General features: G+C 48.0%; 10 protein-coding genes, 1 non-coding gene and 2 pseudogenes across 35 annotated transcripts; 6 read left to right on the forward strand and 7 right to left on the reverse strand.

Annotated features, from left to right (window-relative positions):
- The first annotated feature begins 13,247 nt into the window (after window positions 1-13,247).
- Window positions 13,248-26,848, forward strand: ABCG4 (ATP binding cassette subfamily G member 4). Of its 5 annotated transcripts, none has more exons than XM_063783473.1 (16): window positions 13,505-13,559; window positions 14,148-14,397; window positions 17,391-17,445; window positions 18,213-18,330; window positions 18,447-18,579; window positions 18,712-18,762; window positions 18,957-19,102; window positions 20,516-20,639; window positions 20,751-20,865; window positions 21,059-21,201; window positions 22,429-22,527; window positions 22,752-22,920; window positions 23,024-23,124; window positions 24,423-24,581; window positions 24,734-24,852; window positions 25,077-26,848. In XM_063783473.1, exons 3-16 carry the CDS (start codon window positions 17,391-17,393, stop codon window positions 25,300-25,302), a joined length of 1,758 nt encoding a protein of 585 aa, XP_063639543.1. In that variant the 5' UTR covers window positions 13,505-13,559; window positions 14,148-14,397; the 3' UTR covers window positions 25,303-26,848. The 5 variants fall into 5 exon arrangements, with proteins under 5 accessions (XP_001165264.1, XP_009422588.1, XP_063639543.1 ...); XM_024347456.3 differs by lacking the exon at window positions 13,505-13,559 and adding an exon at window positions 13,670-13,882; XM_001165264.4 differs by lacking the exon at window positions 17,391-17,445 and having other exon boundaries at window positions 13,248-13,559.
- A 6,026-nt stretch (window positions 26,849-32,874) lies between these two features.
- NLRX1 (NLR family member X1) lies at window positions 32,875-48,189 on the forward strand. 8 transcript variants are annotated; one of them, XM_009424314.5, is made up of 10 exons: window positions 32,875-33,226; window positions 35,524-35,641; window positions 36,520-36,589; window positions 37,067-37,155; window positions 37,664-38,283; window positions 38,638-39,459; window positions 43,872-44,467; window positions 45,358-45,444; window positions 46,284-46,535; window positions 47,291-48,189. In XM_009424314.5, exons 2-10 carry the CDS (start codon window positions 35,572-35,574, stop codon window positions 47,610-47,612), a joined length of 2,928 nt encoding a protein of 975 aa, XP_009422589.5. In that variant the 5' UTR covers window positions 32,875-33,226; window positions 35,524-35,571; the 3' UTR covers window positions 47,613-48,189. The 8 variants fall into 8 exon arrangements, with proteins under 8 accessions (XP_009422589.5, XP_016777626.4, XP_016777625.4 ...); XM_016922137.4 differs by having other exon boundaries at window positions 32,898-33,105; XM_016922136.4 differs by having other exon boundaries at window positions 32,898-33,078.
- A 79-nt stretch (window positions 48,190-48,268) lies between these two features.
- Window positions 48,269-54,395, forward strand: NHERF4 (NHERF family PDZ scaffold protein 4). 4 transcript variants are annotated; one of them, XM_522203.7, is made up of 11 exons: window positions 48,269-49,663; window positions 50,078-50,105; window positions 50,245-50,318; window positions 50,632-50,843; window positions 51,424-51,613; window positions 51,717-51,853; window positions 52,093-52,297; window positions 52,508-52,704; window positions 52,793-53,020; window positions 53,158-53,358; window positions 53,617-54,395. In XM_522203.7, exons 1-11 carry the CDS (start codon window positions 49,438-49,440, stop codon window positions 53,644-53,646), a joined length of 1,728 nt encoding a protein of 575 aa, XP_522203.3. In that variant the 5' UTR covers window positions 48,269-49,437; the 3' UTR covers window positions 53,647-54,395. The 4 variants fall into 4 exon arrangements, with proteins under 4 accessions (XP_522203.3, XP_009422590.1, XP_063640644.1 ...); XM_063784574.1 differs by having other exon boundaries at window positions 49,609-49,663; window positions 50,075-50,105; XM_009424315.4 differs by having other exon boundaries at window positions 50,245-50,843.
- DRC12 (dynein regulatory complex subunit 12 homolog) lies at window positions 54,371-60,322 on the reverse strand. 4 transcript variants are annotated; one of them, XM_001165543.7, is made up of 7 exons: window positions 59,971-60,318; window positions 59,596-59,671; window positions 59,095-59,166; window positions 57,926-58,045; window positions 57,311-57,403; window positions 54,861-54,991; window positions 54,372-54,603 (listed from the first exon to the last, which is right to left on the reverse strand). In XM_001165543.7, the coding sequence occupies exons 1-7, from the start codon at window positions 60,181-60,183 to the stop codon at window positions 54,451-54,453; spliced, it is 858 nt and encodes a 285-aa protein (XP_001165543.4). In that variant the 5' UTR covers window positions 60,184-60,318; the 3' UTR covers window positions 54,372-54,450. The 4 variants fall into 4 exon arrangements, with proteins under 4 accessions (XP_009422594.3, XP_001165543.4, XP_009422595.3 ...); XM_009424320.5 differs by lacking the exon at window positions 57,926-58,045 and having other exon boundaries at window positions 54,375-54,603; window positions 59,971-60,308; XM_016922144.3 differs by lacking the exon at window positions 57,926-58,045 and having other exon boundaries at window positions 54,375-54,603; window positions 59,596-59,666; window positions 59,971-60,049.
- A 9,844-nt stretch (window positions 60,323-70,166) lies between these two features.
- On the forward strand, window positions 70,167-175,346 carry CBL (Cbl proto-oncogene). 3 transcript variants are annotated; one of them, XM_063783474.1, is made up of 17 exons: window positions 70,457-70,784; window positions 97,409-97,656; window positions 133,295-133,426; window positions 136,490-136,636; window positions 138,623-138,779; window positions 139,589-139,710; window positions 140,751-140,888; window positions 142,508-142,595; window positions 142,920-143,051; window positions 143,264-143,467; window positions 149,719-149,850; window positions 149,939-150,316; window positions 152,601-152,695; window positions 164,124-164,240; window positions 164,591-164,688; window positions 165,556-165,738; window positions 166,698-175,346. In XM_063783474.1, exons 4-17 carry the CDS (start codon window positions 136,527-136,529, stop codon window positions 166,982-166,984), a joined length of 2,241 nt encoding a protein of 746 aa, XP_063639544.1. In that variant the 5' UTR covers window positions 70,457-70,784; window positions 97,409-97,656; window positions 133,295-133,426; window positions 136,490-136,526; the 3' UTR covers window positions 166,985-175,346. The 3 variants fall into 3 exon arrangements, with proteins under 3 accessions (XP_001165648.1, XP_016777635.1, XP_063639544.1); XM_001165648.6 differs by lacking the exon at window positions 133,295-133,426 and having other exon boundaries at window positions 70,167-70,784; XM_016922146.4 differs by lacking the exon at window positions 133,295-133,426 and having other exon boundaries at window positions 70,378-70,784; window positions 97,409-97,690.
- Window positions 154,334-154,449, reverse strand: LOC112204843 (U6 spliceosomal RNA; annotated as a pseudogene).
- A 381-nt stretch (window positions 175,347-175,727) lies between the features above and the next one.
- On the reverse strand, window positions 175,728-184,351 carry MCAM (melanoma cell adhesion molecule). Of its 3 annotated transcripts, XM_001149681.8 has the most exons (16): window positions 184,223-184,351; window positions 182,332-182,456; window positions 182,026-182,233; window positions 181,872-181,942; window positions 181,682-181,769; window positions 179,958-180,137; window positions 179,714-179,835; window positions 179,453-179,615; window positions 179,234-179,352; window positions 178,990-179,131; window positions 178,712-178,833; window positions 178,462-178,603; window positions 178,272-178,367; window positions 177,938-178,085; window positions 177,531-177,648; window positions 175,728-177,093 (listed from the first exon to the last, which is right to left on the reverse strand). In XM_001149681.8, the coding sequence occupies exons 1-16, from the start codon at window positions 184,287-184,289 to the stop codon at window positions 177,064-177,066; spliced, it is 1,941 nt and encodes a 646-aa protein (XP_001149681.3). In that variant the 5' UTR covers window positions 184,290-184,351; the 3' UTR covers window positions 175,728-177,063. The 3 variants fall into 3 exon arrangements, with proteins under 3 accessions (XP_001149681.3, XP_009422598.2, XP_016777636.1); XM_009424323.5 differs by lacking the exon at window positions 177,531-177,648; XM_016922147.4 differs by lacking the exon at window positions 178,272-178,367 and having other exon boundaries at window positions 176,318-177,093.
- Window positions 184,352-190,501: 6,150 nt separating this feature from the next.
- LOC112204938 (small nucleolar RNA ACA64) lies at window positions 190,502-190,618 on the reverse strand. Its single transcript, XR_002938676.1, has one exon. It is a non-coding gene; the product is annotated as a small nucleolar RNA ACA64 (small nucleolar RNA).
- Window positions 190,619-201,618: 11,000 nt separating this feature from the next.
- RNF26 (ring finger protein 26) lies at window positions 201,619-204,516 on the forward strand. Its single transcript, XM_508810.8, has one exon. The coding sequence runs from the start codon at window positions 202,329-202,331 to the stop codon at window positions 203,628-203,630; it is 1,302 nt and encodes a 433-aa protein (XP_508810.3). The 5' UTR covers window positions 201,619-202,328; the 3' UTR covers window positions 203,631-204,516.
- A 1,624-nt stretch (window positions 204,517-206,140) lies between these two features.
- On the reverse strand, window positions 206,141-208,085 carry C1QTNF5 (C1q and TNF related 5). The gene is made up of 3 exons (NM_001428085.1): window positions 207,894-208,085; window positions 207,383-207,639; window positions 206,141-207,047 (listed from the first exon to the last, which is right to left on the reverse strand). Exons 2-3 carry the CDS (start codon window positions 207,594-207,596, stop codon window positions 206,530-206,532), a joined length of 732 nt encoding a protein of 243 aa, NP_001415014.1. The 5' UTR covers window positions 207,597-207,639; window positions 207,894-208,085; the 3' UTR covers window positions 206,141-206,529.
- A 660-nt stretch (window positions 208,086-208,745) lies between these two features.
- MFRP (membrane frizzled-related protein) lies at window positions 208,746-213,712 on the reverse strand. Its single transcript, XM_009424324.5, has 13 exons — window positions 213,659-213,712; window positions 213,471-213,573; window positions 213,245-213,358; window positions 212,972-213,127; window positions 212,618-212,831; window positions 212,072-212,202; window positions 211,830-211,955; window positions 211,513-211,589; window positions 211,014-211,162; window positions 210,071-210,201; window positions 209,794-209,925; window positions 209,055-209,182; window positions 208,746-208,970 (listed from the first exon to the last, which is right to left on the reverse strand). The coding sequence occupies exons 1-13, from the start codon at window positions 213,710-213,712 to the stop codon at window positions 208,746-208,748; spliced, it is 1,740 nt and encodes a 579-aa protein (XP_009422599.2).
- A 9,136-nt stretch (window positions 213,713-222,848) lies between these two features.
- Window positions 222,849-249,358, reverse strand: USP2 (ubiquitin specific peptidase 2). Of its 4 annotated transcripts, none has more exons than XM_001166112.8 (13): window positions 249,105-249,358; window positions 240,345-241,159; window positions 227,825-227,875; window positions 227,178-227,301; window positions 226,872-226,983; window positions 226,665-226,775; window positions 226,414-226,478; window positions 225,792-225,895; window positions 225,624-225,704; window positions 225,400-225,478; window positions 225,126-225,233; window positions 224,830-224,950; window positions 222,849-224,564 (listed from the first exon to the last, which is right to left on the reverse strand). In XM_001166112.8, the coding sequence occupies exons 2-13, from the start codon at window positions 241,116-241,118 to the stop codon at window positions 224,477-224,479; spliced, it is 1,818 nt and encodes a 605-aa protein (XP_001166112.3). In that variant the 5' UTR covers window positions 241,119-241,159; window positions 249,105-249,358; the 3' UTR covers window positions 222,849-224,476. The 4 variants fall into 4 exon arrangements, with proteins under 4 accessions (XP_001166112.3, XP_009422600.3, XP_009422601.3 ...); XM_009424325.5 differs by lacking the exon at window positions 249,105-249,358 and adding an exon at window positions 246,640-246,746; XM_009424326.4 differs by lacking the exon at window positions 249,105-249,358 and adding an exon at window positions 243,857-243,974.
- Window positions 249,359-264,900: 15,542 nt separating this feature from the next.
- On the forward strand, window positions 264,901-270,995 carry LOC112204793 (hippocampus abundant transcript-like protein 1; annotated as a pseudogene).
- The last annotated feature ends 8,092 nt before the right edge of the window (window positions 270,996-279,087 follow it).

Consider the following 279,087-nt stretch of genomic DNA (forward strand, 5'->3'; position numbering starts at 1 on the left):
ATCCCAACACTTTGGGAGGCTGAGGCGGGCGGATCACAAGGTCAAGAGATGGAGACCATCCTGGCCAACATGGTGAAACCCCGTCTCTACTAAAAATATAAAAATCAGCTGGGCGTGGTGGCACACATCTGTAGTCCCAGCTACTCGGGAGGCTGAGGCAGGAGAATTGCTTGAACCCGGGAGGCTGAGGTTGCAGTGAGCCGAGATCATGCCACTGCACTCCAGCCTGGCGACACAGCGAGACTCCGTCTCAAATAAATAAATAAATAAATAAATAAATAAAAGAAACTGTGTGTGTCTATTTGTGGAAAGAAAAAGATCTCTTCATTAATCCCATCAGCCATTTATTGAGTTCCTACTATAGTCCAGGCACAGGTGCTAAGGATACAAAGATGAATAAAACCCAGGACCTTCCCTGGAGGGACTTGCAATGCAGAAGCAAGGAAAGACTGGGTAAGCTGAGTGATAGAAGTTAATCAGGGTACATTTAGAAGGCTCCAAATAGGAGTAATGGTACTACCTGGGCAAGGGATCAGGAAAGGTTTCATCCAGGAAGAGACCTTCCACCTAACCAAGACTAGATGAAGACTTTAAAGGTTCTAAACTCTGAAAAGATTGTGGTGTCCCATTTTTCGTATGTAATCAGAATGAAAATATTAAGCCATGAAACATTTAAAGTTCAACATGATTATACTTAAAACATATACTGTATATAGATTAACTATCAAATTCTGTTTCTAATTTTTTCTTTTATTTTTCAGTTCCCCTGTTTTGCTGGTGTCTAAGCACTGGCGTGGGGTGTCCCTTGAGTAATGCAGCACTAATGACTCTATCCATTCTTCCATGAGCAGTGTCTTCGGGAGCAGGCCAGCATTCTATGAAAAGGACCTTCCCTACTAGTCTTCTCAGTCATGCCCACACCAAATCGCATTGCTCTATCTGGACCATGGAGACAGCAGAAGAGATTCTGGTCTGTTACCATGTGATTCCATTCCCTAGGAGGAGGGGTGACTTGGGATCCTGGACTCAGTATGCATGGCTTAGAAAGTACTGGACCAGGAGTGAGGGGTCATTGTTGAGTAGTCTAGGCAGCCAGAGGCCTCTGGAAGGATACTAAAGGCTGTGGTGGGTGACAGTGGGCTCCTGGAGGGAGGAGGGTGATGATACTAATTTGGTTACCTTAGAATTTCACCTAGAGTCAACCCTGGTCCCAGCATCATGGTGTCTGAAGATTAAGGAGACACCCTGTCTTAGTCTTCCTTAAAGGGGTTAGGGATAGGAGAGAAGGCAGGTGGCCCAGGAGTTGGAAGCAGATAACTTCTTTTCTCTTATTTGTGGCAAGTCCACAACCACAGAGGACTTAGAAGAACTGGGTGGATATAAAAAAGTGTCAACTATGGTCGGGTATGGTGGCTCACGCCTGTAATCCTAGCACTTTGGGAGGCCGAGGTGGGCGGATCACTTGAGGTCAGGAGTTCGAGACCAGTCTGGCCAACATGGGGAAACCCTGTCTCTACTAAAAATACAAAAATTGGTTGGGCATGGTGGCACATGCTTGTAGTCTCAGCTACTCAGGAGGCTGAGGCACGAGAATTGCTTGAATCTGGGAGGCAGAGGTTGGAGTGAGCTGAGATCACGTCACTGTACTCCAGCCCGGGCGACAGACCAAGACTGTCTCAAAAAAAAAAAAAAGTGTCAACTAAAAAGGAAAATTGAAAAAGAGGCCAGGTGCAGTGGCTCATGCCTATAATCCCAGCACTTTGGGAGGCCGAGGTGGGTGGATGGCTTGAGCCCAGGAATTCGCGACTAGCCTGAGCAACATGACGAAACCCCAATTCTACAAAAAATACAAAAATTTAGCCCAGGCGTGGTGATGCATGCCTGTAGTCCCAGCTACTTGGGAGGCTGAGGTGAGAGAATTGCCTGAGCCTGGGGAAGTTGAGGCTGCAGTGAGCTGTGATTGTGCCACTGCACTCCAGCCTGGATGACAGAACAGTGTCTCAAAAAAAAAAAAAGAAAAAGAAAAATGATTTCTCCAAGATGAGAAGAGAGAAGAATGATGAATGGTCATGGGGAATAAATAATTACTGTCAGATTATGACCTAGTGAATTTGGACACTCAATGCATGTTAAATGAATAAATGAATTTTGCTCAAGATCAGGAATCAAATGAGGAACATATCCATTTCATGTACAGTAGCAGAGAGACTTAAGGCTGAGAGGGAAGGGTGGAGGAGATGGTGAAAGCTTCTTCATACCATGCTAAATAGCTTGGATTTCTTGGCTGGGGAGGGAATGTGGAGGACAAGAAAGTAGATGAAACTTGGAAAGGAATGGGGATGTCCCCACCCTCGTGGAACTTAAGGCTAATTTCCTGAGGGGAAGAGACTAGAGGCCAAGGGGAAGAAGCCAGTGAGAGAAGATTTCAAAAATACAAGAGAAGCCTGGTGCGGTGGCTCGTGCCTGTAATCCCAGCACTTTGGGAGGCAGAGGCAGAGGCAGGGGCAGAGGTGAGAGGATTGCTTGAGCCCGCGAGTTCGAGACCAGCCAGGGCAGCGTGGCAGAACCCAAACTACAAAAAACTACGAAAAGCAGGGCATGGTGGTACGTGCCTATAATCCCAGCTACTCGGGAAGCTGAGATGGGAGGATGGCTTGAACCTGGGAGGTCCAGGCTACAGTGAATTGTGATCGTGCCACTGCATTTTAGCCTGGGCAACAGAGCCAGACTCTGTCTAAAAAAACAAACAGCAACAACAACAACAACAACAACAACAAAAAAGAAAAATACAGGAGACAGGATATTTGATAGGGTAAAGCCCCTGGATTTGGGGTGGGAAGAATATAGAGAACAAGTAGATAAATAAAACTTGGAAAGGAATGAAGTAGAGAGAAGAAGGTAGGAATGGGAGTGGATATGGATTTTGTTCATAGGCATAAGGGGGATTTCATGCTTGGTGGTCTCTATTTCATTGATAAAGTAGGAATTAAAGTTATTGAAGATAATCTGTTGGATTAAGGATTTATACAAATTGACACATTTTAGAAATGCCATTAACAGATGTAAGAATGAGATAGAAGACCTGACGACCCAGCTGAAATGGAAGACCAAGATCAGGCAGGGGCAACTTCAATACAACCATAGAATTTTTTTTTTTTTTCAGCAGACAGGAGCACCCCTGGAACACAAACAGAAAACAGACCACTGGGTGTATCACAGCAATGGCGTGGTGGCCAGGACATGGGTTGCACAGGGCCAAGGAGCAAGGCAATTAGAGCAGCTAGAGATGGATCATGAAGTCCAGACTGGACGGTGAGGGCCTAGGAAGCTGGAGGTAGTACAGCAGTTACAGTCACACCACTGGAGGTTCCGGTGAGGCTTCTGAAGATTAGTGGGCAGAAAGGAAAGTTTGTGGTCAAGAAGGGAACTTTTGTTTAATTGATACATAATAAGTATACATATTTATGGGTAATATGTGATATTTTGATACATGCATACAATGTGTAATCAACGTAATTAGGATATCCATCACCTCAAACATTTATCATTTCTTCGTGTTGGGAACATTTCAAATCCTTTTCTAGCTGTTTTGAAATATACAATAAGTGGCCAGGCAGAGTGACTCACTCCTGTAATCCCAGCACCTTGGGAGATCGAGGTGGGCGATCACGAGGTCAGGGGCTCGAGACTAGCCTGGCCAACATGGTGAAATCCTATCTCTACTAAAGGTACAAAAAATTAGCTGGGCATGGTGGCGCTCGCCTGTAATCCCAGCTACTCAGGAGGCTGAGGCAGGAGAATCGCTTGAACCCAGGAGGCGGAGGTTGCAGTGAGCTGAGATTGCACCATTGCACTACAGCCTGGATGACAGGGCGAGACTCCATTTCAAAAAAAAGAAAAAGAAAAAGAAAAAGAAATATACAATAAGCTGCTGTTAACTAGAATCACCCTACTGTGCTGTAGAATGCTAGAACTTATTCCTTCCATCTAACTATATTTTTGTAGTCATTAACCAATCTCTTCATCCCCCACCCTTCACTTCACTACCCTTCCTAGCCTCTGGTAACCATCATTCTACTCTCCACCTTCATGAGATCAACTTTTTTAGCTCCCACATATGAGTAAGAACATGAGATACTTGTCTTTCTGTGCCTGGCTTATTTCACTTAACACAATGTCCTCCAGTTTCATCTATGTTGCTGCAAATGACAGACTTTCATTCTTTTTATTTTTATTTATTTATTTTTATTTTTTTGACAGAGTCTCGCTCTGTAGCCCAGGCTGGAGTGCAGTGGTGTGATCTTGGCTCACTGCAACTCCATCTCCCAGGTTCAAGCAATTCTCCTGCCTCAGCCTCCCAAGTAGCTGGGATTACAGGCACCTGCTACCATGCCCAGCTAATTTTTTGTATTTTTAATAGAGACGGGGTTTTGCCATGTTGGCCAGGCTGGTCTCGAACTCCTGACCTCAGGTGATCCACCCGCCTTGGCCTCCCAAAGTGCTGGGATTACAGGCATGAGCCACCGCGCCCTACCTATTTTTATTTTTATTTTTGAGACAAGAGTCTGGCTCTGTTGCCCAGGACAGGGTGCAGTGGCACGATCTCGGCTCACTGCAACCTCCACCTCCCAGGTTCAAGCAATTCTCCTGCCTCAGCCTCCCAGGGAGCTGGGACTATAAGCACGCACCACCACGCCCAGCTAATTTTTGTATTTTTAGTAGAGATGGGGTTTCACCATGTTGGCCAGGCTGGTCTCGAACTCCTGACCTCAGGTGATCCACCCACCTCGGCCTCCCACAGTGCTGGGGTTACAGGCGTGAGCTGCCGTGCCTGGACAAATTTCATTCTTTTTTATAGCTGAATAATATTCCACTGTGTGTATGTACTATATTTTCTTTATCCATTCATCCACTGATGGATACTGAAGTTGATTCCATTTCTTGGCTATTGTGAATAGTACTGCAATGAACATGGGAGTGCAGATATCTCCCCGATATACTGATTTCCTTTCTTTTGGATATATACCCAGCAGTGGGATTGCCGGATCATATGGTAGGTCTATTTTTAGTTTTTTGAGAAACTTTCATACTGATTTTTTTTTTTTTTGAGACGGATTCTCACTCTGTCGCCCAGGCCGGGTGCAGTGGCACAATCTTGGCTCGCTGCAAGCTCCATCTCCTGGGCTCAAGCAATTCTCTTGCCTCAGCCTCCCAAGTAGCTTGGATTACAGGCACGTGCCACCATGCCCGGCTAATTTTTTGTATTTTTAGTAGAGACGGAGTTTCACCATGTTGGCCAGGCTGGTCTTGAACTCCTCACCTCAAGTGATCTGCCTGCCTCGGCATCCCAAAGTGCTGGGACCACAAGCGTGAGCCACCGTGCCCGTCCCATACTGTTTTTTACAGTGGTTGTACTAATTTACATTTCTACCAACAGTGTACTAGCGTTCCCAGAAAGGGGACATTTTTAAATGGAGCTATTCAGAGTCTAGAGTATGTCCACAGGGAAGTAGGCTGCTAAAGGGAGACAGGTCATTGGAGTAGAATAGACCAAGAGAAATAAGGCATTTTGAATGCCTACTAGGAGTGACCTTTCTGACCCACCCATCAGTGAGGTGGATCTTTATGATACTGTGAAACATATCAGTTGGCCCTCCATATCCGTGGGTTTCACATCCATGGATTCAACCAACTTCGGATTGAAAATATTCAGAAAAAAAAATGGCAGGTGCATCTGTATTGAACGTGTACAGACTTTTTTTTCTTGTCATTATTCCCTAAAAATATACAGAATAGTATAACAACTATTCACATAGCATTTACATAGTATTAGGTATTATAACTAATCTAGAGACGATTCAAAGTATATGGGAAGGGCCGGGTGCTGTGGCTCATGCCTGTAATCCTAGCACTTTGGGAGGCTGAAGTGGGCAGATCACTTGAGGAGTTCAAGACCAGCGTGGCCATTATGGCAAAACCCCGTCTCTACTAAAGATTCAAAACTTAGCTGGGCATGGCAGCACGTGCCTGTGATCCCAGCTACTCAGGAGGCTGAGGCAGGAGGATTGCTTGAGCCCAGGAGGTAGAGATCACAGTGAGCTGAGATCGCAGTGAGCCGAGATCACACCATTGCATTCCAGCCTGGGTGACACAATAAGACTGTCTCAAAATATATATATATATTATATATAAGTATATATAATATATAAGTATATATTTAAGTATATATAAATATGTAAGTATATACTTACGTATGTATAAGTATATATAATATATAAGTATATATAAAATATATAAGTATATGTTTTTATATAAGTATATATAATATATAAATATTATACGTAATATTTATGTATGTGTGCAGGGAATTCAAAGCCAGCTTTCAAAGATCAGATCAAAACTACTATAAAGTCTGCTTTAATACATGAAATTTAAAAAATATAAAGTATATGGGAGGCTGTGCACGGGTTATGTGGAAATACTATACCATTTTATATTGGGACTTGAACATCTGTGGACTTTGATATCCAAGGGGAGTCCTGGAACCAGTCTCCCACAGATACTGAGGGACGACTGTACAAATGTACAATATTTGGTCTTTTCCTCATTTCCTGGCATACAACTTCTAAAATCCTTGGACTCTTCACAGTGTAAGTGTCTTTTTGTGACCCAATGAGTTGATTGAGGGCTGGCAGCACCTAGGTAGCTTCAAGATGGGCGCTGATCATTGGAAAGACCAAGGCAGAATTAGAAGGGTGAGACTTTCAGCCCCACCCCACAACCACCAGGAAGGGGAGAGGGGCTGAAGGTTGAGTTGATCACCAATGACCAATGATTTAATCAACCATGCCTATGTAATGAGCCTCCATAAAAACTCAAAGGAGGTTCAGAGAGCTTCTGGATAGCTGAACATGTGGAGGTTCCTGGAGTTCCTGGAGGGTTCTTGGAGAGTGCATAGAAGTTCTCCACCCTCTTACCGGGCGCGGTGGCTCACGCCTGTAATCCTAGCACTTTGGGAGGCTGAGGTGGGCGGATTGCCTGAGCTCAGGAGTTCGAGACCAGCCTGAGCAACACAGTGAAACCCCGTCTCTACTAAAATACAAAAATTAGCCGGGCGTGGCGGCATGCACCTGTAATCCCAGCTACTCATGAGGCTGAGACAGGAGAATCATTTGAACACGGGAGGCGGAGGTTGCAGTGAGCTGAGATCACACCACTGCACTCTAGCCTGGGCGACAGAGCAAGACTTCGTCTCAAAAAAAAAAAAAAAAAAAAAAAAAAAGCCCGGGCGCGGTGGCTCACACCTGTAATCCCAGCACTTTGGGAGGCCAAGGCGGGCGGATCAAAAGGTCAAGAGATCAAGACCATCCTGGCTAACATGGTGAAACCCCGTCTCTACTAAAAATACAAAAAAATTAGCTGGGCATGGTGGCAGGCGCCTGTAGTCCCAGCTGCTCGGGAGGCTGAGGGAGGAGAATGGCGTGAACTTGGGAGGCGGAGCTCGCAGTGAGCCAAGATCGCGCCACTGCACTCCACCCTGGGCGACAGAACTAGACTCCGTCTAAAAAAAAAAAAAAAAAAAGGAAGTTCTCCACTTCTCTCCTCTTCCCACATGCCTCACCCATTGCCTCTCTTTGTCTGTATTCTGTGTAATATCATTTATAATAAGCTGATAAGTGTAAGTAAAGTGTTTCCCCAAGTTCTATTAGCCACTCTAGCAAATTAATCAAACCCAGTGAGGGAGTTGAGGGAACCCTGATTTATAGCCAGTTGGTCAGAAGCATGAACAGAAACAACCTGCGGCTTGTGATTAGCATTGGAAGTGGGGGGTAGTCTGTGGGACTGAGCCCTCAACCTGTGGCATCTGACACTATCTCCAGGCAGGTAGTGTTGGAATTGAATTGAATTAGACAACCAGCTGGCGTCCACTGCAGAATTGATTGCTTGCTTAAAGTGTGGGGCAAAACACCCACACATCTGGCATCAGAAGTGTGTTGTGAGAGTATAGTAAGAGAAACTGAGTTTGTTTATTTCTGTGTATTCTCAACCCAGTATTAGGGGTAGGAGAACAGGGCCCAGAGAAAAGCTGGGGAGACACCTGATCTGTAAGGCTGGTTCCACCCAAAAGATACAGCCAAGAGGTGTGGTGTGAGTTCAAGTTTTAAGAGAAGGAAGAAAAAGAGATAAGAGACTTCGGCAGAGACCCTTGGCATTCTGCAGCTTTGGAGAACCCCAGTTTCTTCTTATCAAAGGAAATGGTGGTACATAATTATCAAAGGAAATGGTGGTACATAGCAGGAGAGAGAGGGAGAGACAAACACTGCACTTTTATTTTATTTTATTTTTATTTCATTTTTTTTTTTTTTTTGAGACAGAGTCTCGCTCTGTGGCCCAAGCTGGAGTGCAGTGGCACGATCTTGGCTCACTGCAAGCTCCGCCTCCTGGGTTCATGCCATTCTCCTGCCTCAGCCTCCTGAGTAGCTGGGACTACAGGCGCCCACCAACACGCCCGGCTAATTTTTTGTATTTTTAGTAGAGACGGGGTTTCACCATGTTAGCCAGGATGGTCTCGACCTCCTGACCTTGTGATCCGCCCGTCTTGGCCTCCCGAAGTGCTGGGATTAGAGGCGTGAGCCACAGCGCCCGGCAACACTGCACTTTTAAAATTCACTTCAAAATTGCTTGATTTTGTTTCGTTGTTATTATAATTTTTTTTTTTTGAGATGGAGTTTCACTCTTGTCATCCAGGCTGGAGTGCAGTGGCGCGATCTCTGCTCACTGCAACCTCTGCCTCCCAGGTTCAAGTGATTCTCCTACCTCAGCCTCCCAAGTAGCTGGAATTACAGGCATGTGCCACCACACCTGGCTAATTTTTGTATTTTTAGTAGAGACAGTGTTTCACCATGTTGACCAGGCTGGTCTTGAACTCCTGATTTCAGGTGATCCATCCGCCTCAGCCTCCCAGAGTGCTGGGATTATAGGCGTGAGCCACTGCGCCCAGCCTATAATTTTTTAAAAAAGCAACAGCAACAGCAGAGACTCTGTCTAGTCTCTGAGGGGTCGGGAGAGGCAATCAATAGTTACCCCTCCACGGCCTCCACTCCAGCGCCTATGCACATTTTTCCTTTCTGCCTTGGGGAGCCACAGGAGGACTGGAGAGCTTTGCTGCTGCATACCGGCAGGAACCCTGAAGCCAGCTGAGTGGGTGGGGCAGGGTGGGGGTTTGCAGTCAGTCTCCTCTTTATCCACCCCTCCTTCCTGGTCCTGGGCTGCATCTCTCCAAGTGACCAGCAGAGGGGCCTTCATTAACAAATACACTTTAAAACCATTCTGTCCAGAGGTGACAGACCGTCATGGTGGGCAAGGGAGGCACAGTGGAAGAGAGACCTGGGATGGTGGAAGCAGAACTGGTCAGTTCCAATAACCCCCTAGTCGAATTCCTTTCCAGCTCCCATAGGACCCTGTTAACCCTCCTTTTTTCCCATAGGCCCACAAAGCTGCTTAACAACTGCTTCTCCCACAAATCCCTGCCCACAGCAGCCTGTGTCTGTTAGATTAGCTCCTGGCACTAAGCTGAGATGGGAATTTTCTGCTTCTGCCTTGCTCCTCTTAAGCCAGTTATCATCAACCCTTACATGTCTGGGCCTAGGGAAACATGCCCTGGGTGGAGGCTCTGTCCTGATGGTGGGGGTGAGGAGGTCTGGGGTGGGAGTTGGGAGAATCCTAGAGAAAGGGGAGAATCCATCTCAGGGAATGGGAGGCGGTCTGTTTGGAGGAATAGGGGGGGATCCATCTGGACGTTGAGGGAAAGTCTGGTGAGAAATAGAGGGTTTGTTCTGGGGATGGGAGGTCTAGACTAAGGAAAGAAGGTTCTTTTAAGCAATGGTTCTCAAAAGGTGGTCCCTGGACTAGCAGCATCAGCATCACTTGAGAACTTATTAGAGATGTAAATTCTCTGGCTCCACCCCAGATACTGAATCAGAAACTCTGGGAGTGGAGCCCAGTAATCTAATCTGTGTTTTAACAAGCTCTCTAGATGATTTGGATGTGCGCTCAAATTTGAGGACCACTGCTCTTGAGTTACAAGGTCTACTCTAGGAGTTGGAAGTGTGTGTTCTCAGGAATCAAAGGTCCATCTTGGGGGATATGTGGTGGGAGTGGGGAGTATCTCTAGGATGGAGAAGGTCTGTGCTAGGACCTCTGGAAGGCTGGAAAGGTTCTATATCCTAGAATGAGACAGGTCTGTTCAGGGCAACTGAGAAAATCTGCTTTATAAAGTGAGAAGGTGACAGTAGGTAATGAGGAAGTTTGACATCGTAGATAAAGCCATGGTTTAGAATCACTGAGACCTGGATTTGAATCCCTACATCCATCACACTAGCTATGTACTTCATACTTGTACTTAACATTTCTGAGCTTCAGTTCCTTATCTAAAACATGGAAGAATAATACTGACTTCATAACATTGTTACAAGGACTGGTTAGACTGTTCAGTCAATGGGTATTTATGGAGTGCATTTTCTTTTTTTTAATTTTTAATTTTTTAATTTTTTTTGTAGAGAGAGGGTCTCCTTACATTGCCTAGGCTGGTCTCAAAATCCTGGGCTCAAGCAATCCTCCTGCCTGAGCCTCCCAAAGTACTGGGATTACAGGCATGAGCCACCACACCCGGTTTTGACTGCAATTTCTGTGTCCAAGTTCTAGGAATATAGTGGAGAAAGAGACTGGCCTAGCCCCTTACTCAGAGATCAACCATATCTCTATGCTATGTGCCTAGCAGGTAGTAGGCATTCAATAAATGTAGTTTCCCCTCCTTTGCTAAGGAAAGGAAGATTCATCTGGAGGAAGGAAATGAGCCTGAACCGTGGTGTGACCTGGGAAGTAAGAATGTATGGTCTATGCAATGGCATGATTATGGCTCACTGCAGCCTTATTATCCCAGGCTCAAGTGATCCTCCTGCCTCAGCCTCCCGAGTAGCTGGGACTACAGGCACACACCACCACGTCTGGCTTATTTATTTATTTAATTTTATTTTTTGAGACAGAGTCTTGCTCTGTCGCCCAGGCTGGAGTGCAGTGGCACGATCTTGGCTCACTACAACCTCCGCCTCCCAGGTTCAAGTGATTCTTGTGCCCTAGCCTCCAAAGTATTATAGGCATGAGCCATCATGCTCAGCTAATTTTTGTAATATTAGTAGAGATGGGGTCTCGCCATCTTGGCCAGGCTGGTCTCGAACTCCTGATCTAAAGTGATCTACCCACCTTGGCATCCCAAAGTGCTGGGATTACAGGTGTGAGCCACCATGCCTGGCCTATAGTCTATTCTTGAGAATAAAAAATCTTAATCTGCTGAGTGTGGTGGCTCATGCCTGTAATCCCAGCACTTTGGGAGGCTGAGGTGGGCGGATCACTTGAGGTCAGGAGTTCGAGACCAGCCTGGTCAACATGGTGAAACCCCATCTCTACAAAAAATACAAAAATTAGCCGGGTGTGGTGCTGTGTGCCTGTAGTTCCAGCTACTCAGGAGGCCGAGGCAGGAGAATCGCTTCAACCTGGGAGGCAGAGGCTGCAGTGAGCTGAGATCTCGCCACTGCTCTCCAGCCTGGGTGACAGAATGAGACTATATCAGAAAGAAAGAAGCAAAGAAAGAGAGAAAGAGAGAGAGAGAGAAAGAAAGAGAAAGAAAGAAAGAAAGAAAGAGAAAGAAAGAAAGAAGAAAGTTGTGTGCCAAAGAATAAAGCTGGGTGGCATTAAGACATGGAGGTTATCTCAGGAGGATGAAGAGCCTGTCTAGAAAATAGAGAGAGACAGTCCATTTGGGAATAAGGTTCTGAGAGGCCCAATTAGCAGGGTAAAATCAGGGACTTTGGGGTTCAAGCCCTGCTTTGCCACCAACTATTGCTTAACCTCCCTATGCCTCAGTTTTTCATCTCTAAAGGGGGGTTGTAAAACCTGTCTCATAGGGATATTGTGAAGATTAAATAAGATAATGCCTGGTACAAAGTAGTTAATAAATGCAACTGTTGGGTGATGGGGAGGTCTATAGTAGCTGATGAGAAGTTGACTTGGAGAATGGAGGGTCCGTCTGGAGAACAGGAGGTTGGTCCTGAGGAATGGTGGTGATGTGGGGCATGGAGTTGGGGGAAGATAGGAAAGACTGGATCCAAACCCCACACAAACCTCAGAGTAACAGGGCGGGGCCTAGAGAAATCCTCCAGGGATCGCCAGCTTTTAGGGCTGTGGAGAGGTGGTTGGGAGGGGGGCCAGCAGGGGAGAGGTTTGACTGCTAGTAACCTCTCAACTGCTGCAGTAAGGAGAAGCCTCAGCGGTGGCAGTCACACCAGCAGCCTCAGAGCCTTCCCTCCCCATCGTCTCTGCTGTGTGACAGGTGGGAACTTAAAAGCTCAGATCACGTGTCTTGGCTAGCTAACCTACTTACCCCTTGAAGACATAGTGGCTGGGACAGGCAAGGGCCAAGAGGAATTGGCTGAGAAAGGGGCAGAGCAGGGGAAAGCCCCAAGTGTGTTCTGGGGACCTACATTTGAAGGCTTTGGGGGCAAAGGAGAGAATGTGCAGGTGCATGAGATGCCCAGGGCATGTCTGCGAGCCCTGTGCATGCCCTGGCACACAGGTCCCTCCAGGATATGGCATGTGCCTGTCTTGAAGGCCTGTATCCGGCTAGGTGACTACAGTCGGAGCAGGCTGAGCACTGGGTTCCAGTTTAACTCTGGAGCTACTGCAGGCTCTCCCAAAGCTGCTGCCATTTCCCCTTCTTTATTAGTGTCCTAACTCAGAGAAAGTGTGAATGGGGAGACAGGAGGATGTTCCAATGTCCCAAGGCTCCTGCGTTTTTGAAAGCCTTTGCACCTAGTTTGGGGATTCCTGGAGGGAGGCCTGCGCTCATTCATGGGCTGGAACTGAGGGAAATTGTTGGGGGACTGGTATCGTGTGTGAAGACAGACTGACACCTTTACAATCCCTCCACTTTCCCCCACCCCCAGCACCATTGCCTAATCTGTCTTCCAGGGACTTGTCCCCACGGAGTGACTCCAGCTCTCCTTTCCTTACTGCCTCCAAGTCGGCCCTTTGCCATCAACCCCTAGTCCTGAGTTCACCCCTGCACCTCCTCCGGCCCCCGCGCCGCAAGCGCTGCTCTCTCCTTTGCCGTCCTCGCCCCCCGCGGGCTGCCGGGCGGCGCGGGCCCTTTAAGAACGGCGGGACCGGCGAGCAGAAGCTGGTAGGAGAGCGCAGTCGCCCCGCGGGCTCGGAGGACACAGCGTCCGGGACCAGGCTCTGGGAAGCGGGTGTGCACAGCCCAGCAGAGTCAGGGCGCGACCCCAACCGCCTCTCACCATCCTTGCCATCTCCTCCGAGCCGAGGGCCGGCCCTCCTGCCTCGCCTGCCCCGCCCCGGCCCCGCCCCGGCCCGGGCCGCCGGGACCGGGAGCCGGGACGCGGGTGCCGCAGCCCGAGGCAGGTAAGGGGAGCCCCGGCTCTCCGTCCCCGGTCCGTGGCAGCGCTGAGCATCCCGGCCCCGCACCGGCCCGGGGGCGCGTCAAGGTGACTAGGCATGCGGGAGATGGGGCGGGGGCTTGAGCCGCCGTGGGGCGCTTAGTTTGGAGTCCGGGTGGTGCGCCTGGCTTTGGGGACAGCCCGGGGCACGCGGGCCCGGGGGTGCCGGCGGGAGGGGCCGGCCTGGGCGTCGCGCCAAGGGATGGGGAGTGGGACGCAGCCGGAGGCCTGAAGCCTCCTCCTCTCCGCCTTCCCCTGGTCCGCCCTGCACTCACCCTGCTACCCCGACCTCCTAGCGGGCAGCCTCTGCCGGCTGCCTCTTCTCCCCCGCCCCCTATTCCTTCAGTCCCCAGGGGCTGCTGGCCTGCGGGGTAAGGAGATTAGAGAAGCCGCCGGGAGGAAGGAGCGATTGAGGGCTTCAAGGGGACGGGCTGGGGTCAGGCTGGAGCTGGGCTGCCCGGGACTGAGCGTCTCCGTGCGGGGAGTGGGGGGCGGGGGCAGAGTGCGGGGCTAACAGTCGCGGATCTGCCCCGAGAAGGAGGCGGGCAGTGGGGGCGGGGGAAGCATTAGAACGCCAGGGAGCTTCGAGCGGGGCTCGGTGGTCTGCCCCAAACTGAGCAGGCCCTCCCCCTGCAGGTCGGCGGCGTGATGGCGGAGAAGGCGCTGGAGGCCGTGGGCTGTGGACTAGGGCCGGGGGCTGTGGCCATGGCCGTGACGCTGGAGGACGGGGCGGAACCCCCTGTGCTGACCACACACCTGAAGAAGGTGGAGAACCACATCACTGAAGCCCAGCGCTTCTCCCACCTACCCAAGCGCTCAGCCGTGGACATCGAGTTCGTGGAGCTGTCCTATTCCGTGCGGGAGGGGCCCTGCTGGCGCAAAAGGGGTAGGGAACAGCCTGGTAGGGGGAGTCCGTGGGCCCTCTCTGAGTTGCCTCTCCAGAAGCATGAGGCCTGGGTGTCCCATGTTCGGAAAGTCCTGCACCAGTGGGCTCTGTGGAAACACTAAAATCTGGGCCCCAGCCCCTTGCTCACTGTGCACTCTTGGGGTGTCAGGATCTACGCTCCCCCACACCTGTGAGCACCATGGGATACTAGGTGCAATTGGTTATTGAAGCTGTATCTTCTAAAGAGATCCCGTGACCTCTGGTCCTTGAGTGGTCCTTGATGAGTTTTCCTTTTGTTTATGGAGGATTCCTACCTGTGAGGGCTGGTATGAAAAAGTAGGGGGCTGTGTCTGCAGGGTTGAGCCATACCCTTGGACCTAATTATAAAGACGTTCTCATTCCTGTCATCTTATTCCATTCTTACCACAGTGCTCAGAAGCAGGGAGGGTGGCGGTTTGGCAGGATAGATGTCATCTCCATGTTACTAATAAGGAAACTGAGGCCCAGGGAAGTTGAGTAACTTGACCAATGTCACACAGCTAGTAAGTGGTAGAGCTGAGACCAGAAGCCTGGTTTCCCAGCTCTCCATGCATTGTTCCTTTCTCTCTCTTCCCTGTACAGCAGTCCCATCACCTCCCCCTTCCCGCCCATAAGGACAGGTTCCCCTGAACCCTGACTAGCCCCTGCAGCCCCTACCCTGAGCAGCTTTAGCTGCTAGTAGGGAAGCTGAGGCTGTTTCCCAGAGCCTGGGTGTGGGCCAGGGGTGGGGCTGGGACATTGTTCTCTGAGGTTCAACAAATAGGTTTGGGGTGCTTCAGAGCAGGGCTGAGCATGATCTGCCTCTGCACTCTCCAAACCCTCACTCCCACGAGTGACCAAAAGGTCACATGGCTGAACCAATGGAAACTGAGGCATCTGGGCTTCCTGCCCAGTGGGCCCTGTCCCTAAGCAACCTCTTTCGGTCCTGAGACCAGCTCTGGGCAAAATGATGAGGCAGTTGTTATTTCTTTAGCCCTCTCATTTCCTCATAATTTTAAGAAACTAAGATTTTTTTAAAAATGTGTCTAGACGGGCCAGCTCTCCAGTTGCTTCCATGCGCCAGCCACAGATTGATATCCCTCACCTGGCCCTTCCCTCCTTTTGACCTTGCCAGCCTCATTCTGCTGTACTGGCCATTTTGCCATTTCTTTCATCCATTGCCCCTTTCTCTGCCCCCTGCCCTCCCCTCGATGACTTCTGTTTTCCATTGAATCCCTCTCCCCTTCTCCAGAGGACAGAAAGCAATTAAGGGTAGGCAGAAAGGAAAGAAAGCAAGGGGGATGGAGAGAGGGAGAGTTCTACCTTTCCCAAGTAAGGATTTGTTATCATCTCCCCTAATTATGTATAGCATTTCTTATTTTTTCAAAACAGCTTCCTTTTAATTATTTTTAATAATCTCACTTAACATTCGTAATAACCCTGTAAGTCCTTGGGATTAGATATTACTATCCTTCCCTTATAGATGAGGAGTCAGAGGCCTTAAAGATTAAGTGACTTGACAAAATTGCAAAGAGAGCTACTGACGGCGGCAGAACTAGAATACCAGTGTCTCTCCAGCCCAAGGGCCTGGCTGGCCTCTTCTGTGCTGAGCAGTTGTGGGACATGGGTTCCTAGTCACTTATAAGCTGTGTGACCTTGGGCAGGCTGCCTACCCGCTCTTGGCCTTGCTTTTCTCATCTGTAAACAGGGATGATAAGAATACACAGACTTGTGTGAAGCTCAGCTGAGACGGTATCTGTGAGAGGCAAATGTAAGATGATTTTTGTGTTAGGCATCAGTGTTCAACCAGCTACTGTAATTAATTGAGGGGAAGGTTCGTCGTTGCCAGTTTCTTCTCCTGCAAGAGATCACTTCCTGTGAGTGGCTCTGAAAGGCATATGCTGGAGTGCGCCACCAAATGTCTCTGATTGATGGCGAGGAGGACTGAGGCAGAGGGCTAGAGCCCACGGCTTCCCTCTCCCAGGAAAGAACTTGCTGTGTGACCCTGGGTGAGTCACTAGATGTCTCTGGGCCCCAGTTGCCTCACCCATGTTGTTAGAGAAACAGTTGAAGCTTTGTAAACCATGGGTACCATCCAGGTAGTTGCTGTGATCAGGACCTGGCAGCGGGCAGGAGCTGCTCCCCCTTCTGACGGGAAACATCCAGAGGGACAGCCGGGCCCAGAACACAGTCCTGGGTGTCGTGGAGGGAGGGTTAAATATGCCATCCCTTCACTGTGTCCACTAAGGACACTAAGGAGGTGGAGTGGGGAGGGACTTGGGCTCTGTGGGGGTTAGAGGGGGCAGCAATGAGCAAGGTGCTAGGTAAGGGATTGGCACGTCCTCACCTATGAGGCAGGTCTGCCAGCATCGCAGGCAGGGCCCTCCTTGGTGGCTTCATCCTTCCCCTCCACTTCCATGTCTCACCAGGTCACTCCATGTAGGCTCTGCCCTCTGTTCCTTGGATTGTGAGTGTATATACGCATACTTTTATATCACAGAGCTTTTGCTCTCAAAGCCTAGAAGGCCTCTGCTTTCCCTTTGCCTTTTAGAATCCTGCTCATCCTTCAAGGCTTAGCTCAAACGCCACCTCTTCCATGAGGCCAGTCTTGATTTTCCTCTTTCCCCCCGACTCACGTCAATTCCATTTTTTCCATTCTCACAGCACATTTTTTGTACTTCTGTTATAACCCTAATTTTATTTTTCTTCATAGATTTTTTTTGTTTTTCTATCTTACTTAGACTATGACCTTCTTGAATATAAAAACTGTCTTCCTCAATTTTTATCCAGTGTTTGGTACAGAGCTTGGTATATAGTAGATATCAATAAGCATTTATCAAGTAGAATTAATAGTAAAATGTCACTTTTTAATGCATTCTATGTGCCAAGCACTGTGTCATGTGTTTTACATATATTATCTCATTGAATCTTTACAACAACCCTATGAGATAGGTACTATCATCCTCATTTTACAGATGAGGGACCTGGAGCTCAGAGAGGTTAAGCAACTTGCCCGAGGTCACACAGCTGGTAAGTGTGGAGCCAGAATTTGAACCCAGATCCACCTGACTCCAAACCGTGCTCTAAATGCATATGCTGCCTTCCAATGAATGAATGAAAGGTGAGATTTTACTGGGCCATGTAGGGGCTAGAGAAACAAGCCTGGTAGGCAGAGAGAGCGCAAAGAAGAAGGCTTTTTCTGAATTAGGGAAAAGCTCTGAGAACTCACGCTCGTGGAACAGACACTTACTGAACATCTACTACAGGCCAGACAGTCTGCTGAGATTACCAAGATGAGTGAGAACTGCCCCCAAGGAGCTCACTGACTAAGAGGCTGGGAGAGCTGGTCAAGTGACAGGCACATCAAGTAACAAACATGCTGGCATAGGAGAGGTGCTATGGAAACACGGGATAGGCAGCCAGCTCGGGCTGTAGTAGTGGGAGTTTTCCTGGAGGGGGCGAGACAGTGGCCACTGTGATTACAGAAGAGGACCAGGGTCTTCTATAGCTTTGATCCCCTCTCCACGCCCATCCATGAGATGTGTGGATTTTCCCACGCCTTTCAGAAGAGGATTGTTGCCTCTGGTACTTTGATATTAGTGGTGGTCGTTTCTAGGGGGACGGGATGAGAGGGATGGGTTCCTGCTGGGGCTATAAGGGTTGTTCCTCCATCCTAACCCAATCACACTGAGTAGGGGGCTACCTATTTCACTGATAGCCATGGCTGCTCCTAAGAATTTTGGGGGTACTTCTGTTCACTGCAGCCTAACTAAAAATTCCTCCCCACCTCACTGCAGGTTATAAGACCCTTCTCAAGTGCCTCTCAGGTAAATTCTGCCGCCGGGAGCTGATTGGCATCATGGGCCCCTCAGGGGCTGGCAAGTCTACATTCATGAACATCTTGGCAGGATACAGGTAAGGAAGAGACTGGGGTGGAATGGAGGCAGGACTCAGGAAGAAGTATCCCTTGGGGAACACAGAAGATATTCTGAAAGGGCATTGACCCCCATCCTCAACCCACATCCCTGCAGGGAGTCTGGAATGAAGGGGCAGATCCTGGTTAATGGAAGGCCACGGGAGCTGAGGACCTTCCGCAAGATGTCCTGCTACATCATGCAAGATGACATGCTGCTGCCGCACCTCACGGTGTTGGAAGCCATGATGGTGAGGGCTGGATAGTCACCCCTCCTCCCAGCAACCCCCTCTGTCTGCTGTCGCCACCTTCACCATTGGCGGAGGGTTCAAGGCAGAGCTCCCTCCCACACATACTTTTCTTGCTTACTCTCTGGGCCCCAGGTCTCTGCTAACCTGAAGCTGAGTGAGAAGCAGGAGGTGAAGAAGGAGCTGGTGAGTGGGGAAGGGAGGCAGTGGGACCACTCCCTTTTGTGGTGCTGCTGAGCTCAAGGCCCCGAGCTGGGGGTGGGAGAGTGGTGGCCTAGACCGAGACAATGCACTTAAGGGAGATGCTTTTTGAAGCTGGGGTGGTGCCTGGGGGAAGCAGAGACTCCGAAGCTGACCTGGCATGGGTGGGGTGGGGCCAGGTGACAGAGATCCTGACGGCACTGGGCCTGATGTCGTGCTCCCACACGAGGACAGCCCTGCTCTCTGGCGGGCAGAGGAAGCGTCTGGCCATCGCCCTGGAGCTGGTCAACAACCCGCCTGTCATGTTCTTTGATGAGCCCACCAGGTAGTTCTCTCCACCCTTTCCCACCAGGATACCCCTCTCCTCTCGGCCCTGAGCCAGGGCTGGAGGCTGCATCTTCTCCATGATCCAGAGCCTCTGTTCACAGCCTCCTGGGGCCAAGATAAGGGCTTCTTCCTCATCTCCACCCTTGCCAATTCTGTTGCTGTGAGCGGCCCCATCCTTCGCCTGGGCAGAGATCTAGGTGTCCTCCTTGATTGACACCTCCCTCTCCAGTCACCCTCAGCCATCAGTCACCAAGTCCTGTTGATTCTGCCTCCTTTTGATATCTCTCAGATTTGCCCTGCCCCATCTCTAATGTTGATGTTAAGTTCAGGACAGCAACAGATTCTTATCTGCTTGTCTCCAGTGTCTCCCAGTCAATCCTTTCTCCAAACTGCAGCTACAGTGAACTTTCTTTTATTTTTTTAAGATGGAGTCTCGCTCTGTCACCCAGGCTGGAGTGCAGTGGCACAATCTCGGCTCACTGCAACCTCTGACTCCCGGGTTCAAGCGATTCTCCTGCCTCAGCCTCTTGAGTAGCTGGAATTACAGGCGTGTACCACCACACCCAGCTAGTTTTTGTATTTTTAGTAGAGATGGGGTTTCACCATGTTGGTCAGGCTGGTCTTGAACTTCTGACCTCAGGTGATCCACCCGCCTTGGCCTCCCAAAGTGTTGGGATTACAGGCGTGAGCCACCGTGCCCGGCCAGAGTGAACTTTCTAAAGACAAGTCTGCAGTGCTCACTCCCCTGCTTAAAACATGCAGTGTTTCCTTTCTGACTTGTCCTCGAAATAAAGTCAGGTGACTTACGAGGGCCTGGTCTGAACCTACTTCTCCAGCCTCATGTCATGTACTTTATGCTCTAATACTACTGAGTTGCTTGTAATTCCCTGGTCAAGCCACATGTTTCATGCCTCTAAGCTTTGCCCATGCTGTGTCTTCTGCTGGAATGCCCTTCACCACTGTGCCTCCCCTCTCCCCTTCACCTGCTTAGCTCTTACTCCTGGGCTCGCTCAGGAACCTTCTCTGACTACCCTCCAACACCTGCTACAGCTGAGCTGAATCCGCCCCCTCTTTCACCTAGTGTTGCTACAGCACTTTCCACATTACCCAAAATCATCTGTGTGCTTGTCTCTCTCTCCTTCCAGACCAGAGTCTATGTCTTATTTATGCATCATTGTAATCCCAGTGCCTGGCATACAACAGGTCCTCAATATATGCTTATTAAACTGAACAGTGCTCTTGGCTTCTGGGTATCCCTCCAAGAGCCTGAACCATAAAGGATACAGATGCGGCCAGAGTGCCCTCTTCCTGCCAGCTTCATCCCCTTCACAGCAGCTGCCCCGCCCCAGACACTCCCTTCTTTTGGCCTCACCCACCTCACGTGGCCCCCTGGTGGCCTCTCTCTGGACAGTGGTCTGGATAGCGCCTCTTGTTTCCAAGTGGTGTCCCTCATGAAGTCCCTGGCACAGGGGGGCCGTACCATCATCTGCACCATCCACCAGCCCAGTGCCAAGCTCTTTGAGATGTTTGACAAGGTGAGTGTCTCCAGGCCTCAAGGAGGATTGGCCTGAGATGGAGGGATGGAAGGGGGTCAGTAGGGGTGCCTGGCCCGCTGTTCCTTCCTTACCCTTCTCTTTCTGCTGCAGCTCTACATCCTGAGCCAGGGTCAGTGCATCTTCAAAGGCGTGGTCACCAACCTGATCCCCTATCTAAAGGGACTCGGCTTGCATTGCCCCACCTACCACAACCCGGCTGACTTCAGTGAGTGGGGTTCTGTTGGTAGGGGCTGGGAAACAGCAGTGGGCCGAACCTGGGGGCTCTGGTCTTGCATTCAGGCCTTCTAGGGGTAGAGATCTCACCGTCGCCTGCCTTCCCCACACACCCAAGGCGGGACTGACTTGCCCTTGGGAAGTGAGTATGAATCTAAACTGAGCTCTCCACTCTGTGTCCCCAGTCATCGAGGTGGCCTCTGGCGAGTATGGAGACCTGAACCCCATGTTGTTCAGGGCTGTGCAGAATGGGCTGTGCGCCATGGCTGAGAAGAAGAGCAGCCCTGAGAAGAACGAGGTCCCTGCCCCATGCCCTCCTTGTCCTCCGGTGAGTAGGGGTGGAGAGGGCAGAGCAGGCATAGTTGGGGAGGGGAGACTGGACCATGGACAGTGGCCCTGCCAAAGAGGCTGTTCCCCGGAGGCATCGCAACCATTGGGTGCTAGGAAGAACCTAGGACTTGGAATCGACCTACTAGGAACAGCACTGTGACCTTAGGCACATTATTTAACCTCCTTGAGCTCCAGTTTCCTCATTGACTTACTCATTCAGCAAGTTCTTGTTGAGCAGCTACAGTGTGCTGTCCTTGGTCCTGGCATAGTGCCCATCTGATAAGCAAGATCAACATGGTCCCCAGCTTAGTGGCCAGTGTGGCTTACTGTTCTCTCTAACTTAGAGATGATGATACTCACCTCACAGGGTGACTGGGAGGACTAATTAGATAATCACATAAAGCTCTTAGCACTGTAGCTGGTACAGCAGGCATCTGCCCAGTGCTAGTTCTCTTCCTTAAATGAGACACTATAACCCCTGAAAACCAGATTGATTAGTTTTTGTTGTTATTGTTGTCATTATCATCATTATTAAATAACATTACTGTAAAATTGGTGGCATAAAGGAATTATACCTGGCCGGATACAGTGGCTCACGCCTGTAATCCCAGCACTTTGGGAGGCCGAGACGGGTGGGTCAGGAGATGGAGACCATCCTGGCTAACACGGTGAAACCCCATCTCTACTAAAAATACAAAAATTAGCCGGGCGTGGTGGCAGGCGCCTGTAGTCCCAGCTACTCGGGAGGCTGAGGCAGGAGAATGGCGTGAACCAGGGAGGCGGAGCTTGCAGTGAGCTGAGATTGCGCCACTGCACTCCAGACTGGGCGACAGAGCGAGACTCCGTCTCAAAAACAAAACAAAACAAAACAAAACAAACAAAAAAACCCAAAACAAAACAAAAAAGGAATTATACCCTTAGAGTTCATGTGTTTTGATGGATTAAAAAAGTAACCAATCTATTATTAGCCACCACGGGTGTCCATTACTTTCTTTCCATCTCCTCCCTCCCAAGTTTTTGCCCCCTTTTTGTGTCTGAATCTCGCTCTGATTCATACCCCTAAGCCTAGCTTTCAGGTACACAACTTAATGGTAGAAGATTCTCTGTAGACCTGGAGGACCCCTGCCCTGGGGAAGAGCTCTGAGGTTTTTCATTCACTGAGCTGGGTGTTCTGTGGGTGAATGGGGTAGGCTCACCTGATCCCGATCCAATTTCTTCTTCCCAGGAAGTGGATCCCATTGAAAGCCACACCTTTGCCACCAGCACCCTCACACAGTTCTGCATCCTCTTCAAGAGGACCTTCCTGTCCATCCTCAGGGACACGGTGAGGCGTCAGGTTGGGGGAGAGGAGGCTGGCACAGGCCTGACCTTTTGGGCTGTAGGATCCCAGCAGCTGAGTTGGGAATGGGGACCCTCCCTCACAGCCCTGCAATGTGACTGTGGGGTCTCTGTGCCTGTGAGGGCAGCTCCGAGTTCCTACTCCAAGTCTACTCTGTGGCTTGCCCTGGCCTGTAACACATCCCTCTCCTGGTGATGACCCCTCCCAAGGTCCTGACCCACCTACGGTTCATGTCCCACGTGGTTATTGGCGTGCTCATCGGCCTCCTCTACCTGCATATTGGCGACGATGCCAGCAAGGTCTTCAACAACACCGGCTGCCTCTTCTTCTCCATGCTGTTCCTCATGTTCGCCGCCCTCATGCCAACTGTGCTCACCTGTGAGCTGAGCTGCCCTGGGCATGGGGCAAGGGTGTGGGTGCTGGGGCTTGGGGCAGGGGCCAGGGTGTCGGCCAGGTGTGCCTAAGCAGCCTGTGTCCTCAGTCCCCTTAGAGATGGCGGTCTTCATGAGGGAGCACCTCAACTACTGGTACAGCCTCAAAGCATATTACCTGGCCAAGACCATGGCTGACGTGCCCTTTCAGGTGGGCCTCTTCCTCCCACCTGCCCACTGCCTCCATCTTGTCTTGCTCCTTCTATCCTTGTTTTCTTGCCTCCCTCAAACTTGTCACTTTCCTTCCTTTGCTGTCCTTCTACTCACTTAGCAAATAGATGGTGAGTACCTGTCATAGCCCAGGCTCTGTACCAGGCCCTAGGGATATAGCATTGAACTAGACTGATGTAGTCCTGACCACGTGGAACTTATGTTTTAGTGAGGACAACTGACAACAAACAGAAAATGATGAAAATAACCCTATAGGGCCAGGCGCAGTGGCTTGCGCCAGTAATCCCAGCACTTTGGGAAGCCGAGGCTGGAGGATCACTTGAGCTCAGGAGTTTGACACCAGCCTGGGCAACATGGCGAAATCCCATCTCTACTTAAAATACAAAAATTAGCCAGGCGTGGTGGTGTGCACCTGTAGTCCCAGCTACTGGGGGCAATAACCCTACAAATGACTCTGTAACTCTTATTAGGGGCAGTAGAAAATGGTGTACTCTCTGGCTCTTACTGCCACTTGCTACCTGCAAGATCTTGGGCAAATCGCTCTCTTTGCTAAAGTGTACCCATCTATAAAATGGAATGACAATAGTATCTACCTCAGGATTGTTAGAATTGAATGAGTTAATGTATATAAAGTACTTAGAATAGTGCTTGGCACATACGAAGTGCCCAGCAAATGTTAGCTGGTTGTTGTTACCGCCAATACCACCCTGTTCCAAGCATCAGGGCCACCAGTAATCCATAGGGCACATCTGTGCAAGTTAGAAAAAGGTGCCCCTTCCTCAGGGTGGACACCGTCACAGGATGCTTGGCTTAATAAGAAGAGCACAAGCTGGACCTTTGGCCTGGTTAGCTCTTGGTTGGATGCCCTTGAGCAGTGGATGACTGTACTTAGTAGGCTCAGACCCTGCCCCCTAGGAGTTGGTAGCTCATGGGGGGAACAAAATGGCTCTCCTATGGAGAGTTAATTACTTAACAATATAACGAATAAGCTGGTCCAGGTGGGAAGGACTTTAGGCGCTCAGGGAAGGGAAAAGTCACCATGCCTGAAGCAGTCAGGGTGGACCCAATGGAAGACGTGAGACGAGATAAGTGATGGTCATATGGCCAGGGAGGAAGGGGACGTGTGTCAATCTGGGGGACAGCTTGAACAAGAGTGTGGAGGCAGGATGGACACCCTGGGAATAGGTATTCTAGAGGCCCGGCCTTGGGTGGAGTGGAGGTCTTGGCTGCTGTGCCCCTGGCTTGAAGTCCACTGTCCAGCCCGTGCCCACTCCCCAGGTGGTGTGTCCGGTGGTGTACTGCAGCATTGTGTACTGGATGACGGGCCAGCCCGCTGAGACCAGCCGCTTCCTGCTCTTCTCAGCCCTGGCCACCGCCACCGCCTTGGTGGCCCAATCTTTGGGGCTGCTGATCGGAGCTGCTTCCAACTCCCTACAGGTGGGAGGGCTGGCAGCTGGGAATTCCCAAGGCGGGATGAGGTCTTGTGGGAGGAAGCAGGGCCTGGTGCAAGGGTTAGGGTGGGGCTCTAGGAAACCTGGGTTTGTCCTGGTCGCCCCTATGATGGCCTGGCCTCCTCCCTTCCCCTCTAGGTGGCCACTTTTGTGGGCCCAGTTACCGCCATCCCTGTCCTCTTGTTCTCCGGCTTCTTTGTCAGCTTCAAGACCATCCCCACTTACCTGCAATGGAGCTCCTATCTCTCCTATGTCAGGTCAGTACCCCTGCCCTCCTCGTTGGCCTCTGCTCCTTCCTGGAGGAGTCCATACCCAGGGCTTCCTGGGTTGTGCCAAGTCTGCTGCCTGCCCCATTATCCTTTGGGCAGGGGCACCCTGGCTGCACCCCAGGGATGACAGCATTGCAGCTGGGCTCTGGCAGTTTTCTCAGAGAGCAGGGACCCTGTGTGCTGTATCCCATCTGATATCCCTGCCTGCCTAGGTATGGCTTTGAGGGTGTGATCCTGACGATCTATGGCATGGAGCGAGGAGACCTGACATGTTTAGAGGAACGCTGCCCGTTCCGGGAGCCACAGAGCATCCTCCGAGCGCTGGATGTGGAGGATGCCAAGCTCTACATGGACTTCCTGGTCTTGGGCATCTTCTTCCTAGCCCTGCGGCTGCTGGCCTACCTTGTGCTGCGTTACCGGGTCAAGTCAGAGAGATAGAGGCTTGCCCCAGCCTGTACCCCAGCCCCTGCAGAAGGAAGCCCCCAGTCCCAGCCCTTTGGGACTGTTTTAACCTTATAGACTTGGGCACTGGTTCCTGGCGGGGCTATCCTCTCCTCCCTTGGCTCCTCCACAGGCTGGCTGTCGGACTGCGCTCCCAGCCTGGGCTCTGGGAGTGGGGGCTCCAGCCCTCCCCACTATGCCCAGGAGTCTTCCAAGTTGATGCGGTTTGTAGCTTCCTCCCTACTCTCTCCAACACCTGCATGCAAAGACTACTGGGAGGCTGCTGCCTCCTTCCTGCCCATGGCACCCTCCTCTGCTGTCTGCCTGGGAGCCCTAGGCTCTCTAGGGCCCCACTTACAACTGACCAAAGTGGCCCCCTCTGGGGGTCCCCACCACACAAGTGTTTGTAAACTGGGCTGCTATAAGGTTGGAGTTCCAGGGCTGGGCCCTGGTGGAGTCCACTGGAAGTCCCATTATGGATGTTGAAATGGACAGGGAAGGACTCTGGAAGTCTCTTCCTCCTTCTCCTCTTCTCTCCACCCCTAGACCCTGGCTGACTTGGACAATCTGCCAGGACAGAAGCTGGGTTTTCTGTCTAGGTCACCACTCCCAATCCTGGGGATTGGAGAGGCCTGGGGCTGTGGGATGCCCCATCCCCCTCCCCATCACCTTTGGTGGGGGTAGGGCCTGGTGGCACCTGTGCAATAATGTCTGTGTTTCTCTCCCACCTGCCACTGGAACTGGAGAATGCACTTTATTCTGGGCGGGGGGTGAGTGGGGGAAGACCCAACCCTCCTTTCTCGCTTCCCCTAACGCATGCACGGTCTCATGATGCTCCCTCCCTCTCCGGAGTGACAGGCACATACATGCGAACAGGCCGTCTCAGCCCTACACACTTGCCATCCCCTACAGCACAGAGGAAGAGTGATGGTGGCATGCTGGTGGTGGCGGGTGCTGGTGGGAGGACAGTGCCAACCTCCTCCTGGGGATCCCATGTTGGAGACTCTAAGGATAAGGCTGGTGCTGCCCAGGGTGTCTACAGGAACTGCAGGTGTCTACCCCCAAGTCTTCCCTCCTCCCAAGCCAGGGGTGGCACAGGGCACTAGATCCCTGGAGTTCAGGAACCAACACAAGCACAAGCACGGGCATAAGTTGGCCTTGGCCACTGCCACCCACGGCCCTCCTTTTGTGCTCCATGCTGGCATCTTCACTCCCCTACCCCTTCCCCAGCCACTGCTGCTCATTCAAACTTCTGTCCATGTCCCTCCACTGTTCCTATCAGCAGGTGGCCCCTGGGCATCAGAACAGCCTGCCCTGGGCACCAGGTGGCAGACACACTCAGAGCATGTCTGGCTTTCCTGGTGGGTCCAGGCTCATTCTGCTTCTGATTTCCCCTCCCCCAGGGCTCATTTTCCCCCTTTTTCCTGTACACATCCCTGTCTACCTCCTCTCACCCTGCCACAGATTCTTCCTATCACACAGGGATGCCAGTTGTATTTGTGGGATTTCACCCATTATTAATAAAACCTATATTTATACAGTATGCAATGTGTAAATGTGTGTGGATCTGCCACCTGGTACTGTGCCCTGCAAGGGGGCCTTCAAAGCATTTGGCATGATGCCTGTCAGCTGTAGGGAGTCTGTGGCAGGGGATGGTAGGTCCCAGGTACATGTCAAGCTAGTGAACATGTAGCTTAAGAAATATTTGTGTCACCGGGCATGGTGGCTCACGCCTGTAATCCCAGCACTTCGGGAGGCCGAGGCAGATGGATCACGAGGTCAGGAGATCGAGACAATCTTGGCTAACACGATGAAACCCCATCTCTACTAAAAATACAAAAAATTAGCCGGGCGTGGTGGCGGGTGCCTGTAGTCCCAGCTACTCGGGAGGCTGAGGCAGGAAAATGGCGTGAACCCGGGAGGCGGAGGTTGCAGTGAGCAGAGATCGTGCCACTGCACTCCAGCCTGGGCGACAGAGCAAGACTCCGTCTCAAAAAAAAAAAAAAAAAAGAAATATTTGCGTCATGCTGTCCATCTCACAGAGGCTTCACATTCATTATCTCAAGGGAGTCTCGTGCTGACCCTGCACCATCCTTCATGACAACCCGTTTTGTAGATGAGAGAACTGAGACTTGGGTTAAGTAACCTACCCAAGGGCCCTCAACGAATGGAGGAGGAGCCAGGCCTGGAGACCAGGTCTTCTGCCTCCAAAGTCCTCTTTCTTGGCATTGGTCAATGACACTTGTTCATGGTGGACCCACATGCTGTGTGGGGGAGCTGCGTGTCTGTTGTATGAGTGAGTTCTTGCCCAAATGATGCCTGCCTCTGTCTTCAGGACTCACTGAGCCCTGGGTGTGCCTGCAGGGGTGGGGTGTGTTAATGGTTATGGAGGGCAGTGAGAAGCAGGAAAGACCCTGGAGCCCCATCCCTAGGATGGGAGTGGTGGGGACCTCACTGGGCTTACTTGCCTTTCCCCTTTGCTTCTCCTCTCTTTCCACCCAGCCACCCTTACTGGGGCTGAACTGTCAGCCACCAGGAATACAAATGGGTTTGGTGGCTGGGGGTTTGGAGCAGGCAAGTGTCCAGAAGTTCTTGAGGACTGGGGGCAGGACAACCCAAGAAGCAGCACACTGCCTCACCCTCTTCTCTCCTGGGCCTGAGGCTTGGGGACTGAAGGAAATGACTGGCATCAACCTGCCAGCTGCCTGGAACACCCTAGTTGTGCCACATGTAGACTTAAGTGACCCAAACTAAACTAGGGTCCAAGTTATGAGTGGTTGGGTGCTCACCTGGAGGTGAATGACTTTTTTTTTTCTTATGGAGGTTTGTGATGGGAGTGGAAAGCATGAAGAAGTCTGAGTTCAAGCTCCTGGAATTCTAGTTAGATTTAGAGGGCATTCTGGGTGCCACCTTCTCCCTGGAGTGATGCCAACAGATGGCTTTTGACGTATCAAAGGGCATGAAATCCCACCATTAAAGCATCTGTCTTAAGATTCTTATTTTACTCTCTCTCTCTTTTTTATTTAAAGACAGGGTCTCACTCTGTCACCCAGGCTGTAGTGCAGTGGTACAAACATAGCTCATTGCAGCTTGAACTCCTGGGCTCAAGGGATCCTCCTCCCTCAGCCTCCTGAGTAGCTGGGATGATAGATGTATGTCACTATGCCCAGATAATTTTTAATTTTTTTTTTTTTTTTTGAGACAGAGTTTCACTTTTGTTGCCAGGGCTTGAGTGCAATGGCGCGATCTCGGCTCACTGCAAGCTCCGCCTCCCAGGTTCAAGCGACTGTCCTCCCTCAGCCTCCGGAGTAGCTGGGATTACAGGCATGCACTACCACGCCCAGCTAATTTTGTATTTTTAGTAGAGACGGGGTTTCTCCATGTTGGTCAGGCTGCTCTTGAACTCCTAACCTCAGGCCTAATTTTTAAATTTTTTAAAATGTAGAGATGGGGTCTCATCACGTTGCCCAGGCTGGTCTCCAACTCCTGGGCTGAAACGTTCCTCTCAGCTCAGCCTCCGAAAGTGTTAGTATTACAGGCATGAGCCACCATGCCCGGCCCTCTTTCTCTTTTTAAAACGTAAATACTAGGGCATGGCATGGTAGCTCACATCTGTAATTCCAGGACTTTGGGAGGCCAGCCTGGGCAACACAGTGAGGCCCCATCACTACAGCTCTCTATAAAAACAAACAAACAAACAATTAGCTGGGCATGGTGGCAGTGCTTGTAGTCCTAGTTACTTGGGAGGCTGAGGTGAGAGGATCACTTGAGCCCAGGAGTTTGAGATTACAGTGAGCTATGATTGTGCCACTGCACCCCAGCCTGGGTGATAGAGTGACACCCTGTTTTAAAAAAAAAAACCAGTAAATACTTTTTTTTTTTTTTTTGAGATGGAGTCTGTCTCTGTCGCCCAGGCTGGAGTGCAGTGGTGCCATCTCGGCTCACTGCAAGCAAGCTCTGCCTCCTGGGTTCATGCCATTCTCCTGCCTCAGCCTCCCAAGTAGCTGGGAGTAGAGGTGCCTGCCACTATGCCTGGCTAATTTTTTTGTATTTTTAGTAGAGACGGGATTTCACCGTGTTAGCCAGGATGGTCTCGATCTCCTGACCTCGTGATCCACCCGTCTCGGCCTCCCAAAGTGCTGGGATTACAGACATGAGCCACCACTCCCGGCAAGATACTGTACTCTTGCCACTGTGCCCTACCCCATGTTCCTCCCACCAGTCCCAGTAAGCTGCTGAGTTGGAGCATAAATGCTCCCTGCCCATCTAAGTATGTTTTGAAATGGGCCCTCTCTCCCTAAGTGCCAAAGTACCTAAGTACCTGGGCTTACAGATCATCTTTTTTTTTTTCTTTTTTGAGACGGAGGCTCACTCTGTAGCCCAAGCTGGAGTGCAGTGGCATGATCTCGGCTCACTGCAACCTTTGCCTCTGGGGCTCAAGCAATTCTCCTGCCTCAGCCTCCCAAGTAGCTGGGACTAGAGGCGTGCACCACCACACCTGGTTAATTTTTTTTGTATTTTTAGTAGAGGCAGGGTTTCACCATGTAGCCCTGATGATCTCGAACTCCTGAGCTCAGGCAATCCACCCACATTGGCCTCCCAAAGTGCTGGGATTACAGGCGTGAGCCACCACGCCCATCTGATATCATCTTCTTTAACACAGTCACCTTCTCTGTGTCCAGACCTATGCAAAGTGCTGAAGACCAGAGTTGACTAAGACAGTTGTCCACGCAATAATTCTTTTTTTTTTGAGACAGGGTCTCGCTCTGTCACCCATGCTAGAGTACAGGGTGCAATCATGGCTTACTGCAGCCTCAACTTCCTGGGCTCAAGCGATCCTCCCATCTCAGCCTCTAGAGTAGCTGGGACCGCAAGTGCATGCCACCATGCCTAGCTAATTTTTTTAAAATTATTTTTGTGGAGTCAGGGTTTTATTATGTTGCCCAAGCTGGTCTCAAACTCCTGGGCTCAAGTGATCCTTCTGCCTTAGCCTCCCAAAGTGCTGGGATTACAGGTGTGAGCAACCACACCCTGGCCTCATGCTATAATTTTTTTTTTTTTTTTTTTAGACAGAGTCTCGCTCTGTAGCCAAGGCTGGAGTGTGCAGTGGCATGATCGCGGCTCACTGCAACCTCTGCCTCCTGGGTTCAAGCGATTCTCCTGCCTCAGCCTCCTGAGTAGCTGGGACTACAGGTGCCTGCCACCACGCCTGGCTAATTTTTTTGTATTTTTAGTAGAGACGGGGTTTCACCACGTTTGTCAGGCTGGTCTCGAACTACTGACCTCAGGTGATCCACCCACCTCGGCCTCCCAAAGTGCTGGGATTATAGGGTGAGCCACTGCACCGCATCCTAGGTCAGACAACAGAGGACGTGCCCACGGCATGACTCACAGTACTTCTGTCTGCAAGAGGCCAGTCAAAGTATATGTTATTAATAAAACCTACATGGTTGTCGTACCCATGGGGAAGGTGACAGGGGAGGAAAACAGATTGCTCTGAGCTGTGTCCAGGAACTGCTGCCAGGTGACTGCCTTGCATGGCTAGGTAAGTGGAATGAAGCTAGAGGAGATTACCAGGCCCAAACTGTCACCCATGAGACTACATTCATGGGGTTCCTATACTTCCCCTCCCACATCCTATTCTACTCCCCTTGAAGAACCTCTTTTAAAATGCAAATGTGTTGTTCACCCTGCTGCTGGGATGCCCTGCCTTTCCTTTCTCTGATTTATTTATTTATTGAGACAGGGTCTCTCTCTGTTGCCCAGGTTGGAGTGCAGTGGTGCAATCTTGGCTCACTGCAACCTCCGCCTCCCAGGTTCAAGCAATTCTCCTGCTTCAGCCTCCTGAGTAGCTGCGATTATGGGCATGTGCCACCATGCCCGGCTAATTTTTTGTGCTTTTGTTTTTATTTTTGAGACACGGTTTTGCTGTATCTCCCAGGCTAGAGTGCAGTGGCATGATCTCGGCTCACTGCAACCTCTGCCTCCCAAGTTCAAGCAATTCTTGTGCCTCAGCCTTCTGAGTAGCTGGTACTACAGGCCCATGCCACCACGTCTGGTTGATTTTTTTTTTTTTTTTGATACAGAGTCTTGCTCTGTCTCCCAGGCTGGAGTGCAGTGGCATGATCTTGGCTCACAGCAACCTCCGCCTCCTGGATTCAAGCGATTCTCCTGCCTCAGCCTCCTGTGTAGCTGGGACTGCAGGCATGCACCACCCAGCCCGGCTAATTTTTGTATTTTTAGTAGAGATGAGGTTTCACCACGTTGCCTAGGTTGGTCGTGAACTTCTGAGCTCAGGCAATCCGCCTGCCTTGGCCTCCCAAAGTGCTAGGATTACAGGCATGAGCCACCATGCCTGGCCAATTTTTGTTATTTTTAGTAGAGACGGGGGTTTCACCATGTTGGCCATGGTGACCAGTTTGAGCTGGTCCCAAACTCCTGGCCTCAGGAGATCTGCCCTCACCCCCAGCCTTCCAAAGTGCTGAGATTACAGGTGTGAGCCACCGCGGCTGGTCCTCTGATTTATTTTTTCAGATCCAGTACAAATGTTACCTCCTGTGCACTCCCTTTTCCAGACTCTCCTAATGCCTTGCCTCTGCCACTGAAGTACATCATTTGTTTGTCTGTTTTTTATATTTTTATTTTCTATTTTCATTTTAAATAGAGACAGGGTCTCACTATGTCACCCAGGCTGGTCTCAAACTCCTGGTCTCAAGTGATCCTCCTGCCTCGGCCTTGAAGTACATCATTTGTAAATGTGGTAGTTGGTTCCATTAAAGTGAGGTGCCTGCCTTGCTGTGGTTGGCAGCCCAGGGCCTAGTGCTGGACCTGGCTTGTGGGGGTGAGGTGCTCAGTACTACCCAATACCACAGTACAACGAATGAACAGATGTCTAAATGAAACATCCACATTGTTTTCAGTAAGTCCTCTTCCCAGCCCTGCCCTGGAGAGCCTCTCTGTGGGTGCCCTAGTGCACAGCTCTGTTGTGTGAACATCGTACACTCATGCTTGCATACGAAGGCGTGCCCTGGCTGTGGGTGGTGGGTGGCTCCTCCTTCTGGGCTACGTGAGCCCAGGGTGTGGAAGTGTGTGGAAGTGTAGGGATAAGGGTGGGGGCTTTGGGAACTGGGAAGCCCCAGGGCTAGGCCATGAATGGGTGTCAGACCCGAAGAGCAGGTTGGGGTGCAAGCTGTTCTTCAGCCCCCATTCTTCCTTCTTTCTTAACCAAGGTTACCAGCGGCCACACACATAGGTCTGGGCTCTGAAGAGGACCGGATACATAAGGCAGAACCCAAGGAAGCCTTAGGCTCAGGTCTCTGCCTGAAGGTAGGCTGGGGAGGCGGAGAGGGACAGAGGGAAGAATCCCCTGGACACGGCGCCTCAGGGAGGCCCAGGGGTAAGGTAGGAAGACTCAGGCCCGGGATTTTGTTCTGGCTCATCCACTTCCTAACTGAATCAACCTGCACAAGTCATTTCACCCTTCTGAGCATCAGTTTCTTCATCTGTAAAATGGGCCTAACAAGCAGCCCAGCCTGGGAGGTGGTTAGTGAGGTCACTGGGTGTCACTGGCGCTTGGGAACCTGCAGAGGGCAGTACTAGCGGCAGTGCCCGCGGGGATGGAGGCAGGAAGGGGGGGCGATGGCGGGACGGGTGGCGCCGGAGTTCCAGCCCTGCGCCTGCTCCGGGGCACCGGGCCCCTCTCGCTGACCCCCTCGTCCCAGGACCCCGCAGGCCCGAGTGCCTGGGCTCGTCCTCTTTCGCGCCCGCTGCCAGGTGCCAGGGCCGCGCAGGCGGGCGGAGGTGGGCAGGAAGCGCCACGCCGAGGAGCCGGGGACTCTGGGAGCTAGCGGGAGACGCCGGCGTCCGCCCAGCCGACCCCTCTGGGCCGCGGCCGACGGCTCCCGGAACTGGGCAGCCGCGGGTAAAGGCCTAGCGGGCTTGATAACCCCTGCGCCCTGGCTGGGAGGCCGCGCTGAGCGGGGGGCAGGGCGGGCCGGGGGAGGAGGCTGTGCAAGGGCCGCGGGGAGATCCCGGCCGAGAACGAGAGGGACGGAGCTGGGCGCTGAATGGCGGGCGTTCTGGCAAGTCTCCCCCTGCGTTCCCGAGGCCACCCGAAAGTAGGAGAGCTGTTTGGGACCCAGTTTGGTGGAGGAGCTCTGGACCTGTAGGAACACCGCCCCTGTACGTTTCCTGCAGTTCCCCCTCCTTTTCTCATTGCCCTGGAGACCTGGGTGATCACCGGAGAACTGCCCTCGGCCCCGCAAGTCCCGTCTTGACTCAGTGGCGCTAGATCCGAGGTTAAACCGGAACCTAGGCTTTCTCAGGCTTCTGGAGCCCTCTCTTAACCCTTCCGCAGCCCCTGGGACGGGCCAGCACCCAGCCAGCTCCTCCGCTGGTTGGCCGTGCTAAGGCAGGTGGCCCAATGCAGCCAGTTCTCCTTAAGCGTACCCTGCCCAAGAAGCCCCGATCTCAGTGGAGGAGACCAGGTGCCAAATAGGGGCACATTCCATTTAAGTGAGTTCAGAGGCCTCAGAAAAGACTTCCCAGGGACGGAGACTTTTGAGCAGGATCTTAAAAGATTGGCTGGGGCCCGAATGGTGGCTCGCGCCTGCAGTCCCCGCACTTTGGGAGGCCAAGGCGGGCGGATCACTTGAGCCCAGGAGTTCGAGACCACCCTGGGCAACAATGGTGAAAACCCCGTCTCTACAAAAACCAAAACCAAAAATTAGCCAGGTGTGGTGGCACACCACTTTAGTCCTAGCTACTCAGGAGGCTGAAGCAGGAGGATGGCTTGAGCCCAGGAGGTAGAGGTTGCTGTGAGCTGAGATCGTACCACTGCACTCCAGCCTGGGCAACAGAGCGAGAGACCCTGTCTCAGGAAAAAAAAAAAAAAAAGATTGGTTGGGACTCTAACAGAGGAGAAAGGTCATTCCAAACTGAGAAGAGTGTATGAACAAATTTAGGACAGCAAGAGCAAGAATCCAGTGAGCCTGGGGTATAAGGCACAGGCTGGGACAAACTCAGAAAAATAGCTTGTGGGAGCCCAGTATTTGGACTCTATAAGTAACCTCGGACTTTTCGGGAGGTGCTTGGTGCTTGGGGTGAGGGATTAGAATGGGATGAGACTGAAGGCAGAAAGGCTGGTGAGGAGATCGGGTCCAATAAATGCTGGTCGGGGCAGCAACTGGCTGGCAAAGCAGTGGGGAGGAATTGCTAGGACTCTTCACACTGCCTAAAGGAGCAAGGGAAGAAAGATTTGAAGACAGAGGTCAGGTTTCTAATGTAAGGCGTGGGTGGGAAGATTTGCAGCAAGGTAAATGACAAGAGGAGGGGAATGATGAGTTCAGTTTTACATGGGAGAAGTTTGAAGCAGTGGCAGGTTGTCCATCTGGAGATGTCAAGTGAGAAGTTCATTCATTTATTTATTATTTATGTCAGCCTCAAAGGCTGCTTACATAAAAGTCACAGAGAACATAAAATGATAAAGCCATTAAAACTCAGCTAAAAGGATCTGATATCTGCGGAAGAAAGGCAGAGTGGGGTGGATAATTATTACTGGAAAATCTAGGCACAGAAAAGCCACTGAAAATGAACACAGGACTCCTATCTGAGCTTGCTGGTGGCCAAGAAGGAAAAAGGACACCTAAATAAAGCAGTTTACCAGGGTGGAACTCAGGGAAAGGTGTTCATGAAGCTTCAGGGGAGAGGCAAGACATGGTAGGAAGGCCAGGTGTGATGGCTTACACTTGTAATCCCAGCACTTTGCAAGGCCAAGGCAGGCAGATTACCTGAGGTCAGAAGTTCGAGACCAGCTTAACCAACATGGTAAACCCCCTCTCTACTAAAAATACAAAAATTAGCCCAGTGTGGTGGTGGGCGCCTGTAATCCCAGCTACTTGGGAGGCTGAGGCAGGAGAATCGCTTGAGCCCGGGAGGCATAGGCTTCAATGAGCCACAATCATGCCTGGGCAACAGAGGGGCACTCCATCTCAAAAAAGAAAAAAGAAAAAAAAGGTGGTAGGAGATAAAATGGGATTCCTCAAGCTGGAGTTTGGGAGAGGGATGAGAGCTGAAAACCAGGCCAGGGCTTCAGCAGGGCCAACATTTGAGGAAGGGCTGATCCTCTCCTGGGAGGAAGGTCCCTCCTTGGCTGGAATGGGGTTAGGGGTGCAGGGGAGGAGTGGTGGCAGTGATCCATTCATACCATTCTTCTTGCAGGACAGAAGTCGGTCCTAGGCCCCCCAAGCTCTGACCTTCTTTCCCAGGATGAGGTGGGGCCACCATTTGCCCAGGGCCTCTTGGGGCTCTGGTTTTAGAAGAGCACTCCAGCGACCAGGTGAGCAGGAAGCAGGGGTTTCTGTTTTTACCTCTTTCTTGCTTTCCAGGGTCCACATGATGCCTCCAAGACAGCAGGGATCCAGACACCAGGTGCACTAGTCTCAGCTCCGTGGTTCTCTAGCTGTTGACCTTGAGCATGTCGCTTCACCTTCCTCAGCTGCCTTTTTCCCATCCTAAAATAAGGGAGTTGGACTTGGCCAGGTGCGGTGGCTCATGCCTGTAATCCTAGCACTTTGGGAGGCCGAGGCAGGCGGATCACAAGATCAGGAGTTTGAGACCAGCTTGGCAACATGGTGAAACCCTGTCTCTATTAAAACTACAAAAAAAAATTAGCCAGGCGTAGTGGTGCACACCTGTAATCCCAGCTAGTTGGGAGGCTGAGGCAGGAGAATCATTTGAACCAGGAGGCAGAAGTTGAAGTGAGCTGAGATCGCACCATTGCACTCCAGCCTGGACAATAGAGTAACACTCTGTCTCAAAAAAAAAAAGAGAGTTGGACTAGATCATCTTCGAGAGTCTCTTGTAGCTACATAAGTCTAGGAACTTGTCTGATTTTACTTTACATACAACAGAGATTTACTGAGTGCCTGCCGTACCGCAGACCTGGTGTTAAGTTCTAAGTAAATAATTGTGAACAAAAACAGACGTAAGGGGGACAAAAAAATTTTAAAACACCCAAATGTGATCCCTCTCATGGAGGAGAGAGGAATGAATGTTAATCGAATAATCACACAATGAAATATAAAATTGCAAAATAACTGCTGCAAAGGGGCAGTACATGCTGCTATGAGAGCAAATACTGGGGGATTTGATGTAGACATGGGTTCTGTGTATTGCATGGGATCTGCAGATGCTATTTCTTCCTTCTCTCTGTAGATGATCGTATCCCCTTCCTGATCCACTGGAGTTGGCCCCTTCAAGGGGAGCGTCCCTTTGGGCCCCCTAGGTGAGGCCTGGGTGTCATACCTTAGGACTAGTCTGGGCACAACAGAGCAGACTGGGAAGGGTCAGGACTTGGGGCTAGCTTGATCTCTTGGGGACCTTGGGGAGGGGCTTGGTCCTTTGGGGGTGGGAGGATACAGTGGCAGCTCCAAGGCGTGAGAGGAAGTTGGCTTAGATCATCTGTGGTAGAAGGCATAGTAGTCAGTGGAGGGACGACCCTGTGGGAAGTGGGTGGAGCCTCACATGGCCAGCCTGAGTTCCAGGCGGGCAGTCAGCAGTGGGGTCTGGAGGGCTAGGGCTAAGGCCTCAGCACCTGGGAAGGGTGTGAAAGTCAGACAAGCCTCTAAACTTGGGGGTCCAGTGTGGGGCCTGTATCTCAGGAAACCAGAAGTCTAGCAGTGCAGATAGGCTTGGACCCAGAGCCTGTGAAGGGGCTGATCCAAGATACAAGTCCCAGCTCATCCCCTCTCCTTGTTCCCAGGGCCTTTATACGCCACCACGGAAGCTCGGTAGATAGCGCTCCCCCATCCGGGAGGCATGGACGGCTGTTCCCCAGCGCCTCTGCAACTGGTAAAGGGACTGGCTGGGACCCTGGTCGGGGGTGTGGTGGGCAGACGGGGCTGGAAGGAGAAGCAGGGTGAGGGAGGCATAGAGGATCCACTGCCATCTTCCATCGGTGGTCCCTCCTCCTCTTTGTCCCTCCCTCCCATCCGTCTATGTATCCCTTCCTGCAATACTCTTGCAATGCACACTTATATGTACAAAGCACTAGGAGAGCCATACCATCCCTATGCTCAACAAAGTTGGGTCAAGCAGGTTAAGACGGCACATAGGTCACTGTGAAACCAGTCGGTCCAGGCTCAGCATTACTTGTCCAGTGGCTTCCCACTTTCTGACATAGGGGTTCCAGACTTTCTGGACAGTCTATATTTTCTCAGGGAGTCTTGTGTGCCCACCATTGTGGGCCCCAGCATCTATGCCGTGATGTCCCAGCCTGACCTCACCACCGCCCTGATTGGCCCTAAGCTACATCTCCAGGCCCCTTTCCCTGACACATTTCCCTTATCTTCCCACTCAGAAGCTATACAGCGGCACCGCCGGAACCTGGCTGAGTGGTTCAGCCGGCTGCCCAGGGAGGAGCGCCAGTTTGGCCCGACCTTTGCCCTTGACACGGTCCACGTTGACCCTGTGATCCGCGAGAGTACCCCTGATGAGCTACTTCGCCCACCCGCGGAGCTGGCCCTGGAGCATCAGCCACCCCAGGCCGGGCTCCCCCCACTGGCCCTGTCTCAGCTCTTTAACCCGGATGCCTGTGGGCGCCGGGTGCAGACAGTGGTGCTGTATGGGACAGTGGGCACAGGCAAGAGCACGCTGGTGCGCAAGATGGTTCTGGACTGGTGTTACGGGCGGCTGCCGGCCTTCGAGCTGCTCATCCCCTTCTCCTGTGAGGACCTGTCATCCCTGGGCCGTGCCCCAGCCTCCCTGTGCCAACTTGTGGCCCAGCGCTACACGCCCCTGAAGGAGGTTCTGCCCTTGATGGCTGCTGCTGGGTCCCACCTCCTCTTTGTGCTCCATGGCTTAGAGCATCTCAACCTTGACTTCCGGCTGGCAGGCACGGGACTTTGTAGTGACCCGGAGGAACCGCAGGAACCAGCTGCTATCATCGTCAACCTGCTGCGCAAATACATGCTGCCTCAGGTGGGTGGCCCTTTACCCCAGGTTATCACTGCTGCCCGTTTGCTCGCCCCCTAGGTCCTGGGTTACTTTAACTCCTGGTCCCTTCACTTCCCAGTGGTGCGACCCTGAGCAGGTCAGTAACTTCCCCAGCCTTCTGTTCCTTTCTTTTTGAGTTGCTCTGATCAAATGGGGTACTGCATATAATATTAGCACAGCGGCCTGGATCACAGCAGGTGTTCAGTAATTGCTAGTTATAACTGTTATCCTCATCAATGTCTTCATCCTTGGACACTCCGTCTTCAGGGGTCCCCTGGGAATAGAGGCAGTCAACAGGACACTAAGGTCTTTCTTAACTCTCAACCATGCTCTTCCCAGGCCAGCATTCTGGTGACCACTCGGCCCTCTGCCATTGGCCGTATCCCCAGCAAGTACGTGGGCCGCTATGGTGAGATCTGCGGTTTCTCTGATACCAACCTGCAGAAGCTCTACTTCCAGCTCCGCCTCAACCAGCCGGACTGCGGGTATGCCGTTGGTGGTTCAGGTGTCTCTGCCACACCAGCTCAGTGTGACCACCTGGTGCAGATGCTCTCCCGGAACCTGGAGGGGCACCACCAGATAGCCGCTGCCTGCTTCCTGCCATCCTATTGCTGGCTCGTTTGTGCCACCTTGCACTTCCTGCATGCCCCCACGCCTGCTGGGCAGACCCTTACAAGCATCTATACCAGCTTCCTGCGCCTCAATTTCAGCGGGGAAACCCTGGACAGCACTGACCCCTCCAATTTGTCCCTGATGGCCTATGCAGCCCGAACCATGGGCAAATTGGCCTATGAGGGGGTGTCCTCCCGCAAGACCTACTTCTCTGAAGAGGATGTCTGTGGCTGCCTGGAGGCTGGCATCAGGACGGAGGAGGAGTTTCAGCTGCTGCACATCTTCCGCCGGGATGCCCTGAGGTTTTTCCTGGCCCCATGTGTGGAGCCAGGGCGTGCAGGCACCTTCGTGTTCACCGTGCCCGCCATGCAGGAATACCTGGCTGCCCTCTACATTGTGCTGGGTTTGCGCAAGACGACCCTGCAAAAGGTGGGCAAGGAAGTGGCTGAGCTCGTGGGCCGTGTTGGGGAGGACGTCAGCCTGGTACTGGGCATCATGGCCAAGCTGCTGCCTCTGCGGGCTCTGCCTCTGCTCTTCAACCTGATCAAGGTAATATCCCGATCAAGGTAACCCCCCAACCTGCTCCTTCCCTCCCCAGCACCCCAAGCCGCCCACGCCCCCACATGGTTCCCTGTTCACCCCTTGCTCCTCTCCCAGCAGGAAACTGCTGCTTCCTGCAAAGGTATGAATCTTCTCCCTGGATCTGGTTTCAGCTCTGGGCATTTTGGCTTTTAGTGGGATTGCAGAGAGAGAAGCCACAAGGCTGGGGAAGGCTTGGTGGCTGGGGAAGGGAATCTGGGGACATGGGGACTTTAATAATAATGCTACATGGATTCCTAAAAGTGGTTTCCTTTTTGTGTCTTTCCTCCTAGGAGGCAGGCCTATCCTCTGCTTTGCAGGTCCAGAAACTCGATTGTGTCTGTTCCTCCAGAGGTGATTAGGCTCTGAGAGTGATGACTCATCCTAACTAAATCACCAGAGACGGGTTTATAAAGCAGATGCCATTTTATTCATTTATACTAGGAAGATAAATGGCATTGGTAATTGGCTTAGGGGAGTCATCATGAGGGCAGGTCCACTCCAGAAACCAAATTACAGACCTGAGGACTGTGCTGTGAGTGGCACAGCTGAGCGAGGTCTTTGAGGGCTGGAAGGAGCCACTCTGTGTGATGTGTGCCAGGCGCGTTATCAGTGTTCATCCTTTTGTTTTTCACATCACTCCTGGAAAGGAAATACTATTATGATCCCTTTTATAGATGAATAAACTGAGGCTCAGAGAGGTAAAGTAACTTGTCCGAGATCACTCAAATAGTAAGTTTAAAAGCCCAGGGCTTTGTGATTCTGAATCCTGTGCTCTTTCTGCCAAACTATACTGGTGCATTACGGATATGTCTGTCGAGCTGTGGGAACTTGCTAGGTAACCTTTGTTTTCTCTAGGAATGTTTCAGCAACCCATTTTGAGGAGGCAGAGTGCTGGTTAGTGCTGGCAGAATTTCAACACTTTTTAAAAATTTAAATGTATTTTTATTTTTATTTTTTGAGACAGAATCTTACTCTGTTGCCCAGGCCTAGAGTGCAGTGGTGCAATCATAGCTCACTGCAGCTTCGACCTTCTGGGCTCAAGCAATCCTCCCACAACTTCACTGAGTAGCTGGGGCCTCAGGCATGTGCCACCAACCCCAGCTAATTTTTAAAATTTTAATTTTGTAGCCGGGTGCAGTGGCTCACGCCTGTAATCCCAGCACTTTGGGAGGCGAGGCAGGTGGATCACCTGAGGTCAGGAGTTTGAGACCAACCTGGCCAACATGGTTAACCAAGCGTGGTGCCGGGTGCCTGTAATCCCAGCTACTTGGGAGGCTGAGACGGGAGAATTGCTTGAGCCTGGGAGGCAGAGGTTGCAGTGAGCCAAGATTGCGCCACTGCACTCCAGCCTGAGCAACAGAGACTCCCTCTCAAAAATAAAAAAATAATAATAACAAAATTAAATTAAATTAAAAAATAAAAAAATTTTAATTTTGTAGAGATGGGGTCTCACTAGTGATCCTCTCACTTTGGCCTCCCAAAGTGCTGGGCTACAGGTGTGAACCACTGTGCCCAGCCAACCTTATTTTTATAGGCACCAAAGCATAAGGGCTAAGAACAGGGATTTGGTAACTCAGCTATTTGAGTTCAAATCCAGGCTCTGCTACTTATTAGCTGTGAGACTTTGGACAGGTTACTTAGTTCTGTGCCTCAGATTCCTTATCTGTGAAATGGAGATAATACTAGAACTTATATCACTGGCCTAATATGAAGATGAAATGAACTCATCCTCAGGGTCTAGGACATGGTAAGTGCTATTTAATTGTTTTTTGTTTGTTTGTTTTTTTGAGATGGAGTCTCGCTCTGTCGCCCAGGCTGGAGTGCAGTGGCACCGTCTCTGCTCACTGCAACCTCCACCTCCTGGATTTAAGTGATTCTCCCAGCTCAGCCTCCCAAGTAGCTGGGACTACAGGCACCTGCCACCATGCCCGGCTTATTTTTGTATTTTTAGTAGAGACAGGGTTTCTCCATGTTGGCCAGACTGGTCTTGAACTCCTGACCTCAGGTGATCCACCCACCTCAGCCTCCCAAAGTGCTGGGATTACAGGAGTGAGCCACCACACCCGGCCTATGCTGTTTAATTGTTTGTCACACATAGAAACAGACTTAGTTCGAGACCAGCCTGGCCAACATGGTGAAACCCCATCTCTACTAAAAATACAAAAATTAGCTGGGTGTGGTGGCACGTGTCTGTAATCCCAGCTACTCGGGAGGCTGAGGCAGGAGAATCTCTTGAGCCCAGGAAGTGGAGGTTGCAGTGAGCTGAGATCGCGCCACTGTACTCCAGCCTGGGTGACAGAGCGAGACTCTGTCTCACAAAAAAAAAAAGAAAAAAGAAAGAAACAAAGAAACAGGCTCGGGCAGCCCACCCCTTCTCACACCATCACCTCCGACAGGAGGTCACAGCTGCTGCTGAGGCCACCCCCGCCTTGAGGATGTGCCTGCCGGACCTGAGTTGCAACGAGAGGCTGCAGTCTCCCGAGGGGATTCAGAAAGCCCCCAGTTATTGAAAACCCAGCAGACTTGTCAGCCCTGCACCCCCAAGCCCTCTTGGAGGGAGGGTTGCCCTGGCAGAGCACTGAGCCCAGCTGTTTATTCACCAATCTGTGGATTCAGCTTCACAGGGTGACATATTCTGTCACAGGTTGGTGTTGGAGAAGGGGCACTATCACCTCTATGAGAGTAACCTTACATATAAACATGAAAACAAGCCAGGTGCAGTGGTGCACACTTGTAGTCACAGCTGTCAGGAGGCCAAGGCAGGAGGATCGCTTGAGCCTAAGAGTTAAAGGCTACAGTGAGCTATGATCACACCACTGCACTCCAGCCTAGGTGACACAGCAAGACTCTGTCTCTAAACAAATAAAAATTAAAACATTAAAAAGTAAAAAAAACCCCAGATGTTAAAGGACGTGCCACAAAACAACGTCATGGTTTGTTGCCAGAGGAATGACCCTTCTTCCCTTTCAGAACCATTGCAGGGATGGGGGAAGATATCACAAACCCCCAACATTTATTTCTTTGTCAGATATTTGAGTGCCTGCTGTGTGCCAGGCAATGTGTTAGAATCTGAGGAAATGTCAGTTAACAAAACTACAGGTCTCTGCCCTTTCTGATCTAGTCTGAGCTCCTCTCCCAGAAGGAAACTGCTACTTCCTGCACAGTTTGAGCACAAAAATATCAATGTAACCATATAAGGAAAAATTACGGCAAATGCCTGGGAAGAAGGAGCCCCAGATGCCATGAAAGTGTATAGTGGGGGAACTGGTCTGCGGGGTCAGGAGAGCCTCTTTGTGGAAGGGCATGTCGTCTGACCCTTGTAGCATTAGCCAAAGGAAGAAGTTGGGGGAGGGGAAATGCCCCAGGAAAAGGCAGCACCCTGGAGGTTTTTTTTTTTTTTTTCTCTTGAGACAGGGTCTTGCTCTGTTGCCCAGGCTGGAGTTCAGTGGTGTGATCTCAGCTCACTGCATCCCCGACCTCCAGTGCTCAAGGGACTACAGGCACATGCCACCATGCCTGGCTAATTTATTTTTAATTAAGAAAATTTTTAAAATAGAGATGGCGTCTTGCTACATTGCCCAGGCTGGTCTAGAACTCCTGGGCTCAAGTGATCCCCCCACCTCGGCCTCCCTAAGTGCTGGGATTATGGGCATGAGCCACTGCACCCGGCCTATGGAGGCTTTGAAGGAGGAAAAACCTTGGCACTGTTAAGATGAAAAAAGCCGAAAGGGCAGGAGCATAGCGAGTGGGGCCAAGAGGCTTGTGATGAAGGCATCGTAGTCGGCAGGGCCCAGATCACACAGGCCCTTAAAGCAGTAGGAACTGCATGTTGAAGATGGTGATGTATTTGTGATACCTAGCCCGGTCCCAAACTAAGTGTGTAATACATGCTAATTCCTTCTCACCACCTCCTGGGTTTGAAAATGTATCAGGGTGTTTGGGAAAGAGAAAGAAGTTCCTAATGTCTGCAGCACGTGAGACAGGTGTTGAGAGATGACCCTGGAAAGGTCAAATTAGGGCCAAATTATGAAAAGTTTTGGGCCAGGTGCAGTGGCTTATACCTATAATCCTAGCACTTTGGGGGGCCTAGGCTAGGGATCCCAGGAGTTCAAGACCAGCTTAGGTGACACAGCAAGACCCCATCTCTAGTTTTAAGAAATGTTTCATATTCCAGGCTAAATGTTTGGAGTTTGCCACATAGGCAGTAGGGAGCCATGGAAGGTGTCGCAGCAGGGGAGTAGCATGATCAGACAAATTATGCTAAGTTCAAGGGGAGATCACAGGGCTGGAGCAGTCATGGGGGTGTACCTTAAGCTGAAACTTGAAGGCTGAACAGGCACATGGAAGGCCACAGTGACCCTCCCCTGCTTCTTTTTCAGGTGGTTCCACGAGTGTTTGGGCGCATGGTGGGTAAGAGCCGGGAGGCGGTGGCTCAGGCCATGGTGCTGGAGATGTTTCGAGAGGAGGACTACTACAACGATGATGTTCTGGACCAGATGGGCGCCAGTATCCTGGGCGTGGAGGGCCCCCGGCGCCACCCAGATGAGCCCCCTGAGGATGAAGTCTTCGAGCTCTTCCCCATGTTCATGGGGGGGCTTCTCTCTGCCCACAACCGAGCCGTGCTAGCTCAGCTTGGCTGCCCCATCAAGAACCTGGATGCCCTGGAGAATGCCCAGGCCATCAAGAAGAAGCTGGGCAAGCTGGGCCGGCAGGTGCTGCCCCCCTCAGAGCTCCTTGACCACCTCTTCTTCCACTATGAGTTCCAGAACCAGCGCTTCTCCGCTGAGGTGCTCAGCTCCCTGCGTCAGCTCAACCTGGCAGGTGTGCGCATGACACCCGTTAAGTGCACAGTGGTGGCGGCTGTGCTGGGCAGCGGAAGGCATGCCCTGGATGAGGTGAACTTGGCCTCCTGCCAGCTAGATCCTGCTGGGCTGCGCACACTCCTGCCTGTCTTCCTGCGTGCCCGGAAGCTGGGGTGAGGACCTATCCTCATGCACAGGCATGAAGAGGGAAGAGGGTTGGAGGTGAAGAAGTGGGAAAAGAAAGTGCCAGGGAAACCAGAGGTACCGATGAGTGACCAGAAGGTGGGATGAAGAAGTCTAGTTTAGGAGCCGGGAGCAGTGGCTCACACCTGTAATCCCAGCACTTTGGGAGCCCGAGGCGGGCGTATCACCTGAGGTCAGGAGTTCGAGACCAGCCTCAACATGGAGAAACCCTGTCTCTACTAAAAATACAAAATTAGCCAGGCATGGTGGTGCATGCCTGTAATCCCAGCTACTTGGGAGGCTGAGGCAGGAGAATTGCTTGAACCTGGGAGGCGGAGGTTGCGGTGAGCCGAGATCATGCCATCACACTCCAGCCTGGGCAACAACAGCGAAACTCCGTCTCAAAAAAAAAAAAAAAAAAAAAAAAGAAGTCTAGTTTGGGTGGAGGTGACAGGAACAACAGAAGGGAGGAGCCAGGCATGGTGGCTCCTGCCTGTAATCCCACTGCTTTGGGAGGCCAAGGCAGAAGCATCACTTGAGCCTAACAGTCTGAGACCATCCTGGGCAACATAGCAAGACCCTGTCTCTACAAAAAATTAAAAAAATTAGGTGTGGTGGCACGTAGCTATCATCCCAGCTACTCGGGAGGCTGAGGTGGGAGGATTGCTTGAGCCCAGGAGTCTGAGCCTGCAGTGAGTTGTGATCATGCCATTGTGCTCCAACCTGGGCAACAGAGTGAGACCCTGTCTCTCAAAAAAGGGGAAGCAGGTATAGATTCCCAGAGGCAGGCTGATGAAAAAAAGGCATGGTAGATGGACAGACTGCCTGCTAAATTCCCTCCCTGGTCTCTCACCTCCCCTCTGGCCACCTTCTGCTCCAGCTTGCAACTCAACAGCCTGGGCCTTGAGGCCTGCAAGGACCTCCGAGACCTGTTGCTGCATGACCAGTGCCAAATTACCACACTGCGGTGAGTGACCTGGGAGTGGGGCATCCCGGTGGCCAGCTAAGGTCAAGAGTGAGCTCCCTGCTTCCTGACATACTTGGCACAGACCCACCCAAGGGATAGTAAATGGAGGAGAGTCTAGGCCCTGACCTGTCCCCTCCATTTCCCCCAGGTCCACTGCAAGCAGCAGGGCAGCAGGGAAACATGCCACCTGTAATGGGTGCTAAGAAACCTCTCACGTGGCTAAAATCAGCCTGGGGGAGGTGGGGAGAGAGGGTGGAATAATACCTAGGCCGGTTGCCTGGTAACAGTGCCACTGATCCCCTTCCAGGATTTTTCCTGCAGCCTCCCGAGGAGGAGGACCCTAATGCTGGGCACTCAGTAGACACCCCTAAAGTGTTGACTGATATGTGGGGAACCTGAGCGCCTGGGTTCCAAGTTTCTGATTGGTGTAAGGGGAGGCAAATGAGGAGAGAAAAAGGAAGAGCAGGGAGAAGGATAGGGGAGTCAGAGGGGAGGGAGAAGCAGAGGCTGTGGAGCGGGTGAAAAAGGCAGAAGAAGGGAAACAGAAATGGTGAAAAGGAAGGGAATAGATACGAAGGGAGTCAGGGGAAGAGGGAAGGAAAGGCCAGCTCCCCTACTCTGACTCCTCTGCCAGGTGCCACACCCCCTATTGCTCCAGCCTTTCTCCTGGGCCTGCATTTCTATGTCCAGGTTCCTCTTGCCCCATGCAGGGCCCTCTTTGGCCCAAGTCCTGACACCCAGCACAGGGCTGCCCCATCAAGGCTGCCAATACCACCCCCAACCTTGCCTCCCCCTCCTCTCAATGAGCCCTCATAACCTTGGGTGGCACGTGGCTGTAGGCTGTCCAACAACCCACTGACGGCGGCAGGTGTTGCCGTGCTAATGGAGGGGCTGGCAGGAAACACCTCAGTGACGCACCTGTCCCTGCTGCACACGGGCCTTGGGGACGAAGGCCTGGAGCTGCTGGCTGCCCAGCTGGACCGCAACCAGCAGCTGCAGGAGCTGAACGTGGCTTACAACGGTGCTGGTGACACAGCGGCCCTGGCCCTGGCCAGAGCTGCCCAGGAGCATCCTTCCCTGGAACTGCTACAGTGAGTCCTGTCCCTGGTCCCATTGCCCCCAGCCCTTCAGACTACTTCCCTCTCTCGACTGTGCTCCTCCAATCCTAGGGAGTGCTTCTGAGCCTGGGCCTGGTGCCTGTCCTCTATTCCTGGTTTCTGACTGATCCTTGTCAACCTAGCTCTCAGCCAACCCACCCCCTCTGTGACTGGCGCTTAAACTGCACCAATTCCCTACCACCATTTCTCCTAAAGGCCTACTGTCTCTGGTCCCACTGAATTCTAGTATCAGGGTCGGCTGTGGTGGCTCACGTCTGTAATCCCAGCACTTCGGGGGGCCAAGGTGGGCACATCACCTGAGGTCAGGAGTTCAAGACCAGTCTGGCCAACATGGTGAAACCCCGTTTCTACTAAAAATACAAAAATTATCTGGGTATGGTGGTGCGCACCTGTAATCCCAGCTACTTGGGAGGCTGAGGCAGGAGAATCACCTGAACCCGGCAGGTGGAGGTTGCAGTAAGCTGAGATCATGCCACTGCACTCCAGCCTGGGTGACAGAGCAAGACTCCATCTCAAAAAAAACAAAAACAAAAACAAACAAAGAATTTTAGTATTAGTCCCTGCCTCCCACTGGCCAGCAGCCTCCACCTCTGGCTCATTGCAGTTACCTGATCGCACTCTGCAGCCAGGAGATGAGTTGTGAGGCCCCCTGACTTTCCGTCCATCTACCCTCGGGCCCTCCTTCTCAGAGCTCTACTGAATGGCATCGACTTTCTCTCTCCTGCCAGCCTCTACTTCAATGAGCTGAGCTCAGAGGGCCGCCAGGTCTTGCGAGACTTGGGGGGTGCTGCTGAAGGTGGTGCCCGGGTGGTGGTGTCACTGACAGAGGGGACGGCGGTGTCGGAATACTGGTCAGTGATCCTCAGTGAAGTCCAGCGGAACCTCAATAGCTGGGATCGGGCCCGGGTTCAGCGACACCTTGAGCTCCTACTGCGGGATCTGGAAGATAGCCGGGGTGCCACCCTTAATCCTTGGCGCAAGGCCCAGCTGCTGCGAGTGGAGGGCGAGGTCAGGGCCCTCCTGGAGCAGCTGGGAGGCTCTGGAAGCTGAGACACTGGCGGCAGGCACCTAGCTATGTGACCACTGGCCCTAAACCTTTTCCCTCTGTGGCCTCCTGGCTTGCACTGCTCCCTCTAGAAAGATTCCTTCAGGTCTGGAGGCAGAGGAATGGGCACAGCTGAGCCAGTTGCCCTCCTAGGGCATGTTTGACCAGGACTGAGTCTGGAATCTCCAAGTTAAAGATGGTGAATCAATGCTTCGGGCTTGGAGATGGAACATGCCTCCTCTCCATTCAGCTAGAAGGACCAAAGCATGTGGCATTTGGATGGCCAGAGTGCCCTGAAGCACCACTACCAACCTTGCCTCCCCCTCCTCTCAAAGAGCCTCTGATTGTGCCACCAAGGGGCTCACATCTTATGTCTGCCATGCCAGGGGTGTCGCCATCCAGATGTGTTGGAAGCTTCCCCTCCTGCCTTATGCTCACCTGTGGACACCGAGGATGCCCTCACATTGGTGCTTTCTCCTCATCCTCATGCCCCCTTTGCCACAATGGTATGATGGCTTGGTAGCCCCTCGAGGCAGATGCACCTGACTTGCTGCTATTAAAAAGCCGTGTGCCTTCTACCAATTATGGCCTCTTCTTTACTGCCTGGTGCTTCCAAGAAAGGGCACTGTTCTTGGTCTTTCTGGTTAAATTACCAACCATGATCTATTGCAAGTGGTTCTTGGGCACTAGGTTCAGAGGCAGTGGAGGCTGGAAGGGCCCATGAACAAGATATTGGCATGGGGGTTGGCCATGCTGGGCTGTATTAGTCCAATCTGACGCTGCTAATAAAGACATACCCAAGACAGGGTAAGTAATTTATAAAGGAGGCCGGGCATGGTGACTCACGCCCGTAATCCCAGCACTTTGGGAGGCCGAGGTGAGCGGATCACCTGAGGTCAGGAGTTTGAGACCAGCCTGACCGACATGGATAAACCTCGTCTCTACTAAAAATACAAAATTAGCTGGGTGTGGTGGCACATGCTTGTAATCCCAGCTACTCGAGAGGCTGAAGCAAGAGAATTGCTTGTACCCAGGAGGTGGAGGTTGCCGTGAGCCGAGATAGTGCCACTGCACTCCAGCCTGGAGAACAAGAGTGAAACTCTGTCCAAAAAAAAAATTATAAACGAAAGATGTTTAATTGACTCACAGTTCCACATAGCTGGGGAGGCCTCACAATCGTGGCAGAAGGCAAATGAGGAGCAAAGTCACATCTTACATGGCAGCAGGCAAGAGAGTGGGTGCCGGGGAACTCCCCTTTATAAAACCATCAAATCTCATGAGACTTATTCACTATCATGAAAACAGCACAGGAAAACCTGCCCCTGTGATTTAATTACCTCCCACCGGGTACCTCCCATGACACGAGGGAGTTATGGGAGCTGCAATTCAAGATGAGATTTGGGTAGGGACACAGCCAAACCATACTATGGGCCATAGAATTATCACCCTTTTCACACTTACCCCCCAGGCTTGGAGTTAGTGACCAGCAATCTGCCTTTCTCTGCACAGAGGGGCAACTGGGTCAGATTCAGGGTCTCCAGAAAAAGTTGGGGCCCAGGGATAGATTCAGGAGGAACCCACATAGTTTTCCAGAGGATAAGACTCTCAGCGGGGCACGGTGGCTCACGCCTGTAATCCCAGCACTTTGGGAGGCCGATGAGGGCAGATCACCTGAGGTGGGGAGTTTGAGACCACCCTGACTAATATGGAGAAACCCCATCTCTACTAAAAATAAAAAATTAGCCAGGTGTGGTGGTGCATGCCTGTAATCCCAGCTACTCGGGAGGCTGAGGCAGGAGAATTGCTTGAACCTGGGAGGCAGAGGTTGTGATGAGCCAAGATCATGCCATTGCACTCCAGCCTGGGCAACAAGAGCTAAACTCCGTCTCAAAAAAAAAAAGACTCTCACTCCCGTTAACCATTACCCCACTGCTTCCACAGCGTCTTCAAGGAGGCGGGACCTGGGAGGGGATGGGTGGGAGGATCAGTGGCTGTGATGAACCTTGTCCCTACCCCGAGCACTGGGTTGCTGATCCAGCTATGGAGAAAGCCGCAGGTAGGAGGCCAGGAGAAATCCTCTGCAGGGGACTTTGGGACAGGCAGGGGGCCGACTTGGAGGCTGAAGCTTTGGGACCAGGGCACATTTGATTTTGGGGCTTGGAGCCCTGAGGCAGGTAAACAAGTCAGGAGAAAAGTAATGAGTTGATATGTCTGTCTTCCTGGTCCACACCCTGTACTGATATGCTCAGATTTATGTGCCAAAGACTTGGGGGGAGAGAAAGGGAGGGGACCGCACAATAGTCCTGTGTGTATGGCAGTGAGAAGAGAAGACCCCTTTGGAGCAGAAAGGAAGGGGCATGCCCTGAGTTTGGGGGTTCCCCTGAGTCCTTTTAGTTTATGCCAATGGAAGAGGCACATCTGGGGAGAAGAATGTGACTCTCCTCCTCTCACCCACTTCTTTGCCCAGTAGATCTGCAGGACACAGACTCGTTAACTCTGTAAGTGCCACGAGGATTGGGGCAAGGGGAGGAAAGAATTGGAGGCAGGGAAGCGCTTCACTGCCATTAGCACCTAAAGGAGATCCTGGGACCCAAGTCCAGCTGCCAGCTTGTACCTGCTTCCCCTGCCTCCTTGCAGGAAGTTTAAGTTTAACCCGAAGCTGGGCATTGATAATCCCGTCCTCTCCCTGGCCGATGACCACGACCCCTATGGTAACTCCCTCACCCCCTGGCAACCATTCCCTTTCCCTGGAGGCACCACGGCTCCACACGGCCTCCGATCTCCTTGGTAACCACTCACTCGGTCTCCCTCTGATGACAGCCTTGGTTGGGAGTAGAGATAGGAGGGACCGGGCATTTTCTCCTGTCCCAGTCCCTCTGCCCACCAACCCCACCACCCAACACCCAACCAGGCAGAAACTGCCCAGCACCCTATCAGGACACAGGGTCTGCCAGGCACACGGCGAACCTGTACTTGGGCTGTGCCCTCTCCTCCCCCTTTTCTGCTGCCCACCTCACCCTCCAGATCCCTGGAGCCTGGAGCGGCCTCGCTTCTGTTTACTGAGCAAAGAGGAGGGCAAGAGTTTTGGCTTCCACCTGCAGCAGGAGCTGGGCAGGGCTGGGCATATGGTGTGCAGGGTGGACCCAGGCACCTCTGCCCAGCGCCAGGGTCTTCAGGAAGGAGACAGGATCCTGGCGGTGAACAATGATGTTGTGGAACATGAAGACTATGCGGTGGTAAGGCTGTGGTCCAGGAGAGCATGCTAGCACCTCAGAAAGAGAAGCGGGTTGCTCAGTCCCCTGGGCAGTATGGCAGCAGGGCACAAGCCTCACTCCCCCACACCCCAGGATTTAGAAGTGCCCAAGTCAGAGGGGTAGGGAAAGCATCTAGAAAGCCGATTCCCGCTGGGCGCAGTGGCTCACGCCTGTAATCCCAGCACTTTGAGAGGCCGAGGCGGGTGGATCACCCAAGGTCAGGAGTTCAAGACCAGCCTGGCCAACATGGCAAGACCCTGTCTCTACTAAAAATACAGAAATTAGCTGGGCGTGGTGGCAGGCGCCTGTAATCCCAGCTACTCGGGAGGGCTGAGGCAGGAGAATCACTTGAACCTGGGAGGCGGAGGTTGCGGTGAGCTGAGATCACACCATTGCACTCCAACCTGGGCGACAAGAGCAAAACTCCGTCTCAAAAAAAAAAAAAGAAAAAGAAAAAGAAAAAAAGCCGATTCCCTTGGCAAAAAAATGTGGATTCCAGGGAGGTCCTGGGGGTTGGCAAGAGGGTCTAGACCAAACCCACGCCCACGTGCCCTCTGTCCAGGTGGTACGCCGCATCCGGGCCAGCAGCCCTCGGGTGTTGCTGACAGTATTGGCACGGCATGCACATGACGTGGCCCGAGCTCAGCTGGGAGAAGATGCCCACCTCTGTCCCACCCTAGGCCCAGGGGTCCGGCCCCGGCTGTGCCACATAGTGAAAGATGAGGGTGGTTTTGGCTTCAGTGTCACCCATGGTGAGCCCAGAGGGTGCGAGGGGGCGGCAAGGATGAGGGATCTCAGCCCCTGTTCAGGGCAGGCAGGAAACAGACTGGACCTTGCTTTTTTTTTAATTTCTAGGCAATCAGGGTCCTTTCTGGTTGGTGCTAAGTACTGGAGGAGCAGCTGAGCGGGCAGGGGTGCCCCCCGGGGCCCGGCTGCTGGAAGTGAATGGGGTCAGCGTGGAGAAGTTCACTCACAACCAACTCACCAGGAAGGTGTGACTGCCTGTCTCCCACTCTCCTCCCCCAATCCGGGCCTGGGCCCCACCTCGGGAAGACGCCTCCTTCCCCATGCGCCTAACCTCCTTATCTGGTCTCCTACCTTTATCACCATCCTCCCCCTCTACAGTTTGTGCCAGGCTCCACTTAGTGCCTGGGAGGAGGGGCTGTGGGGGGAGCATACCTCTTCTCTCCCTGCCCAGGTGTTATACTGATGCCCTGCTGGGTCCCCACAGCTTTGGCAGAGTGGACAGCAGGTGACCTTGCTGGTGGCAGGGCCAGAGGTGGAAGAACAGTGTCGCCAGCTGGGATTGCCCCTGGCTGCACCCCTGGCAGAGGGCTGGGCACTGCCCACCAAGCCCCGCTGCCTGCACCTGGAGAAAGGGCCCCAGGGTTTTGGGTTCCTGCTCCGGGAGGAAAAGGGCCTTGACGGTCGCCCTGGTGAGTGGGAGCCCTGGGGGCGGTGGGGGAAGGTGGGCCTTGGGGTGGGCACACAAGCATATATACACCTTTCAGTGCACCGAAGAGGTGTCCCTGTCTGAGCTCTGGCCCTGGGCTGCCTCTTCCCGTTCACTCTGGGGTCAGTCCCCTGGTGTGTACACAGTGGCCTAGGATAGCTGGAGAGGAGCAGTGAGGATGTCTATGCCCCAGGACAGTTCCTGTGGGAGGTGGACCCGGGACTGCCAGCCAAGAAGGCTGGGATGCAGGCTGGGGACCGGCTGGTGGCTGTGGCTGGGGAGAGCGTGGAGGGGCTGGGCCATGAGGAGACGGTGTCCAGGATCCAGGCGCAGGGCTCCTGTGTCTCCCTCACTGTCGTCGACCCTGAGGCGGACCGCTTCTTCAGCATGGTGCGTGCTGAGGGGCAGGGGCTAGGGTTGGGGCAGGAGTGGGGCAGGGCTTGGGTCCAACAGATTTGCTCTACCTGCCACCTGCCAGGTTCGCCTATCCCCACTCCTCTTCTTGGAGAACACAGAGGCTCCCGCCTCGCCCCAGGGCAGCAGCTCAGCCTCACTGGTTGAGACAGAGGACCCTTCACTTGAAGACACAAGCGTGCCTTCTGTCCCTCTTGGCTCCCGACAGTGCTTCCTGTACCCTGGGCCTGGTGGCAGCTATGGCTTCCGACTCAGTTGTGTGGCCAGTGGGCCTCGTCTCTTCATCTCCCAGGTGACTGATGCCCCATGGATCTTGAATCCCTTCGATCCTTTGCTGCCTGATCGATCTTCCTCTGCTTCCCTCCCAGAGCCTAAAGCCAGCAAACTTTCCCCCGGTGTCCCCTGTTCTGCATGCCCCCACAACACCAGGTGACTCCAGGAGGCTCAGCTGCCCGGGCTGGGCTGCAAGTGGGAGATGTGATTCTGGAAGTGAACGGGTATCCTGTTGGGGGACGGAATGACCTGGAGAGGCTTCAGCAGCTGCCTGAGGCTGAGCCACCCCTCTGCCTGAAGCTGGCAGCCAGGTCTCTGCGGGGCTTGGAAGCCTGGATTCCCCCTGGGGCTGCAGAGGTGAGGAAGAAGAAACAGATGGGACTGTGAGTAGCTACAGAAGGGCAGGGAGGAGTGAGAAAGAAGGGCAGAGTGGGCGAGGTACAAGGTGAAGCCGTGTGGGGTATGCAGGTTGGGACTTCAGGTCGTGGTAGGTGGGGACAGAAGGACTCGTGAAATAAACCCCATTCCTGGGCATTCCAGTGCAGGGCGGGGCAAGAAAAAGGAACTCTTCTGGGTCCCACCTGGAATGACCTTCTACCTCCTCTCTCTGTATAGGACTGGGCTCTGGCCTCGGATCTGCTGTAGAGCACCCCTGCTTGGTACAGACATACTCAGGGGCTACTGTATCTTCACTCTCCAGCCCGAGGTGGTGAAGGCAGGATGCTCTCTCTAAGCCAGACCAGAGGGACTCAGACACCACCGATCACAGGCTGGCCCAGGTGCTCCCTCCCTTCCTGCAGGCCCACCTGCCAGCAGAGGGTGTGGTTGGAGGCCTCAGACAGGTCCCTGAAGGAGTCTGAGGCTCCAGAGGATGTCATATGGGAGTTTTGGGGAGCTGTGTCCCAAGGATGAAGGTGTGGCTGTGGGTCTGGCTAGGATTGAAGCCATCTGGACCTTTTCTAGATATGACTCCAGGACCCTTGAGTGTAATGCAAAAATTTGGAGACCAGCTATGCCTGCCCTCTGTGGGTGCCTTAGCATTGCGGGAGGGTGGTGCTTGGTCACCGTTGCATTTGTTATAGAAATGGCCGTTCCCCATAAATCTGACTGCCTGTGTTTGTGTTGGTGGGGGTAAGGGGCAGTGGTGTGAAGGGACCAAAAGGGCCTCAGGCTCAAGGGGTGGGATGTGGCTCCTGCAGGAGAGAGGTTGAGACCTGGTCAAATTTCTTTCCTATCAATCACTGAATCTCAGGGATAATGGGTCAACCCAGAACTGAGATGTCTGTATGACAGCCACTCCTAAAATCAACAACAACAAAAAAAAACAAAAAAAGAAGAAAACTAAATAAAAATAAAAATAAGATCCACTTCTCTCTGCCAAACGGCCGGAGCTCACAGCTCTATTGAGTTCTACATCAAGACACTTTATTGCTGGGGCCTCAGAGAACACTAGAGACTAGGGGCTGGTGGCCTCAAAGATCCAGGGGGGGTGAGTCCAAACTGGCGTAGCTGCTCCTTGTGCCTGGCGTGAAGTCTCAGTGCTGCCCCATCCCACTGCGGCTTGATGGCTCTCAGCTTGGCCAAGAGCCTGTCCAGACTGTCCTGCAGACATCAATATTTCAGACCCCAGAAAGAGAGAGAGGGAAGGAGTGAGTGCTGTCCCAGGTTGGTTCATAAGCTTTCCTTGCCCAGTAGACATGGTCATATCCCCTCTGTCTGCCCTCAGGATAGAGCAGGGCTCCCTTGGAGATGCTCCTTCTCCTTAACCCTGGGTTGTCAGTCATCATACGAGCTGGGGTTTGTGGGCACGGGGGAGTCCTGGGTACTGGGATGGCTGGGATCCAGGGGGTGGTGCTTACGTGTAAGATTTCCTCATACTTCGCCTCCATGTCTGCCATGTGGGCCCGAAGCTGAGCCAGGGCCTGGTCCCGCTCTCCGAGAGCTCGTTCAGCCTCTTCCCGGGCAGCTGCAGCCTCCCTTTGGCATGCCTCTGGGGGCAGGCAGGATGAAAGAGAGCAGGATGGTGACACTCTATCCTTGACCAGTCTCTCCAAAGGTATCTGGAAAGGAGACCTCAAATGGGCTCATTCCAGACTCCCCCAACATCACCAACTTTCCCGCAGTCCCTATAAAAGCTGAAGCTCCACTGAGGTATAGCAGAGAGTGGTGGGCTTGAGATAGAAGGCTCCAAAGTCGGATTACTACCTAGGTGACCACATGCATGTCTCTTTCTGAGCCTCGGTGTCTTCATCTTTTTTTTTTTTTTTAGATGGAGTCTCACTCTGTCGCCAGGCTGGAGTGCAGTGGTGCGATCTCAGCTCACTGCAACTGCCGCCTCCTGGGTTCAAGCAATTCTCCTGCCTCAGCCTCCCGAGTAGCTGGGATTACAGGCACATGCCACCATGCCCAGCTAATCTTCGAATTTTTAGTAGAGATGGGGTTTCACCATGTTGGCCAGGATGGTCCCTATCTCTTGACCTTGTGATCCGCCCGCCTTGGCCTCCCAAAGTGGTGGGATTACAAGCGTGAGCCACCGTGGCTGGCTGGTGTCTTCATCTTTAAAGAGAGAATGACACATCCCTCAGGGGCATGCTGTGACCTTTAAACATGATAAATGGATGACAAAACACCTAGCTAGTATACAGGAGGTGCTCAGTAAACATTGATTCATTGGCCGGGTGCGGTGGCTCACGCCTGTAATCCTAGCACTTTGGGAGGCCGAGGAGGGCGGATTACCTGAGGTCAGGAGTCTGAAACGAGCCCGGCCAACATGGTGAATCTCCATCTCTACTAAAAATACAAAAATTAGCCGGGCATGGTGGTGCACACCTGTAATCCCAGCTACTCGGGAGGCTGAGGCAGGAGAATTGCTTGAACGTGGGAGATGGAGGTTGCAGTGAGCCGAGATTGTGCCATTGCACTCCAGAATGAGCGACCAGAGTGAAACTCCGTCTCAAAACAAAAAACAAAAAACAAAAAAATCCCCAAAACAACAACAGCAAAAACAAAAACAATTGAGTCATTGATTGACTTGGAATTTGAGGTAAAGCAAAGATTAGGAAAGGAACCCAGAGTCTGAATGGCAGATAAGCAGCTCCTGGCCATCTATAGCTAAACCGAAGGCCTTTTTTTTTTTTTTTTTTTTTTTAGTTGGAATCTTACTCTGTTGCTGAGGTTGGAGTGCAGTGGTGCAATCTCGGCTCACTGCAGCCTCTGCCTCCTGGGTTCAAGTGATTTTCCTGACTCAGCCTCCCAAGTAGCTGAGATTACAGGCACACGCCACCATGCTCAGCTAATTTTTGTAATTTTATTAGAGATGGCATTTCACCATATTGGCCAGGCTGGTCTCAAACTCCTGGCCTCAAGCAGTTCTCTCGCCTTGGCCTCCCAAAGTGCTGGGATTACAGGGGTGAGCCACCGCACCCGGTTGAAAGCATTTTTAAGGTATGAAAACTTTGAGACCAAAATTGTGAAAGAGCTCATGTATCATGCTGAGATATTTCAACATTATTTTGTAAGCAAGAGACAAGAGAAGAGAAGCAAAGGCTTCCTGGTTTTTAAAAATATTTTTGCTTATTAGGAGTGTTTATTCATTTATTTGGTGAACAGTTATTTAGGATCTACCAGATGCTAGGTCTTGAAGATACAGAAGTAAATAAGTCAAACATTTTCCCTTAGTTTCATTGTAGAAATCAGCTAAACTAAAAGGGAATATGTTTTGCTCACAAGAGACATGGCAGTGGTGAGGAGTTAGGGCTGGACTTGAGAGGAGGAAATGGGGTGTGAGGCCTACATCTTCTTTTTTATTTTTATTTATTTTTTTGAGACAGAGTCTTGCTCTGTCGCCCAGGCTGGAGTGCAATGGTGCGATCTCGGCTCACTGCAACCTCTGCCTCCTGGGTTCAAGCGATTCTCCTGCCTCAGCCTCCCGAGTAGCTGGGATTACAGGTGTGCGCCACCACATCCGGCTAATTTTTATATTTTTAGTAGAGACGGGGTTTTGCCATTTGGCCAGGCTGTTCCTGAACTCCTGACCTCAGGTGATCCACCCGCCTTGGCCTCCCAAAGTGCTGGGATTACAGGCCTGAGCCACCACGCCTGGAGCCTCCTCTTTACTTACAGCAGAGATTTTTGGTATCCCGAACCCTCTGCTGCAGTCCTCAGTGGTGGAGGGTCAGTGAAAGTGGGGAAAGTGATCCAAGAGCCCAGACGGCAGCTTTCTGGAGCAGAGACTTTGAAGTCTACCCCTTCATGCTGGCCCTTGCTGCAACGCTTGGAGAGAAGGGGCTTGGAGGGTGGGGAAACCTACCTAGCTGCCCCCGAAGGCCTTTGACTTCTTCCTCCAGCTGCTTGCTGCGGGTTTGCATATCCTCCTGCAGGGCATGGCACTGGCGACTCATCTCTGGGGTGGGGGCAGTGGGCCACCAGGGACCCAGGTTGGAGATGGAGGGATGGAGAAAGGAAATGAAGTTGTGGGTGGGGAAGACTCTACTTGGTCTAGTGGAACAGGAGCACAAAGGCCTTCTTGGTTCTTTTTGTGATTCTGAGAAGCTGCAGACCATGAAAACCTGAGGAAGGGACAGGAAGCCTGACCTACCTCCTCCAGTCCAGCTTTGGATGGGGATGCTAGCCCTTCTCCCCTCCCATGGGCTGATTGAGATGATGGCTATGACTGCATGTGTATCCTACACAGCATCAAGCACATGGCACCAGGCATCCTGGAAGGCCCCTGCCTGGGATCCCAGGAACCTACCTGCCTTTGGTTCCTGCAGGATCCTTCCTGATTTGTACTCTTCGGGAAAGACCAAGACCAGGCCTGGCAGTTGGAAGCCCTCCTTGTTTCCCTTCCTTGCATCAACTGACCCTGTTGGTTGTTCTCCTCCAAGCCCCTGTCTCCTGCCCACCTGCTTAACCAACCACACACCTGCATATATGGCCTTCCCTTCACTTCGGGCCCCTTCCAGCTCAGCCTCCACCCCTTGCAGCCTCTGCCTCAGCTGGTCTTCGGAAGCCTTGGCTCGACGGGCTTCATCCCTCCGTAGAGCTGTGAGCAGTCCCAGAGCCGCCGTCAGGACTGGCTGGGTCCCACTAAATCAGCCCCCATGAACTTGATGGACTTTGCCCACCTCTAGAAATCTGGTGGTGGGGTGTCCAGCCTCTTACTCTCTCTCTGGGTTTTGTTGTTTTTGTTTTTTATCCCTAGAGTCTCACAGGCTCCTCATTATTAAGAAGTAAAAACTCCCTCTATGTTCTGGCTGTAAAAAATAGCTTTTCGGATAGCCTGGCATGGTGGCTCATGCCTGTAATCCCAATATTTTGGGAGGCTTAGGTGGGAGAATTGCTTGAGGCCAGGAGTTTGAGACCTGCCTGGGCAACAGAGTGAGACCTTGTCTCTATAAAATAAATAGGGCCAGGCGCGGTGGCTCACGCCTGTAATCCCAGCACTTTGGGAGGCCAAGGCTGGTGGCACACAAGGTCAAGAGTTCAAGACCAGCCTGGCCAACATGGTGAAAACCCGTCTCTACTAAGAATACAAAAATTAGCCAGGTGTGGTGGCCGCGTGCCTGTAATCCCAGCTACTCGGGAGGCTGAGGCAGGAGAATCGCTTGAACCTGGGAGGCAGAGGTTGCAGTGAGCCGAGATCGCACCACTGCACTCCAGCCTGGGCGACAGAGCACAAGACTCTGTCTCAAAAAAAAAAAAAAAAAAAAAAAAAAGAAAATAAATAAATAAAGTAGCCAGGCATGGTGGTGTGCACCTGTAATACCAGCTACTCGGGAGGCTGAGGCGGGAAGATTGTTGGGGCCCAGGAGTTAGAGATTACAGTGGACTATGACCATACCACTGCACTCCAGCCTGGGCAATAGAGCAAAATTCTGTCAAAAAAAACCAAACCAAAACAAACAAACAAAAAAACACCTTCCTTATCAACTCTCACTGCCCACCCCTCCCTCATCATCTTTTTCCACTAGGGGATGGTTAGGGTCAACTTAACCCCCCACCATACCTCCAACTCTCCAATCCCCCAGGATACAGAAATGCCCCATTTCACTTCCCCTGTTGCCCACCCATGCCAGCTTCTACCCTCCTTACCCAACTGGTCTCGGAGCAGCTCCTTCTCCAGCACCACCAGCCTGTGCCTGGACTCGGCCTCCACATCTGCACCTGCCGTGGCAAGTGGCAGAGCCTCAGCTCTTCATGATCTCAGCATTCCTCACTCTGCTCGCATCCTCACCCCACACCCTGCACTTTTGCCACAGCAGACCTGAGGACCACTAAGTGAGGTATCCACAGTGGCAGAGTCTACTGAAGACAGCACCGTGTCCTCACTGACCAGCACATAACAGATATGCAAAATACACATGACAAATATATTAGGAAGGCACAGAGCTAGATGGGGCTTAAAGGAGAGCGTGGGTGACCATTTCCCCACTTCCTCAGCTCCCTGGATCTGGCTGTGAGGACATGAAAGAGGTATGTCAAGAGAGCTCCATCCTGTCCTGCAGAAGGCTGAATTCTCTCTGGAGGAGCTCTGCGTGGTCTTCATGGCAGAACATGGAGAAGCAGGGGGCACCTCCACCCACCATGACTCACCCCAGTTCTTTTTCTTCTTCTGTGCCCCAGATTTCTTCCCTTTTTCTTTGTTTTTAGGTGGCATCTCCTTGCTGTCCTGGGAGAAGGAGGGGACCTTATGTTTAGGTCTGGACACAGGGATGCTTTCCTGAGCTTTAGACTGAACCAGGAGACTCTCCTGAGTCCAAATCTGTCTCTCATATCCTTCAGAAAAGTCAGTTCACAGTCTCTTTGGAACCTCAGACAGGGTTGGGGTCAGTGGGGAGGATGGAGTTTTTTCTCTCAACCAGGCTGACTCTGTACAGAAGTCATTCCTTGCAACTCTCTTTTAGAGAAACGAAATCCCTGTACCTGCTCCCCTCCCTCTTCCCATCATCCTCAACCCTCACTTCCTACCTGTAGGATCCTCTCCTGCCAGCGTTGGGGCTCCCCGTGGAGTGACCCACTCGTGGGGAGTGGCAGAGAGAAGGCCCAACTAGCGAGGAGCCTGAGGCGGGGCCTGGGTCCTGGGAGCCAATCCTTGGTGGCAAATTTCTCTTGAGGGCAGGACTGAGGGCTGGGAGGTTGGGTTTCGGGAGGCTGTATGTTGTCCAGGCAACTGGGAAACATGGAGTTCACAGGAAGGTGGAATGGGCTAAATCAGTTCACAAAGTTTAAAATATCAAGGTCTCAAAGGGCCAGTTCTTTCCTTATCCCAAAATCCTAAGTATAGTTAGAAAAGAAAGGGCTTTGGAGGTCGATTAGTTATGATTCATTGCCATGTAGACATGGCCTGCAATTTGGAGACTTCCAAATTCAGATGTACACATCTGAGATAATATGTGGTGCTGATACAGAGGAAAAGGACTGACAGTAGCCATGTTGGACAACTGACATCCCGAGGTCCCACCAGCAAAATGACATTAGTAGGCTTAAAACTGAAGATCTAAGCTGGGGCGGTGGCTCATGCCTATAATCCCAGCATTTTGAGAAGCTGAGGCAGGAGGATTACTTGAGGCCAGGAGTTCGAGACCAGCCTGGACAACACAGTGAGACCTCATTTCTACAAAAAAATTAAAAAATTAGCCTGGTGTGGTGGTGCACACCTGTAGTCTCAACTACTTGGGAGGCTGAAGCAGGAGAATCACTTGAGCCTGGGAGGTTGAGGCAGCAGTGAGCTATGATTGCACCACTGCACTCCAGCCTGGATGACAGAGGGAGACCCTGTCTCAAACAAACAAAACTCCCAGACCACCGAAGATCCTCTTCAGTACACTGTAGAATGAGGGTAATAAGTGCAGGAATAGGTAGTCCAAGGAGTTTCCCACTTCAGAGAAATGAGACGCAGAGGAATAGTGGACCCATGGACTCTAGGGTACTGACCTAGAGGGATGCAAGTGTGGAGGAAAGAGCTCAGGTTAGAGACAAGACATGTGAGTTTGAGTCCCAACTGTGGATATGTAAACTGAGGCGAGCCATTTGACTTTGCTCAGCATCAGTTTCCTGATCTTTAATTGTTTGATTTTGCAGCTCTTGAAAAGCCTGTGTTTTAGCTGCGTGTTTACATGGCTATCTTCTCTCCTAGTGACTTAATCTATTGCTACATTTCCCCATTCCCTCGTGTGGTTGATTTTCAGACAGGTGTTGAGACATTGCTTTGTGAGGCTCCCTGTAGCATAGAGTTGGTTGGGGCTCCCTCTAGTGGACTTGTTTGACCTTCTCCTGAGTTTCCTACATTTTTGCTTTTAAATTATTTACTGGGCAACAGTGGGGGTGACTCCCTTTGGGGATACTTCTTAGTGTCCTGTTTGAGCCAGGAGTGGCTGGAAGAATTAACATTGGGGAGAGAGTATGATGGGTGGCCCTCCCTTGTCAGGCAGCCCTCACTTTCCCTCCAGCTCTGTGCTATCCTTGAGGCTTGCCATTTATCTGCCACTTGGATCTCTGGGCACCATACTGGTTAGAGTGAAAATAGCAAAAACTTCAGGACTTTTCTCCTTTTGGATTAGGGGACCTGCAGACCCTTTCTTTTCTTTAGGTTTCTTTTTTTTTTTTTTTTTCCGTGTCTCTCTCTGTCACCTAGGCTGGAGTGCAGTGGCATGATCACCGCTCACTACAGCCTCAGTCTCCCTGGGCTCTGGTGATCTTCCCACCTCAACTTCCTGAGTAGCTGGGACTACAGGTGCATGCCACCACACCTGGCCAATTTTTGTATTTTTTGTAGAGATGGGGTTTTACCATGTTGTCCAGCAGGGTCTCAAACTCCTGGCCTCAAGCGATCCGCCTGCCTCGGCCTCCCAAGGTTCTTGGATTACAGGCGTGAGCCACTGCACCAGCCTATCTTTTTTTTTTTTTTTTCTTCAGACAGAGTCTCGCTCTTGTTGCCCAGGCTGGAGTACAGTGACGTGATCTCGGCTCACTGCAACCTCCACCTCCCAGGTTCAAGCAATTCTCTGCCTCAGCCTCCCAAGTAGCTGGGAATACAGATGCCCACCACCACGCCTGGCTAATTTTTGTATTTTTAGTAGAGATGGGGGTTCACCATCTTGGCCAGGCTGGTCTTGAACTCCTGATCTCATGATCCACCCGCCTCAGCCTCCCAAAGTGCTGGGATTACAGGCGTGAGCCACTGTGCCCGGCCTTCTTTCTTTAGGTACTTCTCTTCATCTCTGTCACCCTCAATATTTTTGGTCCATTGCCTATTGTCAGGAGCAGATCTGTAGAAATAGCCACAAGAGGCTGGGCGCGGTGACTCACGTCTGTAATCCCAGCACTTTGGGAGGCTGAGGCAGGCAGATCATGAGGTCAGGAGTTCGAGACCAGCCTGGCCAACATTATTAAACCCTGTCTCTACTAAAAAATACAAAAATTAGCTGGGCATGGTGGCACGTGCCTGTAATCCCAGCTACTGGGGAGGCTGAGGCAGCAGAATCGCTTGAACCCAGGAGGAGGAGGTTGCAGTAAACAGAGATTGCGCTACTGCACTTCAGCCTGGGCAGCAGAGCAAGACTCCATCTCAAAAAAAAAAAAAAAGCCACAAGATCTGGAATTGAAAAGTCCTTCTTCTGGGTAGTGGGTAACTTCAGGCAGAGGCTGGTTCATGCTTGTCACCTTGGTGGCTGCACGGCACTTACATGAACTTCCGGGCATTTTACAGAGCAAAGAGAAGAGCCAGTCTTGACTTCCCAAGTGCTTCCAGCTCCTGTAACTCAGAGTCAACTAATCTTGTGGACATCTCCCAAATCTGGAGGATATTTTTCTTCTAATCTTTTATTTATTTATTTTTGAAGCCAGTGGAATTTAGTAGTGGGCGCCTGTATACCAACTTTAGTGACTATAAACCAAAAATAAAATTCTAAGCCTGCCAGCCATCTGAGTGGACCCCTCCTCTAGGCCAAGGGCTTTCCAAAGTGAACCTGAAGAACTAGTTCAGGCTGTGATGGGAAGGGGGAGCCGGACATGCCTCAACATACCCTCCTCCCTTTTAGAATTATTGATAGAACACACTCTTTAAATCTGATAAGAAACATTTACAGGCCTGGTGGCTCATGCCTGTAATTTCAGCACTTTGGGAGGCTGAGGCGGGCAGATCATTTGAGGCCAGAAGGTTGAGACCAGCCTGGGCAATGTGGTGAAACCCCATCTACACAAAAAATACAAAAGTTAGCCCAGTTTGGTGGTGTGCATATGTAGTTCCAGCTACTTGGGAGGCGGAGGTGGGAGGATCACCTGAGCCTGGGAAGGTTGAGGTTGCAGTGAGCCATGATCACGTGACTGCACTCCAGTCTGGGAAATGCAGTGCATCCTGTCTCAAAAAATAAAAAGAGAAAAGATAAGAAGAAAAAATATTTACAATCAATTCTCTCTGAGGCCTGCTACCTGAACGCTTCATCTACATGATAAAACCTTGGTCTCTTGCCGGGCACGGTGGCTCACTCCTGTAATCCCAACACTTTGGGAGGCCAAGGCAGGCGGATTCACCTGAGGTCAGGAGTTTGAGACCAGCCTGCCCAACGTGGCGAAACCCTGTCTCTACCAAAAATACAAAAAATTAGCCGGGTGTGGAGGCGGGTGCCTGTAATCCCAGCTACTTGGGAGGCTGAGGCAGGAGAATCGCTTGAACCCGGGAGGTGGAGGTTGTGGTGAGCCGAGATTGCGCCACTGCACTCCAGCCTGGGCAACAAGAGCAAAACTCTGTCAAAAAAACAACAAAAAAACAAAAACAAAAAACCCTTGGTCTCTGCAACCCCTTATTGTAACCCAGACATTCCTTTCTATTGATTCCAGGTCTTTAGATAATAACTCTTTCAAGCAATTGTCAATTGGAAAATCTTTGAATCCACGTATGACCTGGAACCCTAACTCTAACCCTAATTCTCTTGCCTGCTTCTTCGCTTCCAGTTGTCCTGCCTTTCTAGACTGAACCAATGTACATCTTACATATATTGATTGATGTCTTATGTTTTCTTAAAATTTATATATAAAGCAAGCCGGTGCAGTGGCTCACGCCTGTCATCCCAGCACTTTGGGAGGCCAAGGCAGGTGGATCACCTGAGGTCAGGAGTTCAAGATCAGCCTAGCCAACATGGTGAAACCCTGTCTCTACTAAAAATGCAAAAAATTAGCCAAGCATTGTGGTGGGTGCCCATAATCCCAGCTACTTGGAAGGCTGAGGCAGTAGAATCTCTTGAACCCGGGAGGCGGAGGTTGCAGTGAGCCGAGATCGCGCCATTGCACTCCAGCCTGGGCAACAAGAGTGAAATTCTGTCTGAAAAAAAAATGTATAAAGCCAAATTGTAGCTTGTTCACCTTCGGCACTTGTTCTCAGGATCTCTTGAGAGTTGTGTCACGGGCCATTGGTCACTCATATTTGGCTCAGAATAAATCTCTTCAAATATTTTACAGAGTTTGACTCTTTTCTTTGACATGACACTAATGTTAATAAGTTCTGATAACCCAGTACCATCAGACCAGCTTCTTCTAATCTTGAGCATGTTTTTCATTTATTCTCCCTCCACCACCTCCTTCTCCTGTGCTGTAGTGCAGTGGGGGTACCTGTCCCTGTCCTCCTCACCTAGAAGCCTGTTTGGGAGGTTTTTCTTTCTTTCTTTTTTTTCTTTTTGAGACAGAGTCTCGCTCTGTGGCCCAGGCTGGAGTGCAGTGGCGCGATCTCGGCTCACTTCAGCCTCAATCTCCTTGGCTCAGGTGATCCTCCCACCTCAGCATGGCGGGACTACAGACGCACACACTGCTCCCAGCTGGGAGTACAGTAGCTGGGACTACAGACGCACACACTGCTCCCAGCTAATTTTTTGTTTGTTTGTTGTTGTTGTTGTTTGAGATGGAGTCTCACTCTTGTTGCCCAGGCTGGAGTGCAGTGGCGTGATCTTGGCTCGCTGCAACCTCCACCTCCCAGGTTCAAGCGATTCTCCTGCCTCAGCTTCCCCAAGTAGCTGGGACTACAGGTGCTTGCCACCACGCCTGGCTAATTTTTGTATTTTTAGGAGAGACAGGGTTTTGCCATGTTGGCCAGGCTGGTCTCAAACTACTGACCTCAGGTGATCTGCTTGCCTCAGCCTCCCAAAGTGTTGGGATTACAGGCGTGAGCCACTGCGACCGGCCTATTTGTTTTTTTGAGACAGTCTCACTCTTTTGCCCTGGAGTGCAGTGGTGCGATCTCAGCTCACCGCAACCTCCGCCTCCCGGGTTCAAGAGATTCTTGTGCCTCAGTCTCCAGAGTAGCTAGGATTACAGACATGTGCCACCACATTCAGCTAATTTTTGTGTTTTTGGTAGAGATGGGGTTTCACCATGTTGCCCAGGCTGGTCTCAAACTCCCAACCTCAGGTGATCTGCTCGCTTTGGTCTCCAAGTGTCAGGGGTGTGTGAACCAGAGCAACTCCACCTTGAAGAGGAGCTGGGTAAAATGAGGCTGAGAACTACTGGGCTGTATTCCCAGAAGGTTAAGGCATTCTAAGTCACAGGATGAGATAGGAGGTTGGCACAAGATACAGATCATAAAGACCTTGCTGATAAAACAGGTTGCAGTAGAGGAGCTGGCCAAAACCCACCAAAACCAAGATGGCGATGAGAGTGACCTCTGGTCGTCCTCGCTGCTGCACTCCCACCAGCGTCATCACAGTTTACAAATGCCATGGCAACATCAGGAAGTTACGCTGTATGGTGTAAAAAGGGGAGGCATGAATAATCCACCCCTTGTTTAGCATATCATCAACAAATAACCATAAAAATGGTTATGTCTATGGAGTCACCATCCTTTTATTCCAACACTTTCCTAATAAGCTTGTTTTCACCTTACTCTATGGAGTTGCCCTGAATTCTTTCTTGTGCGAGATCCAAGAACCCTCTCTTGGGATCTGGATCAGGACCCCTTTCCTGTAACAAAAGTGCTGGGATTGCAGGCATGAGCCACTGCGCTCAGCAAATTTTTGTATTTTTTATAGAGACAGGGTTTTGCTATGTTGCCCATCCTGGTCTCGAACTCCTGGGCTCAAGCAATCCATCTGCCTCAGCCTCCCGAAGTGCTGGAACTACAGGCAGGAGCTACCTTGCTTGGTCCGGGAACTTTTTTCCCATGGAATGATTACTGTCCCCATTATACTTGTTAACATAAAGGAAAAAACTGGCACAAATTTAAGTAGAGAGTTTACTTGGACCAATTTTGAGGACAGCAATCCAGGAGCATAGATTCAAGTTGCCCTGGACAATAGGCTCAGATTATCAGATTAATAGCAGTTACAAACGTGTGTGGGTTTTTTTTTTTTTTTTTTTTTTTTTTTTTGAGATGGCGTTTCACTCTTGTTGCCCAGGCTGGAGTGCAGTGGCGCGATCTTGGCTCACTGCAACCTCTGCCTCCTGATTCAAGTGATTCTCCCACCTCAGCCTCCCGAGTAGCTGAGATTACAGGCGCCCACCACCATGTCCGGCTAATTTTTTGTATTTGTAATAGAGTCAGCATTTCGCCATCTTGGCGAGGCTGGTCTTGAACTCCTGATGTTGTGATCCGCCTCCCAAAGTGCTGAGATTACAGGCCTGGCCAACAAGTGTGTTTTTAAAGGAAAAAAGAGGCCAGGTGTGGTGGCTCATGCCTGTAATCTTAGCACTTTGGGAGGCCCAGGCAGGAGGATAGCTTGAGGCCAGGAATTTAAGATCAGCATGGGCAACTTGAGACCACCACCACCCCACCGAAAATAAATAAATAAATAGAAGAGGCAGTTCCTAAACTGTTTGCCAATCACTTACATTAACACAGCATAAGGTATTTGATTGGCTGTACGTTGTTCTTTGTGTCACAGATTCCACGAACATGAAGATAATGGGTGAGGCAGCTAGTCAGGGACCAAATGCCTTTAAACCATTGCCCCCAGGCATGGGTCGGGGATTTATGACTGAAGTCCCATACTCATGTCTCCCTGGGCCTGATAATTTTGCATACCTCACATAGTTCAGACTGCTTTAAGCTATTTTTCTTTTCTCATCCTGATGCATAGAATGATATTAGAATAGAGATTGCAGAATACAAGCAACTATACCTCAGAAGAGAATATAGTTTCCAAATACGTTCAGTCAATGGACTTTCCTTTTTTTGTTTTGAGATGGAGTCTCGCTCTGTGCCCAGGCTGAAGTGGAGTGGTGCGATCTCGGATCACTGCAACCTCTGCCTCCCAGGTTCAAGGCATTCTCCTGTCTCAGCTTCCAGAGTAGCTGGGATTACAGGTGCCCACCACCACGCCTGGTTAATTTTTGTATTTTAGTAGAGACGGGGTTTCGCCACGTTGGTCAGGTTGGTCTCAAACCCCTGACCTCAGTTGATCCGCCCGCCTCGGCCTCCCAAAGTGTTGGGATTACAGGCGTGAGCCACTGTGCCCGGCCCAGTCAATGGACTTTCAGGTGCAGAATGAGGATGTGGTTTGGGGTGAAGGTGAAGTGGGATAAGAAAAAGGCTACATGTTACACGATGTGATGCAGGATGAACCAACTCTAGCATGATCCAGAATGGGAATGACATTGTGATCAACGGTCCAATCCCCTCTCTTGTTCATTTTCTAAAGCAAGCGAAATAAAAATTGTGGCAGGGCACGGTGGCTCATGCCTATAGTCCTAGCACTTTGGGAGGCCGAGGTGGGTGGATTGCCTGAGCTCAGGAGTTTGAGACCAGCCTGAGCAACACAGTGAAACCCTGTCTCTATTAAAATACAAAAAATTAGCTGGGCATTGTCTCAGCTACTCAGGAGGCTGAGGCAGGAGAATGGCTTGAACCCGAAGGTGGAGGTTGCAGTGAGCCAAGATTGCACCACTGTACTCCAGCCTGGGTGACAGAGCGAGACTCTGTTTCAAAGAAAAAAAAAAGGTAAAAAAAAGGGTAATCTTCCTTTTCTTATTAACTTTATTTACTTATTTGTTTACTTATGTTTTTGAGACAGAGTTTCACTCTTGTCGCCCAGCCTGGAGTGCAGTGGCACAATCTGGGCTCACTGCAACCTCTGGCTCCTGGGTTCAAGCGATTCTCCTGCCTCAGCCTCCTGAGTAGCTGGGATTACAGGCGTGCGCCACCACACCCAGCTATTTTTTTTGTATTTTTAGTAGAGATGGGGTCTCACCATGTTGGCTAAGGATGGTCTCGATCTCCTGACCTCGTGTCCCACCTGCCTCGGCCTCCCAAAGTGCTGGGATTACGGGCATGAGCCACCACGCCCGGCCTCATTTTTTTATTTTTAGTAAAGACAAGATTTCACCATGTTGGCCAAGCTGGTCTCCAACTCCTGACCTGAGGTGATCCGCCTCCCTCGGCCTCACAAAGTGCTGGGATTACAGGTGTGAGCCACTGTGCTGGGCCGAATGGATTGGATTTTAAAGCATACTTCAGGCAGACGGAATAAGGGAATAGTCTGAGTAACGGTGATGAAAAAAGAAAGAATTGGCCAGGTGCGGTGGCTCACACCCATGATCTCAGCACTTTGGGAGGCCGAGGAGGGCAGATCCCCTCAGGTCAGGAGTTGGAGACCAGCTTGGCCAACATGGTGAAATCTCGTCTTTACTAAAAATACAAAAATTAGTCAGGTGTGGTGGCGGGCACTTGTAATCCCAGCTACTCGGGGGGCAGAGGTTGCAGTGAGCCAAGATTGTGCCACTGCACTCCAGCCTGGGTGACAGATTCTGTCTCAAAATAAAATAAAATAAATAAATAAATAAAAAAGAAATAATTGTATTTGATGACTTGGTGAGTCAGCTAGCATAAGACATGTGTACCAGGGAGTAGTATAAAACTACAAGGTTGTTTAGCTTGGAGTTAGAGCAACTTGTCAATTTTATTCCCGAGGCAATGGGAAGTGTTTAAAGTTTTTTTTGTGATGCTGTCTGAACTATACTTTAGGAAGCCTATGGTGGCAGGATGAATTGAAGGCACAGGAAAAGGTTTCAATATTCAATAGTCCAGGGAAAAGAAACGGAGGACCTGCAACTAGGTGTTGGCACTAAGGATGGAGCTTTGCCTAGATTTTCCCTTTGTAGATTCTTCTCTTCCTGGATGGAAACTGATAAAAGGAAATTCTTCTGATAGTAAATTATAATGTTGACTCCAAAATCAATTCTAGATAAAGGCGATTAAATTGCAAACCCAGGATGCCTGTCTGAATGGTCCCTGCATTCAAAGATATTTTCCCCTTTACAGGAGCACCGGATAAATTTAACTCCCTAATCTGTCAAGGGCTTTGTGGAAGAGCCTGGAGGGGGATCGAAGGCGGAACTGATACTGACACACCTGGGTCTGCAAACTCCCAAAACCGAGGCTCAGAATTAGTAAATTAGGGCAGGGCACTTCCCTCTTTGGAAGGGAAGTTCCTATTTTCAAAGTTCTTCCAACGGAACTTTTACATTAGAGAAGTGTAACTGACTGAGAAGTGGAAGTGACCAGGAACAGCGTTTCTGTTCCCTGGGCGGGAGAGAGAACCCCCTCGGGCAGAGCCAGCAGCAGGTCAGCTTCTGAGGGGGCCCTCATGCTGGCGGCGCCGACCTGTGGTGCAATGCTCTGAGTAGGAGAATCTTAAATACATGTTTGAGATTCAATTCCCAGAAACGTAACTAGTCTTCACAAGCCAAAAAAATAAAAATAAAAAATAAAAAAAGGAAGTGATTTCTTTTCAAGAGGTCAAAGGGCCTGGAAGAAGAGCTCCTGGCTTGAGTGTCTCAAGCCTTTCTGGGGCCTAATCCGGCTGGAATGGGCCGCAGCATTCATATTCCTGTCCTTGGTCGTGTCTTAATGAAGAATTGAAAATAATAAGGGGTGGAGAAATAACTTTCCTTTTTCTCCCACCATCCTCCCACAGTGTAAATAAACATATAACTCTAAGCTCGATTTCCTCATTTGTCAGGCGTGGGGAAAGACTTGACATCAGGACTCTTCCATTCCATCGCCACCTGTCTTAATTTAAACATTCCCATGACCCACCCCAGAAGCGCCAACCTCCCGCCCACAAGGAGCATGGAAGTCTTGGTTTCTGGCTACTGCGCAGACTCCACCTTGGACCTACTCCCCAACCCCCCGCCGCTCCTTTCCCCGTTTCTCCAGCAGAGGGCGCAGGCCCAAAGGTTCCGCCGGCCCCGCCCCAGCCTGGCCCCGCCCCGCCCCGGCGTAGGGGCGGGGGAGACGGGCACAGAAACCTGGCCGCGGCTTTTCGGGAGCTGTGGGCACGCGAGCTGCTCGAAGCCGGTGGCCCGGGGATCGTCGCTGCCCAGTCCGGCCGCGGCCGGCCGCTTCCCCGAGCTTTCCAGTAAGCCGGTCCGCCTCCGGGACGCGCCGCGCCCGCCCCTGGCTCGCGCGCTCTGAAGGGGCGCGTCCCGCGCACTCCCGGCGCCGCCCACTCCCCTCCCCACGGCCGCTCCTCCCTCCGCCCGGATAGCCGGCGGCGGCGGCGGCGGCGGCCGGGAGAGGCCCCTCCTTCACGCCCTGCTTCTCTCCCTCGCTCGCAGTCGAGCCGAGCCGGCGGACCCGCCTGGGCTCCGACCCTGCCCAGGCCATGGCCGGCAACGTGAAGAAGAGCTCTGGGGCCGGGGGCGGCAGCGGCTCCGGGGGCTCGGGTTCGGGTGGCCTGATTGGGCTCATGAAGGACGCCTTCCAGCCGCACCACCACCACCACCACCACCTCAGCCCCCACCCGCCGGGGACGGTGGACAAGAAGATGGTGGAGAAGTGCTGGAAGCTCATGGACAAGGTGAAAGGCCAGCTGAGCGCCCGCTGTTGCAGGGTGGGCGTGGGCGGAGGGCCGCGGGGAGGGGAACGAGCGGACGGAGGAAGCGGGGGAGGGGACGGGTCTGGTGAAGCCGGGGAGGCGCGGAGCCGGGGTGACCGGCCGGGGGCGTGGGGGCAGGGACGAGGCCGGGAGGGTGGGGGGCGGCGTGGGGGAGGGGCTGCCGTTGGGAGTCGGGGAACGCTGGGGTGCCGCGTTTGGGGTAGCCAGACAAAGATGGAGTGGGGGCTGGGGCGAAGGTTAACTGGGAAGTCAGTGGGGCGGAAGTATAATGAGGGGTGCGGAGTTTGGGGCTCTGTGCAGGGTGTAGGGATGTAGGTCACGGAATTGGCCTGGGAGGTTAGCAGGGAGGGGGTGAGGAAGAGTGATGTACCGGCTGGGGCTCTTGGCTGGGTGAGATCTGACTAGGGAATTAGGTTCATGGGCTCTGATTGAGGAACCTGGCTGGGGTTAGGACAGCTCTCAGGGAAGCTGTGCTCTGGGTGAGAGTATAGTCCTTTCTCATTAAGATGTAACACGAAGATAAAAGACATATTGATGTTTAAGTGAGGCAAGGAAAGAACTTTCCTCCACATCTAGCGCCGGCTCAAGTTTTTTGTTACCCTCAGAAACACTGGATGTGATCCATTGCTGGTGCTGAGATATGCACTGATTAAACCACAAGTTCTGGTTAGAACTATTATCTTCTGAAAGATGGACTGGCTGAGCCTGTTAAGCAGCAGCAGATTCTGACTTATTAATAACTTCCTCCCTACTACACCACTTGAGCTGGGTTCTTTTTTTCTGGTAACGGTTCTGACTCCTTATTACAGGTCCTGACTTTAAACTTGTTCGTTGAGCTTCTTTGATTACGCTTTTTTGTTTGTTTGCTTTTTGCAAGTGCGAACAAAAATAACTCCCTTATATTTAGCCACTAAGTTTGTCATTTGGGAGAATTTTACTTCCTTATAGTTGTGTCTATATGATGAAATGTAGTTAGTCTCAAGTATTTAACTGTTAAAGCAGTCGGACGCTTTGTTAGAATTCAATACGTTTTCTTGGTATTTTTCATATTCTTTAATTAATTACTTTGACAAAATTCATATTGCGTATGAAAAGTGATTAGAAGTATCTGGCACGTTTTAAGAGAATGGTGTTATTTCCTCCAGGGTAAAATTTGGTTTTCTTTGGTTCCTCCCTGGGCCTCGGTTCCTCTTCTGTAAAGTTCTTCATGGGTTGTTTTGGACTAGAAACCGCTAATAAAATGATTATGAAGCACTTAGCCAATGTAATGTGCAATTTAAATGCTTAATAAGTCCTGTGTGTGAATTAACACTCCCGTAGTGCATGCCAGTGGTTTCATAGCCACCTTTTTAGGGCTGGCTTTTCTCATGTTAAATAATTGGTATTGTAATTAATGACACAAGTATTCGTGTGTTGATTATATTGGTGGTGGTGTACTAATTTTATTATTAGAAATTATAATAAAATCCTTACAGAAAGTTTAGGTGTGTAAAGGAAACTTTAAATGTGTCGACTCCTTTAAAAAAAACACATCGAAGATATTCAAATGCTAAAGTTTGTTAGTTTGCTTTTTAGGGATTTATCGTTAAGGACTAAAAAATTTACTCTGGCATAGAAAAAATACTTTTCTAATGAGTGTCTCGTATCAGACATGTGGGTGCAGTACAATCAAAATTGTTGATTAGTGGCCTCTACTTAAGAATAATCTGTTTACTAAAGAGTTTCTGTATTCTGTATTATTATTATTTTTTTTGAGACGGAGTTTTTCGCTCTTGTTACCCAGGCTGGAGTGCATGGTGCGATCTCGACTCGCTGCAACCTCCGCCTCCTGGGTTCAAGACATTCTCGTGCCTCAGCCTCCTGAGTAGCTGGGATTACAGGTGCGCGCCACCACGCCCAGCTAATTTTTTGTATTTTTAGTAGAGACGGGGTTTCATCATGTTGACCAGGCTCGTCTCGAACTCCTGACCTCAGGTGATCCATGCGCCACGGCCTCCCAAAGTGCTGGGATTACAGGCGTGAGCCACTGGGCCTGGCCCTGTATTCTTAAAGAATAAGAGTATTCTGTATTCTTATTAAAGTGTTTCTATAAATACAGAGTAAGTTATAGATAGTCCTATTCTACAAGGTAGCCCAAATAAAATCCTCAAGTCTTACTCCTTCATCTATTTAAAGTATGTGTATTGAATTTTGATTTATTCTGCAGAATGTTTAATTATTTGGGAAGAATAAAGAGGACTCAAAGTTTAGACTCAAATTGCTTTTCAGGTTTGATAGTTTCACGGAAAGTAGGCTTCTAGCTTTTCCATTCCAATGTAGGGAGAGGGATGTTTTATTTTTGTATTACTTGCCTCGGAAGTTGATTTTAATACTGTCTGTTCCCCTCTTATCACGTATTTCTAGTTGCTCTGAAAACGTAGTACTTTCTAATGTGTTATTCTGATACGTTTATACTGCTTTCCAGATTTTCTGAATACCTCTGTGATGTTACTAGATTGCACCATCTCTTTTACCCTTGATGTTTTGAGCATAAGGTGTCCTCTTTTTTCACTTTATTTTTATTGTTGAAAGTCTTAAATGTGTCACCACACCTTGACTTCATGTGCTATAAGTGGTGAAGAACCTACTGTCAAATCCACAGATGTCCCACACATTTAATTCTTTTTAACAAAATTTCTGGGCCTGGCCCCGTGGCTCACGCCTGTAATCCCAGCACTTTGGGAGGCCGAGGTGGGCGGCTCACTTGAGGTCAGGAGCTCCAGACCAGCTCTGCCAACATGGTGAAATGCTGCCTCTACTAAAAAATACAAAAATTAGCTGGGCGTGGTGGCAGACGCCTGTAATCCCAGCTACTTGGGAGGCTGGGACAGGAGAATCCCTTGAACCTGGGGCAGAGGTTGCAGTGAGCCAAGATCGCACCACTGCACTCTAGCTTGAGCGACAGAGCGAGACTCCGTCTCAAAAAAAAAAAAAGTCTGTTTAATTCTTTTAAATGACACACATTTAGTTCTAAGTCACCATCTCATACCTGCTTTATCTTTGTTGTTGAAGCTGGATGAATATTATTCCAGCCAACTCTTAATCAGTTTATTGAATTAGCACTGGGAGCTGTTAGTCTCTTTCCTTCCCCCAATGGTGGATATATACAGATGGAAAAAGTTGGCATAAGTCATGGGTTCTGGTTAACATAGGCCCGATTTACTAATCCATTATGGAACTTAAACTTAACTGTTGGAAAAATGTTTGTGCTAGAATGCTTGTTATTAAACAAAAGTTAGACAGAGCCACTGGTTTTCTTTTTGCCACCCCAGGATATTGTAATAAACATGTGCATAAATACTTGTATGTGAAGTGGCTTGTAAGCCAAAAGACAATTAGGCAGGGAGGAGAGGAGTGGGAAGTGGAGAGAAAAGAGAAAAAGTCACCTAAATTGGCCTTAAATGTATGCCGGGCTCACACCTGTAATCCCAACACTTTGGGAGGATGAGGTAGGCAGATCATTTGATCCCAGCTTCAGCCCAGGAATTCCAGACCAGCCTGGGCAACATGTCGAAACTCTGTCTCTACAAAAAATACACATATTAGCCAGGCGTGGTGGTGCCTTCCTCTAAGCTCGAGCTGCTTGGGAGGATCACTTGAGCCTGGGAGATAGAGGCTGCAATGAGCTGTTGAGTGAGCCACTGCACTCCAGCCTCGGCAACAGAGTGACACCCTGTTTCAAAAACAAATAAATTGCTTTAAATGTAAATTTAAAAGTATCAAAGTGTTTAATTTAGTAAGAGACTTTATTTATTTATTTATTTGCTCTGTCACCCAGGCTGGAATGCAGTGGCATGATCTTGGCTCACTGTTTCCTCTACCTCCCAGGTTCAAATGATTTTCGTGCCTCAGCCACCAAGTAGCTGGGATTATAGGCATGCGTCACCACACCTGGCTAATTTTTCTTTTCTTTTTTTTTTTTTTTTTTTACTAGAGACGGATTTTCACCATGTTGGCCAGGCTGCTCTCGAACTCCTGGCCTCAATTGATCTGCCCACCTCAGCCTCCCAAAGTGCTGAGGTGGGATAACAGGCATGAGCCACCGCGCCTGGCTCAATTTAGTAAGAGACTTTAAATTCCATTATGAAATAGAACAGAGGTTGGCAAACTTTTTCTGTAAAGGGAGGTTTCAGGGCCACTGTAAATGCAGTAATCCTCCATTATTCTAGGGGATATGTTCAAGACACCCAGTGGATGCCTGAAAACCCCCAATAGTACTGAACCGTTTACATATACTATGTTTTTCCTATACATACCTACCTATGATAAAGCTTAATTTATAAATTAGGCACAGTGAGAGATTAACAACAACAATAATGAAATAGTACAATTACAAAATACACTGTAGTAAAAGTTATATAAATGTAGTCTTCCAAAATATCTTATTGTAGGCTGGGCGCAGTGGCTCATGCCTGTAATCCCAGCACTTTGGGAGGCCGAGGCAAGCGGATCATCTGAGGTCAGGAGTTCAAGACCAGCCTGGCCAAAAAGGTGAAACCCTGTCTCTACTAAAAATACAAAAATTAGCCGGGCATGGTGGTGGGTGCCTGTAATCCCAGCTACTTGAGAGGCTGAGGCAGGAGAATCGCTTGAACCTGGGAGGCGGAGGTTGCAGTGAGCTGAGACTGCTCCATTGCACTCCCGCCTGGGCAACAAGAGTGAAACTCTGTTTCAAAAACAACAACAAAAAATCTTATTGTATGGTACTGCAGGTAATGGAAACCTCAGATACGGGGAGATACTGTAATTTAGACTTTGCTGGGCACACACTAAGTCTCATGTTCTTTGTTGTTATTGTTACAACTCTTTTTATTTTTTATTTTTTGAGGTAGAGGCTCCGTCTGTTGCCCAGGCTGGAGTGCAATGGCATCTCAGCTCACTGCAACCTCTGCCTCCTGGGTTCAAGCAATTCTCTTGCCTTAGCCTCCCAAGTAGCTGGGATTACAGGTGCCCACCAGCACACCCAGCTAATTTTTGTATTTTTAGTAGAGATGAGGTTTTGCCATGTTGGCTAGGCTGGTCTCGAACTCCTGACCTCAAGTGATCTGCCTGCCTCAGCTTCCAAAAGTACTGGAACTAAAAGCATGAGCCACTGTGCCCGGTTGTTGTTGTTACGACTCTTTAAAAATGTGAAAGCCACAAAAAAAGGATGCAGGTGATTAATTTGCCCACTCCTGAAGTAGAGCATCTATTTTAGGTTTGAATTTTATTTTTATTTTATTTTTTATTATTTTTGAGATGGAGTTCCACTGTTGTTGCCCAGACTGGAGTGCAATGGCATGATCTCGGCTCACCGCAGCCCCTGCCTCCCAGATTCAAGTGATTCTCCTGCCTCAGCTTCCCCAGTAGCTGGGATTACGGGCATGTGCCACCATGCCTGGCTAATTTTGTATTTTTAGTAGAGATGGGGTTTCTCCATGTTGGGCAGGCTGGTCTCGAACTCCTGACCTCAGGTGATCTGCCTGCCTCGGTCTTCCAAAGTGAGCCACCGCGCCCAGCCTTTATTTTTAATTAGCTTATATAATTGAAACATTAAGGTATTGGTGATTTTTAAATGGAGTATAATTTATTAGAAAAATACATTTAAAATCATGAGCTTAAAAAAATTACATTTTTTTGAATTAAAAAAAATATTTTATTGGCCGGGTGTGTGGTGGCTCATGCTTATAATCCCAGCACTTTGGGAGGCTGAGGTGGGTGGATCACCTGAGGTCAGGAGTTCGAGACTAGCCTGACCAACATGGAGAAACCCTGTCTCTACTAAAAATACAAAAAATTAGCTGGGTGTGGTGGTGCATCCCTATAATCCCAGCTACTCGGGAGGCTGAGGCAGGAGAATCGCTTGAACCCGGGAAGCGGAGGCTGCGGTGAGCCGAGATCGCACCATTGCATGCCAGCCTGGGCAAGAAGAGCAAAACTCTGTCTCAAAATAAATGAATGAATGAATGAATGAATAAATAAATAAATAAATAAATTTTATTTTTATTCATTATTATTAACTAGTAGTATTTTTTAAAATAGAGACAGGGTCAGGCTGGGCACAGTGGCTCACGCCTGTAATCCCAGCACTTTGGGAGGCTGAGGCTGGGGGATCACCTGAGGTCAGCAGTTTGAGACCAGCCTGGCCAACATGGTGAAACCCAGTCTCTACCAAAATACCAAAATTAGCTGAGCATGATGGCGGGTGCCTGTCCTGGCTACAGGAGGCAGAGGTTGCAGTGAGCCAAGATCGTGCTACTGACCTCCAGCCTGGGTGACAGAGCAAAACTCCATCTCAAAAAAAAAGAAAAAAAAAAAAATAGAGACGGAATCTGACAGTGTTGCCCAGGCTGGTCTCAAACTCTTGAGCTCAAATAATTCTCCCACCCCAGCCTTCCACAGTGTTGGGATTACAGGCTTGAGCCACTGCACCCAGCCAAGAAAGTATTTTTAAAAGATGATTATTTCCTTCCTTCTAACTTTTCCTGCCTTACCCTATCTACCTTGCCTTCCCTGTGCCTCCTAAAAGCACCTTAGGAAACTTCCTGTATTTTGGAAGTGAGATACACTTAGAATTTGCAAATTAGTATATAGCATTTAATTGGACTACTACTTCACTCCCTCCCTTCCTTCTTACCTTCCTGTGTTTGCGTACACAAGCATAGTGGTAGGTATTAAGTTGTCACACTCTAGGAGATTACATTATAAATGGTATATAAGTGATGTGACTATAGGAGAAATATGTCTGAAGTGATGAGGATCTCTTAAGTTTAAACATCTTTCTTCTGTGTGTGAAATGTGTCAATATTTTTTCTGTATTTATCTTAACCTCTCAGGATTGTAAAGTCCTTGAGGGTAGCACCTGTAACCTGCTTATCTCCTGCAATATCCAGTTATGGAGCCTTCTGTAATAGTAGATACTTTGTAAGTTTTTTGGTTTTGTTTTTTTTAAAAAGGGATTTATTTATTTATTTTTTAGTACACTTGGAAGAGGGCCAAGCGGGTGACTTGAGACCAAGTGCCTATTTTTATTTTTATTTATTTTTTACTTAAGAGACAGAGTCTTGCTCTGATACCCAGGCTGGAGTGCAGTGTCACAATCATAGCTCACTGCATCCTTAAGCGTCTGGGCTCGAGCCATCCTCCCGCTTTGGCCTTCCAAAGTGCTGGGATTATAGTCACAAGCCACTGCACCCAGCTAGTAGTTGGCTTTGTGTGCCCCCAAGGAATAACTGCATGGAAGAGGTATGGAGGGGGGCATCCATCTTTTCTTTTCTTTTTTTTTTTTTTTTGAGACGGAGTCTCGCTCTGTTGCCCCAGGCTGGAGTGCAGTTGCGTAGTCTTGGCTCACTGCAACCTCCACCTCCTGGATTCACGCAATTTTGTTGCCTCAGCCTCCTCAGTAGCTGGGACTACAGGTGTGTGCTACCACAGCTGGCTAATTTTTGTATTTTTAGTAGAGACAGGGTTTCACTATGTTGGCCAGGTTGGTCTCAAACTCCTGACCTTGTGATCTGCTCTCCTTGGCCTCCCAGAGTGCTGGGATTACAGGCATGAGCCACCGTGCCCGGCCGGGGGCATCTGTCTTAATTACATTAAACTTATTTATTTTTTGCAGTAGCCCGTTGGTATCATCCCTGTTTTATATATGAAGACATTTAGGCTCAGAATGGTTAAGTAACTTAGTTAATGGTGGAACCTGACTTGGAATGGTGGATTACCCACTTTCCTAAAACTTAGTTCTTCCATACACTACCTTCTCAGGTATACAACAAAGTGTCAGTCACAAAAGCCATTTATTTAGAAAGTGACCTGTTCAGGTCACCTGCTGTATAGACCTCTGACTTATACAGCATTTCCCCCCATTGGAGGGAAGTAGACATTCTCTGTTTTATTATTATTATTTAATTTTTAATTTTATTTATTTATTTATTTTGAGACGGAGTCTTGCTCTGTCGCCCAGGCTGGAATGCAGTGGTGCGATCTCGGCTCACTGCAAGCTCCACCTCCCAGGTTCATGCCATTCTCCTGCCTCAGCCTCCCGAGTAGCTGGGACTACAGGTGCCCACCACCACAGCCAGCTAATTTTTTGTATTTTTAATAGAGACAGGGTTTCACCGTGTTAGCCAGGATGGTCTCGATCTCCTGACCTTGTGATCCGCCTGCCTCAGCCTCCTAAAGTGCTGAGATTACAGGCGTGAGCCACTGCACTCAGTCCTGGCCGGCTAGTTCTTGTGTTTTTTGTAGAGATGGGGTTTCATCATATTGGTCAGGCTTTCCTCAAACTCTTGACCTCAGGTGATCCGCCTGCCTCGGCCTCCTAGAGTGCTGGGATTACAGGCATGAGCCACCCCGCCCGGACTTTTTTTTTTTTTTTTTTAAAGTCAGAGTCTCGCTCTGTCACCCAGGCTGGCGTACAGTCTCGGCTCAATGCAATGAGTGGCGTGATCTCACCTCTGCCTCCCAGGTTCAAGCAATTCTAGTGCCTCAGCCTCCTAGGTAGTTGGGATTACAGGCGTGTGCCACCACACCGGTTAATTTTTGTACTTTTGGTAGAGATGGGGTTTTACCATGTTGACCAGGCTGGTCTCGAACTTCTGGCCTCAAGTGACTCGCCCACTGCGACCTCCCAAAGTACTGGGATTACAGGTGTGAGCCACCGTGCCCGGCCAGTAGACATTCTCTTGAATGATACTAAGATAGTGTTTAACTAGTATTATTCAATAAAATATCTGTTGTCTACTTAAAGGTTGGTGTTTCTTCAAATTATGTGTGCTAGTTACTTTGTGTGGTGATCATAGAGGCTTTTGTATACTTTTCCAGTTATACTTAATTTATGTTGTCCACTTCATTTTTTATTTTTTTCTGATCAGATAGTTCAGATTGTAGTTCACTTTTTAGCTTCAGTTTATTAACATCTCTGTCTCTCGCCCATTAGAGCTCCTTAGGACCAAGGCTTTGTCTTAACATAGTCCCTCATTTTCTGTCTAATTAATTGAGGGGATCCGGTAGGGAATTTTTTTTTTTTTTTTTTTTTTTTAGCGAGTGCTCATTAAGGTAACATTTACTAAAAGAGGTTTTACCTTATAAAGGTAGTATTATAATTATTGTAAAACATGATTTGTGTTTTATGTCTATGAAAAGCTCACCCAAAGGATGTAAGATTCTTCATAATTCCTTAATGTAAAACATGAGACGGTTGAGTATTTCATGTAATCAGCAATAGGATTTTGAAAGGCATATAGAATAAAAGTAGAGTTAGACCAGGGAAGAAGATTGTATGCTCTCTCTGTTTTGTGAGTTTGGTTGAAGTTTTTGCTGACTCTTGCTATAGGAAAAACCTATTTTTAATATGTTTTCAGCCAGCAGTATACATATAATGAACCTGATAAATCATGGTCAAATTGGTCCTGGAGTCTTCGTCTTCAGCAGAGTTCAATGTTGTATTCAAACATACAATAATATTTATACTGTGATAAGTAATTTCCCTAATGATTAACCTAGAGTGCTAAGAGCAAAATGGACTAAACATTCGTTTGAAAACAGCCTAAATTTTTGTTTTTTTTTTTTTGAGGTTGCGTCTTGCTATGTTGCCCAGGCTGACCAACATGGTGAGCTTCGTCTCTACTAAAAATACAAAAATTAGCTGGGCTTGGTGGTGCATGCCTGTAATCCTAGCTCCTCGGGAGGCTGAGGCAGGAGAATCGTTTAAACCCGGGAGGGTGGAGGTTGCAGTGAGCGGAGATCACGCCATTGCACTCCATCCTGGGCAACGAGAGCGAAACTGTCTCAAAAAAAAAAAAAAGCCGGGGGTTGTGGCATGCGCCTGTAATCCCAGCTACTCGGGAGGCTGAGGCACAAGAATTGCTTGAACTTGGGAGATAGAGGCTACAGTGAGCTGAGTTTGTGTCACTGCACTCCAGCCTGAGCGACAGAGCTAGACTCTGTCTCAAAAAAGAAAAAAAAAAAGATTTGTTAGAAGAGGGGCATTTAACAAGTCACTATGAAATATTTTCATGATTAGCAAATTTTGTGCTGGAAGAAAATAGGTGGGAGTAGGCAACCACCTGGAAGCCAGCGTCAGCTTTGTCCCCACAGTGCTCCTTCCTGCAGCAGTTTCCGCAAGGAGGGAGAGGGGGTGCTAATGATGGCACTGGTGGTGCACATCCACTGGGGATCCCAGCACTGGGGAGATGTGATGCCAGTATCATAGATGCACCTGTGGTTCTCTCACGAGAAATAAGCAGCCCCTCTGGGTCCCCTCTCTGCTGTCTTTGGAATGGCTAGTGAGTCGTGTGTAACAGCCTCCACTGCCTGGGCACCTTCTCACAACCACCTCTGTTTGCTGCCTTCCCTGTGGCTTGGATCTGCCATGGAGGAAGGACTAAAATGAGGCCAATTCATTGGTGCTTCATTGAGTGGGGATGGGATCCTAACTCCTGCCCTCCTCCTATCTTGGATTTATTGTAATTTATTTATTTATTTATTTATTTATTTATTTTTTGAGATGGAGTCTTGCTCTGTCGCCAGGCTGGAGTGCAGTGGTGCAATCTCGGCTTACTGCAACCTCCGCCTCCCGGGTTCAAGTGATTGTCCTGCCTCAGTCTCCCTTGTAGCTGGGACTACAGGTGCCCGCCACCATGCCCAGCTAATTTTTGTATTTTCAGTAGAGATGGGGTTTCACCATGTTGGCCAGGATGGTCTCGATCTCTTGACCTTGTGATCCGCCTGCCTCGGCCTCCCAAAGTGCTGGGATTACAGGCTTGAGCCACTGCGACCAGCCTCTTGGACTTATTTTAAACAGCAGCAAATAACTGTAGCAATCTTTGAGAAAACCAAAAACAATTTATGAATCATAAAAGATACAGAACGAAATGTAAAAGTCTCCTTTTACCCCCATACCCCCAAATAACTACCCTCCCAAGAGGTATCTACTGTGTGTAGTTTGGGGTCCATTCCCTCCCATCTCCCTACCTGTCTTATCCTCGGTTACTCCGAGAAGGTTGGAGAAATAGCATTGATTGCCCTGGGATTATTTATATACTTAAGCAAGTCGTTGACTTTTCAGCATGTCATCATGTTAAGACTGACAACTAAGAACTAATAATTTGTTATATTGTAGAGCAGTTTACAATTTTACATCTGCAGATAAGTTCAATCTCAAAATAATGTGTCTTATTACAGTTAAACTGAGATTCAGATAGATTAAGCAAGCTACTTAAGTCACCTAGCTCGTATCTTTTTTTCTGAGACACAGTTTCACTCTTGTTGCCCAGGCTGGAGTGCAGTGGTGCAGTATTGGCTCACTGCAGCCTCCACCTCTTAGGTTCAAGCAATTCTCCTGCTCAGCCTCCCGAGTAGCTGGGGTTACAGGCATGTACCACAGGCCCGGCTAATTTTGTGTTTTTAGTAGATGGGGTTTCTCCATGTTGATCAGGTTGGTCTCGAACTCCTAACCTCAGGTGATCTGCCTGCCTCGGCCTCCCAAAGTGCTGGGATTACAGGCGTGAGCTACCATGTGCAGCCCATATTTTTGTTTTTTATGTGGATCTTGAACTGATGTTCAGACTGTGTCAAGTGATTTCTTATAAACCAGTACTTCTCAGATTTTATCATGAATTCAGATCAATTCAGGGGATCTTGTTAAAATACTGACTTTGAATAGGTCTGGAGTAGGGCCTGAGAGATTTTGCATTCCTAATCAGCTCTCAGGAGATGTCATTGCAGCAGGCCCAGGTACCAGACTTGATATAGGAAGGCTGTATGCCACAGTTGCTTTTATTTTGGATAAGCTTGGCAGATTTTTTTTTTAAATAAATGGAAGTTGGGCATCTTATTTAAGATTTTAATTATGATGTTCTTCAACTATGAAGGTAATACTTACTTTAAAATATAAATTTTTGGCTGGGTGTGGTGGCTCACACCTGTAATCCCAGCACTTTGAGAGGCCGAGGCAGGAAGATTGCTTGAAGCCAAGAGTTCAAGACCAGCCTAGTCAATGTAGTTAGAACCCCATCTCTACAAAATAAAAAATAAAAAAATTAGTTGGGCATGGTGGTGAGTTCCTTTAGTCCCAGATACTCAGGAGGCTGAGGTGGGAAGATCACCCAGGAGTTTGAGGCTGCAGTGAGCTGTGATCCTGCTACTGTGCATCAGCCTGGGCAACAGAGTGAGACCCCGTCTCTAAATAAAGGAAAGGAAAAAGGAAAAGAAACAGCTGATTCTTAGTTACCTCAAGTGAAAATTATGTTGACACTTTTCCACAGTCCCACTTAACATAAATGTAGTAGTTGCTGGGGAGTTAAAGATGACCCGGCACTCACACTTACAATTTGTGTGATACAACTGAAGGTACGTAGAGGGCTCTGGGAACCCTCTATGCTATAGAGTCACTGGGGCTCATGAGGCAAACCGTTGATCTCTGAGGAGACAAAAAGGGAATGGGGAGGAACTTGAGACCAGTCAGTCAGGCTCTTCTGTAATACCCTCATCCACAATTGTGTCTTAATTAGTGTATGGCATCTAAAAGTGATACTAAAACATTTACAGTAGTCCCTTCATATCCATAGTTTCGCTTCCTGCTGTTTCAGTTACCTGTGGTCTGAAAATATTAAATGGAAAATTCCAGAAATAATCCATAAGTTTTAAATTGTATGCTGTTCTGAGTAATGAGGTGAAATCTTGCAATCTTATGCTGCTTCTGTCCTGGGCATGAATCATCCCTTTATGCAGTGTAGATACATACTGTGGATATAGTAGTGTATCTACACCGTCTACACTACCCACCGGTTAGTCACCTAGTAGTCATCTTGATTCTTAGATCAACTGTTGGCAGTCTTGTAGTGCCTGTATTTGAGTCACCCTTATTTTACTTAATGACCTCCAAAGCATAAGAGTAATGATGTCGGCATTTTAAATATCCAAAGAAAAGCCAGAAAATGCCTTCTTTAAGTGAACAGGTGAAAGTTAAGAAAAGAAAAAACTCATATTCCAAGGTTACTAAGATGTACAGTAAGAATGAATCTTCTACTCATGAAATTCTGAAGAAAGGTCTGGGCTCAATGGCTCATGTCTGTAATCCCAGAACTTTGGGAGGCTAAGGTGGGTGTATCACTTGTGTCCAGGAGTTCGAGACCACCCTGGGCATGTGGTGAAACCCTTCTTTATTTTTAAAAAAAATTTTGAAGAAGCAAAAAGAAATTTATACTAGGGCCAGGCGTGGTGGCTTACACCTGTAATCTCAGCACTGAGGGAGGCTGAGGCTGGTGGATCACTTGAGGTCAGAAGTTGGAGACCAGCCTGGCCAACATGGTGATAGCCTGTCTCTACTAAAAAATACAAAAATTAGCCAGGTATGGAGGCGGGCTCCTGTAATCCCATCTACGTGGGAGGAGGCTAAGGAGAATTGCTTGAACCCAGGAGGCAGAGGTAGCAGTGAGCCGAGATAATGTCATTGCACTCCAGCCTGGGCACAGAGTGAGACTCTGTCTCAAAAAAAAAAAAAAAAAAAAAAGAAAGAAAAAAAAAAAAAGAAAGAAATCTTACTAGGCTTGCTGTCATACTTCATGGCCCTGGTATATGATAAGTGCTTCATTAAGATGGAGAAGGTGTTAAATTTGTAGATGGAAGACATGCACAGAAACGTTTTCTGATTGGTGCAATTGGGTTTGGTATTATCCTTGGTTTGAGGCAACCACTGAGGGTCTTGGAATGCATCCCCCTAAGATAAAGGGGGACCACTGTAATCTCTAGTTCATGCTAAGTATTTGGTTTGAAGTTGCATCGATAACTCTGGACAAAGAACCATTTTTGCCTTTTTTTTTTTTTTTTTTTTGAGACAGAGTCTTACTCTGTCGTCCAGGATGGAGTGCAGTGGTGCGATTTCAGCTCACTGCAACCTCTGCCTCCTGGGTTCAAGTGATTCTCCTGCCTCAGCCTCCCAAGTAGCTGGGATTATAGGTGGGCACCACCACGCCTGACTATTTTTTTTTTTTTTTTTTGAGACGGAGTCTTGCTCTGTCACCCAGGCTGTAGTGCAGTGGCGCAATCTCGGCTCACTGCAACCTCCGCCTCCTGGGTTCAAGCCATTCTCCTGCCTCAGCCACCCGAGTAGCTGGGATTACAGGCGTGCGCCACCACGCCCGGCTAATTTTTGTATTTTTAGTAGAGACGGGGTTTCACCATGTTGGCCAGGCTGGTCTCGAACTCCTGACCTTGTGACCTTGTGATCCACCCACCTTGGCCTCCCAAAGCATAGGGATTACAGGCGTGAGCCACTGCACCCGGCCATGCCTGGCTAATTTTTGTATATTTAGTAGAGATGGGGTTTCACCATGTTGGGCAGGCTGGTCTTGAACTCCTGACCTCAGGTGATCCGCCCGCCTCAGCCTCCCAAAATGTTGGTATTACAGGCGTGAGCCACTGCACCCGGCCCATTTTTGCCTTTTAAAAGTAGAACTGGCTGGGTGCAGTGGCTCATTCCTGTAATCCCAGCATTTTGAGAGATTATGGTGGGAGAATCACTTGAGGTCAGGAATTTAAGACCAGCCTGGATAACATAGCAAGACCCTGTGTCTAAAAAAATATTAGCCAGGTGTGACACATGCCTGTAGTCCCAGCTACTGGGGAGGCTGAGGGAGGAGCATCACTTGAGCCTAGCAGGTTGAGGCTGAAGTGAGCTGTGATGACGCCACTGCACTCCAATGTGGGCGACAGAGCGAGACCCTGTTTCAAAAAAATAAAAGTAAAATCCATATGTAAAAACTGCATGGTTAAGCTGTCAGAACATACATTGTATTGAATGTATTTTTTCTGCAGTTGATGTGGTAAGTGAAAGTAATGAGATTGGTAATGAATTATAAGTGGCATGGTGTTTTTAATAAATGCTGTTGGGTGGTATTTGAGAAGTATTCTGTAGTAACTACAATTCAAGAACCTGAATGGAGTTTTGAGAAATCAAAAATTGAGAATAATAATTACAAGTAAGGCGTTTTTCAAATTATTGTCTAATGATGGGGCTATTGTCTAGTGATGACACTTTTTTTTTTTCCTATGATCAGTTGACTTTAAAATATGTTTGTTAAAAAAAAGTATAGGTGGCCGGACGCAGCAGCTTACGCCTGTAATCCCAGCACTTTGGGAGGCTGGGGTGGGCGATCATTTGAGGCCAGGAGTTCGAGACCAGCTTGTTCAACATGTGAAACCCCGTCTCTACTAAAAATACAAAAATTAGCCGGGCATGGTAGTGCGCGCCTGTAGTCTCTGCTACTTGGGAGACTGAGGCAGAGAATTGCTTGAACCTGGGAGGTGGAGGCTGCAGTGAGCTGACATCACACCACTGCATTCCAGCCTGGGTGACAGAGCGAGACTCCATCTCAGAAAAAAAAAAAAAGTATAGGTTTCCGGCTGGGCACCGTGGCACATCCTGTAATGCCAGCACTTTGCGAGGTTGAGGTGGGCGGATTGCTTGAGCCTAGGAGTTCAAGACCAGTCTAGGCAACATAGTGAGACCCCATCTCTATTTTTATTTAAAAATTAAACCAAAAACAAAAAAGGATAGGTTTCTGATTTGTCTTTGAAAAACAGTCATGAGTTTTCGTTTAAAAAAGCTTCACTATAAGCTGGGCACAGTGGCTCACGTCTATAATCCCAGCACTTTGGGAGGCCAAGGCGGATGGATCGCGAGGTCAGGAATTCGAGACCAGCCTGACCAATATGGTGAAACCCCCCCTCTACTAAAAATACAAAAAAATTAGCCAGGCGTGGTGGCGCATGCCTGTAATTTCGGTTACTCGGGAGGCTGAGGCAGGAGAATTGCTTGAACCCGGGAGGCGGAGGTTGCAGTGAGCCAAGTCGCGCCACTGCACTCCAGCCTGGGTGACAGAGAGAAACTCCGTCTCAAAAAAAAAAAAAAAAAAGCTTCACTATATATTTATACCTGTTAAACTTCTTCAAGTTTCTGAGATGGAGTTTTTAAAATTTGAAGCTTTAAGATACTTTAGAAATAAATTGATCTAACTCTTTCATTTACAGAGACAGAAATTGAGACCCGGAAGGGCAAATAACTTGCTTGAGGTTGTATAGCCAGTTAATGTCAGTCACCAGACTAGAGCCCAGATCTCTGGACTTGTGCTCTAGTATCCTCCTCTCTTCTTGACAGGAGGTTAATATTCATCCTTTTAAATTATAATGACATTTTACATGTATAGCTCCACATATCGAATACTTGTTTTTGTAGCATAAAACTATTCATTTTTAACATGGGAAAACATTGAAAATGAGAAATGCTTGTATCAATAAGTTGGAGTCTTTAGAGATTAAAAATATTTAAGTTATTTTAGTCTTACATGTGTATGGTTTTCTGCCTAATTAGAAACGCAGATTCCTTAGTGTTAGAAAAGATTCTGTATTCACAACAGCATTAGGCTTAGGCATTGTTGTTCTCTATAACTTTTTGCTCTTTAAAAGTTTAGCAATTTTCAAGCATAGTTTTATTCCTCTTTATTGTGATCATAACACTTTCCAAATTTTTTCTATTGACCATTGAGTCTTGGCAGAAGCAAAGGGAGGAGCTAGGCCAGTGAGAAAGCTATTATGAATGGAGTGCATGGCAGCTGTACAAGGATACTGTTGGTTTCCCGGAGCTAAGCACGTTTCTTTTTAACATTGTTCTGAGTGATGCTGTAAATGTACAGGCAGAAGTAAACAAAAGGCAGCCATTTTTGCCACTGCAGGATTTGGAATGCAAAATAAAGTTAGCCAAATGGAGGACAGACTAAGCAGGAAAATATTTGTATCTTTTAGAAATTTTTTGGTGAATTTTTGTTTTTTGGTTCATGTTTGTTTTTTGAAGGTTAACTGTGACTGCCAGTTTAAAATTCACTAAATAATATAGGCAGATTGTTTGGGTTTTTGATGTTTGTTAACTATTGACTTGAATTATTCACACAGGGCCTTTAGGAACCATTTTTAAAAAGAGGTTATACATAATAAGGACTTTTTTTCCTTTCCAAAGAATATTAATATCGAGAGTATCAAGAGCATGGCCAGGTGTGGTGGCTCTTGCCTGTATATAATCCCAGCATTTTGGGATGCCAGGAGGCAGGATCACTTGAGGCCAGGAGTTTGAGACCAGCCTGGGTAACATAGTGAGGCCCTATCGCTGCAAAAAATAGTTTAAAAAATTATCCAGGTGTGGTGGCGTGTACCTGTAGTCCCGGCTACTTGGGAGGTCTAGTTGGGAATGTCTCTTGAGTCCAGGAGTTCAAAGCATTTGAGTTATGATCATGCCACTGTGCTCCAGCCTGGGTGACAGAGCAAACCACCCCACACCCTTCTTTTTTTTTTTTTTTTTTTTTTAAAGAGACAGATCTTGCCATCTTGCCCAGCTGGTCTCAAACTCCTAGGTTCAAGCCATCCTCCTGTCTCAGCCTTTCAAAGTGCTGGGATTACAGACATGAGCCACCATGCCTGGCCTTTTTAAAATTTTTGGTTTTTATTTTATTTTACTTTATTTTATTTTGTTTTGTTTTATATTTTATTTTGAATTATGTTATTTTATGTTATGTTATTTTATTTTAAGACAGAGTCTCGCTCTGTCACCCACGCTGGAGTGCAGTGGCCTGATCTCCGCTCACTGCAAACTCCATCTCCCAGGTTCAAGCAATTCTCCTGTCTCAGCCTCCCAAGTAGCTGGGACTACAGGCGCCCGCCACCACGCCCGGCTAAACTTTTTTTTTTATTATTATTTATTTATTTTATTATTTATTTATTTTGAGACAGCGTCTCTCTCTCTGTTGCCAGGCTGGAGTGCAGTGGCGTGATCTCAGCTCATTGCAACCTCTGCCTCCCAGGTTCAAGTGATTCTCCTGTCTCAGCCTCCCGAGTAGCTGGGATTACAGGCACGTGCCACCACACTCAGCTAATTTTTGTATTTTTTGTAGAGATGGGGTTTCACCATGTTGGCCAGGCTGGTCTCGATCTCCTGACCTCGTGATCTGCCCACTGCAGCCTCCCGAAGTGCTGGGATTACAGGTGTGAGCCAATGCCCCTGGCAATTTTTTTTTGAGACTCTATCTCTTAAAAGATGAAGAAAAAAGAGTAGACCTACCTGTATATTCTTTGAGGTCTGTGTTAGTGTTCCATAGTTGAAGACTTAAGAGTTAGTGCAGTGCTGATTTCCCTGGTCATGATGATTCATTTTCAGAAGATCTTGAGAAAACCAGACATTTAGTATACAAATGAACTTTAAGAGGTTACATGCTAAAGAAGGACAAATAACACTTGTGGAGGGGACATGGTACTAGTTTAAAAATACTAATTCATGAAATGTTTTGGAAACATTTTGTGGTACATTGTGAGGGCTGATACATTGTCATGAACATTTATTGATTGCATATGATACAGGTTTTAGTTTAGTTTTTTGTTGTTGTTGAAGGGATGTGCGGTTGACCCTAGAACAGCTAGGAGGTTAGGGGCACAGACCACCCCACGTCCCATCCACCTCAGTCCCTGTCCCCCTCATTACCTCCAGCCACTGCCCCCCATTGAAAGTCACACATAACTTTTGACTCCCTGCCAAAAGTTAACCAGTAATAGCCTACTGTTGACCAGAAGCCTTGCTGATAACATAAAACAGCTTATTAACATGTTATTTTGTACATACATGTATTATATCATGTGTTCTTACAATAAAGTAAGCCAGATTAAAGAAAACATTATTTTTTGTATTTTTTGTTTGTTTGAGATGGAGTCTCGCTCTGTCGCCAGGCTGGAGTGCAGTGGCATGACCTTGGCTCACTGCAACCTCTGCCTCCCGGGTTCAAGCGATTCTCCTGCGTCAGCCTCCTGAGTAGCTGGGACTACAGAAGAAAACATTGAAAAAATCATAAGGAGGATAAAATATTTACGATTCATTAAGTGGAAGTGGATCTTCATCCTCTTTGTCTTCATGTTGAGTAGGAGGAGGAGGGGTTGGCTGCTGTCTCGGGTGGCAGAGATGGAATAAATAGAAGAGGTGGAGCAGGAGGCAAGGGGGCAGGCACACTTGGTATAACTTTTATTGAAAAAGAACTTCGTATAAGCAGACCCACGCTTTCAAACCCATGTTGTTGAAAGGTCAACTGTATACCTTTTTTTCAGAGATATTAGGCAAGTACTCCGTTTTATCCTAAACTCTTTGGGGTGTGTGTGTGTGTGTGTGTGTGTGTGTGTGTGTGTGTGTGTGCGCGCGCGCTTGTATGTATGCATGTATTTATTTATTTATTTGAGACAGAGTCTTGCTCTGTTGCCCAGGCTATGAGTGCAGTGGCGTGATCTCGGCTCACTGCAACCTCCACCTCCCAGGTTCATGCAATTCTCCTGTCTCAGCCTCCCGCGTAGCTGGGACTACGGGTGCATGCCACCACGCCTGGCTAATTTTTGTATTTTTAGTAGAAACGGGGTTTCATCATGTTGGTCAGGCTGGTCTCCAACTCCTGACGTCAGGTGATTCTCCCGCCTTGGCCTCCCAAAGTGCTGGGATTACAGGTGTGAGCTACTGTGCCTGGCCTTATGTTTTGTTTTTGTTTTGAGACAGGGTCTCATTCTGTCCTACAGGCTGGAGTGTGGTGATGCAGTCTTGGTTCATTGCAGCCTCAGCCTCCTAGGCTCAATTGATCTTTTCACCTCAGCATCCCAAGTAGTTGGGACTACAGGCATGTGCACCACATCCAGTTAATTTTTTGTATTTTTTGTAGAGATAGGGTTTTGCCATGTTGTCCAGGCTAGTCTTGAACTCCTAGGCTCAAGCGATCTGCCCACCTCAGCGTCAGCTTCAGCTCCCAAAGTTCTGGGATTACAGATGTAAGACACCGTATCCAGCCAATATAAATATTTTCTTTTCTTTTCTTTTTTTTTTGAGACAGAGTTTCGTTCTTGTTGCCCATGCTAGAGTGCAAAGGTGCTACCTCAGCTCGCTGCAACCTCCGCCTCCCGGGTTCAACCGATTCTTCTGCCTCAGCCTCCCGAGTAGCTAGGATTACCGGCCTGTGCCACCACGCTTGGCTAATTTTTTGTGTTTTTAGTAGAGACGGGGTTTCACCATGTCGGCCAGGCTGGTCTCAAACTCCTGACCTCAGGTAATCCACCTGCCTTGGCCTCCCAAAGTGCTGGGATTACAGGCATGAGCCACCGCATCTGGCCTAAATATTTTCATTGGGAGCTGTACTTGGTACTTGGTTTGAACCTTTGAAGGGCTGGATTCTGTAGCTTTTGCAGATTGTTGGTCACCCAATTCTTGTGTTACCTGCTGCTGCCTTTTCTCTATTTCTTGGTTACCAGAGACCATGCAGGACTGGGAAAGTAGTTGTGTTATGGGCCCAAATGATAGGACTAATGCTACCAGGTTCTGGGAATCATCAAAGGGTGATATGAGGTCCACTATTCTGTCTTTAGTAGGTAATTCTTGCCTCCCCTGCATATAAGCCACTCAGATGGTGTGGAAATGAGAAGGGGAGCTAACATTTATTGAATGCGATTTTTTTGGAAACTGTGCAATCCTTTTATGCAAATTTTATTATGAGGCATTATCTTTGATTTTGTGGTTAAAAGAACTAAGGCTCAGAGGTTAAGAAATTTACTCAACTTAAATGACTGAAACAGGACATTTTTTTTTTTTGAGATGGGGTCTGTGGCATGTCTCAGCTCACTGCAACCTCCTCCTTCTGGGTTCAAGCAATTCTCTTGCCTCAGCCTCCTGAGTAGCTGGGACTCCAGGTGTGTGCCACCATGCCTGGCTGATTTTCGCATTTTTCATAGAGACGGAGTTTCACCATGTTGGCCAGGCTGGTCTTGAACTCCTGACCTCAAGTGATCTGCCTACCTCAGCCTCCCAAAGTGCTGGGATTACAGGCATGAGCCACCACGCCCCGCCTGAAGCAAGACATTTTGATATGGCTATTTGATTCAATCTGGTCAAAATACTAAAACGTTATTTAGTCCTTTAAAAATTTAATTGAAAAGTTAAAAGCTTATAGCTTAGGCTTTAGCATAATGTCTCTTTGGTGACTACCTGTTCCACAAATCTCTCTCATTACCTTCTCCACCTTGTTCACTATGCTTTAATCTCACTGACCTTTCTATTCTTCAAACAAATCTCAACCACTTACCACTTTAAGACCATTGAAGTACAATGGTTTGGTGGTACGGTGGTTTGATTTGGGATTTTTCGACTTTATGATGGTGCAAAAGTGATAGCTATTCAGTGGAAACTGCGCTTTGAATATCCATATAACCATTCTGCCATTCTGTTTTCACTTTTAGTACAGTATTCAATAAATTACATGAGTTATTCAGCACTTTATAATAAAGTAGGCTTTGTGTTAAGGCTACTGTGTTATGAACATGTTTAAGGTAGGCTAGCTAAGCTATGATGTTTGGTAGGCTAAGTATATTAAATATACTATTGACTTATGATACCTTCAACTTAGGATAGGTTTATTGGAATGTAACTCCATTGTAAATTGAGGAACATCTGTAGTTGTTCGCTCTTTTTGGGCTACTCTTCTGCTGTAGCTGGCTTTTTTCTCTAATTTCAACTCTTAGCCTCAATGTCGCATCAGAAAAGCTTTATCTACTAGTCACCCAGCACTTTCTTATCATATTAGCCTATTTTAATTCTATAGCGAACCTTATAATTTTCTTTTCTTTTCTTTTTTTTTTATGACGGAGTTTTGCTCTTGTTGCCCAGGCTGGAGTGCAATGGTGCGATCTTGGCTCAACGCAACCTCTGCCTCCCGGGTTCAAGCAATTCTGCCTCAGCCTCCCAAGTAGCTGGGATTACAGGCATGGGCCACCACGCCTGGCTAATTTTGTATTTTTATTCCAGACAGGATTTCTCCATGTTGGTCAGGCTGGTCTCGAACTCCTGACCTCAGGTGATCCACCTGCCTTGGCCTCCCAAAGTGCTGGGATTACAGGCGTGAGCCACCGCGCCCCGCAAACCTTATAATTTTCTTGTTGAATTCATTTTTATTGTTTTATTGCTTGATTCTTCTCACATTCAGATACCTTGTCTTTTTACTTCTGTGTCCCTGTGCCTGACACATATTTGTTGAATGAATATGTTGAGAAAAATAAAAACTGGTACAACCTTTAACTTACAGCCTCCATATGTACAAATTGGTCTCTGTCTGAACCTATGCTCACTCTTTTTTTTTTTCCTATTCTAGGAGGCGTCTTCTTCTTTTAAAATGTATGTATTTTAATGTATTCTCTTTTTTTTTGAGATAGAGTCTCATTCCGTTGCCCAGGCTAGAATATGGTGGTGTGATCTTGGCTGACTGCAACCTCCGCCTCAAGCGGCCCTCCCACCTCAGCCTCCTGAGTGACTGGGACCACAGGTGCCCACCACCATGCCTACTTAATTTTTTTTTATATGTTTTTGTAGAGATGGGGTTTCGCAATGTTGTCCAGGCTGAATTTTAATTTTTTAGAAATAGACACAAAGCATTTTGGGAGGTTGAGGCGGGCGGATCACCAGAGTTCAGGAGTTTGAGACCAGCCTGGCCAGCATGGTGAAACCCTGTCTCTACTAAAAATACAAAAATTAGCCGGGCATGGTGGCGCATGCCAGTAATCCCAGCTACTTGGGAGGCTGAGCCAGAAGAATCACTTGAACCTGGGAAGCGGAGGTTGCAGTGAGCTGAGATCGCACCATTGCACTCCAGCCTGGGCGACAAGAGCAAAACTCCATCTCAAAAAAAAAAAAAAGGAAATAGGGACAAGGTCTTGCCATGTGGCCCAGGCTGGAGTGCAGTGGCTGTTCACAGGCATGATCATAGTACACTGCAGCCTCAGACTCTTGGACTCACTCAAGCAATCCTTCTGCTTCAACCTCTGGAGTAGCTGAGACTTACACCCATACCACCACCACTCCTAGCTAATTCCTTCTCTCTCTCTCTCTCTTTTTTTTTTTTGGAGACGTGGTTTCGCTCTTGTCCCCCAGGCTGGAGTGCAGTGGCGTGGTCTTGGCTCACTGCAACCTTTGCTTCCCGGGTTCAAGTGATTCTCCTCCCTCAGCCTCCCAAGTAGCCGGGATTACAGGTGCCTGCCACCACGCCTGGCTAATTTTTTTTGTATTTTTTAGTAGAGACAGGGTTTCACCATGTTGGCCAGTTGTCACTTATCTCCTTTTCTCTTCTGGATCTTTCTTAATATAAAGCATGTTTAGTTTTCAGTTTTTGCTAGATCTTAATCTCTAGTTACAGTGTCAGTCTTCCCCACTTCCTTCCACAGACTAACATAGGAAACTACAATTTTAATATTTTTGTTGTGAAATGTAGTCTGTTTATAAATACCTGACTTACTTTTGGAATGTAGCACTTGTAAACTGGGAACTGTCTGTATTTGTTTTATTAATATGAGTTATTAACTCTGTTGTACTTAGAATATAGTTATCTTCCGAGGTGGAGTCTTTTTTCCCTGGCCATGTTCTTCCCTTTTGACTTGAACACTTGATAAGAATGAAGAGCTTTCTAAAATGCCGCGAAAATATTCATGAACCAAATGTTTTTGTTGATTCAGCTTGTCTTTGTTTACTAGGCTTATATATGGGGCTAGCTGGATGTGGTGGCATGAGCCTTTAATCCCGGCTATTCAGGCAGCTTAGGCAGGAGGGTTGCTTGAATCCAGGAGTTCGAGGTTGTGGTGAGCTATGATTGAGCTCCAGCCTGAGTGACAGAGTGAGTCTTTTTCTCAAAAACAACAACAACAACAACAACAAAACAAAAACTTAAGAAAACAAGAGTTCAAAAAATGTTGTATTGAGAATGACGTATTTAGTTTTACAATTTTCATATTATCATTTGAAGAGTTGTGTTTTGTTTTTTTTTTCTTGAGACCAGAATCTTGCTGTGGCCCAGGCTGGAGTGCAGTGGCATGGTCTTGGCTCACTGCAACTTCCACGTCCTGGGTTCAAGTGATTCTCCTGCCTCAGCCTCCCGAGTAGCTGGAATTACAGGCATGTGCCACCATGTCCGGCTAATTTTTGAAGAATTCTTGATCATTAGTCATTAAACAGGAATTTATCCTAAGGAAATAATCTGATGTATAGAAGAATGAAATATCCAAGCATGTTCATCACTGTGATGTTGCAGTAGTAAAGACTTGAAAACAAAAGAAATGTTAAAGTTGGGGGGAGATGGTTAAGATATGTTATTGTCTATCCATAGACTAGAATTATTTAAATATCTCAAAAAAGTTTATAATGAGCTTTCGGCGACGCAAGAAAATAGGTTTTTTTTTTTTTTTTTGAGACGGAGTCTCGCTCTGTCACCCAGGCTGGAGTGCAGTGGCGCGATCTCGGCTCACTGCAAGCTCCGCCTCCTGGGTTCACACCATTCTCCTGCCTCAGCCTCTCCGAGTAGCTGGGACTACAGGCGCCCGCCACCACGCCCGGCTAATTTTTACTATTTTTAGTAGAGACGGGGTTTCACCGTGGTCTCGATCTCCTGACCTCGTGATCCGCCCGCCTCAGCCTCCCAAAGTGCTGGGATTACAAGAGTGAGCCACCGCGCCCGGCCTGAAAATAGGTATTTTTAAATGTGAAATAAAAACGAGAATGTTAGGCTTATGCTTCCATTAATGTTAGCTTAGGTTGTTTTGAACCAAATATACTGCTAATAGCAAGAAAAGTTAGAAGACATAGAGTTGTTATCAAGACAGTGAGAAATTATGCCAAATTTGGGAAGTTGAGGAGAGCTGTGAGAAATTTATTTTCATGTAATGTGTAAGGGATCTAGTTTTATTTTTTCTCATATGGATAACAAAGTTTTCAATAGTTTTTCTCTTGTATTCTTGATTTGTAATGTCACCGCTGATACTGAATTTCCTTATGTGCATGTGTGAGTCTGTTTCTGGACTTTCTGTTCCACTAGTTTGTCCACAGAAAAGTCCATGTAAATAGAAAGCACAAACAAGTTGTTAGGAATAAATCCAAATTTATTTGTATGACAAACACAAAATGGACTAAACTTACCAGTTAGAAAACAATGATTGTTACATTGGATTTTTAAATTCTATCTATATGATCTTTAAAAGAAACACTTAAAACATAACTCAGGAAAGTTGAAAGTGAAAGATGGTACAAAGAATTGCCGGGCAAATTCTGAGAGTCCAAATGTAGGACTCTCAGCTCTATGCTTTACTGGGTCCAAGGCCTCTCTATTCCTGTTCCTCAAGCGGTTGTTAAAACTCAAACCCCAGGTTGGGTGCGGTGGCTCATGCCTGTAATCCCAGCACTTTGGAAGGCTGAGGCTGGCAGATCACCTAAGGTCAGGCATTCGAGACCAGCCTGGCCAACATGGCGAAACCCCATCTCTACTAAAAATATGAAAATTAGCCGGGTGTGATGGTGGCCGCCTGTAATCCCAGCTACTTGGGAGGCTGAATGAGATAGGAGAATTGCTTGAACCTGGGAGGCGGCAGCTGCAGTGAGCTGAGATTGCACCATTGCACTCTAGCCTGGGCAAAAAGAGCAAAACTCCATCTCAAAAACAAAAAACAAACAAAGGGCCTGTAATCCCAGCAAAGTGCTGTAATCCCAGCACTTTGGGAGGCTGAGGCCAGTGGATCATGAGGTCAGGAGTTCGAGACCAGGCTGACCAACATGGAGAAACCCTGTCTCTACCAAAAATACAAAATTAGCTGGGCATGGTGGTGCATGCCTATAATCCCAGCTACTCAGGAGGCTGAGGCAGGAGAATCGCTTGAACCCGGGAGGCGGAGGTTGCGGTGAGCCAAGATCACACCATTACACTCTAGCCTGGGCAACAAGAGTGAAACTCTGTCTCAAAAAACAAACGAACAAACAAAGCTCAAGACCCTAGAGTACAGAGATTTACCTCCCAGGGCAGTCATGTCCTTTATTTCTGTCCCTGGGAATTTTCTTTAGTTTATTATAGGGGTCAGGCTGGACACAGTGGCTCATGGCTATAATCCCAGCGTTTTGGGAGGCTGAGGCAGGTGGCATCGTTTGAGCTCAGGAGTTTGGGACTAGCCTGGGCAACATGTCTCTACAAAAAAAACAACAACAATTAGCTGGGTGTGGTTATGCATGGCCATAGTCCCAGCTACCCAGGATGCTGAAGTGGGAGGATCACCTGAATCTGGGGGTTTGAGGCTGCACTGAGTCGTGGTTGCTCCACTCCACTCCAACCGTGAGACCCTAAAAAATAAATAAATAAATAAAAATATTGTGGGGATCAGCAGTATATTTAAAAGTAATTTGCCATATTTCATCTAGCATGTTTTAGGGATTTATGTGGATGTTTTCCCCTAGTTGTTTGTTCTGTGTGTTATCTGTACCATTAGTCTCTCAAACGGATTTAAAAACACATTCTTCTGGGGGACCACTAAAAATTTTAAAATGGTTGCCTGTGGGCAATGGGGTTATGGATCTGCTTCTTATATTCTCATGTATTTTTCATATTTTGCAAAAGAGCACATATTTCATAACTTTCTTAAACTTAAAAAAGGGAGCTGTCCTTAAAATTCTCCAAGTAATAGCCCTTCTTTTTCATTTGTTGCAGGTGGTGCGGTTGTGTCAGAACCCAAAGCTGGCGCTAAAGAATAGCCCACCTTATATCTTAGACCTGCTACCAGATACCTACCAGCATCTCCGTACTATCTTGTCAAGATATGAGGGGAAGATGGAGACACTTGGAGAAAATGAGTATTTTAGGGTGTTTATGGAGAATTTGATGAAGAAAACTAAGCAAACCATAAGCCTCTTCAAGGAGGGAAAAGAAAGAATGTATGAGGAGAATTCTCAGCCTAGGTAATGGAGAAATACTACACAAATAATTATGCAGGTCTGTGACTGCCTGAATGGGTAACACATAGAAGTAGTTGAGTTGGTTTTAATTTTATGTTAGTAGGAATGGAAAGTTGACATTTGATTTAAAGGTATAGTTTATATAAAAGGTTGCCATGGATGACATTGTACTATCCCTAACTCTGATTGATTTGCTTACCTCTGAAAAATCATTTACTGATAGTAATGAAAATGAGTTGGAGGCAGTAGGTCCTTTGGAGAACCTGAAGATCATGAAAGTTTGTGGGCAGGTGGGAGTTTGGAAGAAAGAAGATTGGGGTTAAGTGGAGTTTGGGAGTAAATAAGAGGCCGATCTTGCCAAAAGCTGTAGCATATTAGGTAAATTTATATGTGGGATAATAGGGGAAAAAGCCACTAGTTTAACTTTTTAAAACATGAAGCAAAGTGAAATGACATTTTCTTTATAGGTAAAAGTAACTTTTCAAATAAAATAGGTAGAGGTGAATGCAGTTAATTCAATAAATATTTGAAGGACCACTATGTATTCTTTTGTATTAATTTTATTATTATTATTTTTTTGAGACAGAGTCTGGCTCTGTCGCCCAGGCTGGAGTGCAGTGGTGCGATCTCAGCCTCCAGGTTCAAGTGATTTTCCTGTCTCAGCCTCCTGACTAGCTGGGATTATAGATGTGCACCACCATGCCTGACTAATTTTTGTGTTTTTAGTAGAGATGGGGTTTCACCATGTTGGCCAGGCTGGTCTCGAACTCCTGACTTCAGGTGATCTGCCCGCTTTGGCCTCACAAGGTGCTGGGATTACAGATGTGAGCCATCGCGCCTGGCCCTCTTTTGTATTAATTAAATACCAGAAACTATAGGCTATCCTGCATATTGTTAGCTTAGCTGTCGTAAATTACATACTGGGAGAGAAATAAGTTAACTGTATGTGTGGATGTAATTGTGTTTTATTTTGTTCAATTTGAACTAAATATTAACTCATCTAGAATGAGTAATAAAATAATTCCACTAGAATTTTTTAGTGAGTAAATTATTCTTGAGTAGTGACTTGAATTAGAAGGAACAGTATTTCTGAAGTCATCTGGTTACCATGCATGACTCTAGCAGTAACATACTAAATGGTGTCCTTGTTGTCTACCTTTCCTTTGGGCCTGTTGGCCTAGATTCTGGCAACCCTAGCTTTCAATTAAAATTTTATGCACATGATTATCCATATTACCGTTATTGCAACAAATTACTCAGGTGTAGTCTGAGTAATGGACTCAAAATGTCCATCTTTTCTTTCTTTCTTTGTTTTGTTTTGTTTTGTTTTGTTTGAGACGGAGTCTTGCTGTTGTCACCCAGGCTGGAGTGCAGTGGTGTGATCTTGGCTCACCGCAACCTCCGCCTCTTGGGTTCAAGTGATTCTCCTGTCTCAGCCTCCTTAGTAGCTGGGATTACAAGCATGCACCGCTGCGCCCGGCTAATTTTTGTATTTTTAGTAGAGATGGTGTTTTGCCATGTTGGCAAGCTGGTGTCGAACTCCTGACCTCAGGGGATCTGCCTGCCTCAGCCTCCCAAAGTGTTGGGATTACAGTTGAGAGCCACTTCAGCTGGCCTGTCCATCTTTTCTTAAAAAGATTCTGGTGAGTGAATTCAATCCGTAAGAGCCTTTGTAACTTCTGGTTTATTTGGAAGTGAACTTTATTCCTTTTAAATATTCAGATTTTGTAACTTTTGTTAAAACCTCGACTGTATGGACCTTTTAGCTAACTAGTCATTTTGTATTGTATTGCTGAGTTTCTAAAAAATAATTTTAATTCATGAGGTACCAAAACTTAAAAATTTTGTTTACCATGTACTGTGAACTAGGTTCTGGTTCTAGGAGGTGAAAAGGAAAGTTAAGCATTCAAATTTGAGGTAATATGACAAATGCATTAATAGAGATATGTACAAAATTCTCTTGGGAGCCGGGCACAGTGACATGCACCTGTAATTCTAGCTACTCAGAAGACTGAGGTGGGAGGATTATTTCAGCACAAGAAATTGAGACCAGCCTGGGCAACACAGCGAGACCTCTTCTTAAAATAAATGAAACATTTAAAAAGTGCTGTGCGAATACAGTTTTGTCCAGTGGCATTAGAGAAGGTGGCATAGAGGACTTGTAATTTGAATTAGAGTTTGAAGGATAAATAGGAATTTTCTAGGCAGAGAAGTCAAGAAAAGTCTTTTAACACAGTGGCATGAAAATGGAGGCTCTGGTATGTTTAAAATGAGAAGTTTGGTTTGGTTAGAATTGTGGGAGACAGATATGCTGGAAAGACGGGTTGAAGTCAGATTGTAAAGGGCTGTTTTTTGACCTCTAGACTTTCTCTTATAGATGATAGGCTGTCATAGAACAGGTTTATTTTAAAGAGCATTTCTTCTTTCTATTTTTTTTCTTTTTTTTGAGATGGAGTCTCACTCTGTTGCCCAGGTTGGAGTGCAAAGGAGTGATATTGGCTCACTGCAAACTCTGCCTCCCGCATTCAAACAATTCTCTTGCCTCAGCCTCCCGAGTAGCTGGGATTACAGGTGTGTGCATCATGCTGGGCTGATTTTTTTGTATTTTTAGTAGTGACAGGGTTTCACCATATTGGCTTGGCTGGTCTCAAACTCCTGGCCTCAAGTGATCCGCCCGCCTTGGCCTCTATTTTATATGTATTCTCACAATAAAGTGTGCTAGAGAAAAGAAAATGTTACTAAAATCATAAGGAAGATAAAACATTTATTATTCAGTAAGTGGAAATGGATCCTCATAAAGGTCTTCATCCTCATTGTCTTCAGGTTGAATAGGCTGAGGAGGAGGAGTAGGAAGAGGAGGGGTTGGCTGCTGTCTTGGTACTGAAAATTCCAGTACTGGTTTTTCTGTGGTAGAGGCAGAATAGGTGGAGGAGGTGGAAGGGGAGGCAGGAGAGGCAGGCACACTTGGTGTGACTTATATTGAAAAAAAAGTCTGTGTATAAGTGAATCCACACAGTTAAACCCATGTTGTTAAGGCTCAACTATATCTAATTTGCCGTTACCAAATGACTTCAGTACGTGTTGACAAGTTCTTTTGCCTCTTTTTAAACCTCACTGTCAGTGTGCCTGTCTGTATCAATTTTATTCCCCCTAACATGAGGCTTTTAATATTTTATGGATTTGATTTGTACAAATTATATGTAAAATGAGAGTAAACAGATTTCAAGTGAGAATCAAGGAGTTCATTTTTTCAATCAACTTTCTCAGGTTGAAAGGGTTTTTGTAAATAGGGAAAAATATATAGGCTTTTTGCGAATGATCTTTGTGGTCTTTTTGATTACTTAGAGGTTTTTTTTTTCCTATTCAGTTTTTAAATTGAGATATAATTCACATACCATAAAATTTGCCCTTTTAAAGTGTACAATTTAGTGGTTTTTAGTGTATTCGCAAAGTCAGGCAACCATCACCCCTCTGTAATTCCAGAACATTTTCACCCCCCAACAGGAAACCCCACTCCCATTAGCAGTCACTCTTTGTTCCTCTCTCTGGATCTCCCCTGGCGCTTGGTAATCACTAATACCTGCTTTCTGTCTGTGTGAATTTGCCTGCTCTGGACGTTTCGTGTTAAGTGGAATCACATAACGGTGGCCTTTTGTGGTTTTTTTTTTTGTGTCTTCTTTCGCTTAGAATGTTTTTACAATTCACCCATATTGTAGAATGTATTGGTACCTCATTCCTTTTTATGGCGAAATCATATTTCAATGTATGGATATACCATATTTTGTTTATGATATTTTTGTCATTTCTACTTTTTGGCTACTACTGAATAATGTTGCTATGATTATTTATGTGCCAGTTTTTGTATGGCTATAGCCATATAAACATATATACATATATGTTTTCACTTCTTTTGAGTATATATATATATATACCCATAGGAGTGGAATTGCTGAGTCATATGGTAATTCTGTGTTCAACTTTTGAGTAACCTCCAAAGTATTTCCACAGTAGCTGTACCATTTTTCTTTCCCCTAGCGATGTATGTGGGTTCTGATTTTTTGCTAACAATTGCTATTGACTTTTTTTATTACAGCTATTCTACTAGGGGTAAAGTGGTGTCTTGAGGTTTTGAAATGCATGTGAATACTTTTTCATGTGCCTCTTGGATGTTTGTATATAGTTGTCCCCCTTTATCCTCAGTTTAACCTTCCTTGGATTCAGTTACTGGCAGTCAACCATGGTTTGAAAATATTAAATGGAAAATTCTAGAAATAATTCATAAATTTTGAATTGCATGCCCTTCAGAGTAGTGTGATGTAATTTCGCAACGTTCTACTTTATCCCAGCTGGGATTCAAAGCATCCCTTTGTACAGCATCTCCATGCTGTATACACTAGCACCTGTTAGTCACCTAGTAGCTATCTTAGTTATCAGATTGAGAAAACATAATATACACAGGGTTCAGTACTATCTGTGGTTTCAGGCATCTGCACATCTTGGAATGCAAAGGGGGACTATTATATCTTCTTTGGAGAAACATCTATTCAAATCCTTTGCCCATTTTAAAGTTGCATTGTTTGTCTTTTCATTGTTGAGTTGTAAGATTTTCCTTCATATTCTGGATGCTAGACCAGATACATGATTTGCAAAACTTTACTCCCATTCTGTGGGTCATCTTTTCACTTTCTTAACAGTATTCCTTGAATCACAGAAGTTTTTAATTATGGTGAAGACCAATATTTATTTGGTTTTTGTACTTTTAAGAAATTATTGCCTAATTCAAGGTCATGAGGCCTGTTTTTTCCTATTTTATAGTTTTACCTCTTGTATTTAGGTCTTTGATCCATTTTTGAGTTAATTTTTGTATATGGTATGAGGTAGAGGTCCAACTTGATTCTCTTGCATGTGGATATCCCTTTGTCTCAGCACCATCTGTTGAAAAGTCTGTCCTTTTTAATTGCATGGACTTGTTGCCATTTTAGGAAGGAAGTAAGTTGACCATAAGTGTAAGGGTTTATTTCTGGACTCTCAATTTCATTTCATTAATCTACATATCTATCTTAATGCTAGTACCACACCATCTTGATTACTGTAGCTTTGTACTAAAGCTTTGGAATCAAGAAGTGTGAGTTCCTCAGCTTTGTTTTTCAAGATTGTTTTGGCTGCTATTCTGGGTCCATTGTATTTCTTTTTTTTGAGATGAAGTCTCACTCTGTCACCCAGGCTGGAGTGCAGTGGCGCCATCTTGGCTCACTGCAACCTCTTCTTGCCAGGTTCAAGCGAGTCTCCTGCCTCAGCCTCCTGAGTAGCTGGGATTACAGGTGCGCACCAACAATCCCAGCTAATTTTTGCATTTTTACTAGAGACGGGGTTTCACCATGTTGGTCAGGCTGGTCTTGAACTCCTGACCTCAAGTGATCTGCCCACTGCAGCCTCCCAAAATGCTGGCAGGTGTGAGCCACTGTGCCCAGCCTCCCTTGAATTTCTGCATGAATTTAGAATCAGCCTGTCAATTTGATCCCAAATACAATTTTTTTTTTTTTTTAATAGATAGAGTCTTGCTCCGTCACCCAGGCTGGAGTACAGTGGCATGACCTTGGCTCTGCCTCCCGGGTTCAAGCGATTCTCCTGCCTCAGCCTCCTGAGTAGCTGGGATTACAGACATGCACCACAACCCCTGGCTAAGTTTTCTATTTTTAGTAGGGATGGGGCTTTACCATGTTGGCCAGGCTGGTCTCGAACTCCTGGCCTCATGTGACCCGCCCGCCTCGGCCTCCCAAAGTGCTGGGATTACAGGAGTGAGCCACTGTGCCCGACCCCTAAATACAATGTTTTCTTATCAAAAAGAGCAGCAGGGGCTGGGTGTGGTGGTTCACACCTGTAACGCCAGCACTTTGGGAGGCCAAGGTAGGTGGATCACCTGAGATCAGGAGTTTGAGACCAGCCTGGCCAGTATGGTGAAATCCCGTCTCTACTAAAAATACAAAAAATTAGCCAGGTGTACTGGCGAGTACCTCTAATTTCAGCTACTCTGGAGGCTGAGGCAGGAGAATCTCTTGAACCCAGGAGGTGGAGGATGCAGTGAGCCGAGATCAAGCCACTGCACTCCAGGCTGGGCAACGGAGCGAGAGTTCATCTCAAATAAACAAGAGCAGCAGGAATTTTGGTAGATATTGTATTAGATCTGCCGATCATTTTGGGGATTACTGCCATCTTAACAATACTGTTTTCCGCTACATGAATACTGGATATATTTCCACTTATATTTTTATTCATTTTTGTTGTTGTTGTTTTAGACAGAGTCTCACTCTGTTGTTGCCCAGGCTGGAGTACAGTGACTCAATCTCAGCTCACTGCAACCTTCACCTCCCAAGCTCAGGTGATCCTCCCACCTCAGTCTCCCTAGTAGCTGGGACCACAGGTGCGCACCATCATGCCTGGCTAATTTTTGTATTTTTTTGTAGACACAAGGTTTCGTCGTGTTGCCCATGCCGGTCTCAAACTCCTGGGCTCAAGCAATCTGCCCATCTCTGCCTCACAAAGTGCTGGGATTATAGGCATGAGCCACCTTGCCTGGCCTTACTTATATCTTCTTTAATGTATTTCAGTAATGTTTTGTAGTTTTCAGTGTTCAAGTTTTTTGCCTTCTTAGTTAAGTTTATTCCTATTTTGTTCATTTTGATGCTATTGTAAATGGAATTGTTAATTTTAGGTTCATATATAGAAACATAGTTGACTTCTGTATGTTGATCTGGTACTCCACAACTTTGCAGAACTTACTTATTGGCTCTAGTAGCTTTTTAGTGGGTTCCTTAGGCTTTCCTAGATACCAGATCATGTCACATGCAATTAGAGGTACTTTTACTTCTTCCTTTTCTTTCTGCATGCATTTTATCTCGTTTTCTTGCCTAATTATTCTTGGCTATGTTGAATAGGAATATCAGGAGTGGCCATCTTTGTCTTTTTGGTATTGAGGAGGAAAATGTTCAGCCTTTCACCATTGAGTATATTAGCTGTGAGATTTTTGTAAAGGCTTTTCATCAGGTTAAAGATGAAAAGCCTTACATGTCTCGTTTTTCAGTTTTTGGTTGTTTTTTTTTTTTTTGCTTTTTTGTTTTATCATAAACAGATGTTAGAGACCTTTTATGTTTCATTCGTGGTTTTTCTTTTTTTGATAGGTGAGTTGTGGACAGCTGAGTGCTAGTTAAATATAGTACATAGAAAGAATCTTGAAAAGAAAACTAGTTTGAATAAGCCAAAGTAGAAACTTGTTGACTCATAAAATTCTAGAAAAAATGAGTATCTTAAATTGCACTAAAGAGGCTGGGCATGGTGGCTCACGCCTGTAATGCCAGCACTTTGGGAGGCTGAGGTGGGCAGATCACTTGAGGTCAGGAGTTGGAGACCATCCTGGCCAACATAGTGAAACCCCATATCTACTAAAAAATTCAAAACAATTAGCTGGACATGGTGGCATATACCTGTAATCCCAGCTGCTTGGGAGGCTAAGGCACGAGAATCGCTTGAACTCGGTTGGTGGAGGTTTGCAGTGAGCTGAGATCATGCCCCTGCACTCCAGCCTGGGTGACAGGGTGAGACTGTTACCAATTAAAAAAAAAAAGAAAAAAAAGAAAGAAAAAGAAAAATTGCACTAAAGGCAAGAATGCAGGTAAGCCTCAGGAACAACTGAAACCAGGATTGAAATGTTGCCAGGACTCTGTCTGTTCTCTTTGATTCTTCTGGTGTTACTTCCATACTCAGTGCAGATTAATGCGTAAATTGCAGAAAAGTTTGGTCTCTATTACACCCAAGTTTTATATCTTAAGAGTTTCTGCTGTAGCAGAAGATCTGACTCTTAGTTCCAGTTTTCACTTTGGCTTGGTATAGAGCATTTGATTGTCCCTGGACCAACCTCTGGAAGGAGAGGTTAAGTACTGGGATTAGTACAGCAGAGGCCAGTTGCAGACCTCTAGACTAATCGACTGTGGCTTGGGAGACATATGTGTTCCTTCATAGCCATGTGCATGGGGGAGTTTGTTCCTAGTTTTTTGGGTGTTGAGGAGCCAGTCTCTTAAATCTTCTCTATAAGAGTGTACATAATTGGCTGGGTGCAGTAGCTCATGCCTGTAATGCCAGCACTTGGGGTGGCTGAGGTGGGTGGATCACCTGAGGTCAGGAGTTCAAGACCAGCCTGGCCAACATAGTGAAACCCCGTCTCTACTAAAAGTACAAAAATAAGCCAGGTGTGGTAGCGGGCACCTGTAATCCCAGCTCCTCGGGAGGCTGAGGCAGGAGAATCACTTGAACCTGGGAGGTGGAGGTTGCAGAGCCGAGATTGTGCCACTGCACTCTAGCCTGGGCGACAGAGTTAGATTCCATCTCAAAAATAAAAAATAAAAAAGAATGTACATAATTCTATCTATTATTGTATAGTATTGTTGCTTCATGATTTTATTTTAGTTATTATTAGCTGATTTAAGTTCTCCAAAGATAAATTTGCCCTCATTTTTCTTAGACTTTATAAAAAATTAATTAAGTAAAACCATAAGCCTCTGTTTTGCCTTTGATCTTTCTGGGTTTTGCACCTGTTTTCATTTGTGTACAGGAGGTTACAGTAGAAGCCGAATGGGATTATACAGTGCAGTTAATTTTAAAAACTTGATTGTATTCATTGTGCAAGTAGGATTAAGCTTTTCTAATGTAATTCTGCCTTCTTAGAGGTAGGAAAAGGAAAAAAAATTAGTATTGAGTATTTTATCTATGGTAGGCACTGCTCCTGAATAGTACATAGTCCCTTCTTTTCATGAAGCTTATAAGCTTATATTATCTCTTTTTCCATTAGTTTCCAAAGCATAACCTCCATATTATCATCCGGTGGAACAGTATTTAACAAGCTAGACAAAAGTGTTTGTGCAGCTATAATCTTTTCCTAGCACCCTGAAAATAGGTTTTCAATAAGTGTGCCAAATTCTTCTGGTAGGTAATGGCAGCTTAGATCTTTGTGTTCAGGAATTTGGGCTTGGCGGGAAGAGATTTTCACTTAGGTTAAAAATGTCCTTGCATTTAGGAAAGGGACAGCAACATGGGTCCTGAAAAAGATTTTCAGTCCATGAGAGAGACAATGATGGCTTGGACCAAAGTGGTGGGTGTAGAGATGGAAAGAAGTGGGCAGAATTTGATGTATTTTAAAGCTAACATACCAGGACTTGCTAATGAATTGGATAGATTTCTAGTTTGAGCAACTGGGTAGATAGTGCAATGGGAAGCCACTGAACTTTTGAACAGGTGAAGGATGTGATCCACTTGTATTTTACAGTGATAGTATTGGCTGCTGTCTGGAAAATAGGTAAGGTCTTGTGGCAATGATGGAAATAGATGGATAGGTTACTAAGTTAGTATTCTAGGCCATGTTAGATTGATGAGACTAGGGAGGAGGAATTTAAAGTGAAGAGAGGTGGGCAAATAAGAAATAGATTGGGGCTAGGCATGGTGTAATTCCTGTAATCCCAGTGATTTGGGAGACTAAGACAGGAGGATCAGTGGAGGCCAAGAGTTTAAGACCAGCCTGAAACTGGGCACAGTGGCTCACGATTGTAATCCCAGCACTTTGGGAGGCCAAGGCGGTGGATCACCTGAGGTCAGGAGTTCGAGACCAGCGTGAACATGGTGAAACCCCCTCCCTTCTAAAAATACAAAATCAGCTGGGCATGGTGGTGGGTACCTGTAATCCAAGCTACTCAGGAGGCTGAAGCAGGAGAATTACTTGAACCCAGGAGGCGGAGGTTGCAGTGAGCCAAGATTGCACCACTGCACTCCAGCCTGAGTGACAGAGTGAGACTCCATCTCAAAAAAAAAAAAAAAAAAAAGACCAGCACGGCACCGTAGAGAGACCCTGACCCTGTCTCTACAAAAAATTTAAAAAAGAAAAATTGGCTGGGTGTGGTGCCATGCATACCTGAAGTCCCAGCTACTCAGGAGGCAGTTGAGGTGGGGAGGATCACTTGAGCCGCTGCACTATAGCCTTGGTGACTGAATAAGGCCCTGACTCTTTAAAAAAAAAAAAAAAAAAAAAAAAACCAGTTTGCTAGGCCTAAAATAATTGTTTCTTTTGGCTTGCAAAAGTGGCAAAAATGGCAAATCTACTTTTTTTTACTTTTTAAAAAAAAATTTTTCTCACAAATCTATTTATGATGAGTATTCCAAAAGAGGTTGCAGGGACATGGGTATTGCCATACCAGGTTGCATTAGGGGTGAAATTGGTTTAATCTTTCTGGGGTGGTGGTTATATCAAAAGATTTAGAATTTTCAGCCAGGCGTGGTGGCTCATGCCTGTAATCCCAGCACTTTGGGAGGCTGAGGCAGGCAGATTACCTGAGGTCAGGAGTTCGAGAACAGTCTGGCCAATGTAGTGAAACCTCGTCTCTACTAAAAATACAAAAATTAGCTGTGTGTGGCGGTGCACGCCTGTAATCCCAGCTACTTGGGAAGCTGAGGCAGCAGAATCGCTAGAATCCAGGAGGTGGAAGTTGCAGTGAGCCAAGATCATGCCAGTGCACTCCAGCCTGGACGACAGAGCAAGACTCAATCTCAAAAAGAAGATAAGATTTAGAATTTTGCTTAATAAGTTCACTGGTAGGATATTTATTTATTTATTTATTTTTAAAGAGAGATTGGTCTGTGTTTTCCAGGCTGGTCTCAAGTGATATGCCCGCTTCACCCTCCCAAAGTGCTGGGATTATAGGCATGAGCCACTGCGCCCAGCCTACTGTTAGGAATTTATCAAAAAGAATTGATCAAGGATGTGAGACTCCGTCTCAAAAAAAAATTTTTTTTTTTTTTTGCTGATGAAGAGTAATGATATGACAATATGTTAAATAGGCTATAGAATTGTATGTTTAATAGTATTCCATTTTTGTAGAAAGTATTTTAAAATACAAAAACAACACCTAGAAAGAATGATACCAAAATAACAACGGTAAGTATTAGAATTAGAGGTGGTTTAAATTTTCTACAATGAATATGCAATTGATCAAAAAACTTTTTTTTTTTCTTTTGGGAGGCAGGGTCTCTTGTCACCCAGGCAGGAATGCAGAGGTGTGATCACAGCTCATTGCAGCCTCAGCCTCCCAGGTTCGAGCAATTCTCTTGCCTTAGCCTCCTGAGTAGCTGTGACTACAGGCGTGTACCACCATGCCTGGCTCGCTTTTAAATTTTTTGTGGACATCGGGTCTCACTGTGTTTCCCAGGCTGGTCTCAAACTCCTGTGCTTAAGTGATCCTTTTGCCTTGGCCTCCCAAAGTGTTGGGATTACAGGTATGAGCCACTACTCCTGATCTCAGATTCTTTTTAAAAGAAGAAAAAAAATGTGGTAACTTCTTAGGTAACAGCACGGATTCACAAGAACAGTTCTGAAAATTTTCCCTTTTGCTGTAGTAATATGATCGCTAGATTATGGTGAAGCTCAGTGAACCTAGCTAGAGAGAGTGCAAAGTTCCTAGCTAGAAAGACTGGAAAACTGGGTTAGAATGAACAAGGTGAAGTTTATGAAGGTGAAAAGTCACAGTTAGTTCTCAGCATCATCCTGTACAAGGTAATAGTGCTTGTAGAGCAGTAGATCATAAATTACTATGGTTTGTTTAATTATGAAAACCTGATAATCAGATCATCTGTTTTCTTAGAAATTCTAATGTAGTGGTAGGTTATATTAGTGCTTCAAACATGGTTTGCTTTTTATTTTTAATTAATTTTTTTTTTTAGAGATAAGGTCTCACTCTGCCGTGCAGGCTGGAGTGCAGTGGCACAATCTTGGCTCACCGCAGCCTCAACCTCCAGGGCTCATGTGATTCTCCCACCTCAGCCTCCTGAGTAGCTGGAACAGGTGCATGCTACCATGCCCGGCTAATTTTTTTTTTTTTTTTTTTGAGACGGAGTCTCGCTCTGTCGCCCAGCCTGGAGTGCAGTGGCGTGATCTCAGCTCACTGCAAGCTCCGCCTCCCGGGTTCATGCCATTCTCCTGCCTCAACCTCCCGAGTAGCTGAATTTTTGTATTTTTTGTAGAGATGGGATTTTGCCATATTGCCTAGGCTGGTCTTGAACTCCTGAGTTCAAGCAATCCGCCCCACCTTACCTTACCATAGTGCTGGGATTATAGGTGTGAGCCAGCATGGTTGGCCTGTTTATTTTTGTGAGACAGGGTCTTGCTTTGTCACACAAGACTGGAGTCCAGTGACATAATCATAGCTTACTGCTGCCTCTTCCAGGATCATCAATTTACCTGCTTCAGCCTCCTAAGTAGCTGGGACTACAGGCACACACCACCATGCCTGGGTAGTTTTTTAATCTTTTGTAGAGATGGGGTCCCACTTTGTTGCCCAGGCTGGTCTTGAATGCCTGGCCTCAAGTGATTCTCCCACCTTGGACTCCGAAAGTGCTGGGATTACAGGTGTGAGCCACCTTGCCCGACCAGTTTTGTTTTTTTTTTTAAACCAGATATCTACCTGCTTGTCTAGAGCTTTTTTTTTATTAATGCAGTTTTTCTCTCAGCCTTTTGGTTTGAGGACCCCTTTACATTCTAAAAATTTTTTGAGGACCTCAAAGAGCTTTTGTATATATGGGTCATGTCGATCAACATTTACCATATTTGATACTAAAACTGAGAGATTTAAAAATATTTAGGTTTTTAACCTTTAAACACTTAAGCCTATTACATGTTAACATAAAAAATTTTAATGGACCAGGTGCAGTGGCTCATGCCTGTAATCCCAGCACTTTGGGAGACCGAGGCGGGTGGATCACTTGAGGTCAGGAGTTCGAGACCAGCCTGGCCAACATGGTGAAACCCCATCTCTACTAAAAATACAAAAATTACCCGGGCATGGTGGTGGGTACCTGTAATCCCAGCTACTTGGGAGGCTGAGGCAAGAGAATCACTTGAACCTGGGAGGTGGAGGTTGCAGTGAGCTGAGATCGTGCCATTGCGCTCCAGCCTGGGTGCCAAGAGCAAAACTCCGTCTCAAAAAACAAACAAAAAAGAAATAGAGACAAGGTTTTGCTCAACCTTCTTCATAACTGGGACTATAGGTCTGTGTCACCATGCCTGGCTAATTTTTAAATTTTTTTGTAGAGATGGGATCTCACTATGTTGCCTGGGCTGGAATTTCTGTTGTTATAAATTAACCAGTCTTTGGTATTTTGTTAATAGCAGCCCAAGCAAACTAAGACAGACGCATTCTTTTACATTTTTTGCAAATCTTTTTTTTTTTTTTTTTTTGAGATGGAATCTCTCTTTGTCACCAGGCTGGAGTGCAGCGGCGCGATCTCAGCTCACTGCAGCCTCTGCCTCCTGGGTTCAAGGAATTCTTCTGCCTCAGTCTCCCAAGTAGCTGGGACTACAGGCGTGCGCCACCATGCCCAGCTAATTTTTGTACTTGTAGTAGAGACAGGGTTTCACTGTGTTGGCCAGGATAGTCTTGATCTCTTGACCTTGTGATCCGCCTGCCTCGGCCTCTCAAAGTGCTGGGATTACAGGTGCGAACCACTGCGCCCGGCCTTACAAATCTTTTAAATACATAGTTTAAGAGAATACGGCTGGAGTTTCATATCTGCTGCATTCAGTGTGTTACAGTGTGATATTTTGGTTGAAGTTTATGAAGAAAATTCAGCTACCCACAAATATGTAGTTGGAAAGGGGAGGGGTATTCATACTTTACCAAAACTGAATGAGTGTTAGTTTCTTTTTTCTTTTGAGATGGAGTCTTGCTCTGTTGCCCAGGCTGGAGTGCAATGGCACAATCTCAGCTCACCGCAACCTCCGCCTCCCGGGTTCAAGCAATTCTCCTGCCTCAGCCTCCCGAGTAGCTGGGACTACAGATGTGTGCCACCACACCTGGCTAATTTTTGTATTTTTAGTAGAGATGGGATTTCACCATGTTGGCCAGGCTGGTCTTGAACTCCTGACCTCAAGTGATCCACCCACTTCGGCCTCCCAAAGTGTTGGGATTACAGGTGTGAGCCAATGTGCCCAGGCGAGTATTAGTTTCTTAAAAGGTTAGTTGCAGTGTGCAACTGCTTCAATTAACATTTTGTACTTTAAGATTCATGCTATCTTGTAATTGGTTTACTCGTGCATGATTTCGTAACACACATTGGTCACTTGGAAAATATTGATTCACTAGGTTATAGAGATTTTTCCATATATTGATATATCATATATCAAAACATTAAATTCATTAATTAAATCTCATTAGAAAAGTTTGGTATTGGGAAGTTGTTGCTTATGGTTGTGGATAGAAGTTTGAAAAATGAAATTTTGCTTAAAAGCTTGAGTTTCATTATTGACAATGAAAACTGCCAGTTTATCATCAGGTGATAGGGCACTTCATTTTGGAGAAACACTCTGCCAGTTATGCAAGTCTGAATAGCCATAGTTAGTCTATTCATCATTCTTTCAAGTAAAAATGACGTTCCATACTGTACATGAAAACACAGTTAATAACTTGATGGCGAAAGACTGAAAGCCTTCCTTTTAAGATCAGGAAGCAGACAAGATAGCCTACTTTTGCCACATCTCATCAACGTGGTACTAGACGTTCCAGCCAGGGCAATTAGGCAAGAAAAAGAAAAGAAGCCTAATTACTCTGCTGCAACTTCTAAGAAAAGATAGGAAAAAGAGCCATTTCCATTTGCATGTGACATAATTCTGTATGTAGAAAATTCTAAAGAATCCATTAAGAAAACACTAAAGCCAATAAATGAGTTCTGCAAAGTTGCAGGACACAAGATCAATATACAGAAATCAATTGCCGGGTGTGGTGGCTCACACCTGTGATCCCAGCACTATGGGAGGCCGAGGCAGACGGATCACTTGAGGTCAAGAGTTCAAGACTAGCCTGGCCAACATGGTGAAACCCTGTCTCTACTAAAAATACAAAAATTAGCTGGGTGTGGTGACGGGGGCCTGTAATCCCAGCTATTTGGGAGGCTAAGGCAGGAGAATTGCTTGAAACCCGGCAGGCAGGGGTTGCAGTGAGTCGAGATCATGCCACTGTACTTCAACTTGGGTGACAGAGCAAGGGTCCGTCTCAAATAAAAATTATAGTTTTATACATAAGGAATGAACAATCCAAAAATAAAATTAAGAAAATTCCATTTGCAGTAGTATCAAAAATAATAAAATACTTAGGAATAAAATTAAGGAGGCAAAAGACTTGTACACTGGAAACTACAAAACGTTGCTGAAAGAAACTAAAGAAGACCTAAATAAATGGAGAGACATTCTGTGTTCATGGATTATAACTTAGAATTGTTAAGGTTGCAGTATTCCCCAAGTTGATACACAGTCATTGCAATACCTATCAAAATTCCAGTAGCACTTTTTTCAGAAGTTGACTAGTGGATTCTAGAAGTCATAAAAAATCTCAAGGGACCTCAAATAGCCAAAACAATCTTGAACAAGAATAAAGTTGGAAGACTTGTACTTCTGATTTCAAAGCTTTACTGCAAAGCTGCAATAATCAAAACATTGTGGTACTGGTATAAGGATAGACATACAGACCAGTAGACTAGAATTAAGAGCCCAGAAATAAACCCTCATACATATGGTCAATCGATACTTTTTGACAAGCTTCTCAATGGAGAAACAACAGTCTTTTCAACAAATGGTGCTGGGAAAAGAACTTCAAAAGAATGAAGTTGGATCCTTTCCTTATGTTGCATATAAAAATCCTGCAGAAGGATGGGCCAAAAAAATGAAAACAAACAACCCTCAAAATGTATCAAAGACCTAAATTTAAGAACTAAAATACAAAATTTGTAGAAGAAACATAAGTGAAAATCTTCATGAATCTTGGATTAGGCAATGATTTCTTAAGTATGACACCAAAAGCATAAAGATAGATAAATCAGACTTCATGAAAATTAAGAACTTTGTTCATCAAAGGACATATTAAGGAAGTGAAAAGGCAGCACACAGAATGGGTCAAAATATTTATAAGTTATGTATTTGATAAGGGATCAACATCCAGAACATGTAAAGAACTGCAAAACAACAACAAAACAAACCAATTCAAAAATGCTCAAAAGTTTTGAATAGATTTTTCTTCAGAGAAGATATACAGCTGTCCAATAAGCTCATGAAAGAATGCTCAACATCATTAAATCATTAAGGAAATGCAAATCAAAACCACAATGAGATACCACTTCACAGCTGTTAGATGGATATTATTTTAAGAATAAAACCCTCATGCATTGGTGATAGGAATAGAAAATGGTACAGCCACTGTGGGAAACAGTTTGGCAGTTCTTTAGATAGCTGAACATAGAATTACCATAGGATCTAGCAGTTCTTCTAGGTACTTACCCCAAAGAATTGAAAGCAAGGACTTGAACAGATATTTGTACACCCATGTTCATAGCAGCAGTTTTCACAACAGCCAAAAAGTAGAAGCAGTTCAAGTGTTCAGCAGATGAGTGGGTGAAGCAAATGTGTTATAGCCATATGGTGGAATATTATTCACTCATAAAAAATGAAATTTTCGACTGGGCGTGGAGGTTCATGCCTGTAATCCCAGCACTTTGGGAGGCCAAGCAGGGCAGAACACTTGAAGTCAGGAGTTTGAGACCAGCCTGGCCAACATGGTAAAACCCCATCTCTACTGAAATACAAAAATTAGCTGGGCATGGTGGCACACCCCTGTAATCCCAGCTAGTTGGGAGGCTGAGGCAGGAGAACCGCTTGAACCCAGGAAGCAGAGTTCACAGTGAGGTGAGACGCCACTGCACTCCAGCGTGAGTGACAGAGTGAGACTCGGTCTCAAAAAAAAAAAAAATGCTGTCGGCACATTATAGAGAATTGAAATCAAATAACAAAAGGGAAAGGAAAGTGACTAATATTGCTATTATTTTGGTACAGTTTCTTTCTTTCTTTCTTTCTTTTTTTTTTTTTTTAATTGAGACAGGGTCTCCCTTTATCTCCCAGGTGGTATGATCATGACTCACTGCAGTCTCGACCTCCTGGGCTCAAGTATCGATCCTCCCACCTCAGCTTCCCAAGTTGCTGAGAATACAGGCACACACTACCATACAGACTAACTTATTTTTTTGTACAGATAGAGCCTCATTATGTTGCCCAGGCTGGTCTCAAACTCCTGGGCTCAAGTGATCCTCCTACCTTACTCAGCTTCCTAGAGTGCTGGGATTTTAGATGTGAGCCACTGTGCCTGGCTTTTGTCTGCTAATTCTGTCATCTTTGTCACTCATAGATTTAATTCTATTGGTTTATTTTTATCCTCAGTAAGAGTCATATTTTTCTGCTTCAGTCCATGCTGGGCAATTTTTGAGTGGATGCCAGACATCGTTAATTTTACCTTGTTCTACGCTGGATTCTTTTATATTATAAATACTCCTAAGCTGTGTTCTGCGACACAGCTATGTTACATGGAATAGTTTGATCCTTTTAAACCTTGTGAGGCAGGACCAAAATGACCTTTAATCTAGGGTAAATTTCCCCTGATGTCCATTGAATTGTAAGATTTTTTTCCTCTCTTGTCCTTGTGTGAGATCTAGGGATTATTCCCTCTACCCCTTTCAGGTGGTTCTTTCCCTAGCTTCAGGTATTTTCCTGTGTTGATCAGTGCTTAGCTGAAGACTTAGAAGGTCCTCTCTGTAGCTCTTCAAAGCTGGGCTTTCTCTATGCATCTCTCTCCTCTCTTGTATTTTGCACTGTGAACTCCAGATGCCTTGGCTTTCCCAGGCCCCAAATTCTGTCTTCTCAACCCAGAGTGACCGTCAAGTCTGCCTGAATTCCCTTTCTAGTGCTGAGACATGAAAACTCTCCAGGCAGTGAGTTAGATCAATCACAGGGCTTGCCTTATTTGTTTTCCTTTTTCAGGGGGTCCCTGTCCTCTATTTCCTGGTGTCCGGTTTGTGAAAATTATTTCAGGTGCACCAGCTCATGTCTGTAATCTCAGCACTTTCAGAGGCTGGAGGTGGGTGGATTCCTTGAGGCCAGGAGTTTGAGACCAGCCTGGCCAACATGGTAAAACCCCGTCTCTACTAAAAATACAAAAATTAGCCGGGTGTGGAGGTGCGCACCTGTAATTCCAGCTACTCAAGGGGCTGAGGCAGGGGTATCACTTGAACTTGGGAGGCAAAGGTTACAGCTAGCCAAGATCACACCACTGCACTATAGCCTGGGTAACAGAGCAAGACTCTGTCTCAAAAATAAAAAATTATTTTAAATATTTTGTCTAATTTTTTTAGTTCTTTCAGGTGAGAGAGTAAATCCAGTCCTTGTAGTTCCATCTTGGATGAAAGAAGTTGTCCCAGTCTAAAATTTAATTTGGGGTACTTCCAAATTCTGGTGCAATTAGTATTTATCATGTGCTTGCTGTGTGCCTGATATATTCAAAACTCAACCTATCCTTCTTCCCTTACTCCCTACCTCACTATACACGTTAGTTGAGCACTTTCTCTGTGTCAGGTATTCTGTATTCATTGTGGAGCTAAATAACCTGGTCTTTGCCTTTATGTAAGGACAGTATTTTTCTCTTTAGAGTTGTGGACACCGAGGCTCAGAGAGTTAGATTAACATACGTTTACCAGCCTCTCTTCCTTAGAAACACACAATGGTTCAACCCAAAAAAAAGACGAGATAAGTCTGCCTTTACCCAAGGTTTTCAAAATGTTAATGAGCAGTTCTGTTTTGTTTGAATGTAAAGGAATGGTGACTGTTTCATTTCATATTACAGAAGTGATTCTTTGGAGGCCATACTTCAAACATCATATAAAGTAGTAAACTACATAAATTTAAGAGAAGTTACACAAGTCTTAATAACCTAATAACCATGCCTTTTGGACACAAAAATATTCAGTAGTGTGATTTACAGCAGGATTATATGTTCACATAACAAGAGAATTTCACTCCTGAAATTTCTAATGGAGCATAGGCTAGATGATGCAGAGAGGGGAATTACAAAGAAACCCTCCTGCACCCACCCCCAAGAATCAGTGATAACTTTTATAAAACTAGGGTATTATAGAGAAGTAGGCTGTGAATGTCAAGTAGAAAGTGCAGAAGCTTTTTCCAATCACTTTAATATTGCCAACCAAGACTTGCTCTAAAACCATAATACTTGTGAAGTCTACAACTGCATTTAAATTAGGACATCTTAAAGAACAAGCCCCAAAACTGGCTACAAGAACGCCTTTCCTGCCAGGCTTTAGTATACAAAGCCAGCAAATGCCTGCTAGAGATACCTAGTAGTGTGAAAATGTTAGCAGCATTGTAAACTTCAGTCCTGGCAGCTTAGTTTTTTTTACTCTTATTTGTAGTGATTTGAATTTAATAATACATTTTCTTCAGAAAGCTTAAATCCTAAGAGTTAAATTTGTTACAGAAATGGAAAAAAAAAAAAAAACACCTTTTGTTAACATTTTTCTTTTCTCTCTTTCCGTAAACCCTCCCCCTACTCCATTTACATGCAGAACACTCATCTGGTCTAGTGTCTAATATATCTAGGTGGTTGAAATCCAAGTTAAGTATTTAGATTTAGTGTTTCTTAACTTGTTTCCTTATATTTATGGTATTTTTTTCAGGGTATTTACATTTAAAATAATCAGTTGAATATTTTCTTTCTGAAGTTGAACCAGATAATAGTGATTCCTTTCCTCCTGTTCTTTTACTTCATTGAGTATGATTAAAAAGCCACTTAGGGAAAGAAAATCTTCCATTGTGCTTTCTGTTAAATAGCAATCTAAGTGCTATTGACATTAACCATTGTGCAGGGCTTTTTAGGCCTATATATGACTAAATATGAGATACTCTTAAAATCACTAGATTGAGGCCAGGCGCGGTGGCTCACGCCTATAATCCCAGCACTTTGGGAGGCCGAGGCGGGTGGATCACCTGAGGTCAGGAGTTCGAGACCAGCCTGGCCAACATGGTGAAACCCCATCTCTACCAAAAATACAAAAAAAACCACAAACAAACAAAAAAACTTAGCTGGGTGTGGTGGTGGGTGCCTGTAATCTCAGCTACTTGGGAGGCTGAGGCAGGAGAATTGCTTTAACACAAGAGGCGGAGGTTGCAGTCAGCCGAGGTCATGCCATTGCACTCCAGCCTGAGCAGTAAAAGTGAAACTCCATCTCAAGAAAAAAAAAAAAAAGATTAAAAAAAAATAAAATCACTAGGTTGAGGTTTTATAAATTATCTTCCTTGCAGATCCTAAATGATTAACATATTGTTGGTAGCATAGTTTCTTAGTCATTTTACCAGTTGGCACACTTACGTGTCAGTAGATACAAAGTGTTTAGCAGTGAGATGAAGGCAGTGTAGAATAAGGTTACATGCACATATCATGGAGCTGGAAACAAGTTACTTTTAAAAACTCAGATTTCTCATTTTAAGTGTTCTCATAGTTTAATCATTTCAAAGTATAAACATGTATCAAAACATCACATTGTACCCCATGAATATAGACAATTATTTGTCATTTGAAAAAGAATTTTTTAAAAGTATTCTCATAAGATTGTTACAAAGTACTTAGAATAATGCCTGGTTCACAGAAAACAGGACATGGTATTTGATTAAAAGAAAATTAGAGCCATGCACGGTGGCATATGCCTGTAGTCCCAGTTATTCAGGAGGCTGAGATGGGAGGATCACTTGAGCCCAGGAGTTCAATCCAGCCTGCTCAATATAGCAAGACCTCATCTCAAAAAAAAAAAAAAAAAAGTCATTGATGAAACATTATGTAAAGGAGAAAGTGTTAATAAAAGTCACCCAGGCTGGACGATGTGGCTCACACCTGTAATCCCAGCACATTGGGAGGCCAAGGCTGGAGGATTGTCTGAGCCCAGGAGTTTGAGACCAGCCTGGGCAACATAGGAAGACCTCATCGCTACTAATAATAAATAAGGCCGGGTGTGGTAGCTCACGCCTGTAACCCCAGCACTTTGGGAGGCCGAGACAGGTGGGTCACCTGAGGTCAGGAGTTCAAGACCAGCCTGGCCAACATGGTGAAACCCCGTCTCTACTAAAAATACAAAATTAGCTGGGTGTGGTGGTGCATGCCTGTAATCTCACCTACTCGGGAGGCTGAGGCAGGAGAATTGCTTGAACCTGGGAGGTGGAAGTTGCAGTGAACCAAGATCGTACCATTGCACTTCAGCCTGGGCAACAGGAGTTAAACTCTGTCTTAATAATAATAATAATAATAATAAAATTATCTGGGTGTGGTGGCGCATACCTGTGGTCTAAGCTATTCTGGAGGCTGATTTGGGAAGATGCTTGAGTGTGGGAGGTTTAGGCTGCAGTGAGCTGTGATCATGCCACTGGAGTCTAGCCTGGGCAACACAGTGAGACCCCATCTAAAAACAAAAACAAAAACAAAAATATCATCCAGCCAGTCTTGTTGGCTCATGTTTGTAAGTAATCCCAGGACTTTTGGAGACTGAGGCGAGATCACTTGAGGCCAGGAGTTTGAGTACAACCTAGTCAACAGAGTGAGACCTTGACTCAAAAAAAAAAAAAAAAAAAAAAAAAAGGACATACACTGATTGATGAAAAATTATAGAAAGGGGAAAGTGTTATCAAAAGTCAGCTGGTCTTGGTGCCTCACACCTGTAATTCTAGCACTTTTGGAGATCGAGGCAAGAGGATCACTTGAGGCCAGGAGTTTGAGACTAGCCTGTGTAATAGCAAGACCTCATCTCTATAAAAAAGAAAAGTCATGTTCACTGAATTATATACTTAAAAATGCTTAAAATAGTAAATTTTGGTAAGTATATTTCACCACAATATTTAAAAAAGAAATGTCACAATTTAAAGGCCATTGAAATTTTCTTTTATGTAAGTGCAACCATGTATTGCTAACGACAGGATGCATTCTAAGAAATGTATTGCTGCCTGATTTAGTTGTTGTGTGAACGTCATAGAGTGTACTTACAGAAACCTAGATGATACAGCCTCCCACACATCTAGGCTATACGGTAGAGCTTATTGCTCATAGGCTACCAACCTGTACAGCATGTTACTGTACTGAGTACTGTAGACAGTTGTAACACAATGGTAAGTATGTATTTTAACATGTAAACATAGAAAAGGTGCAGTAAAAATGTGGTGTTATAATCTTTTTTTATCTTTTTTTTTTTTGAGACGGAGTCTTGTCCTGTCGCCCAGGCTGGAATGCAGTGGTGCCATCTTGGCTCACGGCAGCCTCCGCCTCCCAGGTTCAAGCAATTCTCCTGCCTCAGACTCCTGAGTAGCTGGGATTACAGGTGTGCACCACCATGCCCAGCTAATTTTTGTATTTTAGTAGAGACGGGGTTTTGCCATGTTGGCCAGGCTGGTCTGAAACTCCTGACCTCAGATGATCCTCCCGCCTCAGCCTCCCAAAGTGCTGGGATTACAGGTGTGAGCCACCATGTCTGGCTGCGAGTATTTTTTGAGAACGTGTTCTCAGTAGATTCATGGTGAGCATCAGTGACATCATTTAGACTGGAATTCATGGGTAGAAGTAGGAGCAGGTACACAGTTCTCCTATTCTCTTGGTGTCCTGTGGAGTGGCGTGCTTGGATTGGGGCATAGGTGGATGTACCATGAGACTGGGCTCCATGAAAGAATTCTGCCTGCCTTCCCCTAACCTTCTTTATGGGATTGAGCGTGATAAGTGAGGTTAAAAAGCGTGAGTTTGGGTACTGACTTTACAGGAGTTGCTGACAACTAATGCCCTGGTACCTAGAGACTGTGTGGGGCTTCGGGAAGGTGCTTTGGAGAAACTCCTGGCCAGAGGGAGGGAGGAGCCAGGAGCCCCAGATCCTCATTAGCTCTTTGCTAAGCAATCCAGAAAGAACAAAAAGATCAGTTGGCCAAATTTGGTAATCCAGGTGAGATCATGATGGCTTGGACTAAGGTAACAACTCGACTAAGATGGAGATAAAAAGCTGTTGGCACTGTGAGATGATTATATGTTTTTTCCCTGTATTATGTTACTGCAGTGAATTGTTCATAAATTTGCAAAGTTAAACCATCCTTGCATAAATTCTAGTCTGTAATTATATATTTATAATTATATAAAAATACATATTTTACTATTTCTCTGGATTCTAGTAATCATTTAGGACTTTTTCCATCTATATTGGTAAGTCAAGCTAGTACATATAAATTTTTTCATGGTCTTTGTCTCATTACGGAAGTAATCAAAATGAGTTATTTATCTTCCTGTATTTGTGAACAGTTTGTAAAAGAGTTTGCTTTTGCAGGGTACATTTAGCAAAATTCTATAATATATTCACAGCTTAATGTTTGTACTTATGCACAAATGAATGTATGTCTATATATGAATGATGGAGAATGGATTTTGATACCTATTCTATTTAATGGTTATTGTTTTATTCAGGGTTTAAAATGGCCCATTTCCCCTTAATTTATACTTTAAAAAAAAAAAAAGTAGAGACAGGGTTTTACTATGTTGCCCAGGCTGGTCTTGAACTCCTGGTCTCAAGCAGTCCTCCTGCCTTGGCCTTGCACAGTGCTGGGATTACAGGCATGAGCCACTGCACCTGGCCGATACATTTAAAAATAATGCCTGCCATCTAGTAGGCACTCAGTATTTATGGAGTGAATAAATTAATGAACGTTATTGAAATAGAATCCATTGCATTTTGTTGTTGCAGTAACGTCTATATGTTAAGCCTCCATTCTACTTGATAGTATTTGTACATTCTTTTTTTTTTTTTAAGATGGAGTCTCGCTCTGTCGCCTGGGTTGGAGTGCAGTGGTGCGATCTCGACTCACTGCAACCTCCGCCTCCTGGGAGTAATCCCAGCCTCCCGAGTAGCTGGGATTACAGGCATCCGCCGCTACGCCCAGCTAATTTTTGTTTTTCTCAGTAGAGATAGAGTTTCATCATGTTGGCCAGGCTAGTCTTGAACTCCTGACCTCAGGTGATCCACCCACCTTGGACTCCCAGAGTGCTGGGATTATAGGTGTGAGCCACCATGCCTGACCATATTTGTACATTTTGAAGATTTTTACTGATTTATCATGATAGATTTAAGTTGATGCTCTTTTTTTTTAGATTTTTCTTTTTAAAAATTTCAGTAACTTTAGGGATACAGGTGGGTTTTGATTATATGAATGAATTATATAGTGAAGTCTGAGATTTTGGTGCACCCATTACCCGAGTAGTGTACATTGTACCCAGTATGTAGTTTTTTTTTTTTTTTTTAATCCCTCGCTGCCCTCCCACCTCCCCGCTTCTGAGTCTCTAAAGTCCATTATACCAATCTGTATGCCTTTATGTACCCAGAGCTTAGCTCCTACTTATAAATGAGAACCTGTGATATTTTGTTTTCCATTCCTGAGTTACTTCACTTAGAATAATGGCCTCCAGCTCCGTCCAAGTTGCTGGAAAAGACATTATTTCATTTTTTTCTATGGCTGAGCAGTATTCCATGGTGTATATATTAATGTATCACATTTTCTTTATCCACTCATTGGTTGGCAGGCACTTAGGTTGGTTCCATATTTACAGTTGTGCATTGTGCTGTGATTAACATATACGTGCAGGTCCTTTTCATATAATGACTTATTTTCCTTTAGGTAGATACCCAGTGGTGGGCTTGCTGGATTGGATTGGCAGACCTACATTTAGTTCTTTGAGAAATCTTCATACTATTTTCCACAGAGGTTGTGCTAATTTACTTCACCACCAGCAGTGTATAAGCATTCCCTATTCAAATGAACAAATAACTAAATGAAGCATTCCCTTTCACTATGTACACATCAGCATCTATTGTTCTTTTGATTTTTTAAATAATGGCCACTCTGGCTGGGGTAAGGTGGTATCTCATTGTGGTTTTAATTTGTATTTCCCTGATGATTAGTGATGTTGATTATTTTTTCATTTGTTTGTGGCCACTTGTATATCTTCTTTAGAGAAATGTCTATTTATGTTATTTGCCCACTTTTTGATGGGATTATTTGTTGTTTTCCTTGCTGATTTGAGTTCCTCATAGATTCTGGATATTAGACCTTTGTTGGATGCATTGCTTGCATGTATTTTCTCCCATTCTGTGGGTTCCATTTATTTTTGTTTTTGTTGCATTTGCTTTTGGGGTTTTAGTTATAAATTCTTTGCCTAGGTCAATGTCCAGAAGAGATTTTCCTAGGTTTTCTTCTAGAATTTTTGTGGTTTCAGTTCTTAGATTTAAGTCTTTAATACATCTTGAGTTGATTTTTCTATGTGGTGAAAGATAGGGATTCATTTTCATTCTTCTACATGTGGCTATGCAGTTTTCCCAGCACCATTTATTAAATAGGGTGTATCCTTTCCCTAATTCATGTTTTTGTATGCTTTGTCAAAGATCAGTTGGTTTTAAGTATTTGGCTTTATTTCTGGTTTCACTATTCTGTTCCATTGGTGTATTAGTCCATTCTTGTACTGCCGTAAAAAAATACTTGTGGCTAGGTGCTGTGGCTCATGCCTGTAATCTCAGCACTTTTGGAGGCTGAGGCAGGTGGGTCACTTGAGGTCAGGAGTTCGAGACCACCCTGGCCAAAATGGTGAAACCCCCTGTCTACCAAAAATATGAAAAATTAGCCAGGTGTGGTTGTGCACGCTTGTAATCCCAGCTACTCAGGAGGCTGAGGCAGGAGAATCGCTTGAACCTGGGAGGCGGAGGTTGCAGTGAGCCGAGATTGCACCATTGCACTCCAGCCTGGGCGACAAGTGAGACTACGTCTCAAAAAAACAAAACAAAACAAAAAACGAAAAGACTTGAGACTGTAATTTATAAAGAAAGAGATTTAAGTGGCTCATGGTTCTACAGGCAGTACAGGAAGCATAGTGGCTTCTGCTTCTGGGGACGCCTCAGGAAACTGACAATCATGGTGGAAGGTGAAGGCAGAGCAGGCACCATGGCCTGAGCAGGAGGAAGAATGAGGGAGGAGGTGCTACACACTTTCAAAGGACCAGATCTCCTGAGAACTCTATCACTGTATAGTACCAAGGGGGGATAGTGCTAAACCATTCATGAGAACTCTGCCCTCATGATCCAGTCACCTCCCACCAGGCCCCATCTCCAGCACTGGGGATTACATTTCAACATGAGATTTAGGTGGGGACAGATCCAAACCATTCAATTGATCTATGTATCTTTCTTTATACCTGTACCATACTGTTTTGGTTACTATAGCCTTAATAGTATAATTTGATGTTGGGTAATGTCATGCCTTTAGATTTGTTATTTCTGTTTAGGATTGCTTTGGCTTTTCAGGCTCTTTTTTGGTTCCGTATGAATTTTAGGATTGTTGCTTTTAATTCTTTAAAAAATGATGTGGGTATTTTGTTAAGAATTGCATTGAATCTATCGATTGCTTTGGGCAGTATGGTCATTTTCACGATACTGATTCTTCCAGTCCCTGAGCACGAGATGTGTTTCCACTTGTTTGTGTATTCTGTGATTTCTTTCAGCAGTGTTTTGTCATTCTCCTTGTAGAGATCTTTCATCTCCTTGGTTAAATATATTCCTAGGTTTTTATGTGTTGTTTTCTTTCAGCTATTGTAAAAGGGATTGAGTTCTTGATTTGATTCTCAGGTTGGTCATTGTTGATGTGTAGCAGTGCTGCTGACTTGTATACGTTGATTTCGTAACCTGAGACTTAACTGAATTCACTTACCAAATCTAGTTGTCTTTTGGAGGAGTCTTCGGGGTTTTTTTAGGTATGTGATGATATTATTGGCAAAACAGAGATAGCTTGACTTCCTCTTCCAATTTGGGTGCCCTTTCTTTCTCTTGCCTAATTGCTGTGCCTGGGTAAGTTGGTAGTCTTATGTGGCTTTAAGTTTCTTGTATTCTGCTTAAGATACATTTGTGATTTTTTTCTCCCATGTATTGTTTATTGTTATGTTTTTCCCCATTTATTGAATATACCTCTGCTTATTTGACAATACTGAAATTTTGTGTATTTACTTATATATTAGAGCCACTATGCAAAAGTAAACAGTATTCACTAAATTTATGTGAATTTAGTAAACACAGTAAATACTATTTACTTTTGCATAGGGGCTCTAATGTTCAAGTTCCATATAAATATAAATATTTCTGGTGGGAGAATTATGATAGATACCACTGGATGGGTGTTAGAACTCCCCAAAATTGAGAATTTTTGAGGTGCTAAGATACTAAATGTGTTTTCATCAAGCCTATATAAAAGATACTGAGAAACAAAGATTGGGTCTCAAAGAGATGGCATTAGTTTCTGCCTTAGGTGAGAACAACTAAAAAATTGGCATCGTTTTCTTATAAATATAGCTCATTTGGGACATGGATTGTATTTCCAAATACCTGTCACATGGATTTATTCTGCCTTTTATAGGAGAAACCTGTAATATTGTTCTTTTGTATCCTTCCGATTCTATCTCACTTACCTCCACACTCTTCTCAAAGGGGGAAACTTAGTTTCAGCTTGATTATCTTGTACAAGGGAACTAGCAAATGGACCTTTCCATTCCTAGAGATGCCAACAATCTTACACAGATTATTCACAAATCTGTTTTCCCAAGCTACCTGCTAGTTATACTCATGTTAGTATCTTCCCACACTCAAAATACCTGAACACTGAATGTATCCTCTTCATCAGCAAACCAACTTCCTCTTTCATGTCCCGTTACTGAGTTAGTACTGTATAATGTAGTAAGTAGTGATGATGAGCATGGATTGATTATTGGCTTAGCTTCTTTTTTTTTTTTTCTTTTTCTTTTCTTTTCTTTTTTTTTGAGATGGAGTGTCACTCTGTCGTTCAGACTGGATTTAGTGGTGCAATCTCGGCTCACTGCAACCTCCACCTCCTGGGTTCAATCAATTCTCCTGCCTCAGCCTCCCGAGTAGCTGCGACTACAGGCACGTGCCATCACGCCTGGCTAATTTTTGTATTTTTAGTAGAGATGGGGTTTTACCATGTTGACCAGGCTGGTCAGCTCAGCTTCTTTATGCCTAAATTGTCTCATCTGTAAAATGGGGATAATATTGGAATCTGATGGGATTGTAAGTGAGAATTAGTTAAATAACAAAATATGTAAAGTGCCTGGTACTTAGTAAGCCCTTAAAAAACATTAGTTTTTACATTTTACCAATATATTATTGGTAATACCCTAGGTTTATCTCCTCTCTTACTCAATCATACTCTTGATTTTACTGCTGCAGTCTCTCTCAAATCTGTCTTTATTTTACTGCCCCTGTTACTTTTCTATCTCAGGCTCCCATTACTTTTCTACTGCACTACTATGCTGATTGATCTCTCTGCTTTCGCAGTTTCTTCTTTCATTCACCTTCTACATTGCTATCATTTTCAGTCTTAAAATGATCAGATATCACTCCCCAGTCCCAGATCCTTAATGACTCCCCACTGCACTGCATTTGTATTTTCTTTCACTTTGGCAGTTAAATCTCTACTTTTTTTTTTTTTTTTTAATGGAGGCAAAGTCTCTAGGCTGGACACTACAACCTCTGCTTCCCAGGTTCAAGCGATTCTGATACCTCAGCTATCCGAGTAGCTGGGATTACAGGTGTGCGCCACCACGCCTGGCTAATTTTTTGTATTTTTAGTAGAGATAGGGTTTTGCCATGTTGGCCAGGCTGGTCTCGAACTCCTGACCTCAGGTGAGCCGTCTGCCTTGGCCTCCCAAAGTGCTAGGATTACAGGCGTGAGCCACCGCGCCTGGCCTCTAGATTCTTTTCCATGGAACATTTATTGAAGATTTCTCTAGTTTTTGTCCCTTTTAATAGTCTTATATTCAGACAGAGAACATTCCATGTTCTTTCTCAAGTTTTGCAAAGCTTAGTATTAGCTACTCTGTTTATTTGTTCAGGGAAATACTATGTTTAAATGGAAATCGATGTCTAAGTTACATACTCAGGAGTTAAATAATTAATGGTAACTAGATATAGACTTTCTACATATTTGATTAGATTCTATTAGTGCTGTCTCAGTATAATTTGTATCTGTATATTTTAAGTTGATTGCATTAGCTTTCTAAAAGGTGCTTGGTGGTGGTTGTCATTTGTTGAGGGAGAGGGTATGAGAAGTTTTGAAGATTTCAGCATTATCTTACTGATATGTTTGTATATGTCTTTAAGGAACTGGTGTAGAGAAGTAGTAACCAGTACTGAGGGTTAATATGCTTTCAATTGTGGGCAAATGCTCCAGTGCATGTAATTCTACTTATTAAAGTTGTCTTTCGGAGCTCGGGTTAAGTGAACTCAAAAGTTATTTTGAAATACAGAGAAATCTGATTAAACAGGACCATGAAGTAATATAGCTAGTGAACACTTGCTAAATGTTCACAATGATTGTTTTGAACTATTTTTGTTTTTTTCTAACCCCACTGAAAACTAAAGATACTAATGTAAAATATTTGTGCTTTAATGAGAATGTATTACAGTCATTTAAAAATATTATTGACTCTTGTATAAGTGATTTTTTTAAAAAAGATATAAGAAAGAAGGTGTGGAGAAGTAAATATTTTTTACTAATAGCTTCACCTGCAGAATCATGGCATGCAAACACTAAGTGATCGAGTTGAACATTTTCAGTCATACCATGTAGATATTATGACTTGATGTGTTGAGAAGGGCACTTCACCTCTGTTATTCTTTCCATAAACTCGTAACTCCAGTCAAAATATCAGAAAAACAGACAGACACACTGAGAGACATCCTTTAAAATACTTGAACAGCGCTCAGAACAGTCATGAAAAACAAGGAAAGACTAAGAAATGATTACAGACCAGAGGAGACTAAGGAGATAGGATGAGTAAATGTAAAGTGGTATCCTTGATTGGATCCTGGAATAGATAAAAACATTAGTGGAAAAAACTGGTGAAGCCTGGATATAGCCTGGGATTCAGTTAGTACTACCATACTGATGTTGGTTTCTTAGTTTTGAAGAATGTCCCACAGTAATATAAGATGGTAACATTAGGGGAAACTGAAACTGGATTTGGGTTTTATGGGAACTCCCTGCGTGGTCTTTATAACTTTTCTGTAGATGTAGAATTATTCTAAAATTAAAAATTTGTCAAAAGTAGGTAATATTTTCCAGTTCAGTTCTACAAATGTATTGAATGCCTGTTATGTGCCCAGTGTGACCAGGGTTGCAGGGGATAAAGTGTGTAAGAGATACTTTCCCTGCCTCTGCCCTTAAGGAGTTGTCTTCCAGATTGGGGAATAAGACAATTAATATGAAGCAGAACGTGATGGAACCTGTGAAAAACTATGAGCAAGTTGCTGTAGGGGGTTCAGAAGCTGAGAGTAGACGTTAAATATAGACTGGAGAGTCCTCCCCAAGGAGGCAGTGTTTGAGAACTTTGAAGAATGGGCAGGATTTAGTAACCATAGTCATTGGAAAGGAAATGTGTCATAACCAAAGAGCCCTGGCTCTTGAATTTCATAGACCTACGCTGCCCCTTACTAGCTTTGTGACCTTGGGCAAATTATTTAATGTCACTAAGTCTTTGTTTCTCATTTGTAAGATACGGTTAGTAATTCCTATTTCAAAGCATTATGAGAATTAAATACACTTTATTTAGCTTAGTAAAGCATCTAATCCCTAGTAAACTCTTAGTGTTAACTGCTAGAGATGGAAAGAAGCATATATTGTTGATGCAGTACCAATACCACAGGCACAGAGCCTGGAAAGCGTAGAGTGTTTGGTGGAACATTGACTGGTATTGTTTAGAAAGGTGAATTAGGACTACATTGTGAGTGCTTTCATGTATCAGGTCAGCAGTTTGAACTTTTTAAGTGGTAATTGAGAAGTCATTAAAGATTTTCATGTAGGGGGAGTAAGGAGATTGAGTCTGTTTTAGGATTAATTTGATAGAAATATGAGGGGAGTGTTGGAGGCTCTCGTGGGTTGCTGCCTTCCCATTTACTTGGTGAGTTAGATGTGTCCCCTTTAGCTTTAGAATTCAGTGAAACAGTTAGCTTGAAATGCTCTGGATGATTAGTAGGAATCTGTTAATGTGTAACTTGGGAATTTCAAAAGCAGGACCATGAGTATGTAGTATCAAATACACTTAATATGTGTTTAATAAAAAGGGCCACTGCTATTTTTAGATGTATTGGCTGAGAACTCCTTTTGTAGGTGATGGTTTTCGTTTTGTTTTGTTTTGTTTTGTTTTTTAACAGCTTAAGTCGATGATAAGAGTTAAACAGTACTTCATTGACTTCCTGTGAGGCTTTGTGGAAAGCAGTTCCGTTGTATCTATTTTTAAAGCTGATTACTGTGAGCAGAGGATGCTGCTATTGAGTTATAAATGTCATCTCAGTATGTTCTCACTCAGCATTCTTTAGATGACACTAGTGTTTGGATATAAGGTTTCTGGAGTTTATCTGATAGGAAAAGCAGCAGTTATCACTGAAATAGTACCAGTAAATGAAATACTTAAAAGCAGTGATCATGTTACCCTTCAGCAGTATAATTATCATCATCTATATGAGTCTTAAGCCTATACCATCACTGAATGGCAAAAAATTGTAACCTTATTTTGGGAATATTTTGCAACCCTGTAATGGTATTGTATAATGTTTTACAGCTTTTTTGTTAATCATTGTATTAAAAGTATTAAATCATCTTGGAATTTTCCTCTTGGGAACGATAGGATCATTTGATTTACAAATATTGTTAAAATACACTTACCTGTAAATTATTGGGGGTTTTCTTCAGTGGATTTTTTGGTTTGTTTTTAGAGACAGTCTTGCTATGTTGCCCAGGCTGGTACGAAACTCCTGGCCTTCAGCCATCCTCCCATCTTGGCCTCCCAAAGAGCTGGGATTACAGGTGTGAGTCCCTATGCCTGACCTCCAGTCTTTTATTATGATCTTTCTTTTCTTTTCTTTTCTTTTCTTTTCTCTTTTCTTCTCTTCTCTTCTCTTTTCTTTTCTTTTTTTGAGACAGGGTCTGTCTCTGTTTGCCCAGGCTGGAATGCAGCGGCATGATCTCTGCTGACTGTACCTCCACCTCCAGGGCTCAAGCCATCCTCCCACCTCAGCATCCCTAGTAGCTGAGACTAGAGGTCCATGCCACCATGCCCAGCTGATTTTTGTATTTTTTGTAGAGACGGACTTTCACCATGTTGCCCAGGCTGGTGTCGAACTTGTGAGCTCAAGCGATCTGCCTGTCTTGGCCTCCCATAAGTGCTGGGATTACAGGCATAAGCCACCATGCCCAACCTATAAGGAAATTTTTCAGTCCTACAGAAGAGTTGAAAGAATTTTATAACCACCATATACCAATCTGCAATTAGCTAAATTACTTTTCTTTGTTTTTCATTATTATTATTTTTTTAAGACAGTCTTGCTTCGTCGCCTAGGCTGGAGTGCCGTGGTACGATCTTTGCTCACTGCAACCTCCACTTGCCAGGTTCAAGCTATCATCCCACCTCAGCAACCCTAGTAGCTGGGACTACAGCTGTGCACCACCATACCTGGCTAATTTTTTTGTATTTTTTGTATAGATGGGGGGTCTCACTATATTGCCCAGGCTGGTCTCAAACTCCTGAGTTCAAGCAATCTGCCGGCCTCAGCCTCTCAAAGAGCTAGGATTACAAGTGTGAGCTGCTGCGCCCAGCCTAAATTACTGTTTTTAAAATGAAAGTTTTGTTTCCCTCTCTTTTTAAATATCATATAAACTTTTTTGAGTCTTTAAACCATTTTTAAGAGACTTTTGAAGTAGGTGAGATGATCTTTAATATTTCTGTGTTAATTCTTCAGAACAATAATGTTCAAGTAAAATAATTCTAATAGTCTGAGATTTGGCAAATCTCTGTTTTAGAATAGATAATACTAGTTTAGTAGATTACTTTTTCTGGCCCTGTATAGGGTTTATACAGTTAACTGTTCATTTAAATTCCCTAAGACATAAATTCATTTAAATTATCTGCAGACAGAAAATATGCGTTAAAAAATTATTTCTGCTAAGGTGTGAGGAGCCCAGGAGTTGGAGACCAGCCTGGGCAATATAGTGAGACCCCCATCACACACAAAATAGAAAAAGTGGCTGGGCACGGTAGCTCACACCTGTAATCCCAGCACTTTGGGAAGCCAAGGTGGGTGGATCACCTGAGATCAGGAGTTCGAGACCAGCCTGACCAATATAGTGAAACCCTGTCTCTACTAAAAATACAAAAATTAGGCCGGGCGCAGTGGCTCACGCCTGTAATCCCAACACTTTGGGAGGTCCAGGTGGGTGGATCACCTAAGGTTGGAAGTTCGAGACCAGCCTGACCAACATGGAGAAACTCCGTCTCTACTAAAAATACAAAATTAACCGGGCGTGGTGGTGTGTGCCTGTAGTCCCAGCTACTTGGGAGGCTGAGACAGGAGAATTGCTTGAACCCGGGAGAGAGGGTGCAGTGAGCCAAGACGTGACACTGCATACCAGCCTGGGCGACAGAGCGAGACTCCATCTCAAAAAAAAAAAAAAAGAAAGAAAAATTAGCCAGGCATAGTGGCCTCTGGTCCAGCTATTCAGGAGGCTGAGGTGAGAGGATCGCTTGAGTCTGGGAGGTCGAGGCTGCAGTTTCCTTGTCTTAAATGTTAATAAATGCATCTTTAATAGAAGGAGTTAATTTATCTCCTCATACTGTATTTGGTTTCCTGTTTCCTCTTTCTCTTCAAAGTACCTTATGAGCAAGAGTTACAAGATAACTTTTTCAGTATTCTATATAGTAGTGACTGTACTGGTCAAAATAGTTTCAGAGATTTTTCTGTTTACGTCATCATTCATATAAAGGCCACTTTTCAACTCCTGTCTTGCTTAAGATGGTGATTGTGATTCCTATGAAGTTGTATTTATATTTTTACTTTTGAAGCTAAAACAATAGCTATAGTTGCTCATTTAATTTTTAATATACTTGTGTATTGGTGATATGTAAATCTTAGTTCTTTATTATGTGAAGTTGTACACAGGAAAATGCATAACATTGCTTTGGGCCTGAGGCACAAAGGTACGTTGGCTTTGAAGGTAGGCCCTGAGGTAGAGAGAAAAGAAATGACACCAGTCTTGAATTAAAAAAAAAAGATACTGCATACAGAATCAGCATTTGATTATGAGGAAGTTGTGAGAGGAAAAGAGAAGAGGAAGATGGAAGCTGTAGAGTAGAATTTGTAGTTCCGTAGATTTGGATGGTTAGAGCTGAAGGCGAAGGTTAGAGTGGAAGGCGAATGACCTCCTTCCTCAGCTCTGTGTTACTGGGTTAGAGAAAAGCCAGTACTGCTCGCTGCTGTTGGAACTGAAGGAAGGAAAGTTCTGTCTTCAGGGTATTTACAAAAAGTTGAACAGTTGTGTTCCTTTGTGGATCTTTGGAGAATCGTTAGAACTTACTGTGTGAGTTAAGGTAACTGCTGACAGAATTTTTTCAGGTATTGCTTACCATGTAAACTCAAATGTCTGTATCATACCTCATTCTTTTTACATGTTAAGACAGATTCTGCTGATTAAATTCTGCCCCATATACTGTAGACACTGAACCATAAGCTTCAGATTGGTTACAAAATGCTCTGACCCATGGACTTTTGTAAATTCATTATTTCCTTTTAAGAAGTATGATGCTTACAGTGGATATCTCTGGTGGTTTTAAGAAATGTAAGCAGGCTTTTTGGAGGGATGCATTCTGGAGTAGGAAAATGTCTTAAATTGACTTCCCGTAACTGTTTCAGTCAGCACTTTGAACTGCTCTTAGGTACCTGGTGCCATTACATCTTTGTGGTCAATAACTTTTTGTGTGTGTGGCTTACTTCACAAAATAAAAATGCTTTCTGTGTCCTGTTATTTTGGTATGCGTATTTTATCTTTGATCCAACATAGTGCTAGGTACCCGGTAGATTTTCGGTAGAAAATTATTTTAAGAGCCAAAGATAAGCAGCATGGTCCAGTTATTCCAAGACCCACTCCCTGTATTCACTTCAGACTCAGCTTAAAAAGCAACACTCGATAAGGTCTCTGAGACTACCCTCCCTAAACAGCAATCCTGCATGGCTTCTCATACTCTGTGTTATTCTTCCTCACAGCACTTTTCTCCTACCATCTGATAACACTCTTGTGGGAATGTACATGTCATAAAAGCAAGAATTTTATTTTGTTCATTGCCATATTCACCCCGAGCCTAGCACATAGTAGGCACTCAAATGTTTTCTGAAGGTATATTGATCATTAGAAATTTCTGCCATTCGCTTGGCCCAGAGGGATATAAATACAAGTCAGAAATAGATTTAGCCATTGTGTACACAAATAGCTATAGTCAAAATGGGTTCAGATGATGTAAGAGAACTGCAGAGAAAACACTGGGGTTGTTGAGCATTTTATTATGTCTAGCTGGCTCCTAAAGAAATGACATTTAAACTGGGTCTTATTTCAGACCAGAGAAACAGGCAAAGGCCGAGAAACAAAGAAGAGAGGCAGGTGTAAGAAGAGGTGAAGTACTTGGTTTGGCTAGAACATACTAGTGAAGAACTAAGAAGTTAGTTAGAAAGATAGGTTAGATCCAGGTCAATAGAAAGCCTTAAAATCCAAGCTGAGTTTGGATTTTATCCCATTGGCTGTGAAAATTGATTGTTTATTTTTTCCCTTCTTCAAAAGGCAGTTAAATGTCATAAGAATTGGATCTGCATAGAAAGAGACACTGAAGACCAAGACTGGAATTTTAATTTTAATTTTAATTTTAATTATCACCAAGGAGTTTGCATTAGGCCAATACCACATAAATCGAAGGTAGGAATGACCACAGGTTGGCAACAAATTGACTAATCAGATATGGAGAACAAGGTAAATGAAAGAAGCTAAGATTCTTCAGGTTTTGAACTTGTGGGAAGTAAGATGGTGTTGTCATTAAATACAGAAGTAAAGTACATGAAGAAAGAGCAGATTTAAGAAAGATTAGTTTAATTCTGAACATGTTGCTTTGAGGTGCTAGCATTCGAGTGGAGGAAATGTGGTAGAGTAGATAGTTGGAAAAACTACCAAGGCCTAAGATTTGGGCATTGTTTGCTAAGTAGTTTTTAAAGCCCTGAGATTGCAAAGGAACAGGAGAGAGTACACGGAGAAAGAACTGAAAATAGCAGAGAGCAGATTCTTGGGAAATACCGCTTAAGACGATGGGGGAGAAAAGCCAAGAAAGAACAAAAGGAAGTAGGAGAACCAAGAGAAGACAACACTGCAAAACCCAAGGCAAGATCGTGTTCAGGAAAAAGTAAAATTCAAACCTGTTTGCTTCAGAAAGCGCTCTGGTATAACCTCAGAAGTGTGACACGTATTTTTTCTATCATCTCATTCATTATCCTGCTATACTGTTTAGCGTAGTTCTTCACACACATAGTAGGTTCTCAATAATCTAGTTTAGGGACTACTACTTGACAGAATGTTATGTAGATGTAGATGTCTGAGCCACAGGCTGCTGATTGTGCAGTCTAGGGTCCTGCGGAACACTGGAAAGTAAATACATTGGGATTAACTTGTGCTTTGTAGGGTTTCTTTCACGTTACCTATTTCATATTCCATTTGTGATATATTCTTGATCTTGTCTATTTTCTCTTTGGTACATGGTAGAAATTCTATTAAACAATAATCAAAGGATCTCAAGGTGCTAGGAAAAAAACAGTTAATGGACTTTAAAGATTGGATAAGTGCTTTTCTTTTTTTTTTTGGACCGAGTCTCACTCTGTCGTCCAGGCTGGAGTGCAGTGGTGCAATCTCAGCTCACTGCAACCTCTGCCTCAGCCTCTTCAGTAGCTGGGATTAAAGGCATGCACCACCATGCCCACCTAATTTTTGTATTTTTAGTAGAAATGGCCAGGCTAGTCTCAAACTCCTGACCTCAAGTGATGCATCCGCCTCGACCTCCCAAAATTTTGGGATTACAGGCGTGAACCACTGCACCGGGCCAAAAAAAGATTTCAATAGCATTTTTCGAACAAGTCATGGATATAAAGACTTGGATAATTTGGTGCTGCATTTTATCCACGAAAGACAAAGATAGCACTGATAGTGACCTTCCAGTATAGCATTAAAAAAGAAAAATCTGTTCCTAATAGAGGATTGTTAGGCAGTCAGTAATGGATCACGATTTGACTTGAAATTTTATAGTACATTTATGCCGGGCGCGGTGGCTCACGCTTGTAATCCCAGCACTTTGGGAGGCTGAGGCGGGCAGATCACGAGGTCAGGAGATGACCATCCTGGCTAACACGGTGAAACCCCATCTCTGCTAAAAATAACAAAAAAATTAGCTGGGCATGGTGGCGGGCGCCTGTAGTCCCAGCTACTTGGGAGGCAGAGGCAGGAGAATGGCGTGAACCCGGGAGGTGGAGCTTGCAGTGAGCCGAGATTGCGCCACTGCACTCCAGCCCAGGCGACAGAGTGAGACTCCGTCTCAAAATAAATAAATAAATAAAGTACATTTATATGACAAGAATAAACTTTTGAATACATAAATACAAATTATTGGGTCAAAGGAAAATAGACACGTATTCAGTAGCTTGTTTAGTGTAATAGTATCTATATCATCTGTATCCTGTTTCTGTGGCAATAGCATTAAAGAGAACAAAGGTAATCTGATCAAAGGACACATGGAAAAGTAGAGACTACATCTGGTATGTTAAATGGTACTGTGTGACATCTTTTTTTTTTTTTTTTTTTTTGAGGTGGAGTTTCGCTCTGTTGCCCAGGCTGGAGTGCAGTGACACAAACTCATCTCACTGCAACCTCTGCCTCCTGGGTTCAAGGGATTCTCCTGCCTCAGCCCTCCCAAGTAGCTGAGGTTACAGGTGCACACCACCATGCTCAGCTAATTTTTATATTTTTTAGTAGAGACAGGGTTTCGCCACATTGGCCAGGCTGGTCTTGAACTCCTGACTGCAAGTGATCGCCCACTTTGGCGTCCTATAGTGCTGGGATTACAGGCGTGAGGCACCGCTCTCGGCCTGTGTGATATCTTTATAACCATATCCATTAAACAGGTTGTGAGAACAAAATTAAGTAATTGTTAACAGTAGCATATGCACTTACGTAGAAATTTTTGTGTGGTTTGGATGTTAGCATCTCATTTTTGGTAAAGGAAGAGGAGTTTGGGTAAAATTTATCTCTTTAAGGTCTGGTTTAGTGAAAGAAAGCATTTATTAGGTCTGGATACTTAAAAATTCTTTTTATTAAGACTTATTTATCTTTTATTTAGATATGTTCTATGATGATAAATATACTTGATAAATACACCTGCAAAGCAGGAAATAATACATTGGTTTCCTAACATTTTTTCTTTTGTGATAGAGTGATTATAGCAGTGCATAAGTTCTTACACTTATTTGTTGAATTCTCTTACCGGTCATCCTAAAAAAGTAAATTTGTCCATGTTCATGCTTAGCTATTAAGCTTTATTAATTCAAGATTAAAGGCTTTAAGATATATGACTAAATTTTTTCTCTTGTTTACTTCATAATATCTATTTGAATGGAGGAGATACAAGTGGAGGCAGTGAATGCAACAGTATTTCTTCATTGTATTTGTATCTTTCATATGATCTTACAGCAAAAAGTTTCTAAAACCCTTCTTTAAATAAAGAACAAGATCACTGAATATGTAACATCCTCAACAGCGCGTTTCTTTTCTCTTCTCTACTTTTTTATATCCTTGAATAATACTGGCCAGAAAGAATATTTGAAGAGGTTCTTTCTAAATGTATTTTAATATTCATGTTAATTATACATCTTGTATGGTGAATTTGGTGCATTTAAAATAAAAATAATTTTATGTGTTTAATTATTGCATTCTGATCATTTGTAGGCGAAACCTAACCAAACTGTCCCTCATCTTCAGCCACATGCTGGCAGAACTAAAAGGAATCTTTCCAAGTGGACTCTTTCAGGGAGACACATTTCGGATTACTAAAGCAGATGCTGCGGAATTTTGGAGAAAAGCTTTTGGGGAAAAGTAAGTCTCAGAATAATGAATTTGAACTATGAAAAACTAAAGCTTACGAGTTTTTTCTTTACTTTTTTACTAATGAAATATTTAAAATTTGGGAACTCTGAGAAAAGTAATATATGTGTATGTATTTCCTGGCTTTGGTTAAATATTAAGTTTTTGCTCTGTTCATTGTTTTTAAAAAATAGTTTTGCAGATTAAATTGAAACCCATGCTCTTTGAATACTCTTCCCTTTCTCTTCCCATCCATTGTGGGTTTTTTTTTGAGACGGAGTCTTGCTCTGTTGCCCAGGCTGGAGTGCAGTGGTGCGATCTCCACTTACTGCAAGCTCTGCCTCCTGGGTTCATGCCATTCTCCTGCCTCAGCCTCCTGAGTCGCTGGGACTATAGGTGCCTGCCACCACGCCCGGCTAATTTTTTGCATTTTTAATAGAGACAGGGTTTCACCATGTCAGCCAGGATGGTCTCGACTTCTGACCCTCGTGATCCACCTGCTTCGGCATCCCAAAGTGCTGGGATTACAGGCGTGAGCCACCATGCCCAGCCCCATTCTGCTCTTAATGGACATGTACATTTCACATTATTTGCTATCAGCAGTGAGCAATATCTAAGTTGTCTTCATATGCAAGAAATTGTCTTTATTTACATATGTAGGAGTGGAATTGCTAAGTCTTGGGGTTTTACATCTTTCGCTTTGCTAAGTATTGTCCAATTTCTTTCCAAAATGGTGTACCAGTTCATATTTTACGGTAGCCCCACAATGTGGCTAACGCTGGCGATGTGAATTGGTGTAATATTTTGCTTTATATTCCCTGATGAGAAGGGAGATTGAGCTTCTTCTCACCTTTATGACCAGTCAAGATTCTTATTCTTACTTGCCTGTTCCTATTTCTGATTTACCCATTTTCTTATTGAGTGGTTTATCTTTCTCTTATTATAGGTTACTAGTTCTTTGTTAGTTACTTACATTACAAATATCTTCTCCCAGTCTGTGGCTTACCTTTTCCGTTTTGCTGTATTGTCTCTCTATATATTATATAGGTTGATTTATGCGTCAAGCTTGTATTTTTAAGTATAAATATAAATATCCTGGGTTTTGTCGTGTTACTTTTTTTTTTTTTTTTGAGACAGGATGTCACTCTCTTGCCTAGTCTGGTGTGCAGTGATACAATCAATCATAGCTCATCGCAGCCTCAAACTCTTGGATTCAAGCAGTTCTCCCAAGTAGCTGGGACTACACGTGTGTGCTGCCAGGCCCAGCTAATTTGCAGAGACAGGATTTTGCTGTGTTACCCAGGCTGGTCTTGAGGTCCTGGCCTCAAATAATCTTTCCCCCTGGCCTCTCAAAGTACTAGGATTACAAGCGTGAGCCACTGTGCTAGGCCCAAGTTTCTCTTTAAAGGCCTTCATTTTTGGCCAGGCACAGTGGCTCACTCCTGTAGTCCCAGCACTTTAGGTGGCCAAGGCAGGAGGATTTCTTGAGGCCAGAAGTTTGAGACTACTACCCTGGATGACATTACAAGACCTGGTCTTTATTTGTAAATTATTTTTTATTTTTCTTTTCTTTTTTTGCAGCAAGGTTTCACTCTGTTGCCCAGGCTGTAGTGCAGTGGCACGATCTCACTTGCAACCTCTGCCTCCAAAGTTCAAGTGATTTTCCCACCTCATCCTCCAGAGTAGCTGGAACTAATTAGTCTGGCTAATTTTGTTTATTTGTTTTTGTAGAGACAAAGTTTCACCATATTGCCCAGTCTGGGCTCAAGCAATCTGCCCACTTTGGCCTCTCAAAGTGCTGGGCCTCCCAAAGGCATGCACCATGGCTCCTGGTCCCCTTCTTTCTTTTCTTAAAGAAGTTGACCTGTATTTTGAATTACGAGAATTGAAATTGGTATTGAGAGCTTAATGTGGCTCTCCTTCCTTTCCTTGATTATGGCGATGCCTGGAATTATCTCTGTTATTTCACTTTATGCCTCCTCTCCACCCCCACCCCAGGACGATAGTCCCTTGGAAGAGCTTTCGACAGGCTCTACATGAAGTGCATCCCATCAGTTCTGGGCTGGAGGCCATGGCTCTGAAATCCACTATTGATCTGACCTGCAATGATTATATTTCGGTTTTTGAATTTGACATCTTTACCCGACTCTTTCAGGTAGGATACTAAAAAAGTTGACTAAACTGGTTACTGCTACTTTGCTGAAGAGAAAGCTTTTTTTTTTTTTTTTTAAATAACATTTGGGGTTTTTGTCTGTATGAAAGTATTTTAATTCATTTTAGGAACTATGCCAAAAAAAAGATTAAAACTATCTCATATTAAAAATATATGTATGTGTGTGTGTGTATATATAGTGAAAATGACAGCTATACCAACTGCTTTCTTCTCCTCACATCTTTCCTTGTTATTGAATATTCTTCTTTTGTATCATTTTAATGTTTGTAGAATGGCCAGAATATGGATATATTAGTTTTCTGATATTGGATATTTATGTATGTTTGCAACTGTTTCTCCTGTTTTATTGAAATTGACTGTTAATATTGAGATGTTTAGATGCTTCAAAAACAACTCCTTTCTTTTTCTCTAAAAATAACGCTTTCTCTGGTGTAGTCTGTGCCAATTTGCATACACATTTATTTGGAACTTATTAGTTGCACCTATAGGCCCTATCCTGGTTTTCAGTTTGTTGTTGTTCAACCCCACTACTGTTAATTAGAGCTGCTTTACAAATTCTAGAATTTTCATTTTGTATCGTTAAGTTTCCCCCTATAAGCATATATTCTTTTCTTCGTAGCTTTTCAGAGTTTTTAATCTCCTGAACACGTGTGTCTTCTCTCCGAGTGATGGTATAATTAAAAATTTCTGACAATGAATTGAGAGTTGGTTTTTTTTTTTTTTTTCTCATTGCCCTCTGAGTTGGTTGTACATCTGACCTGAATAGTCTGTGATTGATCTCGTTTCTTTAGCCCTGGTCCTCTTTGCTCAGGAATTGGAACAGCCTCGCTGTAACTCATCCTGGCTACATGGCTTTTTTGACGTATGACGAAGTGAAAGCTCGGCTCCAGAAATTCATTCACAAACCTGGCAGGTCAGTGCAATGACGCAAAGAGATTTATTCTTCTGAATTTCGTTATCTTGAGACTTCTGCTAGTATAGAAGAAACATGACCTTTATTAGTTTCGCAATAGCCAAGATTCTGCAATAGGATTGATACCTGTTTATCAGACATATTGACTTAATTCAGATCCTATAATTTGATAAATGTTTTCAGGCCACTTAAGCATTGAGTTTATGGCCGGGCACAGTGGCTCACCCCTGTCATCCCAGCACTTTGGGAGGCCGAGGCGGGCAGATCACGAGGTCAGGAGTTTGAGACCAGCCTGGCCAAAGTGGTAAAACCCTGTCTCTACTAAAAATACAAAAATTATCCAGGTGTGGTGCGGGTGCCTGTAATCCCAGCTACTCAGGAGGCTGAGGCAGGAGAATCACTTGAACCTGGGAGGTGGAGGTTGCAGTGAGCCGAGATCATGTCATTGCACTCTAGCCTGGGCAACAAGAGCGAAACCCCATCTCAAAAACAACAAAAACAAAAAAAGAATAGAGTTTATGTGTCTTTTGCTTCTGGTGTGGAGTCATGGAAGAAGTTACTCTCTTTTTAAAAATATTTTCTTTCTTTTTTCTTGTCACTGACTTGAAGCTCAGAAGTAGTTATTCTTGGCTGGGTGTGGTGGCTCACGCCTGTAATCCCAGCACTTTGGGAGGCCAAGGTGGGCAGATACTTGAGATCAGAAGTTTAAGACTGGCCTGGCCAACATGGCGAAACCCCATCTCTACTAAAAATACAAAAACTAGCCAGGTGTGGTGGCACATACTGTAGTCCCAGCTACTCAGGAGGCTGAGGCAGGAGAATCATTTGAACCCAGGAGGTGGAGGCTGCAGTGAGCTGAGATTGTGCCACTGCACTCTAGCCTGGGTGACAGAGCCAGACTCCATCTTAAAAAAAAAAAAAAAAGAAAGAAAGTTATTGTTATTCTTGACGGTTCTTTTGATTTTTGTCTGTATCTTGCCTTGCCTTCCACCCTAATACCAGCATAATCTACTAAAACTTCTGTTTATGTCTGTTCATAGTTATATCTTCCGGCTGAGCTGTACTCGTCTGGGTCAGTGGGCTATTGGGTATGTTACTGCTGATGGGAACATTCTCCAGACAATCCCTCACAATAAACCTCTCTTCCAAGCACTGATTGATGGCTTCAGGGAAGGCTTGTGAGTACCTACTGCATACCATCTGTTAGAGTCTAGGAACTTAGGGGCTGTCCAACCTCATCATTAATGACTTTATTCCAGGTTTCTTAAACTGCAGACTAAGATTGAGGAAAATATTAACAGATGATATTGATTTGACCTTCAGGTCCTGGAAGACTTTTGTTTTTCTTTTTTAGGGATTCCATGAGTGAAATTATTCTCTACCACTTCAGTTATTACCATAAATAAATTTTATCTTTCTTTTTTCCAAATGTTAACTTATTTTCAAGCCTGTGTTAGGTTTTAAAATATACCAATTAGCGGGAAATTTGACCAGTTATTTAACTAGCCGGCATTCAAGTGATTCAATGTTCCTAATGGCCATAGGCCTCAGTGGCCTTCATCTGCTTTCATCCTCACTTCGCTTTTGTTCAGCAGCATTTCTTCAGGCCTTGGGCTACTGTAACCTATGCTGCTCTTTATAACTAAGTCCTTATTTATTCCAGAATTGCTATTCCTTTGAGAATTCAAATTAATTATCAGTTGGTAAACACTTAAAAATACTAACAGTTGACCAGATGGCAGAAAACTAGCTTATGTTTTGAAGTGATTAGGAAAATACATTTTATATTATACATTATCTTTTACTTACAATAGCATTGGGACTGAAAGGAGTGCTGCCCCAAATGTCAGAACAGTTTGATGCTAGAAACTGTGGATCTCCCTGGTAGATGATCTCAGTAGCTTAATTTGCATATTGTTACATTGCTTTTAAATTGGTGTCTCTCATTTTCTTAAACCTGTAAACCTTCTTTGATCAAAAGCAAATGCAGTTTAAACTAAGAAGTTAAGCCGGGTGCAGTGGTTCACACCTGTGATCCCAGCACTTTGGGAGGCTGAGACGGGTGGATCACCTGAGGTCAGGAGTTCAAGACCAGCCTGGCCAACATGGCAAAACCCTGTCTGTACTAAAAGTACAAAAAGTTAGCCGGACGTGGTGGTGGGTGCCTGTAATCCCAGCTACTTGGGAGGCTGAGGCAGGAGAATCACTTGAATCCGGGAGGCGGAGGTTTCAGTGAGCCAAGATCACTCACTGCAACCTCAAAAAAAAATAAGAATCTGTCACACACACACACACACACACACACACACACACAAAGAATTTCCATCTGGTGGCCATCCATTGATTAAAAATGGGTTGGTAAACTGTGACCCATGGGCCACCTGTTTGTTCTCCCAGGGAGCCAAGATAGCTTTTCCTAAGAGTCGTTTTGAAAAAAACAATCAGAGAAGAATATGTGACACAGACTAAATGTGGCCTACAAATCCTAAATGATTTTCTATCTGGCCCTTTACAGAAAAGCTTTGCTAACCAACCCCTTGATTAAAAGATAGAGCCTATGGCATTGTTACCTGGAGAAGGAATAATAGTTTTTGGAGAATATCTTTAAACTGTTCTGTGTTTTTTATTTTTTTGAAGTATTATTTTTTGGAAGTATTTTTTTTAAAGTAAGATTTATCTTTATACTTAAACCACGTTGCCCTTTTAGAATGGAGAAACTCCCAGATTCCATTTGTCTATATTAGCAAGCACTGGTAAATTGGCTTCAATAAAACCCAGGGTTGATTACTCTTTACAGCTATTTGTTTCCTGATGGACGAAATCAGAATCCTGATCTGACTGGCTTATGTGAACCAACTCCCCAAGACCATATCAAAGTGACCCAGGTGAGTTTTGTTTCACATTATAACCATATCACTGGACACAAGCTTTATTAGTATATTCTTTATAGAACTGACAGCATAATTGAATTCATTGGAACCCATCGACTAGATTAGTGTATTTGTGTGCATGTGGTTTCACTTTAAACCCTGGAGCTTAAAATAGGACCCAGACTAGATGCTTTCTGGTTTAATAGAAAATAAACCACTGTTGTGACATTTTTATATAAGCAAAATTTGTATAGGAAACAAGTCTTCACTTTTTCTGTTAACATTTATAATTGCAGTTATTTATTCAACTAATAGTCTTTTAATTTTTTTTAATCAAAGGAACAATATGAATTATACTGTGAGATGGGCTCCACATTCCAACTATGTAAAATATGTGCTGAAAATGATAAGGATGTAAAGATTGAGCCCTGTGGACACCTCATGTGCACATCCTGTCTTACATCCTGGCAGGTACGGATCTAAACAGCGACTTTTTTCAGCTATGTAATCACCTTGGAAAATTCGGTATTATATAGCCTTTACTGATATAAGGGGTGGCCTGGCTTTTGGGGTTAGGTTTAAACTTTTACTTTTTTTTAATCTCTAGGAAATGTATTTTCTAGTAGATTAATATTTTAAGTATTTTCAGATGCATCTGTTACTATCTTTTGCTTCTTCTGCAGGAATCAGAAGGTCAGGGCTGTCCTTTCTGCCGATGTGAAATTAAAGGTACTGAACCCATCGTGGTAGATCCGTTTGATCCTAGAGGGAGTGGCAGCCTGTTGAGGCAAGGAGCAGAGGGAGCTCCCTCCCCAAATTACGATGATGATGATGATGAACGAGCTGATGATACTCTCTTCATGATGAAGGAATTGGCTGGTGCCAAGGTAAGATGGCAGTTTAGGAGACTGGCAAAATCCATTGTGAGTTGTGTTCTAAAGCCGTAAAACACTTAACGATATCCAAACTACAATGATAGGTAGTATTAATAGCTAATATTTATTGAGCATTTACTATATGACACATATTGTGTTAAGCACTTTACTTGTTTTTTACTCATATAATCTTTACTACAGCCCTATGAGTACATACTACTATTATCCTTATTTAACAGATGAAGAAACTGAGGCACAAAGAGGTTAAGGAATTTGCCGAAGATCACACAGCTAGTAGGTTGAAGCATCTGTGAGCTGCATCTATGACCAGGCATTCCAGCTTAAGGCCCATGTTCTTACTGTCTGTATTTTTTAGGACTAAGACTTTATTCATATCTGTTGGTGGAGAATATGAGGGAAAAATAAAAGAACTGGACCCTCTTTTGCTAATGCAACTAGAATAAGTTCTGTTCCCTTTTTTTTTTTTATTTTAATGGAGTCTTGGCATTAGAAGGTTGGGGCTGGGCATGCCTATAGCTCATGCCTATAATCCCAGTACTTTGGGAGGTTGAGGCTGGAGGATCAGTTGAGCCCAGTTTGAGGCCAGCCTTGGCAATATAGTGAGACCCTATCTCTACCCCCGACTCCAAAACAAAAAAAAGCTGGGTATGGTGTTGTGCACCTGTAGTTCTAACTACTCTGGAGGCCAAGGCTGGAGGATCAGTTGAGCCCAGCAATTCGACATAGCAAGACCGTATCTTTACCACCACTGCCCCCATGCCCCCCCACCTAAAAAAAAAAATAGCTGGGCATGATGGTGTACGCCTGTAGTTCTAACTAGTCTGGAGACTGAGACAGGAGGATTGCTTGATCCCAGGAATTCAAGGCGGGAGTGAGTTGTGATTGTACCACTGCACTCTAGGTTGGGTGACAGAGCGAGACCCTGTCTCATAAATAAATAGTAATTGTATACAATGTGTAGTGTGACTTACTTCTGTAAAAAAAAATTTTTAAGCATATACGTAGAAAAACTGGATGACTACATACCAAACTAATCACTGTTGTTTCTGAGGATAGGAATTCAGAGCACTTAAATTCTGCGGAATATTTGAATTTTTTACAATTAATACTTATTACTTTTTCAAAGTGTTTGTTGTGCTAGATGGTTGAGTGCCATATGGGATAAGAAGTCTAAGACAAGGCTTTCAAGGAGCTAATCGTTTTATTTAGGAAAAGGACATATGTGCAGGTGAAACACTTCAACACAAGGCAGACAGTGAACATTGTTCCAAATTGTTGGGTACACTATAAGTCGGATAGGAGTTTAGAGGAAAGAAGTAAAGGAACACACTTTCCCTAGCCATCTGTAGAAATGTAAACAGAAAAAAAACCAGCCTCATGTATTTTGTCATTTGGCCATTCCATAATTTATTTTGTGTTCCTTTTAATGAACATTGATATTGTTTGCAGGCTTATGTATATGGGCCTGCTTTTACAAGTCTGTCTAGGCTAGCAGTGGGATTGCTGCATAAGGGAGTGTGTATTTCAACTGTGATAGGCGGGAGGTTATAATTAACAGAGGGGCTTATGGGAATATCACAGTGATAATGGTATTTTGTTTTTTAGCTGGATGGTAGGTAAGTATATGGATGTTTTATTCCTTGTACTTTATAGTTCATTATATATTTTGTATGAGTAAAATAATTTGAGTGAAAATATTTAACTTTTGGTTAGTTATTAAAGTTTATCCCCCTTTTTTGGTCTTGAAATCACTCTTGAAGGTATGGAAAAGAATGAGAATGTCTGTTTCTTCACATCCTGGTAGATGTTGTTTGTTGTTTTATTTTGATTTGTTTTTAATATACTGAATCTACTTACAGTTGGTGAATGCACATGGATTTTTTTTTAAGGTTTAAAAGAATTGCTAAAAAAACTTACAAAAACATTGGTTCCCTGCCTCTGCCCCCTCCAGCACCTCTCTGTCCCCTCGTTCAGAGTTTTAATTCTTGAAACTGTTTACTACCTCTGTGTTTCTTAACCATGTGCTTATACTGCTTTTTCTGGATTCTTGATCTCTTCACCTCAGATGTTGTGGGAGAGGGTTTAGGTCTCATATCTCCCTCCATATCCTCCCACTACAGTTACTTGAATTTGGCTTAGTACTAATGTTTACATGATTTCACTCCTTACTGTGCCAAGTAACATACTATACAATAATTACTTTTGCTTTCTTATACAACTTGCTGCTTTTCCTGGTATAATTATTTTTATTTTCTTAGTTTTTAGTTTGTACCTGTCACTACCAAATCATACCATACTCTCAAACATCCTCTCAATATAGTTTCTATGAAATAAAATCTGTTAGTATAGTAGTATGTGATACCGTGTACTGCTTTGTAGGAAATAGGAGTCATCTGTGTTCCGCTCCAGTCTGCTCCAGTTATTCCTGTGCCACACTACTTGTCACCCTGAGGTGTCCCCTCGCCATCCTCATGGGACTTCATTGCCTCTCCTCTGTTGGAGTACCTTGGTTCCCATGTTTTCCTCTTTTTTGCTTTACTTCTTTGTTTATGTCCTTAAAGTAGCTTTCTGTGAAAGGGTGAGAGAGAAACTTCTTGAGATCTTTGGTATCTTAAAATGCCTTTATTCAACCCTCAAACGTGAATTGACTAGTTACAGAATTCTAGATTAATAAATATTCTGCTCTAAATTGTTAAGGCTTCACTGACTTCTAGCTTCTAATGTATTTTTGCTTTTCAGTGCTTCCTTTCCCTCTGTCACCAAAAGCCTCTTTTTTTTTTTTTTTTTTTTTTTTTTTGAGACGGAGTCGCTCTGTCACCCAGGCTGGAGTGCAGTGGCGCAATCTCGGCTCACTGCAACCTCTGCCTCCCGGGTTCACACCATTCTCCTGCCTCAGCCTCCTGAGTAGCTGGGACTACAGGTGCCTGCCACCACGCCCGGCTAATTTTTTTTTTGTATTTTTAGTAGAAACAGGGTTTCACCATGTTAGCCAGGATGGTCTTGATCTCCTGACCTTGTGATCCGCCTGCCTCGGCCTCCCAAAGTGCTGGGATTACAGGTGTGAGCCACTGCACCTGGCCCAACAGAAGCTTTTAAGATATTTTCCTCATCCTTGATTTGATGAAAATTGTAAGGGTATTTTTGGTTTGTTTGTTGTGGGTTTCCTTTCTTTCATTGAGCTAGGTATGTAATAAACCCTTTCTATTTGGATATTTATGTCCTTTAAGTCTTGAAGTCTTGGAAATGTTCGTATTTCTCTGATCACTTATTTTCCATTTATAAATTTATAAAGGTTCCACCTTTTCTGGAGCCTTATATGCTATGATAAAAGAATATTGCGGCCGGATGCGGTGGCTCACGCGTGTAATTCCAGCACTTCGGGAGGCCGAAGCGGGCAGATCACCTGAGATCAGAAGTTCCATACCAGCCTGGCCAGTGTGGTGAAACCCTGTCTCTACTAAAAATACGAAAATTAGCCAGGCATGGTGGCGCATGCCTATAATCCCAGTTACTTGGGAGGCTGAGGCCAGAGAATGGCTTGAACCTGGGAGGCAGAGGTTGCAGCGAGCTGAGATCGCACTATTGCACTCCAGCCTGTGCAACAAGAGTGAGACTCCATCTCAAAAAAAAAAAAAAAAAGACTATTGCAAGGATCCATTATGATGTTGAGACATGAATTTAAAAATATGATTAGTTCAACCCTCTGTGCCTAAGGAACGAGAGAAGGATTGATGATCGGCAGAGAGGGCCTTCCAGAATGGGGAAAGGATTTAAAGAATGATACGGAAGTCGAAATAATCATTAGAATGTGCAGGAAACACTGAGGAGATGAGCCTGAATAGAGCAGCGTTGATGTTTGTTAGGGAGTTGTGGGAAATACCTTTCTTTGGTTGCAGAGACCAGATTAGAAAGACTTGTGAAAGCTGGGCAGGAGGGTAAGATTTTGTAACAGGGCAAATTGGGAGTTACTGGTGGTTTTTGAGTTGGTGAGTGTTTAAGAATGGCTAAGCTGATAGTGGTAAGCAGAAGGATGTGGTGAGATAAACTACAAGTTGGGAAGTTCACTAGGTTGTTTTAATAAATCACGGCCACCCGCGGTGGCTCACGCCTGTAATGCCAGCCCTTTGGGAGGCCAAGTGCAAGGAGGATCACTTTAGCCCAGAGGTTTGAGTCCACCCTGGGCAACATGACAAGATCCCGTCTACCTGTGCCTTCCCCCCGCCCCCCCCCCAAAAAAAAGCCGTATGTGGTGGCGCACAGCTTGTCCCAGCTACTTGAGAGGCTGAGGCAGGAGGATGGCTTGAGCCCAGGAGGTCAAGGCTGCAGTGCACCATGTTTGTGCCGCTGCAGTCCAGCCTGGGCTACAGAGCAAGACCCCGTCTCCCATAAATAAATAAGGTCTGGGGTTGGTAAGTAGAATGAAATGAAATATACAGGTATGAGAATCTTTTAGGGAAAAATCAGCAGGATATAGCTACTGACAAAATAATTATGATGAAGTGAGTGGAGGCTTGACTAGTAACTTTGACTTTTGTCATTGAGCTGTTTAGCTGCTCATGCTGCATTGTCAGCTAATTGGGAACCCGTTATCTTAAGCATGTGGATAAAGCAAAGAGTTAAAGATGAGAGCTTTTCTGTCATCCACCACCCAGCACTAATAACATGACTAAATATGGCTGTTTTTCTGTCAGTGTTGCTTTGCTGTTGGGGAATTTAAATGCAGAGTAGCATTTTTTTTTTAATGAATTACTGTGTATCTCTTGACAGCTTACTTTGACAAGCTTATCAGCTATTCCTAAGCCTGCTATAGGCAGGGAAATGGAAAAGGTTATATATGTGTTCTTTCTTCTAATTTGGTACCTCATTTTTTAGAGCTCAAATTGACAGAAAATATTAATCCTTTTTAATTCTTTCTTTTTTTTTGAGACGGAGTCTTGCTCTTTTGCCCAGGCTGGAGTGCAGTGGCGCTATCTCGGCTCACTGCAAGCTCCGCCTCCCAGGTTCATGCCATTCTCCTGCCTCAGCCTCCTGAATAGCTGGGACTACAGGCGCCCGCCACCGCGCCTGGCTAATTTTTTGTATTTTTAGTAGAGACGGGGTTTCACCGTGTTAGCCAAGATGGTCTCGATCTCCTGACCTTGTGATCCACCCGCCTCAGCCTCCCAAAGTGCTGGGATTACAGGCGTGAGCCACCACGCCTGGCCTTAATTCTTGAATTGAAATAATTTATTTCTTTGGAAGGACTCAAGATGCTTTTTAGTGATATTCTTGATCATTTTTCTTTACAAATTCACCTTAAAAAATTTTTAGTTAAAAAAAATTTTTTAGAGGGATCTCACTATGTTGACAAGGCTGATCTTGAACTCCTGGCCTCAGGCAATCCTCCTGCCTCCCAAAATGCAGGATTACAGGTGTGAGCCACTGTACCGACTCTCATCTTCTTTCTTACCTTAATAACCCATAGAGAATTCACCGTCATCGATCTCTTTCTTTATTATGTCCCTTAAACATTGTTTTCCCAGGTACTTTGTTGAGAGGTTAATATCTGCACCCCCCGCCCCACCGCCATCCTTTTTTTTTTTTTTTTTTTTTTGTCGAGACAGGCTCTTGCTCTGTTGCCCAGGCTGGAGTACGGTGGCCAGATTATGGTTCACTGCAGTCTCAAACTCCTAGGCTCAAGCAGTCTTCCTGCTTTAGCGTCCCAAATAGCTGTGTGCCACCATGGCCCAGCTAATTTTTTATTTTATTTTTTGTAGAGATGGGGGTCTCATTATGTTGCCCATACTGGTCTCGAACTCCTGCCTCCCAAAATGTTAGTATTACAGGTGTGGGCCACTGTGCATGGCCTGCCCCTTACTTTTTATATGGATTCCTATTTTTAATCTTGAAAAGATTTTTTTCTTTCTCCAAAGATGAGGGGGTAGAAAACTGTAGTAATTTTTAAAGTTGTAAGCTAGGAAACTTTTTGTAGCCCTGTCCTTCCTAGATAGATTACCTGTAGCTTGCCATGGGTATGGTGTTTCTGTGATTGAGAGTGCCCTCTTATGGTGACACAAAAATTATTCAGGAAGTGCTAGAGTCTCTGGAAGTTTTTTAAGAGGGTGTGTGCGACCTCAAACCTAGGTCTGGCCCATTTGTAGTTTAAGTGTTCCCTTGGTATTTGCCATCCACAGCTTTAGGAGAGTTGAAAGATGCCATTTCCCCAAACGAAAGTAATCTGTTAAATTTTTTATGTACCCTAGGTGGAACGGCCGCCTTCTCCATTCTCCATGGCCCCACAAGCTTCCCTTCCCCCGGTGCCACCACGACTTGACCTTCTGCCGCAGCGAGTATGTGTTCCCTCAAGTGCTTCTGCTCTTGGAACTGCTTCTAAGGTAAAGCATTTTCCATTACTGCAGTTTTTGGATTCTTTGCTGTGTACTAGTGGGTTTTTATTGATTTGCTTTCACCCTGCTTCCACAGGCTGCTTCTGGCTCCCTTCATAAAGACAAACCATTGCCAGTACCTCCCACACTTCGAGATCTTCCACCACCACCGCCTCCAGACCGGCCATATTCTGTTGGAGCAGAATCCCGACCTCAAAGACGCCCCTTGCCTTGTACACCAGGCGACTGTCCCTCCAGAGACAAACTGCCCCCTGTCCCCTCTAGCCGCCTTGGAGACTCATGGCTGCCCCGGCCAATCCCCAAAGTACCAGTATCTGCCCCAAGTTCCAGTGATCCCTGGACAGGAAGAGAATTAACCAACCGGCACTCACTTCCATTTTCATTGCCCTCACAAATGGAGCCCAGACCAGATGTGCCTAGGCTTGGAAGCACGTTCAGTCTGGATACCTCCATGGTGAGTCTTAATTTTGAAACTATCTAACCTGTTAAGAAATATGTGTGGGCCAGGCACAGTGGCTCATGTCTGTAATCCCAGCAATCTGGGAGGCCAAGGTGGGTGGATCGCTTGAGCCGAGGATTTCGAGACCAGCCTGGGGGACATAGTGAAACCCTGTCTCTACAAAAATTACAAAAATTAGCTGGGCGTGGTGGCACTTGCCTGTAATTCCAGCTACTCGGGAGGCTGAGGTGGGAATATTGCTTGGGCCCAGGAGGCCAAGCTTTCAGTGAGCCATGATTGCACCACTGCACTCCAGCCTAGGCAATAGAGTAAGACCCTGTCTTGAAAAAAAAGAAGAAAGAAAAAGAAATATGTGTGGATAGAAGTTTATGGGTTGAAATTTTGTGATAAGTTTTATATGGAATTCAGAGATGCTATAACATAATTCCTACCCTCAAGAAATATGGCTGGGCGTGGTGGCTCACACCTGCAATCACAGCACTTTAGGAGGCCGAGGCGGGTGGATCACCTGAGGTCAGGAGTTTGAGACCACCCTGGCTAACATGATGAAACCCCGTCTCTACTAAAAATACAAAAAATTAACTGGGCCTGGTGGTGGGTGTCTGTAATTCCAGCTACTCAGGAGGCTGAGGCAGGAGAATCACTTGAACCCGGAGGCAGAGGTTGCAGTGAGCTGAGATCAGGTGATTGCACTCCAGCCTGGGCAACAAGAGTGAAACTTTGTCTCAAAAAAAAAATGTGTATATTCACAGACCAGATGAGGCAGTTTGTAAATATTGCAGTAAATGTCCTTTCATAAATGCCATTTGTAATCTAACTAGAAAACACTTAAGTTTTAGAGAAATAAGAGGTTATTCCCAGATAGGGCAATCATGAGGACTTTATAGAAGGAGTGGCATCTGAATCTGAAGTATTTCTTTGGAAAGTGGATACGGTTTTCAGATTGATAACAGCCACAATGACAGAAATGCCTAAGGTGTATTGTGGAATGATGATTAGGTTATTTTAAGTAGAGCAGAAATTTTGTCAGTAGGAGAAAGAACTGGAAAGGAACATGACACTAGATTAGAGAGAGTTGAATACCCTCTCCCAAAAGAATTTTAATTTATATGGTAGGAAATGAAGAGCATTTGAAGGGGGTAGGTTATTGGTCCTTTGTCTAAATATGCAAGAAAGGGTCCAGAACTGAGAGGTGGGAGAGGAATATTTGATGTTTTGTTCATTTATGCACTCAACAAAAAGTCTTGCCCTCACAAAGTTTATATTTTAATGGGAGGAAGATGGAATATAAACATGTTAATTGAATAACATAGTATGTTCACAGTCACAAGTGCTATGGAGAAAAATAGCCCAAAGAAGGGTATAGAGAAAGCTGGCATAGGAGTGGGAGGTATGTGAAGTTATAGAGTACAATTCTGAGCAGAAACCTGTAGCAGTAGGAGGATGTGCCATGCTGATCCCAGGGGAGATTATTCCAGGATGAAGGAAAAAGCAAGTGAGTTTGGGAGAGACTGAAGAATAACAAAGGGGTTTAATGTAGCCAGTACTAAATGAGCGAGAGAGAGAATCATTGTTTATGAGCAGAGTGGGCAGCCAGATGATTAGGTCGAAGCCTTTCGAGAGCATGAAATAAAGACTTGTTAAGGCTTGAAAAGCAGTCAGTGGGTGGAAAAAAAGGTAAGTACCACATGTGCACCGCATGCGCGTAAAAACGAAACTTTTACCTGGCTGACTGTTGGATTTGAAATGAGCAGTTGATGGAAGCATCAGCAAGTAGGCAGTCAGAAATCCAAGGAGGCAGAATGGGAAGAGTGAAGTTGAGAAGTGTTGTGGCACTAAGTGAATGGCATCTCTTGGTTGCAGAGAATGGGTAACACTCGAGTGGTACCTGTGGGGTGGATAGCCTAATTAGTGAGTGTGGATTAGGTTTGACTTTCTGGCAGCATCAGTATAGAATGACCATTTTGCGTTTGGATATAGATTATTGAAGATACTAATGGTATTTGTGTAGATAGCCAATTTACTCAAATCTTTTTAGAATTAAACCAAAAAGTTCATTTCCCTGGCTCTTTCTAGATCTCCACCTCCCTAAACTTTACATTTGAAGGTTCTTTGGAGCCTTAAGGCCCCTAAGCGTTTGGTCAGATATGATAACCCCTGGGCATGGCATTGAGAGTTAGGTTTGTATCTGTTATTGTTATTTTGAAAAGGTTCAATGAGAGCAGAGGCTCAGCTGTGGTAGGAAAGTTGTTTTTCAACACTTTTCTTTACTTTCCAGAGTATGAATAGCAGCCCATTAGTAGGTCCAGAGTGTGACCACCCCAAAATCAAACCTTCCTCATCTGCCAATGCCATTTATTCTCTGGCTGCCAGGTAAGTCTGCTAAAGCTATATTTTGTACAGTGGAGTTGTTACTTGTAAAAAGCTTACTTGCAGAAAATTGAGAAAACCCAGAAAAGTGTAAAAAAGAAAATAAAAATTAATCTCTGTTTGCACCATGTAGAAATGATTATATTTTATGTTTTAGAGTATTTCCTTCTTTTCCTTTTTCTGCATATGTGTACCTAGATCTGTTTTGCTGGGGCCTGTCAATTTTATTAATATTTTCAAGGAAGTAATTTTGGATATCTGCCATCTGTTTCATTGCTCTGCGCTCTTTATTCTTCCAGCTTTCTTTAAGTTTAATTTGCTGTTTTCCTAGCTTCATGAAATGGACGCTGTGTTGATCTGCTCAGGCTGCCATGGCAAAATACCACCTATTGGGTGGTTTAAATAGCAGAAATTTATTTTCCCTGAGTTCTGGAGGCTGGAAGTCTGAGATCAGGGTGCCTGCATGGTGGCTTTCCGGTGAGGGCTCTCTTCCTGCATCTCACTATGTCCTTACATGGCCATCCTCAGTGTTTGCACAGATAGAGAGAGAGAGAGAGAGAGAGAGAGCATGCACAAGCTCTCTGGGGTCTCTTCCTATAAGGACACCAATGCTACTGGATCTGGGTCCTCCTATTCTTATGACTTCATCCAACCTTAATTACATCCTTAGAGGCCCCATCTCCAAATACAGCCACCCCTCAGTATATATGCATGCAGGGGATTAGTTCCAAGACCCCAGCATATACCAGAACGCACATGGTCGGGTCCCACACTTGGCCCTGTGGAACCACATATATAAAAAGTTGGCCCTCCCTGTATGTGGGCTCTAATGAATACTGTATTTTTGAGCCAAACTTGGTTGCAGTCAGGGAACCCAAGGATACAGAAGCCTGACTGTGTTTATTGATGAAAATCTATGCGCACACTGAGAATAAGGGCTTCAACAGATGATTTTAGGGGGAACACAAACAGATGTTTTACGGTATTCCACCCATTTTGATATGTCATATTTTCATTAAGTTCAAAATACATACTTTTTCTATTTGTGATTTCTTCTTTAATTTATGAGTTATTCATATGTTGCCTGATTTTCATATATTTGAAAATTTTCTAGTTATCCTTCTGTTACTGCTGGCTTTATTCCAATATGGTCAGAAACCATACTGTCAGCTAGTTTATGGTAAAATTTGGTAATTTGTATCACCCTCAGTTCCTAAGAATGTGTATTTTGCAGTTTTTGGGTTGTAACATTCTGTATAAGTTAATGAGGTCAAGTTTGTTAATTGTGTTAAATCTTGTATCTCCCTAGAATCTTTTTTAAAATTTCTCTGCTATTGGATAACTGAGAGGAGAATGTTAAATTCTCCACCTATGACTGTGGTTTTTTTCTTTTCCTTTTAGTTATATTTATTTGTGTTATCTGTATATTTAGCCTATGTAATTGGGGTACATAGAAATTTAGAATTTTTGATACTAAGTAAGTTTTTATTACAATCAAATACCTCTTTTACTCTGTAGTTCTATTTCTTGCCTGCCTTAAGTCTGCTTTGCCATATATGAAAGTGGCTACATCACCTGTCTTTTAGTATTTGCATAACCTCTGTATTATACCATTTCACTCCTCTATTTTTTTTTTTTTTTTGTAATATGGAACGCTTGATGAATTTGTGTGTCATCCTTGCGTAGAGGCCATGATAATCATGGTAATCATCTCTGTATCGTTCCAGTTGTAGTGTATGAGCTGCTGAAGTGAGCACAACTCCTTCTATTCTTTAATAGTTATCAAGAGATTCCATCATGCACTCTTGACTTACTAGAGTTTGTTTCATTTATTTATTTAGAGATAGGGTCTTGATCTGTTGCCCAGGTTGGAGTGCAAAGGCTCAATCATAGCTCACTGCAGCCTCAACATACTGGGCTCAAGAGATCCTCCCGCCTCAGTCTCCTGAGTAACTGGGACTCCAGGCATTCGCCACCATGCCTGGCTAGGTTTTTAATTTTTTATTTTTAATAGAGACAAGGTCTAGCTGTGTTGACCAGGCTGGTCTTGAACTACTGGTGTCAAGAGATCCTCCTGTCTCAGCTTCCTGAAATGCTGGGAAATACAGATGTGAGCCATCACACCCAGCCTACAGAGTATTTTAAATCAGCATCTCTGTTTGTTGCCCAGGCTGGAGTGCAGTGGCGCAGTCTTGGCTCACTGCAGTCTAAACTTCCCAGGCTGAAGTGATCCTCCTGCCTCAGCCTCCCGAGTAGCTGGGACCACAGATGCGCACTACCACACTCAGCTAATTTTTGCATTTTTTGTGGAGATGGGGTTTTGCCATGTTGCCCAGGCTGGTCTCGAACTTCTGGGCTCAAGAGGTTTGCCCGCCTTGGCCTCCTAGAGTGCAGGGATTATAGGCGAAAGCCACTGTGCCCAGCCCACTTTTAATTTTTTAAAAAGCTACTTGGCCGCCGGGTGCAGTGGCTCACACCTGTAATCCCAGCACTTTGGGAGGCCAAGGTGGGTGGATCACATCAGGAGATTGAGACCATCCTGGCTAATGCGGTGAAACCCCATCTCTACTAAAAATACAAAAAAATTAGCCAGGCATGGCGGTGGGCACCTGTAGTCCCAGCTACTCAGGAGGCGGAGGTTGCAGTGAGCCGAGATCTTGCCACTGCACTCCAGCCTGGGCGACAGAGCGAGACTCTGTCTCAAACAAAAAAGAGATACTTTCACTGAATACAGCATCTATTTTCGTTTTGTTTTGTTTCGTATGTTTTGTTTTGAGACGGAGTCTTGCTCTGTCACCCAGGCTGGAGTCCAGTGGCACGATCTTGGCTCACTGCAACCTCTGCCTCCTGGGTTCAAGCGAATCTCCTGACTCAGCCTCCCAAGTAATTACAGGCACACACCACCATGCCCAGCTAATTTTTTATTTTTTTATTTTTTAGTAGTGACAGGGTTTCACCATGTTGGCCAGGCTGGTCTCGAACTCCTGACCTCGAGTGACCTGCCCGCCTCAGCCTCCCAAAGTGCTGGGATTTATAGGTGTGAGCCACTGCGCCTGGCCCAGTGTAGCATCTGAACTGAAGTTGTTTTCTTTCAGCAGTTTAAAAATGTCATTCCACTCTCTTTTGGCTTCCACTGTTTCTGTTGAGAAATTAGCCGTCAGCCTTAATGTTACTCCTTTAAAGGTAATGTTTCTTGGCTGTGAGTGGTGGCTCACGCCTGTAATCCCAACACTTTGGGAAGCCAAGGCAGGAGGATCACTTGAGTCTGGGAGTTTGAGACCAGTCTGGGCAACATAGTAATACTCCCATCTTTACAAAAAATATCAGCCAACCATGGTGGCATACGCCTTTAGTCCCAGCTACTGGGGAGGCTAAGGTTTGCTGGAGCCCAGGACGTTGAGGCTGCTGTGAGCTGTGATGGCACTACTTCAATCCAGCTTGGGTTACAGAGCACGACCCTGTCTCAAAAAAATAAAATTGAAAAATAAATAAATAGGCCAGATAAATAGGCCAGGTGCAGTGGCTCATGCCTGTAATCTCAGCATTTTGGGAGGCCGAGGCAAGCGGATTGCCTGAACTCCGGGTTTGAGATCAGCTTGAGCAACATGGCGAAACCCTATCTCTATGAAAAAGATACAAAAATGTAGCTGGGCATGGTGGTGCACACCTGTGGTCCTAGCTGCTCAGGAGGCTGAAGTGGGCGGATCGCCTAAGCCCAGAAGGTCGGGGCTGTAGTGCGCCATGATTGTGCCACTGCAGTCCAGCGTGGGCAACACAGTGAGACCCTGTCTCAAAAAATAAAAATATATATTTTTAAAAAAATGATAATGCTTATTTTCCTAGCTGCCTACAAAATGTTTTCCCCCGCTCTGGGTCCCAGCAGTTTTACTATATCTTCCTTTGTGGTTTTGTTTATATTTATCTTTTAATCCTTCATAAGTTTTCATAAGTTTTTTTTTCTTTTTTTTTTGAGACGGAGTCTCACTCTGTCACCCAGGCTGGAATGCAATGCTGCGATCTCAGCTCATTGCAACCTTTGCCTCCCAGGTTCAAGCAATTCTCCCACCTCAGCCAAGTAGCTGGGATTTTAGGCATGTGCCACCATGCCTGGCTAATTTTTGTATTTTTAGTAGAGATGGGGTTTCACCATTTTGGCCAGGCTGGTCTCGAACTGCTAATGTCAAGTGATCCACCTGCCTCAGCCTCTCAAAGTGCTAGGATTACAGGCATGAGCCACTGCACCCTGGCCTCCTTTTCTTTTTCAAACACTAACTAGAACCAAACCTCCGTAAGTTTGGTAAAGTTTATTTAGTTTGTGATATTTTTAATCAGTTTTAGGACATTGTCAGCCACTTTTCCTGAAAACAGACTGAATATTGCAGTCCCTCTTTGTCCTCCTCTTCTGAGACTACCTTTTCCGGAATGTTAGACCTTTGCACTATGTCTCCGAGAGCTCTTATGCTGATGTCTTTTTTTTTTTTTCCATTATTTTTTTCTTGGCATACTTTATTTTCTTTTTTTTTTTCTTTTTTTTTTTGAGGTGGAGTCTTGCTCTGTCACCCAGGCTGGAGTGCAGTGGCGCAGTCTCGGCTCACTGCAAGCTGCGCCTCCCGGGTTCATGCCATTCTCCTGCCTCAGCTTCCCGAGTAGCTGGGACTACAGGCGCCCGCCACCGCGCCCCGCTAATTTTTTGTATTTTTTTTAGTAGTGACGGGGTTTCACCACGTTAGCCAGGATGGTCTCAATCTCCTGACCTTGTGATCTGCCCGCCTTGGCCTCCCAAAGTGCTGGGATTACAGGCGTGAGCCACCGCGCCCGGCCTAGTTTCTTTGATTTTTAAATTTATTCAGCCTCCCTAGTAACTGAGACTATAGGTGTGTGCCACCACACCTAGCTAATTTTTGTATTTTGTGTAGATACGGGGTTTTGCTGTGTTGCCCAGTTTTATTTTTCGATACAGATGCTCCTCAACTTAAGATGGGGTTATGTCCCAGTAAACCCATTGTAAGTTGAAAGTGCATTTTGACTTACAGTATTTTCGACTGGGTTTATCCAAATATTACTCCATTGTAAGTAGAGAAGTGTATTTAATGTTTATTACTTTTGCACCATTGTAAAGTTGAAAAATTGTAAGTTGGGGACTGTCTGTGTTGTATTTTTAAGTTCTAGTATTTTCTTTTTTTTTTTTTCTTTTTTTTTTTTATTGATCATTCTTGGGTGTTTCTCACAGAGGGGGATTTGGCAGGGTCACAGGACAATAGTGGAGGGAAGGTCAGCAGATAAACAAGTGAACAAAGTTCTCTGGTTTTCCTAGGCAGAGGACCCTGCGGCCTTCCGCAGTGTTTGTGTCCCTGGGTACTTGAGATTAGGGAGTGGTGATGACTCTTAACGAACATGCTGCCTTCAAGCATCTGTTTAACAAAGCACATCTTGCACCGCCCTTAATCCATTCAACCCTGAGTGGATACAGCACATGTTTCAGAGAGCACAGGGTTGGGGGTAAGGTCACAGATCAACAGGATCCCAAGGCAGAAGAATTTTTCTTAGTACAGAACAAAATGAAAAGTCTCCCATGTCTACCTCTTTCTACACAGACACGGCAACCATCCGATTTCTCAATCTTTTCCCCACCTTTCCCCCCTTTCTATTCCACAAAACCGCCATTGTCTTCATGGCCCGTTCTCAATGAGCTGTTGAGTACACCTCCCAGATGGGGTGGTGGCCGGGCAGAGGAGCTCCTCACTTCCCAGTAGGGGCGGCCGGGCAGAAGCGCCCCTCACCTCCCGGACGGGGTGGCTGGCCGGGTGGGGGGCTGACCCCCCACCTCCCTCCCGGACAGGGCGGCTGGCCGGGCAGAGGGGCTCCTCACTTCCCAGTAGGGGCGGCCGGGCAGAGGCGCCCCTCACTTCCCCGATGGGGCGGCTGGCCCGGCGGGGGGCTGACCCCCCCACCTCCCTCCCGGACGGGGCGGCTGGCCGGGCAGAGGGGCTCCTCACTTCCCGGTAGGGGCGGCCGGGCAGAGGCGCCCCTCACCTCCCAGACAGGGCGGCTGGCCGGGCGGGGGGCTGACCCCCCCACCTCCCTCCCGGGCGGGGCGGCTGGCCGGGCAGAGGGGCTCCTCACTTCCCAGTAGGGGCGGCCGGGCAGAGGCGCCCCTCACCTCCCGGACGGGGCGGCTGGCCAGGCGGGGGGCTAACCCCCCCACCTCCCTCCCAGACGGGGCGGCTGGCCGGGCGGGGGGCTGACCCCCCCACCTCCCTCCCAGACAGAGCGGCTGGCCGGGCAGAGGGGCTCCTCACTTCCCAGTAGGGGCGGCTGGGCAGAGGTGCCCCCCACCTCCCGGACAGGGCGGCTGGCCGGGCGGGGGGCTGATCCCCCACCTCCCTCCCGGACGGGGCGGCTGGCCAGGCGGGGGGCTGATCCCCCCACCTCCCTCCCGGACGGGGCAGCTGGCCGGGCGGGGGGCTGACCCCCCCCACCTCCCTCCCGGATGGGGCGGCTGGCCGGGCGGGGGGCTGACCCCCCCACTTCCCTCCCGGATGGGGCAGCTGGCCGGGCAGAGGGGCTCCTCACTTCCCAGTAGGGGCGGCCGGGCAGAGGCACCCCTCACCTCCCGGGTGGGGCGGCTGGCCAGGCGGGGGGCTGACCCCCCCACCTCCCTCCCGGACGGAGCGGCTGGCCGGGCAGAGGGGCTCCTCACTTCCCAGTAGGGGTGGCCGGGCAGAGGCGCCCCTCACCTCCCGGACAGGGCGGCTGGCCGGGCGGGGGGCTGACCCCCCCATCTCCCTCCCAGATGAGGAGGGAGGACGCTCCTCACTTCTCAGACGGGGTGGCTGCCGGGCGGAGGGGCTCCTCACTTCTCAGACGGGGCGGTTGCCAGGCAGAGGGTCTCCTCACTTCTCAGACGGGGCGGCCGGGCAGAGACGCTCCTCACATCCCGGACGGGGCGGCAGGGCAGAGGTGCTCCCCACATCTCAGACGATGGGCGGCCGGGCAGAGACGCTCCTCACTTCCCAGATGTGATGGCGGCCGGGAAGAGGCGCTCCTCACTTCCCAGATGTGATGGCGGCCGGGCAGAGACGCTCCTCACTTTCCAGACTGGGCAGCCAGGCAGAGGGGCTCCTCACATCCCAGACGATGGGCGGTCAGGCGGAGATGCTCCTCACTTCCCAGACGGGGTGGCTGCCAGGCAGAGGCTGCAATCTCGGCACTTAGGGAGGCCAAGGCAGGCGGCTGGGAGGTGGTTGTAGCGAGCCGAGTTCACGCCACTGCACTCCAGCCTGGGCGCCATTGAGCACTGAGTTAACGAGACTCCGTCTGCAATCCCGGCACCTTGGGAGGCCGAGGCTGGCAGATCACTCGCGGTTAGGAGCTGGAGACCAGCCCGGCCGACACATCGAAACCCCGTCTCCACCAAAAAAATACGAAAACCAGTCAGGCGTGGCGGCGCGCGCCTGCAATCGCAGGCACTCGGCAGGCTGAGGCAGGAGAATCAGGCAGGGAGGTTGCAGTGAGCTGAGATGGCAGCAGTACCGTCCAGCTTCGGCTCGGCATCAGAGGGAGGAGTTCTAGTATTTTCATGTGATTTTTAAAAATGTATCGATTCCATCCTTTTTTTTTTCTTTTTTGAGACAGAGTCTCACTCTGTCGCCCAGGTTGGAGTGCAGTGGTGCAGTCTCGGCTCTCTGCAACCTCTGTCTCCCAGGTTCAAGCGATTCTCCTGCCTCAGCCTCCTGAGTAGCTAGGATTACAAGCATGTGCCACCACCACGTCTGGCTAATTTTTGTATATTTAGTAGAGACAGGGTTTCACCGTGTTGGCCAGGCTGGTCTTGAACTCCTGACCTCAAGTGATCCACCCACCTTTGCCTCCCAAAGGGCTGGGATTACAGACGTGAGCCATCGTGCCCATCCCATCTTCTTTTTTTTAATTGAACACAAATTATTATTTTAATGGCCATATGTAACTCCAACTCTGTCCAGCTTGGCAAGACAGCCAAAATATCTATTTAGCTTTTCAATTGCTGCTTTCTGCTTGTTTTCTCAAAATCTAGCCCCATGTGTAAACAGTTTAGGGATTTGCAGTAGCTCTAGGGAAAATTGCTGGCATTTCAGGTATACTTCTCTGCTATTCCCTCCTCTGTATTTTTTGGTCCCTTATACCTTGGCTGTCATTATACCCCAAAATTCCTGTCTCTTCTTAGTCTGTTTTCTGTTGTCATAACAGAATACCTGAGATTAAGTAATCTATAAAGAAAAGTTTATTTAGCCCACGCTTTTGGAAGCTGGAATGTTGAAAAGCATGGCGCTGGCATGGTGAGGGCCTTCCTGCTGCCTTGTAACAAGGCATCAGCATATGAAGGTGGTAACTAAGTTTCCAACACGTGAAACTGGGGGACACATTTAAATCGTAGCATTCTCACCAGCCCATTGAGACTACTTTAAACCCCTAGTTCAAAACCCCTAATATAGGGCTTACTCTAATGTATTCTTTCTTGAATCTTAGCCTGTTAAGTCGTGGCTGCCTGGTTGCTCTCCAGTGTCTTCTTTCTTTTAAAGCATATATTGCCAACATGCTTTGTGAGAAGGAGGTTCAATTATGTATTTTATGGACTTTATTAACAGAATTATAATTAAAATTTTTAAAAGTTAGGAATGGTGGCTCACGCCTGTAATCCCAGCACTTTTGGGAGGCCAAGGTGGGTGGACCACTTGAGGTCCGGAGATCGAGACCAGCCTGGGCAACATGGTGAAACCCTGTGTCTACTAAAAACACAAAAATTAGCTGGGTGTGGTGGCGGGCGCCTGTACTCCCAGCTACTTGGGAGGCTGGGGCAGGAGAAATGCTTGAATCTGGGAAGTGGAGGTTGCAGTGAGCCAAGATCACACCATTGCACTCCAGCCTGGACGACTGAGTCTCCGTCTCCAAAAAAAAAAAAAAAATTATTGCCTTTTTAATGACCCTTTTTACAAAAATAATACATGTTAACTAAAATTTAGAAAATATAGGTAAGCAGGCTGGGTGCAGTGGCTCACGCCTGTAATCCCAGCACTTTGGGAGGCCAGGGCTGGCAGATCATGAGGTCAAGATCGAGACCATCCTGGCCAATATGGTGAAACCCCGTCTGTACTAAAAATACAAAAATTAGCTGGGTGTGGTGGCATGTGCTTGTGGTCCCAGCTGCTCGGTAGGCTGAGGCAGGAGAATCGCTTGAACCTGGAAGGCAGAGGTTGCAGTGAGCCTAGATCACGCCGCTGCACTCCAGCCTGGTGCCACAGTGAGACTCCGTCTCAAAAAGGAAAAAAAGAAAAAGGAAATATAGGTAAGCAACACTGAAGAAATAAATGTTACCTGTAATCTTACTACCTAGAATCAGACAATAGTTAGCAATTGGATACATGTTCATTGCCATTCTTCCTTGTATGAAATCATATTGTCATTGCTGGTTTTCACTAAAAATATCTTGAACATCTTTGCATGTTATTACATATTCTGTTGCAATGATTTTCAAATTATTTCACGATTATACATCAGTGTAACTAAAGTGGAATCTCAGTTTGTAAAATAGATAAGAACAGATCTATTGTAGTAGAAGCAGCAGTAGGCTTCCGTGGCTCCGGCTTGGAACCTCTAAGGCACTTGGGGACACAGTTGTGTGGTTCAGTATTTATTCAGTACATTATTATTTGGTATTTAAGTTATTGCCTAATTTTCCAGCATTATAAATAATGCTGCAATGAATGTTCTTGATGGTTTCCTTAGGGAAAATTCTCAGAAATGGAATTTCTGAGACCAAGAGTATGCATGTTTGGTAAATACTTTTGTTGAATTACACAACAGAAACGTATCAATTCCTTATTTCTACAGCTCTGTAACAAAGTACCCATTCATTTCCCTACACCTTCACTGACAGCATGTGGCCAAATACCACATTAAGAACAAACTAGGGTTGGGTGGGGTGACTCAGGCCTGTAATCCTAGCATTTTGGGAGGCTGGGGCGGGAGGATCACTTGAACCCAAGAGTTTAAGATCAGCCTGGGCAACATAGTGAGACTCTGTCTCTACAAAAAAAAAAAATTTTTTTTTTAATTAGCCTGGTATTGTGGCACATGTCTGTAGTCCCACCTACTGAGGAGGCTGAGTTGGGAGGATCACTTGAGCCCGGGAGATCAAGGCTGCAGTGGGTTGTCATCATGCCACTGTGCTCCAGCGAAAAATCTAGGTGTTTCTTTCTGAATATGGATTGTCCTCCCGCCATCTCATTTTATTGTGAAAACTTACAAAGATAGTAAAGGTGAAAGAATTTTACAGTGAACACCCATATACTGATCACCTGGATTCTACTTTTAGCATTTTATTATCCTTGTTTTATCAGACTATATGTCTGTCTTTTGATGTTTTCAAAGTAAATTGTAGATACCAATACACTTCTGCCTCAGAACTTCAGCATGCGTTGCACAAATCTTAAGTGGATATTTCCCATTAACGGCAAAAAACACAATTACTTTTGCACCAACCTAATAAAAGTAATATGTAGATATAAGAAAAAAACCTCAAGTGAGATTAAAGGGGACTTCTGTGTTCTGTGTTAAGTTTCTATGGCACTTAAGTGTGTATTATAAATGTGTTGCTTTTATAATTAGGAAAACTAAGCATCAAGCAGACAAACGAAAGAGATGCTCCTTGTAGCATCTTTAGGATATGCAAAAATAATAGGAAGGGAGGAGAAACACAAATTCACACTCCAAGAAGTAGGTTTTTGTGTGTCTTTTTTTTCCCCCTACAATTTAGTGGGGTGTTTTTGTATTTCTTGGGAGTTTTTTCATTTCATTTCATGCGGTGGCAGAAGTCTTGTTTCCAAAGTTTCTGGGTGAAAGTTACATGTGGATATAACAGCCAGATCCTTGATGTGGGAGTCAGTAGATCTGGGATCTAGCCTCAGAATTTACGCTAACTGCGGTCGCTTTATCTCTCTCTATTTTAAATTTTTCTTATATAAAACAAGGAGTTTGAGAAAGCTTTTGCCAAGCTATGCATTCCTTGAAACCATAGGTAGAGTTTACAATTGGAATTTAGTTTACAGTTCTAACATTGTCAGAAAAAATCTTGCTGTTTCTCTAACTCTAGGGCCTGGGACTCTATAATGAAACTTCTGTGGGGGATTAGGACTAACCAGTATCTCAGGTGATTAGCCCAGTATATCACCTCTGAAGCATAAAAGCTGCACCTTTGGTCAGTTGAAAGTGACATTTTTAGTTAGTGTACTTTTGCTAATTACTTGTCTTGGTCAGCAGAAATAATAGTTCCCTAGGTGACATGTATTTTGCTCTGTTCAATTTGAGTTATGTCTGTTTTTAAGCCATTTATTTTATACTTCAAAGTTTACTGGTTTGTTACTTCTTTTTCTATTTTTTATTCTTCATCTTCCAGACCTCTTCCTGTGCCAAAACTGCCACCTGGGGAGCAATGTGAGGGTGAAGAGGACACAGAGTACATGACTCCCTCCTCCAGGCCTCTACGGCCTTTGGATACATCCCAGAGTTCACGGTAGGTTCACAACAACCCTTTTTGGGCCCTATACCTTTATGTGGGTAATTGACACCCTTCACCTGCTTGGCTTGCTACCTGCACATAACTGTTATCCAGTCAGATTAAAGCAGAAAGATAAAGATAAATCTAGCCCTTAATGGTTTAAGCCTTTTGTAGCTGTAGGTAATTACACTTATGTTTTCTCAGCAACATGAGAACCTCAAAAACACATACACCTATAACTTGCCACAAGAGTCAACTTTAACGTTTATTAGTGATATTGGCAAAACGAGAAGATGAATCTTCATAAGTTTATAGATAACAGTTCTATTTCCAAAGATCATTATGGCACTTTCCTTCTGGTTCAGAGCATGTGATTGCGACCAGCAGATTGATAGCTGTACGTATGAAGCAATGTATAATATTCAGTCCCAGGCGCCATCTATCACCGAGAGCAGCACCTTTGGTAAGTTGCCATTCTGCTACTTTAAAAATCATTGATATGTCATAGGAATGAACATGTAATATTTGGCAATTGAGATAGCTTGATCTAAGCTCAAAATTCTTCTGTAGCTGGGACTACAGGTATGTGCCACCATGCCTGGCTAATTTTTGTATTTTTAGTAGAGACGGGGTTTCACTATGTTGGCCGGGCTGGCCTTGAACTCCTGACCTCAGGTGATCCACCCCTCCCAAAGTGCTGAGATTACAGGCGTGAGCCACCACGCCCAGACAAAGCTGAAAATTATTTTCAGTAATCTTTGGCAAAATATCTTTGACATGGGCAGTAAAGTATCCCCAATCCTTTATTTCCTACTCACACTGCTGGTTCCTTTTGTGCTTTTCTTTGTCCTTCCAGGGCCTAGAGACATTTGTGTTCTATACCCTGGACCTGTAAGCTCCTTTTTTTTCTCATTGCATTGATGAAATTCTTTTATGTGGGGGTGGTGAACACTCAATTCCCATGTTAACTAGCCTACCAGATTGAAAGTTCAAGAAGCCTGCTCTCACAGGATCCTTTGCTGATCTTCCAAGGTGGAATGTGGATAGAAATGTTTATTGAATGATCTGAGATGACACTGGAGTCATTGGCTATTAACCTTGTCAAGAATAACCTTTGGCATGTTCAAAAATGAAAGCTGCAGTGTTGGTGCAGATTTTATTTTCTATTTTTATCTCTGTTTACATGGTGTTTGGCCCACAGTAGATAACCAGTAACTGTTGAATGAGATAAGTGATTGCATACATGTAAAAATGAATGGCTGCCCCGTATTGAAATGTATTAGAAGATGAAGTGCGTCAGAAGAAGATAACATCACTCATTTTTCTCCAGGTGAAGGGAATTTGGCCGCAGCCCATGCCAACACTGGTCCCGAGGAGTCAGAAAATGAGGATGATGGGTATGATGTCCCAAAGCCACCTGTGCCGGCCGTGCTGGCCCGCCGAACTCTCTCAGATATCTCTAATGCCAGCTCCTCCTTTGGCTGGTTGTCTCTGGATGGTGATCCTACAACAAGTGAGTCTCCAGACTACTTTGGGTTTGTCCTGAATGGCAGTGTGGCCTGTATGTTTATATTGAAAGGGAGATGACCTTCTCTGGTGACAGTAAGTCAGTATGTAGGCTAAACATTATGTCTAAATGGGAGGAAAGTCCCAAGTTAGGAAGTTAGACTGTAGTCAGACTCTTTAGGATTTTTGCAGACTTAGAAAAGAGGTCGTTCCTTAAACTCTGGCTCTTCTTATGTTAGGGGTAGGTAGGATTTATAGTTTCTCTGAGTATGCCTTATGACACTGGTAATTAGGCTTGATGGCTCAGAGCACACATTCCTTTTTCCTGGGCTCTGTTGCATTGGAAAGAAGGCATGCTAGCTCTGGAACACAACACTGAATGGGCCTGGAGCCAGCCCATGTTGGGCCTTGACTACTGGAGGCTGCTCTTCTTGCACCTGTGACTGCCTGGTAGGGCAGCAGCCAGAGTTGCTGTCACTTTGGAATTGAAGACAGCCTTCAGGACAGACAGCTGGTGAAAAAGAATACAGCCTTCGCTTGCCCAGACGAGCAATGTCCCCCACTCAGCCTTGGCTAATGCTGCTTTATTGCAACTTATATCTGTCTTTTTCCTTATTTGTAGAAGGCGAAGTTTAGTATCTTCTCTGGTCCCCTCAGAATTAAAACAGACAATTACATGTGCACAAACATGTTGCTTAGTGTAAAGCATGATGCAGATGTTTATGATTTGCAGTGGTTATTGTTCATAGGACAGGTGCATGGTATATTTAGAAGGTTGTTTTTATTGTGATGAGGAGGCTATATCTTAAAACCCTTGAACCTGTAAAACCCAGCCTTGTGACTGAAGAGCACATGTACCCAGTTTACAGGAAGTCAGTAATATCTTGATATTAGCACATTTTTATTGCTGTTGTTAAATGAGGATTTCCCCAGATTTGCAAATATTTTCTTTCCTATTTCTTCTAGATGTCACTGAAGGTTCCCAAGTTCCCGAGAGGCCTCCAAAACCATTCCCTCGGAGAATCAACTCTGAACGGAAAGCTGGCAGCTGTCAGCAAGGTAGTGGTCCTGCCGCCTCTGCTGCCACCGCCTCACCTCAGCTCTCCAGTGAGATCGAGAACCTCATGAGTCAGGGGTACTCCTACCAGGACATCCAGAAAGCTTTGGTCATTGCCCAGAACAACATCGAGATGGCCAAAAACATCCTCCGGGAATTTGTTTCCATTTCTTCTCCTGCCCATGTAGCTACCTAGCACACCATCTCCCTGCTGCAGGTTTAGAGGACCAGTGAGTTGGGAATTATTACTCAAGTGGCACCTAGAAGGGCAGGAGTTCCTTTGGTGACTTCACAGTGAAGTCTTGCCCTCTCTGTGGGATATCACATCAGTGGTTCCAAGATTTCAAAGTGGTGAAATGAAAATGGAGCAGCTAGTATGTTTTATTATTTTATGGGTCTTGAGTGCATTTGAAGGTGTCCTTCAGTTCCCACGTAGAGAGAGTGTGGATTATATTACATGATAACCTACCTGGGGAACAGTCCAGAAAGCTATAGAACAAGTATTTTGCTGGAAATCCTAATTGAGGACTTAAGACTTCCTGGGTTAAGGATGTGGCCGTGTGTGTGTGTGTCTGCTTGTGGTTGTATGTGTCCTTGTGATTATAAGATTAACCTGCTGTGTGTGTTAATTCCAGGCAGGGAATTAGCACAAAAGGTTTAGGAAGGAATCTTTTTTTAAAGACTTCCATCTACTGTGGTATTATACCCAAGCCTAGTGTGTATTACAACTTCAACACTCCCCTTTGGCTTATATTACCATGTGCATAGCTAAAGTCTTCTATTTTTAGAACACCTTCTGTCTGTTCTTTCCCCATCAACTCCTTCCTCATCCTTCTTGGTGTTCTGTCATGGGCCATGGGCTTGCTATGGCCAGCCTTACTGAGGCCAAGCAGCTTATGGGATGTTCTTTATTGTGTGTGATGGTATTGGTTTGTTTGGTAGATAAGTGGGAGGAAAAGTACTGTTGCTACACTATTATAGGCATGTTTGATACTAGCAGCTAACACTGGTCACTCCAAAGCACTGTTTCTATAGGAACATTGAATCTATTAAGATGTTTTGATTATCCTAATACATAATGACCGATTTGAGATAGAGGCCTTTAAATACATTCCATGCCCTCCCCAGAAAATAGTCTGTGGGAGTCAGTTGCCTTGGTGCCAGGTATGTGTTCTGATGTAGGTCATGAGTCTTTCTACTTAATGGGAAGGGAAGAACATTTGTTTCCAGGATGACTTTCTGGCCAGAATACCGGAAAGCTTTTAGGAAGCTTCGTTCACATGCTATTTAAATGCACAAAATAGACAGTAAGGATTTATCTGTTCAGTTTTTCTTCCCAGTGAATTAATTTCAGCTTATATGGGTGTCTTCATTTGAACATGAGGAATATTAGGTTATATTTTCAGCAGTGGTTTTTTCCTTTGCCCTTTAAGGAGTGGGGATAATGTCCATGGTGGCCCAGCCTCTTGCTGATGGCACCTTCCCTGCATTGCTGCCTCCCAATGATGTGGTTCTTTTCTTGTGCCTGTGGCTTTGGGAATGTAACATCTCTTTCCTCCTTTCCTTCCCTTCTCCTCTTCACCTGAGGTCCTAAATACTCTCTGTAATTACTGTGTTCTTCACGGTAATTAGACATCATTCAGTGAATAAATTACTGTAGTCAAAGACAATATGGGCTGGCAGTTTGTGTAATTGCAAGTTCATAAAGAAGATTGAGGGTCCAGTTGGGAGAACTATTAGTCAGTTCTTTTATATGCTGATAAATGATCCCTCGAGTTCAGTTAGTATTCTGTCCAGAGTGTTTAGCTGACTTTCTTAGCAGTGTGTAACCTTTCTCCATGTCAGAAGCAAGCCTGCTCTTTGATAAATCTGTCTTCCTGAAAATCTAAATCATGCTTTTGTCTTTAGATCTACACAGAAATGACCCTCCTTGGATCAGTTTTCTTTCCAGTCTAATCATCTTTGGAACTAAAACTTGTTCTAACTCGTCTCTTGGCATTCAGCTACTCCTAGATCTTTTGGTTTTATCCCCTGGCCTCAGAGCCATTTATATTCCCAGAGTAGGCAGTACAGGATCTCGTGTTGATTTGCTGTGGTTACCCAGTGTCTTCTCTACATGGCATAAAGCGGCAAAGCCCACCATTAGGTGAGGCGGTCCCGAGTTGAGGTAGAGTGGGGCAGAGGAAGATGGCAGTGAATATCAAACAGTAGGCTGCCATCAACTTCTAACAGCCAGTACACACACTGTTTCATTTTGAGGTAACGTTCAGTTTTGCATTTTGTTTAAATATTGAAGGCCTAGACAAAGAACTAGAAAAAAAAAAGCAGTTTCCAGGCCCATCCATATTATAATTTTTCTTTATCTGCAGATATTGCCTGTAGTCTAAAGATCTCTTTGGAAGACAAAGCATTGGCTATATATCTTTTGCCTTTTCCATGCATCTAAATCTTCTCTGGAGATTATCTCCCTACTGTGTAGGCTAAGCGCAGTCTCGACTTTTCCTTTTTTGAGTCCTGTGTGGCTCTTTGAATCAGCGTGAAACTGAAGCTCCAGCTCCCTGTGTTGTGTGTGTGTGCCATCCATGGGCTTGGGTGTTAGTTTGTCACAGGTATCTGCCAGCATTCAAGGTTTTGGATCATTTCATGAGGATCTTTCCTTTGACTGGGTGCTCGGAGGACACACCTGGGTCTGTGCCTGAGATTGCCAGGCAAGATTAAGGAAAGTTTTCATGTGGCTTTTGTTTTGAGGTTATTCTCAAAACCTTAATTTCTTATATTTTCTGTTGACTAAGGCACCAGTAACCCATTCTTCACCCTCCATTTGTATGGCAATTTAAAATTCTTTGGCTTTGCTCTGAATTTAATTAAAACTGCCTTTTATGAACAGACTTCGAGTGTTGCCGTTTTTGGCAAGCCCTTCCCCTTGTCCCTTCCTAGTGGCTAATAAAGTAAAAAAACCCACACCACTTTGTTCTGCTTTTTCTCATATTCATTGGGCTGTTGTATTCAGCCAGTCTCATGCTTTCCCTGTGTCTTCACGGGTTGCTTTCCAAGCTGCCTTGTTGCGGGGTTGCTGCAGAGCAGCAACTGGACCTTTCCAGCTGTCCCCATGTTCCTTCCACTAAAGTAGAGGGTTCTTAAAATGGAAAAACCTGTGGGCTCTTCATATACCTCCCTTTAGTTAAGTAATAGACCAGGCAGCTTCTCATCTCAGCATTTACCTGTTAATATTTTTGTGAATAGTGCTCTCTACCTGTGGGTGGCCGCTCTCTTCCACTTGCTCGTCTCCCCCCAGCCCCATTCTACATAATCTACCATTCTTCTCCCTTTCTCTTTTTACACAGACCCTCATTACCGGGGCCCAAGATGTGGGATAGTACTGTTAGTATTATTTAACTATTTTGTAGATTTAAAAGATTTCTGGTTAAGGGAGGTGGGGGTCACTGTTCATCACTCTTAAAATATGTGTTTTCTCTATAGAAAAGTAAAATGTGTTTATGGTCCCAAACAGTCAACTCACAAATTTTTATAACAAAATTTCCTTGTAAAAACTAGGGACCATCTATATATTCCCTTTAAGATCTAGTTCTTTTTGTAGGTGTTCAGCAATGGTGATAAAGCAGAATATTCTCCTACCTCATGTCATTAAAGTCAGAAGATTATAGACCTTCTCAAACTATAAGTCCCTCTTCTTGCCATTGGCCTTTTCTGACTCTGGAATGACCACTGTTCATTGAAAAATAGTTTTCTGACTATTGGTCTGGCTCTAACAGTTTGTTTGTTCATCCAGCAAATGTTTATGAGTGATGACCATGTGCCAGAAATGTCAGGTATGTGTCCTTCCCTTGGCACCACATAGTAGTTTACTAATGTTTGGGGGATTGTACTTGGGCTGTCATAGCCTCTGCGTTTGACCTTAAAATAGCTCTTCCCAGTAAGATTGTGCAATTTTTATTCACAGCTCTTTCATGTAGACTTACCTTTCCTCATAGAGCTATCCTGGTTAATAACAGGCCAAGATTCTCCCATTATCCCCTGTTGTCTCCTGTAGCTTTGATAATGCCTGGGAGATTCCTTGGTGTAAGTGTCATGGATACCGACTGTTTTTATGTTGGAATTTGTTCCAACATAATTAGAATCTGTTTGGTGAGTTGAAAGGTAAGTTGGCTCAGAGTTGCACAGTAGGGCATTAAATGTTTAAGCAAAGCATCTGCCCACACTCCCCTTTCCAATCTAGTGCCTTCCTTGAACTTTTTCCTGAGCTGCTACGTCCCTAATCCCCCTTGTTGGGAGGATTTTCGTATCACCCTTATGGGACCTGTCACCATGTCCTGTACTATTTGGAATTGGTTTTCCAGTCTTTCAACAACCGTTGTGGCTAACTATGTTTTAGAAGGGCTGGAGGTGTGGGCCCTGTCTTCGGGTCTCAGGACCCAAAGATCCTTTAGTCAGTTGTTGGGTCTTCCAAGAGCCAGACATTAATACAGATTGAACTCCATCAGTCCCCTAATTGTCAGCCTTTACCTCCCTCCCAGAGCAAGGAGTTGAGGGATTCTAAAGCTTAGTGTCCACACATCATTCTACCAGACCTTAGAGCTTTAGAAGCTCAATCTAAAATACTGTAACTCAGCATAAACTATTACTGTCACTCCTTTGAACTCAGTCTCCATGAGCAGTGTTTTGTTGGAAATACATAGAACGGCTTAATGCCTAGAGGGTGGTGGATAGTGAAGGACGATCAAGGTTATATTTTTGACTGCTTAGGGATCCTTTGGATACAAGAAACAGAAATGTTCAAGCGGAAGAAAGGAGGGAGTGGAGTCGTGGTAAGGATGCAGGGTATTTCGCAGAACCCAGGACGGGAAGTGCCTTTGGTTCTCGGGTGGAGCTGGAACTGCAGAGCTTTGCACCTAGTCCTTTCTCCCGCTTCACAGTCTGCTTATGGTATATGTGGCCCCCAAATAGGCACTCTCGTCCTCAAGTCTACACCACCTTCCAACTCTGGGGATCACCATGAACAAATTCTCAATTTCCCATACTTAATTTTTTTTTTTTTTTTTGAGACAGAGTCTCGCTGTGTCGCCCAGGCTGGAGTGCAGTGGTGCAGTCTCAACTCACCGCAACCTCCGCCTCCCAGGTTCAAGCAGTTCTCTGCCTCAACCTCCCGAGTAGCTGGGATTACAGGCGCCTGCCACCATGCCCAGCTAATGTTCATATTTTTAGTAGAGACAGGGTTTCACCGTCTTGGCTAGGCTGGTCTTGAACTCCTGACCCTCATGATCCACCCACCTTGGCCTCCCAAAGTGCTAAGATTACAGGCGTGAGCCACCGCGCCCGGCCCATACTTCGTATTCTTAAGAAAAACTACACTCAGCCCAGCACATTGATCAAGTATCTATCTCTGAGCAGTTGGCCTTGCCAGGGAGAGCAGAGATGCGGCAGGCTCCTTCAGCTGGAGACAGGGAGCTTCTCAGAGAAGTGAGCAGAGACTCCACAGACACCCTAAAAAGGCTTCTACTCAAGGAGTAAAGCCACTACTGCCTTTTTGCTAGTGGACAGGAAGGCACAGGAGTTTGTCTGGGACATCATAGAAATTCTTAGGTTTAACTTAATTCTGGTCATTGTCTTCTTTATTTCCTGTTTTTCTTCCCTTTGTCAGTCTTGGCATCCAAGATTTCTTACCTCCCTCTTGTGGGCCAGCTTGTCCTGTTCCAGAGCTAGCCTGTTCCTGGGTGGCCTTCCTTAGCCTCCATTCAGCCTCAGGTCTTTTGCCTTCTTCCGTGTTTATTTAGAGAGCAGAATCTAATAACGGGTTCCACTGTAGCCACTATCCATGGACTTCTGGGTCCTCTTCAGGTTTGAGTGCTTGAAAATGTTCATTCTCTGGGCTTGTGGCCTGTCTCCTCCACTCTCCTCCTCACCCTCTCGCTCCTTCCTGTGTGAGGGCCGCTCTGCAGTAATGTTCTCAGGCAAGCCTTCCTAGGCACCTCAGAAACTACTTTGCCAGAGCCAGTAAGAATATATAATATTGGAGCAGTTGCCAGGATAGAAATTAAATATAGATTCCAGTTTAGGATAGAGTTTTTACCGAGAGCTCTTTAGACAGTATACCTGTCTCTTCTCTGGCAATTGCTTTCATTTTAGTCCTATATAAAAGCTTTCCTTTTCTGTTTTTTTTTTTAAACTATGCTTTTGCTTGCCTAAATCTTTTGATCTTATATTTCTCTCATCTCAGAGCCTGTCCTGAGTTGTAAGGTATTTCATACTGCCTTACTTAAAAGTTTTTTAAACTACTAGAGTCATTTGATACACACAGAAGTTACCTAATAATCCAAAGATGTCCATCAAGGGAGGAAGGGTGGGTCATCAGACTTTGCCTTTGATGTTGTAGACTAGGCTCCTGAGTTAAGCAGCAGAGGGACAGCAGTGCCATGTGCCTTCACTGTGTCCCAGGAAATCTGGGTTGGTTCCAGTGGGAAATACCAGTATTTCTTGGTTCTGGAAAGTAGCAAAAGAGTAGGAGATGGGGATATAGGGATGGGGAGAGCAGGCCCCGCATGTCCATGGCGAGTCAGGTGGGGAGCACGGGTGGAAGGGCCGGTTGTTGACAGACAGACTAAGCTGTGTGGTGCTCTTGCCGCCCCTTCCTGGGTACAGAGCTTGAGAAAAATGCAGCCGACCACTCCCTGTGTTTGTACAGAGCAAAGCCCAAAAGCCAACCTCAGATCTCCTGATTTGGCAGCTGAAGAAATCAGCAGAGTCCTGATTGCCTGATTCAGTCCCAAAAATGAATGTCAGGCCCCGCCCCCTCCCCACCAACATTGCCTCTCCTACATTCTCCTTCTGCCGCTAAATCAGACAGGAGGCCAGAGAGGAGTATTGCTCAATGCGTGCTATGTGCAACTCCTCAGGCCTTGCGCCACCTCCATGCTGAGCCCTGAAGCAGGGTGTCCTGGGTGCCTGTGTGTCAGCTCCCTCCTCTCTACCTACCTCTGACCTTGTTGTGGGTGAGGGTAGCCATGCTTATGGCCATCTTAAAACCGGAGAGGCAGAGAACTACTTCTGAGTCTGTAGACCACGTGTTGTCTTCCATGGCCTGTTTCTCCTGCTGTCTGGGTGAGTGAGCCTGCAACGCAATGCCCATGAGAGTAAATGCCTCCTGACCTACGCTGCTCAGCACTGTTCTAGTGTCTTGGCCTTGAAAGAAAAGCCTGACTTCCTGCTGACACATGTGGTAGGGGCATGGCAGCTATGAGGCACCTCCTACATCTGTTTTCTGGCTGTGGTGACTTGGGATTTTTAACCTTATATATCTTTTTCCTTTACTCAAAACAAAACAATTTTTAGCACACTGAAAAAAAAAAAAAAGCCAAATGTTTTGTGCCTTTCTAAGGCAGCACTGTATCCCAGGCTGCATTTTAGGACTTAATATGGAAATACCAGAGTCTGAGCTCCTCTACCTTGAGTTTCATTAGTCCTTAGTGTCTAGGAGACAGGAAAGAATGCTCTCTGTGACTGGAGAGGTGACATGCAGGTGCAGTGTGTCTGGAGTCCCTTTCCCCTGCTGTGAGACTTCAGTGGAGGAGAGAAGCATTGTGCCCTGGGATCATTTGGTTGGTTCCAATCACAAGCTTAGTTATCAGGTTGCATGCCTTGTCTCCTGCAAAAGACAGAATGTTTCACAATTCCCAGGTAAACTCTGGACCATTCCAAGTGTCCTAGCCTTCTGATGACATTAATTACCTAGTTGTGTGGAGGAGTATAGGATGGACTCTCCTGAGAAGGGGAGGTTGGTGGCTTTGTCTTTTCTTTTTGCTGGATCCTGAACTGGTCTAGACCTCCTGCCCCCACCCCCCAGCCCCCATCAGATGTGGCTGGCCTTTCATTTGAAGGCTTCAGACTTAAAGCATTAAGCAGCTAGTGCCCTCTGCAGGGCCTGGTTTCCCCAGGGAAGGGCAGCAAGGAACATGGACCAGAAGCCTGTCCTCAGTAATGTGACTATAGTGAGCTTTAGCAAAAGTTTTTCTATATAATGACATCTTACTTATCTTTTACCCTTTCCTCAGTTTTCCCCTGCCTTTACCTAATAAAGAATTGGGAGACAGAAATTTTAAAGTCCTCCTTATTCAAGATTTTGAAATTCTTAGCCTGGGAGTGCTGGAGAGAACCTGATGCTTTCTCCAGAATGAAGAGTCCCAATTTGTATATCAGTGTTAAGAAGAAAACAAAACAAACACATAGATGAGATTTTCGTGGACTATTTTAAAAATGTGTCATTAATATAAAAAATTTATATTAGCAGTATTTAATCATTCTCACCTGTAAAGAATAAGAAAAACAGAAGGTAAATATTCTTACAGAGAATAGCAGAGCTTTAAGATTCATTTTCATTTTAAGTCCATTTTATTTTGCCAGTGTATTAATGTTTAGAAGTCTGTTTTACTAATGTTATTTATTAATTTTTTTTCATTTCCATACACAGTTAACTAAAGAGCTTTTTCAAGCACCCATGTCTGTAAAAAAATATTTTTAAATAAAGTTTCTTTTGTTGTAGCGGACTTGAGTTCTTGCTCATTCAGGGGGTTGGGAGGCAATACTCGAGTTGCCGTAAGACCAAATGCCAAGGCCCCCTTCCTCATGGCGGTGAGCCTGAGCTGCTGTCTGGAGGGCAGTTCCAAGTGGCAGGAAAGCATAGGAAGGGGACACAGCTCCTGCTAACAGCCTGCCAGGCCCTTCGTGCTGCGTCATCAGGGCAGTTTTGCTGCTGAAAAGTAGGGTGACTGTCTGCTTTGTGGTAGAACTTGAGCCATTTGCTCAGAAGCAGAGGTGACCCCTGATCTCTGCTGCCAACTGGAAACGGTTTTGTGTGCCTTTTGGTTGTAGTTTCACAGGCCCCCAGGTTCCTGTGGTACCCATGATGAATAAAAAGCAATGTATGATTTCTGGGACAATTAAGCTTTATTTTTCATATATATATATACATACATATATAAAGGAAACAATTTGCAAATTTACACACCTGACAAAACCATATATACACACATACGTATGCATACACACAGACAGACACACACACCCGAAGCTCTAGCCAGGCCCCTGTTTTCCATCCCTAAGTACCATTCTCTCATTTGGGCCCTTCTAGGGTTGGGGCCCTGAGCTTGGTTTGTAGAAGTTTGGTGCAAATATAACCATAGCTTTAATCCCCATGAAGGACAGTGTAGACCTCATCTTTGTCTGCTCCCCTCTGCCTTTCAGTCTTATGTGATCCATCAAGAGGGCTATGGGAGCCAAGTGAACACGGGGGATTGAGGCTAATTCACCTGAACTCAAAAACAGTGCCCAGCTTCCTCACTGCAGGCACGTTTTTTTTTTTTTTCCTCGAGACGGAGTCTCGCTGTGTTGCCCAGGCTGGAGTGCAGTGGCACGGTCTCGGCTCACTGCAAGCTCCACCTCCTAGATTCATACCATTCTCCTGCTTCAGCCTTCCGAGTAGCTGGGACTATAGGTGCCAACCACTACGCCTAGCTAATTTTTTTTTTTGTATTTTTAGTAGAGACGGGGTTTCACCGTGTTAGCCAGGATGGTCTCGTCCTGACCTTGTGATCCGCCCGCCTCGGCCTCCCAAAGTGCTGGGATTACAGGCGTGAGCCACCGCGCCTGGCCCCGGCACGTATCTTTTAAGGAATTATACCAGTTCCTGGCTTCTGACCAAAGAAAAAATGTCACAGGAGACTTTGAAGAGGCAGACAGGAGGGTGGTGGCAGCAACACTGCAGCTGCTTCTGGATGCTGCTGGGGTGCTCTCCGGAGCGGGTGTGAACAACGCACTTCAACATGAGCAGGCGCCTGGCTCCGGTGTGTCCTCACTTCAGTGGTGCACCTGGATGATGGAAGCCAGCCTTTGGGGCAGGAAACCAGCTCAGAGAGGCTACCCAGCTCAGCTGCTGGCAGGAGCCAGGTATTTACAGCCATAATGTGTGTAAAGAAAAAACACGTTCTGCAAGAAACTCTCCTACCCGCTCGGGAGACTGGGGCTCCTTGCTTGGGATGAGCTTCACTCAACGTGGAGATGGTGGTGGACTGGTCCCTGAAAAGCGGGCCTTGCAGGGCCAAGTGAGGTCCTCATGTCCTAACCCAGTGGCCCTCTGAAAGGGGGTGTGCAGGCGAGGGGAGCAGGAGGCTTCTCTCTAGTCCCTTTGGAGGCTTTGGCTGAGAGAAGAGTGAGCAGGGAGCTGGGAATGGTCCAGGCAGGGAAGGGAGCTGAAGTGATTCGGGGCTAATGCCTCAGATCGATGTATTTCTCTCCCTAAAAGTGGGTAGAGGAGAAGAGGGGAACACGGAGACGGTGCTGAGTTGAAGGTGTGAGCACCGAGAGGAAGGAGAGATGGAAGCAGAAGCCGATGAATTTGGTGGGCAGCGTTGGGGAGGAAGCTAGGATGGGCATGGCAGGCCAGGGAAGGAGGGCGGCCCCCGTCTGACTGCACTGGTGAAATGGCCACACCCAGAGCCACGGGCATTGGTCAGGAAAAGGTGATGGGACAGGGTCTTTTTCAGTCTTCCTCCAAGCTCCCTCAGCCAGGTGCTTGGCCCTGCCATCTGTGAGTAGTGTTAAGAAGGCAAGATGGGGCCTGCTCCCTATCTCCGACAAAGAGGGATGAAGGATAGAGAGTTAGAACCGTTAGTCCCTACTGCCCCCGGTCCCTGAGGATGTGGCAGGCTCTGGCCACAGGAACCGCCTCCTACCTGGTCTCCCGGAGCCCTCTTGTCACCGCTGCTGCCCTGCAGGAGGCCCATCTCTTCTGGGAGCTTATCTGACTTAACTTCAACTACAAATTCGCTCTTACGAGACGGGGGCAGCGTGCTGGGAGGAGGGAGGGAGGTGAGAGGTTGGTACCTCAGGGCCACAGGAAGAGAAGGGCCCGCTGTGAAGGATGTGGAATGGATGAGGGCTCCTTGCTCCAGGGCCAGCCCAGGGCAGGGAAGCAGGTCATGAGACCACGTGGCTGATGGAAGCTGGGCAGTGGGCAGTGGAGCAGGCAGCACCCTGACCTAGGGCCCCACTCCTGCTCTCAAGGGGCAGGCGGGCGCTGGGCAGGCAGCAGGCGGGGTGGCAAAACGGGCGGGGGCGGAGGGGCCGGTGTTGGGCTTACATCTCCTGCTTGCCTGAGCGCCTGCACGGCAGCTTGCCCTTCTTATAGAGGAAATAGAGGACAGCGCCCAGCACCGCCAGGACCAGGATGCACACAATCACAGCCACGATGACCACGCCCCGGCTCTCCGGCTCCGGCAGCTTTCTCTCTGCGCCACAAAGACACTCCTCGTCACTCCCTGCCCCAGGCCACCTCGTCACCATCGTTGCCCCAGCCAGTCCAGGGCCGACAAGATGGGGCTGCTACTCACCTTTCTGGACAGGGCTCTCTGGGGAGGGACAGGGCAGAAAGGATGCCCTGGCACAGCCCTGTTCTCTTGCCAGGCCTGGCTTACCTGTGGAGGTGCTGTTGGCTCTGGTATGAGGACTGGCAGTGGAAGTGCTGAGGCCAGTGGTTGTGTTGGAGTCTGGTGTGAGGGTGGTTAAATTGACTAGGAGGCAGAGGGAGGTGTGTTAGGAGAAGCGCAAGTTACTGCCCGTGCCTGGGCCTGCCCCTGCCATCCCCTGCAGGGATGCAGCCCTCACCCAGCTCCAGGAAGAGGACGCTAGTGTTTTTGCCCAGGTCGTTGGAGGCCGTGCATTCAACACCTGTCTCCAACAGCTCCGGGGTCACGAGGACATTCAGGGTGCTCAGGACTCGCTGTGGATCTTGGTCTTGTTCACTTGCCTGCGAGGAAAGGAAGGAGGCAGCTCAGGGGATGGGGAGGATCTCTGGTCCTGGCCACAAAGCCCAGACAGGGATTAGGAGAGTGTGGCAGATGAGACACCCGCTTACCGTGCCGTTGACGTTCCAGGAGATGGTGGGCCGGGGGTGCCCTGACGCTTCACAAGACAGATTCAACACCATATTCTCTTTCACCCGCACCTTCCTCTCCTTGAATGCCATCCAAGGGGGGCCTTGGGGAGGTAGGGAGAGGTGAGGCGGCGAGCCCAGCTAGCCTGCCTCCCCCTCCGCACCAGAGCTCCCCAGGGCAGCAGGTGGCTTTTTGTCAAAGAGCTTAAAAACCACCCCACTTGGGGTGACCTGGTCTCTACCCAGAGGGAGGGCCTCACCAAAAATGGCCACGTTGACCAGCTGTGTGCGGTTCAGGCCGGGTATGCTGGGCACAGATGCCACGCAGCGATAGCCGCCTCCTGCCTCCCGTTTCAGGTCATGCAACTGAAGCACAGGCCCCCTTTCCAGCACCTGGCCTGTCTGGGATGAGAGATGGGTCAGAGGGTCTGGGAAAGAGCACATTCTTGTCACCCCCAGCCCCACCCACCCCATCAGCCCCTTGCCCCAGACCCGCCTGGGTACCTCTTCTCTCAGCCACTGGAACTCGAGGTCCTGGCTACTCTCTGCCTCACAGGTCAGGGTGAGGCTGCCGCCTTCCTCTCTCTCAGGGGCTGCGGGACTCACTCGGACGTCAGACACATCTGGGGGTACAGCAATCATGTCACCCAGGGCAGGGCAGGGCGGGGCCAGTTCCCTATTGCCCCAGCCTGGTCCCCCTGTCCTGGGTCCCCAGCCCCTCACAGTTCACCAGTAGTTCCTGTGGTTCACTCAGCAGCGATATCATGGTGTCCAAGTCCAGGCCCTGACATTCATAGCGCCCACTGTGTTCCTTCCGGGCAGGCTCCAGCACCAGGACCCCGTTGTCGTTGGTTGTCTCTTCCTCTGCCTCCCTGGTGCTGGGGTTCTAGGGAGGATTGGGGAGGTGAGCAGAGTGCCCCTCCCGCCACTCCACCTGGATCTCTGCTTGCACCCCCACCTGCACCCAGCACAAAGCCCCCACACCTGCTTGCTGATGCTGAAGTGTGGTGGAGGGTTGCCATCAGCCAAACACCTGATTTCCACGCGGTCCCCTTCCTTCAGCATTCCCACGGGCTCCACTTCCAACCACACTTTCTCTGTCGGGTCTGCATAGGCAAAGGGGGTAGCTCTTGGCCCATGAGTCAACCCTGGGCTGGATAAGGGGGAAGCCAGCAGGAGTTTCCAGCAGCCCCAGCCCCAGTAAGCAGAGAGTCAGGTTAGTACTCACAGAAAACAGGGACGGTGACTTCCCTGGACTCCTTCATGTGGTTCCCACTGGGCAGCCGGTAGTTGAGCTCACAGTAAAACTGGGCATCTTTGTCTTCTTTAACCAGCTGTGCCTTCAGAATACTCTGCAAGGTGTACAAACCACTCGACTCCACAGTCTGGGACGACTGAATGTGGACCCCTGGGCAGGGAGGAAGGGGAGGAAGACTCAGCCTCAGCCCCACCTCCGGCCCCACCCTAGGGTTGTCCACCGGGGTTGGCAGGGGACCATCTAAATAGCCCCCTGTCCCCTGTAGAAGGCCAGGTACAAATGCAAGCTGGAAACCCTTCAACCCAGCACTTTTACTGCTCAGTGTCAACCCTAGAAAAACATTTTCATGTCTGCTCATATCCAAGGATATGTGCAAAGAATGCTGCAATGATAAAAACGAGCAGCCGTCTAGAGGTCCACTAAATGGGGAATGGTGAACTCGACTACCTGCTATGCATAGTATGGAAAACTTGGCAGTAAGCAAAACGATCAGTTGATCTAAATAGACTGACCCAGAAACATTGTATAAAAGAAATTGTCTAACGATGTATACCATACACCACCACTTAGACCAGGGTTTCTCAGCACTACTGATAATTTTTTTTTTTTTTTTTTTTCAGACAGAGTTTCACTCATTGTTGCCCAGGCTGGAGTGCAGTGTTACAATCTCGGCTCACTGCAACCTCCACCTCCCTCCTGGCTTCAAGTGATTCTCCTGCCTCAGCCTCCTGAGTAGCTGGGATTACAGACATGCGCCACCACGCCCGGCTACTTTTGTATTTTCAGTAGAGATGGGGTTTCTCCCTGTTGGACAGGCTGGTCTTGAACTCCCGACCTCAGGTGATCCACCCACCTTGGCCTCCAAAAGTGCTGGGATTACAGGCGTGAGCCCAGCCAGCACTACTGATGTTTTAGGCCACGTTGATTCTTTATTGTGGGGGCTGTCCTGTGCCCTATAGGATGTTAGCAACATCCTTGGTCTCTCTACCTACTAGATGGCAGTAGCACCCACTCCATGTGTGACAACCAAAAATATCTCCAGACATTGCCAAATATCTCCTAGGAGGAGGGGGTACAAAATCACCCCTGGTTAAGAATGACTGATTTAGATAATAAAAAACAGAAGCCTATATCATTCTAGAAATATTTCTATATATAAGCAAATACATAGAAATAGGCTTGAAAGAACACACCCTGATAGCAGAGATTATTTTTGGGAGGGGGGGGGTCTCAGGCAAGAAGAAACTTCTAGATTTTTTGTCAGTTTAAATTCTCATGAAAATATTTTCAAGTACCATTTGTATAATTTTTCTAAGTTAAAAGCTTAAAGAAAATGTAAGGCAGTTCCTGTGTAGTACCATAGGGACAGCTCTTTTTAAGAGATGGGGTCTCGCTCTGTCATCCAGGCCAGAGTGTGGTGGCGCAATCCTAGCTCACTGCAGCCTTCATTTCCTGGGCTCATATGATCCTCCTGCCTCAGCCTCCCAAGTATCTGGGACCACAGGCACACACCACCATGCCTGGCTAATTTTTTTATTTTCTGTAGAGACAGGGTCACCCTATGTTGTCCAAGGTGGTCTTGAACTCCTGGCCTCCAGAGATCCTCCTGCCTTGGCCTCCCAAAGCACCGAGATTACAGGTGTGAGCTACCACACCTGGCCCAAGGGTGGCTTTTGGGAGAAAGGGCTACTCACGGTTCTTCTCCTCCTTCAGAGGCCGGCCATTCTTGTACCAGATGACTTGAGGAATGGGGTACCCGTTCCTCCCTACACAGGTAGCGACCTAAAGAGCACAGGGTGTGAGTCTCCCTGCCTCCGAGCCCCCTTCAAGCCCCATCTCAGCGGCTGCGCACCAGCTGCCCAGCCCACCTGCCACACATCTCACCTCCTCAGGCTCCTTACTGTTCACAGGGATGCCCAGGGGGTTGACCTGGATGTTTGGCTCCTCCGGAGCTTCTACAAGAAAATAGAAATGAGGGGGACATCTGGCCACGTCCCACCACCCTCACTACCCTGCTGGCAGACACAGGGTCACGCACTGTAGACGCGGAGCTGGATGCGGTACTCCTGGGACCGAGGGCGCTTGCCCTGGCACAAGAAGATGCGCTCGTCTTGGGGGGTGACTTGAGTCAGGGCCAGAGTAGCCCCTCTGTCCTGGAGGCTGAGCCGCTGCTCGTACTCCCCAGGTTCGCTCTGGCCCTGGCCCTGGCGCACACGGAAGATGAGCGTCCGCTTCTCCTTGTGGACCTAATGGGAGGAGACACAGAGGAGGAGAAGGGTCCTGGGCTACAAGAGGGGCAGAGTCTCCCTCCCCGGGCTGCTCTTGCAGGAGCCCAAGCACTCACAGAAAACCAGTCGACATGGCTGAGGTTGCCTTGGGACTGGGAGAGGCCGCACTTCAGAAGGGCTGTGCTGCCCACTTCCACCTCCACCAGCTCAGGCGCAGGCTGCTCAGCCTCTCCGGGCACACCTGGGGGAGGGAGGCGGGGCCCCCGCAGCTGTGTCAGCTCCGGCTGCTGTCCGCCCCTCCCCTCGCAGCGCTGCTGCAGCTGTTTTTCCTGCCACTCAGAGGGTCTGCAGAGGGCCCTGTCCTCTGAACGCTCTACCCCCCGACCCGCGCCCCACCTGGGCCAGCCCTCTCCCCGTCCAGGAGATCCCAGGTCCTTGGAGCCGAGCAGAGATTGAGCAGAGACTGAGCACCGAACAGCTCCAGCTGAGGCTGGTAGAGGGGCAGAAAGGGGCAACCTAGGCTCGGGGCCAAGAGGAAGGCCCCTTTCCTTCCAGGCCCCCTCCTCTCCGGGTGAGCTCAGAGTGTGGGAATGCAAAGCATGTGCCAGGCTGGGGCACACAGGCCCTTTTGTGTCACCACCGCCAGGGGAAGACACCACTGCTCTACCCTCTGCCCTCCAAAATCCCTGCCCTAACTCCCCAGCGGGCTAACTCTGGCGGAAGTTCCGGTCTCATGCTCCCTCAGCAGCACCTCCATGAACACTCCGCACACACCCGCGGACCCCACCCTAGGTAGCTGGTAAGGATGGAGAGGTCAGAGTCTCCCCCAGGGGTCAGGGCAAGGGCCAGGCAGTGGGCAGGAGTGACGTCAGTGGTGCCAGCGTGCTGCCAGCCCTGTGAGGAGGTGATGTCACTCGACACCATCTGCCTGGGCTCTGGGATGCCTGGGTTGTTACCTTGGCTCTCGGACAAGGAGGGCAGTGGAAGGTGGGGTCTCCAACCCAGAGCCTCAGACCCCTGACTCCTCCCAGAGCTAGAAGAGCAGGGCAGGGTGGAGCTGGACCGGCTGCAACTGTGGAGCCCGATTTAGCCCTTTCCCCAGAAATAAAGTCAGCCTGGGAGGCAGTAGCCTGGAATACCCCAGGGACATGGTTGGCACTGGGCACGAGGCCAGCGAGCTGGGTATTGCCTAGCCCTCCCCTTCCCCAGCCGGACAGCGGCTGGGACGGCGGAATGGGAGCCAAGAGAAACACGCGACACCGCTGCGGGCCATACAAGGGCAGCGTGGACCCGAGAGCGCCCTGCTACCAGGCGGATCCGGAGAAACGCTCCGAGGTGCCCGGGCGCACTTCCCACCTGAATGTGGTCCCCAAAATAAGCCAGCGGGCGCTTCCAGTATGGGAATCCTCCATCCCTCATCTCTGTCCCCTATGATCCCATCACTCGGGGAGGCGCGAGGCGACCCACACCGCCCCGCAACCCCTGCCAACGCCCAGCTCGGGCGGGAGCCGCCGAACCTCCCGCTCTCGCTCACCTCCAGCCTGGCGTGATGCCCAGGCAGAAGGGGGAAGGGGTGGGTCGGCGCACCCCCTCCAGCGAAGGAAGCTGCCTTTTCCAGCAACAGGCGGGCGCGGAATTCAGGCTTTGAGGATGCGCCCCAGCTGCGCCTCCTGCCCGGCTTCAATTGCGGGCCCCCAGAGTGAGCACCTCAGGGACCACCCACCCCCCAGCACCCCGAAAGGCTGAGCTCCACCCCTTCTCGTTCCCAGAAGCAGCCTCCTCCCCGCCTTCCGAGTGCTGCTCCCGGGATACTCTAGAATCCCGGCTGCAAACTGGCTGCAAAGAAGAGTTGCTCGCGCGCAAGGCGCCCGGGGATCGGGGACCCAGGGAGGAGGCTCGTCCTCCCAGACGCAACGCCCCGACCCCGCCGCGCCGCTGGCTCTGCTCCCTGGCACGCTCCACCGCAGACCCCTAGCCGGGGCGCGGCCCCCCTGCGAACTCACTCACCCGCGACGCGAGGACAGCAGCAGCAGGCGGCGAGCAAGAAGGCGCAGACCAGCCTGGGAAGCCCCATGCTTCCCGGCCGGAGGGCGAGAGCCAAGTGAGCAGCTCGAGGCTGCCGGGGGCTGACGTCAGGGGGGCGGGGGAGGGGGCCCGGAGCGTCCGGGCCCGCCCCGCCCCGCGCAGCCCCCAGCCCCCGCCCCGCGCGCCGCAGCCCTAGGGGGCGGGCCCCGGCGCCGCCAGCCCGGGAGCTGCGCCTAGGAGCGCTGCCGGAGGTAGGCCAGAGCCGGACTCCCAGGCTCCTGGCTTGGGAAGGCTGAGGGGGTAGTGACAGGTGTCTCGGGGTCTGACTGGCCGAGGTGGCAGCGAGGAGAAGCTGTCCCGGATGCCCGGAGTCGCCCCGGGTCGAAGCCAGCCAGGCTCACCGCTGCTCAGCCCCTGCCAGCCAATGTAGCCCCTAGGGGACCTCCTGGGGGAGGAGCAGTAGCGGACCTGGTCCTCGGTGTCCCCAAGGGGCCTCCCACTTGGGCTCCCCTCCCTTGCCACAGAGAATTCAGGCCGGCCTCTATCGCTTCCCAGAACGATGGCACCACTGCCGCTGCCGCCGGCCTGACACTGCCTCAGCCTCAGTGCTGGCAGCTTTGGGAGAAGAACCCTGCGCCAGTCCCACAGACCCAGAAGTACCTGTATGGGGAGTGCAGACGATGCCTTCTGGGCTGTCCCTTCAAACGCAAGCTCCTGCAAGTCTAGCCTTTGACCAGAGAAAGGAAGGAGGGGGCTGAATTCGCAGGCCCAAGGTGTTCACACTTGTCCAGACCTGGGCCTTGAGAATCATGTTTCTTCCCTCTTCACTCTGGAGCCTACCCTGGAACTCAGTTTCCCCTCACCTAAGAGAAAGAAACAGGGAGAAGAAAGAGTTAATGGGCGAGGGTCCCCAGCCTGACCCTGCAAACCTGTTGCTGTTCCTGATGATTGAAAGGATCCCGGCAGCGCTGATCTTCCCCCACCCCATGTCTTCCCCAGCCCTATTGATTGTGGGTCCATAGCTGAGGGAAGAATCAAATCAGACCTGCTTGGGTGGGGAGCTCTGCAGCTCCCCTTCTCCCAAAACGCCGGCTTCTCCCTGGGTCTTCTGGCCTCTTGAACTAAGGCTCTAGGGAGGGGGAGGTGCTCTTGCCTCACTCTGACCCCAGCAGCCTGGCCTCAGAAAAGGGGTCCACATCTGCTGATGCGCCTCCACCAGGGAGTGCCAAATAGGGGCCTGGATTTGGGGAGAGGTCTGTTGCCCAGCGGGGCCACCCCTCTGCTCGCTGGGGGAGGTGGAGGGTGAGCCAGCAAACCCCGGAGATGGCCAGGTGACTTGAGAGCATGCTCCAGGGTGGCGTTTTGATGACGCAGAGATGACTGGAAAACCACACCAGCCTTGTCTTTCAGAGCCTTCTCGACCCCTCCTCCAATGCCATTAGTCTCCAGCCAGAGGCTGTGCAGAGCCCAGGCCCACCGGGCCAGGGGCCTGGAGCCTGGAGCCTGCAGGGAGAGCAAGAGGAGGACGCTGGCTCGCCCTCCAGAGTGAATGTATGGACTGGCCCCAGGCCCAGAGCTGACTAGATGAGAATGTTTTGTCTGCTGGGCTGGAGTGGGAATGGCTGAAGGATGCCGTTTGCCCTGGCAGGCCCGGCTGGGCATGGAGCTGGCTTCCCTGCCCAACCCCCTTCCTTCACTTAACACCATTAACTAATCATTCGCCTCTCTGGCCTGAAAACAAAGCCAGCTAACCACCAAGGACAGTCAGTTCTGAATTCTTCTTCCGCTGGAGGAGAGTGAAGCCAGGTGGGGGTGGAGGATTCGTCTCTGCGGTGAAAGGGAAATGAGGTCAGAGCCTAGAGCCCAGGGTGACGTCCCTTCGCATGGCCCCACCAAACAAGCACAGAAGACTGTCCTTTAAGGAAGCCAGTAGCCTGGGGCTGTCTAGGCTGCTCGGAAGTGGGTCATAGCCTCAGGGGACAGATAGCTTTGGGATGGTTTCATGAGGTGGGCACTTTGGGATTCCAAACTAAAGAGGGGTCAGGACCTCGGAGAGGACTCAGGAGTGGAGGCAGGGAGCAGGGTGGAGGGAGCGGAAGGTGAAGGGGATCAGCCCTCAGCTCTTCTTAGAGGCCAGAGGCTAGTGCTCCGGCAGCCCCAGGGGAGAGAAGGTGGCTGCGGGACTTCCAGCAGGACAGGAGTGACAGCCAGCAGAAGGGAGTTGGAGGAGGAGGCCATGGCCGTCTACCCTGCAGGGACCCAGCACCTGGACTGGGTTGGAAGAGCCTGGCTCAGATGTAGGCCAGGGCCAGAAGAGGCCCTGGGGGCAGAGTCCTAATTCTTCTTCTTTTTTCCCTCGTTGGGTTGCAGGCAAGAAGGCTGCTTTCCTCCAGCCCCATGGTGGACCTGGGCCCCTCACACATGAGGGGACCCTCCTGCGCATAATGCCCTCTGCGTGTCTCTGGTATAGGTCTGACCACAGGTGGAGAAACTGAGGCCAGGTGGGGTGGGGGTCCTGGTTGGGCTCCTCAGCCACAGTCTCCTGGATGGGTGGAGCTTTCAGCTCATTGTAAGGAGAAGTGGAGCCCTGGGGAGTTGGAGGTAAAAAGACAAGGATGGACCTGTCCCCAGAGGCCATGAAGGGGCAAGACTGGAACCCAAGTGTCCTCTCTCAGCTCCAGCAAAGGGAACTTAGCGACTTCTGACCCACCCTTCTGGATCCAGGGGCCTTGACCAGGATGTGAGGATATGAGAAGGGTGGGTCAGAAGTAGCTTGAGGAAGGAAGCTGATAAAGAGGTGTTTGCAGCTGCTGTGAGGACATGGGGTGGGAGTCCCAACAATCTTGGCAGTTACCGAGACTGGGGAACCCCCTGGCCAGGCCAGATAATAGGATCCGGCCTGGGTCTTTGGAGGGGGTGCGGAAGTTGGAGAATTTTTCCAGAATGTGGGTGTGAGTAGGAGAAGATTATACTGAAGGAGAGAAAACAGGGTGGAAAAGGGTAGGGGGCAGGAAACCGGATACTGTACTGGGGGGTGGATGGAAGATGTGGGGGAAGAGATTGAATCGGGGGAAGCAGCCCCGCTCCCGCCGGATGCTGTCTCACCCATGTCCTTCGCACCTGACCCAGGGCAGGAGGAAGGAGGCACAGCCGGGATGGAGGTGCACCCCACACCACCATGGGAGAGAGGGAGGGTGGCCTTCTGCGGGATGGGAGGGGCTATTTTTAAACTTGGAAAAACCGTGAGTTCATCTCCATTCTGGAGGCTGCAAAGGCCCCATTGTACAGGGGTCTAGAGAGGGGGAGCGGGGGGAGAGGGCGACGGGCACAATGGCGAGGATTATGTTGGAGCAGGCAGGGGGGTGGAGGGCGGAGAGCGGGGGAGGGGCTGTCTTCGTCACAGATGGCCTACTGAACTCTGGGGTCGAGCCAGGCTGGGGCTTGAACTGGGGGGCGGGGCCCACCCTCACAAAGATCCCCGTTGGGGAACTGGGGTCTCTGACATCCGGTGGCCCAACCTGGGGAGGGGGCTGACGGTGGGATTCCCACAGCCTGGCTTTCCCAGGGACCGCAGGGTCTGTTCCCAGGCTCCCAGCATTCCGACGACTCCCCTGAGAGCTGCTGGCCTCTTCCCTCAGCCCCTTCCCTGCCAGGGGGTGGGGGGAGAGAAGGAGAAAGAGGATGTGGATGCATCGGGACTCTTCCTGGGGATGATGGACTCTTAAGCCAGAGGCGGGGGTTGGGTGGGCAGCAGTGGGTGGTTAGGGTAGGTTGAGCGGGATCGGAGTCCCCAACCCCGCGGACCCCTCCTCCGACCGACTGGGACTGTCCCTCTCGTACGCCCCGGCCTTAGGAGCCTCCGCATGGGGGCCAGCCCACCTGCCGGACCTCAGGCCTCCGGCACCCAGGGCCTCCACCCAGGGGACCCGGCCGCGGCGGGAAGGCGCCGGCGCTAAGCTCCCCAGGAGCCGGCCTCGAGGTCCCGCCCGGCGGAGGCAGGGGGCGGGGATCCGGCCGCTCACCCCAACCCAAACATTACCATAAATGCTCAGGCGGCTGCGGGTGGATGGGCGCGCGGGGAGCCTGGGGCTCTCCGGAAGCCCCAGCTCCAGTCTCCAGGCCCGACCCAGCGCGGGCCCGCGCAGTGATTCGGTCTGACCAGCCGTCCCCTTTACAAAGCGGTGCAGCCGGGGATGGCAGAGCTGGGGTGGGCGCGGGGACAGGGTGGAGAAAACCCAGGCCGCAGGGGGCGTCTCGGGGCTGCCTCCTGGGTAGGCAATGAGGCTGTGACCCTGGTTAAAGAAAGAGTGGGGCCCTCTAGCCAGATGGCAGCGTCGGCGCCGCGGGGAGGCGGCTCTGTCTCCCTGCAGCTCTGCGGGCCCCGCTGCTGTCAGCGGTGACACCCTGGGTTTCGGTTCCCCGGCCCCAGCACCTAATCCCCTTCCCTCTCCTCTGCCCCCAGCCTGCACCTGGGGAATGAAGGGTGATGGGGGCGGAGGGTGGTAGCAGGATGCTGGGAGTTTACACCTCTCCCCTTCAGGGAAGTTCACATCCGCTCCCCAGAATACCACCATCCAGGGAGAGGAATGTCCCCAGAGAGCTCTTCAAATCTGACTTTGAGTCGTCACTGAGGGGAAGGCCGGCTGGTCTACAGGAGGGGGCCTGTGGGAAACCTGGGGGCGCCATGTTGAGATCTTCTGGCCCCTCTCCTCCCTGAAGGACGCTCCTGCAGTTCCTCTTCCCTGCCACACGGGGCTGCCAGCATCCCAGGGGGAGCCCTGGAGAAGGGGAGCCTTGTTCCGTCCCATCCCGGCGATGCCTGGGACCCTCACTGCTGCTGCCAGGGCTGATCTTGGAGCCGGGAGTAGAGAGGGGAGGAAAGAGGCTGGGCGCGGTGGTTTATGCCTGTAATCCCAGCACTCTGGGAGGCCGAGGCGGGCGGATCACGAGGTCAAGAAATCGAGACCATCCTGGCCAACATGGTGAAACCCCATCTCTACTAAAAATACAAAAATTAGCTGGGCGTGGTCGCGCGCGCCTGTAGTCCCAGCTACTCGGGAGGCTGAGGCAGGAGAATTGCTTGAACCCAGGAGGTGGCGGTTGGAGTGACCCGACATCACGCCACTGCACTCCAGCCTGGGCGACAGAGTGAGACTCCGTCTTAAAAAACAAACAAACAAACAAACAAAAAACAACTGTGTTAACAGCTGGCACAGTGGTGTGTACCTGTGGTCCCAGCTACTCGAGAGGCTGAGGTAGGAGGATTGCTTGAGCCCAGTAGTTCAAGGCCAGCCTGCGCAACATATGGAGACCCTCATCTCCAAAAATAAACAAATAAATAATTGTGAAATGCACATAACAGAATACTAACCAGTTTAAACGTCAGCGTTCCGTGGCATTCAGCACATTCACAATGTTGTGCAATTATCACCATAATCAAGTTCCAGAATTTTGTCATCACTCCAAGGAACCAAAATTTGAACCAAGTTTTACCTAACGAACTCCAAAACCTGCGCAGTCTATGTGTAATAATCACAGCTGAATTAAGAGCTCAGTTGTGTGGTAAAGACAGGAAGTGCAACTGGGATTCAGAAAAGGGAGTGTCGATGTGGACTGTGCTGGCTAGGAAAGTCTTTCTGGAAATGTGAAGCCTTCAATGAAAGGTCAGGTTTAGATACGGAGGAGTGAGGAATGATCTTTCGAGGCAGGGGAAATGACACAAGCAAAAAGAGAGAGATGGGACCCACGAAAGGGACACGTATATGGACAACTACAGAATTTCCCTATCAGAAAGTGTCAGAGCAGCCATCCGGCTAGAAGATGGAGTTGGTGGAGAGGCTAGGTGACTTGTCTTGAGATTATATTCACATAGCAATCCCACTTTTTTTTTTTTTTTTTGAGACAGGGTCTTGCTCATTTGCCCAGGCTTAAGTGCAGTGGCTCGACCTCGGCTCACTATAACCCCTGCCTCCTGGGTTCAAGCGATTCTTCTGCCTCAGCCTCCCGAGTAGCTGGGATTACAGGCACACCACCACGCTTGGTTAATTTTTGTATTTTTAGTAGAGATGGGGTTTCACCATGTTGGCCAGGCTGGCCTTGAACTTCTGGCCTCAAGTGATCCGCCTGCCTCAGCCTCCCAAACTGCTGGGATTACAGGCGTGAGCCACCTTGCCCGGCCTAGTCCACTACTTTCATTTCCAGCATCCGTTTACTTGGAGCGCATTGAGGATAGCTTTATTTATGTATTTATTTTTACATGGCGCCTGTCAGGGCCTGGGTTTCACTGCCACACACGGGGCAGTGCATGGTGAGCTGAGGCCCCTGGAAGCTCTGGGCACTCGCGGCCACTGGCAAAGCCCGGGATGATTTTCATCCAACCCCGGGCTCCCCAACCACCAGAGGGATGTGGGTGGCTGACGCAGCCAGACCTACCTAAGTGGAGAGGGGGCTAGTTTTAGCTACACCATTACCCCTTGGCATCACCCTTGTGAGTTACATGGCTAAGTAGAAATTCAGCACGGTAGAGGGTGCATGCACGTGGGAGCTTGGGCAGATGAGATGGGCTTAGGTTATAGGGGAACAGCTTAAGATAGGGTGGGCAATGGGGAGCCACTGCAGGTTCTTGAGCAGTGGAAAAACGATGTGACATTGAAATTTAGGTTTACCATGGTTTCTTGATTTCATCTTGGCCTGAGAGCGCCCCCTGGTGCCCCTAGTTTGAATTGTTTTCTCATCCTACAGAGCAGGTGGGAGGATGGGGGACTGAAAAGCGGGATTGATGAATCGCAGAAGCCAGACTCTTGGGTTCTATTTCACTTCATCCTGGGTAATGACAGCCTTGCAACAAAGCTAGGGATGATATGTGGGCAGAGAGGGTTTGAGGTCAAGAGGGGCATTGTAATTCCCTTCTCTGTCTCATAACTCGGTGCATATGTGTATTGTGATTTGGGATACAGCACACTAGTGAGGAACTAAGCTGGGGGCTGGAGACAGGATGATAACTAAAACAAGGGGTCATGTGCTTGAGAAACGTACAGTCTCGTGAGGGCGACAGACAAATAAATAATTATAACACAAAGAGCTGCGTACCAGGGTGCAAATATGCACATAAAACGGTTACTTAACCCAGCCTGAGGTGATGAAAGAAGGCTTCTTGGAAAAGTTGATGCCGAGCTTCATTTTAGGCGGTGAATAGGAGGTAGCCAGGTAAATGGGGGTGGGCTGTGCTGTCTGAAGTGTGACGGAGCTCGCTATGTGCAGGGGGCTGCTAGGAGTTGGTTAATATTCTGCAAGGGAAGGCTGAGGTTAGTGAAGGATGAGGCCAGATTACAAAGGATTTGTAAGCCATGGTCAATTACTCAGAGCAACAGGCTGTGTATAAATGGTGTTAAGTAGGGGAGCAACCATGAGTGACTTTAAATCCATTAGAGCTCAGGCCCCAGAGGGACAGAACAAAAGGCCCCTCTTACTAAGTTTCCATTTCCCTTCTCAGATCCCTCTTTTCCCTTGGGTGATGAGGTTGAAAACAGCCAATCCCTTCTGGGGAGCCTGCCTCCTGCACACAAAGTGTGGCCTTATTTTACCTCCAACAAGCCAGTTCATTTTATCATAATAGTCTCACAGTAGAATGAGAGATACGTGTGGGGATGGGGGCTCTTCCCTTATGTCATCCATATGTGACTGAGATCCCCTTGGCAACCTCTTGGAGGTGGGATACAGCACTTCACCGAGTCCACTAAAAACAATCCTTGCACCAAATCCATGCAGTGGAGTACTACGCAACTGTTAAAAGAAAGGACAGGCCAGGCGCAGTGGCTCACACCCAACACTTTGGGAGGCCGAGGCGGGCCCATCACTTGAGGTCAGGAGATCAAGACTAGCCTGGCCAACATGGTGAAACCCTCTCTCTACTAAAAATACAAAAATTAGCCAGGCATGATGGTGCACGCCTGTGGTCCCAGCTACTCAGGAGGCTGAGGCACAAGAATTGCTTGAACCTGGGAGGCGGAGGTTGCAGTGAGCCAAGATTGTGCCACTGCACTCTAGCCTGGGCAACAGAGCAAGACTGTGTCTCAAAAAAACAGAAACAGAAAAAAAAACAAAACAAAAAACAGTGAGGACAATCTCTATACACTGGTGTGGACTGTAATGGAATAAAACCCATTGAATTTGAATAAAATAGGAATCCATGACTCCAAACTGATAATAAAAAGATATCCAAAAACAAATAGATGAGAAGGGAAGGCTATTCTTTACAGTCTTTACCAAACATGATTTTAAATTAAAAAGATAGGTATATGGCTGGGCAAGATGGCTCATACCTGTAATCCCAGCACTGTGGGAGGCCAAGACAGGTGGATGGCTTGAGCCCAGGAGTTTGAGACCAGCCTGGGCAACATGACGAAACCCCACCTCTACCAAAAACAAAACAAAACAAATCCAAAAATTAGCTGGGTGTGGTGGCGCACGCCTGTAATACTGCTATTCAGGAGGCCAAGGTCGGAGGATCACTGGAGCCTGGGAAGTCAAGGCTGCAGTGAGACAAGATGGTGCCACTGTACTCTAGCTTGGATGACAGAGCAAGACCTGTCTCAAAATAAATATATAAATAAAAAACATAAAAATAGCTACCTAAAGAGGGATAGAAGGAACAGCCCTCCACCCTCATAACATCTGTGGAGATAAGGCAGGGTATAAATGAAGGCTGACATATCATATGTCTAAATATTTGAAATATTTGAAAGCTAACTAGCTGCTCGGTATGCTCTATCCTCCTACCTTGACAAATATGCCTTCTAATGACAAAATTTAAAAATGTGTAAAGCTGGCTGGGTGCGGTGGTTCACGCCTGTAATCCCAGCACTTTGGGAGGCCGAGGCAGGCAGATCACTTGACATCAGGAGTTCGAGACCAGCCTGACCAACATGGTGAAACCCTGTCTCTACTAAAAGTACAAAAATTAGCCAGGCGTGGTGGCGCCTGCCTGTAATCCCAGCTACTCAGGAGGCTGAGGCAGGAGAATCACTTGAAACCGGGAGGCAGGGGTTGCAGTGAGCTGAGATTATGTCATTGCACTCCAGCCTGGGCGACAGAGAGATACTTTGTCTCAAAAAAACAAAACAAAACAAAAAAGTAACGCTATGGTTTTTGTATGCTCCAAAGTCAACAAAATATCCAAGATAAGTTAACTTAGCTATTATTGCATATATTATGACATATATTATTGCCTGGGTATGCTTATGATAGACTAGCAATATTTACATGTGTAATAAAGTCATACACAATTCATGATTATATATTTATTCCATAAATTAATTTTCCTTGCCTTCACTTCAGGAAATTCCTTAATTATGTTGTTATAATAAAACATTTCTCATAATTCATGTTCTATTGCCAGTAATGCCAAATTAATTGGCCTTTCTTGAGTCATAGTTGTTCCGACGTCTTCAAAAAAATAATTTCTTTTTTTTGAGACAGTCTCGCTCTGTTGCCCAGGCTGGACTGCAGTGGTGCAACCTCAGCAAACTGCACCCTCTGCCTCCCAGGTTCAAGTGATTCTCCTGCTTCAGCCTCCCAAGTAGCTGGGTTTACAGGCATGCGCCATCATGCCCAGCTAATTTTTTGTATTTTTAGTAGAGACAAGGTTTCACCATGTTGGCCGGGCTTATCTCCAGCTCCTGACCTCAAGTGATACACCTGCCTTGGCCTCCTAAACTGCTGGGATTACAGGCGTGAGCCACCGCGCCCCGGCCATTTTTTTTTTTTTTTTGAGACAGGGTCTCACTCTGTCATCCAGGCTGGAGTGCGGTGGTGCCATCTCAGCTCACTGCAACATCTGCACTGCAGTGCAACCTCTGCAACATGGGCTCAAGTGAGCCTCCCACCTCAGCCTCCCAAGTAGCTGGGATCACAGACAAGTGCCACCACGCTCGACTAATTTTTGTTTTCGTTTTTTTGGTAGCGATGGGGTTTTGCCATGTGGCCCAGGCTGGTCTTGAACTCCTGGGCTCAAGGGATTTGCCCACCTCTGCCTCCCAAAATGCTGGGATTACAAGCGTGAGCCACTGTGCCTGGCCTGGCCTTAAAAAATTAATTTTTTTGGCGGGGGGGACGGAGTCTCGCTCTGTCACCCAGGATAGAGGGCAATGGGCGCTATCTCGGCTCACTGCAACCTCTGCCTCCTGGCTTCAAGCGATTCTCCCACCTCAGCCTCCTGAGTAGCTGGGATTACAGGTACCCACCATCATGCCCGGCTAATTTTTGTATTTTTGTGGAGACTGGGTTTCCCCATGTTGGCCAGGCTGGTCTTGAAATCCTGACCTCAGGTGATCCACCCGCCTCGGCCTCCCAAAGTTCTGGGATTACAGGCATGAACCACCACGCCCGGCCAACAAATTAATTTTAATATGGAGAAACTGCTCTGCTGTGGCCTTAGCAAATGAAATTATTACTAATATGCTTAAGCAAGACTTAGACTCAGAAAGGGATCATAAATTTTATATGTCATGTTCAAATATTTTAAAGGGGTTACATATGATAAATATTTGATCCCAGAAAATATTAAAAAAAATTTTTTTCTTATTATTCTTTTTTGAAACAGAGTCTCGCTCTGTCACCCACGCTGGAGTGTAGTAGTGCAGTCTTAGCTCACTGCAGCCTTGAACTTCCAGGCTCAAAGTGTTCCTCCCACCTCAGCCTCCCAAGTAGCTGGGACTTACAGGCATGCATCATCACACTTGGCTAATTTATTTATTTATTATTATAACATTTATAACAAACATGCACATGTGTTTTATGTATGTATGTATGTATTTATTTAGTAGCAACACCATGTTGCCCAGTCTGGTCTTGAACTCCTGGCCTCAAGTACTGCACCCACCTCGGCCTCCCAAAGTTCTGGGATTACAAGCGTGAGCCACTGGGCTCTACAGTTAGCTTGTACCCCTTCCCTTTTTGTGTGACTATATTATTCTATATGAAACACAGCTGGGTTTTTTTTTTCTATTTGCATTTTGGTTTTTTCTTTCTCATTTCTATTGATTTAATTTAATTTAATTTTTGAATATAAAGAACATTAGCATTCTTCTAAAAGTCAAAATTAGGTCAGGTGTGGTGGTTCATGCCTGTAATCCCAGCACTTTGGGAGGCCGAGGCGGGTGGATCACAAGGTCAAGGAGTTCAAGACCAGCCTGGCCCAAGATGATGAAACCCCGTCTCTACTAAAACTACAAAAATTAGCCAGGTGCAGTGGCAGGCGCCTGTAATCCCAGCTACTCGGGAGGCTGAGGCAGGAGAATCACTTGAACCCAGGCGGCAGAGGTTGCAGTGGGCCAAGATCATGCCACTGCACTCCAGCCTGGGTGACAGAGTGAGCCTCTGTCTCAAAAAAAAAAAAAAAAAAAAAAAAAAAAGTCAACATTATACAAAAACGGTATACTCAAAGGAGTGTCACTTCCTCCCCATCCCTTCCATTCCATTTCTCCACCCACCACCCCTTGTAGTAATTAATGTTATTTCTGGTTTAACCTTCCTGTGTTTTTATTTTTTCAAAATTAAGCAGCTATCAAGAGAATAAGAAGACAAGCTACACACTGGGAGAAAATATTTGCAATAGACACATCTGATAAAGGACTGTTATCCAAAATATACAAAGGACTCTTTTTTTTTTTGTTTCTTTTTAATACAGATTCTCACTGTGTTGCCCAGGCTGGAGTGCAATGGCTATTCGCAGGTATGAGCCCACTACTGATCGCCACAGGATTTTTGATCTGCTCTATTTCTTTTTTCTTTTCTTTTTACTTTTTTTTTTTTTTTTTTGAGGCAGAGTCTCACCCTGTCACCAGGCTGGAGTGCAGTGGCACGATCTCGGTTCACTGCAACCTCCACCTCCCAGGTTCAAGCGATTCTCCTGCCTCAGCCTCCCGAGTAGCTGGGACTACAAGTGCGTGCCACCATGCCCAGCTAATTTTTGTATTTTTTTAGAGATGGAGTTTCACCATGTTGGCCAGGATGGTCTCTATCTCTTGACCTCGTGATCTGCTCACCTCGGCCTCCAAAAGTGCTGGGATTACAGGCATGAGCCACCATGCCCGGCCGATCTGCTCTATTTCTGACCTGGGCTGATTCACCCTTCCTTAGGCAACCTGGTGGTCACCCATTCCTGGGAGGTTACCACATTGATGCCGAACTTAGTGCAGACCCCTATTGGTATAGTGCACTACAGCCCAGAACTCCTGGGCTGAAGTGGTCCTCCTGCCTTAGCTTTCTGAGTAGCTGGGACTGTAGGTCTGGCATAAAAGAAACTCTTAAAACTTAAAAATAAGAAAACAACCCAATCTAAAAGTGGGTCCCAAACCTTGACACCTTGTTAAAGAAGATATACAGATAGAAAATAAGCATATGAAATGATGCTCCACACTATATACTGTCAGGGAAATGTAAACTAAAACAGCAACGAGATACCATTACATACTCATTAGAATGGCCAAAATCCAAAACTGACACCGCAAAATGCTGAGGAAGATGTGCAGCAGCAGGAATTATCACTCATTGCTGGTGGGAATGCAAGACGGTACAGCCACTTTAGAAGACAGTTTGGTGATTTCTTGCAAAACTAAAAATACTCATGCTATATTTATGATCCAGCAATTGTGTTCCTTGGTATTTACCCAAATGAGTTGAAGACTTATGTCCACCTGAATGCACATGAATGTTTATAGCAGACCTTATTCATCATCCCCAAACCTGGAAGCAACCAAGATGTCATTCAATTGATGAATGGATAAATTAGCTAGTACATCCAAACAATGGAATATTGTTTAGTGCTAAAAAGAAATGGGCTATGAAAAGATATGGAGGAAACTTAAATCCATATTGCTAAGAGAAAGAAGCCAATCTGAAAAGGCTACATACTGTACGATGTCAACTATATGACGTTCTACAACAGGTGAAACTATGGAAACAGTAAAAAGATAAGTGGTTGCCAGGAGTCTGGGGGGAAGGAGGGATGAATAGGCACAGCACAGAGAATTTTTAGGGCAATGAAACTATTCTCTATAACACTGTATGATGGATAAATGTCATTAAACATTTGTCAAAACCCATAGAATGTACAACACCAAGAGTGAACCCTAATGTAAACTATGGACTTCAGTTCATAATAAAGTATCAATAGTGGCTCATCACTTGTTTAAAAAAATATCCAAATGAGCAGTATTTTGGTTACACTTTTATCAATATTATTCATATTAAACAACCATCTCAAATATCTGTGGGTAGTGCACGTGCAAGGGTAATTTGATTTTCCATTTGAGACCATAATTTGCTCTTTGTGAATCTTCTTAACGCTGCTCAGTCTTCTAGTTTCCCCTTCCTTCCTTCCCTCCCTTTCCTTCCTTTCTTCCTTCTTTCCCTTCTTCCCCCTCCTCTCTCTCTTTCTTTGTCTCTTCCTTCCTTCTTTCTTCTTTCTTTCTTTCTTTCTCTCCTTCCTTCTTTCTTTTTTTTTTCTCTCTCTCTCTCTCCCTTTTCTTTCTCTCCTTCCTTCCTCTCTCTCTCTCTCTCTCTTTTTCTCTCTTTCTTTCCAGGGTCTCAACCCTGTTGCCCAGGCTGGAGTAAAGTGGTGCGATCACAGCTCACTGCAGCCTCGACTTCCCAAATTCAGGTGATTCTCCCACCTCAGCTTCCCGAGTAGCTGAGACTATAGGCACATGCCACCATGCCCAGCTAATATTTTGTATTTTTAGTAGAGACAGGGTTTCGCCATGTTGCCCAGGTTGGTATTGCACTCCTGGGCTCAAGCGATCCACCCACCTTGGCCTCCCCAAGTGCTGGAATTTCAGGTGTGAGCCATGGTGCCCAGCCCTTCTAGTTTCTTCTCTAAATTAAACCGACTTGTTTTAACAGCATTTAGCCAGCATTCCCATCATGTATCGAAGAGCAGTTGTAAGGTCAATTGTGATACAGTTTTTTCCAAGATATTTCATCTTTGGGCACATCCAGAATATTGCATATAATCTTTTTATTTTTCCAAAAATGCCATTATTATCAGCACAATTAGGCTGTGTCTTCTAATAACAAGTTCAACTATGTGCCATACAGGGGACATGTCACCAAAAAAATGCTTCCAGATTTTTGGCCAAAATCCTGGCTTGTTCATCTTTATTATCTTTACTAACCATGTCATTACTGTTATCATCGACTTGCCCTTGACAGTCTTTTAAATCAAAGACTAAAATTGCAAGTAGGTTTTTTCCTTAGTGCAAAACTAGGGAAAACTAGTTTTTCCTTAAGTCAAAACTAGAATATAGCTAGTTAAATACACATGCGTGTTTTCTCTATATTTACATATATGCAAATTTAAAGATAAATAGGAATTAATATTGAAAAATGTTCCTCAGCCACATTGCACAAACCACGTTAATTTCTTTTCTTCTTTCTTTCTTTCCTTTTCTTTTCTTCTTTTTCTTTCTTTCTTTTTTTTTGTAAGATGTGTAGGACAGAGTCAGCACGGTGGCTCACGCCTGTAATCCCAACACTTTGGGAGGCCGAGGCGGGCAGATCACTTGAGGCCAGGAGTTCAAGACCAGCCTGGCCAACATGGTGAAACCCCGTCTCTACTAAAAATACAAAAGTTAGCTGGGTGTGGTGGTGCACGCCTGTAGTCCCAGCTACTGGGGGAAACTGAGGCACAAGAAGCACTTGAGCCTGGGAGGTGGAGGTTGCAGTAAGCTGAGCTCGTGCCACTGCACTCCCACCTGGGTGACAGAGCGAGACTGTCTCAAACAAGTGCAGAAGAGCTGAAGAGCTTCTTCGGGCCTGAACCGTGTTGTTTGCAGAGCTGACGTTTGGGGCTATAGGCTTTTCCGTACCAGTAATGAGCACTGGATCCTGACTGATAGAGGACCCAGGTGCTCCTTTATGGAGACATTTTTTGTCTATGTTTGTAATACTTGGGGTCCTCTCAAGCTTGGGTGGCACTGGGAGGGAACAGGGTGGAGGGTACAAGGATGAAAGCAAACCTTCTGTGACTGTATCTTTTTATAAAGTTTTGACTTTGGGACCCTGTAAATGATTTGCATAATTAAAAAACAAAATAAAAAAAACCAACCTAAAACATGGCAATAATATAGATTTTACTGAATGCTTGATGAGGAGACGATGGGGAGGGCCGTAATATACACAATAGCACAAAACAAAACCCCTGAATTAGACATTCTTTTCTGGTTTTTCCAATCTCTTAATCCTCAGTCCTTCATAGTCTCTAAAAATCCCTTCTATTGTCCCAGCTAGAATCTTACGCTGAGCAAAACAAAACTAAACAAAAAAACCCCTGAAGTTAGCACAACAGCAGAAACCAGCTGCCGCCAGAGCAGGCCTCCAGAGGGCTTTACACTACATCTTCCATTAGAAAATACTGCAAGGATAGGGCTTCTAGGTGTTCAGCTTTCTCAATATCTGGCTTATTTTCTTCTCAATCCCTGGGACTAACATTGTCAAACAATTTGAACTGCCTCCCCAAAGCCAGTTGGAGTCTTTGTCCCTGCCCAAAGCAGGATTACCTGCTAGGTTTCCTGGGAGTCAAGGGTTGTGGCTCATTAAAGAGGGCTTTGGATTAGTGAGTCTCAAATCACTCAAAGGGGAGGTCTTGGTCCTAAACGAATGGAAATTCTCTCTTAGAGGATCCTGCCAACTCTGAGAAGGCCTTTACATGCTTCTTGGTGTGGAAAACTGGCTAGTTAATTGCATGCAGTGCAGGCACAGCACGTTTGCCAAGTTTGACTTTGGACATATTGTGTAGGAAGCACCAGTGGGATACCCATGAACCGTTCATGTCCAGGAAGCAGCTGGAGCCTGAACTTTGCAGGACAGGTTCAGGCTGAAGACACAAATTCAGAAATCATCGTGTATACGGTAGAGGAGGCTATGATGGAAACAGAAAGAATATAGGAAAGGGTATTCTGAGGCCAAGGGTGGAGGAAGTGGTGTCAAGTGCTGGAGGAAGATTGATTAATAACAACATAGTGTTCACTGGACAAGTAAGATCCCTGAAGAGGAGATGGTACGGGCGATGGGATCAACTATCTTGAAAGGGAGGTGGGCACATTCTCCAAGATTTGACACTGGCGGGAGGATGAGAGTAGGAAAATAAAAACATCAGCAACACATCAAAACACAACAAACCATAACCTGGGCAGGGCCTGAGAGCAGGGAGAGAGAAAGGGTAGGAAGAAGCCAGAGGAGTTTCAGCGACTGCAGTCCTTCCTCTGCACTATAGCGTACCCCTACCACGACCCCAAGGCCTCAGTAAAGGTTTGCTGCACACCTCAGCTTCTTATCAGTGATGCTTTGGAGAATGAAGGACTCTGAGGCAGTGTTCAGGGCAGACTGAAGGGGGACGGACACTTTCAGGAGCCCAGGAGTGGAGATGGAGAATTCAACTCAAGTAGGAAATTCGGCAAAGGTGACCAGGGGAAAGATAAGTCCACTAGGAGTCTGCTAAGCATCCTTGGAGTTAGTAGAAAACACCAGGATTCCCAATATATTTGGGATGGGGTTTCAAATATATTTTGACTATTGTTTGAGTATTAAAGAAAAGGGCAGGGCCGGACTTGGTGGCTCACACCTGTAATCTCAGCACTTTGGGAGGCCGAGGCGGGTGGATCACGAGGTTCAGGAGTTCGAGGCCAGCCTGGCCAACATGGTGAAACCTCGTCTCTACTAAAAATACAAAAATTAGCCGGGTGAGGTGGTGGGCGCCTGTACTACCCGGGAGGCTGAGGCAGGAGAATCGCTTGAACCCGGGAGGCAGAGGTTGCAGTGAGCAGAGATCGCGCCACTGCACTTTAGGGTAGGAAGGCCCAGGGTAGGAAGCTGAGCGGTTTCTAAATCTGTAGCCCCTTTTTCTCAATGACAATGAAGTAATCTTCCGAGATGTTGAAAAACCTGGTGAGGAAAGTTTGGAATAGCAGTTTGGGAATCCCCTGTAATAATCTGCTTTCCCTTGTGAACAGCAGGCACTGTCTTAAAATTTTTTTGTATCCTCAATGCACTGTAGGAGTTCAATAAATGATAGAATAGATGAATAAATAGAAGAGAATGAGGAGACGGATCTGAGCAGGCTGCGAAGGCGGTGCTATTCCAAAGCCCAGCCCAGAGGCAGTGACCTCCGACCCAAGCCAAAAAAAAAACCTCGCGTTCAGAGGCCGGGAGAAAGAACAGCTCCCAAATTGAGGGGAGTCCAAGACCCTGCTCTTTTAGAGGGTGGGGCTAGGAGAGCGTATTTCGACGCTGCCCGCCAACGAACCAATCCCCGCCTAAAGGGGGAGGGGATTTAATCTGTCGCCTCTCCTTCCCTTTGGAAAGTAAATACGTTCGGGCGCCATTCAAACGGACCAATGAGTGATCGACGTTTTTGTGGTTGCCCTTCACCAATTGGCTGGAGTTTGTCGTCCCTCCCTCCTCGTCACACCTCTGGCTCCACCCCTTTGCACACAAGATGGCGGCGCCCAGCGGAGTAGGGGCTGCTCTTGGGGTTTGCTGAAGCTGGCTGCCTCTCCCACTCCCCTTTTGGGTGCAAAGCGCCGCTAGCGGGAAGACGGGGGCCGGGCGGGGACAGGGGCACCTGCGTAGCTGGACTGAGAGCCTGCGCCCAGCTTACATCGACCCCACCCGGCCCCGGCCCGACCCGACCCGACGCGACCCGATCTGATCCGATCCCATTCCATCCGTTCCTCGTCTCCTCCCGGTCTGACCCGTTGCCCGGCCGTGGTTCGCCACACCAGGCATCCAAAGCTGAGGTCGCTCCTACGGCCTGGGCTCGCCTTCGCTTCAGAGATGTTTGGCCTCTTCCCTCCCAAACAGCCCATCTTCAAAACCTGGACTCTTGGACTGGCACCTGGCCACCTTTCCCTCTACCAAGACTCCACTTCCGTTTTACCCACTTCTTCCTCAGATTCTTGGTACCCCCTGGGTTGGAGACTGCTCATTTTCCTTCCAAATTAATCCCAGACCCCCTAAAATATTGACAACCTTGACAACCCCCCAACCGAGGAGCCAGACTTTGTTTTGGACTAACTTCCATAGCCCTATCATGGAGGCAGTGTACCTGGTAGTGAATGGGTTGGGCCTGGTGCTGGACGTGCTGACCTTGGTGTTGGACCTCAACTTCCTGCTGGTGTCCTCCCTCCTGGCTTCCCTGGCCTGGCTCCTGGCCTTCGTCTACAACCTGCCGCACACGGTACTGACTAGTCTTCTGCACTTGGGCCGCGGAGTCTTGCTTTCATTGCTGGCCTTGATCGAAGCCGTGGTCCGGTTCACATGTGGGGGCTTGCAGGCCTTGTGTACTCTGCTGTATAGCTGCTGCTCTGGCCTAGAGAGCCTAAAGCTCCTGGGGCACCTGGCCTCTCATGGGGCACTGCGGAGCAGGGAGATACTGCACCGGGGCGTCCTCAATGTGGTCTCCAGTGGCCATGCTTTGCTGCGCCAGGCCTGTGACATCTGTGCCATTGCCATGAGCCTGGTGGCTTATGTGATCAACAGCCTGGTCAACATCTGCCTCATCGGCACTCAGAACCTCTTTTCCCTGGTGCTGGCCCTGTGGGATGCAGTGACCGGGCCTCTGTGGAGGATGACGGACGTAGTGGCTGCCTTCCTAGCCCACATTTCCAGCAGTGCTGTGGCCATGGCCATCCTCCTTTGGACACCCTGCCAACTAGCCCTGGAGCTGCTGGCCTCAGCTGCCCGCCTCCTGGCCAGCTTTGTGCTTGTCAATCTCACTGGCTTGGTGTTGCTAGCTTGTGTGCTGGCAGTGACGGTGACTGTGTTGCATCCGGACTTCACCCTGAGGCTGGCTACCCAGGCACTCAGCCAGCTCCATGCCCGGCCATCCTACCACCGTCTTCGAGAGGATGTCATGCGGCTCTCTCGCCTAGCACTGGGCTCAGAGGCCTGGCGCCGAGTCTGGAGCCGAAGTCTGCAGCTGGCGAGTTGGCCAAACCGGGGAGGGGCACCTGGAGCTCCCCAGGGTGACCCTATGAGGGTATTCTCAGTTAGGACCCGGAGACAGGACACTCTTCCTGAAGCGGGGCGCAGATCAGAGGCAGAAGAGGAGGAGGCCAGGACCATCAGAGTGACACCTGTCAGGGGCCGAGAGAGGCTCAATGAGGAGGAGCCTCCAGGTGGGCAAGACCCATGGAAGTTGCTGAAGGAGCAAGAGGAGCGGAAGAAGTGTGTCATCTGCCAGGACCAGAGCAAGACAGTGTTGCTCCTGCCCTGCCGGCATCTGTGCCTGTGCCAGGCCTGCACTGAAATCCTGATGCGCCACCCCGTCTACCACCGCAATTGCCCGCTCTGCCGCCGGGGCATCCTGCAGACCCTCAATGTCTACCTCTGAAGACTCCTTCCCTGCCTGCCCACCCCTCCGTGCTCCACACAGGCACTCACGCTAGGACAGCATTAACACCTCATCTCCGGGTCCTGGTCTGAATCCCCTCCTACCCCTGTGGCCATCCTGCCATACATCCAGGACATTGAGATGGAAGACTATGATCTGGGTGGGGGCAGGATAACATGGCTTCTCTTTACCCAGTGGGTCCCTTCGATGCTGAGGGTGGTGAGTATGTCACTATGCAAGGGCCCTGAGACTATTTGCTGTGGGCTCTCCTCCAGCCTGCCCAGGGCCCACCCAGATGCCTCTGGGGTTACCCCTGTCTGCTTCTGGTTTTTCTGTTGGAGGTCTATAGGTCCTTTTCCTGCCTCCTTCACATTTCCTCCCCAGCTTTTGCGGCCACAACACATCAGTGTCATTTGGGTGTTTTGGCAACTCAGGGGCCTTCGGATGATCTTAAACCTTTGTGTTCAGCCAGAGCCCCTGTGCCCTGGTAGGCTTTGGGGTTAGTATCTCTCGGGTGCCCTCAGAGCCACCTCTGCCTGTGATCGTCTGATGAGGCTCCCTCCCAACCTGATCCAAAAGCCAGGCTCAGGAGTTTACCCCTGGGATGGGGGATGCATCTGCACCTGACTTTGGGGCCACGTGCCCTGTGGCACCCCAGCTCACTGGGAGTCTCAGGAGGGATAACCGGATTTCTGCTCTTTCCCCTGTCACTCCCACATCACACAGAAAAATGGCATTCCTCTCTGTCTCTCCCTGGCATTGGAGAGGGCAGACTGTGCACATTTCACTAGGGTCCAAATACAGAAGGGCCCAGGGCCCAGGGGCTTGCAGCTTCCTGAGGGGTCTCTGGCTCAGTTTCCAATGAATAAAGTTCTCTTGACAGCTCTGACAGTCTCTGTGTGCATCCCTGCAAGGGAGCAGTTGGTCAAGGCAACAGACCTTGCATCAGGGTCCTTCAGCCCCGCCAGAGTCAGAAGTGTGGGCTGTGGGGGTACCTGGGCTTTAGAGGGGGGACAGGGAAGGAGCTAAGATAGGCTGGGAAGACTATGTCATGGGGAGAGTGCATGCCAGGCATGGCTCTGTGAGCTCTCATCCCTTCTGATTTGTCCCCTCTTGCACACATGGCTTTCGAAAAGCCTTCTATTTTTTCTATTTTTTCCCAAATTAAGCCCTTGTAGAGAGGAATGTGAACCATCTCACCCCTTGAGTCAACCTTCCCAGCTCCTCCTCCGGGCCAGTCTTCCTGGGAGGGAGCATGGGGTTCCTGCTGCCTGGAGTCCAGTCTGCCCTCGGATCCCAGGAGGAGCTGGTGTGTGTCTTTGTGTGTCTTGGCATGGGGGTCTGGTGCAGGGCTGGGCTGGAGTGCGGCTGCGGGATCTCCTGGTGGAGGCTGCCTAAGGCCTGTCTCTAGCTCACATTTGGGGCTCAGTCCCCATTGGCCGTATCTGCCCTCACATGACCAGCAGAAGAGCAGGGGCACTCCCCCATAATTGTATGTTCTGTCTGGGACCACAGTGCCTGGGACTGCCTTCAGGAAGGGGGTGCCGGTAGCTCAGAAAGAAACTCTGAGGAGAGCCCCCCCCCCCCTTCCTTGGGTTGAGGCTGTGCAGATGGGGCTGGGCAGTCCTGGTTTGTTAGTCATTGGGTTGGGGGTGGGCCCCAGGGGTGGGGGGAGCCTTGAGGGGCTTTGTGGCTAGCCTCAGACACAGTGGCTCGGCCCACCCAGGCTATGCCCAGCACAGTGGGGGAGGGCTCCTCATCTCCACCTCAGAACTGGGAGGGCTTGGCACTTGCTCTTTCCTTCCCTCAATCCGGGACAGGGAGCTGAGCAAGGGGAGGCCTGGCTCCTTCCAGTCTCTGTTTAATGTGGAGATAAACATTTTATGATAGAAGATAAACTTCCTGGGTTGGGAGTAAAGGCCCCCCCTTTTCTTCCATCCGCATCTGGAATTCCTTTGGCCGACCTCAATACCCCTCCTCTCCCTCACCCCCCCATAGTCAGGAGCTCAAGCTACCCAGGATCCCTGCGGCATTCTGGGGCCAGGGCACCCCCTTGTGGTCATCTCAGAAACTGCTTATCTTTAGACGCCCGAGGACGCCACTCACTCGGGTTACAGAGCAATAGCTTTCCGCTCATCGGGGGCAGGCAAGCAGCCGGAGCAGCCATGGACGAAAGTCCTCGGCTCTTTTTTGTTGGATCAGGGCAGAGGTATGTGTGGCGCAGGCAGCCCCTACGTGGTTCAGTTGGCATCTTTGAATTAGAAAAAGGTGCTCCCTTTCTCAAAGATGGATGGAGCCCCACACCAGGAGGGCATCCCTCTGTCAGACACTCCCATTCACAACCTAGGTGGCGGCTCTGTGGAGCAGCCTCTCATTCCCCTGGGCCGGCTTCCTGTATATCTGCCGCATATCTCTATTTCATCCAAGAACCCTCCCTTCTGCCTGAACACCCCCTCCACACCATGATCCCAGAAACAGGGAGCCCCCACCACTAAAGAAGAAGCCGGCAGGAGGGTTCTTAGGTTTATTGAGTGATCTCTGAGAAAAGGGCCGGCCCCAGGAGCAGGAGGGGGTGGGGAGGATCCAGAGAAGCAGAGGACCAGGAAGAGAGCACCCCACCGTGGGCTCCTGGACCAGAGCAACTGGGGGACTTACACTTGCCAGCACAGCACACTCCTCTGGTCTTGGGCAGAAATCCAGCCACTGCCCCATGCTGCCAGACCTGATCGCAGACAGCCACTGTCCCCATTCCTTGCCAGCAGCAGGACGGAGAGGCCTCTACCCCATCTCCCTAGTCATTCACAATATTCCAGGGGGGCCAGCCCTCCTGGATGACCTGGTTGTCAGCGTCACACCCTCCTTCTAGGCGTGAGAGCATGAGCTCACTTTGCAGTGGGCACTAAGCAAAGACTGGGGAGCTGTGCCAGTCGGAGTACACCAGAAATCCGGAGAAGGTGCTGTCTGTCTTGATGCTGGCATAGATGCCAATGTAGTCACCCACACCCACCTGCACCCACACTTGGTCCTCAGGCTCCAGCCTCACCATGGCCCCCCCCGAGAGCGAGGCTGGCTTGGGCCACCCCCCGAAAAACTGGAAGAAAGAGGCAATGGATTCGCCATTCTTCACCAGATCAAACTGCAGGCTGGCCCGGTAGACGGTGGCATGGACGGCGAAGTAGTAGACCCCAGGCACCTGGCAGGTGAACTTGCCGGTGACGGCGTCGTAATGTCCCTGCTCGTTCACCAGCACGCGGTCGAAGGGCAAGGGTGCGTCAGACGGCGGAGGCACCCGGCTCTCGGAGCGCTTGGCGCTGAAGGCGGATCGCGGAGGCACCGAGCACTCCCCGGCAGGCCCGGTGGGCCCCGCGGGTCCCGCCTCTCCTCGCGGCCCGGGGTCCCCTCGAGGTCCCGGCAGTCCTGCGGGGTAAGGGGGGCGGCAGGATGAGAGTAGCGGCGGCTCAGCCCGCAGCGGGGCGGCGACTCTAAGGTCACCGTACCCCTCCCCGCCCCTGCCTGAGCTTCGGCCAGCGCCTCCTCCCGCACGGGTACCTCCTCCACCCCTTCCCGCAGGGCAGATCTGGGGGGCTGGCCAAGGGGGCTCCCGCCGCCTGGGCCCCTCCCCCGCTCAGGACTGCAAAGCGCGGGGAGTGGCGCCCCCTGGCGGGAGACCCGAGTCCCGGACACCGGGAGCTGGAGCTGCGACCGCGCCTGCTCGGACATCGCCACCGATAGCCGCGGCGGTGCCTTCTTACCCGGCCTCCCGCCCTCGCCTTTCTCTCCCGGAGCCCCGGGCGCGCCGTCGCGGCCGTCGCGGCCATCGCGGCCCGGCAAGCCCTGGCTGCCATGGTGGCCCGGCGTGCCTGGAAGGCCGGGGTGCCCCGGGCACAGGCTGGGGATCTTGTTGTCGTCCAGTGGGGGCGAGCCGGCCGCCAGGCCCAGGAGCAGCAGGACGAGGAGCGGCCTCATAGCGCTGGCACCGGGAGCCCGGACGCCGGGGTCCTCTCGCAGTCTGTGGACCAGGCAGGACTGGAGTCGGGACCCAGAATCCTGGGACCTGCCTCTCTCCCCACCCCGGCGCGGCCCAGTCGGTCCCCACCCCACTGCCGTGCCCCTGAGGCTGAGCGCTCGCAGGGCCGAGCATCCGGAGAGCACAGGCAGGCGAGAGAGGGTGGGAGCGGCCAGCCCTCCCTCCCACCGCCGGCCCGCGCCAGCCTTTCCCACAGTCCCCTCCCCAGCCCCTTTCCCCTCCTCCGCCAGACTCACCCCCCGTCCCGGCTCCCCGATGGCCTCCTTCGGGGCGCTCGCTACTCCGGACCCTCCAGTTGGTGGTGCTCCAGCCCCCGCGCTTCTCCCCGGCCAGGCGCCCCCTGCCCTGCCGTCACCCCAGTCCTGGTTCGCTCCCTGCCGGCTCCGCTTTCCTCCTCCCAGCCTCCAAGAGGAAACCAGTTGTTCAGGGGCCAAGAGCTCCCGGACCGGGAAATAGCTGGGAAATAACTCGTGGTGTCGCCCGGCGGCCGGCCAAAGTTTAGGGGGAGAAAGGAGGGGGAGAGAGACTTGAGCTGGGCACAGAGAGGCAGAACTTCGAGAGACGGACACACAGGGCACCTCCTGTTCCCAGGGCCAGAGGAGAGGCGGGGCAGTGGCAGAGACCAAGGACCAGACCCCATTTCAGGGAGAAATACGCAGAGAGATGAGGGTGGAGAGTTCTAGAGGCAGACAGCCAGTTGGATCCCTAGGGCCTAGGACAGGGCCTGCCTCGTGAATAGATGCTCAGTACATTTTTGTTGAATCAAGGAAAAGGTCAGAAGGCAGGCGATGGAGAAGCTGAAAAAGCAGATGGAAAGGAGAAGAGGCCTGGATGGGAAGCGGTCTCGATTGTCCGGTGGCACAGTGTGGGGCCAGTCAGCAGCCTGGGACCGGTAAAGGGACAGGAAGGAGCAGGGAGGGTGGTAGGGTCCCATGAGCCCCAGCTGAGGACTTCTCTTCCCCCTCCCTGGGAGCCCCAGAGAAGGATGGGTAGAGACCCTGCTGGTGCTCCTTCCTTTGTTCCCCTGCGTGCCAGCCCTGACCGGCAAAAGAGGACGGGCAGGAAGAGGGCAGGGGCCGGCTTCAGGGTCAGGGCTGGGCACAAGCTTCCAGGTCAGCTGCCTCTGGCAGCCTGTTGCAGTTGAAGGGCCAGGGGGTGCCCAGTAGTGCCAGGCCAGACTGGCACTGGTGCTCCGCTTCCTGGCAGACAGAGCGGCAAGGGGGCAGAACACTGCCTAGTGGGGTGCAACGGGGCACAAGCAGCCCACACAGGAGCCTCCGGAAATGCTGGTAGCAGGGCAGGCTTGTCAGGCTCTGTGGAGGGAGAGTGGCCTTCAGGCACCTGCTCCCAGGCTCCTCCCCTCCCAGGCCCGCCCTCCTTCCCTCCACCCAGAAGACCTTGTAACCGCTGAGGACCTCTGCCACCTCCTCCTGGGTGGTCATGCCCACCCAGATGTTAGGGAAGGCCGTGGTGTTGTAGCTCAGACCGAGGCACATCTCCACCTGGACAGGCTCACAGGCCAGCTCTGCAGGGGTGGAGGGGAGGGCCACTGTGGGGACTGCTCACTGGCTCTGTGGCCTGTGGCAAGTCACCGAATCGCTCGGTCCTGTGTGTACATGGGTCCAATGGGGATGGTTGTGAGGAAGCAAGAGGATAACAAAGAGACAGGCTGTACACACTCTGAGGATCCCTGCCATCCCTGAGAGCCTGCTCCAGCATCGCTTGCCAGCCCTGGGCATCATGCAGGCATGTCTTTAATCTCAGGGAACATGGGGCACCCGCATTTGCAGGGACCGCTTGGGCATCTGGAAGAAACCCCCTGCTCTGTGTAAGAGGATGCCTTCGTCTTTGGTGTGGGCTGTGGAAAGGGGCTCTGGGGGACAGAAGGGACTGGTTCTTGAAGCCCCACCAATGATTCCCAGATTCCCATTTCCCTTGGGGTGACACTCAGTACCATTGCCACCACCAGCCGACTGTCTTCCAGGACTCTGTGAAGTGGTCCCAGAGTCAGGATGGTGAGGCCAGCTGGCCCCGCCCCCTCAGGGAGGATGGGATGGGACACTGTGCAGTATGGCAGTAGGGTTCTGTGAGGTGGGCACCCAGCCTGCTCAGGGTCCCCAGGGGCAGGCTTCTCACCTGGGGGTGGGAACAAGGGGCCGCTGCAGTTGTCATCGCTGCCATCGGTGCAGTCTCTCCACATGTCACACATCCACTGCACACCCTTACACCCTCCTGCCTGGCAGGAGAGCTCACTGGGCCCACAGGGGTCTGCAGGCACAAGGGGCATGGCAGTGCCCGGGGACATACCTACACCCCCAGTACCCCCAGAGTGTCCTGACCAGGGTCCAGAGCCCTTGTCTGTCCCCCTGGAGGTGCCTCTACTGCCCCCACCCACTTGCCCAGGGGCACCTACTCTCCGTGGCATTGAAGGCCAGGTAGGTGGCTGAGAAGCCTCCACTGCTGATGCCATGATCTGTCCTAAACAGCACAGCCAGCTCATGGTGCGAGGAGACGAGGTGGGGGGGTGGCTCTGCTCCGCAGAACCTGCCCAAAGCAGACAGCTGTTCTGGGCACCAGCCCTGGCTGACTGAGGGGGCACTGCAGCCTCCCACAGGCCTGGCTCTGAGCTGGGAGCCCTGGATGATGCCAAAGGTGATGGGAGACACAGGGTTAGGGTCTGGTGAGAAAGACACATATATTCAGCAGGCAAAGCATTAAACAAACTGTCTGAACTTGAGCCACTTCTAGATGGGGAAAAATCAGCGAAGCAGCCTGGCATTGTGGCTCACACCTGTAATCCCAGCATTTTGGGAGGCTGAGTAGGGAGGATCACTTGAGCCCAGGAGTTTGAAACCAGCCTGGGCGATATAGTGAGACCTTGTCTTTACAAAAAAATTAAAAAAGTAAATTATCTGGGCGTGGTGGCATGTGCCTGTGATCCCAGCTACTTAGGAGGCTGAGGTGGAAGGAGCACTTGAACCTGGGAGGTTGAGGCAGCAGTGAGCCATGATGGCGCTACTGCACTCCCGCCTGGGCGACAAAGTGACACTCTGCCTCAAAAAAAGAAGAAAAAGAAAAATCAATGAGGGTTTGTAGGGGAGGTGGAAGTGGCCCCTGCCGGTGGGGAGGAACTGGGGCAGGGAGAGGTTTGGGGAAGGACCTCCTGGGGACAGGGAGAGTGTGGGGTGAAGGTTTTGAGGTGAGAGCTGTCTTTAGGGTGATGGTGAAGAGACCCCCGGCCTGGAGTAGCAGAAGAAAATGAAGCTGGAGAATGGAATGTGCTGGGCCGACATGGAAGCCGGGGGTGGCAGACAGTGAGGATGGAGTTATCCGTGGCTCTTCCCTGGCTCCTGTACCTGCCCAGGAGGCTGAAGGCCCCTGAGCTGCTGGTCTCATACACCTCCACGTAGTCAAACTTGCACTCGTCCTGAGCCTCCAGGCTGAAGTTGTGGAACTGTAGTTCTATGCTGTGTCCGGCAGGCACCGAGATATGCCAGGTGCAGAGCTGGGGGAGGGCACAGGTGGAGCAATTCATGGCCCCTTCTCCTGTCTCATCCTGGGCACCCAGAAGGGTCTTCTTCCCCCACTGCTGGCTGGGGCGGTGGGGTGGCGCTTTCATCATTGGTGGCTCTTAAGGGCCTTTAATTTACCTGGTTTCAGAGGTGAGTTGACCCAGTGTGGGAACATCTGGGTACACATCAGGCATTTAATAATATTCCCCCATCCCCCGTCTGCTTGATCTCTGACCTTCCCAAGTAGAAGGTAGTGTCTACCATGCCATTCCCATTACACTAACTTGGGGGTCAGGTGCTTCCGTGTGTGCCCCTCCCCCTCTGCATGGAGCACTGTGCTTACCAGTTGGTGAGGGTACTGCTGCAGGTAGCTGGGAGTAGAGAAAGTGCCCTGGAGGCCAGTCAGATTCCCCCCACACCCTGTAGAGAGGTGAGAGGGCTCATGAGTTTGCTAGGATCTGTGCCTCCATCCAATAGAGCTGGCGGTGATTGCAGAGCGAGAGTTTTGGCCATGCCCATGGGAAACAAGTTCTGGGCCAAAGAATGACTGAGCAGGAAATGCTGACGGAGGCCCTGGTTTGAGGCTGGACCAGAGCTGGGGAGCCCAGCTTGAACCCAGATCAGACGCCTGAAGAGAGGACCCCCATGCCTGGCCCGTACCTGAGAACTTGGCACTGCAATTGGTCTCATCACTGCCGTCAGCACAGTTGGCAAAACCATCACACACTGAGTCAGGTAGCAGGCAGATGAGCTGGTCACAGCGGAACTCATCATGGGCACAGCTCCCTGGATGTGGGCACCAGGAGTCAGGGAGGCCCGGAGTCTCCACCCCTTTGACAGGACTGGGAGTGGGTGGAGGGGAAGAAAGTGGACACTCAACAGGCAGGTGGGAACACACTCACCGTGCCCAGGGGCCACAGCCTGGTACCAGGCATGGAAACCAAATCCTTCCACACTGCTGTCAGAGACGAAGACCACCAGGAGGTGGCTGGCATTGGTGTTGAGCGTGGGGGGAGGCACCCTTCCACAAACCCTGCAAGAAGCCAGGTTGGGGGTGATGGAGGCTCCAAGAGCAGGGCCAGCCAGAGAGGAGCTTGCCTGGGCCTTGCAGTCCTATTTTCTCAACCCCCAAACTGGTGACCATGTGGTCAAAAAGGCTCCTCTGATGTCCCAGGGAGCTCTGACCTTCCTAGCACCTGCACATTTATCCTTGTAACATTTACTCATGGGGAGATAGGCAGGAGATCCGTGTTACAGACTAGGAAACAGGTGAGAGAGGGGAAGTGATCTTCCTCACGGCACACAGCAAGGTGGTGGCAGAGCTGGGCCCAGAGGTCTAGTCTCTCAATTTCTTCCTCGGTTAGCCCTTCTCCCTGCCACTCCCTGATTCTGCTCTTTAGATAGTGGTTCAGGACACGGTGGGATGTCCTGGGGACAGAGGGACCTACCTGAGGAGGGGGCCTTCAGGCTCAGGGGAGAGTTCCAAGCGATCAAAAAGGCAAGAGGCCACACTCTCTATGCTGAGGGCTTCGATCTTGAGCTGTATTGCATGGTCTGTGGCCACCTGGATATGCCACACGCAGTGGGTGTTGGGGGGGTAAGGGTCTGGGTAGTTAGGGCTGCTGAAGAAGCCCCTTGGGCCAGAGAGGAGGCCTCCACAGGCTGCAGAGATGGAGGTTAGAGTTCAGAGGTCAAAAGGAGTGAGGTCTTTTATTCTCTAAGGTGCCTCTTCCTCACCCTCCCCTCAACCCCACCCCGTCATCTTGGGCCCTTCTCCCGGAAGATCTGCCCCCAGTACTCACTGGACTGTGGGGAGGGGCTCACGCCTGACTCCTGCTGCCCTTTAGGGGTCCCAGCTGCCTGAGAGGTGGTGATGGTGGGGGTGGTGGTGGTCGTGGCAAGGCCTCCGGCAGGCAGTGGGCTATGGGACGCCCCAGATGGGGCTGCAGCCTGCAGCTCTGGAGGCGAGAAGATGGAGGGTGGCGTTCAGAGGAGCTGGGTCCTGGGAGGCTGGGAGAGCGGCTCATGGAGTTTCATTCCAAAGCCCTCGTTTCAAGCTGTCCCCGGGTACTTACGGGCCAGGATGATGGCCACCAGCAGCCCAAGCAGCAGGAGGAGCAGGCTGGAGAGCAGGAGGACACAGAGCCAGGAGAAGCGGCAGTCTGGCCGTAGCCCTCGAGGACGCCGACCTGCGGGTTGGCAGGTGGGGTTTTGAAAGCCCCTTCTGTTGGGTATTCCTCATGCTGTCCTTGGCTCCTGGGCCTCTCTGTCCTCCCCCAGGTCACCCCCTGGGATGGTTACCATGCCAGGGAGCTGGGACGCTGTAGCTGGCATCCTCTGGGAAAACTGGGGGAGGGCAGGGTGGCCCAGACTCAGGCTCGAAGGCAGGATTGCAGAACTCGGTCTGGAAGGGGGAGATACTTGAGGGCTGAGGGCAGCAGCGACCACTGGTGCTGGGTCTTAGGAGCACGATTCTATGTGGTCCTTACCTTGCTCGATTCTGTTGCCTCCATGCAGAGGATGACATCTGAGAAGTCCTTCATGGCACAAGGCTCTGCATGGCTTTCTGGAGTCCCTGTGACAGCCCAAGACCCCCAAGGGCCCACTCGCTGACCACAAACTCCCTGTCAAAGGGGCAGCCTCTACTACCCGAGGGAAAAGGCTGCCAGGCTAGACCAGTTCTTGGGCTGTCCTTGGTAGAGTGGTTTGCCCTATGGGCTACTCTGTCTCTGTGTGGGGGAAGGGATGGCAGCCAGGAGGAATTCACAAAGGCACGAAATGGTCCCTTAATCCAACTCAGCTGAGGATGCTGAGGTCAAGCCCCTGGCACAGGGTGGCAGTTCTTAAAGGCACAGGCGGTGGCTGAGAACACCCAGCAGAGGAAACTAGGTGCTCTGTGCGGGGATGTGACGAGGGGAGCTCTCCATCCCCATCACCCAAGGCACTGAGTGAGCACTTAGGGGGTCGCTGGGAGGGGAGAGAAGTTGCAGGCAGAAGGGAGCCTTAGGTGGTCTGAGAAAGAAGCAGGGTGTAGGGGGTGGACAAAGCCAGCTGCCCACCTTTCCTCCCCACCAGGGTGACAGGGGTATTGGCCAGGCCGGGTCTTTGGAAGGCCCCTGGTAGATCACCGGTGTGACCAGGACAAGAGAGAAGAACATGGCATGAGCGGGGGGACTGGCTGCTCATTCCTGGGACCCCTAAGCCCGCAGGGGAAAGGACAGGGAAGGGGGAGAAGGTGCCCAGGTCTTGGGGAGGGTTGGGGTGTGGAGTCTAGCCATTGGGGCTGTTGCACAGTAGGAAACCTACACCCTGCAAACAAGATTACTTCATGCCTGTTTCTCCATGGGCGAAGTCCTCTTGGAAAATCCCAGCCTAGCCCTGCTGTCCTCAGGGAGAAAGGAAAGGGATTGGTAATCTGTTTTGTGTTAGCCATGCTTAGGCTGAGAGTTTGGCAGGGAGGGAAGTGGGGAGAGAGCCTCATATTTCTGGCTACTATTTGTAGAATGTCTGGGCAAGAGGGCTACATACAGTTTCTCTCCTTTCATAACTATGAGGTAGCGTCACCATTTTACAAATGCTGGTGCTGGCCTCTGAGAGGTTATGTCACTTTCCCAAGGTCATACAGCTGGTAAGATACAGAGATGAGAGTTGAGCCTAGGAATGGATAGATCTTAGGCTCACGTTTTCTATGATGTACCTCTTTCACCCCACATTGGGGCTGAGGCATGCTGGGGGAGCAGAGGGATCAGAGTGACATGGGGGCAGAGTGAGGAACCCCTTGGGGATGGAAGCAAAGAGGACAGGCTGCCCTCCTTGCACTCAGGAAAGGAGATGCCTCCACCCACAAGTTTTTCTCCATTCGTCCCTGGAGGGCCTTAGTTTGCTTTTGTCTAGGGGGTCAAGCTGTTTCCTAGACCCTTGGAAGTCTAATGGTACTTGGTCTTTAGGGAAGAGACTTTTTGGGAGCTGTAGGGACAGGTGCTCTTGGAGAGGATCAGACAGTCCTTGACCACAAAGTACTTCTCATTCTGGCTGGATCAAGACAGAGCAGGATTCCTGCTACACTGTGTGTTAAGAGCCTGGCCACAGGGGCAGCTTCCTGGACAGAGTGGCCCTGCGCTGAGCTTTGAGAATGATGAGCTGGGAGAGCCACGCCCTTGGGTCTGCTCCTCTGAAGCTGCTCGTTCGCTGTGATCATTGAGAAAGAGGTTGCTGTGCCGGGGTCTGGCCAGGCACTGGGCTCATGGAGCCGACTGAGACAAGGTGCCCTCGTCTCAAGGAGCCCCCTGCTCTGCTGTGACAGTTCTCAAAGTGGGGCCTGGGGCCTTTTTTTAGAGGACTTGAGAGCTTAGAACTAGGCTCATAATAACACTAAGACATGATGTGCCTTTTTCACACTCATTCATGTTTTCCAGACGCTCCGTGACATGTGATATGACATCGGGTTGAATGCTGAAGGAGACGCGAGTCCAGCTGCCTTCTATTAAGCCAGATGCTAAAGAGATTTGCACAAATATAAAACCACACTGCCATTCTTACTAATTTTTTTTTTTTTTTGAGACGGAGTTTCGCTCTTGTTGCCCAGGCTGGAGTGCAATGGCGAGATCTCAGCTCACCACAACCTCCGCCTCCCGAGTTCAAGGGATTCTCACACCTCAGCCTCCTGAGTAGCTGGGATTACAGGCGTGCACCACCATGCCCAGCTAATTTTGTATTTTTAGTAGAGATAGGGTTTCTCCATGTTGGTCAGGCTGGTCTCGAACTCCTGACCTCAGGTGATCCGCCTGCCTCAGCCTCCCGAAGTGCTGGGATTACAGGAGTGAGCCACTGCGCCCGGCCCATTCTTACTAAATTTTTTTTTGTTTCAGAAAATATAGGAGGTTTTTAAAAATTTTTTAAAATTTTTTTTAAATTTACAGTTTTAGTAGAGATGGGGTCTCACTCTGTTGGCCAGGCTGGTCTCAAACTCCTGGACTCAAGTAATCCTCCTACCTCAGCCTCCCAAAGTGATGGGATTATATGGTTTAAAAAACATTATTGGCCGGGCATGGTGGCTCACGCCTGTAATCCCAGCACTTTGGGAGGCCGAGGTGGGCGGATCACGAGGTCAGGAGATTGAGACCATCCTGGCTAACACGGTGAAACCTGTCTCTACTAAAAGTACAAAACAAATTAGCCGGGCATGGTGGTGGGCGCCTGTAGTCCTAGCTCCTTGGGAGGCTAAGGCCCGAGAATGGCGTGAACTCGGGAGGCGGAGCTTGCAGTGAGCCGAGGTTGCGCCACTGCACTCCAGCCTGGGCGATAGAGCGAGACTCCGTCTTACCTTAGCTTGTAAAGGGTTTATTATATTAAAATTTATTGTTTAAAAATTAGTAAGAAAATACTTAAATTTCTCTCGGCTTTAATATTAATTTGGTAAATATTAATAGATAGAACCCACATAAAGCAAAGGTCTTTGGGGTTCTCCATAATTTTTAAGAATGTAAGGGAGGTTGGGTGTGGTGGCTCATGCCTGTAATCCCAGCACTTTGGGAGGCCGAGGCGGGAGGATCACAAGGTCAGGAGATCGAGACCATCCTGGCTAACACAGTGAAACCCCATCTCTACTAAAAATACAAAAAAGTTAGCCAGGCGTGGTGGTGGGCGCCTGTAGTCTCAGCTACTTGGGAGGCTGAGGCAGGAGAATGGCATGAACCTGGGAGGCGGAGCTTGCAGTGAGCCGAGATCGTGTCACTGCACTCCAGCCTGGGTGACAGAGCAAGACTCCGTCTCAAAAAAAAAAAAGAAAAAAGAATGTAAGGGGGTCAGCCGGGTGCGGTGGCTCACGTCTGTAATCCCAACACTTTGGGAGGCTGAGGTGGCCGGATCACCTGAGGTCAGAAGTTCAAGACCAGCCTGGCCAACATGACGAAACCCCATCTCTACTAAAAATACAAAAATTAGCCGGGCATCGTGGTGAACGCCTGTAGTCCTGGCTACTTGGGAGGCTGAGACAGGAGAATTGCTTGAACCCGGGAGGCGGAGGTTGCAATGAGCTGAGATTGTGCTGCTGCGCTCTAGCCTGGGCAACACAGCAAGATTCTGTCTCAAAAAAAAAAAGAAAAAAAGAAAAAGAAAAAAAGAATGTGAGGGAGTCTTTTGAGAAGTGTGGTTCACTGGACAGAGATGAAGACAGTTTACTGGGCCGTAAGTCCGGAGATTAAATGCTGGGTAATCCGAAGAAACAATGACTTCCTCTGATGGGGCCAGCAGGAGGACTTCCTGGAAGAGATGAGCCTTTAGTCTAAAGTTTGAGGGTTGAAAAGGATTTGAATAGGCAGAACTTGGGGGTTGGTTAGGGAATTCCAGGAAGGAGGAGAGGCTTAGCACTGTGGCCTGAGGAGCTTGGTCACAACTGGGTCTCAGAACTGTTCCTGTGAGTGGGGAGACAACAGAAGGGAGGCCAAGGGGAGGCCTGGAAGACCAGGAAGCTTCCCTCTGCTTTACTGTTACCCACGACCATCCTCGACTACACCCAGGATGTAGTAGAGGCCGCAGAGTGCCTCTGTGGGCACAGGCACTCCTGCAACTGTCTGCGTTATGAAGGGGTTTCTGGAGGAAAGGAGGGGAGCCAAGGGCCAGCTCAGGGTTGGGGAGTGGCACACCTAAAACACACTGAGAGTGAAATCCACTGCAGACCCCTCAGCTCATCACCTCAAGTCACCCTTATTCCAGCCCTGGTGGCAAGAGGAGGGAGGTAGGTGTTTTCTTCTCATTTTCTGGATGCCACCGAGGCTCCTGGAAGTTCAGTGCCTTTGCCCAAAGTTGTACAGTTGCCCAGGGGCAGGGCTGGGTTGCAGAGCTGGGGCTGTTGGAGTCCTGGTTTCCACTTTTTTTTGTTTTTGTTTTTGTTTTTTTGAGACAGGGTCTTGCTCTGTCACCCAGGCTGGAGTGTGATCACAACTCACTGTAGCCTCCACCTCCCAGGCTCAAGCAATCCTCCTACCTAAGCCTCCCAAGTACCTGAGACTACATGTGTGCACCACCATGCTTGACTAATTTTGTAGAGAAGGGATCCCCCTATGTTGCCAGGTCTCGAACTCCTGGGCTCAAGCAATTCTCCTGCCTCAGCCATAGGCTTCCCTAGTCTTTAGAAGCATGGGAGATAGCAGCTCAATCCCATTACTACCTCCAAGAGGCAGATGCCCCCAAATATCAGAAAACTGGAAAAGCCAATTCCTTGATTTTGGAATCCGTATTTAATGGGCACTCTGTTTAGTTTGGGCAATGCTATACTTACATACATCAAGTGTATTGTTTAGGAAAAGAAGATAGAAGCATCCAGAGAGATGAGAGGAATTAAATATTTGCTAAATAGGGACAGTGTTGGTTTAAAAAAAATTTGCTGAGGATCACCCACCATGAGAATCTCAGTGGAGCTTTGATGGTGTAGTCCTGGAAATGGGAATTGAGTACGGGAAATAGAAGTTTGTTGAGTTGTTGAGTACCTACTATGTGCCAGACACCCACCCATCCCCTCCCCTCCCCTCCCCTCCCCTCCCCTCCCCTCTCCTCCCCTCCCCTCCCCTCCTCTCTCCTCCCCTCCCCTCCTCTCTCCTCCCCTCCCCTCTCCTCTGCTCCTCTCCCCTCCCTTCCCCTCTCCTCCCCTCCTCTCTCCTCCCCTCCCCTCTCCTCCGCTCCCCTCCCCTCTCCTCCACTCCTCTCCCCTCCCCTCCTCTCTCCTCCTCTCCCTTCCCCTCCTCTCTCCTCCCCTCCCCTCTCCTCCCCTCCCCACCCCTCTCCTCCCCTCTTCTCTCCTCCCCTGCCGTCCTCTCTCCTCCCCTCCCTTCCCCTCCTCTCTCCTCCCTTCCCCTCCTCTCTCCTCCCTTCCCCTCTCCTCCCCTCCCCACCCCTCTCCTCCCCTCCTTTCTCCTCCCCTCCCCTCTCCTCCCCTCCCCACCCCTCTCCTCCCCTCCTCTCTCCTCCCCTGCCGTCCTCTCTCCTCTCCTCTTTCGTTTTTCCCTTTCCTTTCTCCCTTTCCTTTCCTCTCTCTCCCCTCTTCCTTCGTTTTTGTGTGTGTGTGTGTGCGTGTGTGTGTGTGTGACAGGGTCTTGTTCTGTCGCTTAGGCTAGAGTGCACTGGTGTGACCACGGTTCACTGCAGCCTCAACCTCCTGGTCAATTGATCCTCCCACCTCAGCCTCCCAAGTGGCTGGGACTACAGGTGCATGGTGCTATGTCTGGCTAATTTTTGTACTTTTTGTAGAGACAGAGTTTCACCATGTTACCCAGGCTGGTTTCAAACTCCTGGGCTAAAGTTATCTGCCCATCTTGGCCTCCCAAAGTGTTGGAATTACAGGCATGAGCCACTGTGCCTGGCCAGACACTGTTTTTCTTAACTGGCGCTCACAACTCTGAATAGGTAACGTTATGCTCAGATTACAGATGAGGAAATTGAGGCTCAGAGAGATTAAGTAACTTGCTTGGGCTGTGAATGTTAGTCTCTTTCTGCTGCCTCCTGCATCCTGCACAGGTGCTTGTTTCTGCTCGTAGAGCAATGAAGGATAGGGACCCTCAGAGGTGTCCAGCTCAGACAGACCTACTAGGGTCCAGGTAGGAGGCAGATCAGGTGGTTTTGCTGTTGGGTATGTGTGAATGTCACACTGCTGTTTGGCTCAGTTCCTAATAGATGCAGGGTTGGAAAATTTGCTGCAGAAAGTCCTGCAAAATGCTCTCAATTATTCAAACTAAAGACAGAGTACTCAGATGGAAAGAGAACTGGGTAGGGAGTCAAGATACCCAGGTTCCATCCTGTCTCTGCTTCTGACATGCTATGTGGCCTTGAGCAAGCCTTCTCTAGGGCTCAGTATCCTCACTGCCAAATCGAGATCAGGGACAAGGTGACCTCTATGATCTAACTCTAAAGCTTTATAGAGGCTGGGCATGGTGGCTTACGTCTGTAATCCCAGCAGTTTGGGAGGTCAAGGCGGGTGGATCACCTGAGGTCAGGAGTTCGAGACCAGCCTGGCCAACATGGTGAAACCCTGTCTCTACTAAAAATACAAAATTAATCACGCATGGTGGTGCATGCCTGTAATCCCAGCTACTCGGCAGGCTGAGGCAGGAGAACCGCTTGAACCCGGGCGGGAGGTGGAGGTTGCAGTGAGCCGAGATAACGTGACTGCACTCTCACCCTGGGTGACACAGTGAGACTCTGTCTCAAAAAATAAATAAATAAATAAATATATAAAATATAGCTTTATAGAAAGAAGTAAGCATTCTGAGCATTGGTCACTTAAAAAAATTCTATAAACTGGAACCAGGGAACTAGAGTTAAGTTCCGTATCTTGGGACTTCAGCATGTGTTTAGAGGAAAAGTGACTTAGAATGATTGATAACATGGGAGTGGAGACCTTCAAGATCCGCAAGTCCTAGCTCAGTAATTTGCAGATGAGGCACGGAGGCCCAGAAAGAGGGAGGTTCTTGTTCAAGGTCACACAAGAGCAGTTGCAGGGGAAGCCCCTCCCCTAGGGAGAGGCCTGCTGGATCAACAGCAAACAATGAGGGAAGAGAGCCAAGTTGCTAGGAGGCAAAGCTTGATGGACAAAAAAACGTGGGGACAGACCTGCGTGTGTTTGTGGTCTGTGTAACACTAGGACCTGTTGCCATGGGGATGAGAAAGCACCACAGATTAATTACTGAAGAGCTGGGAGCAAGGGTGGCGGGCCTGAGTGGAGCCCCTGCCCTCAATGTCTCCTAGAGTCCATCTGTTCCCCAGTGGAAGACAGCAAAAATTACAGGGCTGCTTCTACCTCCAGTGAAGAACTAGTCAGAGTACAGCCATTCACTTTGCTACAAGCCTCATGTTTTTATTTTGAGGGGATCCTGTTTGCCTGCGGCTTGGGGGCAATCATCAGGGTAAGATTTCCAATCACACCCTGGGTCAGGCCACCCTCAGGGCAGGCCAGGGAAGTTTGGGTCCCTCAGGGAGAAATTCCAAGTTTTAAGTCACTGTCATTTTCAATCCCTCTTCTTCACTCTTGGGAAATGCTTAGAAAAATGCCCCCACAACTGTCCCCCTCCATGAGGTGGGTTTGATAGCAGCACACAGGCCTTAAGTGACAGCAGGTGCTTCTGTCTCAGCAAGGATGGAATAGTCAGGCCTTTATTTTTCAGTGTCTGGAGCAGTGAAGGCAGTGAGGAAGAATCCTGATGAAACACTCCAGGCTCACCTGGTGGAGCCTTCAGCTTCCCTAGTTCTAAGACCAGCAGCAGAAATGGAAAAGCTGAACAGTGCTAATGAAGAGGTGAGACCAAAGGAGACGTGGGTCACCGAGTGCACCAAAGGCATCACCTCTTTTAGGGGTTAAATCTGAAGTCTTGAGAAAAAGCACTTTAGGGAACAAAGCCTGTAACATAAAGGTAACTGTTTCTAAGTATTAGGTGGTAAAGCTGAGATCTTTGACTTATCAAAGACTAAGCCCTGGCTGGGCATGGTGGCTCATGCCTGTAATCTCAGCACTTTGGGAGGCCGAGGCAGGCAGATCACCTGAGGTCAGGAGTTCGAGACCAGCCTGACCAACATGGAGACACCCCGTCTCTACTAAAAATACAAAAATAGCTGGGCGTGGTGGCGTATGCCTGTAATCCCAGCTACTGGGAGGCTGAGGCAGGAGAATGGCTTGAACCCAGGAGACGGAGGTTGCAGTGAGCTGAGATCATGCCATTGCGCTCCAGCCTGGGCAACAAGAGCGAAACTCTGTCTCAAAAAAAAAAAAAAAGACTAAGCCCTGGTCACTCCACATCCAGGTAATGATACTCTGCTCTAAGAGCAAGTTTTGCTATATTTGACATCTGCTGGAGAGATGTATTTTATCTCATCATAGGTCTGTGAAGACACCCAAGTGTTTCTTTTTTCATAGAGACAGGGTCTCACTATGTTGCCCAGGCTGGTCTCAAACTCCTGGCCTTAAGCCATCCTCTCACTTCAACTTCCTGAATTACTGGTGTGAGCCACCATGCCCAGCCCCAAGAGTTTCAACCAAGAATTAAGAGAGTAGCCCATACCAGCATTAAAAAGTAGACAGTTCATTAAAAAAAAAAAATGGACATGTGAAAACCATGTCACATAGGAGAATGTCCTGATTCTTAGGAGACGTATGCTCAAGTATTTAGAAGTGGTGATATAACACCTCACCTGAAAATGTTTCGGCAGACAAAGTACAGTTGACCTTTGAACAATGCGGGCTTGAACTGTGTGGGTCCACTTTCACGTGGATTTCTTCAACCAAATGAGGATAGAAAATACTGCATTTGTGAGATGCAAAACCCACATATATAGAAGGCTGATTTTCATATACGCAGGTTCTGCAGGGGTGACCTTGGGACTTGAGTATGGTGCAGATTTTGGTATGTGTGTCTCTTGGAACCAATCTCCCTGTGTATACTGGGGGATGGCTGTATATTTAAATGTGTTTGTAAACAATTGGTGAATCCAGATGAAGAATATCGTGTCCAAAATATGTATTGTTTCAGTTTTTAAAAAATTAAACTTAAATGTTCAAACTAAAAAGTGGGTAACTTTTTCCAGAAACTTGGAATTTACAAACTGGTTGAAGCAATGAAATAGATGGCCCCTAATATACTAGGAGCCCTTCCTAGATTCAAACACTCCCAAATCAAGATTCCAACATCCGCCAACTGATTTCTCAAAGCTATTATTTATTCTGTACAAGGTTCCACTGTACATTAGACATTCTTCTACTCTTGCTTACACAGTAAACAAGTGTACACTTGCCCTTGGGCTCAGGTTCACAGGTCTTCTCTGGAGAAGGGTGTCAGGCCAGTAAAACTCAGGGTGTCTTTATCTGATGCCTCCTCCTAGGAGCCTGGAATGTGCCAAGCTCCACGGGGCACAAGCCGGGCCCAGCTGTGTGAGTGAACAGCTTTACTCTCCACGACAGCACAGAGTTTTATCCAATTATGTAGGGCAAAATTGAGCCCACAGGAAAGAACCATACAACTGAGGCAAGATGTCCCCAAATACCCAGGCTCCAGCTCCCAGGGCAGGACTGGAGACCAGCGCTAAGAAGAGCTGAGGGGTGGCCTGGGCATCCCTGAGAAACTCGGTCCAAAGGGCCTATTGTCTAGGAGGCTCTGAGAAGGGGGCGGGGGCAGGAAGGCCAGGGGGAAAGGGATGTTAAGAGAATAAATAAAAGGGAGAGAAGCTCTAGGGACGAGGGGCTTGTGCTATCCTTCAAACAGCTGGGGAGCAGACCAGGGGTGGGCTAGAGGACGTGGGCGGGAACAACTTGATGCCCTGTCGGAAGGAATCTACCTGCTTTCTTCTTCGCCTCACTGCAATGCACAACGAGCCAGGGCTAAGGGCAGGATCCCTTTCCCGGACGGGTTTGAACACAGCACTGGGGAAAAGGGAAGAGGCTGAGGGATATTTCAGGAGGGGCAGTTACCCCCTGGTCCCCAAATGCTATAAGGCACAATTCTTGGAGGCAACTAAATTCCATTCAAAACATTAAAAAAAAAAAAAAAAAAAACCCAAACCCCCAAAACAGAAACTTGTTTTAGATCCCAGGTCTACTGTGGCTGTGCTTGGGGCCTGGCCAACGCCCACCTAGCACCACGGAGGGCTAGCATTAGAAAGTTGTACTTGGAAAAGCAATAAAAGGACCAGTGCAACGTCCCAGCTATGAAGAGGCCTGAAGGAGAGCACTCCAGTCTGAACACTTTAGTTATGGAAATTAAAAAAAAAAAGTTGGGCTTTTTAAAAACCAAAACCAGCGTTTTCCAAAGATGTCCCTTCGTCTGTCCCCTGGAGTTAGCAGCGTGAAGAGGGCTCTTGGCTCATGGCTCTGGACCGGCGAGCGGTGCGGGTGCAGATGGGCGCCGGCTCCTCCGCGGCGCGGGCGTCCAGGCGGTGATGCTCCCAGCGAGCTCCAGAGGGCGCTGTCCCCTCGGAGGTGCGGGCGCTGCGGCGGGAAGCGGCGCAGCGAGGGTCTTCCCCCCACAGACGCGGTTGTTTCTGACACATAGGAAGACCACAAGTTTACAAATGCAAACGGAGACGCCGAGGGCACGGGGCGATGTTGGCTCCACGTCCAGGCGATCTTCCCTGCCGGGCCACAGCTCAGGAAAGCCCGGCTCCTTGCTCCAGACCCTGACCAGGCTGCATCCACTCCTGCTCGGCAGCTTCAGGTTTCTTTTTCTCTTGTCAGGTTTGTGTGTTGTTGTTGTTGTTTCGTTTTTGTCTTTTTAAAAAACTTAGGGAGCGGGGCCACCACGGGGAAGGGAGAAGGGACGTGGCTCCTGGCGCTACATTCGGGAGGGCGGGCTGGCCAGTTCGTAGAAGAGCAGGTAGGCGTCGCTGGTGCGCACTTGGCTGGAGGACATGGGAGTGACGCTGCGGAGAGAGCGGGGAGTCAGCCCGGAGCGGGCAGGACCCGGAGACCCCCCCGCCGGCTTCTTTCCGTGCCCCCGAGGCCGGCCGGCCTGCCTTTCAGGGAGCCTCCCCACGGGCAGCGGCTTCGTGGCCTTAAACTTTGCCATCCATTCTCGGTGTAAGCCGTGCGGGGGGTGGGAGGGGGCTGGGTTTGGGGGGAGGGTAGGGGAGTGGGGGGAGAGTGGGTGGCTACAGCCAGGGGCTCCGGCCCTGCCCTGGCTCTCACCTGGAGTCGTTGAAAGTGTGCCATTCTCCTGTCCCTGGACTGCGACAGTAGGCTGTATAGTGGCCACCCATGGTGGTTCCGGAGTGATTGGACACAGCGTACAGGTTGTAAACAGCATGGTCTGAGGAGGAGGCAGCCGTCAAGCCCCCGAGGCCCCCCTGCCCCGACTTCCTCCCTCCAACCTCTCCTTCTGGGTCTCTCAGTAGCTGGTGCTGGCAGCTCCCCTTCCTCCTGCCCTCCCTCCGGCCTTGCACACCTGCGTCTTCATTCTGCCCTGCCTACTCAAAGATACTCACTGGTGTTTTCTGAGGCAAATTCTCTTAAGTCCAGGTCTCTTAGGGGGAAGTTCACAAATGTTGTGAGCTTGCTGGTTCGGATCCTGGATTCTGAGAACCGCTTCAGATCTGGCATTGACGTGAGTCAAGGATAGTCAAACCAATGCAGAAGGGCAGACAACAAAAGGAAAGCCTACAAGGTCCGTTTCTTCCGACTGTTCCCCTCACCTATGGGCCCCTTGTCATCAGTCACCCTTGAAAGTCATGTCCCAGCCCTGATGGATCTTAAGGATACGGAGCACCAAGATCTTTGGGAACCTCTGGATGGAGAACTTCTTTATACACCGTTTTCTGCCTCGGCAGCGACAGCATGTCTGAGAGACAAGACAAACAGAAGGAACTTGTGGGGAAGTCAGTGGGCCCCAATCCAGTCACTCCTCAACTGGATCTGCTGGTATCAGCCTCTTCCCAGTAGGTCCCACGGAAATTTGTTCTTGCTATTACCGAAGGGTGACTTACTGGCTTTTCATCTCCATCAAGCACATCCTCTTTGGTGAAGAGCCTCATGCAGTCCATTAATGTCACCTCAGGATAACCTCGCTGGGAAGGGGAAAAAAGCAAAGGTCAGAGGTCAACATGAAAGGACAGGAGAGGGAGTTCAACAAGGCGGGCAACTGGGGTGCATACCTTAGCAATGGGCAGTGAGAGGTCCCAGAAGGGGTCGAAGACCGTAGAACAGTAACCACAATCTGTACACGTCAGCGAGCTCTTTAGCTGCCCAACAAAGAGATCTGCGGAAGAGAAGGCCATGAGATGCTGAAATACAGGAAGTAGAGCATGGTCTTCTGCACAGCAGCTTTTATTTTTTTTTGAGATGGAGTTTTGCTCTGTCCCCCAGGCTGAAGTGCAGTGGTGCAATCTCGGCTCACAACAACCTCTGCCTGCTGGGTTCAGTGATTCTCCTGCCTCAGCCTCCCAAGTAGCTGGGATTACAGGTGCCCACCACCATGCCTGGCTAATTTTTGCATTTTTAGTAGAGATGGGGTTTTGCCATGTTGGCCAGGCTGGTCTTGAACTCCTGACCTCAGGTGATCTACCCGCCTTGGCCTCCCAAAGTGTTGGGTTTACAGGCATGAGCCACCATGCCCGGCCTGCACAGCATCTTCTTTCTTGCTGTTCCTGCTTTGCTTTGTTGAACACCAGGCAGAAACAGGCTTCCCCGGGAGAGTGATTCTTAGGGCTTTTCATGCTCCACTCAGGCAAGAGCAGGCAACAGTGAAAACAGGCATCTTCCCTTTCATGCGCTTACCCCCGATCCTACTGTCTTCCCGTTCTAGATATTTTCTCCACATCTGTCGGCCTTTCTCGTCATCACTGGGAACCAGAGAGAGACAACAATTGGGTCAAAGCTCAAAACTTAAGTTTAAGGGTCTGTCAATTTAGATCCTTCATCTTCAAAAGTAAATCAGATTATTCCCAAATCATTAACCCCAAAGTGGTGGGTAAAAATCTCGAGTTCACAAAAGTTTTGCTTCCCCACAGCATTCTCCTCTTACTTACGGAAGATGATCGAGGTTCTCAGGGTTGGACTTAGGTCTCAGTGTCACTCGGTTCACCTCGTTATGGAGCCCATCCAGAAGAAAGCGAAGGAACTCCTGAGCATCCTGCTGACTGAACCCAAAGGAAGGAGGGTGAGCAACACCTCTTGTCCTAAGAACCTGCTCCTACTGCCACCCACCTGAGAGGACATGTCTGCAAGGCCCTTACTTATAGCCAACAAAGCGCGGTGCGTATCTCTGGATCTGGGTCTTGAACTCAGATGGGCTCACCACATCATTGGGGGATGAAGTCCATATAGTCTGAATTAGTTTTGCAAACTCTATTGGAAGGAGAGAGTGTACAGGACAGCTGAGATATTTTCTATAAGAAACTCTGAAACTAGAATCCCAACAAAAAGCAAGCAGAGAAAGACAGACAGGATAGGAGTGTCTAAGACACAACACCTAGAACAGCCCCAGTGGAGTGGAGGAGCATCCAGGGGTAGGCAGGGGCACATGACAGAGGGCCTCTCACCTTCCACGAGGGCTGTGTGTGCATTGCTGCCGTGGTGCAGGTCCCGCATGTAGAGCCTCTGGAGGCAGTAATCTCTCAACTCCCGAGTGTTGCTCAGGCACTGCAGAATTGAGTTCATGAAGCACTGCAAGAGATGACCAGGCAATCAGTGGGGAGACGAGAGTCCCACCTTCACCTGTGTTACTTACTACCAGAGGCTCTCTGGTTCATCTACCTAGAATCCTTTCATAGGAGGCTATCTTTTCATAGCCTCAAGTTCCTCTTTTCATAAGTGAAAGGGCTGAAGTGAGGCAAACCCCCACTCCAGGCACAGGTGACCTAATTGGTTATTTACTATAGAGGTGCACAAAAGGGCGTGATGTGATGGACAGAAGTGTGTGGGAAGTGATGGGCATCCTTTAGGGGAATGATCCAGGAGAGGAGCAGGCTGATGGGTAAAAGGGCAACTTCCTTTTAGCAGTGCTTCCTGCTGGGGGTGGGTAAAGCACAGCCCAGCAATTCTGTGAAACACCAGCCAGGAAGGGCAAGTGCCAACTGGCTGAACGGGTAGGGAGTCAGCCACAACCAGAAGGGGACTCTGGTTATATGGCTCCAGTCAGCATAGTAGGGGGTGGGCCTGGGGAAGAAGCAGGCCAGGAAAAACTCACCGTGTTCCCAAGGTTTCGAAGACCAGCCAGACCCTGGGCACTCTTAGAATTCTGTAAGCAAAGAACATATGGCAATAAGGTGGAAGCAAAGATGCTAGGCCTGTGCTGGGCTCTCTCGTGCAATTTCTAACCAGCTGGAGCCACAGGCAGCAGGCCACACATAACATTCTTTCTTCAACTTTACCCATCTATGTACTTTGTAGGAAAGAGGATTGAGGAATGCCTGTGATTTTCTTTTCTTTTTTTTTTTTGAGACGGAATCTCACGCTGTCACCCAGGCTGGAGTGCAGTGGTACGATCTTAGCTCACTGCAACCTCCACCTCGTGGGTTCAAGCGATTTTCCTGCCTCAGCCTCCTGAGTAGCTGGGACTACAGGTGTGTGCCACGATGCCCGGCTAATTTTTTGTATTTTTAGTAGAGACAGGGTTTTGTCATGTTGGCCAGGCTGGTCTTGAACTCCTGACCTCAGGTGATCCACCTGCCTGAGCTTCCCAAAGTGCTGGGATTACAGGCGTGAGCCACCGCGCCCTGCCTAAATGCCTGTTATTTTCAACAACCAACAAAAATATTCTTCAGGGCTTTACTGAGTGTGTATTGACTATGTATCTCCCTGCCCCCCATCTTTATGTTATTCTCTATTCTCTGCTACAGTGGAGACTAGGAATTCATATATTTGGTACATATTGACTCCTTACTATAAGAAATGTTGAGTCCCAAATCCAGGTGCTATCTCAAATGACCTATATTTGTACTCCTAGAAGTCCAATATATAAAGTAGCTCTCATAAGAGACACTTTGAGGAGGTTTTGAAAAGTTAAACAACAAAACACCTTGAGTTTCGATCTTCAGTTGGGAAAAACTCAAGTAAGCCTGCCATTCTGAATTGCCAGAGACAGGTGGAATTCCTTCCAGCTGAGCTCAGCTCCTAAGGGCTGATTAAAGGCTAGGAGAATCCTCCCTGCCTGGCTCAGGTTTCAACATCCTGACTGGCCACTGTCTGGGAATCCTGGAGATGGCAGATTGGGCCTGCAGAGGCAAGGGCCTGGCTGAAATTGCCACTCTTGCTGTTGGCCCTATAGCGGAGGCGGGTGAGGGGGTTGGAGAGAGAACAGGTGCTGGATCGAGGACTCTGAGCTTATTTGTCAAGGTCTCTTGGCTAATCCTGGGCATATCTCCAAGGAGTCAGAAAACCTTCAGGCTCAAAGGGTTAAAGAAACAGTTTGCAGATGAGTCTGCCACCCCCTCTCTCAGGGAGGGGACTGGGAGCAGGCAACTCTGGAGCAACACTGGGGCATGCGTGGGGCCAGCTCAGCCCTGATCAGAACAGGAGCCTGAAATAACTCAGCTAAAATTACTCATGCCGTGTGCTGACAGCCTATGAGGCTGTCAGCAGCTCAAAGCCCATGAGGTTGTCAGCTGTGGGGGAGGGGTGTGGGTGGGGGAGGAGCAGGCTGAAGGAGGGCTTTTCTCAAGAACTGCCTTACCGATCCCACAAGTAAGAGGATCCCTTCTTGGCCAGCTGTCAGGGCTAGCACTAACAGGTAGGGAAGAAAAATATACCCAGAAAAGAGACCCAGTTTAAACCTGCAGCTAGAGAGAAAGGCCAATTGGCAGCAGGTGGGATATAAGCATCCTTAGAGAACTTGGCTAGGGCTGGCAGTATATGGCCCCACACAACATCTGAATCTGACTTACTGACAGTCAGCAAGAGGGCCGCAACAGAGATAATTCCCTGGGACAAAGACCTTCTCGGCATTTTCCAGAATTGGTGAAACGCTGCAAAAGTCTCCATGTTGCGCACTCGGAACTAAATGTTAAAGCTTGCCCACAACAGAATACCCACCCTTACGTCTATTTTTGGCAGTGCTTTATTAGTTCTTAGCCCCTGTGCCTCAGATGACATCTGTCTAAACAGGCTGTAGGGGAAAGCATTCTACCACTGGTGACCGTGTCAATGTTCACCAAAGCAGGCCCTCAGCTGAGACAACAGTCACTCAGTGCTAATGGGGGTGGGGAAATGGGAAAACGGAGTCATCTGTCTACAGAAGCACTCCTGTGGTGTTTTAAGATGTTGACACTTAATTCTGACCCAGCAGTGAGGGGCAAGAAGGACACTTCGTCACCCACGATTACTATTCTTGAGGATCTAACCCCTCTATTGGCCTTGGGGGTGGGGAGATGGGAGAAGCTCCTTTAAGGCATCCTTAGGACCCTTGGTTGTTATGTTTTAGGGTGGGGGTTGATGCCTTTGTCTAAAATTTCCTCAGCTCAAAACCACATGCCAATTTCTAGGTGCTCTGTGTAGAAGGCGGGTGGATAACAGGAGTGGGGGCGACAGAGGAGGGGGAGCAGGGCTGCTCCATGCCCAGCCAGATATTCTTCTGCCAAGAATAGGAAATCAGGAGCTCCAGGGAAAGTCAGCACTTTTCATTACAGAGGGGAACAAAATGTCCCCAGAGTGACCTTTCTTACAGGACAAACAATCCTACCTCAGGGTCGACAGGGAGAAAGGGGCCAGAACTGCAGAAGGTGGGAGACCCTGCACAGCCAACCTCTTTCGGTGAAAGCCAGAGAAGGAAATGACCCCAAGTGTTATGCTGGGACACATGTGCAAAGAGTTGAGAAAGTTTGGACCCAGTCTTCCTTCCATTCAGCCATCAGCAAACCTAGTTTTGACTCAGTATCAAGCACTGTTGCAGGGAGCAGATGGCACCTCCACCATCAGCAAATAGCTTTCACCTTCTAGAGGAGAGGAGCGGGGGCTCAGGAGAGCCCTGCCTGGGTTAATGCAGAGGTAGCATCTGGGCACCCTTCGGTAGGAGAGGCCGAGGTTTGTGTCTTCACACTTGAGACCCCAATCAAGGGCTTTCCCGCCTACCTCACCTGTGTGGTGAGGGTCGCCCCAAGTCCTGGCTGCAGCTAGGAAGCCTGGTGTGGCCCTGGCACGGGGCAGGGCACGCACTGCCAGCACGGGAGCTGGTGCCTGTTACATAAGACCTGTCAAAGCTCGGGCCCCTTCTCCCTTCCCCAGGCGGGCAGCGCCCAGCCTCGGCCCCGGCATTCCCCTGGGGGCTGCTTCCGCGGAGGGACCCGCTGCCCGCTGCATAAATGGAGAGGACGGAAAGAAGGGGAAGTTGCCCTCTGTCACCTGTCTGCACCTCCTCTGCCCTTCACAGGGTCAAAGGACCCCCGTCACCAACCCTTGGGAAAGAGCCCTTGGTGGACAGTGAAGGGGAGGCGGCCCCTTTCTGCCCAGCCTTCCTCGCCGGGGTTTGGCCTCGGAGGAGTACCCTGGCACGGTCCAGCGTGCTGCCCTCGCACACCGATCGAGACCCAGTCAAGGTTATGCTTTCCTGCACCTGTCCTGATAGGTGCCAGGAATTGAGAGGCCAAGAGCCACCACCTGGTGCCGGGGCCACCGAGAGGGAGGGGGCAAGGGGGACTTCCTCGGACCTCCACCCGGGGAGGGGACCACGAGTAAGCGTGCGATCACCTGAGGAGGGGGCATTCCTTGCCAGGAGACCCTGGGAAAGGAGGGGTGGAGGCTGGGAAGAATCCGTCCCCTCCCCTAGGGGCGCGTGGCGGGCAGAGGCCAGGGAGAAGGCGGGACCCCAGGCCCTCGGCGCGGGGGTCCCGGAAAAGGGCCCGCGTACCTTGGCTTTGTTGAGCAGGAGCCCCACGAAGGTGGAGAGCAGCAGGGACGGGGAGAGAGGGGAGCGCGGCCGCAGCTCCTTGGCGAGGGCGGGAAAGGGGGCGGCGGGGGGGTCCTCGGGCAGGGTCACGGTGTACGAGGTGCGCATGCTGGGGGGCGGGCGGCGGGCTTTGGCCCTCGCTTAACGTTGGCAGCGAGGGCGCGGGGGGAGTCCCCGCGCGGTGCCACAGTCCGGACGCCGAGGCCGGCGAGACCGCCACAGGACAGCGTCCGCGGCGCCCGAACGCGCGCTCCTCCGCCTCAACCTCCCCGGCGTGCGCCGCCAACAGCCGGGGTCCCGGCTCTCGCGCTCCGGCCGACTGGCGGCCCCGCCGGCGCCTCGGGCCCCGCGACGTCAGCGCTGGGGCGGGGCCAGACCCTAAGCCCCGCCCCACCTCGCTTCTACCCCGCCCCCGGCGCCGGCACGCGGACCCGAACGAGGCGACAAGGTCGGTCCTCCCCCGCCGGGCCTTCCCCGCGCTCCCCGGCGCCCCCAGCCCGCTGACCCCCGGCCAGGCAGGCCCGCGGGGGAGGCAGGACCGGAGCCCTGAGGACCTGGCCGGCCTCGGGGTTGAGGCTCAGCTCGGGATAAGTGATCTTTGGGGCCCGCAGAGGACGTCTCCCCAAGACCCAGTGGCAACCGGGTGAGCTTCCCCCAAGGCACCATTACACTTCCTAACTCTTGAGGGGGCTGCAAACCATTTTGAGAACGTGATGAAAGCTCTTCTCTCTTCAGGGCGAAATACGTATATGCACAAACTTTTGTCTAGAGTTACGGGGGTACTCAGGCCTTCGTGAAGACCCAAACTCATGCAGTCTGTGGAGGTCAATGGGCCCAGGTTAAGAAGATGGACTTTCACGGCCTAGGGGCTGAGCTGCCCTCCTCAAAACAGTCCTGTTTGGCTTCTTTCAAGAGAGGCAGTGCTCATGTTTTATAAGGTCCAATAGGTCACCTTCTCATTTGGCTCCTGAAAAGAACCTTTTCTGGTCTCTTCTAACCAATTACCCAGCTCCAGCTCTCCCATTCTCAAATTTGACTTGTTTTGGGGAGCTGGGGAGAAAGCAATACAATAGTGGGGAAATAGGCGCTCAGCTGGCATGGGGCGAGTGTTCTACTCTGGCCTCAAGCACAGCCATGCTGGAAGATCAGGGGTCTTTAGGTTTCGTTTCTGATGCCCCACCCCTCCACCTAACAGGGAAGCTCACGAATCTGCCTAGAGAAAGTAGCTTGTTTGGAGCTTGCTGGCTATTTTTAGCCAGTATTTTTAGCATTTAAAAATACTCCAAGAGGCAGCAGTGTATGCTGTTACTCATCTGTGGGCTCCTTCTGTTCCTTCTGGTGTGCTCATCCCCACATGTACACGCACACATGACCACAGCTACATGGGGACTGTGTCCAGGACACACGTATGGCAGTACCCCAGGCCACCGACAAAGCAGCAATTTCATGCTAATGAGAGAGGGATGGGGACAGTTGCCCCCTCCCCTGTGTGCCAGCAGTGTGGTGGGAGGAGGGGGCAGGGGACAGGAACCACAGGCAGTCTGCTTGTGATCAGTGAGAGTGGGCATGTGAGGAGTGGTGATCTCTACAGTCACTGTCCTCACCCAGACTCTGACTGAATCTGGACCCCGGACAAACTGCAGCAGCCTTTCTCCAAGCCTCCTTTCCAGCCAAACGCTTTCAAGCCAGCCCTACACCATCTGAAGCAATGTTTGCATCTGATCTCATCACTCTTCTGTCCTGAAACAACTAGAGCACCTGCCCTTGCATCCAGCCCCGAAGCCTCAGGTAGCCTTTCTCTAAGGCTGTTTGTCCACAGGCCCAGCACCCTCAGTCTTTGACCACTGCTGTCAACCAGCCTGTGCTTATCCTCTGCTGAAAAACCAAAACTGCCACTCATGAAGTACTTATTAGATCCCAGGCACTGGGTTAAGGGTTTTATATATATTATCCCAGTTAATTTCTATAACATCATGCTGTAGTAACTATTACCTCTATTTTATTTTATTTGTTTTTTTTTTTTGAGACGGAGGCTTGCTCTGTCGCCCAGGCTGGAGTGCAGTGGCACGATCTCGGCTCACTGCAACCTCTGCCTCCTGGGTTCAAACAATTCTCCTGCCTCAGCTTCCTGAGTAGCTGGGATTACAGGTGCGCACCACCACGCCTGGCTAATTTTTGTATTTTTAGTAGAGACGGGGTTTCACCATGTTGGCCGAGCTGGTCATGAACTCCTGACCTCAAGTGATCCGCCCACCTCAGCCTCCCAAAGTGCTGGGATTACAGGCGTGAGCCACCACGCCCGGCCTATTACCTCTGTTTTATAGGTGAAGGACCTTAAGCCTAGAGAGGTCAAATGACTTTCCAGGACTGCAAAGTTAATAAATGACAATGTGGGGCTTTGTCTTACAGCAAAACCCATGCTTTTAACAGGAAATTCTGGGATGTACTTCCTGCTCTCTGCCAATTACCTACTTGTAAATTCTGCCTAAAATTTGCATCTTCCAAAAGCCTTCCCTAATTAACTCCACCCATCTCTAAACTCTCCATTACTGCATATCGTCAGTCTATGCGCATTCAGTTTGCATGGTGTTAATTTATCTTAATATGTTTATCTTTGTTTTATAAGTGTTTCAAAGAGTCCTATAAATGGTCTTGTGTGTGGCTTGTCTTGGTTTTGCCAGCACACTGAAACCTCCTCAAGGGCAGGGTTGTGGGTTCTCTTAGTGGGTTCTTAATAAATGGTGTTGATCTTGTCTCTAAAGAGGGCCAGACCAGGCTCTGCTAGGAATCCTGGGAGTCACACTAAGCCTCAGAGGGTGGGGTGTGAGTCTGCTTTTGCATGTTGAACACATGTGCTGCTGGGCTTGGGGGGACCTGCCCAAGAGGTGCTCACCCACTATAGCATTTGGCCTGTTTCCCCATGACTTAGACACAGTGATGTAAGCACTCCCACCCAGGACATCTGGGTGTTCTGCCAGCTTGCTCTCCCTCTTCCCTGGGATTTAGGAGGTTAGAGGGGTTGCCAGGAGCAGGGAGGGCCAGATGCAGAAAGCTTTAGCGTGGGAGCACTTTGAGAAGTCTGGGGTCGGGGGAAAGAATTCACACAGGGTCCAGTCTAGTCAAGCAGGTCTGACTGCTGCAGGACACGGCCACAAAGGACCTTGGCTCATCTCTCGGCCAGCCAGGTCTCTGTGAGACCCTTTCTCTTCACTGCCATTCTCGGAGTGGGATGGATACAAAGGATAGAGGCTTCTGGCATCTGAATCTGGCTCTGGCTCAGTGACTCTCTGTGCTTCAAATACACAAAGCTAAACTGAGCTGGGCTCATTCCTGCATCCTGACTGCCGTTCCTCAGAACCTGGGCTTGGCCTGCTTCCCTATAGGATAAGTAATTTTTGTCACCTTAAATCCTTCCTGGCATGAGATGGAGTGATATAAATGAAAGTTAGGGCTAGCTCTATGAGGGCAGGGACTGAGAGTATTCTGCTTCTCTCAGATCTACGTGGGCAGCTTAGGCCAGGGTTTGGTGACACTGCTGGGGCTAAGGCAGATGTCTTAAAGCCTGGCTCCCAGCATGTGCCTGCGATTACCACCGCAAATGGACAGACCGGTGGCCTGATTGATTGATGGATGAAAAGGTAGGGGCTCTGAGTCCTTGTTAGGGGTTGGGCTTTTGCCCCACAGTGCACCTTGGGGAGAGAGGGTCAGCCCATCCTCCCCACTCTCTGTAGGAAGGTCTGCTTCCCTGCATGACGTGGACCCCAAGAGGCCAAAAGCTCTGCGCACCTTTGAGCCCAGGCAGTCTGGCCTGAACCAGCTGGATTCCAGAGGCCCACACACCTCCTTCTTTTGCATATGTCTCCGTCTGGGGCGCTAGTTTTATGTACGTATTGAGGTGAGAGAGTACAAGGGGCCACGTGTGCAGCTTTGGGCTCTGAACATGATGTTCATTTCTGCAGCTGGTGGTCAGTGGAGCGGCTCCCCCAGGGGCAAGGAACATTTTGCCAGGCTTGGATTAACTTCTGCATTGCTGAGCCCCACCCCAGCACCACATTAACTCATGAAGACATCCTGGAGTGGGGGTGGAGGAGGAGGCGGGAGGATGGTGCTGGGCACCGATTGAGAAATTGAGCCTGGATAAGGCAGTACCAAGGCTAACAGCCAGGATACAGCCCACAGCCGGTCTGCAAGGGATGGAGACATCAGTGTCTTGCTGATTCTAGTCACAAACCGCAAACCCACTGCCCTTTCCTTCGCAGCAGCTAGTACAGCTCCTGGCCAAGGGGCCCCTCTGGCTTAAGGTCCTTTAGTGACCTTCTCATGCTGCCAACACAGATTCATGACCTCAGGAAGTTCAACCTCCTTAGGGTGGCTTAGTGATCCCGGGGTGGGAGTAGGTAAGGACAGACCCCAGGATCTCAGGCTGCCAAGCTAGACAAACAAGGCAGCAGGGATACAGGCCAGTGTGGCTGCGTGAACGGAGCGAGAACACGAGGGACGAGAGGCGAGTTGTACTTCTCACCTAGGAGCTCCAGGACAGCCCCTGCTATCCGCAATTTGTTCTCTTTGGAGTAACCTCCGCTCACTGCAGGGCAGCATTCAAGTCCAAAGTCCCACCCCAGGGAAAAATCACATGACCTCAGCTTATATAATCTCCCTGTCACTGAACAGCTGGAACCCAAGGCTTCGGAAGATGAGTCAGCAGCCCCAGTGGCAAATAGGACCCAGGTATTCAGTTTCCCAGACCTTTTGCTCCTAGAAACAGGTCCTAGAGCAGAGGGCAAGGGTGTGGAAGAGACTGGGTGGGTGAGAATAGGCTGGGCCAGACTCTGAGCCTCAGCCCTGGCTCTGCCTCTGAGTTGCAGGTGCCCAGCTTGCTGACTGTGCTCTGGAGGGCCCTGGGCCAACCCCTGGCCCTTCTTGGGGAGAGGAGAGGGTGGCCTGGGCAGGGCGGGGCAAGGGCTGGGCAGAGGCCAGCGGGCAGAATGCCAGGGCTAGGGAGGAGCAGCTGGAGGGGTGGAGCAGAGGGGTATTAGGAAGGATTGTAGGGGTTAAAGCGCAGCCCTGGCAGGGCTCAATGGGAACAGCTTGTCCTTCCATAGACCCCGGGAACAGGAGAAGTGGGGCAGAGTAGGGAGATGACAGGGTTGGGACTGGGGCTCCTGGGTCTCTGCAGGGCTGAGCCACCTGAGCTGGCTTGGAGTCCCCACTTGGGTTAGTGAACACTTTTTTTCCACCATCACCGTTCCTCCTCTCTGCATTTTAAGCAGAAGGTGAAGTCTCAGGGGAGGCCCTCATTATACAAGTGCTGAGCTGCGCCCCCCTGGCCTGGCATTTTGTTGGTGCTTACACAAGCATGGGGAGGGGATAATTCTGAATTTATGTGGCGCCCCCTGCCACCCGCCCCCGCCCCCGCCCCCCGCCAGCTCTGTGCTCATGCTCAGCTGAGTCTGTGATATTCAAAGTTCGTGTTGCCTGTTACTGTTAATGAGGGAAAGAAGTCTGGCTAGAACTGTTCTCCCTGGTCACAGCCTGCTGTTGACCTCCCTTAATGAATGCCAGCTGTAGCTCCAGTCAGCTACCCTGAGAATCCCCTGGGACACAGGATGTACTTTTTTTTTAACCTCTGTTTCTCCCACGGGGTTGGTGGGGAGGGGGCTTCCTACTCTAGTCAGCTGCCAAACGCCCCCTTTCTATGATCTCTTTTCTCCCCTTAAGTTTAAATGACCTCTTCCGCAGCATTTTATTGATTTCACATTCCTCCACCTTCATTATTTGCTTTGAGCCTCATGGCATGCTTGTTAGGTGGGCAGGGCGGGCGTGATTGTTCCCTTTTATAGTCTAGGAAATACAGCCCAGCTGATAGGTGTCCAAGGTTAGAGAGGCCAACTGTTCCTTCCACTGGTCACGAGCAGCCCGTCCCAGCCTCAGATGACCTCTCCCTTTCCGTCCACCTGTGACACTCAAGAACACCCAGGGCTGCCTCCCATTGTACCCATTTAAGAACTTCTTCTTGGCCAGGCGTGGTGGCTCACACCTGTAATCTCAGCGCTTTGGGAGGCTGAGGCGGGTGGATCACCTGAGGTCAGTTCAAGACCAGCCTGGCCAACATGGTGAAACCCCGTCTCTACTAAAAACACAAAATTAGCCTGGTGTGGTGGTACATGCCTGTAGTCCTAGCTACTTGGGAGGCTGACACAGGAGAATCACTTGAACCCGGGAGGTGGAGGTTGCAGTGAGCCGAGATCGCACCACTGCACTCCAACCTGAGTGAGACAGAGCGAGACTCCATCTCCAAAAAAAGAAAACAAAACAAACTTATTTCCCTAAGTGAATTGTGAAGGCACTGAAGGCAGGGACTGTTGCTCACACACATCTCTTGCCTCCCAAAGCACCAGAAGGGTACAACAACGAGGACTAACATTTACTAAGCAACATGCCAGGCACTTTCACATACATTATCTTTTCATTCCTCAAGTAATCTGTGAAGTGGGAACTATGATCACTCATTTTACAGAGGAGGACACAGGTTCAGAAGCTAAGGGACCTATCTGAGGTCACGCTGCTAGTAAGCTGAGCACCACAAATGAGTGCCTCAGAAGGCAAGATCCCCAGATGGAGATCTAGAAAGAAACTGGACCCAGTTTTAGAAAGAAGTGGTCCAGGCCGCACGAGCAGGGTTGTTCTCACCTCAGCAAGATGCACTCTGCTCCAGGAAATGAGGATAAGAGGGGTGGAGAGATCAGGGTGAGGTTAAATAAAGGTCTTGTACTATTGACCCTGGAGAGGCCTCTGCTGGTTGGCAGTATCTTCTGGGGCATGAGCTCAGAATGAAACACTAGCTCAACTGCAGGGCATTCCCGGCTAAAGTGCCTTATGAGTTGCTTCTGGATGAGGGTGGCTGAGTTTGTCCCAGGGCAATCTGCCACTTCTTTGAGGTCCTCTCTCAAAATTCCCTTCACCTTGGCCCTGGAGCCGGGGGGAGGAGCCAGGGTTGTCCCTTCTGGAGAGTTGGAGGGCGGCAGACTCCCAGGAGGGTTGGGCCATGCCTGTGTGGGGAGGAGGCAGATTCCCAGTGGAATCTGATCCCCAGTAAAGGAGAATACTGCTGTCATGATTGGGGCTGAGGGTGGGTCTGTAGTTTAGCCTGCGGTGAGGTTTTCCATCTCAGCATGCCTAGAGATCACCCAAAGAGCTTGTGGAAAGAGCAGCTTCCCAGGCCCCATCCCGAGAGAGTTTGCTTCAGTGGGTTTGGATGAATCGTTAAGCCTTGCAGTGACTCTGACACAGGCAGTCTGCAGACCCCACTTTAAGGAGCACTGCTGACCATGAAACAACCCTTCTCTTCTGAGCAAGGGGAGGGAGCCCCGCAGAGGCTTCTGGGACCCAAGCCCCTCCGAGGAGAGCCATATTCTAATTGCCCTGGGGTTGAACAGCACCAGCCGAGTCCAAGTGAATCCTGCTCCACTCCAAGCCCAGCACGCAGCACCCTGAGAGCTGATACTTCCCCGCCAGGCCAGCTCTGTTGTGACACGTCTCTCTTCTCCACTCCTTTCTACAGTGGATCCAGCCCTGCCTTGTCAAGTTCTGAATGTTCTGGGAGGCACCAGCGTTTCTATCTCCTGTGCCACTTCACAGATGGCACAACAAAGCCAAGACTCCCTAAGTCATATTATCAAAGTTGCTCTCTCAAGACCTTTAGTTATGCAAGCTTCAAGGTCCTGCCCCTATTCCTGAACCCCTGCTGCATTTGTCTGGATCAGCCCTCCAAGCAGTATTTCTTGCTGTGGCATGCTGTTGTTTTCAAAATGTATTTGTCCTAGGAGTAGGGAGGGGTACATAAGGTAATGGAGGAGACACAGCATCCAGCCCTTCTGCCCATATGCTTGCCTGTCCATCTGTCCACCCGCCATCTACCCGTGTATCCACCCACCCACCACCCACACATCCATCCATCCATTCATCCATGCAATCAGCAGGTCAGCCCCCATTGTGGGAGGCACGTGGCAGGGGATCTAGAGATAGGATTTCTTTTTCCTCCTCTGAGAGCTTGCCACCTAATGGGTACACTAATAACTACAGAAAAGGCAGATGTCGTCAGTGCCCCAAGAGAGGCGTGTGTGGGGATTAGTTGGCGAGCGAGCCCATGCCAGCCCTTGGTCAGTCTCCAGCAGAGCCTCTTCCCTCATTCCAGCTGAGGCAGGGCTGGAATAGAGGTATTGGATTGTCTCAAGCCCTAGATAAAAATTTCTCCCCTACTTTCTCCAAAGCCAGATGATAAGCATTGCTGTCTGATACCCTGGTCCTGAGTATGCCAGTGTCACTCAGAGGAGAGTCCCTCTTCCCCTGATGTCTTATGTCCAAATGTAAAGCCAGGCCTTGGGGCTAGGGAATAAAGCCTGCACAAGAGGGGAGATGCAACCACAGCAAGGAGGCCCTCCTGCCACAGGGTGCACTGGTGGTCTGGGCCCCCCCGCATCCAGCCCAGGTTGGGGCAAGGCCTGCAGGAGACACTGGCATGTCACATAGAAAAGGAGAAGGTGAGAAGAGTGGTTCATTGGGCGCAGCAGAGCATTCCTGAGAACACTACTGGACTATCCTCGAGTGCACGGGCCCTAAGTGGGCTTTCTAGGCAGAGTGGGAAGGCCCCTCCCCTCGGCACGGAGCCCCAGGGGCACCAGATGTGCCAGGATGACTTCTCTTGTTTGTCTCCACCAGGAGCAGCCCGTCAGTCATCAGTCAGGTTGGGAGTCGAGCCCTCAGCCTGGCTGTTCTCCATCAGTGGCTGCCTCCCCAGCCTATCCCCGGTCCCCAAGGGTAAACTCACCATGCCGTCTCTTCCCGGGGAGCTGGAGCGGCTGGGCCCAGGGGCCTGACCCTTTCCCGTCTCCCACAGCGTGTAGCGGCCAATGGGTCGGTAGGTTGGGCTGATGATTTCAGGGACTCGTGAGGGAGGAGCCTGGGAGGGCACCTGAGATGCACTGCCCTTGCGACCATAGTTCTCCAGGTAGTTGACCAGGTACTCAGGGCGGCTGGCTGTCTGGTAGAGCCCCTGCAGGGTACAGAGCTCCTTGCGCGTCCGGGCCAGCATGGGGCTGCGGCCCAGGTTCCCGGGGTCTATCCGGTAGCTATCTGAGGTCCGGAGGCTGGAGAAATCCCGGGCCAGGTCTGATTGGCTGTCCGACTTCTGGGTTAGGGTCACCCCCTGGTCATAGGCATTGATGGGCAGGTAGCTGAGGCAGTTGTTGGTCACTCCATAAGGGAATCCGCTGCCCCCGCTGAGGCCACTGCCTAAAGGCCGCTCAGTACCCCGGGTCTGGCTCTCTGCCCGCTTACCACCCCCAGTGATGTCGGGTCTCAGCAGGGGGCGGCCCCGGTCATAGTCCAGGAGGGAGGAGGGGCCATAGGTACGGGGACGGGTGAGGAAGCTGCTGGTGGGGACCGGCTTGAAACCAAGTTTCTCCTTCTCCAGTAAGGAGGCGGCCAGATTGGCCCCATAGGAGGACGGGGTGTAGGCACCATAGCCCGACTTGGCATAGTGGGCATCTGTGTAGCGGGCCGATTCTGTGTAGCGCTTCAGGGTGGAGGAGAGCTGGGACATCCTTCAGGGTGGCACTCAGTGGGGACTGGGAGCCTCATGGGCTGAAAGACAAGGAGTGTAGTTGTCAGAGGGCCCTGCCAGGTATCGGGCTCCCACAGACCCGCTCCCCATCCCCAGCTGGGCCAGAACCTCAGAGCTCCCAGTCCATTTCCACAAGAGGCAGGCTGGCTGCTGAGAAGCACACATGCACGCAGGTGTGCACAGGAGCTTGCTTGCACCTGTGTGTTCACACCTCGGTGAGAGTGCGAGGGATGAGGTGGCTTTTATATGCCACACAGGGAGTCAGCGCATCCTGGCCATTCAAAGACTCAAACACGCAAGCAGGGGCTATCAGACCTCCACAGCCCACCAAGCTGTGCAGTCTTCCAGGTCAAATCCCATTGCCTCAGCAGCTGCAGAAACTCTTGAGCTGGGGGAATGCCACCGACCCCTGGGTTGAGAATGCTGGATATTTCAGGAGTTAAGACCACTTCTGTCCCTTCTGACTTATGTGATGAGCAGGTTTCTTTTTGGAATCCTAGACTGTGCTGGAATGACCTGAAGATCATTTGGTCAGATCCCCTGTAAGGCCAAGGAGGCTCAGGGGAGGAAGTAATGGGGTGTGGGTGGGCAGGGGAGGCCGTGAGTGAGCATGCAACAATGAGGGGCCAGAACGTGGTCTCCAGACCCTTTCCCCAGACACCAGCACCTGCTGCATGGTCCCACAGTGAGGGACACTCACTTCACTGAGCTAAGCTTCTGTTCTAAGTGGAGTTAGGGCCCTGTGGCCTCCTAACCAACACAGGCTTCCTCTACAAACAGATCTCAAATTGGTCCTGGCGATGCTTGTGCAAAGGGGGCCCCCTACAGTCCCAAATCTTGCACTGCAGGTGGCATTCCCAGTCCTTCCCTGCTCCAGTCCTGCAGCTGGGGAGGGTCTAGTGAAGGAACACAGACACTGCTGAATGTGGAGCTTTGAGAGCCCCAGAGGATCATGAATTTTAATCTATCTGTTATACAGATGGGAAAAGTGATGCTTATTTGCCCCCGGCCACACACCAGCAGAGCCAGGACTGGAATCCAGGTCTTTAAAATCCTGGCCAGTGTTCTTTCTACTTAACCTGGAGTTACCTCCCCCGCGTCAGATTTAGGGTCAGTTGGGGACCCCCAGAGGCCTTCCATCACCGTAAACGTGCAGCCTGTATCCAATGGAGCTGGAGTGGCAGAGGACCAAGTAGGGTCAGACGCCTTTCCCCGAGGGCATCAGGGGCTCTTGGGGGGCTTTCTAGGGGGATGGAAGCAGAGCCATCCAGGACTCTCAGAGTTGTGGGACTTGCCCTGTGATGGACTAGCTGGGTGATTTTGCACTAGTCACGTAACCTCTCTGAGCCCCAACTTCCTCATCTGTAAATGAGTAAAACCATCATCCTCATAATTCCTACCTCACAGGGCTGTTGTGAGGAATAAATGAGATAACAACACGTGAAGGGCTCCACAATGACAGTGGCTACCATCTCCTCCCCCAGCTACTGCGAGGCAGCATGGCTCCGCCCTCTGAAGGTCTATGATAATATCAGGGCTGGCTGTCTCCCAGCCTGGCCAGCCTCTGGCCTCAGCTTGGGATGCCAGGCCTCCCCCTGCAGCCCCCAGCGAGAGAAACAGGCAGTGGGCAGACATCTGGCCACTCAGCAGACACTGGCTTGGCAACCCAGCCCATTAGGGCAGAGAGGAGCTGGTGCCAAACCCCAAATGCGAGGGCTTGGCAGAAAGCTCTAGAATCCCAGTCCACACAAGGCTTTGGGGTAGGTACAGGGGTGAGAGATGAGCAGGTGGCTTCCATATAGGCCCGGAACAGCATTCCTTGACCCTGCCTGAGAACTCCAGCAGTTTTCAGTCCAGGCTGACATCAGAAAGGCCTGGTCCATCTTACTGTCTAGCCTTTTGCCACCTGGCCCAGGGGGCCCCTGGCCCTTCATGTACACTCCTTTGCCCACTGTGCCCAGCACAACTTTCACCCCTTTCTAGGAAAAGGTAACTGGGGGATGATGTCACACAGCGTTAGAGGGAAACCATAGGGGGAGAGACAGACAGAGGCACAGGGTCGGGGTGGGGGCCCAGTCCTGCCCTATTTTGCTTTGGAGAACTCCATCAATAATGCAAAGTCAAAGAGACTCCAGGTCTCAGGAGCTGGGCTCTGGGACACCAGGCAGCCAATCAGATACAACCCCCCCAACAAGGGTATGAGCTCATGGCTCCTCCCCACAGCTCTCCCTCCCCCTCCCCAACAGTAAGGCTCTCAGGGAATTGGTATTCTGCGGGCAGCGCCCCAAGCCCGTGACATCCCTTGACCCTGCTGATGACGCAGAAGTGCTGGGGCCAAACGAGGTCCAGAGGACAGGGTCAGACAGCTCTGAAAGGCTTTGGAGCCGGAGGTGGGGCCACATCTCTGGCCCACAGATTCCCACTGTGGATTTGGGAGGGCTCCCAAATCCCCACTCTCCCTCCCATCTGGCAGGTGATTGCCAGACCCCTCCGCCTCCTCCCAGCAGCCCTGGGAGTCATGCCATCACTAATACTCCATGGAAGCTGCCTCTCGGCTCTGACTTCTAGCTACAGTTCCCATGCCTGCGGAGAGGGTTCCTACTGGGGCCGGGGCCTTCCACATGTCTCTCCCCTCCCGCAACCCCCAGTTTCACTCTCAAAGGTCCTAGCACCTTCCAGGTGAAAGCACAGCCTGGGTTGGTGCCCCTTGGCATTACCTGCACAGCTGTCCCTGGAGGCCACAGAATGCACTATGGGCAGGAGAGCGGGCTGGGGCCCTGGCCGGAGTCTCGCTGCACAAGACAGGGACAGGACGGGCACTCACGTGGCTGCGAGTCTCCCTGTTGCCACAGGAACAGCCTGAACTGAATGGCCCTTTCATGGGGCAGTGGGAGGCAAGCCGATTGGCTGGGATCCCCCATACCCCTCCCTGCCCAGTGCGGGGGGCCCCTGCTGCCCAGCTCCTTTCACTGTTTACCCAGAGCTGGCAAGTACAGGCATGCAGCTCCAGGCAGCGCCTCTCCAGGTGTCCGCCAACTTGGACAATGGGGGCAGTCCCCTGCCCAGCTCCTCCTCCTGGCCATCTTCACTGAGGTGTCCTGACCCTTCCTTCTCTGTTAGAGATTCCTGTTGCTTTGCTCAGTTTCCCTCTCCTGGGAGGTGCAGCAGAGTTCCTCTGCACAGAGGCACTGGGCTTCCTGTCAGGGCATCTGAGCCAAGCAGCTGTCACTCCAGCCGGCTGGTGCTGATCACCTCTGAACCAGGCCCCAGGCATGTTGAGTACTTCACATGCAGCTTCTGAGTCCATCTTCTCTGCAGTCTCACATCAGCTCTCATCGGCCCTTGCCATGTGACGCATTCTTCTAGATGTGCTTCATACACAGAGCACCCCAAAAAGTCTTAGTGCAGGTTTAAGCTGGGATTCTTTCAGACATAAATGTCTCCAACTTACACGCCTCTTTGGACAGATTAAATTATTTAAATTAAAATTTAAAAACATTTTCACAATTAAAAAATAAATATACAAGAAATTTAAATACGGAAACTTTCAAATGAAGTTTTTAGCATTCATATTTCTGAAGTTATTAAAGCTTAAAACTGCACTAAGGCTTGGGACACAGTGTATTAACTCACTGAATCCTCCCTGCTCCTTTAAGCGGTAGGTGCTGTTATCACGTCCATTTGCAGATGAGGAAATTGGCGATGCTGGGAGTGATGTGGATTTCCCAAAGTCACACTGGGAGCAGTGGCAGAGCTGGGCTGGACTCGTGCTCTGTCTGCTATATCTGGCCTGAAGCCCAGACCCCTGCTTCACTCTTCCCTGGCTCTCCATGGGACGGGTCAGGACTGGGACCTGTGGGTGGGGTTTGAGGGAAGGACCACCACAGGATCCAGGTGTCCGTCATCCAATAACAGCATGGGGTGTACAGACTCTGGCAGGAACAGCCCTCTGGATTTTCCACTGCAGGTGAATGAAAGTGAAGCCAGGCGCAACTCGAGCCCCAGGACAATACTGATAGGCCGAGAGATGGTCCAGGAAGCCTCCATTTCACCCACTGTGCCAAGCCCCTGCATGTCCCCTGGCACCAGCATGTACCCCAGCTCGGGGCCTTGGGTCCCTGGCCTGGTTATGAGCAAGTCCCTAGCCTCCTACCCTGGCTGCAGCTTGGCCCACTCCTCAAGGTACCCATGCTGGGTGAGTCAGGGGTTAAAATGAACCCTGTCCCCGTGGGGCAGCCAACCCCTTTGCTTCAGCCACTGTCATTTCCTGTTGCTCACATGAAGGGCTCCCTAACCTGCCCAGCCAGGGGAGGGACTTGCTCCCCAGGAATTCCAGGCGCTCCTGGCCCTGGGGGCAGGGGATGGGTGATGCCCCACATCCCAGTAACCTTCATGGCTTCTCTCTGCCCAGATCTGCTTGGCTTTCTGGGGTGAAAGCCTGCTTTGCTACTGGGGCCTGGATAGAGAGCCTCTAGCTGAGTTTCAGAAGCACGCCTAAACAGGGTTAAGTCTCTTCCCTCCTACTCAGGTGCCCGGAAAAGGTGAGTGGGGAGTCCCAGCCAGTCCCGCCAGGTGGTTGGGAGCCCCCACAGTGGTGACCTCAGAGCTTCCTAAAGCCGCTTGCTAACAGCATCAGAATGTGCTGACCTTGAAGGACAAGGTGGGTGAGAGGGGGCCCTGTATCCTTCCATCTGCACTCTGACCCTGCCTCCCAGCTGCTTGGGTCACCTGCTGCACTATCTGGGCACAAGTGTCTGGTCCTGGAGGATGGGATGAGGGAATCCTGGCAGGTGTAGAGGACATGGGTAGAGTAGGGGATGGGGGGGCGGGGGCATATTTATGCTCAAACAGTCCTTGAACTCCGCCTACTCGTCTCAGGCCCCAGGGCCTGGGCTGGCCTCCTCCCCTCCAGCCTGTCACTAGGCTTTGTCTATCAGGGGCTAGCACCCGCTGATCCACCAGCCTAATCCTCTTGCCTGCCCTGGCAGGGGGTCATCCAAGGGAATTTGGGTCCATTTCTCTTTCTTGTGCTCCCAGTAGTTACCCAAGAGCTGGGGGAGGGGAGGAGGTAAGATAAAGAGACTGGAGATTAAGGCAAGAATCCTGACTGGTGGAGAAGAAGTGGATGGGCCCAGGGCAGTTTCTATAGGGTGCTCCTTGATTTGGGGTTGTGAGTGGGTGGGCATCTATACACTTCCAAGACAAGGCAAAGAAATGGGCCTCCAGGCTGTATTGGGATCCTTAAATTCTCTTTTCCAAGCACCTCTGCCCAGGTACTCTCCTGGTGCCCCCTCCCAAGGGGAGAGCCCCGGTCTCCTTCCTTCTCCTCTAGGGCGTCATCTTTCCTCTGTTCTCAGCCTCCGGAGGAGCCTTTGGTCTTGCCCCTGACACCCACCAGGCCCAATGGGGTGGCCTCTCACATGCTCTCCCAGATTCACTGATGTCTTTCCTCTAGGTAGAGTCCCAGAGAAGCTCAGATACCAAAGGGGCAGCTACTGACCTGTGTCCAGGGGCACTGGATGGGAGCTGGGGGCTTCTCCTTCCCCAGCAGGGCAGGGAATGCAGTGGAAAGCCCAGAAGCTGGAGCCTGACTCTGGGCTGGGTAATCCGGAGCTCAGGTTACTGACTCCGATATATATAGTATCTTATCTGACCTCGCAGACTCGCAGAGATGGCGAGTGCAACTCACTTGCATTCCAAGCCCCAGGAGAATTAAAGGGGCAGTGGCGTGCTCACCTTGAGGGGCTGCCCTTTCGGGCCAGTGCCAGCCAAGGAGGTCTGTGAGGACTCTTGGAAGGGGGGCATTTTGAAGGGGAACAATCGGGAGATTCAAGAGGAAAGAGGATTGAAAAGAGCACAGAGGGGTGGGGGTGGAACTTGAGACAAAAATATGGAGAAAGTGGATTTTCCGGAGCAGTCAGTCACAGAATTAGAGAACAGGAAGAAGCCATACAGTTAGCCCCACTCTTAATTTTGAGATAGAGTAGACCTAGAGAAAGAAAGCAGCTTGCTCAAGGGCATGTGCAGATAGCGAGAAGCAGAAAGGGGACTAGTACTCAGGTTTCAGTCCAATATTCTTTTCTAATGGACTTCTAGGCCTGGGATTGGAGGCTAGTTCTTTCCCTTATTGGCTCTGAAATAGTGGATAAGTCACTTAAGTTCTCTGAACCTTAGCTATTTAATCTGCAAAACAGGACTAATAGTAATAATAGTGGTCTATCTCAGTTGTGAGGATTAAATAAAATAATATTTGGAAATTTCATGGCCCATAGAGTTCAATAAACATTGATGATTATATTGAATACTTCCACTTCTTATTATAATTAGTGGTATTATTAATAATAGCGCCTTACCAGGTGAACCTTCCTAGGGAGAAAAGGAGGGTTACTCCTGGGGAAGTGTTCCTTTCTCTTTTTTTTTTTTTTTTGAGACGGAGTCTCCGTCGCCCAGGCTGCAGTGCAGTGGCGCGATCTGGGCTCACTGCAAGCTCCGCATCCTGGGTTCACGCCATTCTCCTGCCTCAGCCTCCCGAGTAGCTGGGACTACAGGCTCCCGCCAGCACGCCCGGCTAATTTTTTTGTAATTTTAGTAGAGATGGGGTTTCACCGTGTTAGCCAGGATGGTCTCGATTTCCTGACCTTGTGATCCGCCCGCCTTGGCCTCCCAAAGTGCTGGGATTACTGCACTTTGAGCCACTGCTCCCGGCCGGAAGTGTGCCTTTCTAATGCCAGAGAACAGTCCCTTGGTTTTCTGAACTGACCATGTCCCATAACTGGGAAGGGCAAACAAGGCTTGCCATCTTCCTAGACGTCCAGTCCACCAAGCAGAGAAAGGCCAAGCCCATCTGGGCTCCTTCCCCCTTTGCCTAGAAAAATACGGCAAGCGCAGCTTCCCCCAGGCCACCAGGAGAATGCTTGGCCCCTCTGGGGTGGTTCCACTCTACCTGTGGGAGGGCTCAGGATTCCAGGGCCACAGAGCCGGGCTGAGCAGGGTCACAAGAGGAAGGAACGGGGTTCTTAGCCTCTCTGGCCTTGGTGCACTTGTCTGCTCCCAGGACGTTTCTCGATGGCTCTCCCCGAGGACTGGGAGTACCCAGCCTGGTGCCTCCACCCTGTCTTAGCACAGGCTACTGACTCAGCCCAGGTCCTAATGATGCACTTCAGAGGACGCCCTCATTCCAGTCCTCATTCTGACTCCAGTCTGACATGCATCTACAGCATCAGAGGAGGGGGCCTGCCTCGACCTTAGCCCAATCAGCTCTCCTTTCCTCTGCTTTAGGGGGGTCCATCTGGGGGATGTTCTCATGCCCATTCCAGGGGAGGTTAGCAGCCCCTACCACTACCTCCAGCTCAGTCCCATTCTAAAGGCAGCCAGGTCAGGAGGTAGGATGTTCACTCTTCAGGGAAGGGCTAGAATGGGGTGGCTAGGGCTTCCCTTGACTGTTGAGAAGTTGCTCTCTCCGGAGCACCGCGTGCCTGCTTCTGGTTTGGGACTGGTGAGAATTTCAAAGCTGCCTCTTTCTGGTTTGGGATTGGTGGAAAATCTCCCCTTCCGCTTAATTGTTGCCCACCCCCCGCCCCTAACCCCCTTTAGCAAACTGACCGGGGAGCTTTAAGAGCAGCGAGTGAGCTGCACGCACACGTGGGGAGGGGGTTTGTCAGTGTCGCTCTCAGGCCACATACCACCGATATACACGGGGCACAGCGAGGAGGACCCGCCAAAGCAGCATTTCCTTAGAATACACTGATCAGCACACAGTTGGCTCTTCCTGGCACCCTGGGCTGTCAGCAGGCAGCCCTCACACAACTGGCAGACACAGCTGGAGCGTCCCTGCACAGCCGGCTCTCTCCCTATATTTCTAGTGTCCACTCTGCCCAGAATGTCGTGGACACCTTACTTTCTGAGCTCCAAACCGGCACTGATCCCCGAATCCCCCCTCCCGGATCCCCGACAGGTGGCACGTACCTGCCTCTTCTTGGAGGATGGACGAGTCGAACCGGGCACAAGCATGGAGCTGCGGGTGAGTCCCGGCTGGCGCTGGCGCGGCGCAGTGAGCACCAGCTGACGAAGAGGGCTCCCCGGCCTCGGCTCCTGCCTGACTCTCTCCCACCTCCGCCGGGGGCCCAGAAGGGACCTCCCCGGGAAATCGGCGCCACCCAGCGGGCAGCCGCCTCATCGCGCCTGGGCCGGCAGAGCCACACCCCGCGTCTTGCGTCACTGAGTCGCGTCACGGCTATTGGCTTGTTCCTATTGTGGCGTCATTAGAGCCCGGCCTCCGGCTGGGGCCACCCAGGCAACCGATATACACAGAGAACCACGTGGAGGAAAAGCACGCGAGTTTGGAGGGGGTGGAGCAGGAACAGAGGTGGACTGGAATGTCACACGACGGGGCAGCTGGAAGGTATTGGGAAAGAAGAGGGGTCAATGGGAGAAGGCTCGGAACTTGAGCCCTGGGGCGTATCAACTTTCAGTTTTTAGGGAAGACTAAACGTCCCCCACTCCCCTTCTCACTGGGCTGGGGAGGTCCTGTTCCTCAGCCTCTTCTCTTTTTCTCTGCTGTCAAAGACACTCTCCGCTCATTTTACTTTCATGGGACCAGTGATTAGTGATGAATGCCTGAGTGGGTAAACGGAGGCACTGAGTCAATGAAAGAATTCTCTTTGGTCTTTTCAAGAAAAAGCCGAGACAAAACTTGAATTTTTGCTGCTCCCATTCCTTTTATGTAACCTTCTCCCGACTCCCCCGATGTTGATGAGGAAAATCGCACAACCAGGTAGCTGGGTACCAAGGCAAATCCAGGTTTTCAACTTCAGCTGCTCCATCAACCCTTGCAGCTGCCGTTAACTCCTCCCATCTTCACCATAGATCTCTCTCTCCATCGCTACTCTCCTCAAGTCCTTCCTTCTCTTCTATTTCCCAGAGAAATCAGACGCAATCAAGAGGGGAATTCTTAAATTTCTACCTACAAACATGTCTGAATCCATTCTTATCAGGAGCAGTGAAAGAGGCACCCCTGTTCTTGTCCAAGGCACGATTCCCTTCTTGATTTCAACTCTTGTTTTGTTTTTATTTTTGTTTTTGTTTTTTGTTTTTTTGAGACGGAGTGTCGCTCTTGTTGCCAAGGCTGGAGTGCAATGGCGCGATCTCAGCTCATTGCAACCTCCAGGTTCAAGCAATTCTGCCTCAGCCTCCCAAGTAGCTGGGATTACAGGCGTGCGCCACCACACCAGGCCGATTTTTTTTTTTATAGAGTCTTGCTCTGTTGTCCAGGCTGGAGTGCAATGGCATAATCTCGGCTCACTGCAACCTCCTCCTCCCGGGTTCAAGTGATTCTTGTGCCTCAGCCTCCCCCGAGTAGCTGGGATTACAGGAGCCCACCACCACGCCTGGCTAATTTTTGAATTTTTAGTAGAGACAGGGTTTCACCGTGTTGGTCAGGCTGGTCTCGAACTCCTGACCTCAGGTGATCCACCAGCCTCAGACCCCCAAAGTGCTTGGATTACAGGTGTGAGCCACTGCACCCAGCCCCAGCTAATTTTTTGTATTTAGTAGAGATGGGGTTTCACCATGTTATACTTCCTTAGGGCCCTCATTCCATCACTTCATTTTACAGATGGATATTGGACATGCCAGTCACTCTTCTAGAAACTGGGGATATAGCAGGGAACAAAACAGGCACAATCCCTGCCCTCAGGGAGCTTACATTCTAGTAGAAGCAGGACTAAATAAGTAGAGTATGTAATATGTTAGATGATGCTAAGAGCTATGGGGCACATCCAGCAAGGAGGAGGTGTGTTCGGAGAAGGTAACATTCAAGTGACCTGAGGGAGGCTAGGCGTGAACTACACATAAATGTGGGGAAAGAATGTTCTAGGCAGAGAGAAGAGTAAAAATAAAGGTCCTGAGGTGGGAGCGACCTGCCACTTTCGAGGAAGAACAAAGTCAATGTGGCTGGAGTGAAGAGAGAGAAAGATAGGGAAAGAGTGGGAGATGCGATCAGAGAGGTCAGAGAAGGACCCAGCCTGTAGGTCCCCAAGGCCATTCTGAGGACTTTGGCTTTTATGAAGCTACTGGAAGGTTTTGAAACAGGGTTGTCCAATCTTTTGGCTTCCCTGGGTTATGGTAGAAGAAGAATTATTGTTTTGGGCCACACATAAAATACACTAACACTAAAGATAGCTGATGAGCTTTAAAAAAAAATCACACAAAAAAACTCATAATGTTTTAAGAAAGTTTACGAATTTGTGTGGGGCCACATTCAAAGCCATCCTGGGCCACATGTGGCCTGCATACTGTGGGTTGGACAAGTTTGTTTTGAGCAGAGGAGGGACACGGATCTGATTTTTGTTTTAACAAAATACCTTTTGCTACTGTGTAGAGAACAGCTCTGAAGAGAGCAGAAGCGGGAGACCATTTAGGAGGTCATTGTGAGCGTCTGGTTAGTGTGGTAGCAGGACAGGTGATGCAAAGTGGTGGATTTTGGAAGTATTTTGAATGTGGACTAACAGGATTTTCTGATGAATTAGGCAGTGTGGGGAGGAGGGAGGAATTTTTCACCTGAACTTTAACTGAGGAGGGGAAGGCTATGGTAGGATAATCGCTTGAACCTGGGAGGCAGAGGTTTCGGTGAGCCGAGATGGTGCCACTGTACTCCAGCCTGGGCGACAGAGCGAGACACAGTTTCAAAACAAAAAACAAAAAACAAAAAACATATGTCTACTAGGCATCAAAATGGAGATGTCAAGAAAGGAGCTGCATATGCAAGTTTGGTGTGGTCTGGGCTGGCGATAAAAGATTGAGAGTCATCAGCATATGGAAGTTATTTAAAGCCAGGAGATGAGAAGAATTACCAAGGGAGCAAGTGTAGATAGAAAAGATGTGCAAGGACTTAATTCTGGAGCTCTCCAATATGAGCTTGAGATCAGTTGGAACTGTCAGAGAGATGGAGGCATAGGACCAGTGTAGAGAGGAAAAAATCCCAGGAGATGGTGGTATGTTAAAGGCCAAGAGAAGGAAACTTACCAAGGGGAGGGAAAGGTCAATTGTGTCAAATGTGGCCCATAAATTATGTAAGATGAGTTTGAGAATTGATTGATTGATTTTTTTTTTGTTTTATGTTTTGTCCCTCCCTTGCCCCCCTACTGGAAAGTATATAGAGCAAAGATAATTGATTGAAGGTCATTGGTGATTTTGACGAGAACAGTTTTGGTGGAGTGGTGGGGGTAAAAGTCTGATTGCGGATGAGTTTAAGAAAGAATGGGAGGAGAGGGATGGCAGCAGTATAGACAACTCTTTGGAGGAGTTTTCTTGTAAAGGAAGGAGAGAAATTGGATGCGAGCTAAAAGGAGAAGCGAGGTCAAGAAAACTTTTTAAGTGGGAAAAAATAGTTATATGTTATATGCTGATGGGGAAGAGGCAGTAGAGAGTGAAGATTGACAATGCAGTGGGGAGTGAGGAGAATGTCGGAAGAAATGTCCCTGATGAGGGGAGAAGGGATTGGACAGAGTCCAGAAGCAGAGGGGCTGGCTTTGGTTAGAGGACTGATGGCTCATGAAAAGTAAAAAGAGAGAAGGCACGATATTTGGGCATAGATGTGGGAAGGCGGATTGATGTGGGGGAAGCTGGTGGATATTATCTCTTTGTAGCCTTTTTTTTTTCTCTTAGTGAATTAGGAAGCAGGGTCAGCTGACTGTGAGGATGAAGGGGAAAGGCTTAGAAGTTTGAACCTAGAGGTGGAGTTCTAAAGTCACTGAGAGCAGTGATTCTCAAACTTTAGTGTGTATCAAAACCACCTAGAGAGCCTATTAAAGCCCTCCCACAGCCTGGGCAACATAGAGAGACCCCGTCTCTACAAAAAATAAAAAAATCAGCCAGGTGTGGTGGTGTGCGCTTGTGGTCCAGCTACTCAGGAGGCTGAGATGGAAGGATTGCTTGAGCCTGGGAGCTCAAGGCTGCAGTGAGCTGTGATTGTGCCACTGCACTCCAGCCTGAGCTACAGGGTGAGATGCTATCTCAAAAGAAAAAAAAAAGCCCTCCTTTCCCCCAGACGTTCTGATTCAGTAGGTCTAGGATGGGCCCAAGAATCTGCATTTCTAACAAGTTCCGGGTGATGCTGCAGTCGCCTGTATGGGGATGACCCTTTGAGAACTACTGTGTGAGAGAGTGGGGCAGTGACTGGACTCGAATTCCCACAAATGCAGTGTGGTTGTCAGGCAGCATCAGGGGCCCAGCTGAGGTTAGAAATCATGATTTGAAAGTGTCTCCAATCACATCCCACTCACAATTGCTTGCACATGTTTGGAGTCCTATCTCTTTAAAACTTCCATTTTCTACTGACTTTTCCTTTGACATATAAAAGGCTCCACACCGTTCATCTTTAAAAAATGAAAATCTTTAACTTAGGTTCTAGCTCTCCCCTCTTCACAATTCTCTTGGCAGAGTTGTGCATGCTATATTTCCTACCTCCTAGTCTATGCAGCATCCACAACACATCTGCTCTCCCTCCAACCTCAGGACTCTTCTGTTAGGCATCATTACTGATCTAGATGCTAAATCCAATGGGCACTTTTTAGTTGTAATCAGGCACTTGACCACCTACAAATCTGATACATCCAACCATTTCCTCCCTCAGCTGTGTCCTCCTTTAGGTTTTGTGGACACACTGCTTTTCTGGTTTTCCTCCTGACAGCTGTCACCTCCTCATTCTCCTTTTCCCCTGATGTTCCTTTATCCTCCTTTCAGAGCAGCGTATAGCACAGTGGTTGTTATATGTGAAGGTTGTAGATTTACTGGGATAACTTCTGATTTCTCTGGCTCCTAGCTGTGAGACATGAAACATTTATATCTGTTGCTTCATATATTTACAAAAGTGAGGCTGGGCATGGTAGCATGTGCCTGTGGTCCTAGCTGCCTGGGAGGCTGAGGTGGGAGGATGGCTTGAGCTCAGGAGTTTGAGTCCAGCTTGGGCAACATAGGGAGACATTGCCACTTAAAAAAAAAAAAAAGATAGGCCGGGCGCGGTGGCTCACGCCTGTAATCCCAGCACTTTGGGAGGCCGAGGTGGGCGGATCACAAGGTCAGGAGATCGAGACCATCCTGGCTAACACAGTGAAACCCCGTCTCTACTGAAAATACAAAAAAATTAGCTGGGCGTGGTGGCGGGCGCCTGTAGTCCCAGCTACTCGGGAGGCTGAGGCAGGAGAATGACGTGAACCTGGGAGGCGGAGCTTGCAGTGAGCCAAGATCGTGCCACTGCACTCCAGCCTGGGCCACAGAGTGCGACTCCGTCTCAAAAAAAAAAAAAGATAGTAGTAGTACCTGCTTCACAGGGTTCTCATTTGAGGATCCAATGAGTCAGTATGCATAAAAAGCTTACAACAATGCCTGGCACATAGTGAGTATGTAAGGTCATCACTCCGAGCTACTACTCATCTGTCAGGTGCTACTTGTGTAGGCTGATGATGCAAAAAATCTGTATTTTCAAGCAGGCCTCATTCCTGAGCAGCAGTCATAATTATCCACCTGCCTCCTGACATCCCTAGATGCCTCATCAGCATCTCAGCCTTGACATGCCCAAACCTTCAACTCAGCATTTTTCACTCAGTTTTCCCCCTTTCTTTATTCCCCACATCCACGAATGGCACCACCATCTGTCCAGTTCCCTGGTCAGAAATTTGGTAGTTTCTAGCTTCTCTCAGTCCCTTGATTTCTTTCTTTTTTTTTGAGACAGAGTCTTGCTCTGTTGCCCAGGCTGGAGTGCAGTGGTGTGATCTCGGCTCACTGCAACCTTCACCTTCCAGATTCAAGCGATTCTCCTGCCTCAGCCTCCCAAGTAGCTGGGATTACTGGTGCTTGCCACCATGCCTGGCTAATTTCTGTATTTTTGTAGAGATGGGGTTTCGCCATGTTGGCCAGGCTGGTCTTGAACTCCTGACCTCAGGTGATCCACCCGCCTCGACCTCCCAAAGTGCTGGGATTACACATGTGAGCCATTGTGCCTGGCCACAGTCCCTTGATTCTTATAGTGGTATTATCTTATTCTACAGACTCAGATATGCAGGAGCATACACATAACATTGTTTTTTCTATAATATAACTACATTTATAATATTTTTTACACACTTTTTATTTTTCTGAGACTGTCTTGCTATGTTGCGCAGGCTAGTCTCGAACTCCAGGGCTTAAGGGATCCTCTGGCCTCAGTCTCCAAGTAGCTGGGACTACAGATGTATGCCACAGTGCCTGGCTCTTATGTTTCTATTCTGAGCCAGCTTCTATTCTCCTGGAATGTTGGGTGCTTCATTTTAATCCATTGGTGGAATCTCCCCTCCTCTCTCCAGGGATTGCCTTAATTCTGGGACGGTGTCTCTTATGTATATATTTTGCCAAAGCACTGGTGGAAGCGGGTCCTGTTATTAAGTGGCCACTCAATGTCCTCTGAGATATCCTCTGCCTGGCTCCTGCTTGTATGGCCTCTTTAGGTCTGGTGTCTGTGTGCTACCTCTCAGTTGCTCTTGGACACAGGGTTCATTCTACTGCTCCCATGCCCTGGAGTAGCATGAGAAAGTGTGGCACTGTCTATGGTTCAAGCTGCCTCCACAATAGGCTACCCTCTGCAGCCATGTCTTCTTTTGGGGGGTCTTGTCTCCTTCCTAAGGCTCTGCCTTGGATATAGTTCTGGGGCTCCACTGCCATCAGGTCTCAGAAACTTACTTGGGGGTTTTGCTGTCTCTCTGCACTCAGGTGCCTGAGGACAGAACCCACCACTGTCTGTGCTGTCACTACGTTCCCGCTGGCTCTTGCCTGCGAGTTGTGCTCATGTCATGGAACTGGGGTGAAATCAGTGCGAGGCCTTGCTTTATCCAGAATATTTCCTGCACATCTTCTATCCAGACTGGGAGTCCTTTCTGTTTTCCTAAGGGCCTGCCTAGGCGATTGAAATTCAAAAGTCAGAAGTGGCTTTCTGTTTCCCCTCGTTTTTGTTGCATCTTTTCACTGAGACATCAGCGCAAAAGCTGGGCTGCTCAAGCTGAGGCCATAGGAGAGAAGGGGAAGAAACCACAAATAATATTGTAAGATGTCATCATATCCCCTATATCCAGTGGGCGCCATGGATTCTACGTCTTTAGCCCCCCTAAAATTTCCCCCTTTTCACCCACATTGCTTCTGTCGTAGTTTGGGGTTTTATTGTTATATTTCTTCTGGTTTGAGAGTATTCCCTTCCTAATCACAGGGTTAGGTTGCTGAAACAGTGGGAGGTTTTGCAGATGAAGATCCTTGATAAAAGATAAGATTCAGAAAACTGAATGACCTATGAAATGCCTGATAAATACCGTATCTTCACTAGAATCACAACTAAAATTTAGCACACTAAATAAACTATCAACAACAGATCTGAAATTAGTAGTAGTGTGTATTGTGTAATTTCCACGTATCCCTGGGTGATTTAATGTTTTTAGGATTTCCCTGCAGTTCCAACAAGAGAGTGGTAAATCCAGTTTGTTTTGATGCAGATGATGTATTGTTAGATATTCTCTTTGGGTCAAGTTGCTAATCCAGACATCCAATACCTTCTGATTTGAGGATTTCCAGTTATTGCCCTTACTGGCCCCATCGTGGTCTTCAAAACAGCTTTGGGGGACCTGGTTTGAGATTAGATCCTGAGATTTTTGAAACCTTGGTAAGTGGAAGCAGGAAAAACTATTTAAAAGTTGCAGGCCAGGCATGGTGGCTCACGCCTGTAATCCCAGCACTTTGGGAGGCCAAGGCGGGTGGATCACAAGGTCAAGAGATCGAGACCATCCTGGCCAACGTGGTGAAACCACGTCTCTACTAAAATTACAAAAAATTAGCTGGGTGTGGTGGCGGGCACCTGTAGTCCCAGCTATTCGGGAGGCTGAGGCAGGAGAATCACTTGAACCTGGGAGGCAGAGGTTGCAGTGAGCCGAGATTGTGCCACTGCACTCCAGCCTGGCGACAGAGCGAGACTCCATCTCAAAAAAAAAAAAAAAAAAAAAGGTTGCAGCCAGGTGTGGTGACTCACGCCTACAATCCCAGCACTTTGGGAGGCCGGGTTGGGTGGATTGCTTGAGCCCAGTAGTTTGAGGCCAACCTGGGCAACATGGAGAAACCCTGTCTTTACAAAAAATTAGCCAGGAGTGGTGGCACAGGCCTGTAGCCTCAACTACTTGGGAGGCTGAGGTGGGAGGATCACTTGAGCCTGGGAGGAAGAAGTTGCAGTGAGCCGTGATCATGCCACTGCATTCCAGCCTGGATGACAGAGCGAGGCCCTGTCTCAAAAAAAAAAAAAAAAAAAAAAAAAAAAAAAAAAAAAAAAAAAAAGGTGCAAGCACTTTTCACTTTCTAGAAAAGGAGACTTCAGTTTCAGTTCTTCTTGGGGCTGACTGTTCTTTGCTTTGGGAAAATCACTACAAACGGCTTTATTTCCTAAGTACAAAGCCATATCCATCAGTGACCCGAGCGCGGAATGTTAAATGTGTGAGTGGGAATTGTGTTTTTATGGCATCTTGCTTTTTAGGGTGACGGGGGAGAGAGGCGTTTCTTCTCCCCGAGTGTCCAGTGCGCTGTGTGGAACACTGTTGCTGGGGCTTGGTCCAGCAGGTGTTCACAGGAACTGAGGAGCAAGACAGAGGGCTAGGGAGGGCTTTGCCTCGTCAGAGGGCCAGAGGTGAGAAGGAACTGGGTGGGCTCTAGACATAGGGGGCCCGATGGACATTTCTGGGTGTTCTGACTTGACATGTGCTGTGAGCACGTGAGTGGTTTGCTGGGGCTGGGGGCGCTGTGGGTGTGCGATGCCTGTGCTCCTCTGGAGGAAGTGGACTTCCGCTGTCAGCTGTGCTGAGGCAGGAAATAAGGAATGGGGGAGTGGTGGGCCTTGGACGAGCTGTAAAGAGAAACCTCCCCCTCTCCGGGCCTCATGGCGCTGTGTCCTGGACTCTGAGGTTGGGGTGTGCTCAGAGCATTCCTGGGCTGAAGGTAAGCTGACTTTTGCCTCAGGGAGCCAGGCAGAGAGGTTCCTATAAGGGCCCTTCCTCTTGTTCCGCCTCCCTACATGAGTGCAGCAACTACGGAGCAGCTCCGCCTTGAGAGGGCAGTGGTTCAGACACCCCATATGCACGGTCCAGTCCAGCGCTGTCCAGTAGAACTTTCTGTGATGACAGAAAATGATTTCTGCTTCTATCCAGTACGTCAGCTACTAGTCTCATGTAGCCACTGAGCGCTTGAAATGTGGCCAGTGTGACTGAGGAACTGAATTTTAAATTTATGTAAATTTAATTGGTTTAAGTTTAGTCTCACGTAGCTAGTGGCTACCATATTGTACAGCAATACGGACGGCAGGAAACTATAAAGCTGTAAAGTTCCAAAGTCTGAGCTCAGAGCAGTGACAATGGCTGTCATCATGAGATCACAGAGGATCAAAGAGGCTGAATCACAGCTGGTTAAGTGGTGGAGCTGCCCTAGAAGGCCCTGCAGCAGGAGGGCGCAGTCTCCTGACCAGGCCAGGGCCCCTCTCTGCAGGTGACCACACCATAGAAGGCGCAGCGATCCCCACATGGTGGAAAAAGTATCAGGCCTGTACTGGAAACGGATTACCTGTCCTCTCAGTAACTGTCTGACTTGACTCTGTCATACCGGTCCTCCCTGTCCATCTCAGTCACTATGAGTCTGGAGAGCCCAGGTAATCCCTCATCACCACAGCTCACGTCTCTCCTGTTGCATCTCCTTATTTGAGCCAAGGCCTCACCCTTTCCTCTCCCCCTGCACCCTCTTGTGGCCCTGGCACTGCTCTGGGCTGAGCAAGCCCTGCTTTGTCCTCAAGCCCTCCTCCAAAGCTTCTCTTGATTTTCTTGGCTTAAGTGAAACTCGCTTTCCCCTAAGGACATCATTCCCCCTGAAGCCCTCTGAAACAGAGCCTGCTTTTCTCTTACCCTCACATGCTGCAGAGTCAGGAGGTGGGATATTCGTTTGCATGGGCTGCCATACAAATTACCACGACCAGGTGGTTTAAAATAACAACTTCATTCTCTCCTAGTTCTGGAGGCTGGAAGTCTGCAATCAAGGTGTCAGAAGGGCTGTGCTCCTTCTGAAGCCTCTAGGGGAGATCCTTCCTTGCCTCTTCCAGCTTCTGGAGCCTCAGGTGTTTGTTGACTTGTGACTGCATCACTCCAATCTCTGCCTCCCTCTTCACATGGCCTTCTTCTCTCTGTCTCCTGTTTCCCTGTGTCCAACTTTCCCTTGTTTTATAAGGACACTAGTCATTAGATTAGGGCCCTCCTCATCTTAACTTGATTACACCTGCAGAGCCTGTTTCCAGGTGCGGTCACTTTGACAGGTGGTGGGGATAAGTGTCTTGCTTACCTCTCTTCTGGTAAGCAGCCCTGCTCTCTGGAGCTCCTGGTGTCTGGTTTTGGTATCGCCATCTTTTGTTGCTGGCAGCTGCTGGCTTCAGGGAACTTCATCTCCTTTACAACTGGCTCCTGGCCCATTGTCTTCCTCTCTGCCCTTCTCCTTCATCATCTTGGGATGTCAGCAGCCATGTGGATGATCCTTCCAGCTCTCTGGCCTGTCACTTTGGACCTCTTGAGTCCCTTTCTCATTGTGGCTCATCTGCCCACCCGCCAGCATCTTCACGTCCTTACACAGTAGACTCTACGATGCCTCATTAGACTCTGTCCTTTGCCAACTTCCTTCAATTTTTTGCCCCTCCTTCTTTCTGCTGCTCTTGCCTGGAAACACCTGGATCTTTGCTGAAGCCATCTTCTCCACCTCCCTGTGCCTGCACTCACACAGTTGGAAGATACAGATCACCTGATTAGGTCCACTTTACGTTCAGGACCACAGACCTCAGATGGACATACTCAGCACTGCCCAGCATTTCTATTATGTTTCCCTGGTATGTTTATTTTCCTGCCATATTTTCTATTGCTGTATAACACATGCCCCAAAATCTAGTGGCTAAAAAAATACCCATTTATTTTATTATTATTTAAAAAAAAATGATAGACATGAGGTCTCATATGTTGCCCAGGCTGGTTTCAAACTCCTGAGTTCAAGCAATCCTCCTGCCTCAGCCTCCCAAAGTGCTAGGATTACAGGCATGAGCCACTGCACCTGGACAATATCCATTTCTTATCTTATAGCCTGTAGGTCAGAAGTCCTGGTGGGCTCAGCTGGTTCTCTGGTCAGGGTCCCACAAGACCAAATTCAAGGTGTCAGCTGGGCTGGACTCATGTCTGGAGGCTTGGGGCAAGGATCGACTTCCGGGTTCATTCAGGTTGTTGGTAGACTCCAATTCCTCATGGCTGCAGGTGTGTGGCCCCTATTTCCTTGCGTTAAAGAGAAATCTGAGGCGCAATAATGTTTTTGAGTTTATTTGAGTAAGAAGCAATTGATGAATTGGGAAACACCAAACTGAAGAGGTCTGTTCTGGCGGCAAGCCATCAGGGGCAAGTATTTATGGGGTAAATACAGAAGCAAAATCAATAAATTATTTGGTTGGTTGCAATTATACAATTGCCTTATTTGGCCTATCCTGTTGGAAAGTCCTTGGTTATATAGTATAACTGTGTTGGCTATTTCTGACTGGTTGAACCTATGATTTGTTTTTCCTTAATATAGGCATTTATAAGAAAAAAGTCAAGTTTCACTTATGTTTGCAAATCAAGCAAGGTTTAGGTCTTGTTATGAAGCCTCACTGGTTTTGTCTGCTCAAGGATTCTTCAGGCCTAGTATCCCTTTAAATTTACTCTAACAGCTCCCCGCTTTTGGTCATTCTCCCAGCAAGCTGAGAGTGTGACCAAACAGTATAGCATTACTCTCGGTAACCAGGTTACCATTATTGACTAGTTACTGGAACAAAGAATCGTGTAGATGTTGTCATTCTCAACAGTTGCATTGGAATATAAGGTCAGGTAGTTATCATTATCTGCAGTTGCAGAGTCATCATAGGCTTGAGTGGTGGGGTTGTTGCGTTCTTCTAGTTGCCTAATCCTGACGGCAGTTGTTTGATGTGTGAGTGGTTAGGGTCTCACACCTGAATGCTGCTGGAAAGCATTCAAATCCCTTGAGAGGATACAGTGGACTACAGAGATGAAAACCATGATTATAAGGAGAATAATAGCCAAGAATTGAAAATTCTCTGGAGCAGACATTGAGCTCAGGAGTTCAAGACCAGCCTGGCCAACATGGTGAAACCCCATCTCTACTAAAAATACAAAAAGCCAAGAATTAACCCATTAAATAAATCAGTAGATCAGGTAGATCACACCTATCTGATGAGGAACTTACATTTGTTTAAGATCATTTGAATTGGGGGCAATAATTTCTTTTTTTAAAAATTATTTCCATAGGTTTTTAGGGGAACAGGTGGTATTTGGTTACATGAGTAAGTTCTTTAGTGGAGATCTGTGAGATTTTGCTGCATCCATCACCTGAGCAGTGTACACTGAACCCAATTTATGGTCTTTTATCCCTCACCTTCCTCCCACCCTTTTCCCTGAGTCCCCAAAGTCCACAGTATAATTTTTACGCCTTTGCATCCTCATAGCTTAGCTCCCACTTATAAGTGAGAACATATGATGTTTGGTTTTCCATTCCTGAGTTACTTCACTTAGAATAATAGTCTCCAGTTCCATCCAGGTTGCTATAAATCCATTAACTCCTTTTCATGGCTGAGTAGTATTCATATATATATATATATATAAATATATCACAGTTTCTTTATCCACTCATTGATTGATGGGCGTTTGGGTTGGTTCCATATTTCTGCAGTTGTGAATTGTGCTGCTATAAACATGCATGTGCAAGTATCTTTTTTGTAAAATGACTTGTTTTCTGGGTAGATACTCAGTAGTGGGATTGCTGGATCAAATGGTAGTTCTACTTCTATCTCCTTAAGGAATTTCCACTCTGTTTTCCGTAGTGGTTGTACTAGTTTACATTCCCACCAGCAATGTAGAAGTGTTCCCTCATCACTGCATCCACACCAACATCTATTATTATTATTATTGTTATTATTATTATTATTTTTTTGAGATGGAGTCTCGCTCTGTCTCCCAGGCTGGAGTGCAGTGGCGCGATCTCGGCTCACTGCAAGCTCTGCCTCCTGGGTTCACGCCATTCTCCTGCCTCAGCCTCCCGAGTAGCTGGGACTACAGGCACCCACCACCACGCCCGGCTAATTTTTGTATTTTTAGTAGAGACGGGTTTTACTGTGTTAGCCAGGATGGTCTCGATCTACTGACCTTGTGATCCACCCGCCTTGGCCTCCCAAAGTGCTGGGATTACAGGTGTGAGCCACCGCACCCGGCCCCCATTATTTTTTGATTATGGCCATTCTTGCAAGAATAAGGCTGTATCACACTGTGGTTTTAATTTGCATTTCCCTGATCATTAGTGACGTTGAGCATTTTTTCATATGTTTGTTGGCCATTTGTATATCTTCTTTTGAGAATTGTGTATTCATGTCCTTAGCCCACTTTTTGATGGGATAGTTTGTTTTTTTCTTGCTAATTTGTTTGAGTTCCCTGTAGATTCTGGATATTAGTCCTTTTTTGGATGTATAGATTGTGAAGATTTTCTCCCACTCTGTGGGTTGTCTGTTTACTCTGCTGACTGTTCCTTTTGCTGTACAGGAGCTCTTTAGTGTAATTAAGTCCCACCTATTTATCTTTGTTTTTGTTGCATTTGCTTTTGGATTCTTAGTAATGAAGTCTTTGCCTAAGCCAATGTCTAGAAGAGTTTTTTTCCCCAATGTTATCTTCTAGAATTTTTATAGTTTCAGGTCTTAGATTGAAGTCCCTGATCCATCTTGAGTTGATTTTGTATAAGGTGAGAGATGAGGATCCAGTTTCATTCTCCTATATGTGGCTTTCCAGTTATCCCGTGGGGCAATAATTTCTAATTTATTGACATAGAAACAACATTTTTTTTTGAGACAGGGTCTCACTCTGTCACCCAGGCTAGAGTGCAGTGGTGCAATCGAGGCTCACTGCAGCCTTGACCTCCCAGGCACAAGGGATCCTCCCACCTCAGCCTCCCAAGTAGCTAGGACTATAGGCATATGCCACCACACCTGACTAATTTTTGTATTTTTTTTGGAGATGGGGTTTCTCCACAGTGCCCAGGCTGGTCTCAAAACCCTAGGCTCGAGTGAACTGCCCACTTTGGCCTTCCAAAGTGCTGGGATTATAAGTGTGAGCCACCATCCCTGGTAAAACATTTTTTTAATCAATAAAAGCACAAGCTCTTCTTTGTTAAACTGTGAGGTATCAAGCACTTCTGTTTTGGAGTATTTTTGAGGCTAAATTGTTCATTTCAGATTATATTGCTCGAAGAGTATTCAAGTTATCATTCTATGAAAACAAAGGAAAAACGAAGATTAATATTTGGAGCAAATTATGATCTTAGTCTTTGTGTCTGGAGGGTCAGGATTTGTAGATTTGACTTTGAAGTATCTTTAGATGGTGGAATGAAGATGGCATTTGAGAGCTGGTTATATCATCAGGTGGTGTTCTGGTGAACTCACATAGCAGCAGGCATAAAGGTTGTCTATACATGGTCTGTTGCAGTGATTTTTTTCTGAAGTTTGAAGTCATCCAGTTTCAGCTTTTAGGACTTGAGAAAAGGGCAGTTTTAGTTTTTAATGAAACTAGAAAACTTGAGGATTCAATCCAGTTTATAGATGGATAACAAATCTCAAAGAAAATAAACAGGACTAGAATTTGGTAATTGGTGCGCTACAGTTTTCTATTGAAATGTAATCTTTTTAATAGTCACTCTCATTTTTATAAAAAATAGTCACAGTTAAATTTTTTAACAAAATAAGTCTTGTTTCAATAAGGTAGATCTGATTATATAAGTGCAACACAGATATTAATTCCGTGTAAGTTTTAAAATATGATATTTTAGTCAGTGCTTTGGTAATATCCAAGGGGCTTTACTGACTTTGTATCCATCAACTTTAGTTTTTTAAAACTATCTGGTATCAGCACTCCCTTAGCCACCCCGGCTGATGTCTCAGTAAGTTGTGTGCCTCTACAGTCCACTGGCTTTGGGCTCAGTTCAGCACTAGGACTCGCCTAGGAGTTGCAGTCCTTGTGACCTAGACTGCCTTTCAAGTTTCTTTAGAGCCCCAGAGCACTTTAGCCCATGGTGGCGAGGCTTGTGGGGAACTCAAGTTCACGCTGCTGGGATTGGCAATTCCCCTCTGGCTAGGGCTGCTTTAAATGCTCCCCCCATGGGTGGGCATTAATTGAATTTGGTCTGGTTTTGTTTTCTGCTATAACAGGGCACCACTGAGTTCAGTACTTCAAAATTGCCGTGCTCTACCTCTCCCCAGTGCACAGAAACACTCTCCACACCAAGCTGCTGCTGCTGGGGGATGGAGGGATGGCGTCAGCGATTCAAGACTGTTTTTCCTACCTGTTCAGCACTTCTTTCAGCGATATGAAGTTAAATCCAGGTATTATGAGTGCTCACCTGATTTTTGGTTCTTATGAAGGAGCTTTTTGTGTGTGTGTGTGTGTGTAGATAATTGTTAAATTGGTGTCCTTGCCAGGGAGGAGGGGACAATTAGTGGAGTCTCTTATTCTGCCATCTTGCTCTTCCTCAATATGCTCTTTCTTGCAGATCTTTTACAACTCTCTGTATTTGTTCAGTTTGCATCTTACTTGTTTTCTTCTTTATTATTCTGGAACAATCCTCTTGTTTTTAAGATAACATCATTCTCTTTTTCCTTTAAAGGAAACACATTCCTTATATATTTTTTCTTGCTAAAAACTCATCTACTTTTTATCTCATGCAGGTCATAGGTTTTGGATCTGTTGAAATTGCAGCATTCATAGCTATGGTAGAAATTGTTTGTTATGGCTCAGATGGTCTTTCTTACCATCTTGATGAGATCATTAGGGAATAAGAATATTGTCTTCCTTGGCATGGGCTTTTAGAGACTCCAGTTAGCGCAGTATGCTTTTGGATCTGAAGCCTGGATGATGTGGTCAGTGGGGACTGTGGCCACCATGTTCACCATTACATTTCCAGTAATCAGTGCCTTTGTCTCTCAGAATGCAGAGTCAGATTGGCAAGGAGTTGCCTAAGAGATCGTAACTGGAATAAGAGGACTATGCAATGGTCTGGGGCCAGCACTGTATGGCTTCATATTCTACATGTTCCATGTGGAACTGACCAGATCGGGCCCAAAATTGAATACTAACGATGTTACCCTGCAGGGAGCTGTCATCCCAGGCCTGCCATTTTTACCTGGGCATGTACAGTTCCTATGTCTTTTCTGGTTGCCTTATTCGTCCCTGAATACAGGAAAGGCAGGGGAGTTCAAAAATATAGCAGCAGTGGCAGTGACAGCCTGACCAACATCCCAGAATGGGGCAGTGATGAGGACAGTGAGCCACTGCTGCAAGACAGCAGCATCTGGGAGCTCTCTTTGTTCAAGGAGCCTGAGAATCAGTGCACTGAAATATAACTTGGCAGAAAAAGGGGATCCCGTCTCTGAGAGCCAGGTGGGAACCACACCACATGGAGACTTTGTAGTGCTGGATGGGAGGGCCAACTTTTGTAAATACCCACTCTATCCTTCTCCACTTCCTCCTCTCCCTGCTCTTATTCTTTTTCTTTCTGTTCGTACATTAGAATAAGGTAAGGTTTGGAATACTTCCCTGCAAATAATGTGCAACTCTCAAGGTAAAACTCAAATAGAAAAGTCATGTCTCTGGGAGAAAGGATGGCTTTTCTGTAATGACTCTGAAGTAAGAGTGACAACAGTCTTTCCATGCCCTTTCCAGCAGAAGGTGCAGGATTGGAGGGGGACTGCCATATTTGGCAAGATTTCAGGTAAAGAATCCCTTCTTATATTCTTCCTTCTTGTTTCTCTTAATTAGTCCATAGTGCTGAGTGGCCACTCTTAAGAGTCACTCGGGAATCTATTGCCTTTGTTCAAAGGTCAAATGAAAACCTAGTTTTACTCTCCTTTTACTTTCTCTACTTCCTATTCTTGGCTAGAATGAAATTCAACATATATACATCTCTGGACATTAATAATATTTAATAGTGATTACCTTTATTATATGAAGGGGCTTTTTCTTATAAATTTAAATCGTGTAGAACTTGCAACTCAGATTTATGAACTTAGTAACCTGATAGGATCCAAGGTGATTTTACAGAAGGAAAAAAACCCCTCAAGCATTCTGGTGGCAATATAGAAAGTGGAGGGTGCTTCCAAGAAAGTTTTTAAAATTTTGAAATTCCTAAGCGAGAATGAGAGTTAGTAAGTAGATACTAGTTGAGTTTATATCCAAGTTCAGACTCACAATGCATTATTATGATTTGCTCCTTCCTATGTCTCCCATGTCCTGCTTCTCAAGCAATTTTTCTCATCTGTCACACTCCTGCCTTAACTGCTCTGTGGTATGTGTTTGTTTTCAATTAATCTTTATTTCAATCTGTTTATCTGACTTTTGAATCTCATGGAATGCTGCACATCAAATTCCTTTCTGAAATATTGTGGTTTTATGAAGCTCAGTTTCACAATGAATGTCTTGATAATTTCTTGAGATGTTTTGTGGACAAAGAAAACTACAAATTTATATGTATTTTGCTGCACCAGTAAATGGACTGCTAGCTAGGGCCCACCTTTAACAGAGCACTCCTTTGAAAGTTTTATGGATATAAAATATATATAGATATTTGTAAGGGGTTTTACTTTTTTTTTCTTTTTTTAGACAGAGTTTCGCTGTTGTTGCCCAGGCTGGAGTGCAATGGCGTGATCTCAGCTCACTGCAACCTCTGCCTCCCGGGTTCAAGCGATTCTCCTGCCTCAGCCTCCCCAGTAGCTAGGATTACAGGCATGTGCCAACATGCCTGGCTACTTTTGTATTTTTTTTAGTAGAGGTGAGATTTCACCATGTTGGTCAGGCAGACCTTGAACTCCTAACAAGTGATCCACCTGCCTCGGCCTCCCGAAGTGCTGGGATTACAGGCATGAGCCACCGTGCCCAGCCAGGGGTTTTAATTTTTGATGGGGTGCTGTGTAAATCTTGTTTTTATAAATGTAATGAAGGTATTTTTAAATTTTTGAGACAGGCTATCACTCTGTCATTCAGGCTGAGTGCAGTGGCACAGTCTCTGGTCACTGCAACCTCTGCCTCCTGGGCTCAAGCTATCCTCCCACCTCAGCCTTCCAAGCAGCTGGGACTACAGGAATGTGCCACCACTCCCGTCTAATTTTTGTATTTTTTGTAGAGATGGGGTTTCACCATGTTGCCCAGGCTGGTCTAGAACTCCTGGGCTTAAGCAATCCGCCTGTCTCGGCCTCCCAAAGTGCTGAGATTATAGGCGTGAGCCATTGTATCTGGCATAATGAAGGTATTAACAGAAAAAAACAAAAAACAAAAAACAACTTTTATAAAAAAAAAAAAGACATACAAATGGCTGACAAAAACATAAAAAATGCTCACTATCACTAATCACTAGGGAAATGCAAATCAAAACCACAATGAGGCATCATCTCACCCAGTTAGGATGGCTATAATCAAGTAGACAGAAAATAACAAATGCTGGCAAGGATGTAGGGAAAAGGGAACTCATATGCTGTTGGTGGGAATGCAAATTAGTATAACCATTATGCTGTGGGGAGTGTGGAGGTTCCTTAGAAAACTACAAATAGAACTACCATATGATCTGGCAGTCCAACTACTGGGAATTTATCCAAAGGAAAAAAAATCATTATATTGGAGAGACACCTTGCACCCCCATGTTTATTGCAGCACTATTTATGATAGCTAAGATATGGGCTCAACCTAGGTGTCCAACAACAGATGAATGGATAAAGAAAATGTGGTATATAAACACCATGGCATACTATTCAGCCATAAAAAGAATGAAATCCTGTCATTCATGGCAATGTGGATGGAACTGGAGGATATTATGTTAAGTGAAATAGGCCAGGAACAGAAAGTTAAACACTGAATGTTCTCATTCATATGTGGAAGCTAAAAAAAGTTGATCTCCACTTTGGGAGGCTGAGGCGGGCGGATCACGAGGTCAGGAGATCGAGACCATCCTGGCTAACACAGTGAAACCCTGTCTCTACTAAAAATACAAAAAATTAGCCGGGCGTGGTTGCGGGTGCCTGTAGTCCCAGCTACTCGGGAGGCTGAGGCAGGAGAATGGTGTGAACCCGGGAGGTGGAGCTTGCAGTGAGCTGAGATCGCGCCACTGCACTCCAGCCTGGGCGACAGAACAAGACTCCGTCTCAAAAAAAAAAAAAAAAAAAAAAAAAAGTTGATCTCATAGAAACAAAAAGTAGATAACAGAGGATATTAGAGGCTGGGAAGGGTAGAGGGAAGGTGGGGATGGAGAGACTTCTTAAAGGATACAAAATTACAAGCTACACAGGAGGAATAAGTTCTAGTGTTCTATAGCAGCTGTCCCCAACCTTTTTGGCACCAGGGACCAGTTTCATGGAAGACAGTTTTTCCATGGACTGGGTGAGGGGCTGCAGCGGATGGTTTCAGGATGAAACTGTTCCACCTTAGATCATCAGGCATTAGTTAGATTCTCATAAGGAGCATGCAGCCTAGATCCCTCGCTTGCACATTTCACAATAGGGTTCACGCTCCTGTGAGAATCTAATGCTGATGTGACGGGAGGCGGGGCTCAGGTGGTAACGCTCGCTTTCCTGCTGCTCACCTCCTGCTGTGTTGTTGGGTTCCTAATAGGCCATGGATTGGTACAGGTCCATGGCCCGGGGGCTGGGGAACCCTGTTCTATAGCACTGCGGGATGACTATAGTTAGCAACAATATTCTCTATAGTTTCAAATAGCTAGAAGGAGGATATTGAATGTTCCCAACACAAATAAATGATTAATGTTTGAGATGGATATGCTAATTATCCTGATCTTATCAGCATACATTATATGTATCAAAATATCACTATGTACTCTATGAATGTATGCAATAATCATAATAATAATTATTATTCGAGACAGGGTATTGCTGTGTTGCCCAGGCTGGAGTGCCCAGGCTGGAGCCATCATAGCTCACTGGAGCCTCGAACTCAGGCTCAAGCTATCCTCCTGCCTTGGCCTCCCAAAGTGCCAGGATTACAGGCATGAGCCACCATGCCCAGCCTGTATAATTATTATTTGTCAATTAAAAATTAAAATAAATTGAAAAATTTTTAAAAGAGCAAGAGATCACAGAGGTTAGTGAGTTCAGAATAATTTTTCATTAGCAGGCAGTAGAGATTCCTTTAGAGGGCCTACTTTAAAAAAAAGTCATTCTCTCTTTTAGAAACCTCTGTATACTAATAAAAATGTGTCTCATTGTTTCTGAGGCCTTCAAGATCCTCCCCTTTTTTTTCTAATGCACACATAAATGAATAATTTCTTTCTTTTTTGTTTTTTTGAGACAGGGTCTTGCTCTTTGCCCAGGCTGCAGTACAGTGGCACAAACACAGCTCACTGCAGCCTCGACCTCCTGGGCTCAAGTTATCCTCTCATCTCAGCCTCCTAAGTAGCTGGGACTACAGGGGCACACCACCACACCCAGCTAATTTTTGTATTTTTTGTAGAGACAGGGTTTCACCATGTTGCCCAGGCTGGTCTCAAACTCCTGAGCTCAAGCGATCTACCTGCCTCGGCCTCCCAAAGTGCTGGTATTACAGGCATGAGTCACTGCACTCAGCCCAAATAATATCTCATCTAGAATAAAACTTCCCCATTGTGGTTGCTGTCATTCTGCTAATCTTCCTGAGGTCCACCTGTTTCTCTAGAAAGGCACAGGTTCTGGGCCCATAATTTCTGAACATAAAATTAGCTGGAGTTCTAGATGGAGGAGTCCTAGACTCCTTAGATTCTGACAATCTAAATTCTGTCCTAAAATTGTGCTTTCCTGAGGTCTCCAGCTAGATCCAGTTCAGTTCCTGTTGAACACCCCGTTTGATTTCTGGATTCCAGGCTGGATTCCAGATGTAGACTGAATACAATCCAGTTCCTGTCAAACATCCAGGTCAACCCTTGGATCCAATCATAAATAAAATTACTTGAATTCAGAGAGTTCAGGATGCAAATTGCTGAGGCAGAAATCCAAGAGGGACTTATCTGGGACCTCCAGAAGCTGTGAGAAAGCAGGGAGCTCAAGGGGTTCCGTGGGTACCTTTTGCCTGGTTCCTTGATGTTCCCGGAGGCCCTCTGCTGCCATTAGCCAGAGAAGTTTCTCTGCTTTTAAGGGCTCATGTTATTCAATTATGACTACCCAGATCATCTTATCTCTGTCTCTGAGGATCAGCTATGCCATATAACGAAACACAGTCATGGAAGTAAAATCTCATCACATTCAGTTTCCATGCATTGGATGTGGAATCTCAGGAGGCTATTTTTAGAATTCTGCTACCACTCCCACTTTCTGATATGACTATTTTATATTATCTCTTTTTATCAAACCTTCCCCCGCCTCCCCTCCATATTCCCACCATCTCATTCGGCTGATGACTTTGCCATATACTTCCTTGAGAAAGGAGAGACCACTTATATGAAAAGCCAAGAAACTTCAACTTCACAAAATTTCCACTTCCTTACCCATCTTCTTTAACTTTTTTTTAAATAACTTTTTTTTTTTTTTTTTTTTTTTTGGTAGAGATGTGGTCCTGCTATGTTGCCCAGGCTGGTCTCAAACTTCTGGCCTCAAGTGATCATCCCATCTCAACTTCCCAAAGTGCTGGGATTATAGGCATGAGCTGCTGCACTCACCTTTCTTTGCCTTTAATTCTAGCTCTTGCCTTTCCAAAGACTCTAATTCTTCGCTTTCTTCTCACTCTTCTTCATCAGTCTTTCCCTGTCTCCAGGCATCATCGCCATCAACATACAGCCATACTCCAGAATTGCCCGTCTTCAACATAAACGGACTCTCCTGGACTCCACTTCCCACATCAGTCACAGCCACACTTCCTGAGAAAGAAGTCTACACTCTTCATTCACTTTCATTCACCCACTTCCAACCTGGCTCCTGTTACCACTGGACCGTCAAAAGTGACTCTTGTCAAAGTCACTATTCTGGCTACCTATTGCTGTGTAATAACCTCCTCAAAATTTAGTATCTTTAAACAACAATTTATTATGTCTCATACTTCTGTGGTTGACTGGGCTCAGCTGGGAAATTCTTCTTGGGGTCTGTTTCTCATGAGGTTTCAGTCAACAGCTGGGACTGGAGTCGTCTGAAGCCTCAGCTGAGCTGGACATCCAAGATGGCTCACTCACATGGCTGGCAGTGGATGGTGGCTGTTGGGTGGGAGCTTAGCTTGTGCTGGCAACTTGAGTGCCTATATGTGGCCACTCTGTGTGGCTTGGGCTTCTCAGAATGGCAGCTGGGTTCCAGGAGGGAGTGTCCCAGGAGTGAGCATTCCAGGAGAACCAGGTGGAAGCTGCAAGACTTCTTATGAGCCAGGCTTGGAAGTCATGCCATGTGACTTCTACTATATACTGTTGGTCATAAGCAAGACAAGGCCATGCCAGATTCAACAGAAGGGATTACCCAGGGGCCCAGTTTACATAGGAGGCCATCTTTGGAGACTAGCTACCATAGTCACCAGCGCATTGGTCCTCATCTTACTTGACTTCATAGCAGTTGACCCAGTTGATCACTGTTTTTCAAAACTCTCCCTTCTTTGGCTCCACAGACCCCTGGATTTCCTCTTTCTTCACTGACTGCTCTTTAATCTCTTTTGCACCCTCAAAAGCCTAAATATTGGACTGTCTCAGATTCTACTCTGGGCCTAGAATTATAGAATTATTCCTCTGTCATGTCTGCCTGCATGATCTTACTCGTCCCATGGTCGATGTCTACCATCCAAATAAAATTTCCAGCATACTTTTGTTTCTAGCCTGGACCTCTTACCTCTTGCTCAGGACTGGGATATCCAGCTGTTTTCTTGATGCTTCCATTTGGATGTCTAATGGGCATCACAGATTTAATATATCTGCTTTCCCACCTCAATGCTTCCCCAGCCTTTTCTTTCTCAACAGATGTCGTCATCATCCACTTGTGCAAACAAGAGCCCAAGGATCATCCTAGATTCCTTCTCACTTCCTCTCAATCCATCCCTGAAACAGCCAAACCACCAGTAAGCAAGTCCTGTGGGTTTTTTTTTTTTTTTTGCCAAACATTTAAGGTATTTCTTTAGATATATTTAATTTATATTGTTTAGCAAACCAATACGTTTATAGTGACAAAAAAGTATTACTAGTTTTATAATATAAAAGCAGTCTGTTACCCCATCCTAAATTCTTACTCCCCAAAGCAACCCTCTCAACTCTAGCTATTTCTTCTGCTATTTACTTCTATGTTTAAAAATTTCTCTCATATATATGTATATATATATATAGTGTATATATAAAGTATGTAACATATAAAAGTATATAAAGTATATTTTATACATATAGAACTATTTCTTGATTTTTTTCAGTGTTAAGTAGGATCTATTGACATTTCTTTTTTTTTTTTTTGAGGTGGAGTTTCGCTCTTGTTGTCCAGGCTGGAGTGCAATGGCATGGTCTCAGCTCACTGCAACCAAAGCTCCCGGGTTCAAGTGATTCTCCTGCCTCAGCCTCCTGAGTAGCTGGGATTACAGGCATGTGCCACCACACCCAGCTAATTTTTGTATTTTTAGTAGAGATGGGGTTTCACCATGTTGGCCAGGCTGGTCTCAAACACCTGACCTCAAGTGATCCACCTGCCTTGGCCTCTCAAAGTGCTGGGATTACAGGTGTGAACCACCATGCCCAGCCTCTGTTGACTTTCAACTATGGAAAATGTGGTTTTAGCTTTCTTATATGCCCATTTTCTCCTTCACCAAATACATACACTTAACCTTTTCCCATCATCCAATATATCGTCATCATAATTTTTGGTTAAAATCCCTATTTAGTGTTACCTTAGTCCATTCATACTGCTATGACAAAATACCACAGACTGGGCAGCCTATAAACAACAGAAATTTATTTCTCAGAGTTCTAGAGGCTGGGAAGTCTAAGCTCTAGGTGCTGCAGACTTAGTACCTGTTGAGGGCCCACTTTCTGATTTATAGACAGCGTCTTCTTGCTGTGGCCTCATGTAGTGGAAGGAGTATGGGATCTCTGTGGGGCCTCTTTTATAAGGAGACTAATCTCATTCATTAGGGGTTCCCCCTGATGACCTAATCACCTCCCAAAGAGCCCACCTCCAAATATCATCACCTTGGGGTTTAGGATTTCAAAAGATGAATTTTGAATTTTGAGTGACACAAACATTCAGACCAAAGCGAATGTTTATATCAGTATGACTACGTAAATATTATTCACAGTAAATCCATCTAACCTGTTATGAGCATTCTTTTCTCCTCCCTCTGGAGTTAAATATTTGCCATCTTTTTTTTGGGGGGGTTGTGTTGAAAATTTAAAATATTTAAAAATATTTAAAGTAAATTATAGGTTTACAAGAAATTGCATAAATAGTACAGAGAGGTCTTGTCTGTACCCTTGGGGTGCAGAGGTTAGAGGTCTCATGTACCCTTCACCCAGTTTCCCCCAATGGCAACATTTTGTATAATTGGAGTACAGTATCAAAACTGGAAATTGATATTGGTAAAATCCACAGACCTTATTTAGATTTCCCCAGTCCTCTCTGTTTTAACTCTAAACGTATCTTGAAGTCACCGCTTCTGTCTATCTTAACCACTACAACTTTTGTCAAAGTTGCTGTCATCTATTTTAGGACCATGGCAATATCCTCCTGATTTCTTGTTCTACTGTCATTCTCCTTTATGTTTCTACAGAGCAGCAAGAGGGATCTTATAAAAATATGACCAGATCACATCCTTCAACACTTCCCTGTTACCCTTACAATAAAATTCAAACTCTTCACCATGACCTCCAAGGCTCCTATTGAATCCGGCTCTTGTCTGCCTCTTCAGTAACATCATGGACCACTCCTTACCATTCCCTCCATCTGGCTGTGCTTCCTGCATCTCTTCCAATGGCTGGCTTGTTCTCACCTTTGAAGTCTCAGCTCAAAGGACACTCCCTTGGGCTCTCCCTCATCACCCTAACTAATAGGTCACTTAATATTGTTATTATTTTTTAGAGACAAAGTCTCACTATGTCACCCAGGCTTGCCTCAAACTCCTGGGCTCAAGCAATTCTCCCACCTTGGCCTCTCAAAGTTCTAGGATTACAGGCGTGAGCCACTATGCCTGGCTATGTCACTTATTATTCTTTATTATCTTCTATATATAAATGATCCCAATCCATAATTATTTGATTTATTGATTGGTTTACTTGCTTAATATCCAACTCCCATACTAGAATATAAATGTTATAGAACAAGAGATTGTCTGTACCATCCACTGTTCTAGTCTCATTACCCCACATAAGGCCTGGCATGGAGTGTGCACCTAATAAATGTTTGAATAAATATTGACTGGATCAGGGATTCTTCTGATGGGCCTGTGTGCTCTAAGAGCTGTTATATCCACCAGCAGTTGTGTGTTAACCTAGAGAGGAGCTAAGTCCTGTCCTCAGGCTGAACCCACGATGGCTTCCTCTCCCTTTTCCCTGGTTTTGCAGAGTATAGAAGAAATAACATAAAATTTCTTTTTTTGCAATTAGTTTGCAAAATAGTAGAGGCTGCTTTTTGCACTCTTACTCATGACTCCTCCTCTGGGAAGCCGCTGTCGCCTGGCAAAAGGGCCCTACATATGTGTTCCCACAGCACTTTGATAAGGTGTAATTTATATTCAATGAAATTCACCTATTTTAAGTGCACAGTTTGATGAGTTTTGATAAAGGTAACCACCCCAAAGAGTTTCCTGGTGCCTTGGCTTCTTCTATTTCTTTAATATTGTGATAAAATACACTGAATATAAAATTTACCATCTCAGCCACCTTTAAGTGTACGATTCAGGCTGGGTGTGGTGGCTCACACCTGCAATCCCAGCACTTTGGGAGGCTGAGGGGGGAGGATCACTTCAGCCCAGGAGTTTGAAACCAGCCTGGGCAACATAGTGAAACCCCACCTCTATTTTTAAAAAAGTGTATGGTTCAGTGGCATTATGTACATTTGCACTGTTGTGCTGCCATCGCCACCACCCATCCATGGAACTGTTTTCATCTTGCAAAACCAAAACTCTGTGCCCATTAAACAATAACTCCCCATTCCCTTTCCCCACAGCCCCTGGCAACCACCATTCTATTTTCTATCTCTATTAATTTGACCTTTGGCTTCTTTTAAAAAGTTGTGGTTAAAAAGTCATAAATTACAATCTTAACCATTTTTAAGTGTAAGATTCAGCAGTGTTAAGTAGCAGCTTTTTTTTTTTTTTTTTTGAAGATAGGGTCTCATTCTGTTACCCTGGAGTGTGGTGGTGTGATCTTGGCTCACTGAAGCCTCAAACTCCCAGGCTCAATCAATCCTCCCACCTCAGCTACCTGAGTAGCTGAGACTACAGGCATGTGCCATCATGCCCAGCTAATTTTTGTATTTTTTGTAGAGATGGGGTTTTGCCACCTTGCCCAGGCTCATCTTGAACTCCTGGGCTCAAGCAATCCACCCGCCACAGCCTCCCAAAGTGCTGAGATTACAGGCGTTAGCCACTGTGCCGGGCCTGCAGTTTCTTTTTAAGGTAGTTTTAGGTTTAGTTAGCGATGAATGCAGAAAAGCCCAAATAACAGTCACTTAAATAAGGTTGTCCACGGCTGCCCTGACAGCTCCACCATCATGGAGGACTCAGGCTCCTATCTTGTGCTTTGTCATTTGTAACACACAACTTCCATCTATCTCATAGTACAAAATAGCTGCTCCAGTTCCAGCCATCACCTCCACATTCCAGCTAGCATAAGGTGAAAGTGGGAGAAAGGCACACTTTCTCTCTTTTAGAGCCCTTCACAGAAATTACACATACTATTTTGTGCTTATATCCCATTGGACAGAACTTAATCACATAGGCCCATCTCACTGCAATGGAACTGGGAAATAGTCTTTCTTCTGGATCACACATTTCAGTTCTAGTTTATGGGTCCCATTGCTGAGAAGGAAGAGGATAATGCATGTTGGGGAACCCCCACTGGTGTCTTCCACAACTTCCCCTCCTCATAGTGCTGATCACTGCACTGAAATTGATTCCTCTCTCTTATTGGACTGTGGACCCCTTCAGTTAGGGGCTTGTGTCTTTTATAGCTTAGCACAGAGCCAGGTGCATTTAGGTGCTTAATGTCTGTTGTACAAATACATGATTTCAGCCCAGTCAGCTTATTTTAAGAATTATTGTTTTTATTATTTTTTTGAGACAAGGTCTCACAGTGTTGCTTAGGCTGGCCTCAAACTTCTGGGCTCAAGGGGGGCCTCCCATCTCAGCTTCTCAAGAAGTTGGGATTACAGGTGGCTGCCACTGCACCAAGCTCTAATCCTTTTTTTTTTTTTTTGAAACTGAATCTCACTCTGCCACCCAGGCTGGAGTGCAGTGGCATGATCTCGGCCCACAACCTCCGCCTCCTGGGTTCAAGCGATTCTCCTGCCTCAGCCTCCCAAGTAGCTGGGATTACAGCCGTGCACCACCACACCTGGCTAATTTTTATTTATTTACTTATTTTTTTTTTAATTTTTATTTTTAGTAGAGACAGCGTTTCTGCATGTTGGCCAGGATGGTCTCAAACTCCTGACCTCAAGTGATCCACCTGCCTTGGCCTCCCAAAGTGCTGGGATTACAGGCGTGAGTCACCACACTCTAATTTTAAGACTTACTGAAGTGAAACCCTAAAGGGGGAAGAGGCTAGAGTCCTCTAGTCCATGTTCTCACCAAATTCAGGAAACTGCTTTATTGCAAACTTGACAGGTGGCCTCCACCTGGCCACGCCACTGCCAGGCACTCCCCACCTGCACTGCTGGGCACCTCCAGCCATCACAGCCCCTTCCTGGTGCAGAGCCACACTTGGCCTCCATGAAGCTGCCACATTGGTCCTACCCACCCTCCATATGATGTGTCTACATCCACAGGTCCCACCGACCCCAGCTCTTCCTTGTGCCGGGCAAAGATGCCTCCTGTGGGTCTGCACAGGACATGTTTCTCCTTGAGTGTGTTGGGGACATTCCAGGCCTGAGAGTGTCCTGAGGCTGAGAGCCCCTGTTGAGCAGAAGAGAGCTGTTGGCCCTCTTGCCTGGCCAGGACTCTGAAGGACTCCAGCTCCAACATTTTCTCACTAGTAAATGAGATGATTTACTCTTGACTTGGGGTTTGTTTGTTTCACATGTAAAGACACCTTCACAGCACGAAAGCTGCAGATTCAGAGAGGGACATCAGGTTGAGGAGGCGGGAGGGATGTGTGTCACAGGTCCCCGGACGCTGTGTAGATTTCTTGGTTGGCCAGTGAAAGTCCCCACATCTCACGGAGATCCCCATGCCCTTCCCGAGGAAGCCTCTAGATGTCAGAGATGCAGACATTGCACGTCTCAGTGGACAATCCAATCCAGAAATGGGGGTGCAGAGAGGGGCTTCTGTTGCTCTTGAGCGGGAATTCCACGGCCCTAGGTATGGACTTAGGTGCTGAAGGGGGGGTACCCAGGAGAGAGGTTAGGACTGGCGAGGGAGTGGATGGGGATGGGGTTGGGGCATGTGTACACGAACCAGGGCTGGGGCCAGCCCTCTATAATTACCTGAGTCACCACAGATACCCCACAGCCTCCACAAGGCCTGCTGACTTGACCAGGGAGGGACCCACGGCTGTCGCGGCCTGTGGCTGAAAGTCTGCGAGCTCCCAGTCCTCAGCATGGTCATTCCGGGTAGGTTTATTTTATTTTTTATTTTTTTGAGATGGAGTCTCACTCTATCTCCCAGGCTGGAGTGCAGTGGCGCAATCTTGGCTCACTGCAACCTCCGCCTCCCGGGTTCAAGTGATTCTCCTGCCTCATCCTCCTGAGTAGCTGGGATTACAGGCGCAGGCCACCATGCCTGGCTAATTTTTGTATTTTTAGTAGAGATAGGGTTTCGAGGCTAGTCTCGAACTCCTGACCTCAAGCGATCCGCCTCTTCCCAAAGTGCTGGGATTACAGGCATGAGCCACTGTGCCCATCTCTGGGTAGGTTTGCGTTGTGAGGCTTGATGCCCTGTTCTTCTCTTCTCCTTTCCGAAGTCTGTGGCCCTCTGGTGGCCTCTGTGGCTTCTTGAGCTAATCTCACCCACTGTGGGCCTCAGGTTCCGCTCCCCTAAACATAGCTGCAGAGGGCAACACCATCTCCCAGCACCCTTCTAAGAGTGTGGCTGCTAAACTCTTCAGGGACATAGTACTAGAGTGTGACAAAGACCCCATAGGAAGTGTCACACAGGTGCGAGGCTTCACACAGTGCTGCTCATTTCCTTCCAGAAATACCTCCATACTCTTTTACTATCCTGAGGGTGGGGCACCCCACATTTCTCTGGCATTTGATCTCCCTTCCCCCACAGCAGCTCTTCTCACCCAGACGCCGTTCCTTGGCACGGCGCTTGCAGCCCAAGCAGGGCTGAAGGAGAGGGGCCTGAGTCTCAGGGGTGTTCCTCCCCTTGGAGAGCTCTGGGCTGGCAGCATCTTGCTAAGGGGTTGTCAGCCTCCCAACCTGGGACAAGGACAGCTCCTCCTCCTCTCTTTGTGTATGGTAACTACAGGGGTGGAAGGCAAGGCAGAGAGGTTGACGGGAGGTAGCAAGAGTGGGAGCCGGTGGCATAATTTAGATCTGAGGCCTTTAAGAAAAATGCTCAGAAACAATCATCCTACCCAGTGCTAAATATCAGATGAGTCAGCCTCTGGGCAGCTGTCACCTTCCTCCCCCAAATTCCCTGGCAAAGCAGGGAGGCTGGCTTGGGGCTGCCTCTCTGACTCTGACAGCAGTTGGAACCCACAGCTACCCTGCGGT

Source organism: Pan troglodytes, chromosome 9 (genome assembly GCF_028858775.2).
Source record: "Pan troglodytes isolate AG18354 chromosome 9, NHGRI_mPanTro3-v2.0_pri, whole genome shotgun sequence".
NCBI classification, from domain to species: domain Eukaryota; kingdom Metazoa; phylum Chordata; class Mammalia; order Primates; family Hominidae; genus Pan; species Pan troglodytes.

Bases quoted from the DNA above. Each gene is read 5' to 3' on its own strand.
- USP2 (XM_001166112.8), bottom strand. From the start codon at position 241,118: ATGTCCCAGCTCTCCTCCACCCTGAAGCGCTACACAGAATCGGCCCGC. The intron at 224,951-225,125 runs GTGAGTATCTTT...CCTCCTCCTCAG, and splicing joins ATTTGCCTCAGAAAACACCA to ACCATGCTGTTTACAACCTG. The intron at 224,565-224,829 runs GTGAGAGCCAGG...CTCTCTCCGCAG, and splicing joins CACACTTTCAACGACTCCAG to CGTCACTCCCATGTCCTCCA.
- MCAM (XM_001149681.8), bottom strand. From the start codon at position 184,289: ATGGGGCTTCCCAGGCTGGTCTGCGCCTTCTTGCTCGCCGCCTGCTGC. The intron at 181,770-181,871 runs GTGAGATGTGTG...TGTGCTCTTTAG, and splicing joins ACAGTAAGGAGCCTGAGGAG to GTCGCTACCTGTGTAGGGAG. The intron at 178,086-178,271 runs GTAAGCCAGGCC...TTTGTGGCGCAG, and splicing joins AGCCAACAGCACCTCCACAG to AGAGAAAGCTGCCGGAGCCG.
- CBL (XM_001165648.6), top strand. From the start codon at position 70,590: ATGGCCGGCAACGTGAAGAAGAGCTCTGGGGCCGGGGGCGGCAGCGGC. The intron at 149,851-149,938 runs GTAAAGCATTTT...CTGCTTCCACAG, and splicing joins CTCTTGGAACTGCTTCTAAG to GCTGCTTCTGGCTCCCTTCA. The intron at 164,241-164,590 runs GTAGGTTCACAA...CTTCTGGTTCAG, and splicing joins GATACATCCCAGAGTTCACG to AGCATGTGATTGCGACCAGC.
- C1QTNF5 (NM_001428085.1), bottom strand. From the start codon at position 207,596: ATGAGGCCGCTCCTCGTCCTGCTGCTCCTGGGCCTGGCGGCCGGCTCG. The intron at 207,048-207,382 runs GTAAGAAGGCAC...CTTACCCCGCAG, and splicing joins AGGCGAGGGCGGGAGGCCGG to GACTGCCGGGACCTCGAGGG.
- RNF26 (XM_508810.8), top strand. From the start codon at position 202,329: ATGGAGGCAGTGTACCTGGTAGTGAATGGGTTGGGCCTGGTGCTGGAC.
- NHERF4 (XM_009424315.4), top strand. From the start codon at position 50,301: ATGACCACGACCCCTATGGTAACTCCCTCACCCCCTGGCAACCATTCC. The intron at 50,844-51,423 runs GTAAGGCTGTGG...CCCTCTGTCCAG, and splicing joins AACATGAAGACTATGCGGTG to GTGGTACGCCGCATCCGGGC. The intron at 52,705-52,792 runs GTGCGTGCTGAG...GCCACCTGCCAG, and splicing joins CGGACCGCTTCTTCAGCATG to GTTCGCCTATCCCCACTCCT.
- NLRX1 (XM_009424314.5), top strand. From the start codon at position 35,572: ATGAGGTGGGGCCACCATTTGCCCAGGGCCTCTTGGGGCTCTGGTTTT. The intron at 37,156-37,663 runs GTAAAGGGACTG...CTTCCCACTCAG, and splicing joins CCCCAGCGCCTCTGCAACTG to AAGCTATACAGCGGCACCGC. The intron at 46,536-47,290 runs GTGAGTCCTGTC...CTCTCCTGCCAG, and splicing joins CCTTCCCTGGAACTGCTACA to CCTCTACTTCAATGAGCTGA.
- MFRP (XM_009424324.5), bottom strand. From the start codon at position 213,712: ATGAAGGACTTCTCAGATGTCATCCTCTGCATGGAGGCAACAGAATCG. The intron at 213,574-213,658 runs GTAAGGACCACA...TCCCCCTTCCAG, and splicing joins AGGCAACAGAATCGAGCAAG to ACCGAGTTCTGCAATCCTGC. The intron at 212,832-212,971 runs GTGAGTACTGGG...CCATCTCTGCAG, and splicing joins GAGCCCCTCCCCACAGTCCA to CCTGTGGAGGCCTCCTCTCT.
- ABCG4 (XM_001165264.4), top strand. From the start codon at position 14,160: ATGGCGGAGAAGGCGCTGGAGGCCGTGGGCTGTGGACTAGGGCCGGGG. The intron at 22,528-22,751 runs GTGAGGCGTCAG...ACCCCTCCCAAG, and splicing joins TGTCCATCCTCAGGGACACG to GTCCTGACCCACCTACGGTT. The intron at 24,853-25,076 runs GTCAGTACCCCT...CTGCCTGCCTAG, and splicing joins TCCTATCTCTCCTATGTCAG to GTATGGCTTTGAGGGTGTGA.
- DRC12 (XM_001165543.7), bottom strand. From the start codon at position 60,183: ATGTTTCCCAGTTGCCTGGACAACATACAGCCTCCCGAAACCCAACCT. The intron at 59,672-59,970 runs GTAGGAAGTGAG...TCCTTCTCCCAG, and splicing joins GGCAGGAGAGGATCCTACAG to GACAGCAAGGAGATGCCACC. The intron at 54,992-57,310 runs GTAGGTTTCCCC...GCCTGCCCCCAG, and splicing joins AGGCCTTCGGGGGCAGCTAG to AGGCATGCCAAAGGGAGGCT.